This window comes from Nomascus leucogenys, chromosome 12, assembly GCF_006542625.1.
Source record: "Nomascus leucogenys isolate Asia chromosome 12, Asia_NLE_v1, whole genome shotgun sequence".
Classification (NCBI taxonomy): domain Eukaryota; kingdom Metazoa; phylum Chordata; class Mammalia; order Primates; family Hylobatidae; genus Nomascus; species Nomascus leucogenys.
Genome location: NC_044392.1, coordinates 85,440,502 through 85,728,859, shown reverse-complemented (window position 1 = coordinate 85,728,859; position 288,358 = coordinate 85,440,502). Strand labels below are relative to the sequence as shown.

The window sequence follows — 288,358 nt, the reverse complement described above, 5'->3', positions numbered from 1 at the left end:
CCAATGCAATGTACAACACAGACAAGAGAAACACAGATAATAGAATTTCAAGATCAATGGAAAAGATGGATACCTTTCTTGGTGTTTCTTTCTTAGCCCTTCAAAAAATACCTCACAATACTAAACTAGGGGCAAAGGGGCCTCATAAAACCAGTGAAAGAGGATTCTTTGTTTTTCAGTTCCTCATACAATGGTATGAGTCACTATTTCCTTTTGAAATGCAAGAAATATCCCCATCTTGTGGGATTTTAGGGTATCGCTGTAACAGACCACTTTGACCATATTACATTTTTGCAACCACAGGCTTTATTACTTAATAGAAGAGTCCATTATATGGACTCATATATATATGTTCTGGTTGTTTCAAAGCCAGATAACAAACGATTTACATTATGCAAATGTGGAGATGTTCCATCACATTTGCATTCTGAAAAAGAAGAGAATTTCATCCTACCACACCCCTATATGCAACATATTTCTTAAGGACAAGAACCAATGCATGAACCAGGTAGTGTTGGTTAATACTGAGTGTCAACTTGATTGGATTGAAGGATGCAAAGTATCAATCCTGGGTGTGTCTGTGAGGGTATTGCCAAAGGAGATTAACATTTGAGTTAGTGAGCTGGGAAAGGCAGACCCACCCTTAATCTGGGTGGGCACAATCTAATAAGCTGCCAGCAAATATAAAGCAGGCAAAAAAACGTGAAAAAGCAAGATTGTCCTAGCCTTCCAGCCTACATCTTTCTCCCGTGCGGGACGCTTCCTGCCCTTGAACATCAGACTCCAAGTTCTTCAGATTTGGAACTCGGACTGGTTTCATTGCTCCTCAGCTTGCAGATTGCTTATTGTGGGATTATGGAACCTAGTGATTGTGTGAGTTAACACTACTTAATAAACTCCCCTTTTTATATATATATATATACGAGTTTATAATATAATAGGACCATAGATAAGACTATAAAGAGATAAGACTATAAGGAGACTATAAAGAAATAAGATATAAGGATATATATTCATATATATATCCATATCCATATATATATCTATATATATAGATATAGGTATATATCCTATTAGTTCTGTCCGTCTAGAAAACCCTGACCAATACAGGTTTTGGTACCAGCAGTGGTTCTAAAGGAACAGAATATTAAGGATGGAATTCTTTAGATGGTTTCGGGGTTTCTGGAGTTGGCTGCTTAATATGATTACACCCAAAAATGCTAAGGACTCTACTTCTAATAGAGAACACTGATAGCCCTTGGTGTGAACTGTTTAGAGAGTTATGCAAAATAAATGCATTTGACACTCCTGATTCACTGCTTGTGAGAGGCAAGGAGTTTAGTGACTCTATACATAACACCTTTGACCGTATGTGGAGAACCAAGGAACATTATGAAGCTGCTTTGTTGTTCCTAAGTTCACTGGACAAAGTGATGAAAGAAAATTATGAACTCAGGGATTCAGGGATTCTAACTCCCAATTTCAGAAGCAGATACTGAGCCTCAAATCTTCTGAGACTGTCCTGAGTCAGAGTCTTATCTCCTGTAGGGAAAGAGCTGAAATTGTGGAAAATCAGACACAAGCTCCTATCATGTGAGTGGCTGACCTGCAATGAAAGGTGCATGCACGGCCTCACCAGGTGTCTACTGTTAAAGTGAGGGTATTGACTGGAAAAGAATGGGACCCTGCTACTTAGAATGGGGATATGTGGGAGGACCCTGATGAAGCTGGGGACACTGAGCTTGTAAACTCTGATGAACCTTTCTTGTTAGAAGAAACAGCTTCCTCATCCCCAGTAGTGGCAAAATCCCCTCCTCAACCCATGCTGCCTTCAGCCTTTCCACCTTTGTTTGAGGAGATAAACTCTCTTCTGCCTGAGGCAATAGTGGTGACCTCCCCTGAGGCAGTTGCCAGGCAAGATAAAGTTGATTCTCCTCAGAAGCCACCCCCAATACTCCTATTTGCTTCTAGACCTATAACTAAAGTCCTGGCAGGCCCCTAGAGGTGAGGTTGAGAGTGTGACCCATGAGGAGGTGCACTACACTCAAAAAGAACTGCTTGGTTTTTCTAATTTATATAAACAGAAATCTGGAGAGCAGGCATGGGAATGGATATTAAAGGTGTGGGATAATGGTAAAAGGAACATAGAGTAGGATCAGGCTGAATGTATTGATTTGGGCCCACTAAGTAGGGATTCTGCATTTAATGTCACAGCTCGGGGAGTTAAAAAAAAAAGTTCTAATAGCTTATTTGCTTGGTTAGCTGAAATATGGATTAAAAGATGGCCCACTAGCCAGGCGCGGTGGCTCAGGCCTGTAATCCCAGCACTTTGGGAGGCCGAGGCAGGCAGATCACCTGAGGTCAGGAGTTCAAGACCAGCCTGGCCAACAAGGCAAAACCCATCTCTACTAAAAATACAAAAAAAAAAAAAAATCAGCCGGGCGTGGTCATGGGCACGTAGTCCCAGCTACTCAGGAGGCTGAGGCAGAAGAATCACTTGAGCCGGGGAGGAGGAGGTTGCAGTGAGCTGACATCGTGCCACTGCACTCCAGCCTGGGCGACAGAGTGAAACTCCGTCTCAAAAATAAATAAATAAAATAAAATAAAATAAAATAAAATAAAATAAAATAAAAAATTAAAATCCTATGTCAAATGTTAACCCTACAGCCTGGGCAATATGGGAAAATGCTGTCTCTAATAAAAATACAAAAAACTAGTGGGTGTGGTGGCACCCTCCTGTGGTCCCAGCTATTTGGGAGGCTGAGGTAGCTACCTGGGGAAGTACAGACTACAGTGAGCTGTGATTACACTACTAAACCCCAGCATGGGTGACAGAGTGTGAGCCTATCTAAAAAAAAAAAAAAAAAAAAAGTTAACCCTAAATATGCATGTCCTTCAAATTAATTGTTAACAAGTGACCTATTAAGTAATGTCCAGCTATTACTTTTATGCTGTTAATGTCCAGGCATGAGGTATCTTGAAAGTTAAATGATGTTTTAGATCATAATTCCATTAATATGGAATAACATTAAAATCATGGACACAAAAATGCAGGAACAGAAGTTATCACGGCCTATGCCCTACTTAACAGAACTACTAATAAATAATATTCATTTCTCTTATTCTATTATGTACACTATACAGTATAGTACATATATGTATATAAAATATACGTATTGATTTAATAATAAGTGCACAACTTGAAAATATGCTGGAAATTGATTTAGGGTGTTCTCTTTTAAAACTTTAGTATAAAATGCTTTTAAAAGACTGAAGAACTTATTGCAACACAAGAACGCTTATTGAAACATGCATTTTTAACACCAGGGCAGAGCAGACAGCCTCGATTAGGAAAGCTAGAGGATATTTCATTTGATTGCTCCAAAAGATGAAAAGGCAAGAAAGAAAAAGGATGAAACAATTTCAGATGCTTTCAATAAATTTATCAAATCAGAATGAACTGCTTTTGACTGTGGATGTAATAAGTCAGAAGGCATTCACTAAACCAAAAGGCAAGAACTTCTTTTCCACTGTGACTAATTCAACTTAATGAACTATTAAAAAAAAACCTACATATATGAGATACAAGAAGAAAAGGGAAGATGATAGAAAGGCAAGTAACAGCTAGTACATTTTATGAGAAGACAATAGCCACAATTTTGAACCGATTAAAGTTAGAATTTCTCTGACCTTGAATTTGACAAAACTCAATATAAAGGCCAACCTTATAACAGAACTTCAATTATAAGAGGTTATCAAAAGAGCACTTAAACTGGTTTTCAAGATGAAATACTAACTGAAGTTTGTATTTATTTCGTAAACAACCATGTTAACCTTGCTATTTGCACTGCCAATGGCATCTTCCCAAGACTATAGAATCCCTATGCTATAAATCTTTACTAGATAAGCAGCTCATTCCTTGTTTGTCAAAGTGTGGTAGGAAGTTGCACCAGGAAAATAATACAGAAATGAATCAAATGCAACACTGTATATTACAAAAACAAAATATATTATAGTACATGCCATATACTTGGTAATAATCCTTTATCCCCTAGAAACAAAATTGATATCACAGTAACCAACACTTATACATCTGAGAATGGTCTTAAGAGCTAATAAAAGATAATATAGTATTAATAATCGCTTGCATGTGTTCATTGTTTTTTAGTTCACAAACCTCTCTTGCCAGGGTTCCGTCAGTTGAACTTGCCCTGTGAGACAAGTAGAGCATCTGAGACTTAGAGAGGTGACCTGATTTGCCCAAGGTCATATGACTAAGAAGAGGCAAACTTAGAACTCACGCACAGTGTAGGTTTTTCTGGACAACTGAACTATTTCTCTGAAGATATTGCTTCTCTTCAGGGATAGGAGATATGCAAAAAGAGGATATTGCAATGACAACACTCATAAAATTATAATTGATCTGCTTACAAATAAACAGAAAGCCACAATTCTTTCAGCATTTAATATTTTTTCAAATCAAATGCTCTTCCACAGATTTAAGGTTTTAATCAAGCAATATTAAATAGAATTTCTAATACAGTAGAAGTCTTTTTATCAAATGCCATCAGGGCCACTATTAGGTTGTTAATGGAAGAGATCAAAGTATAAAACCTTTAAAATATAATAAATACTGTATTTTATTTTGCTTGAAAACATTAACGTACATTTATTCACTAATTTTTTTCTTTTTAAGACAGAGTCTCACTCTGTCACCCAGGCTGGAGTGCAGTGGCGCGATCTCGGCTCACTGCAGCCTCTGCCTTCCCGCCTCCTGGGTTTAAGTGATTCTCCTGCCTCAGCTTCCTGAGTAGCTGCGATTACCAGCGTGTGCAACCAAACCCGGCTAATTTTGTATTTTTAGTAGAGATGGGGTTTCACTATGTTGGCTAATCTGGCCTCGAGCTCCTGACCTCAAGCAATCCACCTGCCTCAGCCTCCCAAAGTGCTAAGATTACAAGCGTGAGCCACCGCACCCTGCCTATTCACTAATTTTTTTTAATGTAGAGCCAAATACTTGTGTTTGAGAATGCGCCCAGTAACTGTTATCCTAAATGTCTGTCTTATAACAACCTACCTATAATTAATCGTATACATTTTCCAGTTTCAATTTACTCAATTTGAAACTAGAACTTAGTTAACTGAGGAGAAGCTGCCTAATTTCAAAGTATCTCCCCTAAGAAAACGTATTAACAAAAAAGATAAAGATAAATTTTACAGTAAAGAAACCCAGCAGATACCAAGTAATAACATCACCAGTAATAAGATATATCAATACCATAAGCCCCTTGATATGATACATTATGAATGGCAGAATATCAGTTCTGCAGTTTTCTTGCCCAAAGTGCATAGCCTCATTTCAATTATGAGAAAACATTACACAAGCCGCAATTGAGGGACATTCTGTAAGATAACTGATCAATTCTTTTTAAAGTATCAAGATCACGAAAAACAAAAATTGAGCAACAATGACAAAATAAAGAAGATAAAGAAGAAATAGCCACTAAATAATGCATTCGGGGATCCTGGATTGGATCCCGAAACAGAAAAAAGAAATTAGCGGAAAACCTCGTGACATTTGAATAAGGTTTGTTATTTAGCAGTATTGCACCAATGTTAATTTCCTGGTTTTGTTAATTGTACTGTGGTCACATGAGATTAACACATTGGAGGAAGCTGGCTAAGGGACATACAAGAACTCTGTATGCTATTTTTTAATAAATTTTCTGTAAGTATAAAATTAGTTCAAAATAAAAAGGTAAAACAACTAACAAACAAAAACTCTTGCAAAGCAATCAGATTTTAAACCAGTAATATCACCAAAATCCCAACAGGAAAAAAAGCTTATTTCCAACAGGAATAAGCAAATCATAAAAGAAGAAAACAAATGGCCAGTAGCAAAAACATAGAAAGAAGATTCCAACCCAGTAATTAACCAAAGAAATGCAAGCATAAACGACGAGATATTTGCATTTGCATTCCTTCAATGAAGAATTTGCATTTCTTCATTTTGTTTTATGAATACTATTCAGTGAGTGTAGATATAGGGAGAAAGGCATGCAAAACCACTCAGGTGGGAGTGTAAATTGATATAAACTTATTTGGGAGAAATTTTTAAAATTTAAATGTGTATATCCTTGGGAATAGCATTTCCCCTTCTAAGAATTCATTTTGAAAATATAAATCAGTCAAGAATACAAAAGACGTTCATTACAATGGTATTCATAATCATAAAAATTCTTAAACAACCTAAATATGTACCAGTAGGAAAAGGTTAATTATGATATGCCCACATAATGAAATATTATACAATAATTGTAAAATAGTGTATAGATTAATATTCATTGACATAAATAGATATATATGATTATTATGTATAATATAGTTACAAAAAAACATTTATAGTAAATAACAATTATAGTACAAATTATAGTATAAAATATAGTACCTATAAATACATAGAAAAATGTGGAAAACTATGTATATGTATGTGTGTATATTCTTTTCCTGATTTTATTTTCTTTTTTCCAATTTGTCTCTTTCTAATTTTCTACAATTAATATGTATTACTTTTGCAACATGATTTTTTAAATTAATGCCCCACCCAAATTTTATTTACTTCTCAGGGACCTCAGATTGTGCGAAGGTCACTATCTCCATTTGACCAAAAATTGAAAAACCATCTATGGCATATGACTGCACTTTCAGGAATTGTCACTAGGTGGTACACTGTTCCTCTAGCAGATGTTCAAGACCTTTTAATTTAAGCCATTTGTACTTACTGCTGTGACTCTAGAGACAATAACTTAGTTCAATAGTTTTTTTCATGTAAAAATTATTTCACCTTCCCCCACATCACTAACAACTTAATAGCCAATTGCTCCATTGCCTAACTATAGGCACTCAAGAAATGTTTGTTGGGCAAATAAGGCATAATTAAAAATAGAAGCCAGGTGCATTGGCTCATACCTGTAATCTCAGCAATTTGAGATACCAAAGCAGGTGGATCACTTGAGCTCAGGAGTTCGAGGCCAGCCTGGGCAATATGGCGAAATCCTGTCTCTACAAAACAAATTTAAAAATCAGCCGGGCGTGGTGGTACACACCTGTAGTCCCAGCTACTCCGGAGGCTGAGGTGGGAAGATCACTTGTGGCCGGGAAGTTGAGGCTGCAGTGAGCGGTGACTGCACCACTGCACTCCAACCTGGGTGACACAGCAAGACTGTGTCTCAAAAATAAAATAAAAATAGAAATGGCTAAAGCATAAAAAAAATGGAGCAGCTTCTTCAATTATTTTGTCAACTTTCTAAATGAAGTTAAATAGGTTTTATGGGTGCCTTTTTTATACAATACTCTGCATTGTGAATCTACAAAAAAAAATGGCATCAACATTTATTGAGCATACTTGAATCCCTTTTCTTACAAAGCATCTTTGGAGGAATGACATTCCAAGGAATATGGTTTGGAAAATCTTGTCCTCAACGCTTTTCCATCTTGTTTAATGTAATCACCTTAGTGTCAACCCATCTGAAGTTCCAGTCTTCTTTACTCTTCATTATGGACTTCATCTTTGCTGCATTCATATTCCCCAGGACTATCAAGTCCCATGTTGGCACTCGCTGTTATGCTGCTAGCCAGGTGCTGAAGTCTGTCAAATGCAGACTCTGCACTTAAAGCACTTCTCTCTGAGTAGTGCCAGTTTCACCACAGGTGTTGATTAAATAGATCCTGTTCCTATTCACACCTGATTCCAGTCTGAACTAAACTCAGTTCAAAGCCAAGAACATGCCTACTCTCCAGCCTCTAGTTCATATGAGACATTAAAATCTCATTTCCCTGCAATGCTTGTGAAATAGAGCTGAGTGAGTTATTATACACTCATTAAGTCAAACTTTGAAAATGTCTCCATTATCTAAAGAAAATAAAAAGTCAACCAGATACATAGACATAGTTGTATTACACTAAGAAATGGTCTAAAGAAGCAACTATTGTTATCTATTATCCAGGTATCTGTTTGTCTCTTCCACGTGACTGTGAGGCCCTTGGGAATAGGAACCATGTATAGTTTACCTCAGCTCCCCCAGTAACTAGCATGGTATCTGGAACATTGCAGCCTTTAATAAATGTTTAAAGAATAAATAAATTAACAAATGAGTGAATGAGTAGAGTAATATGTTTATTAGTAAATACTAGAAGGAACTAGTTCTAATAAATCACATTTTAAAGAAGTTCTAATAATATCACATTTTAAAATTCTGTATTAATATATGTTCTAACAATCTCATAGTTCTTATAATATCTAGTTCTAATAATAGAATGAGATAGTTCTATTAGTTCTAATAATATAACATTTTAAAACCCTGTATTAATATATGTTCTAACAATCTCATAGTTCTTATAATATCTAGTTCTAATAATAGAATGAGATAGTTCTATTAGTTCTAATAATATCACATTTTAAAACCCTGTATTAATATATGTTAACATCAAAATTGCTTTCTCATTCATTTATTCTTTCAAAAAACAGTAAAGTACACACTGTATTTCAGACTTCCTAGGCTCAGGCAATCCTCCCATCTCACTCTCTCAAGTAGCTGGGACTACAGGAGTACATCACCACACCCAGCTAATGTTTTTATTTTTTGTAGAGACGGAGATTCTCCATGTTGCCCAGGCTGGTGTCGAACTCCTGGACTCAAGTGATTCTCCTGTCTGGGCCTCCCAAAGTGCTGAGATTACAAGTATAGGCTGGGCGCCGTGGCTCACGCCTGTAATCCCAGCACTTTGGGAGGCTGAGGTGGACGGATCACCTGAGGTCAGGAGTTCAAGACCAGCCTGGCCAACACGGTGAAACCCCATCTCTACTAAAAACTCAAAAATTAGCCAGGCGTGGTGGCAGGTGCCTGTAATCCTAGCTACTCAGGAGGCTGAGGCAGGAGAATCGCTTGAACCCAGAGGTGGAGGTTGCAGTGAGCCAAGATCGTGCCATTGCACTCAGCCTAGGGGACAAGAGCAAGACTTCATCTCAAAAAAAAAAAAAAAAAAAAAAAAAAAAAAGTATGACTCACCATCCCTGGCCTACTTTAAAAATTTTTTAAAGTAATATGTAGATACAAAGGAATTCTTATAAAATTGGTGTAGGTATAAAGTATAACATGCTCCTGTGTAGATGTCCCCAACTTAAGAACAAGGACCTTTAAGTCCTCTGTGTCCTGTTTCATTTCCCCTAAGAAATACTTTCCTGAATTTTCTCTTTACCCTTCCCTCATTTTTATTTACATTTAACCATGTTTGTTTTGCTAAGCAATATATTATGTGGTTTTGCATATTTTTGTACTTTTTTCAAATGGAAACGTACTGGAAACTTATTCTTTCTGCTCAACATTATAGTTTTGGCTTATATAGTCTTAATCCACATGGATTTGGTTTTTTATGTATAGTGTGAGATAAGGTTGCAATTTCAGTTTTTAAATTCACACAACCACACAACCAATTGTTCCAGTGCCACTTATTAAAAATGTCATCTTTTCCTAAACAATTTGCAGTGTCATCTCAGTCATGAATAAAATTTCCATTTTTGTATTGGTCTATTTCTGGGCTCTCTTTTCTCCTTTGTTGGTCAATTTGTACAGTTCTGCACCTTATTCCAGACTGTCTGAAGAAATAGAGCTTTATAATAAATTCTTAATTTTTTATAAGCAATGTATTCTACTCTGTACTGCTTCTTTAGCAAAGTCTTGTTTACTCTTAATCATTTGTACTGGATATAAATTTAAAAATCAGTTTGTCATATCTCCTTTATACATATAATTGAATGTTACCTCAAAGTGGCTTGTAACGAACTATGATGAAGACAAAGTTTGAACCCATGCCTTCTAACTCCCAAATCCAAGACTCCTTTTTTTCTTTTCTTTTTTCTTTTTTTTTGAGACAAGTTCTCACTTTGTCACCCAGGCTGGAGTGCAGTGGTACAATCATAGCTCACTGTATCTTCAACATCCTCAGCTCAAGCAATCTTCCCTCAGCCTCCCCAGTAGCTGGGATTTCAGATACACACCACTGTGCCCAGCTAATTTTTTTTTTATTTTTTATAGAGACAGAGTCTCACTTTGTTGCCCAGACTGTTCTCAAACTCCTGGCTTCAAGCAATCCTGCCGCTTTGGCCTCCCAAAGTGCTTGGATTACAGGCGTGAGCCACCATGCCCAGCCTCCAAGACTCTTTCTGTGTAGCACTCAGCATTTCAGGGTTTTAATGCTCTTTAATATCCCCATCAAAAGATAAACTCATACAGCTACTTCGGAGTATTCTGCAACTAATTCATCAGAAGATCCACCAAAATGTAATGTTCTTTAAGGGATTCCATGGGACTATGCTAAAGTTCTTTTTTTTTTCTTAAGAGAAAATATATGCTTTTATTTTTCCGTGATTACAAACACAACTGAATATCAAATGCACAAAGTAAGAATTATACGGGGAAAAAAAATCAGATACGTTCATATATATATCACCTTTTCAAGGCTATTTCCATCCAGAATAACCTTCGTTTGCCAGGGCCAGTAGAAAGAAGTCACAAAATCGCCTTTAGTCAAATCTGTGTGTTTGCTTTCTTCTATAATTCCAATACCTCCACCATCAACGACTTGAGATAGCTGCCAAGGTGTTATATAATCAGTGCCAGTGTCTTCATTCATTCTACAACGAAGGCTGTCACTTCACATTTGGAAGTTTGCACAGCGGCCAGGCAGAGACGCTCCTCACTTCCCAGACGGGGTGGCGGGCAGAGGCGTTCCTCACTTCCCAGACAGGGTGGCCAGGCAGAGGTGCTCCTCACTTCCTGGACAGGGTGGTGGCCGGACAGAGGTGCTCCTCACATCCCAGACGGGGCGGCCGGGCAGAGGTGCTCCTCACATCCCAGACGCAGTGGTGGGGCAGAGGTGCTCCTCACTTCCCAGACAATGGGCGGCCAGGCAGAGGCGCTCCTCACTTCCCAGACGGGGCTGCCGGGCAGAGACACTCCTCACTTCCTAGAGGGGGTGGCGGCCGGGCAGAGGTGCTCCTCACTTCCCAGACGGGGCGGCCAGGCAGAGGCGCTCCTCACTTCCTAGACGGGGTGGCGGCTGGGTAGAGGTGCTCCTCACTTCCCAGACGGGGCAGCCGGGCAGAGGCGCTCCTCACTTCCCAGACGGGGTGGCGGCCGGGCAGAAGCTGTAATCTTAGCACTTTGGGAGGCCAAGGCAGGCGGCTGGGAGGCCTGGGCAACATTGAGCATTGAGTGAGCGAGACTCCGTCTGTAATCCCAGCACTTCGGGAGGCCGAGGCAGGCAGATCACTCGAGGTCAGGAGTTGGAGACCAGCCTGGCCAACATGGCGAAACCCCGTCTCCACGAAAAATAGAAAAACCAGCCAGGCGAGGCAAGAGAATCACGGGAGCCCGAGGCAGGGAGGCTGCAGTGAGCCGAGATCATGCCGCTGCACTCCAGCCTGGCCAACAGAGGGAGACCGTCTCAAAAAAAAGGAAGGAAGGAAGGAAGGAAGGAAGGAAGGAAGGGAGGGAGGGAGGGGAGGGAGGGAGGGAGGGAGGGGTTCTTTAATGGATAATTATTGCAAGGCTGCTAGATGTTTGTTCAACATCCAATTATTCTCCCATTGTTCCTTAGTGGTGCAATCTTCATTTTACTGGGGCATGAGGGCAAAGTTGCCCAGCTAATAAATACTAAATTTCCCAGCCACCTTTATAGGTAGAGGTATCCATGTCTCACTGTTCTGCCCAAGGAGACATAAGCAGGTGTTTGGAGGCAGGAAAAAGGAAAATTCCTCAAAGGGGGAGGGGGCAGACTCAGCTGACAGGCCCTTTGTGCCCTTTGTGCCCTTTGTGTCCTTTGTGCCCTTTGTTCTTTCTCCTTCATGCATCCTAAACTGCACACATAATGGCAAGTGTTGCAGCAGCCACTTGCATTTGACCACAAGGGGAAGGCCAAGAGAAACTACAAAGATCTGAGAGATATGCTCTCCTTGAGTCTCTATACCATCCTTGTGTACCATTCTTTCAGACTTTTCATTTTATTTAAGAAAAATAAACCTCTATTTGACTCAAGACACTGCCATTTGGGTTTTCTATTACAAACAGCCAAATTTAATATCTACTGATAAAGAATCAAATAGCACATTTGCTCTAAAATTATATCTGCTTACAGTTATCTCTTCCATGGTATATAGCACAGAACTTTTAGAGCTCCAACCCAGCAATTAAGTCAAAGTTCTTTTCCAGAGCACAAAGTGAGCTCCACCTACGGTACTACTCATGTTCATGCTCGAATGGGTTGGGCACCTGTTACAGTGAAAATATATGCCCCTTGGCCAGGTGCGGTGACTCATGCTTGCAATCCCAGCACTTTGGGAGGCCAAGGCGGGTGGATCATTTGAGGTCAGGAGTTCAAGAATATATGACCCATGTAAACTGGCACTCTTACCCACTTCAACTTCCCTCATGCTGGCGTTTGACGTATATGACTCTCATAAGTACATATTAACACTTCAAGTCCTTTTTAAAAGATTAAGACTGGGTGCAGTGGCTCATTCCTGTAATCCTAGCACTTTAGGAGGCTGAGGAAGGTGGATCACTCGAGACCAGCCAGGCCAAAATGGCAAAACTTCGTCTCTACTAAAAATACAAAAAATTAGTCAGGCACGGTGGTGGGCACCTGTAATCCCAGCTATTCGGGAGGCTGAGGCACAAGAATCACTTGAACCTGGGAGGCAGAGGTTGCAGTGAGCCGAGATCACACCACTGCACTCAGCCTGCGTGACAGAGCAAGATTCTGTCTAAGAAAAAATATAATAATAATAATTAACTCTTAGAGGAAGGCAGAATGGTAGAAGCATTTAGCACAACTTCTCTTGCAATGTATGCAAGCATGGATGTTTGACATTCTACAGACACTGACCATCTGGCAAGACATATGCTAAAGGTTGTAAGGGGTTCAGAGATGAAGACATAGTCCCTGGTTTGAAAGAGTTTATAATCTAGTAAAGAAAACAGGCTCACTTGATGATTCCACCTTCTGAGGTTGAGACTCAAATTCTTGTAATAAGAGATTGAGGGCCAAGGTCAATGGGAACCTGCACATTTCTACCATCTGCCATGGGCCCAGATAAAAAGAATTGTGGCAACATTGTATTTATCTCAGATGCCACAGAGCATGTTTTTTAAATTTTATGTATAGGATCTCTGTCCTTTTTTAATTCCTATTTGCCTTATTTTACATAACATGTACTTCCATTAAATCTGGAAGTCCTAACTGCTTTTGAAAAATTAAAAATACATATATAAACTAATTTATAGGCTGAGGTGGGAGGATTGCCTGAACCCAAAAGTCTCAAGCAGCAGTGAGCTATGATCACACCACTGCACTCCAGCCTGGGCAACAGAGCAAGACCCTGTCTCAAAATAAATAAAATGTCATAAACTATGAGATATAGTGAGAAGATTATTAAAATAAATCATAAATATTGGTTCTAAGACACATTGGCTATGTTATCTTTGGCAAGTGGTTTAAACTCTCTAACACCATGTGTTCCCCCACAACCTGAGGCTATACCCATTTACCATGCCGAGTGCTTGTGAGGTTCAAATGATAAAAGTGTATGTGATTTGACAAAAAAAATTCATTGCATGCCTACCATGAACAAGCACTCTTCTAGTCACAGTGACTAGAAGACATTCTGCACTCATGCAGCTATGATATAGTAGGTAATAAAAGACACGTAATATCAATAGTGAAAGTGCTAAGAAGAAAAATAAAGTATGTAATTATTATTACCGTTAAAGATAGGAAATTAGAGAGGATGTAAAGAAAAATTAAAAGTCTCCAGGGTTAACTTTCCTTTTAGCATAATGAGTTTAGGATGCTCTGAGACATTTTACTTTATGAGCAGAAGATGCCTTTTGTGATAGGCTTGTCGGGGAGGAGTATCATTTGAACAGAGTCCTGAATGAACAGGGAGATGGACAATATAGCTATCTGGAGAAAGGCTATTTAAGCAAAGAGAAAAAGAGGCAAAGGCCTAGAGACTGGAGCATGTTTAACCATTCAAGTACCCAGCAGATATTCAGGACATGATAGTTCCTTTGCAGCAGTGATATTTCCAGCTGCCCATTCTGCAACAAGGTTGTACCACCCCTTCATCTCCTTCAATCTGAACTCTGGACCATACCACAAGCTATCTCTTTCTTTGAAATTCTCACACTACCAGCACTCTCACTCTCTTCTTCTCTTTTAGGTTAAGCTAAATGCTTAAAGTGTCCTCTTTTTGAAAGTTAACATATACTGAGAGCCAGATATGTGTTGAGCACTTTACTAAACAATTTGAATATCTTAACTTATTTGATCCTCACAAAAATCCTAGATAGTTATTATTGTGTTATAAATGTGGAAACAGATTAAAAAGTTGAATATGGTCAAGTTTACCCAGCTAAGTTGAAACTTCAAGCCAAGCTATCTCGTATTTATGTTCATCAGATTAGCCACTATCCTATGCTACTTTCTTGTCAACTGAAAGATACTGCAGACCTATTGATGAACAAGTTTTGAATAATCTCTGTTGAGGAAAAATCAGTTGTCCTAAAGGAGTGATTTGCAATTCCAGCCTTCTAGAACTCTGGAGTGCTCACAGTCATTCATTCGTTCAACATTTATTAAGCACCAGTTATGTGCAAGGACTGTGTGAGTTTCTGGGGATACAGCATGCAGCTAAGAAAGGCCCCTGTCCCAATGAGTCAAAGGTATATCAAAACTCTGTAAGTGAAATTTGTTTGCTATACTTTAAGAGTGGAGGAAGGTATATAAATAGAAAAAAATAATTATAATAAACTGTTACCACCAGAGTATCTCAATTGCAAAGATAAGTTGAAAATCACCTCTCTAGGCCGGGCGCGGTGGCTCATGCTTGTAATCCCAGCACTTTGGGAGGCCAAGGCGGGCGGATCACGAGGTCAGGAGATCGAGGCCATCCTGGCTAACACGGTGAAACCCCGTCTGTACTAAAAAAAAAAAAAAAAAAATCACCTCTCTAAAGAAGAGGGAGAGTCTAAAGGAATCTGCCTGTGTCATAATCAAGTCCCATTTGCTATATCCCAAAGGAGTCTTTTTATACTAGATTTTCAAGTATCCCATCATAAGAGTTAAAAGTCATTAGGTCCAAATGTGTTCTTTATTGTTTGAGGGTTTTCATCTATGTGCATTTTTACTTCCTGGGGTTTGAGAGGCTGCAAACTAAATTTCATAAACCATAAAAACTTATAATGCTATTAACTTGGGATGAGCTTAATCTTTCATTTCCTATCTCCTTCAACCTTATTGGAGTTTCACCTTTCATCGTTCCTGTATGCATACTGGGTTCTGTGCACCTATGTGGGTGAGGTGCTAATAAGCAACAAGACTGTATTGATCCTGTTCATATGCTCTACAGTATCCTGTTTTTCACCTACAGAGTGCTGGCTGGCAAACCCAAGGAGCACTCAGAATATCACACTCTGTTAGGCAGCAATGAGTTTTATGAAGTTGAAATGGTCCCTACTGACTCGGGGGGATAAAATCCTAGCTAACACAATCAGCACTGTGGAATCAAATTTTCAGTGATGATAGAAATGTTCTATATCTGTGTTGTCCAATACAGTAGCCATTAGCAATGGCAACAGAGCATTGGAAATGTGGCTAATGTAACCAAGAAAGTAAATTTTTAATTTCATTTAATATTGATAAATTTAAATTTTAAAACTCACCTTTGGCTGATAGCTACTGTATTGATAGTAGCAGCCATATAAGAGAAAGACTTCTCATTATTTTTAAATATTATTTTTGTTTTTTGAGACGGAGTCTCCCTCTGTCACCCAGGCTGAAGTGCAGTGGTGTGATCTCAGCTCACTGCAACCTCCACCTCCCAGGTTCAAGCAATTCTTCTGCCTCAGCCTCCTGAGCAGCTGAGATTACAGGCACGTGCCACCACGCCTGGCTAATTTTTGTATTTTTAGTAGAGATGGGGTTTCACCACGTTGGCCAGGCTGGCCTTGAATTCCTGACCTTGTGATTTTCCCTCCTTGGTCTCCCAAAGTGCTGGGATTATAGGCATGAGCCACCATGCCCAGCCATTTTTAAATATTCTTAATGGTATTAAAGCTGCTACATTCTTTTTTGTTGATTTTTCTTTTTTATTTTATTTTTAACTGAAAATAATAATTGTATAGATTCATAATATACAATGTTATATTTTGATATATGGTTATATTGTGGAATGATTAAATCAAGCTAATTAACAAGTCTTACCTCACATACTTATTTTTTGCAATGAAAATATTTAAAATCTACTTTTTCAGAAAATTTCAAATATACCATGCTAAAATTCTTAAACTGACTTTTTCATAAAACAATAATTTTATAATTCTATTTTAGGGCTTCTACTGCTAATAAAAAGTGGCAGTGATTGATTTATTGCAAAATGACATTTTCTTATTAAATGACAATTGCACATTTTATGGCTTATCTCACTAATGCCACAGAGCTAAATGCCTTACTTTAAAGTGTTTATATTTACTAGTGCAAGATTTGAGGACATGTAAATTTTAGTATTCAATATAAGGTTTCACCTGAAAGGCAGAGAAAAAGCATTTCAGTCCATTGGCAGATGAAGGAATACACAAATCCATTAGTATATACATAGGATAGAATATTATTCATCCTTTAAAAAGAAGGAAATTCTGATACATGCTGCATCCTGGATGTACTTTGAAGACATTTTTTAAGTGAAATAAGCCAGTCACAAAAGGACAAATGCCAGATGATTCCACTTATATGAGGTGCCTAGAGTAGTCAAATTCATAGAGACATAAAGTAGAATGGTGATTGCCAGGGGCTGAGGAGCGGGGAGATGGGCAGTCACGTTTAATGGGTACAGAGCTTCAGTTAGGGAAGATGAAAAAGTCCTGAAGATGGATGATGTGGATAGTTGCACAACAATGTGAATGTACTTTATACCAAAGAACTGTACACTTAAAATGGTTAAAATGGTAAATTTCACGTTGTATGTATTTGACCACAATAAAAAAATTCAATAATTCTTTTAAAAACAAAAGCATTTCTTAAGATGAGCTCTTACAGAGTGAATCAAACATTGCAATACAGTCAACCCTCGTCTGCCCAAAGCTCCTGAAGAAAAAGAATAGATCAGATTCAACAAATTATAGACAATCCAAGATCCCTAATAACTCAGACATTCTGCTTAACTTGAGAATGTGTGATGGAGTGATTTTTACCTGGAACCATCTTCACCAGTGGGGTTGGTCTACACAAATATTATTTTATTTATTATCACTTTATTTTTATTTATTTTTAAAATTCAGAGGTACACGTGCAGATTTGTTGTGCACCTATATAACATTGTGTGTTGCAGGGGTTTGGTGTACAAATTGTTTCATCACCCAGGTAATGAGCATAGTACTTGATAGGTAGTTTTTCTATCCCCACCCTCCACCCACTCTCCACCCTCAAGTAGGCCCTGGTGTCTGTTGTTACCTTCTTGGTGTCCATATTTGCTCAACGTTTAGCTCCCACTTACAGGTGAGAACATGGAGCTTTTGTTTTCTGTTCCTGTGTTAGTTCACTTAGGATAATGGCCTCCAGCTCCATCCATGTTGCTGCAAAGGGCATGATCTCATTCTTTTCTCTGGCTGCACAGAATTCCATTTGTATATGTACCACATTTTCTTTATCCAGTCTACTGTTGGTGGGCATTTAGATTGATTCTGTGTCTCGCTACCATGAATAGTGCTGCAATGAACATATATGTTCACATGTCTTTATGGTAAAATGATTTCTCTTCCTTTGGGCATATACCCAATAATGGGATTGCTGGGTCAAATGGTAATTCTGCTTTGAGTTCTTTGAGAAATCACCAAACTGATCTCCACAGGGGCTGAACTAATTTACATTCCCACCAGCAGTGTTTAAGTGTTCCCTCTTCTCACAGCCTCACCAGTATCTGTTATTTTTTTACTTTTTAATAGTAGCCATTCTGATTGGTGTGAGATGATACCCCATTGTAGTTTTGATTTGCATTTCTCTAATGATTTGTGATGTTGGGTATTTTTTCATATGCTTGTTGGCTGTGCACCTACACAAATATTGAATTGCCTAAGCACACACCACCAAAAGCAACTGGGTAGCAGAGAGATTCTAGTCTAACCTAAAAGTTGCCAGTAAAAGAAAAGACAAATGTGCAATCCACAAACCAATAATGTGGAAAAGGAGAAAGCTGTTGACCCAGCAGCCCGTTAGATTGTGTAAGTGAAGGACCCTCTCAGTGGTACTCACCATTGCAACTCTTAAGACCCAGCACATGCCTTTATGTAGCAGACATTCAATCTATGTGTTGATTGAATAAATAAGTGAAAATAATGAATGACTAAAATGAGTGAGAAAATAAACAGCAAAGGGATTCAGCTTGAGCCTAAACTGGATCTCTACATGTTTGGACTGTTCAAGAAAGTTTATGGGATATTACAGCTGAATTCTATTTACATATGGGACTGAGAAATCTGAAAAACAAGTCTAGTAGGAGAAGTATTAAGCACATAAGCTTGATTCAATAACAATTTCTCAGTAATCAGAGAATAGAAGAATGATTTTGAATACAACAAGGCTTGTGCCATTCAGAATTGTCTTCCATCCCAACACCCACGGGCTTGCTGTGAATTTCTAAAGAGAAAATAAGCTAAACTCACTAAAATGTCTATAACATGTCAGAAGCCCTCATCAGTACTGCATCAGGACCAAAGATTAGGGGTGGGAAGAGACTTACAACAGGAAGGCTGGTAGCTCTAGTTGTTACCAATGCCTTTAGTGTCAATGACAAACAAAAGGCTACACCACAGCTTTGCAAAGAAATCTTCGAGAGTGACTAGAAATTGCACTTGACAGAAATTGCCATTAATTTCTGGCAATTCTGAGGCTGGACTAGACTTCAAGCACAGTGCATCCACCTCATGGAAAAGTGGCCAGACTGTTCTCCATGTCCATGCAGATCCCAGTCCTCACTTCTCCTCACTGGGCATGGCTGCCTAACCTGGGACTCCAGCACAACCACCCTGCTCCTGCTTGATACCTTCAGTCAGAGGGAGCCAAGCATTTCTCCAAGGAAGAAATCCCATAGTCAATCTGCAACCCCTCCGCCACTATACTTGCAGTGGTACCACCCTAACAGCCCACTTTTGCCATCAAAAGTGGACACCAGTGAAAATGTTATTTGTAAGACACCTAAATATAGCTTCATGAGTTTTTGAGGTTCCCATAGTTGAAATCTAAAAGGATGTTTACAAATATGAAATGCATCCTAAAGAGTTTCGGAAGTATCTGGGGGTAAGTTTGTGGAATCCTGAAGGTGGATAATGGAAAAATCTGAAAAAATATTATCTGTTATCATCATTGTGTTCCTGGGTTATATCAACCCAGGCACTGGAAATGACATACTTACACTTGAACACTGTGACAGAGACCGTTAGTGGTCCCATTCTTGATAGGACAGAATTATCAAGAAAAAAATAAAAGGGAGGTTGGCCAAGATGACCAACTAGAAGCAGCTAGTGTGCGCGGCTCTCATGGAAAGAAATGGAAGGGGTGAGTAAATACAGCACCTTCAACTGAAACACCTAGATACATGCGTTGGGACTCATCAAGGAAACAGCTTGACCCACAGAGTACAGAGAAAAGCAAGGCATGATGGCTGCACACCTGGGAGCAATGTGGAGCGAGGGGAGCCTCCCCTGCCCAGCAAAGCTATACTGGAAAATCCAAGGTGACTAGGGACTGGCGTAGACCCCCAGCATACTGCAGCAGCCCTATGGAAAAGTGGCCAGACTGTTCATATGTGGGTCCCCAATCCCATATCTCCTCACGGGGTAGATCCTCCAGGCCTGGGTCTCCAGCTGCCCCCTCCTAGGGCTATCGAGCCAGTAGCAGCTTGGCAACTCCCTGGGACAGAGCTCCCAGTGAGAGAGACAGGTTGCCATCTTTGCTGTCTTGGAGCCTTGGCCCTTGTCTCCAGGCTCTGGAGAGTCCACAGGGACCAGGGGCTGGTCTGGACCCCCAGCACAGTGCAACCACCTCATGGAAAAGTGGCCAGACTGTTCTCAACACAAGTCCCAGTCCTCACTTCTCCGCACTGGACAGGACTGCCTGACCTGGTACTTAAGCAAAACCACACTGCTCCTGCTTGATCACCTCAATCAGAGGCAGCCCAGCATTCTGCCAAGGAGGAAATCACTCTAACAGCTCTCAGGCTAGGAAAGGAACAAAGGGTCTAGTCACTATGCTGGCACCTCCAGCACAGCATAGCCACCATACACAGAGGAATCCAGCCCTTCGTCCCTGGGAGCCCCTGACTCCAAGTCTTTACCAGGCAGGCCCCCCGGCTCATGACCAGAGAACAGTCGCCCCACCCACAGCTGAGCATACCCACTGTGGTGGCCCAGAGTTTTTCTGGGAAGAGACTTCCAGAGGCATCCGACAGCCCATCTACCACTGCCACAGCAGCAGTTCTATCCCAGCTGCTCTTGGTCTGGGGTAGAAACAAAGAGCCTGAAGACTACACCCGAGCTTACAGCATGCCACAGTCACCATGTGGAAAGGAGACCAGTCTCTCCTCCCAGTGAGCCTTTGACACCCTTCCCTTGACAGCAGCTCTGCATTTCTCAGAGGTGGAGCCCCCAGAGGTAATTGAAAGGCCTCCTGCCACTGCCTCTGCAGTGGTACTACCCCTGCTATCCTCAGACCAACAAAGGAGCAAAGACTGTAAGTGCATTATCCACACCTCCAGCAAGCTGCAGTCAATGCAAGGAAAGGAGGCCAGTCCATCTGCCACAGGTCCCACCCACCCCTCCTCTGCTCATCACCAGGCAGGGAACCCCTGGCTTGGGCCCACATCACAGACCCCCCATGCTGATTGCACTGAGTGGCTTGCTGACTGCATCTCTCTGGGGGGAAGCCCCCAGGAGATAAGCAAAAGGCCCTCAGCCACAACTACTACTGCTCTAAGTTTTGGGGGAAATATAAACCCTGAGGTCACCCCAGAGATATGGTGAGCAGGTGAGCAGTCGGTAGTATCAAGCCATGATCTACAGCCAGCACTCAAGTGGGAGAGAAGCCCACACTTATAGAGCATTGACAGGGAGCATGGCTACAACTATGAGGAAATGTAGGGGACCCACACAACTTGGCAAGAGCCTACCTACCAACTAACCACTACCCATAAGCACCACCTACTAAATCACACCCCAAAGCTTCAACACCAAAAATACCTTGCTAACATACACCCCTGTGAAACTAAAGAGAAGTCAGCTACAAATAAAGACCCTGCACAAAGCCTCAGCCCTGGGAAAACATCTAGAAAAGAAATCTATTGGCAGTACTAAATCTATAACGCAGTTAAAGGGACACACACATGCAGAGATGAGAAAGAACCAATGCAAGAACTCCAGCAACTCAAATGGCCAGAGTATCTCATGTCCTCCAAATGACTTCACTAGTTCTCCAACAGGGGTTCTGTATTAGTCTGTTTTCACACTGCTATAAATAACTACCAACACTGGGTCATTTATAAAGAAAAAAGGTTTAATTGACTCACAGTTCTACATGGCTGTGGAGGCCTCAGGAAACTTACAATCACGGCAGAAGGAGAAAGAGAAGCAAGCACCTTCCTACAAGGCAGCAGGAGAGAGAGAGAGGGCAAGTGGGGAAACAGCCACACACTTTTAAAGGATCGGGTCTCCTGAGAATTCACTCACTATCATGAGAAAAACATGGGAGAAACCACTCCCATGATCCAGTCATCTTCCACCAGTTCCCTACCTCAACATGTGGGGATTACAATTCAAGATGAGATTTGGGTGGGGACACAGAGCCAAATCGTATTATTCCACCCTTATCCCCTCCCAAATCTCATGTTCTTTTCACATTTCAAAACCAATCATACCTTCCCAACAGTCCCCCAAAGTCTTAACTCATTCCAGCACTAACTCAAAAGTCCAAGTCCAAAGTTTCATCTAAGGCAAGGCACATCACTTTCACTGATGAGCTTGTAAAATCAAAAACAATTTAGTTACTTCCAAGACAAAATGAGGATACAGGCATTGGGTGAATGTTCCCATTCCAAATGAGAGAAATTGGCCAAAAGGGCCACAGGCCCCATGCGTATCTGAAACCCAGTGGAGCAGTCATTAAATACTAAAGTACTGAAATAATATCCTTTGACTCCATGTCTCACATCCAGGGCACATTGATGCAAGGAGTGGGCTCCCACGGCCATAGGCAGCTCCATCCCTGTGGCTCTGCAGTGTACAGCCCCACAACTGATTTCACAAGCTAGCATTGAGTGCCTGCAGCTTTTCCAGGTGCATAGTGCAAGCTGTCAGTTGATCTATGATTCTGGGGTCTGAAGGGCAGTAACCCTCTTTTCATAGCTCCACTAGACAGTGCCCCAGTGGGGACTCTGTGTGGGGACTCCAACCCCACATTTTCCTGCTGCATTGCCCTAATAGAGGTTCTCCATGAGGGCTCCACCCCTGCAGCAGACTTCTGCCTGGACATCAAGGCACTTCCATACATCCCCTGAAATCTAGGTAGAGGTTCCCAACCCTAAACTCTTATCTTCTGTGCACGCACAGCCCCAACACCACCTGGAAGCCACAAAGGCTTGGGTCTTGCACCCTCTGAAGCAACAGCCTGAGCTGTACCTTGGCCCCTTTTACCCACAGCTGGAGCTGGAACTGCTTGGACACATGGCACCATGTCCCAAGGTTGCACAGAGCAGCAGGGTCTTGGGCCTGGTGCAAAAAAACTATTTTTCCTTCCCAGGCCTCCAGTCCTGTGATGAGAGGGTCTGCTGTGAAGATCTCTGAAATGCCCTGGAGACATTTTTCCCATTGTCTTGGCTATTAACATTGGCTCCCGGTTACTTATTCAAATTTCTGCAGCTGGCTTGAATTTCTCCCCAGAAAATGGGTTTTTGTTTTCTACCACATGGTCAGGCTGCAAATTTTCCAAACTTTTATGTTCTGCTTCCCTTTTCGACAGAAGTTCCAATTTCAGACCATCTCTTTGTGAATACATATGACTGAAGACTTTCAGAAAAAGCCAGATGACACCTTGAATGCTTTGCTGCTTAGAAATTTATTCTGCCAGATACCCTAAATCATCTCTCTTAAGTTCAAAGTTCCACAGATCTCTAGGGCTAGAGCAAAATGTTGCCAGTCCTCTGCTAAAGAATAGCAAGGGTGGCCTTTACTCCAGTTCCCAGTAAGTTCCTCTTTCCCTTCTGAGACCACCTCAGCCTAGACTTCATTGTTAATATCACTATGAGCATTTTGGTCAAAACCATTCAACAAGTCTCTAGGAAATTCCAAACTTTCCCACACCTTCCTACCTTCTTCTGAACCCTCCAAACTGTTCCAACCTCTGCCCATTACCAAGTTCAAAGTTGTCTCCATATTTATAGCAGTGCCCCACTCCCAGTACCAATTTTCTGTATTTGTCTGTTTCCACCCTGCTATAAATAACTACCCAACACTGGGTGGTTTATAAAAAAAATTTTAAAAACAGAGATTTAACTGACTCAAAGTTCCACATGGCTGGGAGGCCTCAGGAAACTTACAATTATGGCAGAAGGAGAAGGAGAAGTAAGTACCTTCTTGCAAGGAAGCAGGAGAGAGAGAGAGAGTGAGGGAGGGGGGCTGCCAAAAACTTTTAAAGCATCAGATCTCATAAGAACTCACACATTATCATGAGAACAGCACGTGGGAGAAACCACCGCCATAATCCAATCACTTCCAACAGGTCCCCCCCTCAACATGTGGAGATTACATTTCAAGATGACGTTTGGGTGGAGACACAGAGCCAAATCATATAAGTTTCTTAACCAGGCTAAGTTGGCTGAAATGACAGAAATAGAATTCAGAACATGGATAGAAATAAAGATCATCGAGCTTCAGGAGAATGGCAGAACCCAATCCAAGGAAACTAAGAATCATAATAAAAGGATACAGGAGCTAAATAGCCAGTATAAAAAAGTACCTAACTGATCTAATAGAGCTGGAAAAACACACCACAAGAATTTCACAATGTAATCACAAGTATTATCAGCAGAATAGAAAAAGCTGAGGAATCTCAGAACTGGAAGACTGGCTCTCTGAAATAAGACAGTCAGACAATAAGAAAAAAGAATAAAAAGGAATGAAAAAAACTCCAAGAAATATAGGATTATGTAAAGAGGCCAAATCTAAGAATCGCTGGCATCCCTGAAAGGGGTGGGGAGAAAGCAAACAACTTGGAAAACATATGTTAAGATATTGCTCGTGAAAACTTCCCCTACTTTGCTAGAGAGGCCAAGAGTCAAATACAGAGAACCCCTGCAAGATTCTACACAAGAAGATCATCCCCAAGACACATAATCATCCCATTTTCCAAAGCCAAAATGAAAGAAAGAATATTAAAGGCAGGTAGAGAGAAAGGGCAGGTCATCTACAGAGGGAACCCCACCAGGCTAACAGCAGACCTCTTAACAGAAACTCTATAAGCCAGAAGAGATTGGGTGCCTATATTCAACATTCTTGAAGGAAAAAAAAAAAATCTTCCACCAAGAATTTTGTATCCAGCCAAACTAACTTTCCTAAGCAAAGAAGTGAGATACTTTTCAGGTAACCAAATGTTGATGAAATTCATTGCCACCAGACCCTCCTTACCAGAGATCTTGAAAGGAGCACTAAATATGGAAAGGAAAGACCATTACCAGCCAATACAAAAACACACTTAAGTAAATGGACCAGTACTGTAAAGCAACCACACAAACAAGTCGGCATAATAACCAGCTAACAACACAATGACAGGATCAAGGTCATACATATCAATACTAACCTTGAATGTAAATGGGCCAAGTACTGCCATTTAAAAGGCAGAGTGGAAAGCTGGATTTAAAAAAAAAAAAAAAAAAAAAAAAAAAAAAAAAAAGCAAGACCCAGTGGTATGCTGTTTTCAAGAGACTCACCTCACATGCAATGACACTGGAAATAAAGGGATAGAGGAAAATCTACTAAGCAAATGGAAATCAGAAAAAAGCAGGAATTGCATTCCTAATCTCAGACAAAAACCAACATAGATCAAAAAAGACAAAGAAGGGTATTACATAATGGTAAAGGGTTCAATTCAACAAGAAGACCTAACTATCCTAAATATATATGCACCCAACACAGAAGCATCCATATTCACAACCTGAACTTGGCACTGGGCCAAATGGATCTGATAGACATCTACAGAACTCTCCACCCCAAAACAACAGAATATACATTTTTATCATTGCCACATAGCACTTACTCTAAAACTGACCACACAATAAAACATAAAACAATCATCAGGTAACACAAAAGAACTGAAACCATACCAAACACACTCTCGGACCACAGGACAATAAAGATAGAAGTCCAGACTAACAAAGAACATTCTAAACCATGCAATTAAGGAAAATTAAACAACCTGCTCCTGAATAATTTTTGCATAAATAATGAAATTAAGATAGAAATCAAGAAGATCTTTGAAAATAATGAGAACAAAGATACAACATATCAGAATCTTTGGGACACAGCTAAGGCAGTTAGTGTTAAGAGGGAAATTTATAGCACCAAACGCCCACATCAAAAAGTTACAAAGATCTCAAATTAACAACCTAATATCACAACTGAAAGAACTAGAGAAGCAAGAACAAACCAACCCCAATGCTAGCAGAAGACAAGCAATAACCAAAATCAGGCTGACCTGAAGGAAATTGAGACATGAAAAACCATTCAAATATTAATAAATCCAGGAGTTGGATTTTTTTAAAACAAATAAAATAGGCTACTAGGTAGACTAATAAAAAACAAAAGAGAGAAGATACAAATAAACACAACTAGAAACAACAAAGAGGATATTACCACTGACCCCACAGACATAAAAATAACCATCAGAAACTACTATGAACACCTATATGCACACGAACTAGAAAATCTAGAAGACATAGATAAACTCCTGGACACATACACCTTCTCAAGACTGAACCAGGAAGATGTTGATCTCCTGAACAGACCAGTAATGGGGTCCAAAATTGAATCAGTAATAAATAGCCTACCAACATAAGAAAGCTCAGGACACAGCCAAATTCTAACAGATGTAAAAGAAAAACTGGTACCATTTCTACTGGAATTATTCCAAAAAACTGAGGAGGAGGGGGCCCTCCCCAACTCATTCTATGACACCAGCATCATTCTGATACTAGAACCTGGCAGAGACAAAACAAAAAAAGGAAACTTCAAGCCAATATCCTTGCTGAACATTGACACAAAAATTTTCAACAAAATACTTGCAAACTGAATTCAGCAGCACATCAAAAAGCTAATCCACCATGATCAAGAAGGCTTCATCCCTAATATGCAAGTTTGGTTCAACATAGTCAAATGAGTAAATGTAACTCATCACATAAATAGAACTAAAGACAAAAACCACATGATTATCTCAATAAAGGCAGAAAAGGCTTTTAATAAAATTCAGCATTGCTTCATGTTAAAAACTCTCAATAGGCCAGGCAGAGAAGCTCATGCCTCTGATCCCAGCACTTTGGGAGGCCAAAGTGGAGTGATCACTTGAGGTCAGGAGTTTAAGACTAGCCTGGCCAACATGCTGAACCCCCATCTCTACTAGAATACAAAAATTAGCTGGGCATGGTGGCACATGCTTGTAATCCCAGCTACTTGGGAGGCTGAGGTGCAAGAATCACTTGAACTTGGGAGGCAGATGTTGCAGTGAGTCAAGATCACACCATCCTGCACTCCAGCCAGGATGACAGAGTGAGAAAAAAAAACCCACCTCAGTAAATAACTTCAAAAGGTATTGAAGGAACATACCTCAAAAGAGTAAAAGCCATATATGGCATACCCACAGCCAACATCATACTAAATGGGGAAATGCTGGAAGCATTCCCCTTAAAAACTGGCACAAGACGGCCTGGTGCGGTGGCTCACGCTTGTAATCCCAGCACTTTGGGAGGCCGAGGCAGGCGGATCACGAGGTCAGGAGATTGAGACCACGGTGAAACCCCCTCTCTACTAAAAATACAAAAAAATCAGCTGGGCGTGGTGGCGGGCACCTGTAGTCCCAGCTACTCGGAGAGGCTGAGGCAGGAGAATGGTGGGAACCCAGGAGGCGGAGCTTGCAGTAAGCCGAGATTGAGCCACTGCACTCCAGCCTGGGCGACAGAGCGAGACTCCATCTCAAAAAAAAAAAAAAAAAAAAACTGGCACAAGACAAGGATGCCCTCTCTCACCACTCCTATTCAACATAGAATTGGAAGTCCTGGCCACAGAGATCAGGAACCAGAAAGAAATAAAAGGAATCCATATAGGAAGAGAGGAAGTCAAATTATCCCTGTTTACAGATGACATGATTCTATATCTAGAAAACTCCATAGTCTCAGCCCAAAAGCTCCTTCAGCTGATAAACTCCAGTAAAGTTTCAGGATATAAAATCCACATATAAAAATCACTAGCATTCCTATACACCAAGAACAGCCAAGCTGAGAGCCAAATCAGGAACACAATCCCACTCACAATTGCCACAAGAGAATAAATACCTACGAATACAGCTAACCAGGAACCAGGAAGTTGAAAAATTTCTACAATGAGAATTACAAAACACTGCTCAAAGAAGTCAGAGATGACACAAACAAATGGAAAAACATTCCATGTTCATGAATAGGAAGAATTGATATCATTAAAATGGCCATACTACCCAAAGCAATTTACAGATTCAGTGCTATTCCTATCAAACTACCAATGACATTGTTCACAAAACTAAAAAACAAACAAACAAAAAAAAACCAACAAACTGTTTTAAAATTTACATGGAATAACAAAAGAGCACAAATAGCCAAGGCAATCCTAAGCAAAAAAAATAAAAGTGAAGACATCACATTACCCAATCTCAAACTATACTACAGAGCTACGGTAACAAAAACAGCTTGGTTCTGGTACAAAAACAGGCACATAGACCAAGGGAACAGAATAGAGAGCTCAGAAATAATGCTGCAAACCTACAACCATCTGATCTTCTTCAAAGTTAACCAAAACAAGCAATGGGAAAAGTGCTCCCTATTCAATAAATGGTGTTGGGATAACTGGCTACCCATATCTGGAAGATTGAAACTGGATCCCTTGCACCATATACAAAAATCAACTCAAGATGGATTAAAGACTTAAATATAAAACCCAAAACTGTAAAAACTGTGGAAGACAACCTAGGCAATACCATTCTGGACATAGGAATGGCAAGATTTCATGGTGAAGACACCAAAGTCAATCACAACAAAAGCAAAAATTGACAAATGGGATCTAACTAAACTTAAGAGCTTCTGTGCAGCAAATGAACTATCAATAGAGTAAATAGACATCTTACAGAATGGGAGAAAATATTTGCAAAAGCCTAATATCAAGCATCTGTAAGGAACTTAAACAAATTACAAGAAAAAAATTCCATTAAAAAGTGGGCAAAGGGTGTGAACGCTTTCCAAAAGAAGACATAGGCAGGGCACAGTGACTCACGCCTGTAATCCCAGCAATTTGGGAGGCCCAGGTGGGTGGATAATTTGAGGTCGGGAGTTCCAGACCAGCCTGGCCAACATGGTGAAACCACGTCTCTACTAAAAATACAAAAATCAGCCGACTATGTACCTGTAGTCCCAGCTACTTGGGAGGCGAAGGCAGGAGAATCGCCTAAGTCTGGGAGGTGGAGATTGCAGTGAGCCAAGATCATGCCACTGCACTCCAGCCTAAGTGACAGAGTAAAACTCTATCTTAAAAAATGAAAAAAGACATATATGTGGCCAACAAACATGAAAAGAAGCTCAGTGTCACTGATCATTAGAGAAATGTAAATCAAAACCACCAGTTTTGATTGGTGAGATACCATCTCATACCAGTCAGAATGGCTATTAAAAAGTAAAAAAAATAACAGATGCTAGGGAGGTTGCAGAGAAAAGGGAACACTTATACCCTGTTGGTGGGAGTGTAAATTAGTTCTACCATTGTGGAAAGCAGTGTGGGAATTCCTCAAAGAGCTAAAAACAGAACTACCCTGTGACCCAGCAATCCCATTATTGGGTATACACCCAAAGAATACAAATCATTCTACCATAAACACACATGTATGCATATGTTCATTGCAACTTCACAATAGCAAAGACATAGAAATCAACCTAAATGCCCATCAATGACAGATTGAAAAAATAATATGTGGTACATACATACCATGGAATACTATGCAGCCATAAGAAAGAATGAGATTATGTCTTTTGTGGGGATATAGATGGAGCCAGAGGTCATTATCCTTAGCAAACTAACATAGGAACAGAAAACCAAATAACACATGTTCTCACTTATAAGTGGAAGCTAAATGATAAGAACTCGTGAACACAAAGAGGATAACAACAGACACTAGGGCCTACTTGAGGCTCAAGGGTGGGAGGATGGAGAGGGTCAGAAAAAAATACCTATTGAGTACCAGGCTTAGTACCTCAATAATGAAATAATTGTAAAACAAACTCCCGTGACATGAGTTTGCCTATATAACAAACCTACACATGTACCCCTAAACCTAAAATAAAAATTTAAACATTTAAAAATGAAAATAAAAGGACTGCATTTCCCAGTCTCCTTTGCAGCTATGTATGACCATGTGACTCAGATCTAGCTAAAGAATACAAGCAGAAGTAAAATATGCCTCCCAGGGACACTAGGCAATGTCTGGAGTCATTTTTCATTGTCACAACTGGGGACAGGGAGGTGACATTACTGGCACCTATTGAGTAGAGGCCAGGGATGCTTCTAAACATCCTATAAAGCACAGGACATCTCCCTACAACAAAGAATTATCTGGTCCAAAATAACAATAGTCTGATGGTCAGAAATCCTGACTTAAAAGGGAAAGACACATCCATCCCCTTCTTTTTCCCTTCTGTCAGGTTGGAATTGGGACATAGGAGTGATGCAGAGAGAGAAGCAACATCCTGGAGATGACAGAGCAAAACAGTAGGCTGGTGCCTCATAACTTCACAGCGCAGAGTCACCCTATCATCTCAGGCTTTAAATGAGAGTGAAATAAACTTCTATCTTGTCTAATCTACTCATATTTTGAGTCTCTATTTTATGCACCTGAAGCCATATCCCAACCAACAGAGAAGCTAAACTTGACTGAGAGTCCTTTCAGGTGGACTGCCAAAAAAGAACAGATTTAAAAATCACAGGGGACAGAAATCTCTTCTTTACTATTTAGCCTCCATTTCCCCATGTATCTAGTAGCAGAACTTTCTTTACGGAAATCCTCCCAGCCTTCTTCCCTGCCATGTTGTTTGGATGGGAATGACTCCGATACCCACCCCCACAGTGGACTGTGATTGACTTAAGCAAAACCTCAACTCCTTGGCCATGGTAATTGAGTCTGAGAAAGACTTTCACTGTTCCACTGGATCTTTCAGATGAAGATGTGGGACTTGGAAATGTTGCAGCTATCTTGTCTCATGAGGGAAGCAGCCCAATGATAAAGCTGGCATCACAAAGGAAGAAAGAGTTGAAAGATGATGAGAAACCCATCATTTGATCCCCCAGATCAAACTGCATCTATGGTAAGCCCTACCTCTGGCTCTTTCAAATACATGAGCCAATAAATGTTTTACTTACACAATTTTTTTTTTTTTTTTGAGACGAAGTCTCCTTCTGTCTCCCAGGCTGGAGTGCAGTGACGCAATCTTGGCTCACTGCAACCTCTGCCTCCTGGGTTCAAGCGATTCTCCCACTTCAGCCTCCCGAGAAGCTGAGATTACAGGCACGCACCACCACACCTGGCTAATTTTTGTATTTTTAGTAGAAACGGGGTTTCACCATGTTGGCCAGGCTGGTCGCAATCTCCTGACCTCATACTTACACAAATTTTTGTTAGGTATTCTGTCACTTGCAACAGAAAGAATCCTAACAGGTACAGAGAGTTTTACAGTTCAAAAAAAAATCTGACAGCAGAAGGATCTGACCCGAGAAGTTTCACTTTTAGGACCTTTTTATTTCACTCAAGGATTAGGACATCATCAGCAAGGTTCCTGTGGCAAGAAAACAATGAGAACAGAAGTTCTACCATTGTCTGATATACATGTGCTAGGGGAAGTGGATGTGAAGAGATTTGAATCGTTCATATTTCTTAGTATAATATATATCCCTTAGACTTTAGAAGTAGCATTACTGCTCTCACACGATATTCCAGCTGCTCATCACCATATCTAACTTACCCGGTATTCAAATAATCAAGCTGGAGGGGGATTCTACTTTTCCTTCATGTTGTTTTTCTCAGTAATTAGTTGTTAGTGAAGGCCAGAGATGTCTAGCAATTATTATGATTATATTCAATTGCTCAGTTTCCTTAGGAATCCATCATAAACTATCAGTTCTAGATACACAGAAATTTGTATTAATGTTTCTTAAACTTCCACTTCACTTGCCTGTTTCTTATTCCTGGGTTTCATGTTCCTATCTTTCCCCAGACTCTAGTTTGTGCTGAACTAGATATCAGCTTCAAAGGAATTCTCAGAGACAGCACATGCTTTCAAGACTCAAAGCAATATTACTCTGATAGAATGTCAGAAAAGAGCTATGGCAGATAATGTTGGCAATGTTTTCAGGCTAGAGGTCTTCTTTATCATTCAAATCAGATGACAAATACATTTGTCTCAATGATAATTATGAGTTTTCGCTATTTTTGTCCTGTATTTTATAAGTAATATTCAGCCTCTGTGGTTGTTCTTGATCTTATGTTTTATTTATCTTGTGTTATAGTATATTTTTTTTGAGACAGAGTCTCGTTCTGTTGCCCAGGCTGGAGTGCAGTGGTGCAATCTCGGCTCACTGCAACCTCTGCCTCCCGGGTTCAAGCAATTCTCCTGCCCCAGTCTCCTGAGTAGCTGGGACTACAGGTGCCCACCACCACGCCCAGCTAATTTTTGTATTTTTAGTACAGACGGGGTTTCACTGTTATTGGCCAGGCTGGTCTCGAACTCCTGAGCTTGTGATCTGCCCACCTCAGCCTCCCAAAGTGCTGGGATTACAGCTGTGAGCCACCATGCCTGGCCGATGCTCCTGATTTTAATGTGTGAAGACCATGTTACCGCAGATCTAACCTACACGCAATTTAATAGCTGTGTAACCTAAGAAAAGATATCTAACCTCTCTGTGCCCTGATTTCCTCCTCTTTAAAATGAAAAGAAATGCGAATTACGGTATTGCATATTCTGATAATTGCCATATTTCAGTTCAAAGTGTAATGCCTTAAACACCAACAACTCTGAAGTATTAGCAGTCCACTACACAAATGATTGCTTGCAAAAAAAAAAAAAAAAAAAGAAGAAGAAAAAGGAAAAGAAGGAAGGAAGGAAGGAAGGAAGGAAGGAAGGAAGGAAGGAAGGAAGGAAGGATTCAATGCTATTCAATGCTAAGACTTGAGGCCAGAGCTGCAAATGGATAAACTTTACACATTTCACACATCAGATATTCTATGAAACTAGCTACTACATTGTCCATAAGCAATTTGAGTGAAGATTTCTGACCTAGCAGAGCATCTACCTTGAGATATTTGTTGAACTACACTAACTCTTGCCTCAGGGCCTTTGGACGCAATATTCTGTTTACTATGAATATTCTAGCACCTCTTGTTGCCCTCCAACAGGAGGTAACAACTCATATATCCCATAAGACCTGAAATATTTCCTGCAATTTCCCATGGCAATGAAAGGATCAGCTGTCAGTCTAGATACCACTTTTTGTGGAAAATCTTCCTTAACCCCCACCCCACCCAATCCAACCATTTCACAGTTCCCTATTCTTCCCAGTTACAGCCATTACCAATCTGGATTTAAATTTTCTATTTACTATTTACTTACACAAGAGTGTAAGTTCCGTAAGGACATATCTGCTGTGTGCAGATATGAAGTGCTCAATAAACACTTGTTTGAAGGAAGGGAGGGAAAGAAACATAGATGGATATTTGGATAGTAAGAAGGATTAATAGACAGGTATGGTTAGTCTCCTCATGGTTGTCCTTTGCAAGTCTGAAAGCTGACAGACCCACCTATGATTGCAAGGCATTTTTAGTTTTTCAAAGTATTTCACATCCATTATTTTACAATACCTTTCTGAGTAAATGAAGAAACAAGAGATCTCACTTTTAAAATATGAGTATAAAGACTGTTAAAAGATTAGAAAATGCAGACAGTTTAAAGTGACATAAGAAAACCCAACTGGAGGGAAATCTGTTACTGAAATCTAACTCTGTACTCTTTCTGTTCATCTACACTATTCTCAAGGTGATATTGGCAATGTTTTCAGGCAAAGTCTTCTTAATCACTCAAATCAGATGATGAATATGTTCATCTCAATGATAAATGTTTTAGCTGCCTTATTGTCCTGTATTTTATAGGTACTACTCCACCTCTGTGGTTGAAGATCAAGGGCTCAAGTACTGAGAAAGGCCACCAAGAAACCCAAGTAGTGTGATTCTTAATACAAAACAAGAAATTAATCTGCTGCCAGCTTAAAATCTTCAAATGTTTGCATTTTGAATTAGTAAGAATAAAGATACACTCAACTATGTTATAAAAAAAAAGTTAATTGAATATGACCCACCTGCAAACTAATATGATTGTGTGTACTGTGCACAATGGCCATGTGTTTTGCATAGTGTCATTTTCAAGGGAACTATGATTGCAATTTTGATTAATTGGACTAGTTCTTGAACTTAGGATCAAACTGAAAGCTGTATAATTTCTTAGGCCCGTTTAATGTCCTTTACATACTTTCATTGGAGGTCTTGAAAATCATTTTTAAAAACTGAAATTAGTTTTTGTCCTAATCCCCTAGAGATTGATGCAGCGAAATTTATCATGCCATAATGATTAAAAATGCTGAAATGACTCATGATATAATTAGAGATTTTTTTAATCCAAGTCAAGCCTATGAACTACATCTAAAACTCGTTCACTTTAAAGTATCCCAAACAAATTTAGCAGCTTATACAAAGACATAGTAGGAGAGAACAAGGAATACTACGAGACCTGCAGGAAAACCAATATGGCGAAAACACATGTAACAAAATGAAGAAACTTTTACTCTTTTGGCAACTAGTACAAGAATTCCTCTAAGAATATAACACATTTTAAAGAAATATTTTAATAAGCTACATGGGATGAGAGACAAGATCTTAAGGGACATGGTCAAGATAAAAATGATGGTAACTAAACAAGAATGGAATCTGGAAACAGAAGAACACTTTGTTTTGGTGAGCCCTTTGATGGAGTTGGGTAAAGCCAAATTGCTCAGTACAATAAAGAAATGAATGTAAAGAACTTGGAGTGAGGGTAGGGGCTGGATCCAAAAAGGCTATATGCCTTGGGAGGAAGATAAAGACAAAAACAGTTCTTGGAGTGCCACAGCTAAGAAAAAATTTTGGGGAAAAAAATCTCAAATAGTTATTACTATACCAAGTATAATAAAATATCTCCCTCATCTCCCCACAAATTCCTTGTTTCTCACTAAGACTTTTATAAATGTGGGTTTGGGAAAGATAATATGATGATATGCAAGAGTTCTATGTCTATGAGGGTGTAATATTTTTAAAAATAATGGATAGGGAACAGCTGGCATCTGAGCTTACATAGAGTGTATGAGGAAAGTGAGAACGGATGAGTCTGGAGGAATGAGCAGGACAATGTTATGAGGGGCTATGAGAGCAATCTTAAAAATTGTGCACCTTATCCTACGGCAAATAGGAAACAGTTAAAAAGATTTAAGGAGGGGATCAACATCATCAGGTTTATAATTTTAAAATAATATTCTGGCTAGGCGCAGTGGCTCACGCCTTTGCGGGGCCAAGGCGGGTGGATCATCTGAGGTCAGGAGTTCAAGACCAGCCTGGCCAACATGGTGAAACCTTTTCTCTACTAATAATAAAAAGATTATCTGGGCTTGGTGGTGCACGCCTACAATCCCAGCCACTCGGGAGGCTGAGGCAGGAGAATCTATTGAACCCGGGAGGCAGAAGTTGCAGTAAGCCAAGATTGCAGCCGTTGCACTCCAGCCTGGGAGACATGAGCAAAACTCCATCTCAAAAACAAATAAATAAAATAAAAATTAAAAAAATAAAAGAATCTTCTGGCAGCAATTCAGAGAATGGGTTGGAGGAAGCAATGTTAGAGGCAGAAGGAAAGTTTGCAGCAATCCAGGTAAGAAATGTTAATAGCCTGAACTGGTATAACAGCAATAGAGATGGAGAGAAATAGACAAACTAGACATATTTAAAAGTTATAACAAATTAGCCTTAGTAATTGATTGGGTGTGGAAAACAGACTGACCAATCTTCCTCGTATTTTCAGAACTGAGGGGATTCTACAACGCGGCAATTCCAGTTTAAAAGTGGAGACAGCTATGAACCAACCATTCCAGCTTGCATGGAACTGAGGGGTTCCACATGCTAAAACCAGAAAAGTCCTGAGAAAACTGGGACCCAGTTTCTGGCTTAGGAATGAAAGCATCAGTCCATGAGACAGGGAAGGCAGCAACAGGAACAGATTCAGGTGGGAAGAGGATGCTGAGTTTCATTTTTGAACGTGTTCAGTTTCAGGAGCCAATGGGACTCCAAGAATAAACATCCAAAAGAATTATCAAATTCTTTTAAGAATTTGATAATCAAGAGGGAAAGTTAGATCTAAAATAAGTTATGAAAGTTATCAGCACTTGAGGCTATGTATGCAAACGAACAAGATTGTCCAGAGATAGTTTATACAGATATTAGGGAGGGAAAGAGAGGGACAGCAAGGAAAGGGGAGGGGAGGGGAGGGGAGAGAAGGGGACTGAGAACAGAATTCTGGTAAATATCAATACTTACAAGATATGTAAAGATGACTGAAATGGAGCAGCTAAAATGGCAAGATAAAAACCAAGAGTACATTGTCTGGAAGTCAGGGCAAGACAACATTTGAAGAAGGGGGAGAGGTCAGTGTCAAGTGCTACAGACAAACTAGGTAAGATAAAGGCTGAAAATTATCCTTTGGATTTAAGAGCAAGAAAATCATTATTGATCTTAGTGAAAGCAGTTTCAAAGAAATGGTAGAGAGAAGCAAGACTGAGGAATGAATGGCAGATAAGAAAACAAAGATAGGGAGATAAGGATAAAGATACCTCTTTTTGAAAGTTTCAAAGGAGGTGAGATATAAGGAGAGTAGGAGAGATGTAGCATTGAGGGAAGTTTTTTATAATAATTATCTTAGCACAGGATCTCTAGGAGCCTGAAGTAGGACTAAACACTGTTCTTCTTCTGTGAGATTCAAGCCCAGGGAAGTAAGGGTGAGGAAAAGGGGAAAATTGGACAAGATGAGATGCAAAGCTGTGTTGAAGCACTGATTGCCACTTCACAATGAGCCATGAAGAAACAGAACAGGTTGCTCATCACGTGTATTTGCAAGCCTTCTTGAGGGACTGTGAGAAGAAATTTCACCTCAGAGTAGTGTGAGGAGAGGAGATGAATTGAGAATTTACCTTATCCTTTCCTACTCTGGAATCTCATTGGTCAAGGCTCATCTCATAGTTTGTTTTGCTTTTCTAATTCCTTGAGGTGAATCATTAGGTGGTTTATGTGAAATCATTCTGTTTTAATGTAACCATGTTTTAATGTTTCTCTTAGTACTGCTTTCCATATGCCCATAGATTTGGTATGCTGTGTTTCTGTTTTCATTTGTTTCCAAAAATGTTTTCACTTCCATCTTAATTTTTTCATTTGCCCATTGGTTGTTCAGGAGCATGTTGTTTAATTTCCATGTATTTATACAGTTTCCTATGTTCTTGTTGATTTCTAGTTTTATTGTATTATGGTCAGAAAATATACTTGATATGACCTCAATTTTTAAAAATTTGTTGAGACTTGTTTCATGGCCTACCATATGATCTATGTTGAAGAATATTCCATGTGCTGTTGTGAAGAATGTGTATACTGGTCAGCTTCAGTGGCTCGTGTCTGTGATCCCAACACTTTGGGAAGCTGAAATGAGAGGCTTGCTTGTGCCCAGGAGTTTGAGACCAGCCTGGGTAACATGAGGAGACCCCATCTCTAATCTCTACAAAATTTTTTTAATTAGCTAGGCATGGTGGTCCACACCTGGAACCCTACCTACTCAGGAGGCTGAGGCAGGAGGATGGCTTAAGCCCAGGAGGTTGAGGTTGCAGTGAGCTGTTATTGCACCACTACACTCCAGCCTGGGTGAGTGACAGAGTGAGATCCTGTCTAAAAAAAAAAAAAAGAATGTGCAGCTGTTGGATAAAATGTTGTTCTGTAACTGCTTGTTAGGTCCATTTGATCTATAGTACAGTTTAAATCCAATATTTCTCCACTGATTTTCTGTTTAGATGATCTACCCAACACTAAGAATGGGGTGTTGAAGTTTCCAACTATTATTGTACTACAGTCTGTCTCCTCCTTTAACTGAAATAATATTTGGTTTATAGTCTGGGTCCTCTGGTGTTGAGTGCATGTATATTTACAGTTGTTATGTCCTCTTGCAAAATTGATGTTTTTATCATTATTTAATGATCTTCATCTCTTTTAACAGTTTCAACTTAAAGTCTATCTTATCTGATATAAGTACAGCTGCTCCTGCCTGGTTTGGTTTCCATTTGTGTAAAATATCTTTTGCCATCCCTTCACTCTTTTTCTTTTCTTTCTTTCTTTCTTTTTCTTTCTCTTTCTCTCTTTGTTCCTTCCTTCCTTTTTCTTTCTTTCCCTTTGTTCTTTTCTTTCTTTCCCTTCTTTCTTTCTTTCCTTTCTTTCTTTTATTAATTTTTCTTTCTTTCTTTTTTGAGATAGGGTCTTGCTCTGTGGCCTAGGCTGGAGTGCAGTGGTGCAATCACAGCTCACTGCAGCCTCTACCTCCCCAAGCTCAGGCAATCCTTTCACCTCAGCCTCCCAAGCAGCTGGGACTACAGGTGTGCACCACCACACCCAGCTAATTTTTTTATTTTTTTGTAGAGATAGGGTTTTGTCATGTTGCCCAGGCTGGTCTCAAACTCCTGGGCCCAAACGATTTGCCCACCTCATCCCTTAGCTTTATATGTGTGTCTTTACAGGTGAAGTGAATTTCTTGTAGGCAGTAAATAGTTAAGCCATTTTTTAAATCTGTTCAGCCATGCTATATCTTTTAATTGGGGAATTTAATCTATTTTCACTCAAGGTTATTATTGATAAGTAAGAACTTACTCCTGTCATTTTGTTATTTGGGGATTGTTTCGTAGATCTTTCATTCTTTTCTTCCTCTCTTATTGTTTATCTTTGTGGCTTGTGGTTTTCTATAATGATAAGGTTTGATACCTTTCTTTTTCTCATTTGTGTACCTGCTCTACCTGTGAGTTTACATTTTTGTGTGTTTTAATGATGGTAGTTATTATCCTTTTGCTTCTAAATGTAGGACTCCCTTAAGTATTTATTGTAAGGCTGTTGTAGTGGTAATAAACTTCTTCAGTTTTTGCCTGTCTAAGAACATTATTTCTCCTTCATTTTTGAAGAATAGTTTTGCTGGCCGTTTTTTTTTTTTCTTTCAGCACTTTAAATATGTTATCCCATTCGCACGTAGCCTATTAGTTTTATTCTAAGAAAACTGCTGTTAGTCTAATGGAAATTTCTTTATATGTGAATTGACACTTTTGTCTTCACTTTGTGTTTGACTTTTGACAGTTTGAGTATTCTGTGCCTTGGCAAGGACCTTTATGGGGTTGAATCTATTTGGTACATTTTGAGCTTTGTAGATCTGGATGTCTATATATCTGACAATACTTGGGAAGTTATTAGCTATTATTTCATTAAATATGTTTTTCTATGCTTCTTCCCATCTCCTCCCTTCTGGAACTGCCATGATGTGAACATTTGTTTGCTTATTGGTGTCCAGTAAGTACCAAGGCTTCCTTCTTCATTGTTTTTACTTCTTTTTTTTCTTTTTGTCTGACTGGTTTATTTCAAAAGAGCTTTCCTCAAATTCAGAGATTTTTTTCTTCTGTTTGATCTAGTCTATGATGAAGCTCTTGGCTGTATTTGTTATTTCATTCATTGAATTCTTTAGCTCCATGATTTATTTGATTCTTTTTTATGATTTCTACTTCTTTGTTGGACTTCTCATTCTGATCATGAATTATCTTCCTGATTTTGTTGAATTGTCTATCTGTATTCTCTTTCAGTTTCCTTAGGATCATTATTTTAAATTCCTTTGCAGGTATTTCATAGATTTCATTTTCTTGAAATCTATGAAATTACTAGAGAATTAGTGTGTTCCTTTGGAGTCTCATGTTTTCTTATTTTTTCATATATTATATGTCCCAATGTTAATATGTACATCTGGAGGAACAGTCACCTCTTCCAATTTTATGGAGCAGCTTTCATAGGAAAAGATTTTTTCCTGTAGATGTGTCCCATAATGTCGGTTGTATACACTTAGGTGTTTTGGCTTTGGTTCTGGATGGTTGCGGTAGTATAGTCTCCATGTGATTGCCTCAGCTGTAATCAACAGCAGGAATGCCTACAAGTGCCTTAGTGGCCTAGATTCTGGGTGTTTGTGGAGGTAGTGGTGTGGCTTTGCTTGGGGCAGGGCTGCTGAGAGGGCCAGTTATCAGGCCCTAGGGTGGCACATGCTGGATACAGTGGCTCTGCCAGTTGCAGGGGCAATGATGGCAATGGCAGCAGGCACTGGGTGTGTCAATCCTTAGTCACCAGGGAGTACACATGTACATGATGGCTTGGGCACTTGTGGGGGCAGGGTCACCAGTGGCAGCAGGTGCTGTGCCAGCTGGTCCTCAGTCATAGGCAAGCATGTATGGTGTATGGTGGCTCCACGACTGGGAAGGCAAGGTCACTAGTGGCAATGGGCACCAGGTAGGCTGGTCCTATGTCCTTGAAGGAACCACTTACCACTTATACACACCACCAGCATGTATCTCAGTTTTACCTATCTATGCCATGCCTGTCTATTGTTCGGGGTACTGCTGCAACAATTGACTTAGTGCAGACACAATCTTATTCTATCTTCCTTTATGCCATGCTGTACACTTCTCACCTGTTACCCTAGCATTTCTGTATTGATTTCAAGGAACAAATGCTACAGTACCCTACTTGCCACTTATATGTGCATTCCCTATAAGTGACAGGGGTTACCACATGGGGTGAATCTTTGACATTGTTTTCCATCCACCAACTCCATACTTTCAGTGCTAGGTACCAAAGGACATTTTCATAGTTATACACCTCTACCCCTGCATCTTCTGTTACATTGCCAGGTAGACTGTTAAAGTAGGCACATTAATAATGCTGGAAGCCACTCCCAGACTGAGATAGTTTGCTATACGTTGTAATGACCACAAGCTACATAAATATATCCAACTAAATGATTTGCCAGTTCAACTTCCTCTTAGCCAGATCCCCAAAACACCTCCAATGTCACCAAACTCAAGGGTAAATATAAAGGAAGAGAAGTATATTAGCATTCTCCAGAGAAGCCCGTGTGTGTGTGTGTGTGTGTGTGTGTAGAAAGAGAGCGTGAGAGATTGTAAGTGCTTATGTAATTATGGAGGTCATGTGATTATGTGTCATGTGATTATGGAGGCTATAAAGTCCCAACGTCTGCTTTCTGTAAGCTGGTGATTCAAAAAAAAAACAACAATGTAGTTCCAATTCAAGTCTGAAGCCTGAGAACCATAAACACTTATAGGGTAAGTTCCACTTTGAGGGCAGGGGAACACTGATGTCCCAGCTCAAGCAGTCAGTCAGAGAGAGAGAATTCTTCCTTGCTCTACCTTTTATAAGCCCTCAATGGACTGGATGATGCCCACTTATATTGGGGAGGGCCAGCTGCTTTACTCAGTCCACCAGTTTAAATGCTAAATACTCTGGAAACACATGCACAGACACACCTAGAAATAATACTTAACCAGATGATGTGGTTTGGCTCTGTGTCCCCACCCAAATCTCATCTTGTGGTTCTCATAATTCCCACGTGTTGTGGGAAGGACCTGGTGGGAGATGGTTGAATCATGGGGGCAGGTCTTTCCCATGCTGTTCTTATGATAGTGCATGGGTCTCATGAGATCTGATGGTTTTTAAAATTGGAGTTTTCCTGCACAAGTTCTCTTCTGTTGTCTGCCACCATGTGAGATGTGCCTTTCACCTTCCACCATGATTGTGAGGCCTCCCCAGATATGTAGAACTGTAAGTCCAATAAACCTCTTTCTTTTGTAAATTGCCCAGTCTCAGGTATGTCTTTATCAGCAGTGTGAAAATGGACTAATACACCAGATATCTGGCCATCCCATGGCCCAGTCCAGTTGACACGTAAAATTAACCCTCACAAGTCCACTTTCTTGTCAACTTGACATCCATGCACATTTCCTTAAACCATACTTAATAACCAAATAAAGATAATTTAAAAGGCATAACTCCACCTAACATGATACAACTATCCTACATATAACTAAAACCTCACTGACCCTTCCCCAGGAGTGGAGTTAAAGCCCTTGAATAATTTGAGTAATGTTTATTCTTCCCTTTGATATCTCATAACTTAAATACTATGATGACATATTAACAATATTTAGATACTATTAAATAAAGCCAATACATCCTAGATATAAATATGTGTGTATGTGTAAATATGTATTAAACATATACTTTTTTTTTTCTCTTAATACCTTGTCATATAACAAAATAAGCAGGAAATGCTTATGACAATTACAGTCTTCCTTTCCATAACTAATCACATGGTCATAGGTTTTTTGTTATTTTTTTTTTTTTTTTAGACGGAGTCTCACTCTGTCACCCAGGCTGGAGTGCAGTGGCGCGTCTCGGCTCACTGCAAGCTCTGCCTCCTGGGTCCATGCCATTCTCCTGTCTCAGCCTCCCCAGTAGCTGGGACTACAGGAGCACACCACCACACCTGGCTAATTTTTGGTATTTTCAGGAGAGACAGGGTTTCACCATGTTAGCCAGGATGGTCTCGATCTCCTGACCTCGTGATCCATCCGCCTTGGCCTCCCAAAGTGCTGGGATTACAGGTGTGAGCCACCGCGCCCGGCCGGTCATAGGTATTTTTAACTATCTTTTTCTGCACCATTTGCCTTTTGAAAAAATCTTCGCTGGTCATGGTTTTTTACCTGGTGGTAAAGAACTCAGTGTTATGCTGCTAGCAGATTGGACATTCAGCAGTTGCCATAACCAGGTCAGCCTTGGTGAGTTGAAGTGCATGTTGCTGGGCCCATGCATGCCCTCCATCCCTGCCACCATGGTGAATTTATCCATGAGTCCACTGGACAATGGCAGGGGTATCTGGGGAAAGAGACTGACTAGTATCCACAGAATGGGTCATTCTATCCATTTGATTATCAGAATCCTCTTTTGCTAGTGTTAAAGAACCCAAACTTTCATTCCTGAAGGGTCTGGGCCATTAGTAGTTCAGTTAAATTAGGTTGTTATAGTTTTTCATTGACCTTAATCATAGGGTATGGTAATACTACAATATTCCCTAAGGGATCTCCTGTATTCCACACATAGTCTTCCTTACCTCCTTTGGGGAGTAGTAGTCAAAGTTCTCCCTTGGTTAGTTAGGATCAATCACCCTAGCCAGCACAGTAACTGCCTTCTTTGCCTGTTGATTCAGAGGCACGAGAAGTGCCAACGTGGCCAGGTGACATTCTTAAATTCCAGGTCAATTGGATCATTGTTGTGCCTCTTCTAGGAGCATGCCTCTCTCTGGAACTAGAACCCCTAGGCCAACAGAGCCTAAGGTCATAGAAACAGGAGGCAAAATGTTGCTAGTGTGTCATTAGGGATAATAGCATGTGGTCTTATTCCCATTTCCATCCTTTGCTTCCGGGACCCACAAATCTTGGCTAAGGGAAAAAGAGCACTATATATTGAGTGTTGATTCAGAGAATATACATCCTCCATATACAGCCTTCTAAAGAAACTTGTCTCAGTTCTGCAAGGTACTGCCATTAGCTGGTTCTGTAACTGAGTGTCCAAAAGACCATTCCATTGTTCTTCAAGCTAAATGCTTTAGGATGGTGGAAAACATGGTAAGACCAGTGAACTGCATGAGCATAGGACCATCACAATACTTCATTTGTTGTGAAGTGAATTCTTTGATTAGAAACAATGCAGTGTGAAATATCATGACAACAGATAAGGCATTTTGTGAATCCACAGATAGTAATTTGACAGAAGCATTGCATGCAGAGAAGGCAAATCTGTATCCAGTCAGAGTCTATTCCAATAAGAACAAAATGCTGCTCTTTTATGCTGGAAGTGGTCCAATGTCATTAACCTGCCACCAGGTAGCTAACTGATCACTCCAGGAATTGTTGCCATATGAAGTACTCAGTGTTCATGTATGCTGCTAGCAGACTGGACATTCAGCAGTGGCCACAACCAGGTCACCCTTGGTGAGCTGAAATTCATGTTGCTGAGCCCATGCATACCCTCCATCCTTGCCACCATAGTCAATTTATCCATGAGTCCATTGGACAACGGCAGGGGTGGCTAGGGAAAAAGACTTACTGGTATCCACAAAATGGGTCATTGTGTCCATTTGGTTATTAAAATCCTCTTTTGCCTAGGTCACCCTTTGGTGAGCATTCACATGAGACACAAATATCTTCATGTTATTTGCACAATGTTGAGATGACTATCTACAAATCTCTTCCCCAAAATTTTCTTGCCACCAATTTTCCAATCATGTTCCTCACAGCTCCCTGATCATCCAGCCAAACCATTGTTCAGCCTATAAATCAGCATATAATCACACATCGGGCCACTTCTTCCAAGTGAATTTGGAAGTTCATTTGGTGCACTGCTTGATGTTCTTCCCAGTGGGAGGATTTCCCTTCACTGTCCATCAAGGATATCTCAGGGAAGGGTTGTAGTGCTGCAGCTGTCCACTTCCAGGTAGTGCCTGCATATCATGCAGAACCATATATAAACAAGGCCTAATTCTTTTCTTCTTCTGTCAGTTAATAATAGGGTACTACTTCCTGCAAGGTCATAGGAGCAGGCTGGAAGAGAGAAAGGAGTGTAACAGGAGTAGGAACCATGGGCATTTGGGCTACTTTGTCAGGTAACTTACTTGTGCCTTTAGGGCCTGCTCAGGCCCAATCAATATATACCAGTTCCATTTGATAATGAAATGTTGCTGTGCATGCCTTACTTTATGGCTTGGTGGGTGAGATAACAACCAGTTTTTGATGGACAGCTCAGATCACATGGTAGTTCAATAACTTGGCCTGTAGTTAAGCATTTAATCTCTACTAAGGCCAGATAGCAGACCAACAGTGATTTCTCAAAAGAAGAGTAGTTATCTGAGAATGATGGCAGGGCCTTGCTCCAAAATCCTAAAGTACTGAGCTGCAATTTATCTGTAAGGGTCTGTCAAAGACTTCAAACAACATCCCTATCTTCCACCAACACTTCAAACACATTGGATCTGCTGGATCATATGGCCCAAGTGCCAGAGAAACTTGCAAAATAGCCTGGACCTATTGCAAAATCTCATCTTGTTCTGGGCCCCACTCAAAACTTGCAGCTTTCCAGCTCACCCAGTAGATGGGCTGGAATAACACCTGAATGAGAAATATGTTGCCTCCAAAATACAAAGAGTCCCACTAAAGGGGGAGGTGCTACATACTTTTAAACAACCAGATTGCACAAGAACTCACTATTGTAATGACAGAATCAAGATGGAGATGGTGTTAAACCATGAGAAACCGCCCCCATGATCCAATCACCTCCTACCAGGCGCCACCTCCAGCACTGAAGATTATAATTCTACCTGAAATTAGGATGGGGACATAGATCCATATCATATCACTCTCCCTTTCCAATCAATGCTCTGACTTTAACAACAGACACTCTACAAGGCTGGGAGTTCAAATTGTCTTGTAATTCAGCCAGTCACAGGATGAGGTTCTGGGTTTGATTTTCAATAATCTCAGCTCTGCCAATACAGGAGATAAGGCTCTCCTTTGGGGCACACATGGAAGTTTTCAGGTCATTTATGCATACTTGAGCTGGTAATTCAAATGCCTGACCTCATCCTTTTCTTTACCCAATTTGTCTAGTGACATTAGAAGCAATCAGCCAATCTCATTATACTCATTAGTTTGCCAAAAATATTCAAAAGTAGCACATGCACAGTCACCCAAACTCTTGCATTTTATAAGTAGTTGATTAGGAGTATCCAATGGTGATATTTTATGTATTTTTATTGCTAGACCTTGTTATGAACTATCAGTTCTCTCTTTACTTCTGGAAATAAAGGTATTAGCACCTTTAAATCTAATCAGATTAGACAGCCAATTCCAGAAACCCTCAAACTAATTTACAAAATCCATTTTTAAAATTCTGTTTCTCTAAAAACACTCTCAATACCAAAATCTGTATTAGTTAGGGATCTCCAAAGGAGCAGAACCAACAGGACATACACACACATATATATAGGAATACATACAGACAAGTACCCCAAATATTCATATATATATGTACGTATATACAGAGAGAGAGAGAAAGAAGGAGAAAGAAAGAAAGAAAGAAAGAAAGAAAGAAAGAAAGAAAGAAAGAAAGAAAGAAAGAAAGAGAGAGAAAGTTGGAAAGGAGTTATAAGAAGTTGGTTTGGTTCACACAATTATGGAGCCTGAGAAGTCTCAAGATCTGCAGTTGACAAGATGAAGACCCAGGAAAATTGACTGTGTAGTTCCAGTCCAAAACCCAGTAGGCTTGAGATCCATGAAGAGCCAGTTCTTTAGTTTGATTCTGAAGGCAGGAAAAGACAGATGTTCCAGTCCAAGAAGTCATATACCAAAGTTTCCTCGCACTTGAGGGAAGGTCAGACTTTTTTGTTCTATTCAGGACTTCAACTGATTAAATGAGGACCACTCACATTAGGAAAAGCAATCCGCTTTACTCAGGCTACCAGGTCAAATATTAATATCATCCACAAACCAGGCCAGTCACAGTGGCTCACACCTGTAATCACAATACTTTGGGAGGCCAAGGCAGGAGGATTGCTTGAGGCCAGGAGTTTGATACCAATCTGGGAAACATAGTGAGACCCCATCTCTAAAAAAAATATTAAAATTAAAAATTAAAAGTGTCAAAAACATCCTCATAGACATATCCAGAATAATGTTTGACAAAATATCTGGACATCCCATAGCCCAGTCAAGTTGACACATAAAATTAATCATCAATGGAAGTCAAACCTGAATGACCTAGTGATCTTAACAAATTGCAGTTAGCTTATCTTACTTTTTCAAATATCATTTATACCTATGACCATATGAGCATACTAAAAGGCCCATACAAGTGAGAAGCCCAGTTTATTCATCAGTTTCAAAGCACTGGTAAGTGACCTAGATAGTGAACTTATATAAATGCATATCCCCAATACACACTGTCAAAAGAAAGCACCACCAACACCACCAGACAGCACTTTTTCACGTAAAGTGGTTTTGTCCAATATTCCCAATTCTTGTGATAGTCCATCCCAGGAATCATTGCTCTGGCCACAGGGCCTAGGACTGCCATACCCATGTGGATCATGGGACTGGATGTTTGACTATTTCAGCTGTTCTTCATTTTGTATAATCCATCAAAGCAATTCCCTCCATTCCACTTGAAATAAAGAGCACCTCTTGAGGTTTTGGACAATACTATATTCCTTATCTTTATCAGAAAAAAATAACAACAAAAGATACCTTCATTGTCCCTCGAGATTGTAAATGGTTGAATAATTTTCTGCTACACCATGGGGTACATTCCAGTCCTTTCAACTGTTTAGTTAAACCTGATTTTATTCTTAAAGCAAAATAATTCATTATTTTATATCTTTCTTTTTCAAGAAACAAGCTTATACTATTTCCACAGGATCAATTACTAGAGTACTTGAAGTTTTGGTTCCCAAGATGCAAAGTCCTATATGAATCAGTACCAAGTACAGCATTGAACTAGGAAAGTCTTACTTTCTGAAGGTTTCCAAGCATCCTAACTAAACTCATGGAGAAAGTTGGGAAAGGGATATGTTTTTTTATTTATGTACCTTCAGGAGGACTAGAGGGAGATTTGTTTCCCTTGGTTTTTTGTTGTTGTTGTTGTTGTTGTTTGTATGTTTGTTTTGTTTTGGTTTGGTTTTTTTGAGACAGAGTCTCGCTCTGTTACCCAGGCTGGAGTATAGTGGCGTGATCTCAGCTCACTGCAGCCTCCACCTCCCGGGCTCAAGTGATTCTCCCGCCTCAGCCTCCCCAGTAGCTGGGATTACAGACATGAACCATCATGCCCAGCTAATTTTTGTATTTTCAGTAGAGATGAGTTTTCACCACATTGGCCAGGCTGGTCTTGAACTCCTGACCTCAGGTAATCCACCTGCCTCGGCCTCCCAAAGTGCTGGGATTACAGGCGTGAGCCACCGCACCCAGCCAGTTTTTTTTTCCTTTAAAATTCCACTGGATTGGCCGAGGGCGGTGGCTTACACCTATAATCTCAACACTTTGGGAGGCCGAGGTAGGCGGATTGCTTGAGTTGAGGAGTTCTAGACCAGCCCAGGCAACATGACAAAACCCCTTCTTTACAAAAAAATTGACCAGGTGTAGTGGTGTGTGCCTGTAGTCCCAGCTACACAAGAGGCTGAGGTGGGAAGATCACCTGAGCCCAGGAGGCAGAGGTTGCAGTGAGCCTTGATCATACCACTTTGCTCTAGCCTGGACAACAGAGTGAGACTCTGTCTCTAAAAAAAGAAAGAAAAAAAAATCCACTAGATGGAGATGTTGATGACCTAGTTGTCCCAGGAGTGCTGTAAGAAAAGTCAAAAACTCTGAATTGCAAAAAACAAACAAACAAACAAAAAACCTCTGAATTGCTTTCTAGCCCTCATATTCCCACTAGTAAGTGTGATCTAGAAAAAAATTAAAAAGGATTACAAGATATAATCTCTTGAGGAGATTCCAATCCAAGACACAAAATAATCTCTCTTTTAATCCTCTGCAATCTGTATAATAAAACCTTCTCCCTTTGTCAACAATGTTTTCATCCCAGAGGAAAGCACTACCTAGGGCACTGAAATATTGTCATCCTCTTCTCCCCTTTATGCTCCAGAATCTTAAGAAAAAAAAAGATTACAAATTGAACATGTATGGAATGCAAAAAGAAGGGTGGAAGTGTAATATAATAAAGGTAGTATGTTAGACTCACATAGAGGCACCAAAAAATGAACTTTTATTTTTTGATGAAAAACTCTCAAAACTAGATTCCAGTCTTTTTTTCCCTTTCTCTAAACTCTTCTAATTGGCTTGCCTATCAATGATCTCCATTTCCTCTCTAAAATATAAGACTTAAGTCCAAGTACACCGAATAGTTTACATCACATTGATCCTGGTTAGTAGGCTATATTCCACTACATCCCCATACTTCTCTTTCCATTGGCTAGGTTGTATGCTTATCAATAATTACTTTTAGGTACATTTTCACTATTCTAATTGCTTTTTTGAGTTAAAAATTTTGTAAACTGATGAAGTATGTGTGAGAAAAGAAAGTTGTGTTTATAAAATTTAAGCTAAATGCTTTGGTAAAGTCTAAATAAAAACAGTGGCTTAAAAATTGCTGTCAAAGTAAGTGTAGGTGAGACAAGCATAAAAGAATGGGAAAAACCATTAAAAATCTCAGTAGATATTATATTAAGATTGCAAGACAGAGTCTCACTGCTGCACAGGCTGGAATGCAGTGGCCCGATCTCGGCTCACTGCAACCTCCACCTCCCTGGTTCAAGTTTTTCTCATGCCTCAGCCTCCTGAGTAGCTAGGATAACAAGTGTGCACCACTATGCCCAGCTAATTTTTTGTATTTTTAGTAGAGACAGGGGTTTCACTATGTTGGCCAGGCTGGTCTCGAACTCCTGGCCTCAAGTGATCCACCTGCCTCAGCCTCCCAAAGTCCTGGAATTACAGGCGTGAGCTACTGCGCCTGGCCTGCTTTACAAATATCTTTAAAGTTTTGTTCAGCTTTCAAGAAACCAAAACTAACATTGTAGGCAATGCATTATGGTTATGGTTGAACCAAAAAAGACAACTTAGAACATCAATAACTGTATCTACATTAAAAAAAATTAAACAAGGCCTTAACCCAACTTCAAAATAGTGCTGTATGCATGTACACTTTCAGGTGTTAATCTAAAATAAAATGTTAATGTAACATTTGGAATGATTCCCCACTTTGCCTTTTTAAACTGTCTGATAACAATTTTCAAGAGCCTTTCACCACACACCATTTACATGCTCTCCTTCCAAATGTTATGTTCATTAATTTCTCAATGCCTACTCAATGAACTCTAAACCTTGCGGTCTAGCAAATCTACACATTTTTACCTAACTCCATGTTCTATTTTTATTTTTTATTCATATACCTTATCTTTAGTCCAATTAGACTTATTATTCTCTGAGCACATGCTTTAATTTTAAGCTCATGTTATACTATTTAGGAAAGGAAAGAAGGAAGGAGGGAAGGAAGGAAGGAAGGAAGGAAGGAAGGAAGGAAGGAAGGAAGGAAGGAAGAAACCTGGGTGCACCTTTGGAGAATAGGATGAGGAGGCTCCAGTTACAGGTTGAGGCAGTAGCAATGTCATCCCATCATGGGTGGGACAGTTGTAAAGTGAATTAGGAGAAACTAAAGGACTCTGGGGTGGGAAGGAAAAGACAGGACCCTCTATTAGTTGACCATCAGTTGAGTCCCAACCAAGAGGTTCTAGAACAACCAAGGGACTATGTGATTTCAAAACAATTTCCAAAATAATAAATCTTGAAGACTTGAATCTCTTCACTTCTCACATTCCTGATTCAAGAGGGAATAATTAATTTGATTATTTTTCCACTTTTGGCATTACTTTTCTGCCCCTAATTTTATTTTTTTATTAATTTTATACTGTTTTCCTAAAAATCGACAGTGTCCCAAAGGAGTTGAAAGCTTATGTCCATGCAAGAAAACTGCACAGGGACATTTATAGCAGCTTTATTCATAATTGCCCAAACTTGGAAGCAACCAAGAAGTTCTCCAATAGGTGAATGGATAAATGAACTGTGGTACCTCCAGACAATGAAATAATATTCAGTGCTAAAAAGAAATGAGACATTAAGTCACGAAAAGACATGGAGGAAATTTAAATGCATATTACTAAGTGAAAGAAACAAATCTGAAAAGTTATATGCTGTTTGATTACCACTATGTGACATTCTGGAAAGGGCAAAACTATGGAGACAGTAAAAATATCAGTAGTTGCCAAGGGTTGAGGGGAGGGAAAGAGGAATTAGCAAAACACAGGATTTTTAAGACAGTGAAATATTCTATATGATACTATAAGAGTGGATACATGTCATTATACATTTGTTCAAACTTACAGAATGTACAACACCAAGAGTGAACCCCAATGTAAACTATGAACTTGGTGTGATAATGATATGTCAAGGCAGGTCTGTCAGTTGTAAGAAATGTACCATGCTGGTGGGAGATATGGATAACAGGTGAGGCTGTGCATGAGGGGGCAGAGGGTACACGGAAAATTTCCATATCTTACTCTCAGTTTTGCTTGAACCTAAAACTGCTTTTTTTAAAAGTCTTTTTTTTTTTAATGACAGTGTTAAAAGACCTTGAGTGATTATCTTCCATCTCCCTATTTTAGACAGCATCACAATAACATCATCCTAGGCAGATGAAGAGCTATTATTTTTAAAACCTTCAGAAGAGAAGATTCTACAACCTCCCAACATTAACAACTCTCATTGTCAGGAACTTCTTCCACCTATAATCTAAATCTCTCATGCTGCTGTTCAAATCAGTTTTCACTCTGCAGAGCTGAGTTGATATTGAGAACAGCTGGTCTTCAGTTTCTATGTAGAAATTCTTCATTTGCTACTACTGTAATATAATAAGATTATATTTTCTGTGTAGCTTTTAGTTCTTAGCTTACATCCTTGTCCAAGCTGATTAACCCCAGCTCCCCAACCTACACAAAGAGTTCATTTGTACCCTTATCTGTACTCCCACAGAACTTTGCAAGTATCTCTACTTTATCACAATTTAGTGGAATTGTAGGTAGGTGTGACTATCTCCACACCTCCTTCTATCTTATTCGTGTGCCTATCTCTGTAACTGATATGTAACAGGCTCTCAATAAATGACTGTCAAATGAATGAATGAATGAAATGGCACCCAGATAAACCATTTTCTTCTAACTATTCAGCCATGGATCTGCGTATCCTCTGTCAGGTAAGTTTCTCTTGATAACAAGTAACAACAACTAACTCTACTAGTTTTGAAAAAAACAGAGAATGTACTGGAAGAATACTAGAATAGCTTACAGGATCAAAGGAAAACTTGGATCAGAAAGGGTAGGAACTAGGGTGTTTCCTCTGCAGGAGGTTGTGGGGCTTCTTTCCAGCATATTACAATGTGTCTCAGCTACCAACAACTTTCAAATTATACTCTTTCTCTTCTTGCAACACTTCCAGTACACGTAAGAGATAAACCGATTGGCCCAGCTTAGGTCAGGTGACAGACCTGAACCAATTAGTCATGGTCCAAGGAATAAAGATGGCTTAATGTTGACACAGCTATCAGGGCAAAGGTCAGCAGAGGACATGTCTGTGCATGATGGCAGCTCCTCAGAAAAGGGGAACCCTGCACTGTAGAGCCACCTCGAGAGATGACTACTGCAAACAATCACTGAGCCCTTGAGCCCATTGTCATTGCCGAGTTTTGAGAGGATGTCACAGAGCTAAATAAACAAGGTAATTAAACTTTTTTCCCTTTTTTTTTTCTTTTTTTGGTTTAGTTATTTCTCTTCAGGCCCTCTGGTACCAAAATTTAAGAAGATAAAAACCTATCTTACTTAGTTGAAATGTAAATTTCCTTGGAACTAGAGATCAGTACTTGAGCTAGTGATAAATACTATCACAAGATTTACAGCACACAGAAAAATCTTTCAGAAATTCAGTACATTTTATATGTCATTGAATTAGTAGCAGACACATGCCTGAGCTACTGAATCGCAAAGAGCAAAATGGTAGAGGTGTTACATAGCCTAATACCCTGCCAATTGGTTCAGCATGCCTGCAGCATCCTGTCCTTAAGTTCCTCATGAGTACACATGCCAAGAAGACACTGTAAAAGGAGAGGAGGAACAATTGGTCAGCTATGTAATAATAATACTTTGCAATGATTTAGAAGTTTTCAGTTTAAGTCAAATTATTTCTATATTCTAAGTCAAATTATTTCATATCTCTTGTCTGATTTTGTAATTGAGTTAAACACCTATGATAGATTAAAATAGCCACAAAAGAAATTCTTTGCAGCTCTTTCCATGAAGAGGAGGAGTCAATTTCCCCACCCCTTGAATCTGAGCTGATAGAGACTTGGTTTGACTGAATGAAAGAAAATGACTTTGTGTGAATTCCAAGCCTAGGCCTTGAGAGACCTCCAAGCAAGCAAATAAAAAAGAAAAAAAAAGAAACCATGTGGAGACATTTACATTTGAAGGCATTTGTTGCACTGAAGTAGATAACCTATACATCACCCAAACGCAGCGGCCCATTGCCTTTTATTTAGTTTGGCACAAATCTATAATTTTCTTTCAAAAAACTTTTGTTTGGCATCTCTATATATCTCTATCTATTCATCTATCTGTCTGTGAATCCCCCAAGTTTATAGGCAAAGCAAGCTTGGTTTCCTAACATTTTGGAAAAAAATTTACACTTAGAATTTGGCTAATCTAGAAATGCTATTCTCCAGGTTAAGACATTCAGGCAGTCTATAATATCTTCCTAAATGTAAGATCATTTTCAAAATTCTTGCTATTTTTTTTTTGCATCATTTACTGAGAGAATTAAACTTATGTTTTATGTGTTTCCAGTTCTGTTCTCCTGTGTGAGTTACCTGAAAGTTAGTTAACAGGGTACTTGTAATCTACGGGCCATCTCCCTGGATGTGGAGATTTGGCTCTGCTTCACTTCATCTTCTCTGACTTCCTGATTTGAAGATCTGTCACAGGCCCCTGCTGTGAGATGTTCTTTATTCTGTTTTCCTTTTATCTTTTCCCAGAGACTTTCAAGAATTCTTCTTTGTTCCTCCCATTTCCATAGTTACTTTGGTATTTGAATATCTTCCTATGTCTCATCCTGCTAGAGTTTACGGATGCTTGGTTTGAATTTAGGATGAGAGCTGAGATACTTAATAATTAGCACAGAAGCCAGCCTAGAAACTCCCACAACTGGCTGTATCATACACCCCTCTGTACTCATTATTTTTACTATGGTTTTGGTCATATTATGCTTCACAAAAACTAAACAAACCACAGTTTCTTGACTAAAGGAAATCATATTCATCTTATATGACTCCCCCTTTTAATTTACTTTTAATCTAATACCGTTATTGTTCTTATGTCAGTTTCCAGTTCTGATTTTCTTTTCTCCCATGATAATTATTTGGTTTTCTATACCTCATTATTCTATTCCCCTTTCCCTATATCTAGCATCTCTTTTTACTCTGAAAAAGGATTGTGATCATCCTGATAAACAGTAGGCAAAAAATCCTAAACCCTTTGGAATAAGAGTTAAAAACATATTATTTTAAGAGATGTCTTCAGTCTGTACAATTTCTCCAGGCACCAGCACACCATAGAACCAGCTGCCTCTATTCACATTCACTATCTGCCACTCTAAAAGAAACAATGATGCTCTGGAATGAAAGGAGGGAGGGGCTTCACGAGAAAATTGGAACACTATTGATGAAAAACATAAAAAAGAAATTCTTCTAATTCACTTTAAATGGAGTTTACATTGGAAAAAAATAAAGACAGTGGAGCATTTGATCCCATTCATCAAAAAGCACTTAACTGAGCACCTTGGTAATACAGGTTACATCTGCATGCAAAATCCAGCGTGCTTACATAAATTACCTCATATGTGAGGTAAGTAGGCAGATAATCAATGAGTTTTATCTATGAAACACTTTAACTGAATATACAATATAAACATTAAGAAAAAATATTTCTATTTTACACATAAGCAAATGGGGTCTCAAAGAAGTGGAGAGACCTGCCTAATCTGACAGGCCAGGTGTCCTGACTACCATAAAGCTTTGCATCACACTGCTTTCCTGTGAGTTTCCTCTGTGCAAAGCAGAGGGATATGTTGAAACCTCTGATTTGAAAGGGTTTACAAATCAGTTATGGGCAAATGACATACACATAAAAGAATAACATGATGATGATAGTGAAGATGGTGATGATAGTTGACACTTTTATGGTACTTACTCTGTGCTAGGCATTGTTATACACGCAGTGACCCATTTAATTCTCTTAGCAATCTTTCAAAATAAGCATCATGAGATAATTAAGGCACAGAGAGATTTAGTTACTTGCCTGAAGTCACCGGGATAGTGTGTGGTAGGACTGAAATCATTTGAAGTCAGCTGCCTGGCTCCAGGGGCTATGTTTGACTACTATACTCTACTGCCTTTCTATAAAACAGTATATGGAATACATTCTATATTCATGATCTAATTAGTGTGTTAGAATGTCAGGGAGATTTATATTGGGAGAAAAAAGACAAGCATTTGTCTCACCAAAAAACTAGTATAGAACAGAAATTTGGGGAAAGATTTATTTAACCAGAAGAAGCTAAGGAAATATGAAATGTAGAAAAGAAAAAGAAAATCTCTTCTCAGTGTTTTCAGGAACTACTCATAGAACCAGTGTGACTAAAAGAGAGGATTTGTGTGGTGGCATAATGGATATTAAGACTGGTGTGTTAAGTGTGAATAAATTGTGACTTGTCTGCAATGAAAAGCTAAGTCTAGACTCAGTAATAAATAATGGGAAACCCCAAAGGCTCAAGTCCTCAAAAATTTGTTTTCCTGTGACAAACATGTTAGGGAGAGGAAGGCATAAAACTGAGGAGAGCAGTTAAGCAACGATGGCACTGGTCCCTGTGGCATGAGGTCACGGGGGGCTTAGGCTAGAGTGACGTGGACAGGGAAGGGAAGGATAGCGAAGATATAACCGACATTACTCACTGAGGATTAACAGGACCTGGCAACTGACAGGATGAGGAAAACAAGGGATTTCCAAGGTGACTCGAAGCTTCCAAGCTTTCATGAATAAGAAACTAACAATGCCATTTATAGAAACCAGGAGGTCCAGAAGGGAGCTGATTTGGAGACATTCAGATTTGAACATACTAAATTTAGGGTGACAAGATATCATCTAAGTTGAAAGGCTGAGAGTTAACAAATATTTATTGAACCCCTACATTGTGTTAAGACAACCTACTAGAGCCTGGGGATACAGCTGTGACAAGACAAGGCCCCTCCCCTCATGAATCTTGGAGTCAGGCAACTAGAGGATTATGTAGATTAGAAGAAAGCCAATCTGCTAGACTTGGTGGCTAGAACCGGAATGGTGGTGTATATTCTCTCTCTCTCTCTCTCTCTCTCTCTTTCTCTCTCTGTTTCAGTGGGGTTCTTTTTATATTTAACCTTCTAAGAGATTCAATTATTTATATTCAGTCTCTCACCCCATTGAATGAATTACTATGCACAGTTGTTTTTCTTCACAGAGACTTAAAATAAAAAGTGCTTATTTAGGAAACCTAAGGAGACAGGGAGGTATTCCAAGTCAAGCACTTGCTTGAGTTTGCTAACAATAGGAATTATCAAGCTCCCAGTCAAGAGACAGCGTCAAAAAGAAGAAAAAAACCTGCACAACAACTTATTTGCTGATAGAGACGCCTCTGCTCCTCATATGCATGTGCATCCCCTAGGCTGATGACAACTATTTGTAGCTCATGCTTGTCCCTGTCATTGGGCCTGGAGCTTAGTTTCAGAGTAGAGGAACCAGGGCCTCCACTGTTTTTAGTGTATAGGTGCCCAAGGGCTAGATATGGCCTACGGGCCTATTCTATGTGGCCTATATAAGATTCTTACTTTGAGACAATACTTAAATTTCAGGTTTGGAATTCAGAGGTTACACATAAAACTCAAGATATCCAGCTGCTCTTGAAAAATCAGAATGTATGTCAACATTTGCTCTGCTTTTCTGCTGACAATATTTGGCTGGAGTTAAGTTAGAACTGCTCCCATGTAGACACAGTCCGTATCCCTCATACAAAAAATACTTGGTATACCTCACTCCTGATGTTCTCTGTATGGCTCCCATAGTATTTGAACTTGTAACCTCTCAAATATGTAGTTCGCTAGGGAAGTTCAGCAAATGTGCTTGCCTGGCAAGAGACAGTAGACCAAAAAACTATAGCTGCATCCAACATATTAAGAGGAATAAAAAAATGAAGGCACTCTCCAATAACAAATAGGGGGCTCTTTCAGAAGAAAGATGCTTTGGTCATTAGCAAATGACACTTTGGGCATGTAATTTATATTTTCTGAAACTCAACTGCCTGATTTGTAAATTGAAACTAATAGGGATCTAGCAATCCCACTACTGGTTATGTACCCAAAGGAAAGGAAATCAGTATATTGAAGGGATAGCTGCACTCCATATTCATTGCAGTATTATTTATAATAGCTAAGATAGGGAATAAGCCTAAGAATCATCTGTATTCCCATGTTCACTGAAGCATTATTTATAATAACTAAGAGAATCAGTCTAAGTGTCCATCAACAGATGAATATACCAAAAAACTGTGGTACATATACACAATGTAATCCTATTCACCCTTTTAAAAGAAGGAAATCCTGTCATTTGCCACAACATGGATAAATATACCTGGAGGACATTAAGTGAAATAAGCCAGGTAATTAGAGACAAATAGCATAAGATCTCATATGTAGAATGTAAAAAAGTTGAACTCATAGAAGGAGACAGTATAATGGTGGTTACCAAAGGCTGGGGGTGGGGAGTAGGGGGAAAGATGTTGGTCAAAGGATGTAAAATTTCAGTTAGACAGCAGGAATAAGTTCAAAAGATCTATTGTACAATATGATGACTATAGTTAATAACAAGGTATTGTATTCTTGAAAATTGCTTAGAGGGTAGCTTTTAAGTGTTCCCACCACACATGCACAAAAAATGTGTGATGTAATGCATATGTTAATTAGCTTGATTTAGTCATTTCACAACATATACATATTTCAAAAAGATGTTGTACATAATAAATACATAGTTTTTATTTGTCAATTAAAACGTTTTTAAAAGAAACTAACAGGATTCCACCCCCGCCCCCAAAAATTGCTGATGCCATTAAATGAGATCATGCTACACGAAATCCTTAGTACAGTGCCTGGCATTTATGATTGCTGAGTAAATAAAAATAATTGTTATAATTGTAGGCAATCTTTTCAGAGACAATCACAAACTTCAGGTGCAAATGCAAGCTGGTTTTAATTTTTTGTTGTTGTTTGTTTGTTTTTGAAACTAAGTCTCACTCTGTCTCCCAGGCTGGAGTGCAGTGGCACGATCTCGGCTGACTGCAACCTCTGCTTCCCGGGCTCAAGCAATTCTCTGCCTCAGCCTCCTGAGTAGCTAGGATTACAGGTGCCCACCACCATGCCCAGCTAATTTTTGTATTTTTAGTAGAGACAGGGTTTCACCATCTTGTCCAGGCTGGTCTTGAACTCCTGACCTCACGATCTGCCCACCTTGACCTCTCAAAGTGCTGGGATCACAGGCGTGAGCCACCGGCTTCAAGCTGGTTTTTCTGTATACTTCACTCATGCGTGTCTATTGAACACCTACTATAGCTCCATGCAAGGCATTGGAAACACGTATAGAATAGACATACTTCACGTCCTTGACATAACCAGGGAAACTTGAGGTTCCCTGGTGAGAATTGAAAAGGTTAGAGAAAAGTGTATGAATAGGAGAAAAGAGTTTCTGAAGTGGACAGTACCATCTAAGAAGAAAAATTGGAAGTAAAAGGCTGGGAAGAGGCAAAGAAAATTCAAGACCAGAGTCAAGAAAAGAGTATAGGCCGGGTGCACTGGCTCACGCCTGTAATCTCAACATTTCGAGAGGCAGAGACGGGTGGATCACCTGAGGTCAGGTGTTCAAGAACCAGCGTGGCCAACATGGTGAAACTCCATCTCTACAAAAACACAAAAATTAGCCACGCATGATGGTGGGTGCCTGCAATCCCAGATACTCAGGAGACTGAGGCAAGAGAATCACTTGAACCCGGGAGGCGGAGCTTGTAGTGAGCCGAGATCACACTATTGCACTCCATCCTGGGTGACAGAGCAAGACTCCGTCCTGGAAAAAAAAAAAAGAAAAAGAAAGAAAAAAGTATATAGAAAGATATCACAAAAAGATGAAAGGCAAAGAATAACTCTCTTCCTATGTTGAATTTGGATACAATATTTCATCCTCCACAGAATAATGAGCATCCACAGATAATGACTCTGTAACAAGTAACCCTTACACAGTACTTACTACACACCAAGCAGTATTCCAGCTATTAATACTTTATACATATTGGTTCATATACTTTGCAGAACAATTTTTAAGATAGGTTCTTTTATTTCACTTTTACAAATGCATAAAAACTGGCTCACAGAAGTCAATAATTTGCCCAAAGTTATTCAACTAACAAATTGGTAGAGATAAGCTTTAAAACTAGGAATTCTGGCTCCACAGTCAATGTTTTTAAGCACCTTCAGATATGTTTAAGGTAACCTGCAATTAGATCCTGGAAAAAAAGGTATTTTCATGGCTGACACCCTTCCAAAAAATGTAGTCTAACGTGCTCAACCCAGCATGCTATTTTCCTAGAATATGTATACAAGTAGACTAATGGAATCTGTCCTTCCATGTTTTCTGATCGAACTTTTGCTTTGCTGTCAGAAAAGACTAAAATCAAATCATGGTTTTGAAGAACTGAGGAGGAAATAAACAGACGTTGGGGCATGCCCAGGAGCAAGCACACTATTTCTGCTTTCCAGTGAGTGCTGAAATTCTGAGAAAGAGAGCTGAATTTGGAAAGTGAATGACTGACCATATCAATAATGTTTAAGTCAGGCATGGTGGCAGGTGCCTGTAGTCCCAGCCACTCGGGAGGGTGAGATGGGAAGATTGTGTGAGCCCAGAAGTTTGATTGAGTCCAGCCTGGGCAACACAGGGAGTCTCCATCTCTAAAATAATAAAATAATTATAATAATATGTAAAAAAAATAATGTGGTAGAATGGGATTTGGATTGCTGTCCCTCCCAGGGTGGGAACACTTCACTGAGTCAGAGAAGCAGGAGATTCCCAGTGTCTTGCCAAAGTATCTGAGTACTTGGCACAGTTCAATTATACACCAAAAAAAATCACAAATACAGAAAATGAAGTCAATAATGATACTAAAAAATTTTTTATGGGAGTACTTAATCTGTGTCAGGTGCAATTCCAAGTGCTTTCCAGGCAGTATCTCATTTAACTTTATAACTCTGTGAGAGAGATAGTAGTATTTTCATTTCATAAATGAAGAAACCAAGGCACAAAGGTCACACAGCTAATAAACACTTGGCAGAATTTGAACTCAAGTAGCCTGGCTTAGAGCCCACTGTTAACCACGGCAACGTATTACATTCAGGTAAACATGTAATCTTGATTTCTAAATATCTTTTGGCTAGGTTGATATTTTTACTCAACTTAGAACATTTCTCAGGCCTTATTAAGGCCTGAATCAAAAAAACCCATGATCTTAACTGCAGAGGGGTTGATCTCCCTATTAACATTTATCTCCTATTAACTCGGGCCAGGCCTAAACTTTCAGGGTGATATATAATTTTAGGTTGGGTATAGATACAGGTATAAATGTTGATGCTAGTTCCTAGACTGATTGAGACAGAAATAATTATATGAAATTTGAGTTGGTTACAGATGTGTCTTCACGTTTATTTAGATTCAATAAGTAGTGGTTTTCTTTTCATGTTGGGTAAATTTTGTTATTTTAAATGGCACAATAAGATAGTAAGTCCATTAAATACTTTTTTCTACCTACCAGAACAAAATTTTAATAGAATCTTCAACGTGAAAAACTAAAATCTCTTCACTAAAGTACATATAACGGTTCACCACTAGATGGAGCAACTAAATTTTAAATTTTTTTGTTCGCAGCAAACCTTTAAGCTTGTTTTGAATTTAGTCCTGATTTTAGGTCACTTATTTAACTGCTCCCTTTTCTTATTCTTTATCAGATGTTTAGAAGCATATTATAATCTCTAATACAGAAAATGTAATAAAAACAATGCCACTATTAGTGCATTGTTTTTGAATGCTTGTAAACAAAGTTTTCTGAGACAAAAGGAACCTAAAAAAGATTGACCATAGGCAAATAAAAGCTCAGGAATTAAAGCAAAATAAAAAATTTTAACTTAAATGAATTTTAACATGTTTAACAATGATATTTACTGTTTTCCCATCTGCAATCCACTATCTCACAATGTTACCCATCCAGTTAAACCAAGCAAAAAGACCTCTTCCCTACCAGAACAAGTATCACACAGTTTGTGAATATATAGCCTCGTGCATATATGATTTCGTGCATGCACCAAACAATACAAGTCCTGGCTGAAAGACTCAGGTTGATGTTTAATAGTGTGACACAAGAAACACAACAGTTTAGGCTTAGTGATTCCTGTGCAATTCAGAGAGTTTTTATAGACCATGTGTATTATTCTCTTTCCACTAAAAACCAAAGCAATCATTCATTCATTTAATAAGTATTTATTGAGAGACTTCTACGTGCTGAGCCTCATAATCTCCAATCACTTTCATCACAGAGAGAAAAGATATTGTCTCAGAAATAGTTCAAGGCTGACCATGCCCTGAAATTTGCAGCCTTGCATAGGTCTGCTGTGGACCAACAAGGAGGAAGGACAGCTAGATTTAATAACTGCTGAAGCTTGTGAAAATCAGGATGATGAAAGAAAAGAATCTAAACTGAAGGAGGACAGAGATGTTTCCTTTATCCTCTATTGACCAAAGTTGGCACCAGTTGCTGTACTTAGAACATTAGAAATCAACATAAGAACCACACAGAATATTAATTAATAGCCACATTAATGCTCAAAAACTTTACTAATTAGGCTTTTTGGTTATACACTGACAGACTATGCAATTTTATCTTATTTATTTTTAAAAATTAATTATTACTTTTTTCTTTCGAGAGAGGGTCTGTCTGTCACCCAGGCAGGAGTGCAGTGGCACAATCTTAGCTCACTGCAGACTCCAACTCCTGGCCTCAAGTGATCCTTCTACCTCAGTCTCCTGAGTAGCTGTGACTACAGGGGCATGCTCCCACACTCAGCTGAATTTTTATCTTATTTAGAGTTTGAAGGAGTTGATTGTCTGTTTTCCAAGTCCTTAGGAGATTTGAAATAGCAAATGAGAAAGAGGATGACAATAACAGACATTAACTGAGCACCTATTATTTTCAGGGCATTGTTTTAAGCATTTTATTTCACTTAATCTTCCTGGCAACCTTATGACATAGGTACTATTATTATCCGCCACTTCATACATGAGAAAACTGAAGAGCAGAAAGGTTAAGTAACTTGCCCACAGTTACATGGCTTTTATATGGCGGATCTGAGATTTCCACCCAAACAGCCTGGCTCCAGACTTACTATGAAAACCACTACCTATACTATGAAGAAAGACTGTTAACTGGCAGACTCATAGACAGCAGCAAGAAATGACCATTACTAACCTGACAGCAAGGAAGAGATGAAACATGAAGAACAGCTAAAGGAATTCAAAGTGCACAGCAACCTAGGGTCATTTTAAACACCAGTAAACTGCTCTTTAAATACATGTTTTTCCAGATTTTCCAGGACAATTCAGATTTTACATATTTCTATAACCCCTACAAGGACACTCAAAAATTTCCCACTGTTTTTCTGTTTTGAACTCGGAAAATATAGTTACTACTCAAAGCTTACTTGGCATGTAGGACAGTCTAGCAATGATTACAATGCAGCTCAGGTACTATGAGAGTCTATGTGTGAATCCACCTGTATCCTGGTCGGAAACATCATGGACTCCTAAGTTCTCTGAGAGTCATTTGTGTGCCCCCTCCTCCCCAAACTAGGGACCCTGGAATAATAGCCCCACTTTCTCCTAATGAGAGGCTGGAGTCTAAAGAGTACATGCAAATAGATAGCCTCCACTAAGGGGAAGGCTTACAGAGAAGATACCATAAATCTTGTTAAGATGGCAGGGCATGTGCCCCACCCGACCAGGAGAACTAGAGTTACTGGATTTGTGGGTATGCATAGCATACTAAGGAGTCAGTCCTCATAGACAGTAATGTGGCTTAGACCCGATCATATGTCTCAGATGAGGAAACGTAAAAGCTGTGAAAACACAGCCCCACTCCTATGAGACAAGTGGAAGCAAGAGAACATTGGTATACTACTATCTGGATCCACTGGGATCGACATCCTGAGCCAACTTTTCAGGGTGAGTCCCCCTTTCTCCTAAAACAGAAAAAGAACTAGAGAGCCTTTGGGGAGCTCTATAAACTCTCTAGAGAAAGACAAATACTTCAAGACACAAACGATGCCAAGAGAGTGGGTTGGGTACATGCATGGGTCCAGGTTTTATGATCCCTAAAGCTAATATAATTTAGGAATACATTTTTTAAGAAAACACAAAACGATGAATACAAAAAATCAGGTTCAAAAATGAAAACCCATTGACAAGGAGAAAAGAAATCACAACAAATTACAAGTATTGAAAAACTGACAGATACCACAAACATCCAGAAAAATAACATAATATTTTACTAATTAATTTTAAAACATAATCTGTAAGGCTTTTTCCATATTTTAGGACTGTTATCAAATTTGGAAAATATTGAGCGTTTATCATAAATCAGCTGTAAGATTTCAGGAAAATGTAAGTTTTCTGGCAAGGACTAAAGTTAAGAATTCTTTGAATTCACAACACTCTAATTGTATTGCTGGGGTCTTAGAAGCAGCCCAGACAGGTGGTGAGCCTAAAAACTTAAGCTTCAATAACTTCAAGATAAATCCACTTCTCTATGAGCAGACAACTTCCAATGCAGATTTGAGAACTAGTAGAAAGCTCAGTAGTGAATATTTCTGTGTGGGCCATAGAAGCTAGCTGCCTACTGGAAGACTTCCACAGGTAGCCATTTGGAGACTTTGGGAATCACTTCATGTTTCAACAAAGTAAGCCACACAGCATCAGCAGCAACTCAGAGGCTTTAGCTGGGTGTATCAATCTCTGCATCTGCAAAGTAAAAGTGGAATTGCATGAATTTGGACGATGTCAGTCAGTAGTGAGAGTGGCCTGAGATGCTACAGAGTGCTACCCAGAGCGAAAGCATACACTCAAATGCAGAAGATGGGAAGAGTGCATCATCATTGGTGGTTTTCAAAAATCACTACTTTACTTCATTTAGAAAAGACCTAGAAATATAGTGTTGTAATTGATGGTATTTACGGGCTCTCCACCTGACAACAATGTTTAGGCTTTGAAATCAAGTAGACTTAGATTTCATCACCCAGTTTCAAAATTTATTAACTCATGCTAGTCTTGTTTCATCTGTACCCTCAAACCACACACAATCCCCTTCACCCCCAGGCAATTTTAAAACAAACTCTAGACATCCTTTACTGCTCAATCATAAGTATTCTAGACTGTATCTCGAAAAGAAAGGACTCTAGAAAATATTAACCATCCCTTCTGGGATGTGAGGAGCGCCTCTGCCCGGCCGCCCCGTCTGGGAAGTGAGGAGCGCCTCTGCCCGGCCGCCCCGTCTGGGAAGTGAGGAGCGCCTCTGCCCGGCCGCCCCTTCTGGGAAGTGAGGAGCGCCTCTGCCCGGCCACCCATTGTCTGGGATGTGAGGAGCGTCTGTGCCTGGCCGCCCCGTACGGGAAGTGAGGAGCCCCTCTGCCCGGCCGCCACCCCGTCTAAGAAGTGAGGAGCGTCTCTGCCCGGCCGCCCCGTCTGGGAAGTGAGGAGCACCTCTGCCTGGCCTCCCCGTCTGGGATGTGGGGAGCGCCTCTGCCCGGCCGCCCCGTCTGGGAGGTCTACCACAGAGGCCAGAAGCAACGTGGGGGCTGGACCTGGTGGCTCACGGCTGTAGCCCCAGTACTCTGGGAGGCCAAGGTGGGTTGATCACTTGAGGCTAGGAGTTCGAGACCAGCCTGGCCAACATGGCGAAACATATGAAAAATACAACTGACAAACCAACCAACCAACCAAGCGACAACAAAACAGGTCTACCCTGGAGTCATACTCTAATTTTTTCTATTTTCCTCCCTTTCTGATCCTTTATCCCACTTTCTTTTTCTTCCTCTTCCTTCTCCTCTTTGTCAAATAGAGGATTGAGTTATCATTGATCCATACAAAGTCCCTCTCTCATTTATTTTCTTTAATTCCCAACCCCCATTTCTATTCCCCGTCTTCCCATGTGCAACCTTCCTAATATGTTTGATATGCATCTTTTTGTTTGTATGTATTTTTAGAAAATGTTTATTGTTTTGTGTGCAAAAAAATAATAATAATAAAAAGAAAATAAAAAATAAAAATAAAAAACAGAGTATAAAAAAAAGAAAATATTAACCATAATATCACTATCAGACTTTTGAAATTAATACTAATTCTATATCAAGAAATGTGCAATTATATACTTTCTTCTAGTAATGCAAAAACTGAAAAAAAAACAAAAATCCTCCAATAAACTGACAAGTGAAAAATATTATGTTTAAATCTTAGTTTTGATGAGTATGTGACCATGGCAAATTCAAATAATCCTTCAGGACCTTGATTTACCCCTCAAAAACGAATAAAATACCTGACCCACGTAGTTCTAATTCTCTCATCATTGTTTGCAAATAGCAGGTTACTTAACTTTTCTAAGCTTTCGTATCTCAATATAAAATGAGAATAATAACTACCTTATAAAGTTGCTATGAATATTAAAGAAGATAAAACATGTGAAGTGCCTGGCATAAAAGTATCACTCAAAAAAAAATTAGTTATCTTTTCTTTTGAATCCCAAACTTAACTTGAAACAATACTGCTACATGTAGTTGCGTATAAACCATGCTCTGATTTTCTCCCTCATATATTTATGAGAACCTGGCAAAGTAAATAGCTCAGTTTGTGTGTAATCTAAGGATCAGAGAGATTTATCGACTTGCCCAAAGTGCACAGCCGTTGAATGGCCGAACAGAATTTGCATAGAAAGTTCCTTACTCCCCCTGTTCTTCTGAACCTGTGATATCCAAAGAAATTTAATGTGTGCTTGGAATATTCTGTTCAGAGACAGGGAGATATATAATCATCTTAAGAAAAAAATTCATTTAGGTTATCTTTAAAATTTTTTTGAAACTTGGAGAAAGTAAAACTACCTTAAGAATTATTTCTTGGGTGTTCAGTATGCCAGAAGTTTCAGTTTTACTTTCTCTCCCAAAAAAAGCCATGTAAAGGTTTTTTTAAAATTAACCATATTGAAGCTAAAATGTCCAATTTGTTATGTAAAGTTTAACCTTTTAAAGCCAAGTGTTTATTGACCTTCAATAAAAAATCACATTTAAAATCTGTCCATGAGAGTTTGCGATAATTTTTAAATACTAAACAAAAAGGGCCATATTTTCTCATAAAATGAAATTAGAAAATATTACCTAGCACTGTAGCTTGACCAAATGCTAATTGCACTCAGTGTTCCTATTGTAACTTGGGTTGCAGGTGGTGTGATACTCTCCAAGCTTTCTTGATTTTGTGTATTCAGAAAGCCAAAGTCACGAAATGGCTGTGGCTTCGCAGCAGCGGGTTCTCCAGTAGGAACACAGGCTCTTCAGACTCTGGCATTCATTTCCTTAACTCACTCACTTTAAGGCGTTCTGGGTGAATGCTAGGTCTTTCTCAGCTACAAAATCTATTTTTAAAACTTTTTTTTATCTCAATGGTTTTGTATTTTTTTTCCTTTGTATGAATCTCACATTTCCTTTTAAGACTGTTTCTAGGTATTTTATGTGGTTTGTTGCTACGTGGGTGAAATTCTCTTCCTTGAATTTTCTTACTGGTATTTGTTGGTATATAATTTTCATGAGCCTAGGGTTTAATATTCCCTGTGAGATCTGTATGAGAAGATAGAAGTGATGCCCCCAAACATCTCCAGTCACGGGTAACCATTAACCGGAATGGTTGGGATTCAAAATGACTTTAGACAATTAGAGAAATGTTCAAAACAAAGGATATAGTATTGAGTGGTGGCAGGTATGACAGAAAACAACAACAAAACAAATTATCAAAAAGAAAAGAATAATTAGCTGACCATGAGTGAGCATGAGGCACTGCACTTTTTTCTGACCAATAAAATTGAAATCTGGAGTATAAGGACCATCAAACAAGCTTCCTTGTGTTTTCAGTGCCAGTGAAACCTCTAACATGACACCCTCTAACTCTGACAACCATTACTTGAAGAGAAATATAGAGATCTTAGAACCTAAGTGATATGAACACTGTAAAAATGAGTATAAGGGTTTTTTTTTTTTTTTTTAAATTAGAAGATGGACTTACAGAATAAAGGAAATGTCCTTTAATGCCCAACATTGTCCATATACACTGACAGCAAAACAAGATGAAACAGCCTTAACCCACAACATGAAGTCATGCCGTCAAGCTCAGTGTTTTCACACAGCAGGTTTATTAATCATTAAAACAAACTGACACATGAGGTTGTCAAATTTTCTGTTCTGGAAGTGTTATTAATTTTTTAATGTGCTACTGGATTCTAAGAATACGGACAACTTAGGTGATCTCAGGCTGTTTTTAAAGATCCTAGTGGCTAAGCTATTCACAGCTAAGAAAGTAAATCAGTCCCCTTAGTCCTGAATGCAAACAAAAGGACTTTATAGTGGCTGGGAAAAATCAGAACCTTTTTTTACAGTGCTTAGTGGAAGAGGGACACAGGATGTTTACACCCAGCAACCTTCCAGGCCTAGTCTCTGGTGCCTGCTGTGCTTCATAAAGGATAGATAAGAAGCAACTTGGAAATAAGGTAGGATCTTGTAGGATCAAATACAAACGTATCTCTTAACTAGCCCAAAGAATAAGCAAGGAAGAGATTTTCAGCAGCTGAGAAATAAACCTTTAGGATTTTCAAATGGATGCTGGTATAGAGGGATAAATTAAAGAGATTTTTGGATCAAAGGACTTGCATTAAGATTAGCGTAATCACTTAAAGAAAATATTAAGAATGGGTTAGGAAAGACAATAGCAGTGCCAAGGACTATAACAGAGCCTAAAGAATTATTCCTTGCTCCATTAAAGAAAGAGTAGATCTTTTTTTTAATGGTATATTCAGCATTGAGATGTTGCCCCTTAAACTGCCTGGGGTCAGTACTGAAAAGTGAAACCAGATCACAAATGGCCTTGTGTGCCATGCAAATGGATTGGACTTTATCTGGCAGGTAATGAGGAACTATATTAGGAGTGGCAAAATCTGATTTGCATTTTGAATTTATTTTCAATGGTAACATCAAAGATGGTCTACAGAAGGCTTGAGACTAGACAGGGAAGCCTTTTAGGAGGCATTTTAAAAGCCCAGAAGAGATAATAAACCTCTAAGGGAAGGCCCTATGGCAATGGCAATAAGACTTATGAGAAAAAAACTAATCTGAGCAAGAGATGTTTGAAAAGTAGGTTCAATAACACGACTGCATGTCTAATTAGATGAGAAACATAGACATGAGGACAATTCTGAGTTTTCTGGTTTGATTAGACAGGTGATTCATAGTACCATTAACTTAAGTAGATAATGTAGAAGTAAAAGCAGATTTCAGGAAAACAATAATAATGAGTTTAGTTGAAGATACATGCATAGGGTCTGAGACAGAAATACTCAATGGTTCTTTAGAAACATAATGTTGTTAGGACAAAGAGTTGCGCAATATAGACATACATGTGTAGGTGATAACCTAATTAATAGGAGTTGATGAGTTGCCCCATGTGTGGAATACTCGTTGCTAATCACTTCCCAACTCAATACACCTGAGTCCTACATCATAGTCTATTGATAAGTGTGGCAATATAGTCATTCTAAAGGGATGTGTCCTCAACATTCTCACCTTCCAGTGTAAAGAAGCATATTAAGTGACAGAATCCCTGAGAATGGCAATACTTAAGACACTACTGTGTAAGCTTGACTGTGTAAGATCCCCTAGTGAACTTTTTAAAGGGCAGGATGAGGTGGCTCATGCCTGTAATCCCAGCACTTCAGGAGGCTAAGGCATGAGGATCTCTTGAGGTTAGAAGTTCAAGACCAGCCTGGGCAGTATAGTGAGCTCTCCATCTCTACAAGGGGTTAACAAAAGAAGATGCTTATGCCCATCCCCAAACACTAACTCAGTGGTCTGAGTGGGGCTCAGGAACCTCCAATGTTGAAAAAGTAACTCCAGTTATTTCTTATAAACGCAGAAGTTTGTGAAGTTCCTTGGAAGAGCTAATTAAAAAGAAAAAATACAGTAGTAAGAATTTTGCATATGTGAATTTTGCCTTTAAAATGACCAGGTGTTTAACTTGTGTCAGGTTATTTCTTTTGGTTTTAAAGTTCATGATGTTAGTCAAAATCTATCAATTATTTTTCCTGGAAAAGTTTGTAACAAGTAAATCTGTCTGCCTTGAGTCATACAGCATATTTCCCTTTCCCTAGACTTAACAAAAAAGAAAATAATCTAAAGTTAAAATAAAACAAGTGGTGAAGAGCAATTGGTTTATGAAATTTGAAAGTGACTAATTTAAATTTTTTTTTTTTTTGAGACGGAGTCTTGCTCTGTCACCCAGGCTGGAGTGCAGTGGCGCAATCTCGGCTCACTGCAAGCTCCGCCTCCCAGGTTCACGCCATTCTCCTGCCTCAGCCTCCTGAGTAGCTGGGACTACAGGCGCCCACCACCGCACCCGGCTAATTTTTTTTGTATTTTTAGTAGAGACGGGGTTTCACCATGGTCTCGATCTCCTGACCTCATGACCCACCCGCCTCGGCCTCCCAAAGTGCTGGGATTACAGGCATGAGCCACCGCGCCCAGCTGAAAGTGACTAATTTAAAATTTTAGAGTCATTATGCTTAATGGACAGGGTCCTAGACTGAAATTCAGAAAACCTGCATTAGTACTAACATTGAGCTAGTCTTCTGACATTTCTAGGCCCTCATTTTCCCATTTATCTGAAGAGAGTCTTGAGCTGGAAAATTGTCTTAAGATTCTGGATAACACTGCATGTTAGATTGAGCCAAATGAAAATGATATTTAGCCATTTTTGACCTACAAAGAAATGGCAATTTCATATGGTTCAACATATCTAGGATGGAGCTGACCTATTCGGCGTGATCAGTATGGGGCTCTATATCTTTCTACCTCACAATTGGCTTGTCCCATTTTTCTCCAACTACAATAGTCTTCCTCCATGGCGATAAACAGACCACACTCACTTTCCATCCTTCTGGCTCCGAAACTTGAAAGGACAATAACCCTTTTTACCTCTAAATTGAAAAATCCTCCAGAAGGACTAAAATTGGAATAGCTTGGAGTACTGTTATGGGCTTGAAATGGATCTTTTTCATACTCCAGTGACCAGAAGGGTAGAATAGCATGAATGGCAGCATTTGGTCCCCTAAAGAAGGTGTGGTGCTGACCAGACAAACCTATAGATGGCCCATACATCTCTGTATGTCTCTGGGTGGTAGTGATTTAAAATATACTTTACTCATAGAAAGGAAGCATTGTGACTAGACTGAACTAAAAGGAAGAAGATTTGGATTCAAAATCTTTGTGACTTGGAAAGTCATTTTCCTCTTTTAAATCTATTTTCTCATCTGAAAAATGTATTATAAATACCTCAATGGGCTATTATAGTATTATATAAAATCACGTGTATGAAACTACTTCAGAATTTGTAAAGTACTACAGAAGTTAAGGAATCTTTCACTCAGTAAGCATCTATTGAGTGCCTACTGTGGGGCTGTAGACTTTATTAGGATTTGGAAATATAGAGATGAATATACAGTGATGAATACAATATGATATTTTTGCCCTCTGTAACATCATATAGGATCTGGATAACACATCTAGCGTAAAAATAAGCTCAGTGCATCTGAATTTTTTTAATCCTTAAAATAAACCAAATACTTAAGAATTGATTAAGAAGGTATACTTGTTAACAAATGCCAGGATAGTCTATATATAATAGAATAGAGATATTTCTCAAAATCTGAGCGTAAAATCGAATCTCTAAAGCAAATCTTTCACTCATTTTACCTCTGGCCTTTTCACAAGACTATATTTTATTCTGCTCACCTCCTCAACAAATGATTTCTTCCTAAGATTAATACTGATGGCCCGTCAGGCTTCTTTCCTCAAAAGTGATCCTGTGGCTAATTCTCTATGGAATGTTTCTCATCCTTCTATACACACGTAACCCTGAATACAACAATTCTTACCACAAGTCTCCCTCCCATGCTATCTCATCTCAATTTCCCAAACAAGCCAATTTTGAACCTCATTCATGTTCGTTTTTATTTTTATATCTTTTCTTATTTTGGCACGATTCTCTTATTAAATTACGTGGTTCTACCTGAGCTAATGCTTTGGGAAGGCGTTAATAAAACTGAGACTTGTCTACTATGAAATGATCTTGTAGTTCCCCAGCCATTCTGGGTCTAAAATTATCCCTTATCATTTGTGTCAGTAAAACTGATTTCTCTGATAGTGGTTTATATTTCTATCATCCTGACCCACATTTGCAAATATGACATTTTAAAATTTTTAACAAGATTAAACAACAAATTATGAGACTTTCAAGAACTTCTTGCAAAAAAAAATACTTGCTTGCCTAGGCATACTAGTTTACATGCCAATTACACATTTATTCAGTCTAAACTTGTTACATTATAGTTTAAGTTCCTGTCTCTGCCAGAACTGTATAAAATTCCCAGACCCGACCGGGCACGGTGGCTCACGCTTGTAATCCCAGCACTTTGGGAGGCCGAGGCGGGCGGATCACGAGGTTGAAACCACAGTGAAACCCCGTCTCTACTAAAAATACAAAAAATTAGCCGGGCGTGGTGGTGGGTGCCTGTGGTCTCAGCTACTCGGGGAGGCTGAGGCAGGAGAATGGCGCGAACCAGGGATATGGAGCTTGCGGTGAGCCGAGATCGCACCACTGCACTCCAACCTGGGCGACAGAGCCAGACTCCATCTCAAAATAAAATAAAATAAAATAATTAAAAAAAAATTCCCAGACCTGAGGCTAGCTTAGTGGCCGTAATGCCGTCACTTATTGCTGGTATTTTTACCTATTGCTTATAGTTTTGTCATGGGTTCCTAACCCACTCCTATTCAAATTCTTTGCCTGGATTTGTTTGTTCATTTTTTTCTTCAGCAACTATTTGCTGAAGGTCTACTATAAGCCAGGTCCTAGTCTTGGCTGGGTGAGTACAAAATTAATAAGGCACAGTCTTTGCCCTCAAGCCCTACAAAGCAGTAGAGGAGATGGAGAACTAAAAAGATAATTGCAATACAGGAGATGCAATAGATTATGGAAAGTATAGTTTTTGTCTGCCTCCTCCTAGTTCCTTCAGGAAATAATTCCCCTACTCAACTGGTCTGAAAGGCCAATCATACTAGTTCAGGGATGGGCATGTACCTGTCCCAGGCCAATCCAAGGACCCAGAACTTCTCAGCTAGAGGTATAAGGGAGGAGTATCCTGGTATTGCTTTAGGATCACAAGCTCCAAGTATGGAGCCTGAAGCATGCAGATGGTGTCACTATTCATGTGAAGTGCCAAATGAGAAGTTGCTGGTGGCACTTTTCCCACCACGCGGAGAGATTCTATTCAGAAGAGACAGAAGTTAGCATGCTAGGAGAAGCAGAGGCAAGTAAGACTTGAAAGACAGAAAGAGCCTTACTGATCCTTGGGTCTGGTATGCTGAAGCTACCACGTCCCTGGACTTACCAATTTTGTGTGGAGGTAGGTAGTCCTGGGTTGGTATGGTCCACAATCATCAGGGATCCAGGTTCTTTCTGTCTTTCCACTCTGCCATCCTTAGCACTGAATTCCATCCCATGTAGCAACTTCATTTCTGAGATAAAGCTTGTCTCAGTCTACTCAGGTTGCTATAAGAAAATATCATAAACTGGGTGCTCCCAAACAAAAAATAATTAATTTCTCATAGTTCTGGAGGCTGGGAAGTTCATGATCACGGTGCCAGTAGGTTCAGTGTCTGCTGAAGGCCAATTTTCTGGTTCATAAATGACCCCCTCTCACTATGTTCTCACATGGTAGATGATATGATGGTTCTCTCTTGGGCTTCTTATAAGGGCACTAATCTTATTCATGAGGGGACTACTCTCATGACCTAATCACCTCCCAAAGGCCCCACCTTCTACTACCGTCACCTTGAGGGGTAGAATTTCAACATTGGAATTTGTCAGGGAGGGGAACAAAATTCAGGCCATAGCAGGGCTGGACCGTGTTCTGGAGTCCCTATCATCCCTTAATATCTCGCAGACAGAGTTCAGTGTCAGTTGTCATTTATCCTCAAGCTTACAATGTTATTTTTCTTATATCCTGCACTTCACTCATATACGTAAACGACTTACCTTATAGAGACTTTCCGAGTATGGTCTCTGATGAAAACAAGGCGGACCTCTATTTAAATGTACCTTTGTGAGGTCAAGTAAGAAGTCTAACCTCTCCTTTCCTGTAAAGCTTTTGAAAAAAATAAAAGTAAACTCACTTTTTTTGGCAATGTTCTCAACTCCATGGTCATAGGAAAATAGTATATTTACCTGTTGTGAAGAATATGAGGTATATCCTAAGTAACTTCTTCCTAGAAATAGATGTGTTTCTAATGTTTTCTAACAGTGCTCTTCTTTTTAAGAGAAGATTTAAGGTCATCCCAATGATGAGATCATTCTCTCTCTCTCTCTCACGCACATTCATGAATGCTTTATAGAATGGGAGAAAAAAGGCTCAGAACTACAGATTCATTTACATAATGTGAAGCCTCTTTAAGTATACTCATGAATGTGTCACACATTTGAATTTCATCTTTTATGTGTAGCAACAGCAGATGTTGAAAGTATAACCCCAACGCAGATAGACATTATGGTAAAGCTTTGAACGGGATAGGGAGTACAGACTTATTGTCATCATTAAACATGCAGATGATTTTACCATTCATGTGAAGTGCTAAATGAAATTAATTTGTTGGTCAACTGGGGCCCTGTGTGAACTTAGTATGTATCAGTAGTCTCTTGGGAAAGGATGTTTCACCTTATGATTAGAAAGAGAAGACTGAGGTTAGGTTTAGGGGATTAGGAATTGTGGGTGGGAAGAGAGAATGATCTGTCTCTGGGATCATGGCTCACTCCTCTGGTAATTCAGGAGTGAGCTTCAAACAAAGGCAGTCTAAGGCTAACGGTGAATTACAAATCAGTTGTATTGCCAGAGAGGTCGTCTCTGCTATGAGATTTGTAGTGAATAGAAAAACATAAGGAATCTAGACTAGTGTAGCTGCTAGCTCCAAATGACTGGAAAACAAGAAAACCAGACATGAAAAAAAAAATGCTGTAGAGAACTTACTGAAGAATTTGATGTTGTCAACAGTAAGCAGATACCAGCAGCAGAAAATAGTGCAATTGATTTTGTAGGAATAGCTCATTCAAACATCCTAAGTGATTTGGGAGAATATTTAGTACATTATGAGCCTATGAAATATATTGTGGCAGTAGAAAAAATAAGGGATGGATGTAATAAACATTAATAAAGTAATAAACAGATAAGACTTGCAGTTGACAATGGGTGAGGTAAAAAAAGAGTAGAGAGATAGGAGTCAAAAATCACTCAATTATTTTGGGTCTGGATAACTAGAAGAATGAAGATACTTTTTCATAGAAATAAGGAAACTTGAAAGGGGAGACTTGTTTAAAGGTGATGTGTTCGGCTCTAAATAATTTGAGTTTGAGGTGAAAGTGAAATGTGGAAGTGGAAATATTCAGACTATTCAATGTGAGGTTGAAGATAACAAGAGAGGTCAAGGATAGAATTTTAAATTTGGGAGTTAGTGGAAGCTGGAAGAGTAGATGAGATCACTGAGGGAGGTGCTGAAATTCAAAGATGTGTGAGGCTGTCTTTTCCTTTGTTTTTACTTATTAATCTTAAATATGTAGATGGAAGATATACAATTATTGCTTTGAATTGGTGATCATTTATTGCCTACAATTGAGACACAATGTACCCAGGGATACTCGGTTTGAATTTGAATTTCAGAATTAGATTAGTTCAATTAAGAAATTTAAATATACAGAGTGAGAATATTTGAATAACAGAAAGCTGCTCCTAACTTTGTCATAGTGTTATAAACTAAATCTATTGTGAGGTACATTAAAATTTAAGAGTGCCAGCCAATACTGAAAGAATATGCGGTCTTCACATAACATTTTTTTTCCTTAAATCTATTCACAGTATGTTTTTTAAAGAAGAATTTCAAGATCATTTCTGAATTTTCTGTTTTTTACTTTTAAGTTAGACAAATGAGTTATGTCTTTTCACATATAGTGTTAAATGATCTAGGTACATTGTGTAATCCAGAATACCTATGCAAATGCTTAATTGTATAAAGAACATTATGCAAATGTTTAACTGAATAAGGAATAAGATGTCATTATTAATGACTTGTGAATGTAATTAGAAATGAGTAATTAGGAAAACATCACAGTAATAAAGGGTGTATTTCAAAAGTAGTACACTGGGGATATAAAAATATGCCTTTTATATGTCCTTTACATGCCAGTAGAACATACATGTTGTGTTCCTACCTAAGCACATGATTTGAAATGAAAAGGTAGGGATAAAAGGGTCATAATGATCTCCTAACTCCTTTGAGTAGTTTTAATATAAAATACTATATTCACTTTGGAAAAGTTTTTAGAAAACAATTTTTGACATAAAGATTTTTATATATAAAATAGATACATTCTATCTATTACACAGATTTGAATAGACTGGGGATCAAGTAAAATATAATTCTATTTTATTAATTTTGTTCTGCCTCAACCTATTAATCAATGGATTTCAGAGTTCATAGTTGCATAAGTGAGTGTTGGTATTGAGAGAACATAGAGCCAGGCAATTTTGAGTTCTGGTTCTGCCTCCTGCATCTGTGAAGCCATGGGCAGTTCACTTAACCCTGCTAAGTTTCAGTTTCCTCACCTATGAAAGATAAGTACTAATAGTATTTACTTCATAGGGTCGTTGGGAGGATAAACTATAAAGCATTTAGAACAGTATTTGGCATAAATGTTTACTATATTATTATTATTGACATAAGAAATGTATTTGACCCATGTAAACACACACACACATATGCAAGATACAAGTTATCTTTTGTCATATGTAATGGTTGGGCCAAATAAGTATACTGATCAAGGCAAATAGGTAGAATCATTACTTTGGTCTCAGGCAGTTGAACTTAGAGCTGGTATAGGCTCCTCTGGAAAGAAGTAAAATTGAATGTGTTTTATTTAACTTCTAAATTCTACTGTTGTTTCATTCTCCTTATCTCTTTGTTCTTTACTGTTTTACTGTTTGTGGTCTCATTAAACAGATGCCAATACAGGGAAACAGAAATATACAAAGTAGTGTCATAGTCAGGTAAAAATAGTAACAGTAGAATTGTAGGGGCAATTTGACCTAAAGCTAGAGCTCAAATCTTAATACTCTTGACTGCCTGCCTGAAATGAAAATAAAAATTTTTCTGGACTTTGGCTTATCATATTTTATTTTCTGTACCTTGGCTGATTCACAAGACAATTCAAATTAAGAAACAAATGGGACTCTAACTCACTCCCTTGATATTTAAGAAAATTGCATTTGGATTACATGTAAACAAATTGACAATTGCTGGACAGAGATTTGAAGTCATCCAATTAATCTAATACATACTTATATCTGCAAATTATTTCTCTTATTTTCAATTGCTAAATGTAAAACTCAGCTATTCTATTTTCAAAGTTGATAGTGGAGAGCTCTCTGTGTCCATAAATTTCCTATCTTTGAATTCAAACAATATCAGATTGAAAACATTTAAAAAATGGATGGTTGCATATGTACTGAACAAGTACAGACATTTTTACTTGTCATTATTCCCTAAACAGTACAGTATAACAATTATTTACATAGCATTTACATTTTATTAGGTATTCTAAGTAATCTAGAGATAATTTAAAATATACAGGGTAGGATATATGCAAATACTACGCCATTTTACACAAGGGATTTGAGCATCTGTGGATTTGGATACGAGGGGGTGGTCCTGAAAACAATCACTCATGGACAACTGTATATAGATTTGACAAAAGGGAGAATTTTAAGACTGTAACTGATAAGGAAGATATAGATTACTGAGGGAGGATATTAAAGTTAGAATTGTTTTGGGGGGGATGAGTTAGGTTCAAAACACACAAGAATTACAGATTTCAGAAGTATACAGAGACACAGAGATAGAGAAAAAAAAATCCAAACCATAAAAAAAGCAGATGCTGTAGCTTGTGGAATATTACCCTTATTCACCAATCTGTTCAAAGTAATTTCTAACTGCATGGGTTAGAGAAGGAGGTAAGTAGAGGAGGGCAGGAGAAAAAAATGATGGTATGCTGAAAAACATAGTTTGCCAATTATAGATGTAACTATGATTTGTTTACAAGCTATATCTATCCAAAAGACCAGGTCAATATCACACCAAGTGTAGAGGGAATGAATGTATAGAAAATCTTCACCATTACACCTCAAATCTCTGCCAGGAATGTCCTGACTTTCATCCATTAATACTGTGTTAGGCAAAGGATGCCCCATCAACACTACATACCGAACAAATCAAATCTAACACTTTGAGTAAGCTTTTTATTTTCATAAGTCTTTATAGCTTCTGGCCTCATTTACCTTTTAAATAAAAACAAATGAGTTGAGTTTATCATTATAACTAAGAATTTTAAATTCTTTCAGCATTTAAGTAATAGGAGAAGGCCCAAACTGAGATCAACTTTCAGCATGGTACCTACGGTAAGTAAAACAGGTACTAATGAAAAATGATTAATTCAGAGCTGCCACAACTAAAGTGTTAGCCTACATCATGAATCAGTTGGAAGAGAAAAATGCATTTGAAGGTTAATGGTTTTAGAAAGATAGTTCAAAAGTGAAAAAACTGGGTTAATGTAAAATGTCTTAAATAACAGGCTACAAAAAATTATTTGTTTATTATTATTCTATTACTATACCATTCACATAATGCCAAACCAAGAGGTTGAAATATGAGAAAATCTGGCTAATCAACAGTTATTTTAAACAAACATAAGTGAATTTTAACATTGTACAGTTATACCCATATGATTTCTACATGGTGAGTTTTGACATATTAGTCATAGCCTAAATAATATCTTTAAAAATAACTGACTTGAAATAAGAATGAGGATTTACTTTCCCTTATTTTGATAAACCTCTGTGTCCATTTTCCTTTATCTTTATTCACATATTGATATATTATAAATAGTGAATTTCAAATTTAAACATGGTTTGATCAGTATCAAAGATTATAGTACAGTTGATTAATGTAACGTATTTTATTAACTCAGTACAAAAAATATTTTTGGAATGTTGACCTCGTCAAGATGGCATGCATTTTTTAGGCAAATAATTACTCCAAATACAGAGTCTATCAGCATGAGAAAACAGTGAAAAAATGATGTTAATAATATAGGTAAGATATATTTATGAAGAATTTATGGTAAGACAAATATAATCCAGAATAAATCTAAAAGCAAGTCCTATTCTTTTGGGTAAAAGCCCTTATGTTTATACCTACAATAGGTGATATAATATCATTATATCTACAATACTTCAGATTTAATACAAACTCAACTTAGAAGGTTGATCATTTTCACTGTTTTAATATAGTTGATAGTTCTCAGCTTTCCATTCTTAGCTCATAAGAAAATAGGAAGTATCTTTCTCTGAAGCAAGTGAACTCATGAGAAAAGTCTTGAATACTTCTTTACCACTTTTCCTTCTGCCATGACAATGACAATGTTAGATTGCTCAGTCAGCTTCACTCCAGAGGGAAGATGTCATGGAGCAGAGCCATGTTAAGCATGTAGGATGGGAGGTAAATAAACCTTCCTGTAGACCACTGACAAGCTTTTGGAGTATTCTGTTACTCAGCATAACCTAGCCTATCCTGACACATACGGTCTACACACTCTTACTTATTCCATCTCTTTGCTATAGCCTACTTAGCCTTACAGTAATTACAATAAAGTTTCCCCCTCCCACATTAGAACTATTTATCTATGTTATTCTCTCTCCCTGGAAGGCTCTTTACACCTTCCCCCCACCCCCCGCCCCAGTTAACATTTACATACTTATGAGAACTCAGCTTAAGTGTGAAGTACTTAGGAAAAGATTGTCTGCCCTATGTTTAAAGTATTATGAATTTACCTTATCATTATACCTGTTTTACCAAACTACAAGTTCCATGACAAAAGCGACCAAGTATGCTTTGGTAACCATTACATTCCCAGTGACAGGAAGAATTAAATTGTTTTCTCATTCCAAAGAGCAGTTTTTCTGCATTGTTGTGCACGTGGCAGAAAATGGCTATCCAATCCATCGAACAACACCTTGCCACTCTAGACTGCCAATTGATCAGCATTCCAATGATCTGTTTCCAAAGTCTTAGAGGGAAAATCTGATTGGCTAAACCTGGATATGGTCTATCAGTGATCTAATTATAGTTTACTGGAAGAGCTATGTTAAGCAGAGTCCACATGGCTTCAGAGATATCTCTGCGTATAGGAGGAATTTTCAGTCAAGTGGATGTGGACTGAGCTGACATTCTAAAAAGCAGCTACTATAGTCACTATAGTTGACTTCTCTTCTGTGTTCTTAATCAAGAACCCTGTTCTCAAAATTATCTTCAGAGCACATACAAGAGAATGATTTCTACAACGGGGTTTCTTAAGGAAGAAAAGGGTGGTGACCAAGTAATTCTTACTCTGCCCTCTGGAGTTTTGCCTTTCCTTAGGCACTGTTACTTTGATTACCACTGCTACTTCATTCTAATCTTTTGGAAGTACGGGTGGGCTTTTTCTTCTAACATGGAAAACAACAACAATGAAAGGAAAACAAAACAAAACAAAACTCTTGTATTGATTCTCCATCATACTGTAGGGACAAGTTTGAATTTGCAAACAGTTTACAAATATTAAGGACGAGCAAAAGGGAAATACACAATGGAAGGCAATAAAAAATGTGACTCACAAAATAAAGGTTTCTGGCCCTTTCCCTGGATATATGGTTCCTGTCTCATTTCACCTGAAATTTAAGGAAAAAGAGGGCCCATATTATCTGAATATCTGTTTCAAAAGCACAGAAAATGAAAAAAAAAAAAAAACAGTTGTTAGCTTTTCTAGAATTTTTCATGTAACATCCCATCTTTAAGAAAAAAGATAACACTTTCTATTTCTAGATTTTTGGTCATTTCTACTTCTTAAAGACCTTTAAAATATTTATGAAAAATTTAAAAAGGTACCGGCATAACTAGTGATACAATCCAGATATTTTTAAGGACTTTGCCATCTTAAATGGACACTAAAAAAACTCTTCTTTTTTTTATTGTTAATGTAAATTAGACCATAACTTCTGAACTATATTTAAGATTCTCTAAACACATTCAGAACAACCCATCTGAATCAACCTGATATGTTTCCATTAAAACTTTTTCAAATGTGCTTCAGTCTGATAAGTATGATCCATGTCCTATTACATTTTTTTCCCCCTGAACAGAGAATGTGACCTGGGTAGTAAATTTTAGCTTAAATAAAACTAATTTGCTGTTTAAATCATCACATATTTTAGATTATCAAGTAGTTTTAATACTGTTGGCTTCCCTTTTGTACTACTTTCCCTAGCACAGCTAATCTCAGAAATAATTCCATAACTTTAAAAACTTTGTATATCTGTTGCTTAAATTTACACGTGAAATGTAAAATTAATATTCCTTATCAACAGTGGTGTGCACCTACAGTCCCAGCTATTTTGGAGGATGAGTCAGGAGGATCCCTTGTGCCTAGGAATTTGAGGTTGCAGTGAGCTATGATCATGCCACTGACGTCAAGTCTGGGCAAAAGAGCGAGACTGTCTCAAAAAAATTTTTTTTAATTATTAACATTGTTTTAACATCAGAAGTGTGTAAAATTTAAAGTCTTTTTCTATGGTAAAAATTTAATGCTTTCAGTTTAATATCAATTTAAAGTTATTTTAGTGGCATGGTGAAGGTTAAAACAAGCATGGATGGCAATTAGGAGACTTGGGTAATAGTCCCCATCTCTGCCATTAAGTAATACTGTTATCTTGCTCCTAATTAGCTAAGGAAACTATTCGTTATTTTTTTCATACCTATAATAGGAGCTAAGCTAGATATTTCAAGTCACTTCTAGTTCTAAAATTACATGATGCTGAAACGTGAACATTTATATCTAAATCAATTTTTACAAAGACTGCTCATTGACTGTATTTCTAAGCCCCTGCACAGTTAACTCTTAGTTCCACCATTATTAATCACCTTCTATGTGTATGTCAGCCATCTCAAATCCATTCTGCAGTAAGCCATGACAAAAATAAATTTGTAGGCCGGGCACGGTGGCTCATGCCTGTAATCCCAGCACTCTGGGAGGTCGAGGCGGGAGAATCACGAGGTCAAAAGATCGATACCAACCTGGCGCCAACATGGTGAAACCCGTCTCTACTAAAAATACAAAAGTTAGCCAGGCGTGGTGGCATGCGCCTGTAGTCTCAGCTACTCAGGAGGATGGGGCAGGAGAATCACTTGAACCCAGGAGGCAGAGGTTGCAGTGAGCTGAGATGGCACCACTGCACTCCAGCCTGGTGACATAGCAAGACTCCGTCTCAAAAATAAGTAAATAAATAAATCTGTGTGCATTCAATGCCCCTGAATTGTACACTTATGGTTACAATAAATTTGATTATGCATTTTACCATAATAAAACATTATACACACACACACACAAATGCATGCAGTGCTCCCCTAACACTGTATCTATTACTTAAAATTGCATTATTGTTTTTCAGGCATAAGTTGGCTTCCCCAAAGAATTCTCCTGTCACTCCAAGGATAAGGACCTTTTTTTTTTTTTTTTTTTTTTTGAGGCAGAGTCTCACTCTTACTGCAACCTCTACCTCCTGGATTCAAGCAATTCTCCTGCCTCAGCCTCCTGAGTAGCTGGGATTACAGGCGCACGCCACCATGCCCAGCTAGTTTTTGTATTCTTAGTGGAGACAGAGTTTCACCAAGTTGGCCAGGTTGGTCTCGAACTCCCAACCTCAGATGATCCGCCTGCCTTGGCCTCCCAAAGTGCTGAGATTACAGGCGTGAACCACGGCGCCTGGCCGGATAAGAACTCTTAATCCTTGCTGTAACTCCAAAGCCTAGGACACCACCTGGCTTTTAGTTACCAGGAAAGGTAATCATATCCCGGCCTTTCCAAGTGTTCTTTCATGTATTTAATTATCATTTTCAACCAAGGCAATATACTAGACATATAAATGGTTGTAAGACTTGTGAAGTACACACCAGAAAAATTCTTTATCACACATACAATAAGTTAGAGTTCAGAAATTGTGGCCACAGAACTCCAGATCCTCAATACATGTTTGCTGAATCGATATATGAGACTTGAGAAGGCAAAAGGATAAACGTTAAGTCCTGGCATCAGGCCAACAGATTTACATGGAGCGTGTGAGAAGTACATAATGTTACACTTCCTAAGAAATATGTCAACGAATGCCCTAAGTAGCAACGTACCTAAATAACACTTACCACTTTCTCCAGGTAGTTTTTAACAAAGGTATTGTACCGCAGCTTCAAAAAATCAAAAGTTACGCGTTTACCTATCCATTCACTGCTCAGACAAAACAAAAACAAAAGCTACCTGTAGGAGACTTCGAAATTCCTTAATACCATAGTGTCATTAAAAACAAACACCTAGATTTACTTTACTTAGCTATATTTTACTAAGTAGTCAGGTTAGCTTTAATGCTTACCACGCCAAGGAAAGTTGGCTTTTTTCCTTTCCCAAGGGTAATCCCGTCCCACCTCCCCCTCCCTTAAATAAAGTTAAAACAGTCCAAAAAACCAGCTAATTCTCAGCTCTGTAGAGTTCTCCAGTACAAGAAACAGTAGTTCAGCCTCGAAAAACGCATCTTAAAGGCTGTACATTAAAAGTTGCCAGGGATCCAGCCGCTTACATTTCATGAAAAGTACAGACCGTATCCTTTTAGCCAGCTGTGCACCTTAACTGGTTGAGAAGGCGCGCTGGGGGCTGGGTTTGAGGGTGAGCAAAAGGCAAGATTATTAGTTTGGGTTGATGTGGGGGTCAAGGGGAGAGCAGAGGAATAATCTGTAAGACCTGAGTCCCGAAGCTCTTTGGGTTGTGGAGGTTAGAAAAGGGCCTGTTAAAGTTAGGCCCAAGCTTCGGCAAGGTGGAACTGGGAAAAAAAAAAAAAAAAAAAAAAAAAAAAAAACAAAACCCGAAAAAACAACAGCGAGCAGGCTCCCGAGTTCAAGCGTTCACAGTGAAGCCGTTAAACGCAGCAGGAAAGTAGGCGTGTGTTTTCTTCCTCTTCCCGCCTCCCCAGAGACTCGAGCCCAGTCCTTTCCCCTCATTTTCACCCCAGCCGAGTCCAATGGCTGCCCTCGGCGCGGAGTCAGGTCGGAAGACGCCCCGCCCCCTCCCCGCGCTCGCCCTGGGGAAGCCCTTTGCCCCACCTTCGCTGCCCGATGAGAGGCAGTGGCTGCCGCCGTCACGTGTGCTGGCAGCCGCCAAGTGAGGCCGCTTTTGCGACGCGGTGACAGCCAAATGGTGCGACAGGAGGAGCGGCATCCGCGGCCGCAGCGCCCCGAACGTAGGAGCTTGAGGCGGATTCTGGCGTCGCCCAGGGAGCGACTAGACCAACATTCCGGTGTGGGCGGCGGTGGCGGCCGGCGGGCGGCGAGAGGAAGCCCGCTACGAGTGCCCTCGCTCCCCGCCGCTCTCGATGAACCCGACGGAATAAGCCGCGCCTCCAGCAGGGGCTGCGCCTCCATGAATCCCTAGTTGTTTTTTTTTTCTTTCTCTCCCCTCTCCTCACCCCCACTCCGAGCCCCGTCCCGCCTTCTCTCTTCGCCAGCGGCGGCCGCGTCCAGGTGTGGAGTCCATACCGGAGCGCAATGGCGTCCAACCCCGAACGGGGGTTGATTCTGCTCACGGAACTGCAGGTAAGGGCCGCGGCCCTGGCGAGAGGCGCTGGCGGAGGAGACAGGGAGAGAGCCCCGCGCGGCGTCGGGGACCGAGGAAAGCCCTGCGGCCGCCGCGCCCCTAGCCCGCTAAGTGCGGAAACTCCGGGATGTCACTCGGGAAATGCTTCCCTCGGGGAACCGCTTCCCTCGGCAGCCGGACCCTCTCCCCGGCCAAAGCCCTGGCCTGCCACCGCTTTGGTTTGATTCTGCCTACCAGAGGGGACCCCATCTCTGCAGCCTTGCTGCAGCGGGAGCCTGCTCTCGCCCGGTCCCCGGAGAGGCCGGCCCGTCGCCCCCTCCCTCGGTGTCAGAGCTACCCGCGAACGCCCTTGTCGCGCCCTCCCTTCGCGCGGCCGGGCCCCGCCCCGCCTTTCCTCCGTACACCGCTCCTTAAACTCCTTTGAATGACTCCCAAGCTGTTTTCTTGTCCCTCCCCCTCCCCTCAGACTCCGCACAAAGAGCGCCCCCGTAACTTCCAGCCCCTAGACAAGTTTTTTTTAAAAATCGAGTCTCACCAAATGCTTGCTTCACTTCACCAACCCTCTTCAGGTGACAGTTTCTATCCTCTAGTTTGAGGGTTATCTTTTTCTTTTCTTTTCCTTTCTTATTTTTTTAACCGAGTGATAAATACGTGGTGCCTTTCTCGGCTACCCCTGCCCAGATCCGGGAGCTCAGATGCTGATGCTTTTCAGACTTTCATTTTCCCTCTTATTTGAGCACCAGAGAAAGAGCTGCATAAGTTGTTTACTAATGAGAAAGCAGTCGACCAAGGGAAAACATTGGGCTCCACATGTCTGCAAAAGATGAGAGCAAAATAGATGGCTTAGTTAAGTCCATGTCGAGTAGCAATATTATTTCCCATTTCCAGATAAATATTTGATGATGTAGGCACGATTTTTGTTTTTAGATCTCTATGGTGTACATGGGGACTTAAGCTGCCCTGTCGGGTTTTTCATTACTTGGGAGTGTTCCAGAGGTGTTTGTTTTTTGACTTAAAAGTTATTTTGCTTTATTTTAATATAGTTATCTTTTAGCTACTCGAAGATTGTAGATGGGAATTAGGAGAAAAAAATAGCATGCCTGCATTTCTTTTTGTGTGTTGGACAGTGAATTTTTTTTAAAAAAAGACTAAATCAAGAAACTCTGAAGAGTTGATTCTTGATGATGTCAAAATTAAGTATTGCAACTGCATCTAAATTTCTTGTTTAAATATACTTTTTAAGAAATTTCTTTATAAGTTTGGTTTCTTGTGCAGTCAGACGTAAGCTTGAAAACGTTGGTATAATAGTTGATATTTCCTCCACAAAAATAGAGATTTTAACTATGTATACCAATGCAGTGTTGCACATTTTTAGAATCCTTTGGTAATGCAAAGCTGAATTTCATATAATTGAAAATGTTGCTATGTAATATTTTAATTACAGTTAGCCTTTTATAAGCAGATCTTACAGCATACCACATTTGCTAAATGAATGGAATTTACTATTTTATTAATAATAAATAATTTACATGAGCTTTTAAAATGAAGATTATGTGAGGCAAGTCAGAAATACTTTACATTGCCTGGTCTTGAACCATGAAAAACATACTTTGGTTTTGATTGAGAAAGATGATAGGGTCAGTTTTCTTTTGAATTGAGCAGTGTTAGAGTTATATTTGGCATTGGTACTTGTATTTTATAGAAAGTTGGCATAAAAGACACCTACTTTGGCACTGGAACTGAAAATATATTTTCATGTATATTAAAATATAACATTTAGGATCTTTTAATTAATAAGATCAATTTTGATAATAACAAGGAAGCAAGCAAAGAAGGAAGAAATTTTAAATATGATGATTTAGGAATACGACCAAAATAGAGGAACACCTGAAGTTAAACTTCTAGATAAACTGAAATATAACCCCTTCCAGAAAAAGAATAGTTTTTTTTAAGTATTACCTTATAGGTTGTCATATATCCAAGTCATTTTCTTGGTTTATTTGACTCCCAGTTTTGATAAAAGTTACTGCATTTAAACTTTATCGTGTTTATTAAAATGTTTGAGACTATTACTTATATCAACACTTAAAGATAAATAGTCATAAAGTTTGCTTCTCCAAATATTTCCATCTATTCAAACATTTTATTTCATTAGGTCCTGAAACAGTGTACAGTAACCAAGTATTTATTAAACTTTTGTTTCAAGATTTCACTTTTTTAAAAAGCTTCTTGTTTGAATTTAGACTGAAGTACTGTTTAATATGAAGCTCTTCATTCTTCTCTGCCATACAGATTTTAAGTATTTAAGAAGTTTTGTAGCCAGTTTTAAGATGTATTTAATGGTTAAAACTGTTACTTTGCTATGTATCCTGTCTCAGGAATACTTGTTTTACTCGGAAAGTTACATATTACAACCTAGCTTTAATGAAATTGATATTTATTTAGAAATATATCCAGCTTTTCATTATTTTTTCAAATTGTAGAATTGAAATACTCCATTGCTTGAGCTGGAATTGGCTTTTGGTCATGGAAAGGCAAAGTAAGAAAATCTGAAACTACAGTATTCTGTCTTGTTAATTACTGTAATAGCATGGAGTAATGTTTTTAAGTATTGCTAGTAATTCAGGAGGCTTATTCAACAAGGAAGCATTAATAAACTATGTAAACTTTGGTGGCTAGAGGTTTCAAGGTATAAGGAAGAATATTTACTGTAATAAAAATAAAAATCGGCTGTTTAAAATGGCCAATTTCTAATTTTTATCTCATAACTAATTTGTTGCGTTGTATTCTCTTTATTTTTTTATTTGAAGTATAGCAGAAAACTTAGACATTTTTGCAATGCCAAAGAAACTAAAGTTTATTTCCAAGAAACCTGGATTAATGAAAACTGTAAAGAATCTCAAAATGAAAGTGTTGGCTAAAATGGTAATTTTGTAGAATGCAGACCAAATATTGAGCAGTGTACTAATAAAGCTACCTTGTTGATTATTGGAGATTCATTTTCTTCATCAAAATGCCCAATAAAGTGTTGGTCTGGGAATCTTTAATTCCATTCTCAGCAGATTTTATTTAGATAGAGGTAACTTGCTCAAGTGGAAAGTTGAGATAGTTACCCTTAAATTACAGGGGTTAATTTCACCAGTTATGTAGTATCTACCAAAGCTATATTGGAGGATATAAAGATGACAAGATAGGTTTTTGCTTTCCAGAAGAGAGTATAGATAATTGTACTAGAAAATAATTATAAGAGAGTACAAATAACATTTTAAAAATTATTTGCTATATATCAGACATTGTATTTAGTATCCTATACACCTTATTTGGTCTTCACAACAATCCAATAAGGTAGGTGTTATTTCCATGTTATGGATCAGGAAACTTAAGTTCAAGAATGTTAAATAAATTGCTCATGGTTACATTGTGTGTCTGAGTTTGAACCCAGGTCTGTATGTTTCCCACTACACTATTCTTTTTTTTTTTGAGATGGAGTCTCACACTGTCACGCAGGCTAGAGTACAGTGGTGCGATCTCTGCTCACTGCAATCTCCGCCTCCCAGGTTCAAGCGATTATCCTGCCTCAGCCTCCCGAGTAGCTGGGATTACAGGCACCTGCCACCACGCCCGGCTAATTTTTTGTATTTTTAGTAGAGACGGGGTTTCATTATGTTGGCCAGGCTGATCTTGAACTCCTGACCTCGTGATCCGCCTGCCTCGGCCTCCCAAAGTGCTGAGATTACAGGTGTGAGCCACTGTGCCCGGCCCCACTACACCATTCTTTAAATTGCCACAGTTCTGGGGAACTATAAATGTTTTGCATCTAATATTATAGTTGTATGAACTTTCTACAAATTGGCCAAAAATGTAATTAACCAACATTAACTTTACACTACTTGTTAGCTCCATCTGTAACAAGGAAAAATGATTTCTACATTCCACTTGGTAGTCTATAATTTAGCAGTGTTTTATTATTTTAGATACAGTCTAATATTTCACAAAGAATAATAGTACAAATAATCTTTTTACAGGGTTTCTTCATTAAGAATTACTGTTTCTAATGAAAGGTGTCAGATGCTTGCCCAAAACTTCCCAAAAGATTTAACATTACTCTGTAGACTATGCTTTGCTTTAAAATTTTATACTCATATGTAACCTAGCTCTGTGTTTGACACTTAGTAGGTGCTCAATACATTGATGAGAAGGCTCCATTTGTCACGTAGGAAGAGGGATGTCTAGATTATTTTAAGAGAAGTTCATTATAATCTTTGACATACGAAATTACGTAGTTTTCTTTAATTTACATTTCTAATCCCTTCTCCCAAAAATATTCCCTTTAAAAGTACAAAAGGGATTTCTATAGTAGTTACATCATTCTTCCATATAGCACACTGGTAGTTTACTCATTTAATGGAAAATCAGAAGGTGGCATCTAATTTTGCAGTGACACTGGAAAGTGGAAGGTCTGAGTTGGGAGGATTAAAATTTTAGGGTGGTTTGGGGGACAGTAGTATGAGAAGGTAAGCAGGGTAGTTAAGACAGACTTTACATTGTTTTCAAATTAGAAATGTAATACATATGTATTACAGAAAATCCAGAAAATGTGGAAAAGCACAAAAGAAAATAAAAGTTGCTCATAGTTCTGTCACTTAGAGACTGACAGACTTTTCCCACCTAAAAGTCCCATGGCTGTAGAGTCCATTTTTTCTTTTTTTCTTCATCTCGTTTTACTTACTAGAATTTTGAAGAAAAATGAAGCTCAGAGAATTTTAAGGTAGAAATCACAGTAGGTTAAAAAATTTTTCTTGCCACTGGTTCTAGATGAGTGGATCTAATTAGCTTTTATTGCCTTTTTTAATCTCAAAATATTTCAATTGTAAGTCGCTGCTTCATTAAGAAGAAAAGTGCAGGCTGGGCATGGTGGCTCACACCTGTAATTCCAGTGCTTTGGGAGGCTGAGACAGGCGGATCACCTGAGGTCAGGAGTTTGAGACTAGCCTGGACAACATGGTGAAACCCTGTCTCTACTAAAAATACAAAAATTAGCCAAGTGTGGTGATGTGTGCCTGTAATCCCAACTACTTGGGAGGCTGAGGCACAAGAATCACTTGAACTCAGGAGGCGGAGGTTGCAGTGAGCCGAGATCACGCGACGGCACTCCAGCCTTGGTGACAGAGCGAGAACCTGTCTCAAAGAAATGTGCAGTAGTATGGATTTAGTAATAGTAATGAAGTATAGCAACAATTTCTTTGAATAATATAGCAATACAGTGTGTTTTTCCAGCTTAGGTTTGATTGTTGCTGCTCTTACAGACTACCCCAATGTTTGTAATTTGCAGCGCATACTTTGCTGAATTAAACATACTAAATAACTTTCCAAATATTTCTTGACTACCAAGATAAAACTCTGTGTTAAAACTAGTGTTACTAAATGATGGCTCTAAAATGGATTTTTTTGTCATCTCTCATTAGTGTAATAGAGATTAGGTCTAGTATCATGCAATTCCTACCATTCACATAGTGTTGAAGTAGGGAGAAGTAGGGGCATCTTCTAGACATCATCTCTTTATCCCAGAGCTTAGCATCTGATTCCTTGGGCTCTCTTATTTCTGCTTTTCGAATTTGGCAATGGTAAATTTTCATGCCATTCATCAGAAGCATGTTTACTTTTAAACAAATAAAGTAGTAGTTTGTAAACATCACCTAAAATAATGTTACTTTCATACCATAAATGGTATCTGAATAAAACAGTTAATTCTACATTATTCCCTCATAAAATACACTGTGCTGATAATTGTCAAATGTCTATATTGTTTCAAATACCAATTTTACTCTACAGTATATGACATTTAATATGATCAACTTTTGATATACAGCAGAGTTCAAACTTGACAGCAAAGTTGAAAACTAGTTAAAAGCTTTAAAAAGATTTAAAATTTAGAGTGGGAAAAATATACTAATGAAAAAGTAATTCCTTAATGAAACAGAAATAGAGAACCTTTATCTTGATGCATGTCTAGCTTCTCTTAATTTTATCTGATGAAATCTTGTTTGAAACTAGCTCTATTATCATACTTGGTTTTTTTTGCAATCACAAAAATGAAATTTGTGTAACATTATATACATAAATATTGCCTGTAAAAAATGAAGATCAAGAAAGCATGGGACAGTGTACTTGATGACAGTAAACACCTTAGAGGTGAAGGTAGTGTTGAAGTGCCTCATAAAGATGAGTGGATATACAAGACTTATATAATATTGTTAGGATTTATCTCTTTTAGAAATTTGTCAGTGACTTATCAAATTGGTGAAAGTTTTACTGCCCTGGCTCATAAGTACCTTAATTTAATGGAATGTAGTTATGACAAAATTTGGGATTTATTTTTGATTATAGAAGACATACCACACAATACATGTGCTGAGAGTTTTTTATATATTTTATTTTTATTTTTATTTTTGAGACAGGATCTCGCTCTGTCACCCAGCTTGAAAAGTGCAGTGATGTGATCTTGGCTCACTGCAGCCTCTGCCTCCTGGGCTCAAGTGATTCACCCATCTCAGTCTCCCAAGTAGCTGGTACTACAGGTGTGAGCCATCATGCATGGTTGATTTTTATATTTTTTTGGAGAGACGGGGTTTTGCCATGTTGCCCAGGTTGGTTTTGAACTGCTGGACTCAAGCAATCCACCTGCCTTGGCCTCCCAAAGTGCTAGGATTACCGATGTGAGCCACTGTGCCTGGCCTGAGTATCATATGTTTTACACATTAATCATATTGTTTCCCCTTCCCTGTAGTTGCTACCTTACGGATTCTCTAAGGAGGTGTTTGTTCTCCCTGTTTCAGAATTTTCGTTGAACAAATTTTATGCAACTTTTGGATTTTTAAAAAATTTATTAAACATCAGGCACACTGCATTGGATTAATCACCTATCTGTCTGTCAATCATTTTAATAAGTACTCATGGACCACCACTCCCCCTCTCTCAAAACAAGCTAGGAACTTTAACCTACGTATAGTTTTCTTCTATTCTATCCCTCTGTTTCCACCTTCTTGTCATCTAGGTCATCATTTTTGAGTCCTGTGTTCATTCTCTTCCTTATATAGTAGTCCCTTCTTATCCACGGTTTCAGTTACCCATGGTCAACTGTGGTCCAAAAATAGGTGAGTACAGTATAGTACTATAAGATATTTATAAGTACTAAGATACTTTGAGAGAAACCACACTCATAACTGTAATTACAGTATAGTTATAATTGTTCTGTTTTATTATTATTATTAATCGCTTACTGTGCCTAATTTATAAATTAAACTTTAGCATAAGTATGTATGTTAAAGGAAAAGTGTAAATAGAGTTTAGTACTGTTCGTGGTTTTTTAGGCATTTACTGAAGGTCTCTCGGTGGATAAAAGAGACTTCTGTGTATAGTTTAGTTGGACATATAAATAACGTCTTTTAGTTGTTTGTATAGAATTGTGGTGAATCTTTTTGAACTTGATTTTTCACCTGTTATAAATAAGATTTATCCACATTTTTGCATGTTGCTATAGTCATTCATTTAAATTGCTATATAATATTTCATTGAGTAAAATATTCATTAACTCTCCTTTGGTGGATATTTGGATATTTATCTATTCTCCCTTGTTGGCAGTTATTTTCTGTTTTTTGTTTTGTTTTGTTTGTAATTATAAGCAAAGATCCTATGGACAGTCTGCATGTTTCCTACTGTGCATGTGCCACAGTTCCTACTATATACCTAGAGGGAGCATTGCTGCCTCACAGGGTAGGTGAATGTTCAACTTAAGAGATGATGCAGAACTTTCAATATGGTTGCACCAATTTATATTCATATTAGCAATATATGAAATAAAAGATCCTTTGGTTATCCATCCTCTCCAACACTTGATATTCTCTTTTTAAGTTTTACAAATCATAAGGGTGTAAAATGTTGCCTTATTGGGGTCTTGATGCGCATTTTCCTGGTTATCACTGATGTAGAACACTTCTTTCTATGTTTGTCGGCCTTTTTACGTGGCTTCTTCAGTGAAATTCCTATTTATGTCTCTTGCCTATTTTTGTTTTTCTTACTAGTTTATAAGAGTTGTTTATATTGCTTATGTTAATCCTCTGTGTACATTGTGAATGTCTTCTTTCAGTTCCTAACTTTTTCACTTTCTTTTATAGGAGTTGTGTGGGAGGGACAGTTTTAAATGCTTCTACCTTCTCTGGCAAATATTCGGAATAATTTACATCATTATTATCAACAGGCTTGTATTTAATATATATTGTACATTTTGTATAGAAAGGGTAAAGTTATATTAATAGTTTATGGCCTGAGGATTTGTAAACTATCCAAATGAACAACCATAGGAAGTTGTATAAAATACTGTATTGCTTCACACATACTAGGCACCCAAATGCTAGGTTGATTTAGTTAACGAGTAAATTCAGAAGCAAAGAAATAGCAAAAATTATACATACACTTCATCAGTTGCTTATTTTCCAATTCCATATCTCTCTGTTACAAACTACTTATTGTTAGTCATTAATAATAATTATTTTGTTTAAAGGGCAGTATATTCTGTAAGATTATTTGAGTCAGTTACTTAGGTATTTTCATAGCTTGCCATTAAAATGCTGGAGTTGATCAGATTTAATACTGGATATAAAGCAAAATATTAATCTCTGCGCAGTTTACTAGTATTTACAAACTCGGAATCCTAAATACAGTTTTTGTCATTGCTGTGCATCTTTTGATAAAAAAAAATTCTTAAGTCAAATTTGTCCATTGTTTATCATACAGTAAGTCCTCACTTAATGTCATTGATGGGTTCTTGACTTTAAGCAAAACAACTTATAATGAAACCAGTTTCTTTTTTCTCCTCAATGTTCTCAGGAAATGATATTATAAACAATGAAACATTAGCCAGAAGTGGTGATGCACACCTGTAGTCCCAGCTACTTTGGAGGTGAAGGTGAGAGAATGACTTCAGCCCAAGAGTTAAGGCTGCACTGAGCTGGAATCGTGTCATTGCACTCTAACCTCGGCAGCATAGTGAGACCCTGTCTCAAAAAAAGAAAAGAAAAGAAATGATATTGAGCAAAACAGCATTATTAAAGGACCTGCAGCACATTGTTTCTCTTAGAGTCACAGTTCCAAGAACCCATCAACAGTGTTAAGTGAGGACTTACTGTAATTGCTTTTCATGCCCTTTTAAATAAATTATTCCCTATCCTGGGTTTAAAAGATAGCTACCCAAGTTTGCTCCTAAGAATCTTGCAGTTTTATTTTTTAGATTTAAGTCAGTTTATCTGGATTTGTTGTTTTTTAATAGACTTCATTTTTTTTAAAGCAGTTTTAGGTCCACAGCAAAACTGAGAGGAAGGTCTAGAGATTTCTCAAATACCTGCGTCCCTACATATGTACATATGCATTATCGACATCCTCCACAAGAGTACATTTGTTACAGTTGACGAACCTATATTGACACATCATCATCATCCAGAGCCCAGAGTGCACACATCTTGGTGTTGTGCATTCTATGGGTTTGTACAAATGTATAATGACATGTATCCAGCATTATAGTATCATACAGAATAGTGTCACTGCGCTAAGCTAATTCTCTGTGCTCCACCTATTCATCCTTCCCTCTCCTCCATCCCCTGGCAACCACTGATCTTTTTACAGTTTCCATAGTTCTGCCTTTGGGAAAATCTCATGCGGTTGGAATCATACAGTGTGTAGCCATTTTACATCGGTTTCTTTCACTTAGAAATAGGCATTTAATTTTTCTCCATGTCTTTTCATAGCTTGATAGCTTATTTCTTTTTAGTGCTGAATAATATCCCATTGTCTGTATGTACCCCAGTTCATTCACCTACTGAAGAACATCTTGGTTGCTTCTGTTTTGGCAGTTATGAATAAAATGCTATAGACATCCTATGCAAGTTTTTGTGTGGAGGCAACTTTTCAACTCCTTCGGTTAAATACCAGGGTGTCCAATTGTATGGTAAGAATATATTTAGATTTGTAAGAAACTCCCAAACTGCCCTCCAGAGTGCCTGAACTATTTTGTATTCCTACCAACAATAAGAGTTTTTGTTGTTCCACACCATCTCCAGTATTTGGTGTTGTCAGTGTTCTGGATTTTTGTCATTCTAATAAGTGTATCATGGTATCTCATTTCTGTTTATTTAATAGCATTGATTTTTGAATATGAAGATAGGTCTGAGTTATTTTAACGTTTAAAAACATTTTGCAGGCCGAGGCAGGTGGATCATGAGGTCAGGAGATTGAGACCACGGTGAAACCCCGTCTGTACTAAAAATACAAAAAATTAGCCGGGCGTGGTGGTGGGCCGCTGTAGTCCCAGCTACTCTGGAGGCTGAGGCAGAAGAATGGCGTGAACCAGGGAGGCGGAGCTTGCAGTGAGTCGAGATCGCGCCACTGCACTCCAGCCTGGGTGACCGAGCGAGACTCTGTCTCAAAAAAAAAAATTCAGATGTCTATCAGACTTCTTTATAATGCAAATTTAAAATAGAGCACTTTTCAGCTTTTAGGATAGACACATCTACAAATAGCTTTATTAGCCTAACTCTAACTGGCAAAAATTAATCAAATATGATTAATTAAGATTAATCATATTTGATTAATCAAATTTGATAAATTTTTGCCAGTTAGAGTTACATCATGCTAGGTTATGTTTTGAACTATACCTGAACTTGTCTTTACCTAGCTCAGTAATACCTCACCTTTTCCTTATTATATCAATTTGTGGTTCTTTTTTTTTTTTTTTTTTTTTATCTCCTGAAGCTTTGGGTCGGTAAAGGTCATCCTTGTCTTAACTCTTGTTGACACCCATCCCATTCTCCAGTTGTGGCTCCAACTTTTTATGTTGTTTTCTGTCATCCAACCTACTCCTGCTCTTTTGTTCTCAGCATATCACTGATCTCTATGTAGTGATACGTGCTGTTCAACCACGTGAGTTTCCTCAGGTTTTTCAAATTTCTTGGAATGTTAGCCATCCTTTTTATTTCTACTGAATTTTAAGGAAAAATTGCTTCTTGGTAAGGTTATACTTTCCTGGGCTTTTGCTTCCTCTGGAGTATCATGTTTTATTCTTTTGCAGGGTGGGGCTTTGCATTATCCACTGGCTCTTGGCTTAAAAATAAGTTCACGTCTCTCATGTTTTTGTTATACTCTTTAATACTGTTGTACCCTCAAATTTCTTTCTTTTTATAAGAAATTTCTTAGTTGCCTTGTCTACCGTTTATTTAGCTTACTCATATATGACTTCTGTCTCATTATTCTGTCGAAGTGGTTTTCTTAAAGGTATCATGACATTCTGTTACTTCTAGTCTTTAGATGCAATTGATACTGCTCCAGCTTCCTGAAACTTGTTAATTAAGCTTTGAGGACCCTGCACTATATTGGTTACTTTTCTTTCAACATACCTGCCTCTGTTTGTTACTACTGCTTTTGTTTGGTAACTCTTTTTCTGCCTTAAATGTTCCACCTATTTCTAGGCTATTTTCCCTTTAATTTATCCTTCAGATTAACCACCAGAATCTGATTAACCACCAAAAACCTTACTCAGTAACAGTTGCAGAAAATAGAAACCCACTTAAATTAGCCTAAGCAGAAATTGGATTTTTTTGAAAAGCTATGGGGATGTATCACTTAAGGGTAAGATGTATAGCCAGATCCCATGAGTACTAAACAGGAAACTGGATGTTTTCTTTCTAGGGCTACATGTCCTCTTTTCTTTAAGTATGTGTACTGCTTTATATCTATGTATACTCGTTCTCTTTGCTCTCCTTGCCTGTGGTCTCCAAGTTGCACTCCTAACTTCTAAATTTACATTAACTGCAAGTTCAGTGCACATAGACCACAGCTGACTGAGTTGCTATATGTCACAATTTTAAATTCTTAGATGAGAAAATCTGAGTGGCTTTAGTCAGTGGAACATGTGTCCCTGATCCAGCTAACTATGGCAATGGAGGGATGAGATTCTCTAGTATCAATATGGCTTCAAGAAACCTCTTGTGAGGTTGCGACAGACTATTTTCTGAAAAGGGATTCTAGGTTGAGAATTCTAGGGGTTCTCCTGCTTAAATGTTTCAGTTACTTTCCATTGATTATAGAATAAAATATATTTATACTTTTCATCATCTGACCCCAATTTTTTCTGATTTTTCTCCCTATTTATCTTACACTCTGGAATATTAAACTATTTACATTTCTTTGAACCACACTCCCTGTCTTTGCATATGCTGATTCTGGTTTTAAGAATACTAATATTGCTTGTCTGTCTGAACAGCATTTGACAAATTGGACAATCCTTAAAATTCTGATAAGAAAATCATATTCATTGAATATATGAATATATCTAATAAAGAAAAGTTTTACTTAAGATATATTTTTGATTAATAAATTTAGGGAATTGGTCATGAAGCGTTTTGATACATTTGCAAATTAGTCTCCGATTTTACAGCTCCTGTATTGAATATATCAATATGTTAATTGTTACATGTCTTTACTACTTTCAAGACAGGAACTAGGTCTTACTCCTCTTTATGTCCCTAGCAGCTGACATATAGTTTATGCTTAATAAATGCTTGAATAAATAAATGAACAGATTTTTAAAAAAATTATATGACCAATCTGCCAGACCTGACTTCTCTAAATTTCCAAAAGCTATTCTTCCCCTGGCTGCTAGAAGTCTGCTAGTCACTTTTATTTGACTGTTGCTTCAGTCTCTTCAGTTGTTTCTTCTACTTCTGTGTCTTGAATTCATTCATTACTTTGCCATTGTCTAAGTGTGGGCCTTCATTGTCATTTGGATGATTATCATATCTTGACATTTTACCTCTACCTCTTTTGCCTTGTTCTGCTGTTATTTAAACTATGTACAATTGCTAGATTCAGAATTTGACCTTAGCATTCAGTGACTCCTTAATGCCTGGGGGATATAGTCCTAATTCCTTAGCCAGGCAATCCAAGCTGTCATTGTTGTAGCCCCAAAATACTTTTCATTCTTAAGTCTTGCTCATGTAAGCAGCTTATTTTTTCAGGCATACTATGATGAGTGATTTTTCCTCACCTGTATTTTTACTACATTCTATCAACTGGAATACTTAAAGGCCAAATTCAAATTTTGCTTATTCATTTTTTTCCTTATTTTCCCCTACTCATGTCCAGTCTCTCCTCAAAACTTAAGAATATTTTCTATCTCATGACATTTATTATATATTGCATTGTACTGTAGTTGTTTGTATCCTACTTCATTTTCTCTTCTAGGCTTAATGCTTAAAATCTTTGAAGGAAAGGACTATATTTTTAATCTTCATCTTTTACCCCTTTAGCCCTTTAGTCCTGAAGAAAGTAACTTGCACATAGCAGTGTTGAGACTCAGAAAACAATACTCTGCAATGAAGGTCTTAGAAGTAGTCTCAGAAACAAAAGGGCTGTTTTATTTTTTAACCTTTTTTTGTCCTCTTGTCTCTCAGTTTTATTTTTCTTCCAAGGCTAGCCATATAAACTAGAATCCATCTTTTTAAAAGTGGGTCATAGAAACCAGAACTGCCACCACCGTTTTCTTTCTTCCCCAGCAGAAGCAAGCTTTATTTAGCACTGTCCTTGAAAGAGATTCACTCAAGGACCCCCCTGTACAATGAACGATGACTCATGCATAAACAATGTCCTCAACAACAGTTTTACAGTAAACAAGAAAATATTCTTTATGGTTGTTTTTCAAAGCAATCTTTGATAAAAGCTAGCACATTAATGTTAGCACTTGGTGAAGTCAATTCTGGAAGGACCTAGACTTTACCAAGTGCTTCGTTATATAATCTTTTAGAGGCATCAAAGACAGTATTAATAGGCTGTTACATTGCTTAACTTTTAAAAAATTTTTGAAAATAATCCATGTGTACATATGCACGGATAAATCAAAAGATACTGAAATGTATAAAATTAGAAGTAAAGACCACTTCCTTAGTACTTTCTCTGCAGTTAGTCCTACTCCCCAAAAGTAGTCACATTGCCCTTTATTATTTCTGGAATTGACATTATAATTTTAAATTTTTGATTTATCAACTTTAGACCATACGCATTAACCTAGTGATTTATAAGTGATTTACAAAAGACATTTAACCAACTTCTGTTTTTCCTTCTTCATTTCCTAAATGTGTTAGTTACATTATTATTTTTAGTTTTTTTCTGGTAGTTTCCTGTACGACTATGTTTTGATTTGTAGAGCCATAGCATCTATTAACTCTGCACAAAAATGAGAGTTTCAGTACACTTCCACTTCTCACTTCCCTTGCACCGATTTTATTTATTGCATTGTATTGTTTTTACATTGACAAGGTTTCTATTTCTATTATATTATTTCCTTCCTTCCTTCTTTCCCGTTTCTCTCTTTCTTTTTCTCCCTAACCCCTCTTCTGCATAGTTCCTACAACATCTTTCTTAAACGCTTTATGAACGTAGGTTGGATCACCTGGACTGTTTTCTATGTCTTTAAACTTACCTTCATATTTCCTATTTCTTTAAATTTTCTCTGTTTTGGGAGATTGCCTTTATTTTTCTTTTGGCTCACTAACTTCAGATGTATATATTTTATTGTGCAGCCCATTCACTGCCTTTTTGCAAATGTATTTTTAATTACTTAAATATCTTGTTTTTTTGCTTATAGGCTAGAATTATTTAATGTAATTTTAATTTTTTTCCCTTTTTTAAAAATTTCCAACTTTCAAGTTCTGGGGAGCGTGTGCAAGATGTGCAGGTTTGTTACATAGGTAAACATGTGCCATGGTGGTTCGCTGTGCAGATCATCCCATCACCTGAGTATTAAGCATCCATTAGCTATTCTTCCTGATGCTCTCCCTGCCCTCATCCCCCATCCTCCAGTAGGCTCCAGTGTGTGTTGTTCCCCTCGATGAGTCCGTGTGTTCTCATCATTCAGCTCCCACTTAGAAGTGAGAACACAACGGTATTTGGTTTTTTGTTCTTGCTTTAGTTTGCTGAGAATAATGGCTTACAGCTCCATCTATGTCCCTGCAAAGGACATGATATTGTTCCTTTTATTTATTTTATTTTTTATTTTTGAGATGGAGTCTTGCTCTGTCATCCAGGCTAGAATGCAGTGGCGCAATCTTTGCTCACTGCAACCTCTGCCTCCTGGGTTCAAGCGATTCTCCTGCCTCAGCTTCCCGAGTAGCTAGGATTACAGGTATGCGCCACCACACCCAGCTAATTTTTGTATTTTTAGTAGAGACAGGGTTTCACTGTTTTGGCCAGGCTGGTCTTGAACTCCCAACCTCAAGTGTTCCACCCACCTTGGCCTCCCAAAGTGCTGGAATTACAGGCATGAGCCACTGCCTGGCTAATCTCATTCCTTTTCATGGCTGCATAGTATTCCATGGTGTATATGTACTACATTATCTAGACTGTCATTGATGGGCATTTAGGTGGATTCCATGTCTTTGCTATTGTGAATAGTGCTGCAGTGAACATACACATACATGTATCTTTATAATAGAACCATTTATATTCCTTAGGGTATATACCCAGTAATGGGATTTCTGGTTGAATGATATTTCTGCCTCTAGGTCTTTGAGGAATTGCCATGCTGTCTTCCACAATGCAGAACCCCTTTTAAAAAGTCAGTCATAAAACCTAAGAATATTATTCTAACTTTTCCTCCTTCTTTTTTTTTGTGTAACACCAGTCATAAAAAAATTACCTGACTTACTTTGTTTGACCATAGATCATAAGATCCCTATTTTAGAATCCTTCTCCATACCCAGAAGTAAAGCATACATACTCAGAGAGGCACACAAAGACAAAAGAATGAGACAAGTCTTGCATGGTTTCCCCACTCAGTCTATTAACATTAGATCATTCACTTTTTGTCCAATCACGTTTCTACACGGCTGTCCATACTTTGTTAAACCTAAGCATAAAAAAGGACAGTTTCCCCTGTATTTTTGGTTCTTCATTCTGAAGGCTTTCATGTCACGTAAAACTGTGATCAAATAAATTTGTATGCCTTTTCTTCTATTTATCTGCCTCTTTTCAGTGGTTTTCAACAAACCTTCAGAGGGCAAAGGAAGTATTCACTTCTGTCTGACAGTGGCTGCTGATTAATGTTTGTTGAATAAATAACAGTCTAATGTCTGAAAATCTTCCAATTTTAATTTGTTACTTAAATTTTCTCTGCTTTTGTTTTGGTATTTATGAGGGAGCAGAACTGCAGTATATCATTTTTCCCTTGGCAGGTACATAATTTTATCACCTTAAGTCATATAATAATTGAATTCCCACATCTCAGACTGAGATTTTTTTACCAGCAGAAGGAGCTGTCACCAGACACAACAGAAGTAGATAATAATAGTAATGTTTATTATTAAAAACAAATGATAATGTTACTTAATTGTTAAAACAACTCAGTTGAGGCTGGGTGCAGTGACTCATGCCTGTAATCCCAGCACTTTGGGAGGCTGAGGCGGGTGGATCACCTGAGGTCAGGAGTTTGAGACCAGCCTGCCCAACATGGTGAAACCCCGTCTCTACTAAAAATACAAAGATTAGCCTGGCATGGAGGCAGGTGCCTATAATCCCAGCTACTCGGGATTGTATTTTCTTTACAGCTTGAGAGCTATACTTTTATTAAGCCCTTCTACTAGAGTTAGCCTTATCTTTTAAGGAAGTTAAAATAATTGTATACAGTTCCTTTTTTTGAGTTTGTTTTTCTAGTTGCTCAATATGAGACTTGCTCAAGGCCAGCTCTATTGTCAGTGCCTATAAAACGAAACAAAACAAAAAACAACAAAACATTAAGTATTCTGACTTTATTTTGTCTAGCCTTGTGACTTCTTAAAAGAGCTCCAGTTTACTCTTTACAGTTAGATCCCATAAAGTAAAATGCCCAGCTCTTGGGTATGGTGTAGTAATGTATAATAATATAATTTGATTTATTTTGGGATTACTGTAACTGGTTTTTATTTTATTGTTTTCAATAAATCCGAGTTTCCATCTCTCAGAAGCATCTGTTTCATTTATTGATGACTTTAAATTTCTAGTTAGCTATTTTATCAGAAGTACTTATTTGACTGAATTATGAAAAGTCAAAGTTTAAATTACATTTGGATAGCAATAGAAGAGGTGGCTCAAAGTCATACACAATTAATTTCTAAGTGAATTGTGCAACAGTCGTTGTAGGACTTCAGAGGAGGGAGTGGTCATTTGTTTTGTTTAGTTTTTTGTTTTTTTAAGACAGAGTCTCACTCTGTAGCCCAAGCTGGAATGCAGTGGCGCGATCCGGGCTCACTGCAACCTCTGCCTCCTGGGCTCAAGTGATTCTCCTGCCTCAGCCTCCCGAGTAGCTGGGACTACAGGCGTGTGCCACCACGCCCAGCTAATTTTTTGTATTTTAGTAGAGATAGGGTTTCACCATGTTGCCCAAGGTGGTCTCCAACTCTTGAGCCCAGGTGATCTGCTGTCCTTGGCCTCCCAAAGTGCTGGGATTACAGGCATGAGCAACCGTGACAAGGTTGGGCACAGTTTTTATTTTAAGATAAGCTTAAAATGGGATAGTTGGAATTTTCTAAGAGGAAAAGATGTTCAAGGAGGGTAGGATAATAGGAACCAAATGCATGCAAGCAGAAAAATTAAAGAAAATTTCCTCTTTTTCATTCAGAAGACTGCCCCCAATTTTGTCCTTTTTATTTTTTCATACTTTGACAGGCAAATTATTTAATAACTACATTTGGCCTTGATATATTTGCTGGTTCTAAACTTTGGTCAGCAGCTTGAGAAGGAAGGCATTGTGTTATTTTTATTCTTTGAGATCAACAGTAAAAAAAGATGTAAAGAATGTAAACAAAGAATTGTTTTATTTTATCCCATATTCTTTTTTACTTCAATAATGCAGATTTCACTACTTGAAAAAGCTTTTTAGACAGTTATGTGTTTTCTTTCTAGTATGATGATGAAAGATAATTTAAGTCAAGGAGCTATAGAGAAAAGTAAATGAAAACTTTCAGCTGCCCAGGTTTCATAGGTATTCTAGTTTCAGTTGAAAACTGTTTTTTTCTGTGTGATAGTTTCAACTTTGGGAGAATTAGATTTAATTTGCAACATTGTGTTTGAAGTATTTCATATTCTGTTCCCTGCTTAAAGAGTAAATTTCTTTATTGTTGTGGTCAGGGAAGTCTTTAGCTAATGATGCAGTGATTATTTGTGTAAACTTTTTTTTAATGAATTAAAATATACTAAAGTCCCTGTTAAAGTGTCTGCTTATGAGAGAGCATTTCCCTGATGATCTTATTATGTAAAAGTAGCAGTACTTGTGATCCTACCTTCCAGCACTCCCTGTCCCTTTTCTCCTTCCTTGGTTTATTCTGTAGGTTCAATAAAATGCAGCAGTTATTTATGTAAATGATACTTAATGTGCACTAAATAAATATCCTTGCCTAACCTTCATTCATGCTGAGCAACCAAATTTTTTTTTTTAATGTATACTGAGAGATCCTTTTAAACTGGTGGTGATGGTTTTGTTTTATGTTAATTCTTTGGTAAATTTTCATATATTACAGTAAAGTCTAAAACGTGCAGATAGTTTTATGATGTAAAGCACGATCTTATTAATAGACATTTTAATTACTATCAAATAACTTCTGTGTATCAGACATGTGCTGGTTTTATTTTATAATCTTAAGAGATACTGGCTTATTTTTGTCATTTATATATTTTTAAAGTGAGGCGTAGAGAGGTAAAGTTACTTGCCTATGTTACATAGCAAGTTAGCCCAACTGGCATTTGACACTAGGTCTGTCTAAATCCAGGCTAATGATCTTTTCTGTGAGTATTTTGTATTTTAATATTTCAAATAATTATAGGGGTTTATTGATATATTTTGTAGTAAGCATTTTCCTCTCATCACAGAATATGACTTGGTTTATAGAATGACATTTTACTATAGAGTTCTGGGAACTACATAATTTGGTAAAAAGCAAAGGCTACTTAGTCTATAGTTCCATGAAGTATTGAGATGGGAATATATCCGTTTAGCTTAATCTCATTTAACAGGTTAGAAAAATGATACCCAGAGAGGTTTAAGTGATTGACTATCATTAAGTAGAGGAATTGAGTCTAGAACCAAGATATCCTAACTCTAGTAGAAGATAATTTTTGATGAATATCCTTGATATTAGTAAAGGGAGACTAATCCTGTGTATAGAAAAAGAGTAAGAGACTTAAAAAAAAGGTTTTTTTTTTAGCATCTTATTTAAAGAGATATAATTAACGCACAGTAAATTTCACACATTTAAAATAGGCAATTTGATAAGCTTGACATGCTGATAACAACTGTGAAACTCAGTGCAAACAATATAATGAACATATTTACCCCTCCAAAAGTTTCTTTGTGTCTCTTTCTAATCTCCTCCTGTCATTATTCCCTTTCTCCCCGTCCCTACTTTCTGTCACTATAGATGAATTTGCCTTTTGTGGAGTTTTTATGCAAAAAGAATTATACAGTGTGTACTTTGGAGAGGGGGGGCATGGCATCTTCACTCAAATCGTGATTTTGATATTTCACCATGCTGCAGTATGTATTGGTAGGTAGTTCAATCATTTTTGTTGTTGAGTAGTATTTCATTATATGGATATATAATACCATAATTTATCTTTACCTGTTGATGGATATTTGGGTTATCGCCAGGTTTGAGATATTACAAATAAAGATGTTTTGAACATTTGTTTACAAGTTTTAGTGGACTTACACTTTCATTATTCTTGTGTAAGTTGCCTAAGAGAAAAATGGCTAAAACATATAGCAGGTACATGTTTTAAGTTTTTAAAAAGCTACCAAATTATTTTCCAAAGTAGCTGTATCATTTTACTTTTCCACTAGTAGTGTTTAAGAGTTCTGGTTGTTAACCAGGTGCGGTGTTTTGCACATGTAGTTCCAGCCACTTGGGAAGCTGAGGCAGGATGATGAATTGAGCCTGGGAGGTCAAGGTTGCAGTGAGAGGTGATTGCGCCTGCACACTCCAGCCCAAGCAACAGCTAGACCCGGTCTCAAAAAAAAAAAAAAAAAAATAGAAAGAAAAAAGAGTTCCAGTTGCTCTACATTCTTACCAATACTTGGTACAGTTAATGGTTTTAATTTTAGCTATTCTAGTAGATTTATAGCAACATCACACTGGTTTTAATTTGCATATTTGCATTTATTGAATGATGTTGAACCATCTTTTCATTATCTGTTATCTGTATATCTTCTTTGGTGAAGTATCTATTCAAATCTTTTGTCTATTTTTAAAAATTGAGTTGTTTTCTTATTGAATGTTGAGAGTCTTTATATATTCTGAATTTAATACCTTTATCAGATGTGTGAATTGCAAATATTTTCAATTCTGTAGCTTGTCTTTTCTTTTCTGTTTTTTTTTTTTAACAGTATTTTTCCAGGAGCAGAAGTTCTTAATTCTGATGGCGCCAGTTTATCAACATTTTTCTTTTGCACATTGTGTTTTTGGTTTGATATCCAAGATAAAGCTGTTCTCCTGTTTTCTTCTAGAATTTTAGTTTTAGGTTTTACATTTAGTTTTATGATCCATTGTGAGGTAATTTTTGTTTATGGTGCCAGGTGTAGATCAAAGTTCATATTTTTCATATGGGCATATATTTAAAAAATATATTCGTGGCTGGGCATGGTGGCACACACCTGTAATCCCAGCACTTTGGGAGGCCGAGGCCTGTGGATCACGAGGTCAGGAGATCGAGACCATCCTGCTAACACAGTGAAACCCCGTCTCTACTAAAAATACAAAAAAAAAAAAAAAATTAGCCGGGTGTGGTGGCAGGCATTGTAGTCCCAGCTACTTGAGAGGCTGAGGCGGAAGAATGGCGTGAACCCGGGAGGCGGAGCTTGCAGTGAGCTGAGATTGCGCCCCTGCACTCCAGCCTGGGCGACAGAGTGAGACTCCGTCTGCCAAAAATATATATATATATATATTTATATATATTCTTTCTCCACTGAATTGCCTTTATATCTTTGTCAAAAAATCAGTTGTTCATATGTGTGTGCGACAATTTCTGCTCTCTCCTGATCCATTGCTGTATTTATTATTGTTTTTTTTGCCAGTCCCATGCTATATTTATTATTTTTTTGCCAGTCCAATGCTGTTTTGATTATTGGTGCTTTTTTATAAGTCTCAGACTCTGGGAGTATTAGTCTTCCAAATTTACTCTCCTTTTTCAAATTTGTTTTGACTATCTAGGTTCTTTATATTTCCATATAATTTTTAAAACTGGCTTGCCAATTTCTAGAAAAAGTCTATAGGGATTTTTGAATGGAGTTGCACTGAATCTTAGATTAAGAGGAGAACTGACTTCCGAACAATGTTGTCTGTTCTATGATAAACAAAGTATGTATTTCCATTTCTTTAGATTTCTCTAATTTCTTTCAGCAGTATTTTGTGGTATTCAGTGTATGGGTCTTTTACATCTTTTGTTAGATATGTCTGTAAGTACTACATGTTTTTATGCCATTTTAAATGGTATTTTAAAAATTTCTTTTTCTGATCATTCCTAGTATATAGAAGTACAATTGATTTTTGCATGTGGATCTTGTGTCCTGCAACTTTGCTGAATACATTTATTAATTCTGGTAGCTTTTTTGTAGTTTCCATAGTGTTTTTATTTAATAATAATGCTGTCTTTGCATAAAAAGTTTTACTTCTTTGTGATCTGGAGTGCCTTTCATTTCTTTTTCTTGCTTGGATGCAGTCTTACATAATTAACGTAAGATTAGTTGTATGAGTTTTGTATTTGCCCTTTAATTACATCGGGGATGTTTGCTGCTTTTCCTGCTTAATATTTTTATGAGGAAAGAATGTTGGATTTTTATCTAATTATTTTTTGTTTCTATTGAGACTATAATGGTTTTCCTTCTTTTTTTAGCATCATTGCACAATTTTTGATATGTTTTCATTTTCATTCAGTTCAGAATATGTGCTGATTTCTTTTTGACCCATAGGTTAATGAGCAGTACTTCAGTTTCCAATCTGTGGACATTTGTCCAGATATCTTCCTTTTATTCCTTTCTAATTTGGTTCCATTTTGGTCAAAGAACACCTCATTTTTTTCTCATCTCCAGTCTCATTGTCTTTATGTTTTGTCAGATGTTTTGGGACCCATTGTTTTATATATCTTGTCTGTTTTTGGTTTTGTTTTGTTTCAGCTGGGAGGGTAAATCTGCCCACGGCTACTTAACGTTGGTCAGAAGTAGCAGTCTCCTCTTATACACTTTTTTTTTTAAATTAGGAAATATTTCAAGCGTACCAAAAGGCTGAGAATAACTTATATCTCTTTTCCCTGAGTAAATGTTCTGCAAAATTTACATTGTATTTTTTTAAAATATATTGCAGAACAGCAAATGTTGCTGCCTGATCCTTCCTCTGGAAGCTTTGTCTCAGAGGGGCACCCAGCTCTATGAGGTGTCCGTTGGGCCCTACTAGGAGGTGTCTCCGAGTTAGGCTCCTCGGGGGTCAAGGACCCACTTGAGGAGGCAGTCTGTCCGTTTTCAGATCTCAAACTCCATGTTGGGAGAACCACTGCTCTCTTGAAAGCTTTCAGACAGGGACATTTAAGTCTGCAGAAGTTTCTGCTGCCTTTGTTCAGCTATGCCCTGCCCCCAGAGGTGGGGTCTACAGAGGCAGGCAGGCCTTGTTCAGTAGTTTTGTTTTGATGTATTAAGATTAGTGGAGACCAACTTTACAATGAGAAAAATGAATGAGATAAAAGAAGCTTATGTATTAGGTTGAGTATAAATTTAAATATATACTAATATTTCTCATATATTGAAATATACCAAGTAACATGGCATTTGAACTGAAAATTTCTTAACATGTTTTCAAGGAAATGTGCTCTCAGAATAAAACAATTTAAAAAGATCGAGAGGTCTTTGTCTTTACCTGACAGAGGACTATCCTATATTTAATAACCTTCAGGGAATTCTGCAGCCTTTCACAACTACTTCCCCAGTAATGAAATCCAGTATTTACTTTTGGATAGCTTTCTCCCTTTAGTTTTTGTATCATTTCTTCCCTGTTTATTATAAAATGTTATAGACATACTGAAGGTACATAGAGAATAATAAAAACACTATTGACCAGCCATCAAATAAATAAATAAATAAACATTACCAGTTTGTTGAATGAAACCTTCTGGATACCTGTCTCTTTCTTACCCTCCCCATTCTGAAACCCCAGCTACTATGCTAAATGTGATATTTATCATTTCCACATCAGAAATTATTTCTTACAAACCCTCATGGTAATTTAAGAATATTTTTTCTTGTGTCATTGGCATATACGAAGACCGGTATGAGGACAATAGAAAGGTTGCACTTGTTTTCCTGCATCACATTTGTGTCAAATTGCCAGTAGAATATTTTATTGCTCACTAATTTTTAACTTGTTTCAACAAAGTCATTTGGATTTTTTATTGTTTCTATTTGCAAATATCTTTTACTTATCTTCTACTTAACTAATTAGTTTTATTTCCTCAGGGATGTGGTTTTATATTGTCCATATAGTTTCATTTTTCCTTTCTCTACCTTCCAGTTCAGAGTAACTAACAACTTGCTTTTATTTCTTCAGTCTAATGGGTAAAATAAAACATTTAATGAGAAGCCCAAATCTGATTCCCTCCCTCCTTCTGCCTCTTCCTATCTGTCCATCCATTCATCCATCTATTTATAATATTAGTTTGGTTGTTGTTTTATTGTATACTTAAAAACAACAAAGACATCTCTGGGCTTTTATTTTGTAATTTTTTCCTCTTACTATATATTTCTTTATTTAAGCCAAATACTTCATATCATTATGCTTGAAATAGATATGCTACTGTGTTTTCTATTGTGCCTGTGCTTATTTAAAAAATAATCAACACTCTAGCATACTGGGGGTTTTTGTGATAGATCTATTCTAAATTAATCATATACATAAAAAAATTAGTTTCATCTTTTCAACATTCTTATTCTTACTATCCGTTAGCCACTTTTTAGCTATATTTAGTAATAATGATGATAATGTTATCTCTCTTGATAATTGCATAAGTGATAAGTACCAGATACTGTGACTAAGATATATATAAATTATTTAATCATTTTAATAATTCTTTGAGGTAAGAAAAATCTGAGATTATTGAGGGTGTAGTGTGCCAGAATTCACACAAGTAGTAAGTGATAGAGCTGGGATTTTGAACTAGGAGTCAAAATGTTTTTTGTAGTTGTTTTTAAGACAAGGTCTCACTCTGTTGCTCAGGTTAGAGTGCAATGGCACCAATCACGGCTTACTGCAGCCTCAACCTCCTGGGGTTCAAGTGATCCTCTCACCTCAGTCTCCTGAGTAGCTGGGACTATAGGTGCATGCTAATTTTTGCAATTTTTATAGAGACGAGGTTTCACCATGTTGCCCAGGCTGGTCTTGAACTCCTGGGCTCAAGCAATCCTCCTGCCTTGCCTCCCAAAGCCTTAGGATTACAGGTGTGAGCCACCACGACTGACCAAAACTTGTTCATAATTGTTCTGATATACTCGTAGGCTTCGTGATTTCTTAAGAGTTGTTTAGATTTCTATTGCACTGAGTCTCTGCCTCTATTGGAGTCACTTCCCAACCTGTCCGTCTCCATGTCTGTTTGTCTGTATTATTGTCTTCAGAACCAGAATTTCTACATATTTCCAAAATGCTCCTAGGAGGTAATACAGCCCCATTGAGAAGTTCTGGCTAGGGGTAAGGACTTTTAACTCACATTTAGAGATGGAAGAAAAATATAATGTATAAGTAGCCCTTTTAAAAAATGTTTGGTGACCCTTTTTTTTATTATTTCAATAGATTTTTTGGGGGGAACAGGTGGTGGTTGGTTACATGGATAAGTTATTTAGTGGTGATTTCTGAGATTTTGGTGCACCCATCACCAGAGCAGTGTACACTCTACCCAATGTATGTCTTCTATCCCTCACCCCACTCCCACCTTTCCCTCTGGTGTTCCCAAAGTCCATTGTATCATTCTTACGCCTTTGTATCTCATGGCTTAGCTCCCGCTTATGAGTGAGAACATATGATGTTTGGTTTTCCATTCCTGAGTTACTTCACTTAGAATAGTTATCTCCGATTCCATCCAGGCTGCTTGCAAATGCCATTATTTCATTCCTTTTTATGGCTTAGTATCATATACACACACACACACCATATTTTCTTTGTCCACTTGTTAATTGATGGGCATTTGGGCTGGTTCCATATTTTTGTAATTGTGCATTGTGCTACTGTAAACATGTGTGCAAGTGTCTTTTTCATATAATGACTTTTTTGTTCGTCTGGGTAGATACCCAGTAGTGGGATTGCTGGATCAAATGGTAGACCTACTTTTAGTTCTTTAAGGAATCTCCACACTGTTTTCCGTAGTGGTTGTACTAGTTTACATTCCCACCAGCAGTGTAGAAGTGTTCCCTTTTCACCATATCCATACCAACATCTATTATTTTTTTATTTTTAAAATTATGGCCATTCTTGAAGGAGTAAGGTGGTATCGCATTGTGTTTTTGACCCTTTGTTCTTAAGGGTCTCAGTTAAATTTTATTGGTTAGTAATAGGTGTATGGAACTATTACCATTATTTCTTATATTGGTAGAACTGTGGACACAGTGGGGGGCTTGCCTGTTTTATCTACTGGGAATTCCAGGGATGGGAGAAGGTTCAGAATGAAAAAAGTGTGAGTACAAATAGAATCTAGACCTTAAGAAAGGTTTTTCTGATCATTGGGAGGTCTGCTTAATATGATTTCTGAAGTTACTTAAATTTTTAACATGGTTGATTTTGTATAAAGGAGGTATTATGGTAAGTTAATTAATTAAGGTCTTATTGGATGCCCTTTTGCGAATATAGTGTATTTTTCTAAAAAGTCTTTTTTGCATAGTAGGCTCACAAGAAACAGCTGATAGCTAGAAGGTAACTGGTTGACAAGAGGGTGCATCTACATAGGCTTTGAATTTAGGGTGCTTGGATAAACCTCAGGAATGTGTGAACCTCATGAAACCTCCTACCACTCTGTGTGAGTGTGTGTGTGTGTGTGTGTGTGTGTGTGTTGCACACATGAAATTTTCTGAGGTCCATTGCTTTCATCAGGATCTCATAGTAAATTTGTAATCTGCATCCCCACTCCTCATCCCAACTCCATATCCACGCAACAGTTTAAGGAACACTACTAGAGGAAAGTTGATAGAATTGATCAGTGGCATGGTGATCAGATGCTCTAGAGTCATTGGTAGGCTCTAGTACTTGTCTCTTGATAATGAGCCTTCTTGTTTAAAGTACTCGTAAAGTGAAATTATTTGTTTCAAGCATATAAGATTATAAGAATGTGGAATGTGCAGATAAAATAAGAAAGGGAAATTAGTCTGTTAAGTAATCATTAAGAGGACAATTATTAATAAAGTTCAGATTTTACTGACTGTAATATTCTTTTATGCTTGAATATGTATGTGACCTAATGGAAAGGAACAATGACTTGTGACTGAAAGCCCTTTCCATATTATAAACGTGAAGACTGTCTTTATTTCTGATTCTACCTGTTTATGTTTCCCAATACATATGTTTTCTTTTTGCCTAAAACGTTTTCTATAACTAGACCTTTGGAGGCAGGGAGGGGTGGGGATTGGATTTGGATATGAGGGATTGCTATTTCTCCCATGAAATGTAAAGAATTGCCTTAAAAATATCACTTTGAGAGGCTAAGGTAGGAGAATCGCTTGAGCCAGGAGTTCAAGACCAGCCTGGGCAACATAGCACAGTGAGACCCCATCTCTACAAAAAAATTTAAAGAAATAGCCAACCGCAGTGGCACATGCCTATATAGTTCCAGTTACTCAGGAAGCTGAGGTGGGAAGATCACTTGATCTTGAGGGGTTGAGACTGCAGTGAGACATGATTGTGCCACTGCGCCGTATCTTGGGTGACAGTGCAAGACCCCGTCTCAAAATAATAAAAAAAAAAGAAATGAAAAAAATTATTGATTGACTATGATGTGCTGGGGACATAGTAGTGAGCAAGAAAGATTCTGCCTCTGCACTCAGAAAGCCTGTCTTATCATCAGTCAGGGAAGACAAATAAATAAAGGTGTGATGAGGGATATGATAGGAAATGTAAGTGGAATGTACTGTGGGTCACCTGGCAGGAGCATCTAACCAATATAGGTGAGATCAAGGATCGCTTTCCACCTCGACCTGAAGGATAAGGAGTTAGCCAGAGGAAAACTGTTCAAACTGTTCATTCAAACATGGTTCTTTGAATGTTTGAAGCCAGGTATCTTTTTTTTTTTTGAGACAGAGTCTGGCTCTGTCTCCCAGGCTGGAGTGCAGTGGCTCAACCTTGGCTCACTGCAGCCTCCACCTCCCGGGTTCAAGCGATTCTCCTGCCTCAGCCTCATGAGTAGCTGGGATAACAAGCGCCTGTCACCACGCCTGGCTAATTTTATATTTTTAGTAGAGATGGGGTTTCACCACCTTGGTCAGGCCGGTCTCAAACTCCTGACCTCAGGTGATCCACCCACCTCAGCCTCCCAAAAGTGCTGGAATTACAGGTGTGAGCCACCACCACCCCCCCTTTTATTTATTTATTTATTTATTTATTTATTTATTTATTTATTTTGAGACAGTCTTGCTCTGTCACCCAGGTTGGAGTACAGTGGCGCCGTCTCGGCTCACTGCAAACTCACCATCCCAGGTTCAAGCAGTTCTTGTGCTTCAGCCTCCCAAGTAGCTGGGATTACAGGCATGTGCCACCACACCCAGCTAATTCTTGTATTTTTTAGTAGAGGTGAGGTTTTGCTCTGTTGGCCAGACTGGTCTTGAACTCCTGGCCTCAAGTGATCCACCTGCCCCGGCCTCCCAAAGTGTAAATCCAGGTATCCTTTTTATGTTTTCATTTCAATGTACTTTTGCCTCATTTCAGCTGGCATAATATTTTTAGTTATCAAAATTCTATTTTAAGCAGTATTGGTGGAGTTTTAAAATCTAAAAGGCATGTATTTGTCCTTTCATTTTAAAACACGGGATACTGAGCATATACACCCCCTTCTTATATAATATAATGCCTTCTCTATTTTTTCTCATTTGGTTCTCATAATAATATTGAGATGTAGGCATTTTTTCAATTTTAGAGATCAGGAGATACTGAAGTCACTTGCTTTAAGTTAGAGATGAGATTTTAGAGATAAGGAGATAGAGATTTAGAGATTTTAGAGATAGGGAGATACTCAAGTCACTTGCTTTAAGTTAGATAACTATTTAGTTAAGTTAGATAAATAGTTAAGGAAAGCTCAAATCACTTGCTTTAAGTTAGGTAACTGTTTACTTAAGGAAAGCTCAAATCACTTGCTTTAAGTTAAATAACTATTAAGTGTTAGGACAAGGCCAGAACCCAGGTGTTTTGATTCCTGGTCTAATGTATTACACATTGTTTCTTATAATTAAATAGTTTCTTGATAGTTTATATTCATTAGTTCCACTGTATGATATGTCTCCTAGGCCTTGAATCTTGTATATCCGGTTAATTATCCTTATATTAAATAGTTCCAGGTGTTTCTGTATTTTGACTTCTTAGTGCAAATGTCTCTTGTTACATACTGCTTGTTTTCAAGTATCATCTTGTTATGCTACCTATTTTTTTGATTCATTACTTCTGATTTACTTTTTCCTGGTAAAACTAATAATGGATCTCATTAAATTTATGTATAACATTGAAGAAAGTGGCATTAAACAGTGTTCCAAGGGATTACTTTTTTTTTTTTTTTTTTTGAGACAGAGTCTTCCTCTGTCATCCAGGCTGGAGTGCAGTGGCACGATCTCTGCTCCCTGCAACCTCTGCCTCCCAGGTTCAAGCAATTCTCCTGCCCCAGCCTCCCAAGTAGCTGGGATTACAGGCGCATGCCACCATGCCCGGCTAATTTTTGTATTTTTTTTAGTAGAGACAGGGTTTCACCATGTTGGCCAGGGGGGTCTTGAACTCCTGACCTTGTGATCTGCCCGCCTTGGCCTCCCAAAGTGCTGGGATTACAGGTGTGAGCCACTGTGCCCGCCCCCACCCTTTTTTTTTTTTTTTTGGAGACAGTCTTGCTCTGTCATCCAGGCTGGAGCACAATCTTGGCTCACTGCAACCTCCCCATCCCAGGTTCAAGCAATTCTTGTGCTTCAGCCTCCCAAGTAGCTGGGATTACAGGCATATGCCTGTGAGTAGTTACTTTTTATTGCTTAGTAGCATGCTGTTTTGTGAATATGCCACAATATGTTTATCCTTTTCCCCATGTACCCATTGAAGAACATTGGGCTATTTCCAGCTTTTGGGTTAATACAAATGAAGTTACTCTGGGCATTTTTGTATAGTTTTGTTTTCCTTTCTTTAGGGTAAATATCCAAGAGTGTAATTGCTAGGTCATGTTAAGTGTTACTGTTTAGATATATATAGTATTTAAATATATCTGTTTAAATTTATAAGAAAATGCCAAACTGTTTTTCAGAGTGGCTATACCATCTTACATTCCATACAGCAATGTATGAGAGATCCAGTTGGTGCTGCATTTTCACAAGAATCTTTGTATTGTCAGTATTTTTTTAGCCATTTAAATAGGTGTTTATTAGACATCTATTATTGTGGTTTTAACTTGCAGTTCCCTAATAGCTAATGATGTTGGCAATCTTTTTATATGCTTGTTTGCCGTTATATATCCTCTTTGGTGAAGTATCTGTTCAAGCCTATTTTCTAAATTGGTTGTTTCATTACTGTTGAGTATAGTTACTTATATATTCCAGATATGAATCTTCTGTTACATATGTGATTTGCAAATATTTTCTTCTATTGTGGTATGCACTTAGCCCTTTTGAAGAGCAAAAGTTTTACATTTTGATAAGTCCAATTGATCTTTTTTGTTTGTTTGCTTATTTTATGGATCATGCTTTTGGTGTCCTAAGAACTCTTCGCTTAACCCCAGGTTATGAAGATTTTCTCCTACATTTTTTTCTAAAAGATAAAGGGGAAAACACAGATTTTCTCATGGTTTTTACACTTAGATCTATGATTCATTTGAGCATACCAATTCTATACGTATTTTGTTAGGTTTTTATCTATGTTTTAATTTTTTAGACAGATCGTAACTGTATTGTGTTTTTAACTTTATTGTCTACACAGTCATTGTTAGTATATAGAAGAACGATTATTTTTGTATATGGCTCTTGTATTCTGTGATTTTGTGAACTCTCTTATTGTAGACGTTTTCTAGTACATTCCTTGGGATTTTCTATATACATGACCCTGTTATCTGCTAATAGGGGGAATTTTATTTCTTCCTTCCCATTTTATATCCTTTTTTTTTAATGGTTAAGAGAAAAATACATTTATATTAATATATTTAAGAAACATTTATGTTAAGGTCAATAAAATATGAGAAAAATCTTCATCTTCAATAATAACTCAAAAAATGCAAAACAAATGAGATACCATTTCCCCACTATCAGAATAACCAAAAATTTTTAAATTAAAAACTAGTTTCCACAGTGATGTGAGTAAAAATATATGCTTTTTATTAACTTACTGTAGTGGATAGAATGTCTAATATTGCATTGAATAAGAGTGCTGAGAGCAGACATCCTTGTCCTAATGCCAATCTTGGGGAAAAGCATTTAGTTTTTCACCGTTACATATGATGTTAGCTGTAAGTTTTTTGGTAGATACTCTTTGTCAAGTTGAAGTTCTTTTCTAGTTTGCTTGGAGTGTTTGCCATGTATAGCTCTTGAATTTTGTCACATAATTTTTCTGTATAAGTTGGCATGATCATGTGATTTTTTAAATCTTTATTCTCTTGATATATGGTGGATTATATTGATGGATTTTTACATATTGAACGAGTCCTATATACTTGGAGTAAACCCTACTGTGTTGTATTGTGTAATTCTTTTTCTTCAGTACTATATTCAATTTGAGTATATTTTGTTGAGGATTATTACATCTAAATTCATGGGAGAAATTAGTTTTTGTGTATATTTCTTCTGTCAGGGTAACACCTACCTCACAAGAGCAATTGGGAAGTATTTCCTCTGATTTTCTGGAGAATATTGTATAATATAGGACTGTGCAGATTATGTATTTCATATTGGGTGAGTTTTGGTGTTTTTGAAGAATTGGTTCATTTCATCTAAGTTATTGATTCATACTCTGTATGCTTATGTTTCTTTACATTTCTTTAGGTTTTATGATGCAGGCTGTGCTCTCTCATGGTGAACATTTTGTGGGTGCTTGCAAAGAATATGTATTCTGTTCTTGTAGGTGGAACATTTCTATAAATGTTACTTAAATTCCCTTTTTGATGGTAGTGTTTAGTTCTTTGTATTCTTCCTGGTTTTCTATTACTACTTCTATCTTTCTGAGAGAGGGATGTTGAAGTCCCCAACTATAATTGTCTATTTTTCAATTTCTCCTTACCGGTTTTTGCTTCCTGTGTTTTGAAGCTGTGTTATTTCCAGAATTAGTATTGTTATGTCATCTTGGTGGATAGACTTTTTTATCATTTTTAATGACACTCTTTTTTTTTTTTTCATTTCTTTGAAGTCTGTTTTTTCCTGGTATTAATACGGTTACTTTTTTTTATTAATGTTTATATGGTATATTCTTTCCTATCCTTTTTAGCCTACCTGTGTCATGATACATTGAAACGACATTCCTTTAGGTAACATACGGGTTTTTGTTTTTGTTTTTTTAAGAGATAGGGTCTCACTATATTGCCCAGTCTGGTCTTGAACTCCTGAGCTCAAGCAGTCCTTCCACCTTGGCCTCCCAAAATGCTGGTATTACAGGCAGGAGCCCCTGCACCTGGCCCAAGGCCATATTTTTTTAATGCACTGTACCAACTTGTGTTTTAAATTTTTGTGTGCAAGCCATTTGTATTTAAAGTGATTATTGATATGTGAGGGCTTAAGTTTGCTATTTTATTGTTTTCTGTTCATTCCCATTTCCCTTTTCTTGATTTGTGGGCTATGTGTGTATTTTTTTAGAATTCCATTTTGATTTCTTACAGTGTTTCTCCGTACGTCACTCTGTTTTAATTTGTTTTGTGGTTCCTTTGGGTATTACAATATGCATGTGTAATTTATCAGATTATTAGTATTGACATTCTCCACATAGGTGAAGTGTAGAAATCTTCCATTGTATGCTACACTTTTTTCTTCTAATTTGAAAATACTAACCTGGACCACCTACTGTTGCCAGATGGGAAGTCCAGATCACCACTCAATACCTTCTTAACACAGCAAGGTAGGAAGCATCTGAGATGCCTGGCTGCGGTAGGGTTGCTATTGTCAAAAAGATTTCTGTCTTACTGGGCTGCCCTGTTTTGCGGTTATTTGGCTAAAGAGAGCAGGTTTTTCTTGGGGCTTTTTTTTTTTTTTATTATTCTTTGGTTTTGGGTTACAGACTTCTGGCACAATCTGGAGAAGTCTATTAAAGGACAACCCAGAGAATTCATATCTTGTCTTCCTCAAGACCTGAAGTTCCTAACTGGTCTGTTTTTTTCCTTCTACCTTCTCTGCTGTATTAAGTCCAGGGTGTTTAGCTGAATTTATGTGGGCTGGAATGAAGAGATATAAGCCTATTCAATCTTGTCGAGAACCAGAAATTTGACAGTTAATTTTTGTTTTGGTTCTTCAAGCATTCACATGTTTCTTTTTCTCCTTTTGGATACCTCAGTCATCTCTTGGGTCTCAATAAATACTGCTTTCTTGGAGAAGGAAAATAAATACTACTTTTCTTGATATTTTTAACCTAAATTGCAAGCAGGCTTTTCATTCTTTGCTGTTATCAAAAGTTTTAATTGTGGTTTGCTTATCTAATGTCTGTCTTCTCACTAGGCATACACTCCTGAGTATAAGGGTTATTTTGTTTTTGTTTTTTTAATGGACTTTATTCTTGAACAGGTTTAGATTTACAGAAAAATAGATAACCATAAAACTACTGTACTTTTCGTTGATAAAGTTGTTTCCCATGGGGGCATGGGTTAACAGTTCTGATCCTGCTATACATTTTACTGGAATTGAATGATTTAGTAAATGAATGGTAGATGGTAGGAGCCAGGTTTCTCACTATTGGAGTTGGGATTTACAGATAAGCAAAGGGAGGAGGCTAGAATGATCTGTGTTTTGATAGATTCAAGTTGGAGACATCATTATGAACTCATATTTAGCTTAATATAGATCATGTCTTTTTTTCCCCCACAAGTCTATAGCCAATATCCACTGATAATGTTATTAACATCCCCAAGTTTTTTTTTTTTTTTTAGACGGAGTTTCACTCTTGTGCCCAGGCTGGAGTGCAATGACACGATCTCGGCTCACCACAACCTCCACCTCCTGGGTTCAAGCGATTCTCCTGCCTTAGCCTCCCAAGTAGCTGGGATTACAGGCATGTGCCACCATGCCCGGCTAATTTTGTATTTTTAGTAGAGATGGGGTTTCTCCATGTTGGCCAGGCTGGTCTTGAACTCCTGACCTCAGGTGATCTGCCCGCTTCGTCCTCCCAAAGTGTTGGGATCACAGGCATGAGCCACCGCGCCCGGCCAACATCCCCATCTTTTAAATTGTTACAGTTGTTATCCAGTAGGAGTCCACAGAAAGTAATCGATAATAATTGTATTTGAAAAGACTGCTTAGAGTGATCATCATTTCTTGCCTGGATTAGTACAGTAGCCTCTTTATTATGTGTCTGTTGCAGCATAGCAAACTCATCTCAAGATTCTTTGGGTATACTAGGTGTTTCTTTTCCTGGTCTCAACTGGGCTCACTTATGCAGCTGTATTCAGCTGGTGGCTAAGCTGGACTGGAATGCCTACTGTGGCTTCACTTTTGTTCTCATACACATGGCCTCTTTCCACATGGTTTCTCTCATCTTCCATGTTGTCTCTCTCTCAAGCAGGATAGTTTGGACTTCTTTACATAGCAGTTCGTTTTTAAGAGCAAAAACAAGCTATGAGCTCTCTTGAAGCCTGTACTTGGAACTCCTGCACGTCAGTAGAATGTCACTTCAGTCAGAGTCCCTCAGAAGACTACCCTCAGAGTCAATGTGGAAGAGTGTGAATGCAGAGAGGCAGGATTCACTTGAGGCCATTTTGTAACAATGCACCATACTTCACAACATGTTTCCCTGCCTCCCTTGAATCTATTGTTTCTTAACACGGGTCAGACTATATCATTTCTTTGCTGAAACCCTGCCCTGAGTTTCCATTTCATTCAAAGTAAAAACCAAAGTCTTCTTTGGGAGGCCAAGGCGGGCGGATCACGAGATCAGGAGAGCGAGACCATCCCGGCTTACACAGTGAAACCCCGTCTCTACTAAAAATACAAAAAAATTAGCCGGGCATGGTGGCGGGCACCTGTAGTCCCAGCTACTCCGGAGGCTGAGGCAGGAGAATGAGGTAAACCCGGGAGGCGGAGCTTGCAGTGAGCCAAGATTGTGCCACTGCACTCCAGCCTGGGCGACAGAGCGAGACTCTATCTCAAAAAATAAAAAAACACCAAAGTCTTTATATGGCCTACAGGGCCCTATATGATCTTGCCTTACTTAACCAAATAGAGATTTATTTTCCATCTGAAACAAGAAGTAGAAAGGTAGCCAGTCTAGGGCTTGTGTAGCAGTTCAGTAAGGCCATCAGGGACCCAGAAACAAGAAGTATAAAGGTAGCCAGTCTAGGGCTTGTATAGCAGTGCCCAGTAAGGCCATCAGAGACCCAGGCTCTCTTTCTGCTCTGCCATCCTTAGTGTATTGGGTTTTGTCCTATTTGTTCCTCGTTGTTACAAGATGACTGCTGTACTTTCAGGCCTTGGGTCTGCATTCCTGGCAAATAGAAAAGGAGAAGTAAAAGTTTTCATCAAAATCCTGGGTTTAGTTCTCTTTGATGAAACTTGATAATATGGTTACTTCTGGCTGCAGGAGAGCCTGGTGAAGTGAGAATTTCAGCTGTAGACCTTGTTGCATCTAACATGATGGGAGGTTTTCTTTTTTATTGTTGTTTTTTAAGTGAGGATAATAGGAGGATGGTATTACGTAGGCACCCAGCACTATCTGCTGCAGTACCAACTATGTGTCAGAAACTGTCCTGTTGCTATGAAAGCGTATTTTTTCAGTGGGCATGGCCGTTATGACACTTAAAAATAATATGGGTCAGGCAGTTATAATAATTCCATTTCACAGATGAGGAAATCGAAGCTTTAGCATGATTGCAGTATCAGAATTTATACAAGGTCATTCTGATGCCAAATGCTTCATTATTTCCGTAACACAACATTCTAACCGAGCCTTCTGTTCAAAACAAACAAACAAAAAACACAATATGGCCTACATTTGTGTGAAGCCTTTGCTGCTCTTTCAAATTATATTTGGTTTTCATGTCTGTCTTCTTTAATAAATTGAATACCAGAAAGAAAGAAGAATCAGGTCATTTTTATCTTTATATTTCATTGCCTAGAACTCAGTGCATGCTTTGAATAAAGTTTTTTTTTTAAACTTTATATGATAAGGAAACTGAAAGACAGATGAGCAAACAGGTACAGATAAATAGGATAATAGCTTTTGAATTGCATGGTCAGTGCACTGGACTTGTGTTTGAATTGGTTTCTTGCTTTCTAGTTGAGAGCACTCTCCTTTTGAGGCACAGAATGTTGGATTAGGGTGAAATTAGAGAAGAAGAAATGTGTTCTGCCAATATCCCTGGCTTAAGGCAGGTAATATCTATTAACGCAAATCAATCTGGTCAAGATGTAGTTCAAATATAGATAAGTGGGTATGTCAGAGGGCCCCTCGAAGAAAGCTGCTTTAAGCATGCTTTCCCCAAAACTAAAATCAAGAAAGTTAGACTAAATGGTTTTTGAAATTCCTTCTAGCTAACATAGTATATGAATCATTGTATCCAGTGAGTTTTTATGGGTACTCTAACATTTCTTGGCATCTATCAGGTCAGACTGTTTTATATTTCTGAAATGTAGGGAGAGTAACAGCTTTTTCACTACTCTGGGAACTGGGCCAATGAGGAGTAAACATCCTCTCCTGTCTCTCCCTAAATGAAGTACTTGGTCACGAGTGACAGTCCATTTTCATTTTGTTCTTTGAATCTGGTCTTGTTCTTATTTCAGTGTTTTTCTTAACTTTACTGTGAGTTTGTTGAAGTATATTAAATTGAAAATGTCAGTTTATGTTTGAGTCTTAAAAATAAGAATTTCGTTATTGTATAAAGTAAAAGTCACTGTATTTACCAAATACATATTATCACATTTGTGTATTTGAAATACTTGACTGGCACATGAGGTAATTTAATTACAATGTACTGTGTAGTCTGTAGTTGGTCCCTTGTAGTAGAATTGTGTTGAATGAAAGTGGCAAGGTTAAGTAGCAGATATAATGTAGTATAAGATATGATTATAAGCTTTTACATTTTCCACAATTGAAATAAAGTTAATATTACTTTTGGTTCTTTTGGTCTCTTTTAAATAATGTCTTTTCCTTATTAGACAAGGTTAAAAAAGAAGTGGAGAAAATTTTATTATCAAAAAAATAGAGAAAACATGGAAAACTTTGAAAAATAAAATGGAAATCCCTCTTAATTTATCTTTCCCTCTATTTTTAAAGTTCTTATTTTTAACATAACTTGAAATAAAAGTGTGTTTACACAGCAGTATAACAGCTGCTTATACTGCTGTTAACTAATCAAGGGCACAAATAAGGGAAACCTTTCTTTATTCGCTAGCTGACTTGAAATTCTTTTGTTATGACACTTACGTAGCATCCTGAACTTTCTCTTTTCTAAAGTTAGTTTAAAGCCCTGATGTTTGTAAGCTTTATAAGGGAGTCTGTCTGTGCCCAATACAGTGCATTGAACATATTACTGATTAATTTTAAAATTATTGAATTGACCATTCTATTTCTTGTTTTATACTCCCAACTTTTAAATGAAGTCTTGCAAGTGGATAAATAAAATATAGTATGTATACACAATGGAATATTATTCAGTCATAAATAATGAAGTCTTGTCATTTCAGACAACGTGAATGTACCTAGAGGACACTACGCCAGGCACAGAAAGACAAATACCACATGATCTCACTCATAGGTGGAATCTAAAAGGTTGTTCTCAAAGAGGTAGAGAGTAGAATGGTAGTTTTAAGAGGACAAGAGGGGAGCGGGGAAAAAGGGGTAGTGTAAGATGGGTTAATGGGTACAAAAAAGTTGGGAATATGTAACAAGAAACATAAAAATAGTTACTCTCTTTGATAGACATTTAGGTTGATTCTATAACTTGGCTATTGTGAATAATGCTGTAATAAACATAGGAGTGCAGATATCTGTAAAACATACTGATTTCATTTTCTTTGGATATATATACCCAGTAGTGGGATTTACCAGATCATATGGTAGTTCCGTTTAAAATTTTTTGAGCAACCTTCATGCTGTTTTCCATAATGGCTATACATTTCCATAATGGCTATACCAGCAGTGTATAAGGGTTCCCTTTTATCCACACCCTCATCAACACCTGCTATCTTTTGATTTTTTGAGAGTACCTATTCTAACTAGAGTGAGGTGATATCTCATTGTAGTTTTGACTTGCATTTTTTGATGATTAGTGATGTTGAACATTTTTTCATACACCTGTGGGTTGTTTGTATGTTCTTTTTTGGAGAAATGTCTGTGTAGGCCTTTTGCCCGTTTTTTGATCAGGTTATTTGTTTGTTATTGAGTGTTTGAGTTCTTTATATTTGGGTATTAACCCTTTATCAGTTGTGTAGTTTGTAAATGTATTCTCCCAGTCTATGACTGGCATCCTTGCTCTGTTGATTGTTACCTTTACTATGCAGAAGATTTTTAGTTTGATACAATTCCATTTGTCTGTACAGGTTAAATATCCTGTATCTGAAATGCTTACAACCAGAGTGTTTTGGATTTGGGATTTTTTCAGGTTCTGGAATATTTGCATTATACTTAGTGGTTGATCATTCCAAATCAAATTTTGAAAATTCAAAATGTTCCAATAAGCATTTAGTTTGAGTATCATGTTGGCAATCAAAAGGTTTCATGGTGGCTCACGCCTATAATCCCAACAATTTGGGGGGTCAAGGCAGGAGGATCACTTGATGCCATCAGTTCAAGACGAGCCTGGGCAATGTAGCAAGACCCTGTCTTTACAAAAAATAAAAATTAGCTAGGCATGGTGGAGCCCACCTGTAGTCTTAGCTACTTGGGAGGCTAAGGTGGGAGGATCACTTGAGCCCAATGTTTCAAGGTTGCTAATGAGCAATGATTGTACCACTACACTCCAGCCTGGGTAACAGAGTGAGACCCTATCTTTAAAAAAAAAAAAAAAAAGATTTTTGAGCGTTTTAGAGTTTTGGATTTAGAATGCTCAAACTGTTTTTGCTTTTGTTGCCCATGCTTTTCAGGTTTTGTCCAAAATATTCTTGCCTAGACCAGTGACATGGAGCTTTCCCCTATATTTCCCCCATATTTTCTTCTTGTGATTTTGTAGTTTGGGGTCTTACATTTAAGTTTTTAATCCATTTTGAGTTGAGTTTTGTCTATGGTGAGAGATAAGAATCTAATTTCATTCTCTCATGTGGATATCCAGTTTTTCCAACACCATTTGTTACCCTTTTCCCATTGAGTGTGCTTGGCACCTTTGTCAAGAATTAATAAACTGTAGATGGATGATTTATTCCTGGGCTGTCGTCTGTTCCATTGATCTGTGTGTCTTTTTTATACCAGTACCATGCTATTTTGATTACTATAGCTATGTAGTGTGTTTTGAAGTCAAGTAGTATGATGCCTCCAGCTTTGTTCTTTTTGCTTTAGATTGCTTTGGCTATTTATGTTCTCTTGTTGTCTTTCTTTATGGTTAGGTGATTTTCTCTAGTAATGTGTTTTGATGGTTTCCCTGTTATTTTTGGTGTATCTCTTATAGGTTTTTGCTTTGCAGTTACCATGAAGCTCATGAAAAAAATCTTAAAATGAGATATTTTAAACTGATAGCAACCCAACTTGATTGTAAAGATAGGAAAATAAATAAAAAACCAACTCTACATTTTAACTCCATTTTCTCCCACATTTGTAATTTTTGATGTCTCGTTTTACATCTTATATTGCCCATCTCTTGGCAAATTAAAATAGTTATTATTTTAATAGTTTTGTCTTTTAGCCTTCATATTAAAGATACAAGTGCTTTATGTATCACATTTATAGTATTATAGTAGTCTGTCTTCCAGTATACTTACTAGTGAGTTTTATACCTTTAAGATGTTTTCTTGTTACACATTAGAGTCCCTTTCTTCATTTGAAGAACTGTTTTTAGCATTTTTTTGTTTGCTTATATGTTCGAGACAGGGTCTCACTCTGTCCTTCAGGCTAGAGGGCAGTGGTGCGATCATGGCTCACTGCAGTCTTGATCTCATGGACTTGAATGATCCTCCCACCCCAGCCTCCCGAGTATCTGGGACTACAGCCACACGCCACCACACCCAGCTGATTTTTTAATTTTCATTTTTCGTAGAGTCAAAGTCTTGGTATGCCACCCAAGGCCTTGAGCTCCTGAGCTCAAGCAGTCCTTCCACCTTGGCCACCCAAAGTGCTGAGATTATAGGTGTGAACCATTGTTCCTGGCCTATTTTTTTTTTTTTAACATTTCTTGTAAGACATATCTGATGATGATAAATTCTCTTAGCTTTCATTTGTCTGGCAAAGTCTTTATCTCTGCTTTATTTCTAAAGGATAGCTGTGCTGGGTACAGTATTCTTGGTTGACAGCCCACCCCCACCCCCCCCATCTTTTTTTTTCTTTAGCAATTTAAATATATCATCTCACTCATCCTGACTTATAAGGTTTCTGCTGAGAAGTCTATTGCTAGACAGATTGGAACTTCCTTATATGTTATTTGCATTTTTTGTTGCTTTCAAAATCTTTTTGTCTTTGATCTCTTGAGAATTTGATTATAGTATTTCTTGGGGTAGACTTATTTGGGCTGTATCTGACTGGTAACTTTTGACCTTTCTATACCTGGATAATTTGTATCTTTCTCTAGTTTTGGGAAGTTTTGTGTTACTATCTCTTTGAATAAGCTTTCTACCCCTTTGTCATTCTCAATTCCCTCTTGAAGCCCAGTAACCCAAATATTTGCTCTTTTGATAGTGTTGCATTGTTCTGTAAACTTCTTCATTCCCTTTTACCCTTTTTTAATTGTTTCTCCTCCAGCTATGTGTTTTCAAATGGCTTGTCTTCAAGCTCAGATTTTTCTATTTGATAGATTCTGCTGTTGATATTCTCTATTGCATTCATTTTGTTCATTGTATTTCTCAGCTCCAGGATTTCAGTTTGTTTAATCTCTCAAGTTTCTCTGATAAATTACTGGATTCTTCCCCTGTGTTTTATTGAAGTTTATTGAGTTTCCTTAAAACAGCTCTTTTGAATTCTCTGAGACATCACACATCTCCATCACTTTAGGATTGTTTCCTGGTGCCTTATTTTGTTTGTTTCCTGAAATTATGGTTCCTGAATGTTTTCTTAAAATTTTTTTTTGAGACAGAGTCTCACTCACTCTGTTGCCCAGGCTGGAGTGCAGTGGAGTGATCTCGGCTCTCTGCAGCCTCCGCCTCTTGGGTTCAAGCTGTTCTCCAACCTCAGCCTCCTGAGTAGCTGAGATTACAGGCATGTACTACCACTCCTGGCTAATTTTTATATTTTTAGTAGAGACAGGGTTTTACCATGTTGGACAGACTGGTCTCAAACTCCTGACCTTAGGTAATCCACCCACCTTAACCTCCCAGTTGTTAGCATGAGCCACTGTGCCTGACCCCTGAATATTCTTCATGCCTTTGGCCTGCCCCAACATCTGAACATTGAGGGATTAGCTGTTTATTCCCCATTCACAGCCTGGTGGTGGTTTGTTCCTGTTCTTCCAGAAATCCTAAGCAGGGCGATTATTGTGTTCTCCGAGCCCTTGGCCACTATCACTGTTTCAGCACTAGATGGCACCGCAAGCCCAGGTTTGCAGTGAATTCACAGTTGGTTTGTGTTCTGGCCCAGATTGACTAGGGGAGAGACTGGAGGGTAGTTTGTCTCACTGGGTGTGTGAGTTTCCACCTGGGGCCAGGACACATTAGGCACTGTGTCACTCTGCTTAGTGCTTGGGCCTCACCATGGCATGCTCCAAAGCAACATTGTGTACCTGTTCCCCTCTCATTCTTTCAAGCATCAGTGTCTCCACACTGTGCTGCCTGGGGTTGAGGGAAGGGGTGGAGCAGGCAGTATTGTGGCCAGGACGGCCACCATAATGCTAGGTCACACCTGAAAACCATAGCTGCCAAGACAAGCACAGCACAGGGATATGCCCAAGACCCATGCAACTATAGCCTGCCTGCTGCTGAGGTTTATTTGTGGCTTAAGTCTACTGCAGACAGACAGTAGTGATGTAGCCCCGAGTCCATTCCACCGAGGCCATGTCTCTTTGTCTGACACTGAAGTGAGTTCAGAGGCGCGGTCTTTGGGTGCCAGCTTGGGATCAGTGGGCCATCAGATTTTGCCCATTGTGGAGTTTTACCATGGTAGACTTGTCACTGAGTCAAGATCAAAGTACTGCTTTTATATCCCTCTTTTTCCCCCAGTAGATGGAGGCACTCTCCAAGCTGTGCTTCCTAGGGTTGGAAGAAGGATAATGGGGTCCCAGTCCTGCCACCAGGACTACTACATCCCCGGGGCACCAACCAGGCCCATACCACTATAGCCTTCCTGCTGCTGAAGTTCACTCATGACCTGAGGCTACTGTAGATGCCAGAACACAAGTCTGTCACACTAAGGCCACAGGTTTCCACATAGTATCAGGATGGGTCCTTGTCTGCCTAGCTTGGTCTGGGGTTAAGGGCCGTGGGATTCTGCCTGGTGTTGGGTTTCACCACAGCAGGCCCAGTGCTGAGCTACAAGTCAAAAGTCCTGCACTCACTTCCCTCTCCTTACCCCAAGTGGGCTGTGTCTCTCTCTCTGCTGTGCTTATAGTTGGGGGAGAGGTGATTCAGGCATTGCACCCCTGTCTTTCCTACCCTCTTCAGTTGATCTTTTCTTAGTAATGCTAAAACCAGATAACGGTCATCTCTGATCTGGTTCCTTGGCTCTTGTGAAGTTACTTTCATGCATAGATCATGTTCAAATTTATGTTTCTGTGGGGAGTCAATCGCTGGAGAGTCTTATTCAGCCATCTTGACTCTGCCTCTTCTCCAAATTCTCTTTATCAGATAGAGGGAAGCAGGAGTTCCTCAGCAGTGACAGGTTTTCCTTAATTGTAAAGGAAGAATATTAAATAACATAATGGACAAGTCATTAAACAACAAACAAACAAACAAACTAATCTGCCAAGCATAAGCCCTGCCCTCAGATTGCTCATAGTCTTTGAAGAGTAGTCAGATAAAAAAAAGGGGGTAATTGTTTCAATAAGATACACAATATCAGAGCACACAGGAGAGGCATTCAACTAAATTCTAAAGAAAGGCATTGGACAGGAAATTATTTCCCAGCAAGAGTTGTTCTTGATCTTTGAAACAAAGTAAAAGTTAACAGGGCCAAGAAGAGACTTGAAAGAGATAACTGCAGGAGAAAGGAGAGATGGTGCATACCAAAGGTGCAGCATGCTTAGTGGCTGAGCCAAGAAAGATGATTTCTTGAAGTAAAGTTTTATAACTTGATATGATTGGAGTTTAAGGAACAAAGTGGAAAGAAATGGGAGTTGAAGTAGGCAGTAAACGAAACTGTTAGGTGTTTCTTCTGGCCTATGAGAAATAAGGACTAATTTCCTGAGATACTAAGAGTATCATGAACAAAGAAATTTTGCAGACCTCTGGCTTTGGACATAATATTAAAGAACAAATCTGCAAAAGCAGTTCATAAAGTGTTTTCTGATAAATGTGTAAGGATTGAAACAAAAATATTTGGAGGAATGGAACTAGCTTGAACTATTTTTTATCTAAGCATTTTTTGCCTCAGTCCACTTTACCTGAAACTAGACAATAGAAATTTGGGATTTTATTCTTTGGCAATAGACATGTGCTAGTGTTTTTGACAGCTTGCCAAGAGTAGACACTTAAACTTTGGAAACCAAATGGATCGTAGGACTTATATTCCATTATAAATACTGAAAAATCTAGACAGTATTTTGGCTCAAGTAGAAGATCATTGTTTATCTGTTTAGTGACAGATCAGGAATACAGTTTCTAACAGGTGTAGATTACCTGTTTTAGGAATTCTTAACCTAGGATCCGTGGAACCTGGTAAGTATACATAACAACATGAAATTTTCTTTGTACTATTTTTTGTTGGAGTTTCAAAGGAATTCTTAGCTGGAAACAGGCTGGGCACGTGTTTCATGCTTGTAAACCCAGCACTTTGGGAGGTCAAGGTGGGAGGATCACTTAGGCCAAGAGTTTGAGATCAGCCTGGACAACATGGCAAAATCCCATCTCTACAGGGAAAAAAAAAAGAGATATTTATAGAAATCAACTACTTCATATTTTGCATAATATACCTGCAGGCACAAGGTAAATTGATATGAAAACCAAGACGAGATCCCATATCACCCATAAGCTTACCCTTTTCACTATTTTGCATGATACATAATTTTTAGAAATTAAGAATGAATGTAGAAAGTATTTGCATCAACTTATTTATATGGGTGTGAGGAATTCTCAAAAAATTAAAGAAAATCTTTGCATTAATTAGGTCTGTGATTCAAAGGTACAAAAAGGCTGCACAGTGTGTCTTTTTCTTTTCCATGTCCTTCATAAACTCAAGTCCCCTCCCCAGAGGTAACCATTATCTTTGGTTTCTTGTGTTTCAGAATTTAAACATTTTAAATCCAATGGTATTATAGTAATGGACTTTGAAGCAGTAAATGATATAGAAATAGCTAGAACATAACTTTAGTTGTTGTAAATATAGATTAGCTGTGCTTAACTGATTGGATTTTCATTTTAAGGTGACTGTAATTGTCTTAGCTTCCATCAACAGAACACAATTTAGAGGTGTTCTCAAGTAATGATGCTTTTGTACTGAGTCAACCAAATTACCAGTTGGAGTACTTAGCCTTGAAATATACAGTTGGCCATTAATATCTGTGGATTAAACATCTGCAGATTCAACCAATTGCAGATTGAAAGTATTGGGGAAAAAAAATAAAAAATAATACAAATAATACAGCATAGCAACTATTTACATACCACTTGTATTGTGTATTATAAATAGAGATTAAAGTATGGGGTATGTATTTAGATTATATGCAAATACCAAACCATTTTATATAAGTGACTTGGTCATCTTTAGATTGTAGTATATGTGGAATCCTGGAACCAACCTCCCACACATACCAAAGAACAACTGTATAAATGGAGTTCTGAATATAGTTTTCCCAAGCCCTAGTACATTTAATTCATTAACTAAAAAGTGGTCATAAAAATATCTATTTTGCCAATATTCATTTATTTTTAAGAAGTTTCTTACAGAAGATAAAATTATTCATCTATTGAATTTTTTTATTTGTATAAATTTAAGGAATACAAGTGCAGTTTTGTTACATGAATATATTATGTAATGATGAAGTCTGGGCTTTTAGTGTTTACCTATAGAATTTAATAATACTTTTTATTTATTAAGTGACTACAGTGAGCCAGTACTTGTATTTAGAACTTCATTTACAATATTTGTGAATTATCACAGTATCTCTGAAAGGTGGCTACTATTATTATTTAGATTTTGTAGACTATTAAAACTGAGTATTTGAAAAGTTAAGTAACTTGCTCAAGGTTCACAGTGTAGGGGTTGGGATCTAACCTGGGTTCCTAAGATACCAAAATCCGCTATCTTTACACAGCCTTTGTGTGTAGATGTGTTGTGTTCACTTTATTTTAATATAAATGTATTTGTCAAGTAATGCCACTTAGTGAGTGGCCAGTGAGTTCTTGAATTTATGATTTTGTATGGTTATAATAAAAGTCAGTAAGTAGTTGGTCTATTACTTATTAAGGAGATAATTAAATATAGTTAAATGTAATGTAATCAAGAAAGACTCTCTTAGGCTGAAAACACTGCATATTTACTGAGCAGCCAACTCTCCTAAACTCCCACATTTGTATGTTTATTTTTTTCTGTAGGGGGATTCCCGAAGTCTTCCGTTTTCTGAGAATGTGAGTGCTGTTCAAAAATTAGACTTTTCAGATACAATGGTGCAGCAGAAATTGGATGATATCAAGGATCGAATTAAGAGAGAAATAAGGAAAGAACTGAAAATCAAAGAAGGAGCTGAAAATCTGAGGAAAGTCACAACAGATAAAAAAAGTTTGGCTTATGTAGACAACATTTTGAAAAAATCAAATAAAAAATTAGAAGAACTACATCACAAGCTGCAGGAATTAAATGCACATATTGTTGTATCAGATCCAGAAGATATTACAGGTATAGTAGTGCTTTATTTGATGTTTATATGGTATATTAATACAAAAATCTATCTTTTTAGAAAATAGTAAGTTTTGGGACATAAATAATTTTTAGCTTTTCTGAAAGTACAGAGACTTTTTCTCTTTTGGTTAAGGTCTTATTTATATTCTGTTCAGAAGGGCAGGAGTTGATAGGTGTGGAAATTGAAATGTTTACTTAGAATTTAATAACCCTAATGTATTCTCTCTTACTCTGTGTCAGTAGGACATTACTTAGAGTGAGTCTCCAGTATTAATGTTTTGTATTGAGTCCGTCACATGCTCTTACCTGATTCATCCTGTAATCAACAGCACAAGTTTGCCAGCTGACTTAAAGTTAAAACTGTGTTCTTTGAACAAGAGATAGTTTTATTCTTTGCAAATGTAATTAGTCAAACCTATGGCCTTCATTCTTTGTGCTCTAAGCAACTGAATTAACAAGTAAACTACTAGGCATAGTGTTCAAAAAAGAAAAACATAATAGAAAAAACTGTTACACATTACTTTTATTTTCTTTAAGTATAGAAAATAAGAGGAAAATATAACCTATGATTTCAATATAAAAACAATTTTTAAACAATAGAATTAATGAATATTTATGTTGGAATTTTTTTAATGGTATAGAAAGTAAAAATTGAAAACCCACCTCTTTCTTTCTTAGACTGTCTCCTTAAAGGTAACATTACTTTTTGTCATATATCCTTCCAGATAAAGAATTCTATATTTGTGCCAATATTCACCCATCAGTATGTATAGTCTTTCTATAACTTTTTATACAAAAACTTACGTTTAAGTTTAAGCCAAGGTCTGAAGACATTATCAATCTCTATAACTGTCAATTTTTTTATTTGCAAAGAAAAAGAGTATGAGAGTGTATAGAGTAATACACCTATAGCATGGTAGAAAATTTAGAAGAACCTGTGTGATTAGCTAATAAATAATAGATGTAAGTAATATTAATTTTGATTAAGAAAATACATAAATTTGGCTAAGAACCTTAAATTTTTACCATCTCAAAAGTTGCAGAAAACACTACTGATATTTAGTGTTCTTGTTAAAACTTGTTTTTCGATATCACTTTCAACATGTGGGATTTAGGGCTTTTATTAGGAGGCTCTCTATGTAGAGATTTCAACCTTGTAAGAATAATCGAAACTTTAAAATGAAAGAAATAATAGGAAATCCACCTTCTAATTTTAGATTGAAATAATCCCAAAGATGCAAATTAGTTTTTTCAGAATCACCAATTTACTTAAAAAGAACCCTTCAGCTCTTCATCTAGTATTCTTACACACTCAATAATTATGTTATAAATGGAAATAATGTATCATGAAAATGCTGTTTTTAGTAATATATAAGCTTAGAAATAGCCTGTTCCATGGAACTCTGCCAAACTCTACATTTTTTTTTACCTGTTACATCTTTAAGAGCGGTCTAAAATAAGAAATAGCACTGGAGCGGTTTATTTAGAGAAATTTTCCTCCTCACAGAACACTGATAACTACCTTGTGATTCACTGGGATATAGAAGAGTTTTATCATCACGAGGAGCCCATTTGGTTTCCCCATTCGTTTTATAAAAGTTAACTTTATTGTGGCTGGGTGTAGTGGTTCGTGCCTGTAATCCTAGCACTTTGGGAGGCCAAGGCAGGCGGATCACTTGAGGCCAGGAGTTCAAGACTAACCTGGCCAACATGGTGAAACCCTGTCTCTATTAAAAATACAAAAATTCGTCGACGTGGTGACGTGTGCCTGTAGTTCCAGCTACTCGGGAGGCTGAGGCATGAAAATTGCTTAAACCCAGGAAGTGGAGGTTGTGTTGAGCCAAGGTCATGCCACTGCCCTCCAGCCTGGGCAACAGAGAGCGATTCTGTCTCAAAAAAAAAAAAAAAGGTTTATGGAAGTATAAATTACATATGACAAAATGCACGTATTTTAAGTACATGATTTCATGATTTTTAACAAATGTGTGTGTGCACCCAGCTAACCATCTCTACAATCGATCTAGAAGATTTTCATCACTTCAGTCGTTGTGGTATATTCCTTCCCAGCTAACCCATGATCCCCAACCCTGGCCATAGGAACCCGCTGATCCATCTTCAATCACTTTAGATTGAATTTGTCTTTCCTACTGTTTTATGTAAAGAAATTACCTCCTTTAAGTCCTATCAAATTCCTGATCACCCTTAAAAAACAATTTTTAGGTATTACCATAAAACCTTCCATGACATTCTCTGCTTTATCTTCTCTGTGCTACTTTGTCCATTCATTGTTGCATTGTAATGTATTTCTTTACATGTTTATATCACTAAACTGTCTCCTCCTTGAAGGGAGGGACATGTGTTCACTCATCTATTTTCAAGGCTTATTACAGAAACCGAAGCATAGTAGATGCTTACTTATGAATATTATATCTCAAAATAGAAAAACACCCAGCAAATCCGCATCTTATATTAGTCTTTAGAATTAGTATCAAACCCTAATTATTATGACACTTGAAACATTAAATAACTTAGAAAACAAAGACTTAAAGTTTTATGATAAAGCCAGAAACTTTTTATACTGACCATTTTTAATACTGACATTTCAGATGATTGGAGGGCAGATGATATATGAAATACAACTTTATACTGTGACTTCTTAATACTTCAGTTTGTTCAGAATAAACTTGATAAGTTCGTCAAATTTTTATTTTACTAAAAAAATTCTGTTTGCAAATGGCATATTTACACAACTTGGTAATAAGTTATTTTCTCTTTTTCCCATTTTACTAACTTAACATAAAAAGCAACAACCACAACATAGAGGATTAAAATTAATGTCATTGATTTTAGGTCAGTTTGCCATAAAATTTTAGATGTTTTACCTTGCACACTAAGGTAAACCCATGAATTTATTTTAGATTAGGCCTGGCAAGAAGATTTCAAGGACATTGTGCTTTGCTTTCAGTTCTGAAAGGTATGAGTGGATTTATAACAGAAGTGTTTGACTAATTCCTGTTGTCTTGTGGGTACATAAGCTTAGTAAGCAGAACAAATGACTAAAGGAAAGAGGGACAAAATTTAAGTCTGCATTGTATAAATCATTACTGTATAAGTGGTTAGGGGACTTTTTTTTGTTTGTTTGTTTTTGAGACGGCGTCTCCCTCTGTCACCAGGCTGGAGTTCAGTGGTGCCATCTCAGCTCACTGCAACCTTCGCCTCCCGGGTTCAAGATTCTCCGGCCTCAGCCTCCCACGTAGCTGGTACTACAGGCTCCACGCCACCACAGCCAGCTAATTTTTGTATTTTTAGTAGAGGCAGGGTTTCATCATGTTGGCCAGGATGGTCTTGATCTCTTTACCTTGTTGATCTGCCCACCTCGGCTTCCCAAAGTGCTGGGATTACAGGCATGAGCCATCCCGCCCGGCTAGGGACTTGTTCTTAATTCACCTTTGTAATAATAATCTCTTCGAATCTTCAGTTTCTTGTTTGTAAAATAAGGATTTTTATCAGATTAACTTTTACACTATAAAACTCTGAAATATTCCTTATTGTAATGTCAAGGTCTGATTGTTTGGGAAAGTTATTTGTAAAATAAATGTATTCATTTATTCTTAAGAGTAGTAGGAAATGAATTTTTTATTTTCTTATCATGCCCATGATGCTCTGAGCTTCTTTTTCATCTTCTAAATACTTTAAAGATGATCATATGATTTTTGCCCATAAGACTATCCCCATAGGAGCAGAAAAAGCATTTAAGAAAATTCAACATTGTTTCGTGATAAAAATTCTATAAACAAATTAGGTATAGAAGAAATGTTTCTCAACACAAGAAGGTCTGTATATGACAAGCCCACAACTAACATTGTACTTAATGGTGAAAAGCTGAAAGCTTTTCTTTTAAGATCAGGAACAAGATCAGGATGCTCACTCTCAACACTTCTTTTCAGCATAGTACTCTAAGCCCTAGCTAGAGCACTTAGGCAAGAAAAAGAAAACGTATACAAATAGGAAAGGAAGAAGTGAAATTGTCTGTTTGAACAACACAATCTTACATATATGTATAAAATTCTAAAGACTCCACCATAAAGCTGTTAGAACTAATAAAGGAATTCAGTCAAGTTGCAGGATACAAAATCAGCATACAAAAGTCAGTATCATTTCTATATACTAACTATATAATATCTGAATAAAATTAAGAAAACAATCTCATTAATAGCATAAAACATACGTAGTAAATTTAACCAAGAATTGAAAGAGCTCTATATAGAAAACTATAAAACATTGATGAAAGAAATTGAAGATGGTACAAATAAATGGAAAAATCTCCTGTGTTCATGAATTGGAAGAATTAATATTGTTAAAATGTCCATACTACCCAATGTGATCTACAGATTCAAGGTAATTCGTATCAAAATCCCAACATCATTCTTCACAGAAATAGAAAAAAAAATCCTAAAATTTACATGGAATCAGAAAAGACCCAACACCATCTTGAGCAAAAAGAACAAAACTAGAAGCATCACACTACCAAATTCCAAAATATTACAAAACTATAGTAATCTAAACAGCATCGTAATGAGAAAAATAGACTCATTAACCAATGGAATAGAAAAGAGAGCCCAGAAATAAACCCTCGCAGTTCAAATCAATTGATTTTTGACAAAGCTGCCAAGAACGCACGGTGGGGACTGGATGGTCTTCAATAAATGGTGTTGGGAAAACTGAATATCGACATGCAGAAGAATGAAGATGGACCTTTATCTCATATACGTAATACCTTTATACCTTATACCTTTAAACCTTATACCTTTATACCTTATACCTTTATCTTACCTTATACGTTTATAAGACTTAAATGTCAGTCCTGAAACTATAAAACTGCTAGAAGAAAATATAGAGGGAAAGCTGTATGACATTTGTCCAGGCAGTGATTTCTTGGATAAAAGCAGAGGCAACAAAGCAAAAATAGATAAATGGGTTTGCATCAAATTGGAAACTTCTGCACAGCAAAGTAAACAATTAGCAGAGTAAAGAGACAACCCAAAGAATGGGAGAAAATATTTATAAATTATATATTGGATAAGGGGTCAATAAGGAACTCAAACTACTGAATTCAAGGAAAAGAAATAATCTTATTTAAAAAATGGGCAAAGGACCTGAGTAGACATTTATCAAAAGAAGGCATACAAATGGCCAACAGATAATATGAAAAAATGATCAGTATCTCTAGCCATCAGAGAAATGCAAATTAAAACCACCATGAGATACCACCTCATGCCTATTAGATTGGCTATTATCAAAAAAAATGGAAGATAAGTGATGGCAAGGATATGGAGAAAAGGGAAGCGTTGTGCATTGTTGGAGAAAAGGGAAGCCTTGTGCATTGTTGGTGGTATTGTAAAATGAGTATGGCCACTTTGGAAGACAGTGTGGAGATTCCTGAGAAAACTAAAAATAGGATTATTGTACAATCCAGCAATTCCTCTTCTGGGTATATATTCAGAGAAATTGAAATCAGCATGTTGAAGAGATGTCTGTACTCCTATGTTCATTCCAGCATTATATAGCCAAGATATCCAGACAACTGAAGTGCCCATCAACAGACAAATGGATTTTTAAAACGTGGTATATAAACACAAATACTATTCAGCTTAAAGATGTAGGAAATTCTGCCATTTGCAACATGGATGAACCTAGAGGACCTTATGCTAAATGAAATAAACCAGACACAGAAAGACAAATAGCTAATGATCTCACTTATGTGTGGAATCTTAAAAAGACAAATTCATTGAAGTAGAAGAGAATGCTGATTACCAGAGGCTTGAACTGGGGAGGGGGAGGATGGGTAAATGGGAAAGAGGAAGTTGTTGGTCACAGGTTAAAAAGTTTTAGTTAGACAGGAGAAATAAGTTTTGGTGATCTATTACACAGCATGGTGACTATAGTTAATAACAATGTATTGTATATTTCAAAATAGCTAAAAGAAAGGTTGTCAAATCTCACTGCAAAGAAATAAATATTTGAGGTGATAGATACCTTAGCCTAATTTGATCATTCTACAATGTATAAATGTAATGAAACATCACATTGTACCCCATAAATATATAATTTGTTGATTAGAAATAAAAATAGTTTAATGGGGTATTGTTGTCATCCTATGTGGAAATTACAGTGATGGTTAGCTGAGGCTAAATGTACCTTATGAAAAAAGATGACTGATCTCTGTAAAATGGAGTAGTAATCTAAGTCTTAGTTGGAAACTGACACTCGTTTGAGAAAGATCCGGTTTCCTGAATCTTGGTTTAAGTATATCATCACTGAAGAAGACTATAAGAACTTTTTTTTTATGTTTTATTAAGTATAGATAATAATTTGGGTAGTGTATAGTCTCTGTTTTCATCTTGTTTCCTTTTCTTGTACCATTCTTATATTTTCAAACCTCACCAAATTTAGATTGGTTTTTACTTATTAATTTGGTGAATATTTTCTTTAATATTTGAAATATTCAGAAGGGAATTACTAATTTAGTAATATAATATACCTAATAATATTGGGATTTTATGGGGTTAATCTTAGCAAATTCTTCTAAATTCCTAAAATATATCTGTATTGAGGGAACTTTGTTCATGACTAAAGAACAGTTTATGGTCTTGGATGAATAGAAATGAAGATTTAATTTTCTTTTTTACTGTTGCCCTGCCCACTTAAATAGTGTGATCATTAGTAAGTTGCTTTTTTGCACTCCTGGGTTTGTTTCCTCGTCTTTAAAATCATGAGATTAAATGTATAGATTCTCTAATACTTGAATTCTTTTTATGATATATTTTCCAAAAAAGTTAATATGTAGTAAAATTGTATATGTATTTTTAGTATACCTTTCCATGAATTTTAAGATAAATTCATCTAACTGCCACCACATTCAGAAAAAGGAATAGTTCCAATGCCCCGTAAATCTCCCTCATGTTCTTTCTTTGTAGTCACACCCTTCTTCACCTCTGTATTCCCTGACAACCACTGATCTGTTCTGTCACTGTAGTTCTCTTTTGAAGAATGCCATGTACATAGAATTATAAAGTATATAAGTTTTTGAGACTTTTTTCCTTCCGCATATTGCCTTTGAGACTCCTTCAAGTTGTTGTGTGTATCAGTAGTTCATTTTTTTTATTCCTGAGTAATAGTTGATTGTATAAATGTACTATAATTTATCCATTCACAAAGAACATTAGGGTGGTTTCCAATTTTTGGCAATTATCAGTAAAGCTCCTATGAATATTCATATACAGGTTTTTGTGTGAATAAAGTTTTCATTTCACTTTGGTAAATACTGAAGAGTAGGATTGCTGAGTCATGTGGTAACATATGTTTAACATTATAAGAAGATGGCTGGGCACAGTGGCTCGTGTCTAAAATCTCAGCACTTTGGGAGGTGGAGGTGGGGGGATCGTTTGAGCTCAGGAGTTTGAGACCAGCCTGAGCAACATAGTGAAACTTCATCTCCACGAAAAATATAAAAATTAGCCAAGTATGGTGGTGTGCACCTGTAATCCCAGCTACTTGGGAAGCTTAGGTGGGAGTATTACTTGAGCCTGAGAGTTTGAGGCTACATTGAGCCATGATCGTGCCACTCTACTCCAGCCTGGGCAACAGAGCAAGACCTGGTCTTTAAAAAGAAGGAAATAAACTGCCAAATATATTCTAGAGTAGTGATATTTTTCATTCCCACTATCAGTGAATGAGAATTCTAGTTGTTCCACATTCTCTCCAGCACTTGGTATTGTTAATATATTTTTTTAACCAGTCTAACAAGTATGTAGTAGTTAATATACATTATTGTCATAGAGAGAGGAAATAAGAAAAATAGAGCAGCACCATCTTAAGGAGAATTTACGAAAGAACAGTGCATGCCCTAGGTACAGAGTTATGTACAGAATGAAGAAGTCTTCTCTACTAGGAGATGATAGGTGCAGTTTTCAAACATTAAGATATTGCAGATAGAGGCAGTTCTGCAATTTTTATACCTAGGTTGCTTGTTTTACCTTAAAAATTATTCTAACTCAATCACGTGAACCCAGGAGGTGGAGGTTGCGGTGAGCTGAGAGCGAGCCATTGCACTCCAGCCCAGCGACAGTGCGTGACTCCGTCTCAAAAAAAAAATTATTCTAACTCACAGTGTTACCCCTGCCTATTTTTGTAACATATTAAGAAAGCTTAAACTAGAGGTGGTATTAGTTATACAATATTTAACCAAAATTAGTTCAGTTGGTGATATATGACAAGGGCTATCCCAAGTATATAAAATAACCAGTTAAGCCTCCTTTAATTATTCAGCATTCATTACAACCTGAGCAGGTTCCAGAGGGCTGTAAAAGGTAAAGTATCTTTGTTTAAGAAAGTTGGACTTTAGGAGAAGTATAAAGTTAACATAATGGTAACACATGGCAAGATTCTGGAGCAGTTTATTTTTAAAATAGTAACTTAGAGACTTATAGGAGGAAGTATGTTAAGAATATAGATAAACAGTAAGCTAGTGATTTTGTATATTAACCTTATTAATTTAGATTTGGCTAAGTTTATTTCAGCTATTAATATAGTTCCTCTTTAATTGTTTAATGCAGTAAACAGTGTTTCATAAGCAGATATCCTGGCTATACAAGTACCACTTGATGAATTTTGGGCATGGAGAGCCAGCTTGCTATAAGATAAAGACCAAAGGTTATATCATCTGAGATGTCATCCAGCTGCACTATTAAATGGTTGTGTGGTGTATACCACCTGGAACCTGTCGAGACCTTGGTTTTCTCATTTGTAGAATGAGAGGGACAGACAATATGTACCCTATCTAGGGTGTTTTGTGAACATGGTACTTTGATAGCTTGAGAAAAAGCATGAGGCATCCAAGGCCATCTAAGTCTGAACATGAAACCCCATTTGGATGTAAAATAAAGTCTGAGGAGGCTTTCCTGGGTCTGGGAAGTAAAGACTCAAGAATTCAACCATATTCCTAATCTCCAACACAATCAAGGAATCAGGGTAAGGCTAGACCTTAAGTAGTCAGAAGTCCTCTAAGAAGGATTGGGATTGCTCCTGTATTCTAGAACTCTGTTTCATCTTGTAAGCCAACTGCTCAGTTATGGTTTTAGAGAAAATACTAAAAGCACCAGAAACAGCAATCGATTTATTGCTCTACACGTTTCGGGGGAATCTAACACATTCAGTATTTACTCTTTATTCTGGCCTTGGGAAATCTTATCCCTAAGGAAATTTTAACCATATGCTATTTTCTGGTGACTTCCAAAGCTGTATCTCCAGCTAGGCTGTGTTTTCTGGGCTTCATCTGACAGTTTATAGCCACCCTTTTGGATATTACCTGGACGTCCTGTTGGCTTTGCCTCTTATGATGTCTAAAATTGAACTCTTCTTTTCTTAGACTGCTATCTCTAAATCTTTCTCTGTGTTTTCTGCCCCATTAGTGCATGACCCCAGTAATCTATAACTAAAACCTGACTTTCTAAAACCTTTTTTCCCCACCTTCAACCTTCATTGTAAGTTTGTAAGTCGCCAAGCCGATTCTACCTCTGATAACAGGTCTCAAATCTGTATCTCTTCTTCATCTTTATTGCCACAGCGTACAAGTTCAGTATTTCTTTAATTCACCATAAACACTGCTGCCAGCATTTTTTTAAATTTAGAATTCAGATTCAGTCCTGTTAGTTTCTTGATTTAAACTTTTCAGTGGATCTTCATTTGCTACAGAATACAGTACAAATTTGCAGCATGGTAGAGATGCCTTTCAAATGGTCTGGCATCTGCCTCTATTATTTCAACTTCTTCTGCTACTAATCCCAGCTCTAATTTTTTTCTCCTATCCCTATGTTTTCTTTTTTTACCTCTCTATACTTATGCACGTGTGTGTGTGTAGATTAGCAGAATCTAAGTGATGGGTACATAGGTGCTCAGTGTAAAATTCAACTTTGCAGTATGTTTGAAAATGTTCATATATACACACATACACTCTGGTACGTGTAGACACACATACAGGTACATACAAGGTGTCCCTTTTATATATACATACATTATATATTTACACATACACACACACACACACACACACACACACACCTGACTCTAACCTCTTTGAGAAGAGGAATTCTGCCACCTGTACACAGGGTTGTCCTTTGCATAATACTTGGCTGTATATGATATAACTAGTTCCCTGTATTAAGTTCCCTCTGTCCAAAATAACTTGCATAGTTTGTCTGTCAACTAGATTCTTGAATGGCAAATCACCTTTCTATATTATATAATAAACTTAGAATACTTACATGCTATTGTTGGCCGTGTTCTATTTATATCATTTTCGCTTCAATCCACAAATTAGATCTAAACAGTATTCTATATAGTCATTGTTGGTTTATAATTACCCACATGCTGATCATTTTCTTTGTTCACTATTTCTTCATGCTTCTCAGACCTACCTTCTAGAATGATCTTTTCTTGTACTTCCTAAAGTACAGTAGATACTTTAGAAAGACGATTTCCGCTTTATATACAATTCTAAGTTGGCATTTATTTTCTTTCAGCACTTAGAAACTCATTTTGTGGTCGTCTGGATTCTACTCTTGTTGAGGAAACAGCTGCCAGTCTCATGGTTGAAGCCATGTAGATCATCTAGTTTCTTTTAAGATATCCTTTGTCTTCAGTGTTCTGAACTTGGAGTATAATGGCGTAGATTTCGTTTCATTTGAATTGCTTGGGATTTGTTGGGTTTCTTAAATCTGAGATTTATGTATTTCATCAATTATGGGAAATTGTTAGCCTCTGTCCCTTTGAATGTTGTACCTCCTGTTTTCCTTCTACGTAGTTTTTCAGGAACTTTAGATGCATATTAATTTCTTCAAATCTATCTCCATTTCTCGAATAGTTTCTTCACCTGTATCAAACTTACTCTTTATCAAATATTGTGTTTCTAATTTTGTTGTTACATTTTTTTTAATGCTAGAGGTTCTATTTTGTTAATCTTGGTAATTTTTGATAGTCTCTTGTCCCAGTTGATACCCCTTGCATTTAGCTTTACATATTTAACATACTTATTTCACAGTCTGTATAGGATAAGTACAGTAAGTGAAATCTTTACAAGGCTAGTCTTCTAATTTTTTTCTCATTCATGGTGAATTTTTTTCTGATTGAGCTTTGTGATTTGTAATTGTGCTGGAACTGTCTGCATTAAAATTTAGTGGAATGCAGATTTGCTATTTTTTTTTAAATTTACTAGTTTTTTCTTTATTTTGTTCCATGTAATTAAACACCTACACATTTAGAATTGATGCATATTTCTGGTGAATTGAACCTTCTATTAAAATGAAATGACTTACCTGTAATCTTTCTGTCTTGAAGTATTTTTTGCCTTAAAGTGTCTTTTGTCTGTTATTAATATAGGCTGTGGGTTGAGGTTAGTGATTGTGTGGAATACCTTTCTTCCATTTCCTTACTTTCAGCTTTTCTGTATCATGTTTTAAATGTGTTTCTTAAAATAGCATATAGTTGGATTTATTTTATTCATTTGTTTTTACCTTGTCTAATAATCTCTTTTATCTGGATCATTTAACCTATTTAAATGATTACTATTATATTTGGGTTTATATTTAGTATCTTATTTTGTGCCTTTAATGTTTCTTTTTCTTTCTTGTCATTTTTAGACTTTTTTAAGAATCAGTTATTAAAAGTTCGATTGTTTTGGAAATTGATTCATTTAGATAGTACATCATGCATACTTATCAAAGGCAATAGTCTAATTGCTGTTTTTATCTCTTGGACAATTCGAACTCCTTAGAATGCTTTTATTTGCCTATACCCTAGCTTATATTTTACCGTCTTATTAGGTTGGTGCAAAAATAATTGCAGTTTTTGCCGTTGTAATTATATTTTTTAAAAAGCCCTTCATGACTTTTTTATTGGTTTATATAGTGGTCCTTTAAAATCACTCACATCTAAGCCACTTTATCTGTTCTTCGTTATTTCTTTTTTTGACCTACCAATTAGAATCACTTTTCTTCTTCTCAGAGTACATCCTTTAGCATTTTTAAATTTTTAATAAGTCTGTGAAAAACCCTTTCATCTTTGTCTGATAATATTTTTATTTTGTCTTCATTGTTGAAAGATATTTTCATTGGATATATACAATATTAGTCTGTTCTCGCACTGCTGTAAAGAAATACCCGAGACTGGGTAATTTATAAAGAAAAGAGCTTTAATTGGCTTATGGTTCCACGGGCAGTACAGGAAGCATGATGCTGGCATCTGCTTGGCTTCTGGGGAGGCCTCAGAAAACTTTCAGTCATGGTGGAAGGCGAAAGAGAAGCAAACCTGTCTTACATGGTCGGAGCAGGAGCAAGAGAGAGAGAGTGGGAGGGGCTACACACTTCTAAACAACCAGATCTCACTATTGTGAGAACAGCACCAAGGGGATGATGCTAAACCACTCGTTAAAGACCCACACCCATGATCCAGTCACCTCCCACCAGGCCCCATGTTCAACACTGGGGAACCTAGTTTGACATGAGATTGGGGCAGGAACACAGATCCAAACCGTATCGCAATTTAAGGAGGCAGTTGTATCTTTTAACATAAAGTAGCTGTCATTTCACCTTCTTCCAGCTTTCAGTGTTGTTGCTGAAAACTGCCATAAATTTAACTGTAATTCCTTTGAAGGTACCCTTCTCTGACTGCTGTGAAGACTTTGTCTTTGATGTTCTGAAGTTTTACCATGATGTGTCCAAGTGTGGACTTTTTTCCCCCTATATGTTTGTGCTTGGGGTTGATTGGGTATCTTGAATCTATGGATTGGCATTTTTATTAGTCCTTAAAAGATGATAGTCATTATCTCTTTATGTATTGTCTTCAAATCACTATTTTTCTTCCGAAACACCATAAGATATATTGGAGCTTATTTTTTTTTTCTGTGTCTCTTTATGTCTCATTTTTCCTCTCTTTCTCTTTTTAAAAAACTTAGCTATTTTTCAGTATTCATCTGCTATTTTTCTGTCTGGTCTGCTATTAAACTCAGTCTAAGAACAAATCTTAGCACTCAAGATGCTTATAGTCGCAGAGGAAAAACGTGAAAACATCATTATAATACAGTGTAGTACACATTTCAATGGAGGGACGAAAGCATACTTTGAAGACATGTTAGACTAGAGAATGGTTAGGGAAGGTTTTCTAGAGAAAGTAATGCCTAAACTAACAATAGTATTGAAGAAAGCAATCGCATTTTATTAGAAAGGTTTTGAACACAGAATTTGACAAGGAAAAATAGTAGTGGAGAATTAGCTTGGAGCTAGATAGCATAAGACCTTTAATGCCTAACCGTGAAGTTGGGACTGTATTTGGTAGACATGGCTATTAAAAATATTTTGGTGGAGGAATTAGTCTTGTCTACCTTCCATCTTAAAGCACAACAATTTATATTGGCTAAATGTGTGTAAAGATGCAACTTTATGGGCTTAACTCTAGTGCATTGTCTACTGTAACCCAGACATGCCTAAAATCTCTTTGATCTAATATGTAAACATTAAAGCAAGTTTATTGAATTTGTATAACATACATTTTGAATTGTATAGTAATGTTTAGAAGGTTAGAAGCATGTATAATTTCTTTTATAATACCCCCGAAAATACTTTTTCGGTAATATTAGCAATATATGCAGCAAATGGAAATTTGTTTTTTGTTGTAATCATGGGGTTTAGTTTCTTTAGCCAGCAAAGTATGCATTTAAGAGTAGATTCGCCTCTTTTTATAATGTAAAGGCAGTTGTTAGAGTAGAAAAATAATTACCATTTTATAGAGTTTTAAAAAAATTTTTTGAATGGTGAGAGTATTAATGGGGAGTAGGGAGTTCTAGTTATCCTTGTTTTGAAATATGTTTCACTATGAGACAGAGTTTAAGAAATATGCTGGCAACTGTATGTTTTATAATGCTCAAATTTACTATAACGTACAAGGAAGAAAATTGGAGAGAAGAAAAGTAGTGTGTAGGAAAGCAGGTTAAAGGAGAAAATAGATGAAATCCAAGGATGACAGCAGTGTTTCTCTGATTTCTAAATGGGGAAAAAAAAGTGAACTTTTTAAAGTTTACTTTATATAAGACATATTTAAGGTTAAATTTCTGCATTGATGTACACTTTTGTGACCTTTGCAATAAATTCTCTAAGTTTCAGATTTTTTTATTTGTAAAATGAAGTTATATTGCAAACCTTTATGAGTTCTTGTGAAGATTAAATGAGCAGAAATACTGGCTACTTAGCTGAGCCCTGACTTGTAATATTATTGAGCCCTTATTACATTTTAAGCATCGACCTAAGCATTATATAGGCTTTATTTTTACAGTAACCGTCAATTTGTGGCTAAGGAAACTGTAGTACAGAGATGTTAAGTAAGTATATAATCAAAACCATACCAATGAGTAGCAACTACAGGATTTTAACCCAGGCATTCTGACCTCAGAGCCCTGGTTCTTAACCATTTTCTTATTTCTTATATTCCTGTAATCGTTATTAAAACTGAGGACATACTTTTCCTTAAGAACAGTGTTATGTAGTATTTTTACAAATTCACAAACTGTCAGATCAATGGATATATCTTTTTTTTTTTTTTGAGATGGAGTCTCGCTTTGTCACCAGGCTGGAGTGCAGTGGCGAAATCTCCGCTCACAGCAACCTCCACCTCCTGGGTTCAAGCAATTCTCCTGTTCAGCCTCCCGAGTATCTGGGACTACAGATGTGCGCCACCACACCCAGCTAATTTTTCTATTTTTAGTAGAGACGGGGTTTCATCATGTTGGCCAGGATGGTCTTGATCTCTTGACCTCGTGATCCACCTGCCTCAGCCTCCCAAAGTGCTGGATCCACCATGCCCGGCCGGATATTTCAATATCTTAGTACAACCTGCTGTAATGTTTAAGAATCTATTATATAGTATCTCTAACAAATTGTAATTTGTCTTTTGTAGAAGTGCTTCCAGAGACGAGACTTTATTACATTTTAAGACAAGCCATTTTATTGTTAGATAACCCAAAACATAAGGAATTTATGTTGTGACAAAATTTTTGCCCTTCCTACCTTTTTACTCATTGGTTCTAATCCTCTGTCTTGTGGGGAAATAGTAAGTGGACAGCTTTCATAGACAAATATTTAAATGTTTAGACAGGAATCATTTATCTTTCTCATCCTAGGCTAAATACACCATCAACTGTTTTACAGACAACATATTTTCATACTCTTCTCAACTAAGGGCCTTCTATTCTGAATGCATTCCAGTTCTGTAAAAAAATGTGCTTACTATAAGCTATCTTTATATACCAAATTCTGTGTAATTTACATTTCTTACAAGATTCTGATATCATTTATCCAAAAAGAGAAAAGAAAGAAAATTAAAATGTTCCCAGATCAGAACTGTTCAGTCATTGTTATAATGTGTAGTTCATTTATGGACTCAGCAGAGATACACTTTCTACAGTGGGTACTGCTGGTTAATATTTATTGCATATTTACTATGTACCACACCTGTTTCTAAGCTCTGTACACATAATTTATTTAATCTTCACTATAATCCTGTGACGTACATGCTGTTTTCACTATTTAGCACATGAAGAGAATAAGGCACAGAGCTGTGAAGTACCTTACCCTGTATTACATGGTTTGTACTGAATCTCAGTACCAAAACTGAGACTCAAACCTGGGCAGCCTTAACCACTATACTAGATATATACTAAGTTGCTCTTTTGTGATTTGATTTGAAAACTTACCTACATTTTATATCAGTTTTTTGGAGCAGCCCATTTGTAATTTGGGGAATTCAGTTAGAATAGAAACCTTTCCTGAATTGAATTCAGTTAATTGTGTGGCTTTGCCTGTTTCCTGATATGTAAAGTATGGATAATATCTGTCTCAAAAGGTTATTTTAAGGATTTATATGCACACATACACGTGTTTGCACAGATATCATTAACTAAAGCACTGTTATTTTACATCCTAGCCTAGTATCTCTATTATAATTTATTTATTTATCTATTTATTTTAGAAACAGTGTCTGACTTGGTTGCCCAGGCTGGTCTCAAACTCCTGGCCTTAAGTGATTCTGCTGCCTCAGCCTTAATATCTATATTTTTAGATTAATTAACAAATTATAATTGCATGTGTTTGAATTAGTGAATTTTTTAAAGGGAATATAAAACTTAATGTGAAATACATTCATTAAAATGGTTAGTCACACCATCTTATATCACAGAGGAGTGAAGGGAACGTTGAAGCACAAAGGTAAAGTAACTTGCAGTTTAGGCAGTTTTCCAGTCGTGACCAAGTTACTTATCACCTGAACCAGGGTAGTACCCTAGTTTTCTAGCTTTTATAGAAGGGACCTAGTGTGGATAAAATTACAAAACACTAAACTTAAAATATGAAGAATTTTAGATTCAGGGTAAGTGTTCCAACAGGCCGGGCTCAGTGGCTCACACCTGTATTCCCAGCACTTTGGGAGGCTGAGGTGGGTGGATCATGAGGTCAGGAGTTCAAGGCCAGCCTGGCCAAGATGGTGAAACCCCGTCTCTACTAAAAATACAAAAAATTAGCTGGGTGTGGTGGCAGGCACCTGTAATACTAGCTACTTGGGAGGCTGAGGCAGAGAATTGCTTGAACCCAGGAGGCGGAGGTTGCAGTGAGCCGAGATCACACCACTGCAATACAACCTGGGTGACAGAGTGAGACTACCTCAAAAAAAAAAAAAAAAAAAAAAAAAGAATTTTAATAATAATGGATTATCCAGAATAACTAGATGGTTCTTTCTGAAGTTTTATTTATTTATTTTTGCAAAATGAAAATTATTTACTTGGAAAATTATAATTTTCAAAATCTGCAGGCATTGATTTATAAATGATTTACATATTAATAGTTCTCATCTTTATTTTACTCTAGGACAAATTTATTTCCATGAAATTCATCTTTAAATGGCACATGTTTTGAATTTTTAGGGACTTTACTAACACAGATTTTGAAAATATTCCCATTCCTAAAATCATAGAAACCTATAAAGCAACATATTATGCTTTTTTTTTTGTAACTTTTATATTAAGTTTAAGGGTACCCATGAAGATTTGTTATATAGGTAAACTTGTGCCTTGGGGTTTTATTATACAGATTATTTTGTCACCCAGGTATTAAGCCTAGTACTCAATAGTTGTTTTTCATGTTCCTCTCCCTCCTCCCACCTTCCACACTCCAATAGGCCCCAGTGTCTGTTGTTCTCCTCTATGTGTCCATGTGTTCCCATCATTTAGCTCCCACTTATAAGAAAGAACATGTGGTATTTGGTTTTGTGTTCCTGCATTAGTTTGCTAAGGATAATGGCCTCCAGCTCCATCCATGTTCCTGCAGAGGACATGATCTCTCTCTCTTTTTTTTAATGGCTGCATAATATTCCATGGTGTGTGTGTGTGTGTGTGTGTGTGTGTGTGTGTGTGTATCACATTTTCTTTATTCAGTCTGTCATTGCTGGGCATTTAGGTTGATTCCATGTCTTTGCTATTGTGAATAGTACTACAGTGAATATACACATGTATGTGTCTTTATGATACAACAATTTATATTGCTTTGGGTATATACCCAGTAATGGGATTGCTGGGTCGAATGGTATTTCTGTCTTTTGGTCTTTGTGGAATCTCCACACTGTCTTCCACAGTGGTTGAACTAATTACACTCCCACCAACAGTGTGTAAGCATTGCTTTTTCTCTGCATCCTCGCTAGCCTCTGTTATTTTTTGACTTTTTAATAATAGCCATTCTGAGCCGGGTGCAGTGGCTTATGCCTGTAATCCCAGCACTTTGGGAGGCCAAGGCGGGCAGATCACAAGGTCAGGAGTTCGAGAGCAGACTGACCAACATGGTGAAACTCCGCCTGTACTAAAAATAGAAAAATTAGCCAGGCATGGTGGCATACGCCTGTAATCCCAGCTACTCAGGAGGCTGAGGCAGGAGAATCGCTTGAACCTCGGAGGCAGAGGTTGCAGTGAGCCAAGATGACGCCACTGCACTCCAGGCTGGGTGACAGAGCAAGATTCCGTCTCAAAAAAAAAAAGCCATTCTGACTGGTGTGAAATAGTATCTCATTGTGATTTTGATTTGCATTTCTCTAATGATCAGTGATGTTGAGCTTTTTTTAATGTGCATGTTGGCCACATGTATGTCTTTTCAAAAGTATCTGTTCATGTCCTTTGCCCACTTTTCAGTGGGGTTATTTTTTCCTTATTAAGTTCATCATGGATGCTGATATTAGACCTTTGTCAGATGTGTAGTTTGTACAAATATTTTACTCCCATTCTGTAGGTTGTCTGTTTACTCTGTTGATAGTTTCTTTTGCTGTGTAGACCTCTTTAATTAGATCCCATTTGTCAATTTTTGCTTTTGTTGCAATTGCTTCAGAGAATATTATGAACACCTCTATGCATATAAACTAGAAAATCTAGAAGAAATGGATGAATTCCTGGACACATACAACCTCCCAAGACTAAGCCAGGAAGAAATAGAACCCCTGAACTGACCAAAAACAAGCTCCAAAATTGAGTAGCCTACCAACCAAAAAAGCCCAGAACCAGATGGATTCATAGCCAAATTCTACCAGATGTGCAAAGAAGAGCTGGTACCATTTCTACGGAAACTATTCGAGAAAATTGAGAAGGGACTCCTCCCTAAGTTATTCTGTGAAGTTTTATTTTTGTTTTTTAAATAGAAGCAACACAGTATCCTTTATGAGAGCCTATGGACTTGAATTTTTCATCCCTCTGTAATTACCCGCCTTCTGCCCTGCATCAATTTGATATCAGTGGATCAATATTTTTGAAGCATTGCTAGCGCTGTATTTCAGATACCCTTAGTTCTCTTTAAAAAGAATTACCTTAATTGAATTCGTATCATGTTTGAATATGCTTTATTCTCCAGCTAATGAGGTTATAGTAGGAAATTTAGTTTAATTATTGAATAGACTAGTCAAGTTGATTTAAAAATAATAGTGTTGGAGAAACCACGGACAATCATCTAATTGAGTTTCAGACTTAATATAATCACTTTTATGTTTTAAGTGAAATCTACCCTGGGAAGTAGTCTTGCAACTCAGATACGTTGTTTTTTTTTTGTTTTTTTGTTTTTTTTTATGCATGAATTGGTCGAATTCATGGATTATCTATAAGCATAAGGAGATTTCATTTAGGCTCATCTCAAAGTTTGAAAAATGCTGTTTATTCGAAAAATATTAACTTCCAATTTTAAGCAGCAATTCATTCTAATAAGTAATTTTAACAATATTTTATTTACAGATTGCCCAAGGACTCCAGATACTCCAAATAGTGACCCTCGTTGTTCTACTAGCAACAGTAGATTGAAGGCTCTACAAAAACAATTGGATATAGAACTTAAAGTAAAACAAGGTGCAGAGAATATGATACAGATGTATTCAAATGGATCTTCAAAGGTAAGTGTAGTTAATAAAGGTAACCTATATAGTCAGTCATTATTTGCAGATTCCATAGTTATAAATTTACCTACTCAGTAAAATTTATTAGTAACTCCAACATCAGTACTGGTGGCATGGCACTTTGGCAGTCATTTGTGTACATGCATGGAGTGGGGGAAATTTGAATTATGTGACTTGCTTGTTAAGGTGATTTTGCCTTCTTAAGCTATGGTACACTAAAAAGTATCCTTTTTCAGATCTGTTTAGTGCTGTTTTTTTTCACATTTTTGTGCTTTTAATTGGTAATTTCACTGTTTAAACACTATATTATGACATCTGAGATCATTTTGACCTCAGAATTTGAAAGAATGAATAAAAGAATTTGGAAACATGTTTTTCTTTGTTTTTTTTTTTTGTTTTTTTAGGCAACATTTTAAAAATTGTTTATTCCTACCAAGACCCAGTTAATAAAAAATTTGACCTTATGGGTAAAGGATACACAGGAGCTTTCCATATCTGCAGCTTTTCTGTAAATCTAAAATTATTTAAAAAGAAATTTAAAAGAATTTAGTCTCTAATGAGTTTTCCACATTATAGACCCCTCTCCCAAGTGTTTGGGAGAGGGCAAATGAAAAGATGGGACATTTTGGCATCATCAATAATTGCGTGGCCTAGACCTGTGCATTCTTGGAGATCTGGTATGGGCATGTAACTCCTAACTGAAAATCAGTGTTATGGGGAGCAATTCTTAGTAATAAGAACATGTCCTTGTTATTAGATATAATGCAGCAAAAAAAATGTTGTGAGCCACTGAACCAGATTATCCTCAAGGTTCTCTTCAGCCTAAGGTTCTATAGTTTTAATAATTTCCAGAAATTCTGAGAAAGATATAAAGTTATAAAATGTACCTTTTTACTTTCAACTCATGTATTTTAAATATTTTTATCTGGAAATCAATTTTTTATATTTTAGTAGATATTTTTGAAATAATTTCTTAATAAAAGTTCTTACATATTTCTTTTTTTGTTTCAGTTTAGAAAGAATTTGAAATCAGAGGGAAATATTTTTTTTCTTAATCATGCATCCTAGCTACTCACCCCAAATGAAATTTGAGACTAGGCGTGGTGGCCCACACCTGTATACCTAGCACTCTGGGAGGCTGAGGCAGGAGGATTCCTTGAGGTCAGGAGTTCGAAACCAGCTTGGTCAATATAGCAAGACCCTGTCTCTTAAAAAAAAAAAAAAAAAAAAGAAAGACATTAGGGAAGTTACCAAAAAGAGAAATGTGTGCTTTTTATAAATGTTTTAAGGTTAATTATAAACATTAGATTTTATGTTATAGTTCAAAAGAATTTTTTGTTACTTTTGGAGAAATGTATTTGTTCCTATTTACTTATGATGGTGATATTTGATAGGATATTATTTCACTAACTTTGAACATTTCTTATCGGATGATAGAGTTATTTTTTGTGCTGTTATTTTTAGCACTGACATTTAGTTTTGGGGATTTTATATTTTTATAAAACATTATTTTGACTTTTGTTTTTTAAGTAAATACTTTGTTCCTGGAACTGCGATTTTAGCACATTATACTGAGCATTTTTAAATTAAATTAACCCAGCTACTGCTGTTTAGAGTAAAGTTTTTAAATCTGGGGTGGATGGATTAGTTTGAGGGGTTTACGAACCCTTTGAAGTTACAGGAAAAGCAAGTGTGTATGTTGATAGTTGTATCGATGAAAGGGCTGTAGGTTACACCTTGTTCTCAAAGTGGTCTTTAATCCACAAAAGATTACGAACCACTGCTCTAAGTTGAACAGTTATGGACATATTAAAAGTAAAATAAATAGATAACCTAAAACAACCACAGATCCAAAGTGAACAAGGCTGTGAGCATCCTGTTAAAACAAATATGTCAATTTTGCATAGCTTTTTATTTTTTATTAGATTTATTAATTTGAGGAAGACTCAAATGGAGGTCGAAAGCCTATTTGCAACTACTATTGCCTCTGAGATAGGCCTGCCAGTTATTTCTGTCTAGATTCCACCTTAACTGTTTTTATTTTTCATCTTTAAACTTCTCAAAGGGTCAGAGTACATTGTTTTAGATTAGGGAAAATTATAAATTGAAATTATGTGGAATACTAATTTATTCATTAAGGATTTTGTTAAAAGTTTGATAGCCATTATGCTCGGCTCTGGGGTATAAGTGTAATAAAGATGGTGCCTTATTACATAGTAGGTACTCAATATATAATATCCTGCTTTTAAGAGACCCACTATCTTAAAAGGAGATATATCACGTGTAAATAGTTACAGTGTGTAATAGTGATTTGTTTGACTGACTTTGGAAGCACAATGGAGAATAATCATTTAACTGCCAATAAAATCTTTTAAGTTTTAGTACGATATTTGAAAAATGATTTGGCATTTAATAAAAAATTACTTTTTAGGGATGGTGTTGTGGGTGAATGCAGTGTATACACAGTAAGGAACTGTGGAATAGCCTGGCTTGTTCTAAGGAATGAAAGTGATTTGGTGTGGCTATAGTACAAGTTCTTAGTGTATTTCTTACCTAACATATCTGAGGGTAGGTAGAATGTACTTCTGATAGTAAGAGTTGTCAACTCTAGTAGTCATTTTCAATTAAAAGCCATAGGGAAACAAATCTGAATCTCCAGAAAGACATTCATTTTGTTTGGGAAAAGTTCTCCAGGTGATTCCAGTAGGGCTTCTTTCCCTTCCCCACCAGTGGAGTTTTAAGTGGGTGAGGCATAGTGAGAAGTATAACATAACTGAAAGACAAGCCAGGTTATATGGTAGTTTGCACAGAGTTAAGCAGTTGTGATTACCTTACAAGATAGATGGAGCTGCTGAAAGCAGGGAGCTCCTTTTAGCAGGGAAAAGACACAATCAGATTTCAAGTTTAGAAAGTTCACATCCATCTGGCCACGTGTGGTGACTCACGCCTGTAATCCCAGCACTTTGGAAGGCTGAGGCAGGTGGATGACCTGAGGTCAGGAGTTCGAGACCAGCCTGACCAACATGGAGAAATCCTGTCTCTACTAAAAATACAAAATCAGTTGAGCATGGTGGTGCATGCCTGTAATCCCAGCTACTTGGGAGACTGAGGCAAGAGAATCACTTGAACCTGGGAGGCAGAGGTTGTGGTGAGCTGAGATCGTGCCATTGCACTCCAGCCTGGGCAACAAAAGCAAAACTCCATCTCAAAAAAAAAAAAAAAAAAGAAAAAGAAAAAAAGAAAATTCACATCCATCCTCCTCAGACTTAAAGAATTAAAGAAGGTCATATATGCAAGCAGTAAGTTTAAGTAGTTTTTTGCAGTAGTCCAGGTTAAATAGCTTCCTTTCTCTTGTAACAGCAGTGAAAACAGTGAAGATGAGAGTCATACTTTTGGTATCTTGGATATGAGGAAGGAGGCAGAGTCAAAGATTATTCTTAGATCGGTTATGTGGATAGACTGATGAATTATGGTGCCCTTTATAATGATAGAGAATTCATGAGGGGGAGCAAATTTAGGGACAGGGATGATTAATTCAGTTTGGCAGTAAAAATTGTCAACAGAACTCTGGTTATTGGATTCTACATGATTTAATTATTACCCTTGTACATGTTATAATCGGAGCTGTCCTTTTTAAATTTGTCAGATATTTTCACCCTCCTGCTTCAAAACCCTCCAATGGTTTTCCCTCATACTTAGAACAAAATCCAAAATTCTTATTCTGACTCTGAAAACCTATAGCTTCTGATCTCATCTTCTAAAACACCTTCCTCTCTCATTACACTCTAGCTACACTAGCTTCTTTTCTATCCCTTAAACATAGCAAGCACGCTCCTACCTCAGGGCTTTTGCACTTGCTATATCTTTGCCTAGGTATCTATTCTCCCAAGTACTTTTGTGGCTTTCTCATTCATTACATCATCTACTTGGATGCTACCACCTCAGCAAGCTCTTCACTACTATCCTAAGATAAATAGCAACCTCTGTCTCTTCTTAACCCTTTATTGCATTACCACTACCTTAAATTACAATTTATGTGATCAGTTTCTTTTTCATCAGTTTTCAGCATTAGAATATAAATTTCATGCAGGCAGAGACATTATCTTGGTTATCACCGTATCTTCAATACCTAAAACAATACTACATTGAAATAGTTTGCTGCAAATACTCAATAAATATCTGTTAAAACAATGGATACTGCTTCACTGCCCATTTATGGCCATTTATCTTCCTCTGGCCCATAATTTACACTTGTTCTTTTTCTTATTTCATACCTGTGTGTACTATAATTATTTCCATATTATCCCTTTTATGACTAACATATATTGTCAGCACAAGGATCTGAGGAATGGGATGCAGTTATTTTACCCCGTTACATAAGTAGTATAGCCTGCCATTTCTTTATTTGGTAGTGTGGCTTTAAGCAGCATCATTGGTTGTGTTTGTTTGTTTGTTTTTGTTTTGTCCTTTGGAATGATCTCTGGGGGCTTGATAAGACATGTTAAAGACATGCCTCCTGTTTTTTGTTGTTATTGTTGTTGTTTTGGTTTGGTTTTTTTGAGACAGAGTCTCGCTCTGTCACCCAGACTCAAGTGCAGTGGTGCAATTGGCTCAGTGCAACCTCCGCCTCCCAAATTCAAGCGATTCTTCTGCCTCAGCCTGCCTCCTGTGTAGCTAGCATTAAAGGCGCACACCACTATGCCTGGCTAATTTTTTGTATTGCTAGTAGAGATGGGGTTTCGCCATGTTGGCCAGGCTGGTCTCGAACTCCTGACCTCAAGTGATCCGCCTGCCTGGCCCTCCCAAAGGGCTAGGATTACAGGCGTGAGCCACCGTGCCCAGCCATGTCTCCTGTTTATAGAATCACTTGAACCCAGGAGTTTTTGAGACTTCGTCTCAAAAAAAAAAAAAAAAAAGACATGTCTCCTGTTTATATATTCAGGCAGTAAACCAAGGTATTAATTAAAATTTGGGGTTCTTACTAGCATCTTGCATCGGTTTTAAGTGTTCCCCAAGCCTCCACATGTGGATATACCAGACTGTCCATCCAGGTCCCCCCAACCGCCAATCCTCCAGTATTGCCTGTTTAAGCTTTGAGATCTAATTGATTTAGAAAAAAGTTGCACGTATTTAGTTATACATTTCAATTAATTTGGATGTTTCTATACATACGTATGCATATGTGATACCACCACGACAATCAAGTTACTTCCAAAAGTACCCTTGAGTTCTTTAGTGGGAGTGGTTTTTTGTTGTTGTTGTTGTTGTTGTCGTCATTGTTGTAAAAGCACTTAACATGAGAAATTCTCCAGTCTTGACATATTCCAGACTTATTTATTATAATGGGAAACCTTTCTGGATTCCCTTAACTAAAATTGATTCCACTTTTTTGTTTGTTTGTTTTTGGAGACAGGGTCTCACTCTGTCGCCCAGGCTGTCGCCCAGGCTGGAGCGCAGTGATGTAATCTTGGCTCACTGCAGCCTCCACCTCCCAGGTTCAAGTGATTCTCGTGCCTCAGCCTCCTGAGTAGCTGAGATTACAGGTGGGCACCACCATGCCTGGCTAATTTTTTGTATTTTTGGTAGAGGCAGGGTTTCACCATGTTGGCCAGGCTGGTCTCGAACTCCTGACCTCAGATGATCCCCCAGCCTTGGCTTCCCAAAGTGCTGGGATTACAGGCGTGATCCACTGTCCCTGGCCTGATTCCACATTTCTTTGGAATTTTCTTCAGCTGCTTTTAACTTCCTAGTGCATATAATAATCATTTATATGTCTTCTAGCAAATTATAAGCTTCATAGGATAACATTCTGATTGATTAATATTTGTATTTTTACTGGGTCTGGCATGGCTTACTTCCTATATGTTACTTTAACATAAATACATGATGAAAAAAATAAGAATGATTGGCCTATTTATTACCTAGATGGTACTAATAAGAACAATGATTGGCTTATTTGAAAGTTTTCTGTGTAATGTAATGTGTTGTAATGTCCCACTATAGCTTGCAAAACAAAGTGTTATTTTTTTGTAAAATAAAAAACAATTTGAAAATATTATAATTTTTTAGTTATTCTTATAATTGTAAAATATTTATTCCAAATACAATTACCAGCATTATAGAGTGCCAATTACTAATAGTTCATTACTTTAGTCCATTAGGTTGAGCCGTATAAAATTGCTGTTTTTTTAGTTCAAAATCAGACATTGGCATTTTCATGTAGTTCAACCTAATATATGTAAAAACTTTCCCAAAATTTTTATCAACATAAAAGTCAGATTTCTCTAATACGTAAACCAATCCATGTACTCCAGCCTTATCTCTTCCCTTGTACATATTATGTGCTTAATAAAAATTCCATTGAATGCCTGAAAACGTAAAACTGATATGTAATAACTATATATTGCCTGTGATAATATCCAAAGTCCATTTTAAAAGTTTCATCATACTTTGACATCCTGCAGATCCTCCAGAAATTTCTGTGGGAAAATTCACCTATTTTTAAAATAAAATACAAGTGCTGTTTCTTGCATGTTGAATTGAAATAGTGAAGAAAGGAGTATTTCCAAAGAAGTAAAATGATGGAACTACTGTCATTTTGCATGACAATAAAATCATAAAAAAAGTAGCTTGATTGAAGAGAGTAATATTATATGGTTTACTTAATATTTATACGTTTACATTAGAACTTCATTGGAATAAGACACTTAATCATTATTTTTATTGTCCTAAAAGAGAACATTTTAATGCCAATTATGTGCTAGGCAAGATAATTTTAGTTTAATGCTTACAAAAGTTTTATATTTAAGAGAATGGTATCACAATTTATATAGTTTATGCAAGAAACCTAAGGCTTTCGGAAAATAGGTAATTTGTCCAAGTTATATATAATAGGATTTTGACTGCAAAATACATTTGTCCCATTAAATTATGAGCTTTGGAATACTTTTACTCTAGTCTGATCTCAAAGAAATTCATTCATGCATTGCATTACAACAGGGATACATTCTGAAAAAAGCATCAGTGGGTGATTTCATCATTGTGCGTATATCATTGAGTGTACTTACACAAACCTAGATGGTACTAGGCTATATGGTATAGCCTATTGCACCTAGGCTGTAGTAACAGCATGTAACTATACTGAATACTGTAGGCAATTGTAACACAATGGTAAGTACTTGCATATCTAAATATATCTAAACATAGGTATATGTAGTCCGTTGTTGACCTAAATGTCATTATGTAGCAGTCTGGCTAGAAGCTGTTTTCTAAATGACTGACTTTGGGAATATGAAAGAAATAGAAGAAAAATTTATAAATTTCATAAATATGCAATTATTTTTTCCTCCATGGGATATTAACCTGAGTTTGGTATTCAGCAGAGTACATTTCAGCTCACTTTTATTCCCCTTATCTTCAATCTCTTTCTTCTTTATTCAGTGTCGTATAGTGTGTGTTTGATTTATTGAAATAATACTGCCGTCATCAAACGTGTCTCTTGGGTTCTAAGAGACGTGACTCTCCAGGAGAATACAGGTTGATTGTGTGCTATTTTATTTCCAAATTAGTACTGATTGCCTTAGTGATTAAAAATAGAGATGCTTAAATAATATGCAAAGCTTGTCCTTTCTTATGAGTAAGTGCTTTCTAACTTGATGCTTAATCAATTTGTATGTGTATGTATGTGTGGATACCAGTCTTTAACAACTAATGCAACTCTAAAAACAGGAGGTGGCATTAACTTCTGATATTTTTAAAGTTTCTTAGTTTTCTACAGTTGCTGTAACAAATTATCACAAATTTAGTGGCTTTTATTGTTTTATCAATAGAAATTTATTATGTTATAATTTTGTAGTTATTTTGTCTGAAGTGAATCTTACTGAGCTTAAATCAAGGTGTTGGCAGGACTGCATTCCCTTCTGGAGGTTATAGGGCAGAATGTTTCCCTGTTTTTTCCAGCTGCTGGAGGCTACTCACACTTCTTGGCTCCTGACTGTCTTCCTTTGTCTTCTAAGCCAGCAATGGCAGGTCCAGTTTTTCTCACATCACATCACTCTGACCTCTTCTTCCTCCCTTTTCTACACTTAAGGACCCTTGTGATTACATTGGGCCTATCTGGAAATCAACGACAATCTCTGTATTTTAAGGTCAAATGATTAACAATCTTAATTCCATTTGCTACCTTAAATCTCATTTGCCATGTAACGTAACTTACTAACAAGATTCTGAGGCTTAGGACATTGACATGTTTGAGTAGGTCATTATTTGGCATATAATTCCTTCTGTCACTCACATTCAGTGTTACTGGAACTAAGCAGAGGTATGCTATTGCATTGATTCATTTGTGTTGCTGTAAAGGAATATCTGAGGCTAAGTAATTTATAAAGAAAAAGGCTTATTTTTGGCTCACGGTACTGCAGACTGTATAAGAAGGATGGTGCTGGCATGTGCTTCTGTTGAGGGCCTCAGGAAGCTTACAGTCATGATGGAAGATGAAGGGCAGCCAGCTTGTCTTCTGGTGAGAGGGAGCAAGAGAGAGAGGAGGAAGTGCCAGGCTCTTTTGAACAAACAGCTCAACAACCAGCATGAACTCATAGATGAGAACTTACTCATACTGTGAGGGTGGCACCAAGCAATTCATGAGGGATCTGTCCCCGTGACCCAAATACCTCCCAGTAGGCCTCGCTTCAGACACTGAGGAATTATATTTCAAAATGAGATTTGGAGGGACAAACATCCAAACCATATCAGGCATTAACATTATTTCTCTTAATTCAGAGCTTTTTTTTGAAATCTTAAGAGATGACAGCTTTATTAAGAAGGTCTCATTTTTTGACATTAAAGTGTTTCTAGGGACCTTTCTCATTGTCACCAGAGTTGACAAATGCTGTTTTCTACCTTTCTTAGCATAATTAATTGGAACACAGTTGCTAGCTGTGGTTAGGTTTTTATTTTAGGTTTAATCATGGAGGCATTCATTTCATACTGTGTTTCTGAGTCTTAGAGTTATTGATCATAGTAAAGGAAAATTCTTTATGTTTTGTGTAAAGCAAAAATAAGAAAATTACAAATGTGAATTTGGATTTTGATTTTCTAAAAAATAGTAATAAGATTCAAACCTACAGTATGTGTTAGCAGATAAATGGATTGTGCAGTGCATGTGTATATATATGTATATACACAATGAAATATTGTTCAGCCTTAAAAAAGGGAATACTGCCATATATGACAACATGGGTGAGCCCAGAGGACATTATGCAAAGTGAAATAAGCCAGACACAGGAAGAAAAATACTGTATGGTCTCACTTACCTGTGGAATCCAAAAAAAGCTGAATAAATAGAAACAGAGAGTAGAATACAGTTACCAGCAACAGGGAGGAAGAAGAAATGGGGAGAAGTCGGTCAAAAGGTACATATTTAGAGTTAGGTAGGATGAATAAGTCCAGAGATCTAATATATAGCGTGAACTATAGTTAATATTATATACTGAAAATATGCTAAGAGAGTAAATTTTAGGTGCACATAATACATATACTCATGAAAAGGGGTAACTGTAGAAGGTGATGGGTCAGTAAATTTGTGTTTTGACGGTAATAATCATTTCACTATATGTATGCATACCAAGACATCATGTACACCGCAAGTATATACAATAAAATATAAATTTTAAAAATACACAGCCATAATAAGATTTACTTTTCTCCCAAATTGTCTTAACTAATGGAGTTGTTTTTCACAATTATCACCCTGTAAGTTTGATGGCTCTTTTTTAGTAAATATATCTATAAGATATATTATAGCGCTAACAGCATTCTTTTAACTCTGTTTTTCACTTGCTGATATATCACTTGATCTGTTTAGAAGATAGGAAAATGTTTCACTTTTCCCTTTATTTGTTTAATTTTTCAAACTTATTTTTTTAATAGGATCGGAAACTCCATGGTACAGCTCAGCAACTGCTCCAGGACAGCAAGACAAAAATAGAAGTCATACGAATGCAGATTCTTCAGGCAGTCCAGACTAATGAATTGGCTTTTGATAATGGTGATGGAATAAATTGTCCTCCTTCTTATGAGCATAATGGTGCTAAATAATCTTATGTAGGAACAGGGCAGTGGTTCAAAGTAAAGAGGGAGGAAGCATTATTATTACTATTTTTTTTTTTATCTTGAATTTTAGACTCTTCACTTGGATAGATGCTTTCAGATATTTGGTCCTTATGTTTCAAGAAGATATTGATCTAGAATGTATCTCTTCATTTAAATAGATTATCAAATACTTAGAATCAGTCTTTATTTTTTAAAAAATCTGTTACCTGTTTAAGAGTATGGCTTTGTTTTTGTTTTGTTTTGTTGTTCTTTATTTTTAATTCCAGAAGAAATCTTTACAGCTAGTTGCTAAGAGTAGGAGTAGAAACTTTCAGTCTCCCCATGTTACAATATTTGGATATCCTTCAGCTCTAAAATCTTTTTTTCAGATTTGTAATTTAGATGTGTAATGACAAAAATGAAAGGCTCTGAATTTCAATATCATATCAAATATTTTTATTTCAGTGTTTATTGATGTAAGGACTAAATTATTGTAATGTTACAGGAATTCATTTCTTTTCATGATTTTAATCACTGCAAATTGGAAAGTCAGATAAATGGTGCAATTAAAAATTTTTTTTCCCTTCTAGCAAAACCTGTGATAAGTCCTCTTGAACTTCGGATGGAAGAATTAAGGCATCATTTTAGGATAGAGTTTGCAGTAGCAGAAGGTGCAAAGAATGTAATGAAATTACTTGGCTCAGGAAAAGTAACAGACAGGAAAGCACTTTCAGAAGTAATTTTAAATAAAAATTTTTATTTGGTTTAATAAATACATTATTCAAAGTATGTGATTATTTAAGTGACAACAATTGTCTTTTCCCTGTGCAAGGCTCAAGCAAGATTTAATGAATCAAGTCAGAAGTTGGACCTTTTAAAGTATTCATTAGAGCAAAGATTAAATGAACTCCCCAAGAATCATCCGAAAAGCAGTATTATTATTGAAGAACTTTCACTTGTTGCTGCATCACCAACACTAAGTCCACGTCAAAGTATGATATCTACACAAAATCAATATAGTACACTATCCAAACCAGCAGCCTTAACAGGTATGTATTGTATATCCGTTTTTTGCCTGTATTTTTGTCTATAACTGGTTCTGATTTAATAATTGAAAGAAAAACCTGTGCATAGATTTTTTTAATTATGATAAGATACACATAGAATAAAATTTGTTGTATTAACCATTTTAATTTTATTGAATTTGGAAGCATTTACTGTATTCACAATATTGTATGACCATCACCACTACCTAGTTTCAAAGCATTTTCATCACCCCAAAAGGAAACGCATACCTGTTAAGCAGTCACTCCCCATTCCCCCTTCCTCCCAGCTGCTAGCAACTACTGATTGTCTGTCTCTACAGATTTGTCTATTCTAGATATTTCATATGATAGAAATTATATAATTTATGACCTTTTTTGCCTGGCTTCTTTTACTTAGCATATTGTTTTCAAGGTTCATTCATGTTATAGTATGTATGAGTACTTCACTCACTTTTAATGTCTGAATAGTACTCCACTTGTGGGAATATCCTAAAATTCAAAACTTTTTGTGCACCCAACGTGATGCTCAAAGGAAATTCTCATTGGAGCATTCTGGATTTGGGATTTCAGATTTCCAGATTAGGGATGCTTAACCGGTAAGTATAATATAATATAAACATTCCAAAATCTGATATACTTCTGGTCCCAAGCGTTTCAGATAAGGAATACTCAACCTATACTATATTTGATTGACCTATTTGTCAGAGCATATGAATTCTTTCTACCTTTTGACTGTTGTGAGTAGTGCTGCTATGAACATCTATGTGCAGGTTTTTGCTTGAACATCTGTTTTCAATTTGAGGGTATATTCCTAGGAGTATAATTGCTAGGTCATATGGTAGCTATATCTAAGATTTTGAGGAACTGTCAAACTGTTCTTCACAGCATTTACATTATTTTATACTTCTAACAGTAATGTATAAAGTGGGTTTCAGTATCTCCAGATCCTCACCAACAGTTATTATTTTTCTTTCATTCTTCTTTGATCATGTTCTAATAGGTCCATTATTGGAAGTATGGTAATATGTCTAACTATTTCTGTAGAACTGTCTATATTTCTCCCTTCAGTTATGTAAATTTTTGTTTCCTATGTTTGTGGGCTCTGTTGCTAGGTTCATGTATGTTTACAATTTTTATATCTTCTAGATGGATTGACTCCTTTACCTTAACTCCTTTATAATGTCCTTCTTTGTCTCCTGTAACAATATTTAATTTAAAGTCTGTTTTGTCTGATTTTATAACAGCTACCCCTACTTTGTTTTGGTTTTGTCTTTGGGTTCAAATGAGTCTCTTTTAGATTATTTATTATTGTATCCTGTTTTATAAGATCCATTCTGTCAGTCTTTTTTGTTTTTAATTAATTTTTATTGAGACAGAGTCTCACTCTCGTTGCAGCCTCCCACTCCCAGGTTCAAGCAATTCTTGTGCCTCAGCCTCCCGAGTAGCTGGGATTACAGGCTAATTTTTGTATTTTTAGTAGAGACGGGGTTTTACCATGATGGCCACACTGGTTTCAAACCCCTGGCCTCAAGTGATCTGCCTGCCTTGGTCTCCCAGAGTGCCGTGATTACTGGTGTGTGCCTCCACATCTGACCAGTGTTTGCTGTTTAATTTAATAGTTTAAGACAATTAATCCAGGTAAGGTTGCATGCACCTGTAGTCCCAGCTACTTGGGAGGCAGAGGCAGGAGAATTGCATGAGCCCAGGAGTTTGAGGCTACAGTGAATCGTGATTCCACCACTGCACTCCAGCCTGGGTGACACAGCAAGACTCTGCCTCTAAGAAAGAAAGAAAGAGAGAGAAACATTTAAAGTAATTACCAATAGGATGTAATAATCCTCGTGGTAACTACTGAGAGGTAGGTTAAATTTAATAGGTTTATAGCACAGTCCCCCACAAAACTGCCATCACTTCATAAGCAAGCAGCAAACTTAGAGTTTCCAAGGCTACATGCACTCCTGACCAACTGTCTACAGATTCCAGGATTTCTACTAGCATCTCAGCTCAGTAATTTGCAGGAACAAATCATAGAACTCAGGGAAGCACTATACTTAGGATTACATTTTTATTATAAAGGATACAAATTAGGACCTTCGTGGCTCACTGCAGCCAAAAGAAAATGAAGGGGGAGTTCTGAGAGGATCTCAAACATAAACCTTATGTGTCCTTAGGATGTATCACCCTCCTAACACATCAATGTCTGTCACCAACCAGGAAGTTCACTTGAGCATTGGGTGTGCAGAATTTTCATTGGGGCCTTGCTACATATGTGTGATTGAGTGAATCATTGGCCACATGATTGAATTCAATCTCTAGCCTTGTGCCCCTCCCTAGGTCAGGAGGTCAGGCTGATACGTGGCTCACAGCCTCAACATCCTAAAGATATGATCATTCTTTCTGGCATGGCCAGCCCCTATCCTGAAACTGACTAGAGGCCCACCATGAGTCACCTTATCAGGTGTGGTCTGAGGTATCCACTATGAATAACAAAGGCACGCCTATCACTGGGGGAAATTCCAAAGGTTTAGACTTAGAAGCTGTCTTCCAGAAACCAGGGACAAAAACCAGCCAAATTATTATACAACAAAAGGGCTTATTTCTGTCATTTTGCGGGTTTTTTTTTTTTTTTATAGAAGTGTTTATCTTTTTTTCTCTGAGTTCTAGTACTACCTTCTTTTGGTTTTGATTGAATTTTTCTACTCTGTTTTTATTTACTTATTTTTGAGACAGGATCTCTCTCTGTTGCCCAGGCTGGAGTACAGTTGTATGATCATAGCTCACTGTAACCTCAAACATCTGGGCTCAAGCAGTCCTCCTGCCTCAACGTCCTGAGTAGCTAGGAGTACAGGAACGTGCCACCACACCTAGCTAATTTTTAGTTTTTTGCCAGCAGTGGGGTCTCACTGTGTTGCTCAGGCTAGTCTCAAACTCCCGGCCTCAAGCCATCTTCCCACCTCAGACTCCCAAAATGTTGGGATTACAGGCGTGAGCCACTATGCCCAGCCTCTACTCTTACTTTTCTTATTCCTTTCTCGCTCCCTTTATGAGATAGATAGATACATATATTCTCCCACCTCAGCCTCCCTAGTAGCTGGGAGTACAGGTGCCCACCACCATACTCAGCTTATTTTATTTTTTTTGTAGAGACAGGGTTTCTCTGTGTTGCCCAGGCTGGTCTTCAAATTCTGGGCTCGAGCAGTCTGTCTACCTTGGCCTCCCAAAGTGCTAGGATTACAGGCATGAGCTACTTATGCCTGGTCTTTCACTAAATCTTGAACTCCTCACAGCCACTCACCTTACTTCCTCTGTAGTGTTGCCTTTTCCAGAATGGTCATATAGTTGGAATCTTACAGTATGTAGCCTTTTCACATTGGTTTCTTTCACTTAGTAATATGCATTTAAGTTTCCTCCATGTCTTTCCATGGTTTGATAGCTCATTTTTGGTTTTGTGCTGAATAATACTCTATTGTGTGGATGTACCATAATTTATTCATTCATTCATTTACTGAAGGACTTCTTGGTTGCTTCCAGGTTTTGGCAGTTATGTATAAAGCTGTTATAAACATCCATGTTCAGGTTTATTATTTTCTTAGTGATTACCCCAGTGATTATAACTAATGTCCTAAATTTATTATAATCTTATCTTTAGTAGCCTACGAAACTCTGACTGTGCCCTTGTTTTATTGTCACAAACTCTCTTTATGCACCATATACCGATTAACATAGGCTATAAATATTGTTTTATGCATTAGTCTTTTAAATCATAAAGGAAACAAAAAGAAGAGTTACTTAAAATACAGAAATACTGGCTTCAGGCCAGGCGCGGTGGCTCACGCCTGTAATCCCAGCACTTTGGGAGGCCGAGGCGGGTGGATCACAAGGTCAGGAGATCGAGACCATCCTGGCTAACACGGTGAAACCCCGTCTCTACTAAAAATACAAAAAAAAATTAGCCGGGCGTGGTGGCAGGCCCCTGTAGTCCCAGCTACTCAGGAGGCTGAGGCAGGAGAATGACGTGAACCTGGGAGGCGGAGCTGGCAGCGAGCCGAGATCGTGCCACTGCACTCCAGCCTGGGCGGCAGAGCGAGACTCCGTCTCAAAAAAAAAAAAAAAGAAATACTGGCTTCTGTATTTACTTATGTAGTTAATTTTACCTGCATTTGTCTTCCTTTCTCCCTCCTTCCCCTCCCTCCCTCCCCCTTCCGCCCTCCCCTCCTTCCCCCCTTCCCCTCCCTGCCCTCCCTGACACCCCCCCCACCCTGCTCCCCACCTGTCACCTCCCCCATCCTTCATTTCAATCTAAAAGACTTCTTTGGCATTTCTTATGGGCGGGTCTCCTAGTATCTACCTCCCTTAGCTTTTGTCATCTAGGAATCTCTTTATTTTCTTTTTTGAATGATAGTTTGCTATATATATAGAATTCTTGGCTGGCAATTTTTTTTTCCAGCACTTAAAAAAATGTCCAGCCGGGCACAGTGGCTCACACCTATAATCTCAGCACTTCAGGAGGCGGAGACGGGTGGATCACTTGAGGTCAGGAGTTTGAGACCAGCCCGGACAGCATGGTGATACCCCATCTATACTAAGAATACAAAAATTAGCCAGGCATGATGGCACATGCCTGTAATCCCAGTAACTAAGGAGGCTGAGGCAGGAGAATCACTTGAACCCAGGAGGCGGAGGTTGCAGTGAGCTGAGATCATGCCACTGCACTCCAGCCTGGGTGACAGAGTAAGACTTGGTCTTAAAAAAAAAAAAAAAAGTCCTCCTGCTTCCTCCAGGCCTTTATGCTTTGTGATGAGAAATCCACTGTTAATGTTACTGAGGATCCCTTTTAATTGATGAGTTATTTTTGTCCTGTTGCTTTCAAGATTTTCTTTGTCTTTTCACAGTTTAATTATAATGTGTCTTAGAGTGTATCTTTTACTTTGTCTTTTCACAGTTTAATTATAGTGTGTCTTAGAGTGTATCTTTTTGAATTTATTCTACTTAGATTCTTTGAGCTTGATGCGTAGGTTCTTGTCTTTCATCAGATTTGGGAAGTTTCCAATCATTTCTTCAAATGTTCTTCTCCTTCTGAGACTTTGATTTTTGCCTACATTGGTGTGCTTTATGGTATTTCTCTTAAGACTCTGATTTTCTTCATTATTTTTTCTTTCTGCTCTTAAGACTAGACAAGTTCAGTTGATCTACCTTCAAGCTGGCTCACTTTTTCTTCTGCCTACTCAAATCTTGTATCGAACCTCTCTAGCAAATTTTTTCATATTTGTTATACTTTTCAATTCCAGAATTTCTGTTTGGTTCTTTTTTATAACTTTTTTTATCTGTATTGATGTTCTCTATTTGTTGACACATCACTTTTCTTGTTTCCTCTAGACATTTGTCCATGGTTTCTTTTAGATTTTTGAGCATCTTAATTTAGTAAGTCCAACATGTCTTGACTTCCCCAGGGTCAGTTTCTGTTAATTTCTTTTTTCTGTGAACTGACCGTATTCTGTTACTGTGCTTGCTTCATAATTCAAGTACTTCCTTTCCTTAGTGTACTTACTCACAAATCAGATTCTACTCTTTCCAAAGATTTCATTTTTCTGCTATATGTTGAATGTAGTTGTTTGCCTAGTAACTTTTATAATCTGTTTTGTAGAGACTATTCTTTCTCATGTATTACCCCTGAGGTGTCTATTTCATTAATATATTGTAAACCAAAATAAAATTCTAAGCCACCCAACCAAATGAATGGACCCCTCCTCACAGCCAATGGCATTCTAAAGTAAACATGAAACACTAGTTCAGGTCGTGCTGGGAACGGGTGGTTTGGACATGCCTCATTATGCCTTCCTCTCTTTGGAATTCAGGCACTGCAGACCAGCATTAACATCAAAACAGAGACCTTAAGACTGACTGAACAGACTCTTTCAGTAGATAAGAAACATTTACAGTCTCTTCTTTCTGAAGCCTGCTATCTGGAGGTTTCGTCTACAAAATGAGAACCTGGGTCTCTACAACTCCTTAAGAGCACTCTTACAATACTCCCTTGTATTGATTCCAGGTCTTTAGATAAACTCTGTCTACCAATTGCCAATCAGAAGATCTTTGAATCCACCTGTGACCTGAAAATCCCTACTTCGAGTTGTCCATCTTTTCTGGACCCAACTAATGTACATTTTACATGTGTTGATAGATGGCTTATGTCTCCCTAAAATGTACAAAACCAAGCTGTAACCCGACCACCTTGGGCACGTGTTGTCAGAACCTCCTGAGGCTGTGTCATGTATGTCCTTAATCTTGGCAAAATGAACTTCTAAATTGAGACCTGTCTCAGATACTTTTTGGTTTACTATATAGTGGTCATCTGGTGTTTCAACAGACATTTCCTTTAATTCCTGAAGAAGAAAAGATTGCCCAGTCTTTGCAGCTGGGCCCTGTGCTTGAGCACTCACCCAGACACTTTACAACTCTGCATTTGCTTTGTGCAGAGCTTGAGAGTCAACCATAGGTGAGAGCTTAGGGTGTTCTTAGCTCTCTTCCAAGGATGCCTCTTGCTTGCACCTAGCCTTCTAGTTTCCCAATAATATGTAGAAGCATTGCAAAGTCTTTTATTCTCCAAAGCATTTCCTCTGTTAGCTTTTCCTCCCAGTTTCTTTGGCTTTTCTGTTGTTTACCCCAACTGATCCACTTTTTCCTTAGTTTGCAGAGACTGGTTCATTTGCCTTCCATTGTTTTTGACAGATGCCCTCCACTTAGCTGTTCTCTGCCTTCAAAGGTTTTCTTTTTTTTTTTTTTTGAGACGGAGTCTCGCTGTGTTGCCCAGGCTGGAGTGCAGTGGCGTGATCTCCGCTCACTGCAAGCTCCGCCTCCTGGATTCACGCCATTCTCCTGCCTCAGCCTTCTGAGTAGCTGGGACTACAGGTGCCCACCACCACGCCCGGCTAATTTTTTGTATTTTTAGTAGAGACGGTGGGGGGGGTTTCACCATGTTAGCCAGGATGGTCTCGATCTCCTGACCTCGTGATCCGCCCGCCTTGGTCTCCCTAAGTGCTGGGATTACAGGCATGAGCCACCACGCCCAGCCAAAGATTTTCTAGTTACGTGAAGTAATGGCAAGCTGTTGGTGTTAGTATTTTAGGGAGCTCTCAGACAGGTCAAAGCAGGTGACCACAATTATTTGAGAAAAAGATCTTCTCTGCTCCCTCCTTACAGCAGGCTGCCATCTTCAATACTGCCCCCAAGGTATTGGGAGTTAAGGGAGGGATGAGGCAAAGGTAAGTGAAAACTCCACAGAGCTCTCCAGAGTGTCCCTTGCTTTTTGGATTTTGATTAAACATTTGCTTATTTTTAGTAAACCTTTGAATGTTTTCCAGAGTCCTGATAAACTCAATTCTAAAAGTTTCTATCAGTTTCTTTTTCTATTTCTGTGAAGAGACTGTCTTCGTACTTTTTTTTAGGGTTCATTACATGTATCTTTTTAAAAAACAATTTCACAAGGCCAGATTTATTAAAGGAATATACTTTATTCTGCAATTATGTCCATCCTAAATACCAGATACTATGTGATCTGATCTGTACCACATGAGGACTTTCTTACTCCATCATTTTCTCTGACATCACCTACGAAGGCTTCTTTTTTATGGACCATGTGAATATGACATATTTTTGTTACACAGACTTTCCAGAATCCTTTAATTTTCTTATGAATATTAATGCCAACAAACCTTAAAATTTTTGAGGTTATGAAAGTGTTCTTCAATATTGCATAGCATACTATCACATTCTGGTTGTTAAGAGTATCAGTAATCAGTTTTATTCTGTGTCAAACTTATACATCAAAACATGAAGGACAAATTTACAGTTAAACTTCGCTGTTGCCACTAATTAGGATCAGTCTAAATGTGCAGTTCACAAATTGACTGCTTAAATCTGAGGCAACCTGGGATACCAAAGTGAATTCACAGGGCCGCATCAGGATATTTTGTTTTTGAGGGATGCACAGCATTATCTGCACTTCCTGTAGTCACCATTCAGACTACTAGCTCAAGGTTGTTACAGTTTCAGGGTTAGGTGGAGCTACATTCCTTTCAGTGATGTTGTGTATTTATGAAACTGGGTTTTCCTCAATTGCTGTGATTTTAGTTTTTTTAAAGTGCTGTGTGAAATCAGTGTGGAATAGGAAATCAGTGTGGTCGTTTCCAAACTGATTCCAAAGCTTTAGAAGTTATACAGTGCCCAAAAGGAAGTAATCTTGCTTAAGAATGAAATGAAAATACTTTTTCTTTTTAGTTATATGTATTTTTTTTCAAATAGCTATTAATTTGTTAGGAAAGCAATCATATCCTGTGTTTGGACCTAACTGTTTAATAAACAGAACTATTAGATATATCTTTTGGCTTAGGGACACAGTTAAAAAATAGTTTAAGAAAACAGGGCACCATGAACTGAGAAAGCTTGGGAACCTCTGATCTAATTCTTTCATATTGATAACTATTTATCTTTCCAGTCATATCTGTGTAACTCCTATCATGAATCTTCTGTCACAAACTGGTTTGTGCCCAGTGCCTCCCCTACCCTGCTTAAATGTCTTTGCCTTAGTATTCATCTTCTTATATGTATTTTTAAATCAAAACTGGAATATAGACCTGTAAAGAGCAAAGACCTTGTCATCTACCTACATTTAATCCTAGCCTCCAGCGCAGGATATTTGATACATTCAACAAGTACTTGGTAAATAGTATCTGACAATTAGGCAGGGACTGTACTTCAGGCAAGGACTGTACTTCAGGCAAGGACTGTACTTATTGTCTACTAAGTTTCACCACTTTTTGGCTCAGTGCTGAACACATTGTTGATACTCAAGCATTTCTGAATGATCCATTGATTAAAATATGGTTGTCAAATATTTTGAAATTAACAATATTTCTAGAAAAGTAATAAAATCACATTTTAGAAACTCAGCTGATAATGACTGGAAATTTTTTTCCTTTTCTATTCTAGTCTCCTGTTCCCTCTTTTCAGTTCCTTCTTCCCCTGTTCCTCATTCCATTACTGAACTTTACTCAAAGTTGTATAAGTCACCAACCTAAAAAGAAGTATCTTAAAATTGTTAAGACATTTTTAAAAAATTCTTTAAGCTCCTACTGGACCATAAACTAAGTTTTCAGTAACTAGGGAGAGAAATAGTACTGACATTAATAGAAGACTACACATTGACGAAAGATGAACATGGATGAATAGTAAGAGCATTTGCTGTTCTGAATTTTTCACTGCCTGCTATTATTTGTGGTTCGTCTCATACTCCGGTTTCTTTTGTGGTTGTATGATTATACTACTGAAATTTGCCAATTTGTTGCTACTTTGAATAAGGTATAATTTTTTTGTTGTTGTTTTCTCTCCACGTTTTGAGAAATTTACTAGTTTTTTATAAGAGGATATTTCTGCAGAATTAAAAACAGTTGCCTAATCATACCACGATGAAATACTGAATTAATGAAATAGGTATAAAATAGTTTTCCAGACAGTTGAAAGAAATTTTTTAAAGCATTTACTTGTTCTAATGCAATTCATGGTTATTACTTCTGAATACCAACATTTACTTCTTGGATTTGCTTGTTTTAAAAATTTCATATTGTGCTTTATGAATGTGGTTTTAAGCTATTTCTAATGTGTTTATATGTAATTGTGTCACCTCATAAAGAAACTTCTAGATATTTAATAAAGAACTCCCTCTAGATTTTTTTTCCTAAATGAAAGCAGGTGTTGAGCATTGCCATGTTCTGATGTATTGAAATTACTAAAATATTTAATAAGCTACCATAGTTTGAAGTAGTGGCCAGATGTTTTCAGTTTCCCCAGGATGCATTTTACAGCTGAGCATTTACAGTGGAAGTTAGCTAAATTTGCCAGTTTAACAACAACAAAAAATAAGAAACACAACAAATTTTTTGAACTCAAAATGATATACTTAATGTGTTATCTCTGTACAGTAAGATAAGATTTCCACAGTCTAGCAAAACATTATTGACACTCCACCTCCCAACGTTAATAGCCTTATTGAGGTATAGTTTACATACCATAGAATTCACTCATTTTAAACATACACAGTATGATTTTTTTAGTAAATGTATATGCCTATTTCACCATCATCAGTAATCCAGTTTTTAGGGCAGTTTTATTGAGGAATAATTGACATACAAAAACTCTACATATGTTAAGTGTATGGTCTTGCTTTCATTGTTTTGCATGAGAGATCTCCTGCCATCTTAATCTTTGTTCCTCTCTACGTAACATGTTTTTTTCTGGCTACTGTTAGTGTTTCTTGTTCACTACTCGTTTTGAGAAATTGGATTATGGTGTGCTTTAGTATGGCTTGTTTCTGTTTCTTTTGTTTAGTGTTCGTTGAACTTCCTGGATACTTCTTGAGTTTATAGTTTTCATCAAATGTGGAGAATTCATGGCCATTTTTTTTTTCTAATACATTTTGTGTCTCCAATTCTTTCTGTTCTCTCTTAATGAGGAATTTCAATTACACATATATGGCCACTTGAAGTTAAACTCACAGTTAATATATGCACTATTCTTTTTTTATTCTCAGGTCTTTTTTTAGTGTCTTCTATTTTTGATCATTTCTTTGCTATGTCTTCAAGGACACTAATCTTTTCTTTTGCAATGTTTAATCTGCCTGCAGTCCTATCCAGTGTATTTTTTTTTTTTAATCTCAGATATTGCCATTTTTTAATCACTAGAAATTTGGTTTAGGTCTTTTTCATTTCTTCCATGTGTCTGTGCCACATTTTCAGTAGATTGACTGTTTTGATGTCCTTGCCTTCTAACCCTAACATTTATGTCAGTTAAGCCACTAAGCTTGTAATAATTTGTAACGCAACCATAGAAAACAAATACACCTGGTAGTCTTTGAGTAGATGGCAGACATTGTGAATTTCACCTTGTTGGATGCTGAATATTTTTGTATTTCTATAAATATTCTTGAGCTTTGTTCTAGGACACAGTTACTTGGAAACAATATGGCCCTTTTGGGTACTGCTTTTAAGATTTGTTATGTGAAACAAGCATCATCTAGTTTAGGGGTAATTATTCTCTACTGCTGGGGCAAGACGCTTCTGGATATTTTCTTCAGTGCCTCATGAATTGAGATTTTCAAGCCTGGCTGGTGGTAACAAACACTATTCCTACCTATATGCACTGAGTATTGTTCTTTCTAACTTTTTCAGTGGGTTCTTTCCTCTGCCTCAGATATTTTCTTCATAGGCAGGTGCTGATTAGTACTTTGATGAATACTTGAAAACCCTCCGACCATCTCAGGAGTTCTTTCTATGAACAGCTTTAACTGCCTTGTGAACTGTAGCTGCTTTGGTTTCCTTGTACTCTCATTTCTGTCTCTTCAGCTTGGCTCCGCCTGAGTTTCCGCCTCCCTGCACTGTGTCTTAGAAACTCTTAAGACAGTAAGCTGGAGCAATCTTAGGGCTTATCTGCTTCGTTTCCCGTCTCTCAGGGATCACTATTCTTCATTGCCTGATGTCCAGTGTCTTTAACCTTTTTTTCATATATTTTGTCTGATTTTTTTTTTTTTTTTTGGTAGTTTGAATTGGGAAGCTTTGTTTGTTACTACTTGGATAGAAATATATAAGGACTTCAGTGTTACTAAAAACAATTTAACTTTAAGTAAAATTAAGTAGTTATTTAAATTAATGGGACAACTTTTACCAGAAATATTCCTCCTAAAATGTTATTCATTGTACAGTATCTAAAATGTTAATACGGAAACATTATTTAAATTCTAGTATACTATGTCTAGCCCAAATAATGACAAAGCCATATATCCAGAGGACCTAACTCATAGTTCTTTATTTTCATTTTGAACACCTTTAGTATTTATTTACCTAAATAAATTGAAGTTATTTTATGTTTAATTACAAGCCATAATTTTTTGGCTAATTAAACTAACAGAGTGGAAAGATAATGTCATTTTACATCAAATAGAACACAAATGTATTTAGTTATACAAAAACCCTGTAAAGTTCTTTTCTGTGTTAACTACATAACTATTAAACATAGTTGCTATTCACATAGTGAGACTTCCTTATTTCCAATTTTCATGTGCCATTTTAATGGCATATTATTTAGCTTCATGTTTCTCCTCCCATACCTCTGTGAACATAGTTTATGTAACTTTTGTTTTATGCCCTATAGGCGGACAACTTTTGGGAGATGCTGTTCCTTTTTTTTTGGAGACAGAGTCTTGGTGGAATGCAGTGGCGCAATCTCGGCTCACTGCAACCTCTGCCTCTTGGGTTCAGGCAATTCTCGTGCCCCAGCCTCCCGGGTAGCTGGGACTACAGGCACACACCACCTCGCTTAGCTAATTTTTGTATTTTTAGTAGAGACAGGGTCTTACCATGTTGCCCAGGCTGGTCTCAAACTCCTAAATTCAGGCAATCCACCCAAAGTGCTAGGATTATGGGCGAGAGAGCTACCGTGCCCAGCCAGGAGGTGCTGTTCTTTTCTATAAAATTTCTTATAGTTGTCTAAAGAATTTGTAATGGTTTCTCTAATTAAAATAGGAAAGATGATAGCTACCTCACAGATCCTCTGGGAGAAGAGTTTTTGTTACCAGATTTTTTTTTTCTTTTTTTGAATAGGTAACAGATTTAGATTAAGGATTCCATAGATTAAGGATTGATGTTCTTATTTGATATTTATGTTTGCCAACAGGTAGTTTGGAAGTTCGTCTCATGGGCTGCCAAGATATCCTAGAAAATGTCCCTGGACGGTCAAAAGCAACATCAGTTGCACTGCCTGGTTGGAGTCCAAGTGAAACCAGATCATCTTTCATGAGCAGAACGAGTAAAAGTAAAAGTGGAAGTAGTCGAAATCTTCTAAAAACCGATGACTTGTCCAGTTCAGTAACCAGATTTTTAAAAATCATGTAACAAACTAAAGTGCTTATACAAGGGATTTATGAAGTGTTCAAGTTGGACAAAACACTTTAAAATTATGGTTTTTATAATTTAATTTAAAAATATTAAAACCTGTGATGTCAGGAAACAAAAAGGCAACAAATTCTATTTTGTTGAAGATACATTAGAAAACCGAATGACAAATAACATTAGTTCTTTTGGAAGAATGAAATATTGAGCATCACTCTTATGCCAAACTGAAGGTATACAGAAGCTATGAGACTGGTCCTTCTTGTAGAATCGTATCTTGATTCTTTTATTTTTCCTTATTTTTTGAGACAGTGTTTTGCTGTGTTGCCCAGGCTGGGTGCAGTGGTGCAATCATGTCTCACTGCAGCCTCAACCTCCTGGGTTTAAGTGATCCTCCTACCTCAGCATCCTAAGTAGCTGGGACTATAGGCATGTGCCATCATGCCTGGCTAATTTTTTTTTCTAGAGACAGGGTCTCACTATGTTGCCCAGGCTGGTCTCGAACTCAGGGGCTCTAGCTGTCCTTCCACTTCAGCCTCCTAAAGTGCTGGGATTATAGGTGTGAGCCACCATCTCCAGCCTTGATTCTTTTAATGATTTAGTGACACTTTAATAGTAACATTGAAATTTTGGTAATCTAACTGCTGATCCAGATGTGTTTACTGAGATAGTAGCCTGGTAGTCCACTGAGATGGGGGATGGTAGGGGTTGGTTTGAGGAGAGTAAAATGCAAGAGGTTTGGAAAGCACTGGGGAGAAATTCTGAAGTATAAGCATTAACTATATGTAGATGTATAACTGGGGGGAAAAGCATGTGACAGTTCAACCTACCGTAGAATACAAAAGTGAATTTGCCTGTGCTTTCCTGTGTAGAGAGAGAGGCTTTAAGAAAAATAAGAAAATAATTGTTTAAGGAAACAAGCTCTATAAATACCAGATATAGAAAGAAAAACTGATTGATATTCACACAAACACAGTGTGGCAAACAACTACTATTTATCTGTTCTTTCAGTCACATGCCAATGTAAACAAAAGAGATAGCAGTCACTATTTGTGTTTTTGTCAGACAATTTGGGAGTGCCTAGTAGGAGCGTATGTATATGTAAAACTAGCCATTTAAGATTCAAAAGTTTTAATATTGATTATGAAAAACTTTATTTTCAAAGGGTCTTAAGACTTTTATTGCTAATTAAACAGCAGTACTTGTTTTTTATAAAGGTTTAAAGTTTTTAAGCAAGTTTGTAAATTTTAATTACAGATGATGTCTGTGCTGTTTTGAAGCTCGATAATACTGTGGTTGGCCAAACTAGCTGGAAACCCATTTCCAATCAGTCATGGGACCAGAAGTTTACACTGGAACTGGACAGGGTAAGAGGACTAACATTTTACTTGAATTTTAATTATAATTCATTTTAAAGTGTTATATTTTTTAGAAGGCTTCAACAAGTTGTATTCTTAACAAGAATAAAAATAGAACTGAGATTTTTTTTTTTACATTTCTTATTCAATGAGTTATACATAAATCTACCTTAATATAGAGATGAATATCAGATTGCTGTAGGATCTTTCCATTTGTGTAGTAATTTGAAAATGTTTCATTCATAGCAAACTTAAAGATCAGTAAGGTGTAATATTGAAGCATATTGGTGATCTTAATGCACTAACAACTAAGGCGATTCTTCTGGCTCACCATGTGTAGGTTATCTTATTCGAGCTATATTTGAAATGAGCTATTAGGCTTGGTCACCCAGCCTTCTGTGTGTTTGTGTCTTTCAAGAATAATTTGAATAGCTAGAATTCAGTCTGTGGCCATAGAACCCAATAGAAGTTAACTTGGACCACAGTAGATTTAAATCCATAGTGATAACTTTTAGATTCAAATCCATTCATTGGGTTGTGAGAGGAAAATATTAAAACGTAATCGTAATTTTATCTAAAAACTAAGAAAGATACTAAACTTTTTTATTATTTGGTATTTAGGTTGATGGTACATATGTTACTCTAAAAATTAATTATGTTAATGAAAGCAGATTTACAGTGCTTAACTATGTGTGCTGTCAAAATGTTTTGGTGATTACTGTTCTAAGCCTCTACTTTTAAAACTGGGAAAGCATTCAATTTTAATTCTTTCCCAATTTTAAAAGTAGAGGCTAGAACAGTAATCACCAAAACGTTTTTAAAGCCTTCAATGTTTTGCAATCTCTAAAGTGGAGGTAAGAATGTAATACACAACTGTTAGGATGAAAAACCGAGAGTAGTGTATGTAAAATATCTTGCATTGCCTGGTACATTTAAGCCATTCAGGGGTATTCTTTCTTTTAGCCTGGGGTTTGAAGTATGGCTATGAATTTGAATATAATGAAAGGGGATTTGAGAATGGAGAACTAACTGGTTGAATGTCATTTCCTTTCATTTCGAGCCTATTTAAGGTAATTATCAAGTAATATCAAAATGAAACTTACTAAGAATTGTTATTAGAGGGAAAATGACTAGCTAGGAGATTTTTCTTATAACAAGGTTATTGTTAATAAAGTTTTATATTGAAAAGAGAAATTACAGGTAATTTAGAATCTTACCATTATTTTGTAGTTGAGGAAACCAAGATCCAGGTTAGTTACATACCAGTAAATTTCAGGACTGGTACTAGACCTTCAGTGTCTTAACTTTTACATGGATGCTCTTTTTCTCTCTGGTGATTTGAATGAGATAGAAAGATAACAGTATCACAGAGGAGGAAACAGTAGAAGATGAAGAGTGCCTGGAAGAGATAATACGATTTTAAATTACCTAAACTACAAGCTTAGAAAAATAAAAGACTGCGATAACTGTTGTTTGTTCTTTACCTACCATTGTAATCTTCACCTAAAAATGTTTTTCGCCTCAATGGCATCAGGCATTTTTCCCACTTTGGAATAATGCTCCTTTTAAAACTTGGAAGACACTGTGCATGTTAAGCAGATCCTCTAGGTTCTTGATAGGCATGTTTCTTATCCCTAATTTGATTATAAACTTTTCCTTGGCAGAGACAACATTCCCTATTAAAATAGCTCCTTCTGTTTACATAGTATATTTTACATTTTCATTTGCTTTCTATTCTTTTATCCCTTATATTTATAGACTATTTATAAAAAAAGTTTATAAAAACATTTATAGATGGAAACATTTCAAGCGGCCTTAGTAAAAAAAAGAAGAAAAAATTTATAGAAAATGTTGCTTTAAACTGACATGTTTGTTTCCAGCATTTTGCCTCGTATGTCAACTTTGTCTTCTATGGCATTCCGGAACTAAGTTGTCTGTACTGTTTCATTTCAAGATAAAAAATTCATAGTTCTTTTTAGACTTGTAGGATAATTCTAGAAATGATCTAGATCTAGAATGATCTAGAAAAATTCAAATTATGTTCTGTGGAGCTTCAGTGTTCTGCAGAATTGTCTCAGGACGCAACACAGTCTTTTTTGTTGTTGTTTTGGGATTTTATGTAAAATCTCATTTGGATTTTGCTATTAGAAAAAAGGTCTTTAAATTGTTGGTATAATTTAGCTCCATTTTACAAACTAAGGAAATTATGGCCCTCAGGCTAAATAACTAGCCTAGGGTATAATCCAGGATTTTTTTTCTTTCTTTCTTGAGATGGAGTTTCGCTCTTGTTGCCCGGGCTGGAGTGCAATGGTGCAATCTCGGCTCATCGCAACCTCTGCCTCCCAGGTTCAAGCGATTCTCCTGCCTCAGCCTCCTGAGTAGCTGGGATTACAGGCATGCACCACCATGCCTGTCTAATTTTGTATTTTTTGTAGAGATGGGGGTTCTCCATGTTGGTCAGGCTGGTCTTGAACTCCCGACCTCAGGTGATCCGCCCACCTCGGCCTCCCAGAGTGCTGGGATTACACTCGTGAGCCACTGTGCCTGGCCTAATCCAGGCTTCTTAATGAAGTCTACTTACTACCAGCTCTGTGTTCTTTCTATTCTGTCGGGTTACTCTTTTATATTTTCTTGTAGCTATGCAATTTTTCATTTTTCCTGAATTCCCTCAGCCTTCCTGTTATAAAAAGCTTAATCAAGCTCCCATGAGAGATTGAAATAAAAGACAAAATGTTACACTAAGCCCTGTTAACTAACTCTTTCCCTTGCACCTTTCCTTTAGAATAACGTTACTAACATAGTAGTAGTAGTTCTTTATCAATATTAGAAACAGAGAAGAGCCCTGTCCTTAGAACCAAAGCTTAGAACAATTTTAACAGATTTCAGTGTTGTTAAAAGCAGAACTATAAAAAAATGTTGATGGATCACTGGGAAAGGAGGGAAAGAGAGTATTGAAGCAGTTAGGACAAGTAAAAAGGTGGTAGGATTCATGGATTGGGACTAACAGTGGGATTGTCATATCAGTGGATGTTGAAGTGTTAGAGAGAGTGAACTAGAATGTTAAGAGATAATGTTCAGAGAGAAGGATGCAGACAGTTGAGATTGTGAAAGGATTATAGTTACTGGTATGACAGTATGATGACAGGAGTGAAACGGCAAGGTGAGGTAAATCACAAGATTATAAGAAGCTAGCCGTGTGCAGTAGCTCATGCCTGTAATCCCAGCACTTTGGGGAGGCCGAAGCGAGCGGATCTCCTGAGTTCAGGAGTTCAAGACCAGCCTGACCAACATAGTGAAACCCTATCTCTATTAAAAATACAAAAATTAGCTGGGTGCAGTGGCAGACGCCTGTAATCCCAGCTACTTGGGAGGCTGAGGCTGAGGCTCTGCTTGAACCCCAGAGGCGGAGGTTGCAGTGAGCTGAGATCACGCCACTGCACTCCAGCCTGGGCGATAGAGCATGACTCCATCTCATAATAATAATAATAATAATAACAAAATAAGATTATAAGAACCCAAGAGACTTTTCATTTATTGGTTTCTAATTTTCAGAAATTTTTGACTCACACTACATGAAATAAGATTGGAATTTAACTTTTAAACCACCACACTCCTATTCTCATTCTCCCAGATAATTATGTTAAATCAGTAATCTAGTGTTTATTATAACTATAAATATTGTCCATAGATGAACCATGTTCTGTACGGTAATTATATTTCCTTTTTAATACTTTTTCCTCACCTTAGGGCCACTAAATACCTCTTTGTTTTGTTTTGCTTAGTTTTCTGCATACCTATTATTTATCCCCAAAAGCTCCAGAAGGACTCTAAAACAACTGTATGTAAGCAGGTATGCTTGGTTATCTGTTAGTCTGCATTTCTTCCCCATTAGAAGCATCCTTTCTGGGGCCTTACATCTTTCTGCTCCAATTTATGTAGCTGCTACACAGCTTTCATCTTGAGACTTTGTTTTACTGTCATCTTGAGAATTCTCTTCTACATTGGATCACTTGAGTCTTGGATCACTCCATCTTCTTACTTCACCTCCTCATGCTAGTGAATCATATCCTTCATTTTCATGCTGAGAAAAGGGCGAATGAAATAAAGTTTTAGAGATGATATATGTCTGAAAATATGTATATTCTACTATCATACTTGGAGTATAGAATTCTTTTAGGTTGGTGCAAAAGTAATAGCAGTTTTGCCATTACTTTTGATTGCAAAAACTGTGATAACTTTTGCACCAACCTAATAGGTTGGAAATTACTTTTGTTAATTTTGAGTTGTGTAATTATTATTTAGCCTCAGTATTACAGTAGTCGAGAATTCTGTGTCTCCCTTGATTTTTAATATTTAATCATGATCTGTTAGATCTGCTAGATCTCTAAAAACTTTTTATCTTTTTTTCCCCGGGATTCTGAAATTTCACAATAGTGTATCTTACTTGGGTATCTTTCATTCTTTTTGGTGGATATTGTGTGGCACTTTCAGTTTGGCAGCTTATTTGTTTCAGATCCAATAAATTTCCTTGACTTATTTATTTGATAATTTTCTCATGTCCATTTTTAGTGTTTTCTCTTGGTAGTTAAACCTCTTAGATTGATCCTGTGATTTTCTTTTGTCTGTGGTTTCTCTGTCCTTTTGTTCCACTTTCTAGGAAATTTTTACAACTGAAAAATTTACATTTGATGTCATATTTTTAATTTTTAGAAGTTCATTTTTGTTGTTTAGTTTTTGAAAAACAACACCCTATTCTTTCATGGAGATAATATCTCTTAAAACTGAGAATATCAGTTTTAAATTTTCTTCTTGAATTGTCTCTACCACTTCCGAGGTCTCTTTTAAGATCTCTGTTTATCATATTGTATATTTGGGCAAAAAGTGTGGCCATCCATGGCTTTTCTTAAGAATGAGACACTAAAGTAACCAATTTAAAGCTGTGTGTGGGCCAGGTGTGGTGGCTCACGCCTGTAAACCCAGCACTTCGGGAGGCCGAAGTGGGCAGATCACTTGGTCAGGTGTTTGAGACCAGCCTGACCAACATGATGAAACCCTGTCTCTACTGAAAATCCAAAAGTTAGCCAGGCATGGTGGTGGGTACTTGTAATCCCAGCTAACCCAGGAGGCTGAGGCATGCGAATTGCTTGAACCCAGAAGGCAGAGGTTGCAGTGAGCTGCACCACTGCACCAAGCAACAGAGTGAAACTCTGTCTCAAAAAAAAAAAAAAAAAAAAGCTGTGTGTGTGGAGTTGCCCAGGTTTGGAACTAGTTGAGAGAAACAAAGAAATGACTAATGGAAAATAAAATATCATCCATATTACTGAAAAAATAAGCTGTTTTTTGAGAGTATGGCTGGGTATGCAGCAAGAGTGGGGTTATGCCACTCTCTTAGATCACTGTAGGCCCCGATCTATGTAAAATTTAAAGCATGGAGGAAAAGAGCAAACTACTTCGATTGAACAGCCTGGCTTTCAACAGAAAAGAAGGAATGGGCTATGTTCCTCATGTCCAGTTTGTCTTCCAGAGTCTCCTATCAGATAACAGATTCTGAGGTTTGAATAAGAATATTGAGGTAAAGACCTATCCAGATATTTAGGGAAAATGAGGTAATTATTTCTCATAGCAACCATGGCAGTGAGAAAGATGCTTTCTCCCTAGAAAAGGATAAAAATGCATGCAGCCATCACGCCCGGTCACAAATTTTTTAATAGGGAGTAAAGCACTATAATATAGCAGAACAAGAGTAGGAATACAGAGATACTTTTAATTTTTTACATGTTATAAACTGTCTGACATTGGGAATATTGTTTAATCTGAGATACTGTTTTTTAACTTGTAGCAAAGCTATAACACTTACCTTTTTTACCCCTCCTTTGCTGCTTCCAGATTCCACTGCTGTTAAAAATAACATGTCGGCCGGGTGCGTTGGCTTACGCCTGTAATCCCAGCACTTTGGGAGGCCGAGGCGGGTGGATCACCTGAGGTCGGGAGTTCAAGACCAGCCTGACCAATATGGAGAAACCCCGTCTCTACTAAAAATACAAAATTCGCTGGGCATGGTGGCGCATGCCTGTAACCCAGCTACTCGGGAGGCTGAGGCAGGAGAATCACTTGAACCTGGGAGGCAGAGGTTGCGGTGAGCCAAGATCGTGCCACTGGACTCCAGCCTGGGCAGAGTGAGACTCTGTCTCAAAAAAATAAATAAATAAATAAATAACATGTCATATATTCCTCTGGAGCTATATGACTTCTTTGAGACTATGAGCTGTATAGTTGACCCTTGAGCAACGCAGGGGCTAGGGAGCACAAGCCCACATTTCCAACCCATGTACTCAAAAATCCACATGACACTTTTGACTCCCCTGGAACTTAAATACTAATAGTCTACTGTGGACCAGAAGCCTTATTGATAACATAGACAGTCTATTTTGCAAAAAACACAAGGTTTTTGTGCCTGCTGGCTTAGCCACAGCAGCAGCTTCAGAAATTTCCTTTTCTTCTTTTACAATGGTTCTTATTCTGGATTCATTTATATTGAAATGGCAGAAGCTACAACTGCAAACCTCAATATATAGGATACATATCAAGCAATTCAGCTTCTTCTTGTAATGTCATGATTTTTTTCCCCTTCTTGGGAGCACTTCCAGCATCACTAGTGGTACTTTGTAAGAGTTCCATAGTATTATTCAGGGTTTATGGTATTGCATTAAATACCAAGAAAAATATGCAAGAACTGAGGCAGATCACTTTTACTGCCATATGCAATTTACTGGAGAGATGAACTGCTCAGGCAGAAATAATTAGATTTACATAGTGTTTTAAATGGATACTGTTGACACTTGAGCTCACCATAAGAGCATTAGGAGGTGGCTACAAAATTATTACAGTAGTACAGTACTACAGTTAATTTTATGCAGTTACGATTTTATATTGCATCTTGATGTTGGTTTATATCTCTCTTGACTATAAATGGTGCCATGTATGGTCTGTAAGTTTGTGTGTAAGTTTGATGAATTTTAACTTTTTGTAATAGATTTGTATATTTTATGGTAGTGAATGATAAAATAGACTAGTATCTACATATATGCATTCATGACATATCTTTGTTGTAATGTTTTTGATATTTCTATGCTATGTGATTCATCTGCAGGTTTTTCAAACTGTTGCACATTTCCAAAAAAGGTTCCAGTATATTTATGGAAAAAAAATCCACATATAAGTCAACCTGTACATTTCAAACTTGTATTGTTCATAGGTCAACAGTATAGAATTGCCTACTTTTTTTACTTTTTTGTTTCTGTTATTTCTTGAACATCAGGTACTCTCTGATATTCATTAAGGATGACTTTTATTCTTCCTTCCAACATTTGCCATCATTATGAGGGATTTAAAATATCTGCCTACAGTTGTCCCTTGGTATCCATGGGGAATGATTTCAGGACTCCCTCTCCCCGTACCAAAATCCGTGGATGCTCAAGTCCTTTATATAAAATGGTGTGTTTGCATATAACCCACACACATCCTCCTGTGTACTTTAAATCATCTCTAGAGTAATTATAATACCCAGTGCAATGTAAATGCTATATAAATTGTTATACTGTATTGTTTAGGGAATATTAACAAGAAAAAAAAAGTCTACATATTCAGTACAAATACAACTATCCTTTTATTCCCCAAATATTTTCAGTCGTGGTTGGTTTAATCCACAGATAAGGAACGCACAGATACAGAGGGTGGACTGTGCATGTAAACAACCCATATAATATACCACTATTTAAACTTCTTTGAACTCCTGAACTTTAGTATACCTTTACTCCTTTGTCATTTTAAATGAATTGTGCTACACAAATTGAAATCTTAAATTCGATATACCTATTGGGCACAGTGGCTCATGCCTGTAATCCCAGCACTTTGGGAGGCTGAGGCGGGCAGATCACCTGTGGTTGGGAGTTCAAGACCAGCCTGACGAACATGGAGAAACCCCATGTCTACTAAAAATACAGAATTAGCCAGGCGTGGTGACACATACCTGTAGTCCCAGCTACTTGGGAGGCTGAGGCAGGAGAATCACTTGAACCTGAGAGGTGGAGGTTGCCGTGAGCCGAGATCATGCCATTGCACTCCAGCCTGGGCAACAAGAGCGAAATTCTGTCTCCCAAAAAAAAAAAAATCTATATGCCAACCTTTCACCAATTCTCTTGTTCTCCTGAATGATAAACTACATAAAGCACCTAGAATAATTAGCCAAGTGTGGGACACAAGCCTGTAGTCGTAGCTACTGGGGAGACTGAGGCAAGATTACTTGAGCCCAGGAGTTGAATACAGCAGTGAGCTGAGATCGTGCCACTGCATTCCAGGGCAACAGAGTGAAACCCTTTCATTAATTAGCTAATTAATTAATGCACCTAGGATAATACCTTGTACATAATGGTATTCAGTAAATGATAGCTCTTGTTACTATTTTTCTTCTAGCTCTTTTCTTTATTATCACAAAGCTAGATATTTGATCAAATATTTCCATTTCCTTGATTCTATCAGCCCCTTCCAAGCGTAATTTTCTTCTCTATTTACCCTAAAACCAATGTTACTTTGAAGCATTTCTTTACTGATACCACCACAGCATCCTTTGACCTTATCTTTATACCTACCTGCTGTGGAAACTCCCAATAGCAAATCATTTCTATTCTGCTTCTCTGCTCTATATCCTGAATGCTGCTTCTCTGCTCTATATCCTAAATGATCACATTTACTACTGTGGATTTTAGTTTTCAATCTTAGCTAGGCTTGTAAAAGTTATCCCACATTTTACATTTTTATTTCATTACCAGCAACTTTTCTTTTGCCTGTCTCTTCAAGTCTTCTACCCCACATCAGACTCCTTTGCTTTTGTTTTATAGATTAGATTTAAGACCATTAGACCTCAGCTTTCTCCTATCACCTGCTAATTTTTTTGTATCTTCCTCCTTGGTTTCAGAGAACGAAGTCTCTCTCTTTCCTGTTTAGACTCTATGATCATTCAAGTTGCCCTCTAGTTTCCATTCTTTCTAGTCTCCTATAGCCTTGTTTCATAAGTTAGCCCTATTAGCCCCTATATTTTTTTTTTTTTTTTTTTTTTTTTTTTGAGACAGAGTCTCGCTGTCTCCCAGGCTGGAGTGCAGTGGCGTGGTCTCGGCTCACTGCAGGCTCCGCCCCCCGGGGGTTCCCGCCGTTCTCCTGCCTCAGCCTCCGGAGTAGCTGGGACTACAGGCGCTCGCCACGTCGCCCGGCTAATTTTTTTTTTGTATTTTTAGTAGAGACGGGGTTTCACTGTGTTAGCCAGGATGGTCTCGATCTCCTGACCTCGTGATCCTCCCGCCTCGGCCTCCCAGAGTGCTGGGATTACAGGCGTGAGCCACCGCGCCCGGCCTAGCCCCTATATTTTTAACCACTTCTTTCTTCTGATACCTTATTCTTATTGGATATACTCACATTTCTCCCATTAAAAATTTGTGTTTTGCTTCGTCCTAGCTCTATGGATAGGTCTTTCTTTCACAGACAAGATTCTTGAAAAATAAGTTGTGTTCAGAATCTGTTCTTCCTCACCCTCCCATATGTTAAACTGAAGTTTCTACTGCCATTATAGATTCTGAACAAAAAACCTTATGTATAGTGTCTAGTTTAATCCTCACAATAATCTTATGATATACATAACAATTATTTCTATTTTAGAGAGTACTGAGGTTCCAAGAGTTTAAGTTACTTTTCTCAGGCCACACAGCTAGAAAGTGGTGGAGCCAGTAATCAACACAAGCATCTCTCACCAAAGTCAAGTCTGTCTGAAGCCAAGGCTTTTGTTCTTCATTAGAGTTAGCAAACTTGTCTCTGTTTCTAGTCTATCCTTTCGGCAGTGTAGATTTTCTTCATTGCATATCACACTAATAATAAAAGGCAACATATTGAGATTGACTTATGTACTGGAGTTGTATTAACTCTAATTCTCACACAGCGCTGCAAGGTTGATACCATTAACGCATATTTTACAGGTGAGCAATCTGAGACCCAGCAAAGTTAAATAACTTGCTCACAGTCACAGAACTACTAAGTGGTCTGGGATTAAGATTTAACCTGTTTGGGCCGGGTGCCATGGCTCACGCCTGTAATCCCAGCACTTTGAGAGGCCGAGGCAGGCGGATCACGAGGTCAGGAGATCGAGACCATCCTGGTCTAACTCGGTGAAACCCCATCTCTACTAAAAAAAAAAAAAAAATTAGCCAAGCGTGGTGGCGGGTGCCTGTGGTCCCAGCTACTCGGGAGGCTGAGGCAGGAGAATGGCGTGAACCTAGGAGGCGGAGCTTGCAGTGAGTGGAGATCGCACCACTGCACTCCAGCCTGGGCAAGAAAGCGAGACTCCATCTCAAAAAAAAAAAAAAGATTTAACCTGTTTGTTCTACAAACACTTATTGAGTGTGCATGCATACACAAGGCAGTTTGATCCCAGTGCTTTTCTTTTTAGCAACTATACAGGTTGAATATCCTTTATCTGAAATACTTGGGACCAGAAGTATTTTAGATTCCAAATCTTTTTTCAGATCTTAGAATCTTTTCATTTAAAAATGCAAACTGATTGAGCATCTGAAAAATTTGAAATCCCAAATCCTCCAATGAGCATTGCCTTTCATTGTCATATTTGTGCTCAGAAAGTTTCAGATTTTGGAGCTTTTCAGGTTAGGGATACTCAGCCTGTACTGCCTGATGTGATCCAATCCCTACCCCTCCTTACACCAAAGCCCTTTAGTACCAGCCTATAACTTACAAGTTAAAGACCAAATTCTACTCCAAGTCATGCTAAGCTCCTCATGACTTATCTCTGCCCATGTTTTCATTCTTATTTTTCACAGCATTTCTACTTATATTCTAGGCTTTAACTATATGAAACTGTTTCCTATCCCTATGATGTACTATATACTTCCTTACCTTTGTATGTTTTTCCCCTCTGATTACTTTGTCCTCTCCTTTAATCTTTAGATATAGCTCTCAAAACCCAATTTGAGCAATTATGATATTTTTTTATCTTCCTACTACCTTTCCCTTACAAAAAAATTGGTCAGCTGTCTGTTTTGTGTCATTGTGCATATTGTATATGCCACCGTATTGCCAATATTGATTTACATTTCTGTCTCCCAAAATTTCTGTCTTCCAAAGTAAAACTATGAACTTTTTGAGAGCAGGACCATATGTTACTTATCTTTGTATCTCTATCACAGAAGACACTTAGTATACATATTCACTAAGTATTAATGGGATGAATGAAAATAATTAAAACTGAAAAGGAGCTTTGCCCAACCTTTTTTTTTTTTTTTTTTTTTTTTGCTGCAGCATACCCAAAGAATACAACACATTCTAGTCAATACAGTGATTCCCAAATAGACACAGGTCAGAATCTGAGAAGGGAGGGCAGATATAAATTTGAAAATGTCAGGACCAGGCGTGGTGGCTCATACCTGTAATCCCACCAGTTTGAGAGGCTGAGGCAGGCGGATCACCTGAGGTCAGGAGTTCAAGACCAGCCTGGCCCACATGGCGAAACCCCATCTCTACTAAAAATACAAAAATTAGCCGTGCGTGGTGGCGAGCGCCTGTAATCCCAGCTACTCAGGAGGCTGAGGCAGGAGAATCACTTGAACCTGGGAGGCGGAGGTTGCGGTGAGCCAGATCGCACCATTGCACTCCAGCCTGGGCAACAAGAGCAAAACTCTATCTTAAAAAAAAAAAAAAAAAGAACATGTCTGCCGGGCATGGTGGCTCACGCCTATAATCCCAGCACTTTGGAAGGCTGAGGCGGGTGGATCACGAGGTCAAGAGATCAAGACCATCCTTGCCAACATGGTGAAACCATGTCTCTACTAAATATACTAAAATTAGCTGGGTGGCCGGGCGCGGTGGCTCACGCCTGTAATCCCAGCACTTTGGGAGGCTGAGGCGGGCGGATCACGAGGTCAGGAGATCGAGACCATCCTGGCTAACATGGTGAAACCCCGTCTCTACTAAAAATACAAAAAATCAGCCGGGCGTGGTGGCAGGCGCCTGTAGTCCCAGCTACTCGGGAGGCTGAGGCAGGAGAATGGCGTGAACCCGGGAGGCGGGGCTTGCAGTGAGCCGAGATCGCGCCACTGCACTCCAGCCTGGGCGACAGAGCGAGACTCTGTCTCAAAAATAAATAAATAAATAAATAAATAAATAAATAAATAAATAAATAAATAAAATTAGCTGGGTATGGTGGTGCGTACCTGTAGTCCCAGCTACTCAGGAGGCTGAGGCAGGAGAATCTCTTTAATCTGGGAGGCAGAAGTTGCAGTGAGCAGAGATTGTGCCACTGCACTCCAGCCTGGTGACAGAGACTCCGTCTCAAAAAAAAAAAAAGAGAATGTCTTCCTTACCTACTCTCATGTCACTCTACACAACTGAATCTGATTTAATTCTCTGTGCCTCACTTATAATTAGGAAATCACTGCTCTACAACATAGTATAGGCATTTTAGCTTTTTCTTACCTCTCTGATCTGTAAATTAATACTCAAGGCCTCCATTTAGCACTGTGAGAAATGTAATAGAGACCAGGCACAGTGGCTCATGCCTGTAATCCCAGCACTTTGGGAGGCTGACGTGGGAGAATGGTTTGAGACTAGCCTGGGCAACACAGCGAGACCTCATCTCTATTCTATAAATAAATGCACACAAAAAAGAAAACAATTTTAAAAATTAATGAAATTTTAAGAAAAATTTTTAAAAAGAAATGCTGAAGAATGCAGAAGCGCCAGAGGTATTCCTTCCATAAAGGACCCTAAGGCCTGGTAGGTTAAAAATAAATTGAGACAAAATAAAAAAACTATTAAATTGTATTTCAGAAGCTTAGGGAATAATAATTCTACCAACATGAGCTTGCATACAAAATTTTAAAATACATGAGGATATAGCCACCATGACCAAGCAGAAGCAGATAATGGGATTATTAAATATATAATATAAAATATTTTAAAGTTTGTGTTTAAATATTTAAATGATTATAGTATTTAAAGAATAGAGGAGTTTGAAAACATGAGCAAAGGATGGGTGATGAGCCAAAAAGATTAAGCAGAGTTTTTAAATAAATAAATGGAATTACAGATGTCTGAAATTTGCTTCAAATAATTATGGGGGAAAGGTGGAGATGAAACATTATTGACCATTATTGATAAATTGTTGATGCTGATGACAAAGAGAACCAAGTAGAACTAAAAAATAGGAAATATAACTTCTGAAATGGAAAACTAACAGGATATGTTAAAGAAAAGAAGAGAGAGTTAGTGGCCTGAAAGAGTTAAAGAAGTTGCCCAGAATACAACACAAAAAGATTAAGAGATGAAAAATATGAAATAAAGATTAAGAGACATGAAGGATAAACTAAGAATGAATGACTAACACACGGAGTGGAGTTCCAGAAGTAGGGATTAGAAGGAATGGGGCAGAGGCCACGTCTGAAGGAATAATAGCCAGTAACTTCCAGAATGATGACAACCATGAGTCCTCAGATTTGAGAACATAAGTTCCTACAAGGATACATAAAAAGATAGCTGCATTAAAAAAACCTTGGGGAAAAAATGTGGGCTGGATTTAAAGGATGCCTTTGTAGAAGAGATGGATGTTTAACTTGCCCTTGATGAGGTGAATTTGGACTGGTATGGGGGAAAGAATAGTAGGAAAACCTTATATAACAATATAAGTTTGAGTTGGAGAATAAGATACAAGATTAGAAATAGAAACTGTATATGTAAAGACATGGAGGCAGAAAAGTATACAATAGGTTTGGAATAATTAGGAGTCTTTGGAACTTTTTATATGATGTGGATTGACATAGGAAGCAGTTGTGCATAGTTGATAGAGCATAGTAGTTTCTATCATAGTTGTTTTTGTCTTTCCTATAAAGGGAGCAGAGGCAGTAACCCACATCTATAGTAGGCCGACTTTTCCTGCCAAGATCATAGCCTTATATTCTCCATTATCTCTGTCTCCTACTGTTCTATTTCTCATCCTCCCGTATGATCCCAAAGTTTCCCTCTTTTTGTCACATTTGTTCCAGCTGGAGAATCACTCATTGGACTGCTGAACTGAAAACATGTATTATTGTTTCTTGAGGTGGTGGTTTTCTGTTTTTCCCCAGTGGATTCCAGTCTCCTTCCTTCCCTGTCCTACCCTGTTTATGAGCTGATGACTACAAAGTTTACTCGAATTACTTGGCTCTGACTTATAGAATGAGAGACACTGTTAGGAGATCCAAGAGCCAGGAGGGAAGGGAGGTAGCAGTGTATATTTCCCTTTCTCCTTCCTTGCCTTGCCTTGCTTTTCACAACAGCATTCATCTATGGCCACCAACTCCTGTTGGATAGTTCCTTTTTTAAGATTTAGTCTAAATCAGATTCTGGGAATGATTTAAGTTCCTCTTGCCCCTTCAGGCTAAGAGTGATAATGGATTTCTACTGTTGCTTGTCCTCAGGTTCTTTTCATTCCTTGTTGGTTTAACTTTAATCACATCTCCATAAGTAGCCAATTTTAATAACTCTCTTTAGGCTAAACTCTTTCAGTGTACTATGTGCATGCTACTAGGACCCTAACTGATAAATTTCCAAAGCCTATGTTGTCCTCAGAAGCACATTGAAGACCAGTGAGTATCATCTCTTGTGTACATGTTTGCAGAAATCTCATCTTTCTTCAGCTCTTGAGTTTTCCAGGTATTGAGTTTATTCTCTTTTTTAGTGGCGACAGAAAGCTTTTTTGACCTTTCTTTTCTTTTTGGCAGTGGAGCCTGGTTCTCATTTTCTTCTTTTGCCCTTTTCATTTCAGCAGTGGAGCCCAGCTCTCCATTACTTCTATCAAAGTTTCCAGACTTTCTCAGTTCAGTGTCCTCAGTGTCCTTGTAATGTTTCTGCAGTGTGTCCCTAGACCTAAAGAAATACTCAACAGTTCCATTTATTAAGAAGTGCTTACTAGTTAGTATTTAAGTCTTAAAACAGGAGTTTTTGAAAAATACAAATACTAAGAGAAAACGTAACATTTTTATTCCATTAGTACATAATTACAATTAACTAATGGGACATGTCTGCCTGTTGTACACTATATAACTTCCCACATCTTGGGATCATAAGGATAACTGCACTCTCATGTCTTCTTCCACAGTGATTCTTCATAGGAAGTTGCTTTTTATTATTGTTGAAAACCCACCTTAGCAAAGATATGACATCACCAGAAGGAATATGGACTATTCTAATGTTGAAACTATGAACTACCGTGCGCTAGTAGTTCTCACAGTGTCCCATAGATGTCGCTGTGTTCCCTATGAAAAGTGAAAGTACTCTCTGGTACCCTAGGGCTCCTCAGCGAACACTTTGAGAACCTCAGAATTCTTTGCGCTAATTATTTTATGTTAGATGTGTACTGTTCTTTTTTCGGTTGCAATACATATTTTAATTTGTTGCTTTCTACCACACATAAGGCTGATGCAGTCTCTTACCTTTTTTGTTTACTTTCAGATCTTAGACTTCAGATAAGACATGCAGATTCTTTAAGTCTACCAAGCAGTTTTCTCTTTGATTCCAGATTCAGTTCATAATAAGACAAACTGAAACACAAGTTGGGACAGTACCTCTCTCAGCTCGTACTGCTCAGCTTTTTTTGGTGGTAGTTTTACTCCGTCTAGAATATTGTTGCTCCTAGAGTTTGAAATTATCTAACAGCATACCCTTGCCTTAAAGAACTGACCTGGTTCATCTAGAAAATTGCCGGCGTACCAGCAATCACATTTGCGTTTTAAATTCTAAACATTGGGCCGGGCACGGTGGCTCACGACTGTAATCTCAGCACTTTGGGAGGCCAAGACGGGTGGATCACCTGAGGTCAGGAGTTCAAGGCCAGCCTAGCCAACATGGCAAAACCCCATCTCTACTAAAAATACAAAAATTAGCCATGTGTGGTGGTGGGTGCCTGTAATCTCAGCTACTCGGGAGGCTGAGGCAGGAGAATTACTTGAACCCGGGAGGCGGAGGTTGCAGTGAGCTGAGATTGCACCATTGCACTCCAGCCTGGGCAACAAGAGTGAAACCCCACCTCAAAAAACAAAAAATAATAAAAACCAAATGGTAAACATTAGTGATATCTTCTTATGTAGAAGCTTCAGTCTATCTGTATGGTACCTTGTTTTTCAAATACCATGTGACTGGTTTACTTATTCAAACCATGCTGGATGTTAGGATTTAAAGTGGGATTGAACACAAGTGGTGGAGTACTGACATAAAATATCTCTAGATCACAGCCACCCTCCCACTTATGTTGTGAAGAAAGTAACACTCACTGGGAACAGTGCAAAGTAACAAAAAATGAAGAGCTTTATATGTAAAATGTTAGAAACAGATAATCAGTGCCGTGAAGAAAAGTCAGCATGGAGACAAAGGATCTCTCAGCAAGGCAATCTTTACTTTCTGCAGAAAGGGTGCCCCTCGCAGATGGAACAATTGCGAGAGCATACCTGAACAAAGGAAAAGCAGACATATATATCCCTTATGCATTTGGGTTGTCCTTACTGCTGTGTCCTGCATCCGTTGGCTGGAGCTGGACCTCACAGTCTTAAACTGATTACTGATTTGCTAATAACCTTAAACTTTCCTAAATAGGTAAGTGCAAAGGAGAACAAAGAGGAAGAGGAAGTTGCTTATGAAAGGTTTAAGGAAGCAGCAACATTTCCAAATAAGGAAGGGGCATAAGCTGTGAGCTAAGACTTGCCTGGGCCTGTCCAGACATGTTTGAGTAAGCCAAAGCAACTAACTGGGCTAAAGTGTAAAAACTAATAGTTGATAGGAAGCTTTAGAGTAAGGAGCTATTATTCCTAGTGTCTTTTATTTTATTTTTAAATCAAGACGAGCTTTGAAGAGGAACTTTTCTACTTTCTACATTAAACTTTAATGTAGAATGTAGAATTCTAGGAAAGCTAGCTTAAGGTCTGTGAGGTGACTTATCCCAAATCTCAGATCTGTAACATACTTTATTTTAATTTTTATTTTTATTTTTTTGAGACAGGGTCTCGCTGTGTTGCCCAGGCTAGAGTATAGTGGCATGATCTTGGCTCACTGCAACCTCTGCCTCCTGGGTTTAAGTGATTCTCATGCCTTAGCCTCCTAAGTAGCTGGGACCACAGGCACATGCACCATGCCTGGCTAACTTTTGTATTTTTAGTAGAAATGGGGTTTCACCATGTTGGCCATGCTAGTCTCGAACTCCTGACCTCAAGTGATTCACCCACCTCAGCCTCCCAAAGTGCTGGGATGACAGGCATGAGCCACCTTGCCCGGCCTGTAATGTACTTTAGTTTGAAGCATAGAATGAAAAGACAGAGGAAAGAGAAATTAGTCAATATGTTAGTTTTACCAGAGTGGCTGGAATAAATAGAAAATGAGGTGATTGGACCTTCTCTTATTCACAATAAGACAAAATCTTACCATTTTAGCCAGTGTAAAAGTGTAATAACTTTTAACAAGTACTAATTCTGTCTCTAGCATATGTGCATCTTGCATCTTCCTGATTCATAACAAGTCTTCTTGCAACAGTGGAAGAAGGCAGGAGAAAGTAGACCTCTCTTCCTCCAGTCTAAAAAAATGGAGTCTAAATTACCAATCCTGACATGATTCTTCCTCCAGTTTATTTCACAAAATAACTGCTTCCAAAATACTTAACACTTTTAACTTGAATAGAATATTACAGCCTTAGTACCCCATCCCTTCTATATGCCATTTGCTAGTCGTAATTATATTCTCCTCATACTTCTTTCATGACAGTTCTCTCCCATGTTAATTATGAGTCAGAGAGAAGAAATGAGGTGGAAGGCCCTGAGATCACATTCTCACTGCCATAGATGTATTTTTCTAATTCTTTTCCTGTTTGACTATGAAACCCTCTGGCACATTGTGTTTTGATTCATTTCTTTTCATGTTGCATTTTTTATAGGTGTTTTTTGTGTTCATTAGCATAACTAGATATATAATTTAAGGTCAATAGATTTTTTTTTTACTGTTTATACCAAGACCTTACATAATAAGATGCATAAGTTTATAAATTGAAATTTGTTATATAAAATAAGTAATTTATTGCTTTGTAGAGCCTTAAAAGGAGAAACATTTATCTCTTTTTGTGGATGGTGTACAGAAGCCTGAAAAACAAAATAGTAGAAAAGTCCAGTTCTTTATGATTAAAATGTATATACCTTAAAACATATAGGGAGAGGTCAGTATATGGATTGACCACAGCTTAGGAACCATGTTCTACAGGTGCATTTAAACACTGGTTATTAAAACCTTAAATATATTTTGCCACATAAGCATTATTTTCAATGTCTACTGTGTCTTCTCTCATACGGCTTTGGTATAATTAACTTGTCCCTGGTTTTTGAACATTCAAATTCTTGCTAATTTGCTTTTTAAATTATGTTTTATTGTCATAATAAATGAATATCTTTCTGTATAAAGCTTGGTCTGAATTTTCCCTTTCTGCCCTACATACCCAGAATGGGTCTTGCTACCCAGTGGTATTCTTTTGAAAATTAAATGACCTAATATTCTTAAAGTGCTTATTATCACAATATGTGGCACATTGTGAGTACAGAATAAATGCTATTTGCAGAACTTTTTCTGGCTCAGCAATGAGATGAAGAAATAAAAAGGTTTCAAATGAGTTATTTGAAGCAAGCATTGGGGTAGTAACATAGCACATGATGGCAAATAGAGGAGGGAAATCCAAAAGATTGAAGCTGTAAGAGAAGGAGTTTTAGTGGTTATTCATCTGTATTGGTTGTTCCTAGTTGTGTATTCTTAAAGTATACTTTAGGAATACCTTAGCTGGAAAATGTCACAATGTAAGTTTTGTTTCTTTGAATTAAAATGTGTAAGTTTGATAAAGTAATGTAGAGTTGAGAAACATTACAAACCTCTTTAAAACAGTGTGACCTTTGTGTGTGTAATTTTTGTTTATTTGTATTTCATATTTTTTGTGATATTTTATTCAAGTGTGTGTCCAATGATGTCTTTTCTGTTTTCTTTATTATTTTTTTTAATTATCCTAGTCACGTGAACTGGAAATTTCAGTTTATTGGCGTGATTGGCGGTCTCTGTGTGCTGTAAAATTTCTGAGGTTAGAAGATTTTTTAGACAACCAACGGCATGGCATGTGTCTCTATTTGGAACCACAGGGTACTTTATTTGCAGAGGTAATAAATGTATTTTATTAAATGTGCATAACTACAATTGAAATTACATATGTAGGCAGCATAATATAGAAGTAGAAAGAGTGTTAGGCTGAAAGACAGATGACTTTGAGTTCTTGGCTGAGCTATGCCACTGAATAGGTATGTGACTTTGAGACAAATCAATTATTCTTCCTAGGTCCGTTTTCTCATCTAGAAAATGAGGGGCTGGACTAGACTGTAACTAAGATTCTCTTAAGCTTTAAAATTTTATAAGTTTAGTGGATTTCATGAACCATAAATCCAATGCTATTTTCATGTCAACTTGAATTTTCTTCACTGCAGGTTACCTTTTTTAATCCAGTTATCGAAAGAAGACCAAAACTTCAAAGACAAAAGAAAATTTTTTCAAAGCAACAAGGTAATTACTAACAATCAAATACGTAGCATTTTGATATTTTCTTAAACAATCTAATTACCATTTAAAAAGTAATAGCCATCTGTGTGGTTTTTTTGTTGTTGTTTATTCATTTATTTCTAACTTCTTATTAAGGAATATTTTAAATGTATCCATAAGTGGAGAGACTAGTGAAATGTACAGTCACCCAGCTTCAACAATTATCAACTCATGGCCAATTTTATTTTATCCATATGCCATCCTCTCACTACTTTCTCAAATTTGAAGCAAACCCAGACATCATACTGATTTATTCATAATTATTATAATTTATATCTAAAAGATAAGATTTCTTTTTAAAACCTTAACCACATTTCACTACTAGACTTAAAGAGAAAAAAAAAATTTCTCACCTATTTGTTTTTAAAACTACATATGCTATTTTGCACTAGCCTTTACTAGCAAATAGTAAAAAGCTAGTTTTTTTAAGTGACAAATTTTGTTTGTTCTTCATAGATTATAAACTAATGGATAAGAATTTTTAAATTATGGCTTTTGGTTATACATAAACAAATTACTTGCTCTATTTTTGTTATTTTCAATATCTACAGGCAAAACATTTCTCAGAGCTCCTCAAATGAATATTAATATTGCCACTTGGGGAAGGCTAGTAAGAAGAGCTATTCCTACAGTAAATCATTCTGGCACCTTCAGCCCTCAAGCTCCTGTGCCTACTACAGTGCCAGTGGTTGATGTACGCATCCCTGAACTAGCACCTCCAGCTAGGTATGTGTCTGAGATTTTAAGCGTCTCTTATACAAAGTTATTGGGACATTCTTAACATACTGATTATAGCAGGTGTACTGAGTCTTGTTTTTTTCCCAAGTAGTATTTTGAAAGTAGTGTTCTGTTTACTTAAAAAGTAAATTGTTTGCTTTAATTTTAAAGCTGTTTAAAATACAGACTTTCTATTACTGTTTTGGTGAGTTACTTTATCTTCTATAAGTGATTCTACAGTAACCAAATTGGACTTTGATCTTGAGCCTGAACCTCCTCCAGCCCCACCACGAGTTTCTTCCCTTGGAGAAATAGATGAATCTTCTGAATTAAGAGTTTTGGATACACCAGGACAGGCAAGCCATTTTAAACCATGCATTCCTCTTCACCGAATGAATTAGCAGTAAAAGCATCATAGTGAATAAGGCGTGTCTTTCCATTTAAAATTGCCACTGAACTGTGAATTTATGGTTTTTTGTTTGTTTTTTGTTTTTGTTTCTTGAGACGGAGTTTCACTCTTGTTGCCCAGGCTGGAGTGCAACGGCATGATCTCGGCTCACTGCAACCTCCGCCTCCCGGGTTCAGGCGATTCTCCTGCAAGCCATTCTCCTATCTCAGCCTCCCAAGTAACTGGGGTTACAGGCACATGCCACCATGCCCGGCTAATTTTTGTATTTTCAGTAGAGATGGGATTTCATTATATTGGTCAGGCTGGTCTTAAACTCCTGACCTCGGGTGATCAGCCCACCTCGGCCTTCCAAAGTGCTGGAATTACAGGCATGAGCCACTGCGCCCAGCCGAATTTATGTTTCTTATGATCTAGTCTCAGCTAAATTAGACTGAGTTGGTAGGAGATAACCAACTTCTTAATGTTGGCATGAAATTGTCATTAGCTTCTGGATGCTCATGGTCCAGAAGAGATAGAATAGGGTGCTTAAACTAGAGGTAACATAGGAGTGTGGTTGATACTACATGACATACTGCCTGAAATACTATTCTTTTTCTAACTTGATTAACATACATAATAATGTGTTAGTTTTTCATTGTTTGGTTTTGTTTTGTTTTGAGATGGAGTTTTGCTCTTGTTGCCCAGGCTGGAGTGCAATGGCACGATCTTGGCTCACTGCAACCTCTGCCTCCTGGGTTCAAGTGATTCCCTTGCCTCAGCTTCCCTAGTAGCTGGGATTACAGGCATGTACCACCACGCCCACTAGTTTTGTATTTTTAGTAGAGATGGGGTTTCTCCATGTTGGTGAGGCTGGTCTCGAACTCCTGACCTCAGGTGAGCCGCCTGCCTCGGCCTCCCAAAGTGCTGGGATTACAGGCATGAGCCACCATGCCCAGCCCAGTTTTTCGTCTTTTTTAGATAAGTTTAATATAAAAGTAATGGCTCTAGCTATTTGGGAGGCTGAGGTAGGAAGATTGCTTGAGGCCAGGAATTCAAGACCTCTCTAGGCAACATAGTGAGACCCGCCTCTAAAAAAAGAAAAAAAATTTTTTAAAGAATGAGTATCTGAATTTTACTTTTCACTCCAACATTTATATTGACTTTTGAAATGTTTTTCCTTAATTTTATCATTTATTATAAGTTGTTTTCTGGGTATTTCTATGGATTAACGTGTATTTAATATTTTACAGGATTCAGAGACTGCTTTTGATATTGAGAATGACAGAAATAGTATACTTCCAAAATCTCAATCTGAATACAAGCCTGATACTCCTCAGTCAGGCCTAGAATATAGTGGTATTCAAGAACTTGAGGATAGAAGGTAAAGAATATATACCAAGTTTTGCTACTACATGTTTGGTACCATACTTTATTGTCTTATTATTAATTGAAATTTCTCTTTTCAGTTCTCAGCAAAGGTTTCAGTTTAATCTACAAGATTTCAGGTGTTGTGCTGTCTTGGGAAGAGGACATTTTGGAAAGGTAATCTTTTTGGAATTTTTTGGAATATCTACAACATTAATAACTCAAGTGGAAAATAATTATTTTAATTGTATTTCAGGTGCTTTTAGCTGAATATAAACACACAAATGAGATGTTTGCTATAAAAGCCTTAAAGAAAGGAGATATTGTGGCTCGAGATGAAGTAGACAGGTTAGTTTTCAAAAATGAAATTATTTTTCTGAATTTGTAAGTTAAGAGAATTGATGTATATATTACAACAGCAAAACTTTACAATTTTACAGTAATATGTGAAGAAATTAAATATAATGTATCTATATTTGACATATAAGGTAGACATTAGTTTTTCTTTTCTGCCCCTTCCTTTTTACCCTTCTTGTGACAATTAACTGGTTAATGGATACCAAAAAAAGATAGTGAAATGTTTAAACTAATTTTGTTAAGTTTTTTATATATAGAAATGTTAAAGTGTTTATATGGAATAGAAACTGTTAACTCATCTGTGGTTTGGTGGGGCTATATTTCACTCTATCTTAATGGAAATGACAAAAAGTCATTTACAAATAATCTACGGTTAACGGAATGGTTTAAAGTATTTTACAAAGCAGAATATGTTATCTTATTTTTTTCCCTTTATTTTTTTTAAAAACATGTTTTTTGACCCTAATGTCTTGGTCTAATAAAGTAAGTTGTGGTATCTTATACAATTTTTTTTTATTATTTATTTGTTTATTTATTTATTTATTTATTTATTTATTGAGACAGAGTCTCACTGTCTCCCAGGCTGGAGTGCAGTGGTGCCATCTCAGCTCACTGCAACCTCCACCTCCTGAGTTCAAGCAATTCTCCTGCCTCAGTCTCCCGAGTAGCTGGGACTACAGACGCATGCCACCACGTCTAGCTTTTTTTTGTATTTTTAGTAGAAATGGGGTTTCACCATGTTAGCCAGGATGGTCTCGATCTCCTGACCTCATGATCCGCCAGCTTCAGCCTCCCAAAGCGCTGGGATTACAGGTGTGAGCCACCGTGCCCGGCCCCACAATTATTAAAATGCAAGGATTTGGTGGGGGTTAAGATTGTGATTCACTTAGAGAATATACTTCAAGAAATGACTATCTTAATACAGAATAATTAAATATGGACATTATTGTATAAAAATGGTGTATTTATCACAGAAAGAGGCTTTCATTGGACATTTTTCTTACACCACTATAGGAAGCATATGTTAATATTAATGGTAGACAGCTCTGTACAATGAAGAGAGCCCTGGACTATGACTGAGAAGGCTGACTTTTCTCATCCTCATTGCTTCCCCTTAGTAAGGATTGACCCTAGGGCATTTCACTGAACATCTTTAAGCCCCAGTTAACTCGTATATTTAAAAATATATTTGTTTTGGTAATACTTGCCTTAATGAGTTGTCTCGCTATATAGATATGCCAAATTGCAACTTTTAATGTTTTTTTCTACCGTATGGGTAGTTCTTAGAATAAGGACAGGCATCAAGAGGTTGAGATTTATTTTTTTATGTTATATAAACTTTTCCTTTTGGATTTTGCTATTTATTTTTCACCTCTGTTTCTTTTTCACTGTTTCTCATACACCTCAATCACATCAAAATAAATGCTTTTTTGATATCTAATACTAAAGAGCTTGCTAGATATGTATAAAATATTCTGAGCACCATATTACATGTTTAGAATTATTTTTATGTTATACAAGCAGATAATTAAAGCAAGTCTTTGATTCTAAGTCTGTTTATAATTGGAATAATAGAAGGGTCAAATGTTTTCCTTTCCTGAAGGAATACTTGCTTTTCTCCAGATTCTTAAATGGTAAATTCATTTATTTTCTAAAATAATAGGAAACTGTTTACTACTTCAATTAATCTTGATTTATATGGCTTTCTGCTACCTTGTTACGTCTTTGTGCTGAATCTTTATAGGAAAATGCTTTCTAATGAAATCTACAGAAAGTTTGGATCACAGGATGATGCTGTAGCCAGAATCTAGGCCATTACCTCTACTGAAAATTAATCCAGTCTTGTATAGAGACAGGGTCTCACTGTGTCACCCACACTGGAGTGCAGTGGCATGATCCTAGTTCACTGCAGCCTTGAATTCCTGGGTTCAAGCCATCCTCCTGCCTCAGCTTCCCATTGGGACCACAGGTGCATACAACTGATCCATCTACATTTCTTTCCCTCATAGTGTCAGGGTCTTGGTATGTTGTCCAGGCTGGTCTCAAACTCCTGGCTTCAATTGATCCTCCTTGGCCTCCCGAAGTGCTGGGATTATAGGTGTAAGCCACCATGCCCAGTCTTAACTTAAATCTCTACTTTTCAGTAACCTGAAAATTTAAAAATCTCAAGTAGAACTGGTATAAAGAGAGAGAAAAGAAAAATCCAAGAGTGAGAAATAAAACACACTCTTAGAGAAATTTGAGGAATGAAGATAAGAAAAAGGAGTACTTTTAAATTTCTAGCATATCTGAAAGAAGGCAAGAAAAAAAATTTAGTTTATTAGTTTTTTTTTAAAGACTAGCTTTTTTTTTTGAGATGGAGTTTTGCTCTCGTTGACCAAGCTGGAGTGCAATGGCGCGATCTCAGCTCACTGCAACCTCCACCTATCAGGTTCAAGCGATTCTTTTGCCTCAGCCTCCCGAGTGGCTAGGATTACAGGTGTGCACCACCATGCCCTGCTAATTTTTTGTATTTTTAGTAGAAATGGGGTTTCACCATGTTAGCCAGGCTGGTCTCAAACTCCTGACCTCAGGTGATCTGCCTGCCTCAGCCTCCCAAGGTGCTGGGGTTACAGGCGTGAGCCACCGCACCCGGTCAAGACTAGCATATTTTTTAAAAGTAATATATTTAATTACTTGCAAGTATAAATAGTAAATAACTCAAGCTAAACTTATTATAACTGAGCAGAATTTTAAATATTTACTTTCCACTTCCTAGCTCATCTTTTTAAGCCATAGAATTTGGTGTTACTGTTTATTTTTTAATAGATGTTCCTGGAATACTTTATATATTTTTTGAGACAGAGTCTCACTCTATTGTTCAGGCTGGAGTGCAGTGGAGTGATCTCGGCTTACTACAACCTCCGCCTCCTGGGTTCAAGTGATTCTCCTTCCTCAGCCTTCTAAGTAGCCAGGATTACAAGTGTGCACCATCATGCCCAGTTCGTTTTTGTATTTTTAGTACAGACAGGGTTTCACCATGTTGACCAGGCTGGTCTTAAACTCCTGACCTCAGGTGATCCACCTGCCTCAGCCTCCCAAAGTGCTGGGATTACAGGCATGAGCCACTGTGCCTGGCCTACTTTATGATTCTTAATGACAGTTCTCATGGTCTAAATTTTCTTTCTATATCCTGTATTATATTATTTTACTTTGAAATTACCTTTTTTTATAAATTATAGAAAGTTTCAAATCAACCTCTTTTTGAGTGAACACAAATTATGGATTCTAAAATAAAGTGTTAGGTAATTTCTGAACAAAGATCATATTCTGTGTACCTACCATTAGTAAAGCACTCTAAGTCCCGTCTGCCCTTCAATTGCTGAGTAAGGATGTTATGTTTATGTTATTGCAATGCCTCCTCACTCAGCTTCCTTTTCTTACCAATTTATGTTTCAACACAACAGAATAGGGTTGGAAGTATATTTTTGTGTTTGTAGAAGAAAGCACAGCTAACCAGCTTATGTAGGATTCAATTCTAAGGCCTTGGTTTTATTAATGATGTTTTCCCCTGACTAAAATAACTATTTATATAAGTGTTCAGGTTTCTAACTTATCTAAAAATGTAATGAACTTTGAAGGAAGTACACGAAACATGTTAGGATAGAACTAGTAACTTAGAGAAACAAGACATTAATACATTATGTAATAAAGGTGTAGCTAGAGTTGAGGTTAAAATAAGCAGTACAAACAATAGCAGTTCTTAGGAGGAAATCAGTGTGCTGGTGTACTACTACACCATAGTACATATAGTGTACTACTCCCCAGGTGTGCAACTCTTCTAGTCTTCCCTATTTTATTAAACAGCAATACCAGTTGTTCAAGCCAGAACACAGTCATTCTTGGTGCTCTTTTCCCCTTACCTACAACACTCCAACTATTAGCAAGTCTGGTCAACTTCACCTCTAGAATATATCCCAAATCATACAAAGCATAAAACCAATAGTAAATCTCTATTGTATTTACTCTTAAATTTTCATTCCACGTCTGTAATCTGATGAAATAGCAACTGACATTTGTGTTGCACTTTCACTTTGACCCCTTTATGATTCTTGTCGTCATCATTAGAAGTATTTAGAGCAAGATTTAGGTGGAGTCTTATAAAACAGGTTGGATTTTTGCTGGGTTTTGGTAGACAGAAGTTATTTGGGAATAAGGAGAGAAGAGTGATGACAATTTAGAGGGAAATATTCTGGCCAGGATGAATAAGGTTTAAAGTTTTAAATAAAGTTGGATTGTTGCATGGACTTTTAGGGACAATACACAATTTAGATAATGTGGGACAAGTTGAAGATTCATATGCAATAGCTTTTTTGTGTGCTATAAAATGCATAAAATTAAAATTATTGTGACAATTTGGATTTATAAAAGAGCCTTGCTCCTCTATCTCGCTGTCCTAAGACATCTGTGCAGATATATCATCATTATTGTAATTCAAATAATTCCTGTGAATGGCATTGAAATCATTTCAAGGGGTAGTCCAGTCAATGAGTCTCAAATGTTTTATACCACTTATATGTTCCACCCAGTTCTAATATAACACCTGTTCAGTTGAGAACAGTTGTTTCATTCATAAATTCACCCGTAATGAATTAGTGAGTCACCCATAAATAAAAACTATGGACAGGGGCTGGCATGGTGGTTCATACCTATAATATCAGTACTTTGGGAGGCCAAGGCAGGAGGATTGCTTGAGACCAGAAGTTCAAGACAAGCCTGGGCAACATAGTGAGACCCTGTTACTATCAAAAAAATAAAAGCCAGGCATGGTAGTATGTTCCTGTAGTACCAGCTACTCAGGAAGCTGAGGCAGGAGGTTCACTTGAGCCTAGGAGTTCAAGGTTACAGTGAGCCATGATCATGTCACTGCACTCCAGCTCCTGAAAGACAGAGCAAGATCCTGTCTCAAAAAAACACACAACTATAGACAATGAAGAGAACATATTTGTCATCTACTTAAGCCCAAAACATCTTAGTTTTGTCTTATTTCATCTGATTATTTTATCTACATTTAGCCAAAATTCAGATTGGCTTAATAAAGCAGATATTTTAGAATACATCTTACAGATCTTGTCTAAAGCAATTTTTAGTACATTATTTTCTAGTAAATTTAAATGATGACAAAAATAAGAACTATTAACTTTTTAATCTTCTATGAGTTTTTTTATAATAGTGCCTTAATTTGTAGTAACATTTAGAAAGTTTGTCAGGTATCCTTTTTATTTTCTAGTCTTTTAAATTAAAATTTTATGCAGCATATCTGTACTGCTCAACTTCATATCGATTTTATATGATAAAAAAATTGAATACTATAGCTTGTGAATTATAGATACTGTCCTTGAAATTACCTTCACCACAAACTTTAAATTTTTCATAGTATGCTTTAAATTGCTAAATTCTCTGACCAATTCCTGAAGAATTTTCATAATTCACCCTTAATTAAGCCTTTAAAAAAATTAACTATAACCACTAACCATATATGTGCTATAGACTATCAATGTGAACACTATAATCTTTTAAAGTTTCTATTAATATATTTCAACTAAAGTTATTTATTTTAGGTAGGTCAGTTTTCATAGCACATATAGCAAAACTAAGACACGTTAGGATTTTTAAGTTATAGTTAAAATTTTGCTTATTTTTAAGTTTAGTAATTTGTAAAGAATGTTATTTCCAACTAGAATTATTTTTAATCTGCTTATTTTTAAATATTTTCTTTTACAGCCTGATGTGTGAAAAAAGAATTTTTGAAACTGTGAATAGTGTAAGGCATCCCTTTTTGGTGAACCTTTTTGCATGTTTCCAAACCAAAGAGCATGTTTGCTTTGTAATGGAATATGCTGCCGGTGGGGACCTAATGATGCACATTCATACTGATGTCTTTTCTGAACCAAGAGCTGTGTGAGTATGCTTTAGACATTTGTCTGAGTTTTTCCATGACTGATTTCATTCTGGGAAGGAAAAGAGATTCTTTGAATTTTAGATTTTTTTTCCTAACAGAAAATAGATCTCTGCAAGAAATATTAGAACTCCTTACTTACTTTTTTGCCATATACTTTTTGTATGTATTCTGTTGTCTGTGTTGAAAATGTCATGGATTACCCTAAACCACAGTTGATACTTTAGATAAGCAATTTAGATTCATTTTAGTAAAATTTCTTTTTTTGCTGTCAGATTTTCTCACTAGAGAATGCCATCCAGAATTACAGCTTTAAAGACAGATTATACTCAAAATGCACTGTTAAGTTTTTGAAAAGAAAGTACAGAAGAGTCTGTATCATATATTTATATGAAATATTTGTATTTGCCTTTCTAAAGCATAATTTAAAAGAATATCAAGTATTTGCATCCTTGTGCTTAAAATATCTCTGAACAAATGTAAAAGAAACTGGTATGTGTGTTGCCTCCAGACAAAGAGATAAAAATCAGACTTTTCATTGTAAACTCTTTTTGTAGTTTTTGAATTCAAGGTTTGGCTTATTCAAATACATAAGAATAATAGTAAACACTTGAAATTATATATGCATGTATGTATATTTTCCCTGTTAGTATCTTAATTTTATAGTTGTTAAATGGTGGAGCTAGGATTTGAACCTAGGAAAGTGCTATTAATACCTACAACCTGCATGCTGGTGTTCACCAAATTTGTGTTTCCAGCCCCGTCCTCTTAGAACTTCCAGCTCTAATAATATTCAGTGGTCAGCTAGTTTTCCATTTGTGTGGCTAAGTATCTTATTTAACAGCTTAAACTGAATTGATCTTTTCCATTTTTCTACCCACCTCGTCTACTACTCCCCAGGCCTGCTACTCTTAGTCTTCCCTATTTTATTAAACAGCAATACCAGGTTCAAGCCAGAACACAAAAAGTCATCCTTGATGCTCTTTTTCCCTTAACTTCAACACTCAAACTATTAGCAAGTCCAGTCAACTCCACCTGTAGAATGTATCCCAAATCATAGGAAGCATAAACCCAGTAGTAAATCTCTACTGTATTTACTCTTTAGTTTTCATTCCACGTCTATAATCTGATGAAATAGCAACTGACATTTGTGTTGTACTTTCACTTTGATTCCTCCATTTGATTCTTGTCATAACCATTAGAGGTATTTAGAGCACAGAGTTGTAATACTGTCATAACCTTCAAGTTTCAGATGAGGGAAATAGGGGTTAATTCTAATGGGTACTGAAGCATTTTAAAAGGAGGCAAAAGCCAGAAAGTAGTAGAAGGCTACGAATAATTCATTCCCTCAATATTTAAGGCAGATCATTATGATTATGCCTAGCCTTATACTGCCATGGGAATTTGTTTGGTTTTATTTTTCATGCTTGTTTTTGTTTTTAAAGTAATATATAAATGTAGTTTGCCTTAAGAAACTGTTATTTTTGCTGAGAATATAAATTATATGCAAATAAAACCATAAAGTCCAGTGAAAATACAAGAATACAATGCTGCGTTACAGAACTCCAAATCTGAAGTACCTCCCTTTATCATTCAGTTCTCAGATCAAAGGTCATTTCTTTAAAGGTAATTTTCTGAGTTCCCTAGCTAAAATATCACATCACTAACCAATTCAATTCACTCTATTTTCTGTATTATCTTTTTCATATCATTTTATTTCTACATGAAATCATCTGACTTATTTTTAAAATTTTTATTGTCTATCTTATTTCACTTAAAAGAGAGGAGCAAGAACCATATCTGTCCTGTTTATTAGTGAAACACCTGAAAGAATACCTGGAACATATTAGGCAATCAGTGAATTTTTATTGATTGAAACCATAGAGTCAAAATAGCTTGATTTCTAGCTTTGTTGTTTTGTAGTCTAACTTTAGACAAACTATGTTTTCTGAGCTTCATTATCTGCTTCTGTAAAATATTTATCTTAAGGCTTGATTGAAGATTAAATAAGCTAATAAATGAAAATAACTGACACAATACCTGACAAACAGGAGCATTCAATAAAATATGTATTTTTAGATAGTATACCCAATTAATCAAAGCAATCTGTTTACAAAGAAAGAAATCAGCAGGGAGCGGTGGCTCACGCCTATAATCGCAGCACTTTGGGAGGCAGAGGCAGGCAGATCACTTAAGCTCAGGAGTTCTAGACCAGCCTGGCCAACGTGGTGAAACCCTGTCTATACTAAAAATACAAAAATTAGCCAGGCATGGTGGCAGGCGCCTGTAATCCCAGCTATTTGGGAAGCTGAGGCAGAAGAACCACTTGAACCCCAGAGGCAGAGGTTGCAGTGAGCCAAGATCACGTCAGTGCACTCCACCCTGGGCAACAGAGTGAGAACCCCCAAATTAAAAAAAAAAAAAAGAGAAATCAAGGTATTTTTATAATTGTTACAGTATTGTTTTGCCACCAAAATAAGTTTGCTAAGAAAATTATGTTTAACTATCTTAAGCAATTTTTTTTTTTTTTTTTGAGACAGAGTCTTGCTCTGTCGCCCAGGCTGGAGTGCAGTGGCACCGTCTTGGCTCACTACAACCTCTGCCACCCAGGTTCAAGAGATTATCCTGCCTCAGCCTCCCAAATAGCTGGGACTACAGGGGCCTGCCACCATGCCTGGCTAATTTTTGTATTTTTAGTAGAGACGGGGTTTCACTATATTGGCCAGGCTGGTCTCAAACTCCTGACCTCAGGCGATCTGCCTGCCTCAGCCTCCCAGAGTGCTGGGATTACAGGCGTGAGCCACCACGCCTGGCTATCTTAAGCAATTTTAAGCTCACGTTTATTTTAATAAACTTCAGTAGATCCTTAAAACTTCTGGTAAGTTATATAATTTTTAATGTATAATCAGGTAAGTTTTTCTAAGTAGTTGCATTTTATTTTTGTTTTTTTTTTTTTATTTCTGTGTTGGGGAGTCTAAGCCCTGATGAAACTGCCTGGTGAACCATGACCACCACCCCCACAGCACAAGCCCCACGTTTAAAAATTATAGACCCGTGCTCACTTCAGCAGCACATACACTAAAATTGGAACCTTACAGAGAAGATTAGCATGGCCCCTGTGCAAGGATGACATGCAAATTCGTGAAGCATTCCATATTTTTCTGAAATTGAGACAGTAATTAATAGCCTACCAACCAAAAAAAGCCCAGGACCAGATGGATTCACAGCCAAATTCTACCACAGGTACAAAGAGGAGCTGGTACCATTCCTTCTGAAACTATTCCAAACAATAGAAAAAGAGGGGCTCCTCTCTAACTCATTTTATGAGGCCAGCATCATCCTGATACCAAAACCTGGCAGAGACACAACAAAAAAAGAAAATTTCAGGCCAATATCCCTGATGAACATTGATGCGAAAATCATCAGTAAAACACTGGCAAACCAAATCCAGCAGCACATCAAAAAACTTACCCACCACAATCAAGTTGGCTTCATCCCTGGGATGCAAGGCTGGTTCAACACACACAAATCAATAAACATAATCCATCACATAAACAGAACCAATGACAAAAACTACATGATTATCTCAATAGATGCAAAAAAGGCCTTCGATAGGCGGAGGTGGCAGTGAGTGGAGATCACGCCACTGCACTCCAGCCTGGCGACAGAGCAAGACTCTGTCTCAAAAAAAAAAAAAAAAAAAAAAAAAAAAAGGCCAGGTGCAGTGGCTCCTGCCTGTAATCCCAGCACTTTAGGAGGCCGAGGCGGTCAGATCACCAGGTCAGGATATTGAGACCAGCCTGGCCAACATGGTGAAACCCCGTCTCTACTAAAAACACAAAAAAATTAGCTGGGTGTGGCGGCACAGGCCTGTAGTCTCGGCTGCTCGGGAAGCGGGAAGCGGGAGGCAGGAGGCAGGAGAATCGCTTGAACCCTAGAGGCGGAGGTTGCAGTAAGCCGAGATCGCGCTGCTGCACTCCAGTCTGGGCGACAAAGCGAGACTCCATCTCAAAAAAAAAAAAGAAAAGGCCTTCGATAAAATTCAACACCCCTTCATGCTAAAAACTCAATAAACTAGGTGTTGATGGGACGTATCTCAAAATAATGAGCTATTCATGACAAACCCACAGCCAATATTCAACACAGTATTGGAAGTTCTGGCCAGGGCAGTCAGGCAAGAGAAAGAAAGAAAGTTTATTAAAATAGGAAGAAAGGAAGTCAAATTGTCTGTTTGGAGATGACATGATTATATATTTAGAAAGCCCCATCGTCTCAGTGCAAGATCTCCTTAAGCTGATAAGCAACTTCAGCAAAGTCTCAGGATACAAATCAATATGCAAAAATCGCAAGCATAATACACCGATAATAGACAAACAGAAAGCCGAATCATGAATTAACTCCCATTCACAGTTGCTACAAAAAGAATAAAATACCTAGGAATACAGCTCTCAAGGGATGGGAAGGACCTCTTCAAGGAGAACTACAAATCACTGCCCAAGGAAATAAGAGAGGACACAAACAAATGGAAAAACATTCCATGCTCATGGATAGGAAGAATCAATATCGTGAAAATGGCCATACTGCCCAAAGTAATTTATAGATTCAATGCTATATCCCCATTAAGCTACCACTGACTTTCTTCACAGAATTATAAAAACTACTTTAGGCTGGGTGTGGTGGCTCACGCCTATAATCCCAGCACTTTGAGAGGTTGAGGTGGGTGGATCATTTGAGGTCAGGAGTTTGAGACTAGCCTGGCCAACATGGTGAAACCCCGTCTCTACTAAAAATACAAAAATTAGACAGGTGTGGTGGTACACGCCTGTAATCCCAGCTACTCGGGAGACTGAGTCAGGAGAATTGCTTGAACCTGGGAGGTGGAGGTTGCAGTGAGCAAAGATTACGCCACTGCGCTCCAGCCTGGGCGACAGAGTGAGACTCCATCTCAAAAAAAAAGAAAAAAAGAAGAAACGACTTTAAATTTCACATGGAACCAAAAAAGAGCCCGTGTAGCCAAGACAATGCTAAGCAAAAAGAGCAAATTTGGAGGCATCATGCTACCTGACTTCAAACTATACTACAAGACTGCAGCAACCAAAACACCATGGTACTAGTACCAAAACATGTATGTAGACCAATGGAACAGAACAGAGGCCTCAGAAATAACGCCACACATCTACGACCATCTCATCTTTTGAGAAACCTAACAAAAACAAGTAATGGGGAAAGGATTCCCTATTTAATAAATGGTGTTGGGAAAACTGGCTAGCCATATGCGGGGAACTGAAACTGAATCCCTTCCTTACACCTTATATAAAAGTTAAGATGGATTAAAGACTTGAACATAAGACTCAAAACCATAAAAACCCTAGAAGAAAACCTAGGCAGTACCATTCAGGACATAGGCATGGGCAAAGACTTCATGACTAAAACCAAAAGCAGTGGCAACCAAAGCCAAAATTGACAAATGGGATCTGATTAAACTAAAGAGCTTCTGCATGGCAAAAGAAACTGTCATCAGAGTGAACAGGCAACCTACAGAATGGGAGAAGATTTTTGCAATCTATCCATCTGACAAAGGGCTAATATCCAGAATCTACAAGGAATTTAAACAAATTTACAAGAAAAAAACAGCCCCATCAAAAAGTAGGCAAAGGATATGAACAGACACTTCTCAAGACCTTTATCCAAAAAACATATGAAAAAAAGTTCATCATCACTGGTCATTAGAGAAATGCAAATCAAAACTACAATGAGATACCATCTCACGCCAGTTATAATGGCGATCATTAAGTCAGGAAACAACAGATGCTGGAGAGGATGTGGAGAAATAGGAACACTTTTACACTGTTGGTGGGAGTGTAAATTAGTTCAGCCATTGTGGAAGACAGTGTGGTGATTCCTCAAGGATCTAGAACTAGAAATATTATTTGACCCAGCCATCCCATTACTGGGTATATACCCAAAGGATTATAAATTCTGTAAAGACACATGCACACATATGTTTATTGGAGCACTGTTCACAATAGCAAAGACTTGGAACCAACCCAAAGGCCCATCAATGATAGACTGCATAAAGAAAATGTGGCACATACACACCATGAAATACTATGCAGCCATAAAAAATGATGAGTTCATGTCCTTTGCAGGATATGGATGAAGCTGGAAACCATCATTCTCAGCAAACAAACACAGGAACAGAAAACCAAACATTGAATGTTCTCACTCATAAGTGGGAGTTGAACAATGAGAACACATGGACACAGGGAGGGGAACATCACACACCGGTGGTGGGGGGCTAGGGGAGGGATAGCATTAGGAGAAATACCTAATGTAGGTGATGGGTTGATGGGTGCAGCAAACCACCATGGCACATGAATACCTATGTAACAAACCTGCACATTCTGCACATGTAACCAGAACTTAAAAGTATAATTTAAAAGTAAATAAATCAAACAAAATAAATCTTTTCAGAAACCAAAAAATATTTATATAAATAAATAGAAAAAATAAAAATGCCAGGCGCGGTGGCTCACACCTGTAATCCCAGCACTTTGGGAGGCCAAGGTGGGCAGATCACCTGAGGTTGGAAGTTCGAGACCAGCCTGACCACGTGGAGAAACCCCCGTCTCCACTAAAATTACAAAATCAGCCGGGCGTGGTGGCACATGCCTATAATCCCATCTACTCAGGAGGCTGAGGCAAGAGAATCACTTGAACTCAGGAGGCGGAGGTTGCGGTGAGCTGAGATCGCGCCATTGCACTCTAGCCTGAGCAACAAGAGCAAAACTCCATCTCAAAAAAAATAAAATAAATAAAAATTATTGACCCATTTTTAATAAAAATAGGCAAATATAAAGCATAGCTATATTATCTACATGTGAATGTAAACATATTCTGAAAGTTTGGAATAACGTTAAGTGACAAGAATTGTTACCTGTATGAACGGCAGTGGAATGAGGTGAGATGGAGATAGATGGATTAAATAGTGTACTTTGGAGAAGCATATTACGTTTTATAGAGAAAATATTCATGTTATTACTTTTATAATTAAAAACTAATCATCCTAAGTGTCTGTTTATAGGCTCTTCTACACTGAAGATATTCGCATTTTTAAGTCTATTCATTTATTTCCTCCTTGTTCAATAAGCCTATCATGTATATCAGGCATTATGCTAATGCATTTAGGATAAAAACTGAAAAAGTCAAACATGGTCCTGTGCCTCAAGAATTATTCTCTCTCGGCCCAGGTTTTTTGAGATCCAAACCCATATACCCAGCTTTTACATATCATCACCTGCCCCACAGACAAAGTCAACCTGTCAAATGCCAAACTTAGTTTTGTCACACAACCTTGGCTACCTCTATGTTTCTTTTATCTGTTCATTCTAAGATGGGAACCTTGAAAGTTACTTTTAGCTCTTCCCACTTCCTTATCCTGTAATGGGATACCACCTTCTGTCATGCTAATTTTTAAGTTCTTGTGAATCTGTCTCTCTGTTGCCACTGCAGTGGATGTTCTCATGATCTTTTCATCTATACTATGATAAAAGCCTTATCTGTTTTTTTCCTCTGGATCTCTACCTACTTCTCCATCCTTCGCATTGCTACCAGAAAACTTTAACATAAATGCCATCATTCTCCTCTGATTAAAATGGTTTGATTCTCTGTCACTAAGAGAAAAAATTTCAGTATCCATAATATGACATTCAAGGTCCTTCGCCCAGGCTATCTTTTCAGCCTAATCTCCTACTTCTTCCCCAGATACACCCATCCTTTACTTTAGCCTCACCAAACTTATTTGTTATCAAACATGTTACGCCTTTTGCACCTCTATTTCTTTTTTCTCTCAGGTAAGTACTTTATTATTCCCCCACAAAGCTTCTGCCTGTCACACTGTCCTTTGTCCTTATGGTATATTGTAATTCCTCCTGCAGAACCAGATCAAATGTCGCCTCTGAGGTTCTCAGTGACTCCACTAGGCAAAGTTAATGGCTTCCATTGTCAAGACTGTACTTTTCTCATTTTTAAATTTTACACCTAATATCTAGCACAATGTGTGATACATAGTAGGGACTAAATAATTATTTGTGAAATAAATTAATGATAGGTCTGCTTTGAAGTGTAAACATATAAGCTGGGATTCAAGAGCAATAAAATTTATTAAACTCCTATTGATTTAATTCTTCAAACAGATTTTATGCTGCTTGTGTAGTTCTTGGGTTGCAGTATTTACATGAACACAAAATTGTTTATAGGTAAGTTAATTTTTAATTTTTTCTAATGGCTTGCTTTGGTATGATTTAGAATTAAAGATAGTATTTTGTTTTTCTTAAACATTTTATGTTTAACCGCTTCTTAATTTTCTCCTTCACCTGTAAAGCAAACCCCAATTTTGAAAGACATGTGCTTAGCACTGTGAATATATGATGAACTTTTTGTTTCCTAATCCATAGCACATTTTCTAATTAAAATAGTCAAATTATGAGTTGGTCTGTGATAGGGCATTTCTCAACAATATTCATCCTAGTGAATATTTTGCATTCAAACGACTCATTGCAAAAAACCTCTATAGACCAATACTACTAAAAATGTGCCCATGATGAGACAAGTAGCTTGTGTTAGAATGTAAAACATCACACTGCTTCCCTCATTAAGAAGCCTTATTGTCAACTAAACTAAATAGTGTATCGGTGATGTAGCTGATCTCTGTAATTCGTGGCCCAGCAGCTAGTCTGTGAACCACACTTTGACTAGTACTCACTGCCCAGGACCAAGCAGATTATGAGAAGGCTAGTCAGAATTAGAAGACTATAAACATTGGATTATTTAAGCTTTTTTTTTTTTTTTTTTTTTTTTTTTTTTTTTTGAGACGGAGTTTCGCACTTGTTGCCCAAGCTGGAGTGCAATGCACAATCTCGGCTCATGGCAACCTCTGCCTCCTGGGTTCAAGCGATTCTCCTGCCTCAGCCTCCTGAGTACCTGGAATTACAGGTGCCCGCCACCATGCCCAGCTAATTTTTGTATTTTTAGTATAGATGGGAGTTTCACCATGTTGGCCAGGCTGGTCTTGAAACTCCTGACCTCAGGTGACTACCCGCCTCGGCCTCCCAAAGTGCTGGGATTACAGTTGTGAGCCACCATGCCCAGCCGGTAAGGTTATAATGATGTTTTCACGATAAGGTTCTGTTTTATCTAACAGATAAAATATTTCCTGGGCACAGTGGCTCATGCCTGTAACCCCAGCATTTGCAGAGGCCAAGGTGGGAGGATTGCTTCAGTCTGGAAGTTTGAGACCAGCCTGGGCAACATAGTGATATTCTGTCTCTACAAAAAAAAATAAAAATCAGCCAGGAGTGATGACATCTGCCTGTATCTTGGCTACTCAGGAGGCTGAGGTGGGGGAATTGCTTGAGCCTGGGAGGTCAACGCTGCAGTGAGCCGTGATTATGCCACTGCACTCCACTTAGACAACAGAGTGAGTACCTTGTCTCACAAAAATAAAAAATAAATTGAAAAAAATGGATAAAATATTGTCAATTTGCCTAATTTGTAAACAATTAGTATGAATGGATAGCTTTCTCTTATTCTTTCAGAAGATGAAACCTGCCCTCTGATGCCTTATTAATACTGTTAGCTTTGCAGTTTTTTCTTATGGATGGTATATAAGCAAACTTTAAAACTGGATTAAGTTGGCCAGGTGCAGTGGCTCACACCTGTAATCCCAGCACTTTTGGAGGCCGAGGCAGGTGAATCACCTGAGGTCAGGAGTTCGAGACCAGCCTGGCCAACATGGTGAAAACTCATCTCTATCACAAATAAAAAAAAATTAGCCAGGCTTGGTGGTGGGCACCTGTAGTCCCAGCTGCTTGGGAGGCTGAGGCACGAGAATTGCTTGAACCTGGACAGTGGATGTTGCAGTGAGCCAAGATCACACCAGTGCACTCTAGCCTGAGTGACAGAGCGAGACTCTGTCTTAAAAAAAAAAAAAAGGCTGGGTGTGGTGGCTCACGCCTATAATCCCAGCACTTTGGAAGGCTGAGGCCAGCAGATCACAAGGTCAGAAGTTCAAGACCAGCCTGGCCAACATAGTGAAATCCCCTCTCTAATAAAAATACAAAAGTTAGCCAGGTGTGGTGGCAGGCATCTATAGTCCCAGCTACTTGGGAGGCTGAGGCAGGAGAATCGCTTGTACCTGGGAGGTGGAGGTTGCAGTGAGCTGAGACCATGCCATTGCACTCCAGCCTGGGTGACAAAGTGAGACTGTCTCAAAAAAAAAAAAAAAAAAAAAAAAAGGATTAAATTAGATTATCACAAATAACAAATTAAATACATTCTTCCTTTTTTATGTAACAGGAGAAGAATTTCTCATGAGCTGCCTCATATAGAGCAATAAACTTACCAAAAGGAAGAAAACTGAATGTTTGTGATATAGTATTTAAATCTCAAATCATAACTTGGAAATCCCATTTTTAATAAAGTACAGTTCCAATTGCAATTTTTTAAACTGTATAACCTATTGATTTCTTTGATTTTTTTTCATGCTGTATCTTTTTATCCTGAACAGAGATTTGAAATTGGATAACTTATTGCTAGATACAGAGGGCTTTGTGAAAATTGCTGATTTTGGTCTTTGCAAAGAAGGTAATCGAATGTTTTTAAGTTTCTTTTCTGATTCAAAATTACTGTTTCTTTGTACATAAGTAGTTTTCAAGTTTGTCTATGGAAAACAAACTGTACTTTTAACTTTATTCTTCATTAAGACATTGTAGATATAATGAAAACATTGCTTATATAACCTAATTATCACATTAAGAATTTGTTCTGTGAATACAAATAAGGTTAGATGTATAGAAATCATAGTAAGCTTCTCTGCGTGATTAATAATTTTGTCACTACTTTAAGGAAGTATTGATTAAGCACCAAAATCGTTTATTCTGGTGAGACTGTACACAGTGAATTTCATAGGCCTGATAATTTCCTTCCAGCTTCTTAAAGCTGGAAACATTTAAAAATAGAAAATAAATAGAGATAGGTATCTCATGTATGTTTTTTTGTATATTCAGAAGTAAATAAGTAAATTGGGGAAATTTGAATCAGAGGTAACATAAGAAAGGATAAAGATCATGGGCTTAGGCACCAAACAGTTCTAGGTTTGAATTATGGCTTTGCCACTATTTGCTGTTTGTCTTTGGAAAACAGTTTTAACCTCTTTGAGTCTTATTTCCCCAATTATAAAAAAATGGACATAGTTCTTTCTGTTTACTAGTACTAACATTGTCTATCTCCCTCTGCACTGGTGGCTTCTGTTTGCTATTTAGCTTTGTTTCCATAGTACATAACACAGTGCATGGTACATCTTAAGTATTCAGTGAGTGAGTGATTAATAAGTAGTTGGATGAATAAATGAATGAACTCTGTAGATATATGCCCATCACATACCCACTGACCTAATTGCTGAATCAAGTAAGTTTTTTCTTGACTGGGCTTCTTTTTATTGGACACTGTTGATCTAAATGCTTTTGTTTCTCAGCATCTCTCCTTAGCCGGCTGCTCTTCACTGCAATTTTTTGACTAGCAGCTATGTCCTAATGACTCCCAAATCTATTATTTCCTTTCCTATGGATTCCAAAGATATATATTCAACTATCTACTAGACAGCTCTGCCTGAACAGTGAAGAGACACCTCAAACACTAGCGAAACAAAAATCATTTATTTTCCGCAGGTAGTCTGGGAGTTGGTACCACAATCCCCTCAGTCTTCAATCTGAAAGTAAGGAATTATCTTGCGTTCTATCCTGTTCTCTACCTTCCATATGTAGTTATTCACAAAATTCTACTGCTACTTAACCTCCTGAATATTTCTGAAATCTATCATTTCCAGTCAGCTCCTGCCACCCATCATCTTGTTTTGACAAGACAGATATAATAATCTCCTAATTGTTCCTATTTCTAGTCTTTTTCTATCCCAAATCAACCTGCCATGTAATTGCTGAATTGCTTAAGGAGTCCATATAAATACACATCGGACCATGGCACACACCTGCTGAAAACTCTTCAGTGGCTAGGATAAGGTGACATACAGTGCCCTTCTTGATCTGTCTGCCTTCCTCTCCGGCCACATCTCTTGCTGCTCTCTGTTTAGTGCTTTTTGCTCCAGCAACAATGAACTGCTTATAGTCTATGTCTCTCTAGCACTGTCACCCATCCCAACTCTTATTTGCTGACTAACATCTGCTCATCCTTCTCATTCAACTCAAGTATAACCTCTGCAGGCGAGTTACCAGAGATTCCCTTTTACTACCCCAACTCCCAAGTCTGCTTTAGGAGCCCTTCTTCACTATTCTACATTATCTTGCTCTTCCCTTGTTATTATAAAATTATCAATAAATATCCATTTTCCTCCAGTCTCCTGTCAGCCCCTTAAAGACTGTGTCTTACTCTCATTTTTGTGTTCCCACTACTTGGCACAGGTGCCTAGAACATAAAAGGTACAGAAAATATGTGTGTTGAATAACCAGACTTACTAATGCATTATCATAAAAACATATTTAGTAGATTATATAGCTAACAACTTTTGAGTGCTTACCGTGTGCCAAGAATTTTGCCAAATGCTTCATATGCATATCTCCTGTAATTTATAACAATCGTATGAAGGTAGATAGTTTTTTTGGAGGAAATATTTTATTTTTTATTTTATTTTTATTTGTGTAAATTTATAGGGTGGAAGTGCAATTGTGTTACATGCATAAATTGCATAGTGGTGAAATCTGGGCTTTTAGGATATTCATCACCCAAATAACATACATTGTACCTATTAAGTAATTTCCCATCATCCACCCCCCTTCCACCTCCTCACCTTTCTGAGTCTTCCTTGTCTTATCATTCCACACTGGTAGATGGTATTATTAACCCTCATATACAAGTGAAGAAACCTAGGATTTGATGTTAGACAACTTTCCCAACCTCCCACAGTTAACAAATGACGGAACTGGAACTTAAACCAGGTATTTATTAATCTAGAGCCTGATATTAACCACTTCCATGGAGTTTTACCAGTCTACAAGAAACATAAGTTATATTTCTTTGTTAATTAACTTTTTCCTAGTTTTGTCAAAGTTACTAAAAGGCTGGTGCAGAACTTACATAGATATTAATACCATATCACTGTTTTTTAAGATAATATTTTATTGAAGAAAATAAAAATCATTATGGTAGTGTTAAAGAAATTTTGCCAAAAAAAATTTCTCCACTCCGTGTGCTAACGTATCTAAATTGTGCCCTTCAAGTCTTGGTTCATAGACACAAATTCATTTCTATTTTATAGTCACTATATATGCATACCTAATTATTCATAATTTAGAATTGAGAGCTTTTCTTTAAAATTCTTAAAAAGATGACACTTATGACAAGTTTTTAACACTTTGGAATACATAGAGATAATATCTTCAACATGTAGACTATATATTTGATTAACATATTAATAAATTATGAGGAACATATATTTAAAAACTAGTTAGCTAAAATGTTAATACAGGCTGAGTATCCCTTATCCAAAAGGCTTAGAATGAGAAATGTTTTGAATTTCAGATTTATTTGGATTTTGGAATATTTGCATATATAAATAATGACATATCTTGAGGCCAAGACCCAAGTCTAAACACAAAATTTATATATGTTTCATATATACCTTATACATAGCCTGAAGGTAAATTTATATAATATTTTTAATAATTTTGTGCATGAAACTAGTCTTGTGTTAAGTACCTGTGGAATTCTCTATGGCATCATGTTGGTGCCCAAAAAGTTTCAGATTTTGAAGCATTTTAGATTTTGGATTTTTGGATTGGGGCGTTCAACCTGTACTCTCCCTTCCCTCCCCTCCCCTCCCCTCCCCCTCCCCTCCCCTCCCTCCCCTCCCCTCCCCTCCCCTCCCCTCCTCTCTCTCTCTATATATATTATATATATTGAGATATATATATTTTGTTTGTTTGTTTTTTGAGACAGAGTTTTGCTCTTGTCACCCAGGCTGGAGTGCAATGGCACAATCTCAACTCACTACAGCCTCCGTCTCCCAGGTTCAAGCAGTTCTCCTGCCTCAACCTCCCGAGTAGCTGAGATTACAAGCAGGAGCCACCATGCTCGGCTAATTTTTGTTTTTGTTTTTTTTGTAGAGACGGGTTTCACCATGTTGGCCAGGCTGGTCTTGAACTCCTGACCTCAGGTGATCCACCTGCCTCGGCCTCCCAAAGTGCTGTGATTACAAGCATGAGCCACTGCACATGGTCCTGTCTCTCTGTATTATGTGACACATTTGGTCAGCTTCTGATTATCCAAGGGTTTGCTTTTTGGTATTTTCGAAACTTACTTTTTTTAGAATGTTGTTTTTATAATGAAGTAAATAAACTTATTTAAGATTGAATTGGAAAGATGATGGAACTTCACAATCAGTTCATTTTGTTGTAATTTCTTAGCTCCCTTGTAATGACAAGAAGAAAAAGTAACTGAAAAGAAACATGGCTATCTTATTTCTATTTACCCATTAATTAGACAGTATAGTTGCTATTGCAGTTTTTGCTATACCAGTCCTTACTGTTTTCTTGAAATGTCTTAGATATGTCTGAATTTGTTCACCATGCACAAATGTGCAACTTTAATTTTGCCTCCCAAAGATAGCTTTCATTTTTTTTAATGCTAGATTTGTTTTCTTTGCTAACAAATGTTTACATTTTATCTTTTCCAGGAATGGGATATGGAGATAGAACAAGCACATTTTGTGGCACTCCTGAATTTCTTGCCCCAGAAGTATTAACAGAAACTTCTTATACAAGGGCTGTAGATTGGTGGGGCCTTGGCGTGCTTATATATGAAATGCTTGTTGGTGAGGTAAGCAGTGTGAAATAGGTAAGAGAACAGAGGAAGGATGATTGAAATAATAAAGCATGTCATTTATAAAACCACCTAATACTGTCTTCAGTATGAATGGAATTTAAGTTTTATAAATATTTATAGTATACTAGTAGTCAGCTATCTTTCTGTAATACCTTCAATAAAGGTTTTTATGTGGTTTGTAGAATGCATTATCAGTGCTTTGAAAATAGTTCCTTGTATTTCAGTATTGTGCTTTGATTATGTTTTCTGATTTTAAGACATAGTCATTTTATAGGGAATGGAATAACAGAAAGACTAATAAAAAGAATGTACTCTGTACCTGTAAAGAAAAGCCCACTATAGATTGGTCAGAAATAAATGTTACCTTCGACTTCCTCCAGACTTCCATCTGAGCAACACACTCTGCATCCTTGCTTCACCAAGAAACTACTGAAGTTCCTGGGGAAGCAAAGTAGAATTTCGTAAGAACAAAATGGATGGAGAGAGGAGAAAACCTATGGTGGCTGTGAAGGCCCTGATGCCATGTATGTCAAATTGATATCATCCGATGGCCATGAATTTATTGTAAAAATAGAACGTACATTAACATCAGGAACGATAAAAGCCATGTTGAGTGGCCCAGGTCAATTTGCTGAGAATGAAACCAGTGAGGTCAATTTTAGAGAGATACCTTCACATGTGCTATCAAAAGTATTGCTACACTAACAGCTCCACCGAGATTCCTGAATTCCCAGTTGCACCTGAAGTTGCAATAGAACTGCTGATGGCTGTGAAGTTCCTAGATTATTAAATAAAATACAATTTTAAAAAAATGAAAGAAGTGTTACCTTAAAAAATGGTAGAGGTGAAAAAATTTGCATTTTTTTCCTGTTTTCTATAGATTAACTTAAATTTCTGAGGATAATTGAGTTATACATAGAAATTATTACCATTAGGAAACTGTGAGTTATGTTAAATAAGGCAATAATAGGAGACTAATAATTTATTATGTTATAAAGTGTTAGAAATGTTGAATTGGGGTGAAATTGGGAAAGAGTAAATCTTTTAATAAGTAATTGAAGATTTCTTGAAGGGACTTGAACTGGAGATGCAAGAAAAATTGTTTTAAGGGATTGGTTCATTATTCTGCAGTTTCCCCATGCCAGCAACCTCCCTTGTACACTTGTAAGTTTGAAGAAGTTAGCGGCTGAATGAACAAATTATCAAATTGAATATCAGAAATTTCTAAAATTTTGTTCTATGCTTGTCATTTATTGGCACTTACCCCAAACAAACAAATGGTTTTAGTTTCTCTGGATGGATAGCCCCTTTTGGTATGTCAATTTGAACTGGATTCTTTGGAAAAGGAGGAGAAGTATGGCTAATTAAAATAAAATTTATCATGTGCTACGCAGTGTACTGTATGCCTTAAATATTAGTTCCTTTAATTTTGCAACAGCCTTTAATAAGCTCAGTACTGATCTTAAGCCCATTTTCAGAGGTGTAAATAGAGATACAAAGAGATTAATGACTTGCTTAAGGTCACACAGCTCTCATACGGTGGAGCTGGAATTTTAACCTTGTCACTCTGGCTCCAGAACATATCTAAAGCATTATGCTTTGCTGCTCCAGGATAGGATCTTCAGTTCATCCAGCCTTGTTTCTGTTCTTAAGACTAGTGGTCCAGATCTAAATTTTTCACCTCTATTTAGAAAAGCTGTTGTGCAGTGTTTAGGTTGGAAAGATTTATTTTAGCTCCAGTCCACAGTGGCTTTTACTTTCTGAGAGTGCCAGAAGTTCTCATAAAATAGTTAATCTGCTGTAAGCTCTGGCATACTTGAACTCCTCCCTACCCCCTTCCTTTATTTTAAAAGTAACATTTTGGAGGGTTTTTTTGGTTTTGTTTAATGTAATATTCAAGTAAGTATGAGACGTATGAGATTCAATTGTGTGCTTGCTTAAAATTTACTCTCCATATTAGAGATGACATGTGCAAAATATGAGTTTATTACCAACTACTGTAGAATTAATCGCCAGTTGAATCTACTCCCTCCTATTATAAAGCCACTGGAGGGTTTGGCAGAAAACAAGGAAGCTCCTGTTTCATATTTTTTAAAAGGGCTAATTGATTGAGCTCTTTATTACCTAGAAGATAAAAGACAGTGGATTTGGCTATTTCTTCACAGTTGTTTCTTGCAGTTTCTTTTTAGTATCTCTACAAGAGGGTAGCTGGGAAAAGAACTAAACTTAAAACTCATCAGTCTACTTCATAATTTTATAGCATTAGTGAAACGCTAGTGATAACTCCTTTTTAACTATGATAAAAGTAAGGTGTGGCTAAAGTTTATGTCAGATTTCTCTATTACAAATAATTGTAAACTCGCTGGATATATTATACATGTTCAGATTTGTATACTTCTACTAGTTTTGATTACTGTAAAGACTCCAGGAATAAACAGACATCCCAAGTCCCCTTTTTCCTGTCTCAGATGGGAGTGAAGATACCAGAGAGATTGAACGTAATGCTGGACATGGTTTTAGATACTATCAGTGTTGACATCTGAACAGACTATTGGTTTCCTTTAAATGTGCTTAAAACACATTTGTTAGCTTTCGGTTGTTAGCCCTGTTTGCTTACAATCTATTTGCAGAAAAAAGATACTACATATTTTAAGAAATGTATAGATATTTCTTTGCTATTCAGACTTGTAGAGTGAGTTTTCAAGTAAAAATTGTTCAAGCAGAAGACAAAAGTGCTGTCTTTGTATTATCTATTGAAATTCCCATAGAGAATCCTAGTAAAATAAAATTTTCTCCTGACTTACTGTTTCAGTCCCCAGAAGAATTAGATTGTCCATGTAGTACATTTGATTTATGTATTTTGAGTGTGCTACATTGTCCCATGTAGTATATTTGATTTATGTATTTTGAGTGAGTGAATGAACAAACTCTAAGGTATTGGTAACTGAAAGCTTTGAAATTTTCTTAGCTATGAGCAAGATTAGAAGCTCAGCCTTAAGAAGTTGGATTCTGAATTTATTTTCACAGATTCCTTAAAGATTGCTCACTTTCCCTGGATATTGCTTTCTGCTTATTATTCTTTAAAACTTAATTGGGAGGGGGGAGGGACAGCATTAGGAGATATACCTAATGCTAAATGACGAGTTAATGGGTGCAGGAAATCAACATGGCACATGGATACATAGGTAACAAACCTGCACATTGTGCACATGTACCCTAAAACCTAAAGTATAATTAAAAAAAAAAAAATTTTTTTTTCTCTGGGTTGTAGTCCAAGAAACTGATTTCTATCTAAAGATTGTAATATGAGCACTTGAGTATGAGGGAAATATATTTTCATTCAGTTTGCTTTCATATATTTCGAATAATTAACATGACCAAATTTTGTTCAGCTGAAAAAAAAAATAAAACTGGTAAATAAAAAAAAAAAAAAAAACTTAATTGGAAGCAAGCAGCCAAATCAAATCTAACGAGGCTAAGTAAGCCTATATTTCTTCAATAGCCAGTGAGAAAGTAAGGTTCAAGATACTGATTCATTTCAGTGATTTTAAGGAAGTAAATGATATTTAGACATTTGTTTCCTGATTTTAAAAATGACTGAGTGATTTTTAAGCCATCTGAAATTCTGAGGCAGGCAGTCACATTTGATAGTCACGTTTTTAGCATAGTTGAAAGTTTATTTCTTTGTGAATCAAATTGTCATATTGAATATAATGTAACTGCTTTTTTGTGTCTCAGGGTCATTATGAAAAATGATTTTAATACTGAGCTTATGGAAATGCCCTAAAACTTTTTGTGTTTAGAGCATTAAACATGCCTGGCAATGTGTGCTTTTTGGGTTCCTTTCAGTCTAATTTTGTTGGCAGCTGCTTCTTAATACAGTCATTATGCCTGCTAATCTCTAATTGTGTTTTACCACCATTAATTTACTATTGACTTTAAAATCCAAAGCACATTTATATCTGATGTATTTCCTCAGATTGCTTTCCTTTATTATAACATTTATTACCATATTAACCTTATCCATTTTCTTCTGTCTTTATACAAGATTGAGGTTCTTCAGGATTGTATCTATTATCTAAACATTCCCTACTATCTGTTAGACACTCTAAAAATTGACTGGCCAAATAAGTGATTGAGTGAATGAAATAAAATGGAATGGAGTGGAATGAAATTAAATGAAAAGTCATATCATATATGAGATAGACAAGTTTTTTGTAAGGGTCTATAAAATTTAAAGATTTCAGAAAGAGTATATGGTGTATTCCCTCTGTAATAGATACATATCTATTGTCACTTCTTATATTTCTTTTGTTGTTGTTGTTGTTGTTTTGGTAGGCATGGGTTTGTTGTTTTTTGGGTTTTTTTGTTTGTTTGTCTGTTTTTTCTTTTTCACTGCCTGGATCTTGGTTGTACTTTGAATAGGTGATAAGATTTTACTGCCTTAAAACTTGCTTTAACTTACTCAAAGTTATTTCTTCTAGTCTCCCTTTCCTGGTGATGATGAAGAGGAAGTTTTTGACAGTATTGTAAATGATGAAGTAAGGTATCCAAGGTTCTTATCTACAGAAGCCATTTCTATAATGAGAAGGGTAAGAATTAAAATAAGGATAAGAATTTTTTAAAGACTACTTTAATTTTTTATACTAAAGAAAATTTCCCAGTAGAACTTTAGAAGTTGTTTTTCAGTTCATAAATGTTGCATGGCTCAGACAAAAACAGACAAAATATATCTTAAGTTTTTTAAAGTAATAATCCTTATTAGTGAATTTTATTCTATTGCTTTTATTTTAACTTTTTTATTTTACATTGTGCTAGCTGTTAAGAAGAAATCCTGAGCGGCGCCTTGGGGCTAGCGAGAAAGATGCAGAGGATGTAAAAAAGCACCCATTTTTCCGGGTAAGTGTGACTATTTAAAATTTTTTATGAAACTAGAGCGATTAGATGTAACAAACTAAACTAGTCATTTTTTATTTTATGATCCAGCTAATTGATTGGAGCGCTTTGATGGACAAAAAAGTAAAGCCACCATTTATACCTACCATAAGAGGACGAGAAGATGTTAGTAATTTTGATGATGAATTTACCTCAGAAGCACCTATTCTGACTCCACCTCGAGAACCAAGGATACTTTCGGAAGAGGAGCAGGAAATGTTCAGAGATTTTGACTACATTGCTGATTGGTGTTAAGTTGCTAGACACTGCGAAACCAAGCTGACTGACTCACAAGAAGACCTCTTAAAAATATCAACCCTTCATTTGCTCTCTGTGCCACCAATAGCTTCTGAGTTTTGTTTTGTGTTTTTTTTTTATTTTAATTGAAACGTGAAGATTTGTTTAAAAGTACCATTCTAATACTTCTTCAAAAGTGGCTTCTCATTGTACTTCAGCGTAAATATGAGCACTGGAAACAGTTTCATGGAGTTTAAGTTGAGTGAACATCAGCCATGAAAATCCATCACAAATACTTTTGGATCAAATAGTCTATTTTAAAAAAGAGAGAAAAAAACCACTTTTTTATAGTCCCTAGCTTTGCCATATGCCCGCCTTAAGTGGAAGGAAAATTAATCACTTAACTATGTTTTACAAAAAGAAAAAAAGGGCTTGGAATGCTATTACTGTTCACACAAAGTACGATTCTGTTTGAATAAGGCAAATGCTCCTTTTTTTTAAAAAAAAGACATTACTGTAATATTAAAAAACATGGCAGTTTGTATACAATTTGGGGCTTGATTTTTTTTAAAAAAACAGAATGAATTGATGTCTTATTTTATAAATGTTCTATATTTATTAGGAGAAAACTTTATATTGCCTTTTTTATCAACCATGTAACAGAGGCTTATAGCTTTCCAACAGAGCTGCTTGCCAAACAATTTTTTTGTTTATTAAACAGTGCTGAAACAAACAAGATCAGCATTTACTCAAGATGTTAAGAATGAGGACTTTTAATCAGCTGAACCAAGATATTGTTACCTGTATGCATTCCCAAAGTCTAGATGCTCAGTATGTTCAGTCATATCTTCAGAATCAGTGAACCGATTACCCCTTTTTTGATATTCACTCTACATCTGCCAACCTAGTTCACCTTGGTTTTGTGTCTGCTGTAGAAGGGAACTATAACTTGGTTAAACCGTAGGGATTATCATTGTATACATGCTGTGAACATGTATATGTGCAAGTTTTAATGTATTCTATGTTGTAGGCTTATTATTTAATTTTACCACTTCATCACTTTTGTACAGTGGCCAAGCAGACACCTCAAACTCCAGCATTTACATTAAGTGCATTTGTACATTTTAGGCCACTGGATCCAGATTTTATATTGGCAGTTATTGAGGGCAAAAGCAATATATTGTAACAGAATGTATAAATATTTTTGATAAAACAGTCTATATTTTATAAAAAAATGAATTATAACACTAAAGCTGTACCTCAAAAGTCTCAAAAATAATTTGATGAAATATTTTATACAACTCTTCAAAGGATCCGTCTGTGGCTTTTTATACTCTTCTAGGGTTGTCTTTTTGCAAACCATGACTTTCCACTTGCCTGTAGTTTTTTGTTTGTTTTGGTTTGGTTTGATTTTATATTTTTTTCTCCTAATCTATTACTTTATTGTTTTTTCTTAGTTTAGTAATAGCATCTTTGATCCTGTGCTTAGCATGTTAGGGTCATTATACCTCAGGAACAGCAAGCTGTTAAGTACCCATACTGAATTAACTATTTAATCACAGTAATCTTATCACCTATTCAAAGTACAACCAAGATCCAGGCAGTGAAGAAGAAAAAACAAACAAAAAAAAAAACAAAAAACAACAAACCCATGCCTACCAAAACAACAACAACAACAAAAGAACTATAAGAAGTGACAATAGGTATGTATCTATTACAGAGGGAATACACCATATACTCTTTCTGAAATCTTTAAATTTTATAGACCCTTATAAAAAACTTGTCTATCTCATATATGATATGACTTTTCATTTAATTTCATTCCACTCTATTCCATTTTATTTCATTCACTCAGTGGAATGGAATGGAAAACTGAAGATTGGAAACTCAATTTTAAGGTGTAAATTTTACACCTTAAAAATTGTTCAGGTGTAAATCTTATGAGAAACATGAAAAAGCACGCTGATTTATGGAGAGTTGAGCTAAAAACATTTATAAATATTTGCTGGGATGTTTTAGCATCTTTTCATTGTACTCTGAGAACAATTAAAATTGTCCAGAGATCATTTATATTACCTTCCAAATTGTTTATTACCCAAGATCCTTTGGGAGAAAATCTTATAGAAAGGGGGAACAATATGTGGTTTAAAGTTATTTTAAAATGCCAGTTAATTTCCTTGGCAAAGGACAATAGAGGAACTTAGCCTAATTGTCTGGCTTTAATTTAAACAGTGTTAATACAACATTAAAATAAAACACTAAATACTTTTGAGGTACAGTCTGCTCACTTTTTCGGTTCTCAAACAGCAAAGAAAGTAATGTCTAAAATAGGCTTTTAGCATTAAAAACTGACAGCATTTTGTAACTACACAGTGTACAGAATTTTTTTTAATTGAAGTCAAATCACTAAAAAAATTAGAAGGCAGGGTCTATTTACACAATTAAGCTGAAAGCACTAATTTTTTGTAGTTTAAAATATATATATATTTTAGTCAGATTTAAAATTTTAAGCTTTATAGAGTGTAAATATATTTTGCTATTACTGTATGTGTATGTGACTGCTCAAGCACTTTGTAAAGAAATTTGGATATTTTAGAATGGTACACTATGCATTCAAATGAAATGTGCCTTTCACTATGTCATTCTAAAAAACAAGTGTTTTTTGCAGTCATAAATTATCACAAATGCACAAATTAAAGTCTATATAGATTGAAATTTGTAACTTTGGTTTTATGTATTCTTTCCTTTTATAAACTTCCTAATGATTAAAATACACTTTAACTTTTCTGTGTTCAAAATCTCAAAGACTAAACATTCTTGCAAGTATTTTTTGTCCTAGGGAAGGCTTAAAACCATGAACATTCAGAGCAAATTGTCCACTTCACTGGGAATAATGGGAAAAGTTTGTATTCTGCTCCTATAAGGTCAGTAGCATCTTTTATTTGAAGCATATTTATGGACTGCTTACTGTGTATAGATACTGAGAATAGGAAGGTTTTTTTTTAAAGCAACAAAATGTTGATGAATGAAGAACAGCCTGCTTTAATATTAAGATGCAAGCACCAGTATTGTATGTACTTTTCTCTTGTTTGAGGTTAGCTTATTTTAATTTAGGACCTGGCTTCTCAAAAAGGCAAATGAATAAAACAATACTAGTATTTTACAGTAATCTTACTTAAAAATTACAAATGGAATATTTTAGAAATATAAAATGATCCATGCTCTCCTTGTAACACAAATTGAGAACATAATGGAAATTGCAATCATATATTGACTTGGTAAATCTGCTGTACAGATTCAAGTCTAACAAGATTTTTGCAAGTACTGCCAGTATTCCCAAAGCCACTGAAGGAGTAAGTATGAAAAATCCAAAGAAACAAATACTAATCCACAGATCATAATCTTAATTTAAGTTTAGAATTCTTATTTACCTTCCAGCCATCTTTTGAGGTCTAGGGTTTTTCTGAGATATTGGCTTTATACATTAGTATGATGGGTAGAGGCTTTAAAGTTATTAAAAATAATATGTATACATATGCATATAAAATTAGTGGAAGACCATCAATAAGATATGTAATTTGAGGTATTGCTGATCTCAGTAAAGGTAAGAGTGGTCTCTGGCAACCCTTCACCCCAAAACAAGCAAACAAACTTGAGCAGAGTCTGGACAAGTTAGGGCTTCAGCACGTAAGAGTTAGAGTGGGAGTGCCCAAGCACAAAAGTAGGAATATTGAGAGAACTGGAAGCTGATTCTACAGAGTATGGCAGAGTAGCAGGAAGTTGGAAAAGAAAGGAGTCACAATGGCAAGGAGCAGGTTTTGAAAATGCAGGCACCCAAGAGAAGTGGGGTTTCCAAGGGTAGATTTCTCTAGCAACACAATTTTGAGGATAGCAAACCATGCAATAGCATCAGGACTTACGTTCTGTGCTTAAATCCTGTAGACGAGTTCAAATTTTAGTTTGCATGTCACTCTTTCCCTGACAGTGGAAGGAAATATTCTCTGGATGGAAGCTTCTCCAGGTTGGGACCATCAGATTCCACAGATTAAGATCAAGTAGTTCACTGTCAGAAATCCCTAACCACATGTGAGAGACAGCAAGTTACCTTGAATAAGAACCAACAGAAATATTAAATTTAGATATCCCTGTTAGAGATTTCATACATTAGAATTATCAGCCAGGCACAATGGCTCATGCCTGTAATTCCAACACTTTGGGAGGCCAAGGCAGGAGGATTGCTTGAGGTTAGGAGTTTGAGACTAGCCTGGGTAACACAGCGAGACCGCCTCTCTCCAAAAAAAAAAAAAAATTAAAAATTAGGTATGGTGGTGTGCACCTGCAGTCCCAGCTACTTTGGAGGCTGAAGTCAGAGGATTGCTTGAGCCCAGGAGGTCAAGGCTACAGTGAGCTGTTATGCCACTGCATTGTATTTAGCCTGGGTGACAGAGCAAGTCCCCAACTTAAAAAAAAAAAAAAGAATTACCAGATACAAGTTATGGAATAGCTATATATAAAGTATATATACATATATATACCTAAAACTATCAGTGTAAACATGTAGAATGAACATTTTAACATAATTAAACATTTTTAAAATCCAAAAATGAAAAATGTAATTGTTCTAATATGAAATTCATTGGAAAGATTAAACAGCAGATTAGACAGTTGAAGAAAACTGAAGATTGGAAACTGAAAAGTCAATCCCAAATGAAGATGGGAAATATAAAAGGGAGATTAAGAGATACGGAAGATGGAATGGAAACTCGAGGAAAGAATGAGAGGCAATATTTAAAGACATAATGGCTGCAAGTTTCTCAGAGATGAAAAATATCCAAGCAGTACAATATTGCCCAAACAGGATAAATATAAATGTATGCGTAGAACCGTTGTGAAATGGCAAATACCAAAGAGCATCTTGAAACTATCCAGAGAAAAGGTACTAAATGTCTATAAAGGAAAGACTAACCAGCTGACCTCTCAATTGCAACAATGGAAGTAGTGGAATATTACCTTCAGAGTGTTGGGGAAAAAAAGGTTAACCTAGAATTACATAAAAATAAAATAATTTTCGTAAGAATTAGGGCATATAATATGTTTTAAAAGGGGAATGCTTGCTGCTCTAATAGACGTTCTGAAGAATGTGCTTGAAGAAGACGAAAAATGATCCCAGAAGGGTAACACAAGATGAAAACAGGTTTGTGATAAGTAAAATGGCAAACACCTAGGTAAATCTAAATAAACCAAAGAGATAAAAGAAGGAATTACTGGATTTTGAGTTTTTTTGTTTTTTCTAAGCACAAATTCTAGATAGCAGTAGCAGGAAATTCAGGATAGTGAACACCAGACCTACAGTATTGTGTAGTCTTTTTATTGTTGGAATATTAAGGTATTGATTAACTTTAGATTTTAGGTTCACTGTGAAATGCCAAGGCTATTCACTGTATAGTGACTATAAATTCTAAATCAAAAGACAAGATGGTAGAAATTAATCCAAAGCACAATTAATGTAAATGGAGCAAACTCACTAGCTAAAAGGATTTATAAGATTAGATTTTAAAAAGAGAAACCTGGTTGTATAATGTTTGCAAAAAGATGCATCTGAAATAGAAGTATATGCAGAAGCTGAAAGTAAAAATACGAGGAAAAATATGTGATGCAAAATCCACTCAAGCTAAAGCTATGGTAGCTTCACCTAATATCAAAGTAGATTTTAGACACACCATGAAAACCTAAATGTCAATAAGAGTAGAGAGAGTTTCTGTTTCATATCCACCTATACACATAGCCTGAAGGTAACTTTATAAAATATTTTAAATAATTTTCTATATGAAACAAAGTTTGTGTACATTGAACCTTCAGAAGGCAAAGGTGTCATTGTCACAGCCACTGTCATAGACGGGTCTGGTTGTTTAACATCATTGTCATTCCTGACTTTGAATTTATGCACTGTCAGTAAGCAATCATTGTTTTATGTTCATTTACACATAAATACTTAACAGTAAAAAATACAACATACCATTAATACAGTGAAAAAATGTGTTCAGGATAACCAAGCCGTACAAGTAGCATCACCAGAATACCTGGATCATCTGTTAACAGCAACAACAAACAATGGCAGGCTTTCAGTCTCCATTTTCGATGCTGGTTTTTTTTTTTTTTTTTCTTGAGACAGGGTCACCCAGGCTGGAGTGCAATGGTGCAATTACAGCTCACTGCAGCCTTGACTTCCCAGGCTCAAGCGATCCTCCCACCTCAGCCTGCTGAGTAGCTGAGACTACAGACCTCAGGTGATCCGCCCGCCTCGGCCTCCCAAAGTGTTGGGATTACAGGCATGAGCCACGTGCGTGGCCCCTAAAGTGTTTTTTAAAATCATTTTGATATTGACATCTAAAATTCAAACAGTTTCACATATTCATGTGGAAATTGTATACTTATAGTACCTGTCTTTGTTGCTAAATAAAAATGGCAAGAATGTGGATTCCAGCAGATTGATTATTAAAAGTCATAAGGAAGCAAGGCTATTCACTGTATATTAAGGAAAAGTCCATTTCCAGGAAATACATGACTTTTTTCTTATTACCTATACATATATATAATCTGCTTTTTAAATATAGTCACATCTTACGCTTGCTCAAATCAGCAAGACAGTTAAAATTATAGAAGTAGTAATCAGGCCAGATGTGGTGGCTCATGCCTGTAATCCCAGCACTTTGGGATGCCGAGGCGGGCAGATCATTTCAGGTCAGGAGTTGGAGACCAGCCTGGCCAACATGGCAAAACCCCCTTATTGCTAAAAATACAAAAATTAGCCGGGCGTGGTGGTGCGCACCTGTTATCCCAGCTACTCAAGAGGCTGAGGCAGGAGAATGGCTTGAACCCGGGAGGCGGAGGTTGAAGTGAGCCGAAATCGCGCCACTGCACTCCAGCCTGAGTGACAGAATGAGACTCGGTCAAATAAATAGACAAACAAACAAATATAGTAATCAGCTCTAAAATAACTCTTTGTGATGCAGTCAATACCAAAAGAGATCACACAAAAAATATACAGTAACACTTCCTTAATTCAACATCATTTGGAGTAGTTCACCTTGTGTGAATTTGCATATAACTAAAGTTTTAGTCTTATGCAATAAAACTCATTTAGAAATTAAGTAAAACAAAAAATTCATATAATTGTAGTTCTTGAAATTCTTTCACTTACCCATAAAATGCAGTCTACTTTGACTTCTTAGTAGAAAGTTTGAAATTTAAAAAGCTTATTCTCACAATGTGTTACCAACAATAGGCATGCATTTGCCATTGTCTTCCAACCATAAATTCAATATATTTTTTGTAACTTTAAGTGATAGAATCATTTAGCACAGTGAATGTACACACTACAAAAGACATGAAAAAATTGAGAGCAGCTGAGGGACAGTAAACTCAGCTCCCTTGTCACGCTCATTCTGAAAGGTAAGATTTGTTAAGAGATGTTTAGTACGTAAGAGGCTAGACTAGTTATACCATTTAAATTATTTTTCTTTCTCTCTTGCGTGCATATGCATGACAAGCAGTTGTAGTTGCGTTTGTGTAAATTGAATATCTGCTTGGTATTGTCAAGATTATATAATTTCTTGGAGTAATCTGCAAAACACCCCTCCTCCCTTTAAGTAATCAGCACTGTGTCTCTCCCAGGTGTGAACACATGTAACCAGAGAGTCAGAAAACCAGGATATCGAGATCACCTTGGCACCAGGCTTTCCTGGTGCACTTTTTTCTTTTTTTTTTTTTTTTGGTTTTGAGACAGAGTCTTACTCTGTCACCCCAGCTGGAGTGCAGTGGCGTGATCTCAGCTCACTGCAACCTCTGCCTCCTAGGCTCAAGTGATTCTCCTGCCTCAGCCTCCCGAGTAGCTGTGATTACAAGCGCCCACAACCACACTCGGCTAATTTTTGTATTTTTAGTAGAGATGGGGGTTTCACCATGTTGGCCAGGCTGGTCTCAAACTCCTTACCTCAAGTGATCCACCCACCTTGGCCTCCCAAAGTGCTGGGATTACAGACATGAGCCTCTGAGCCCGGCCTCCTAATGCACTTTAGGTGTTCCTACTCTTGCTGACTTTTTAGACTTTGCCTATTTTTGCCTTTCTGCTAAGATCTACTTTACTCATTGCTTCTCATCCCATATTAATCAGGTCACTGAACTGAAGTCATTGCCTGCTTGTAGTATTAATGAATTTTTCACCTTTTAGAAGTAAATATAAATAGTGGCCAGATGCAGTGGTGCAGGCCTGTAATCCCAGCACTTTGGCAGGCCGAGGCAGGAAGACTGCTTGAGCTCAGGAGTTCGAGACCAGCCTGGACAACATAGCAAGACCTCGACTCTATTAAAAAATAAAAAATGCTGGGTGCGGTGGCTCACGCCTGTAATCCTAGCACTTTGGGAGGCTGAGGTGGGTGGATCACCTGAGGTCAGGAGTTCAAGACCAGCCTGGCCAACATGATGAAACCCTGTCTCTACTAAAAATACAAAAATTAGCTGGGCTTGGAGGCATGTGCCTGTAATCCCAGCTACTCGGGAGGCTGAGGCAGAGAATTGCTTTAACCTGGGAGGCAGAGGATGCAGTGAGCCAAGATCGTGCCACTGCACTCCAGCCTGGGCAACAGAGCGAGACTCTGTATCGAAAAAAAAAAAATTAGCTGGGCATGGTGGTGTGCACTTGTAGGCCCAGCTACTCAGAGGCTGAGATGGGAGGATCACTTGAGCCCAGGAGGTCAAGGCTGCAGTGAGCAAGTTTTCACCACTGCACTCCAGCCTGGGCGACAGAGGGAGACACTGTCTCAAAAAAAAAAAAAGCAATTAAGTACTAATATCTTATAATTAAGTAGTCTCATGTATATCATCTCATTTAATCCTCAATTAAGTACTAATATCTTATAATTAAGTAGTCTCATGTATATCATCTCATTTAATCCTCAAGGGTACTCCTGTGAAATGAGTAGAGTGCAGTTGTCCTGGCTCACATGGCTGCTAAATGGCAGAGCCAAGACCAGTCTCTTGCTTGGTGCTTTTTCTGCTACACTGCAAACCTTTTTAAAAATTGACTTTAAATTAGACCAGTCAACTTCCAAAAACATCAGATGAAAATAGATAAAAATTAAAACTTTTTTTCAGGAATACTACATCGGTGGTATGACATACTTCTTACTGCATCACGTAAGTAGATATGTAATGTCAAATATCTATTATTTAAGTTCAATCACGTGGTTAAGGTGGATCACCATAACACTCTTTGTAAAGATACATTTTTCCTTTGTAACTAGTAAGCAATTTGAGATAATACTTGAGATTATTTATTATATTTCCCAAAAACCTTCCTTTCAGTGGTTTTATCCTTCCAATTTTCTTCATCTGAATAAATCATTACATTGGGAGTTGCAAAATAATTTTCTAACTCTAGTATTCCTTCTGTATTGATTAGCAGCCATTCTTAGCTTGTTCTTAAGCTTTTGCTTTTTCTCCCCTCAGTTTTTCTTTGCTTTTGTGGTTGGTATTGTTGTGTATTACTGTGAATGCATGGATTTTTAAATGTATTATACTTTTTTCTTGGATGCTTAGATTGTCCCAGACTTTGACCCCATTGGTCTTTGAGTACCGCCTTGCTTTCTTAAACTACAAGATGTTCCAGGCACACTTTATACAGTTCCAAGCAAACCTGGAATTTTGTGAATTCAGTGAAGACTTCTTGGAGGTCTTGGTATTTAGATTGGCACTTGAATAGAACCTTTGTAGTTTCCTGAATGATCATGGAGTCTGAAAGCTCCTAAATCCCTTGGAATTTTCTGGGTGATGGTAGCATCTTTTGTCCTAATGAGATTATTCTTGGCAGGCTGCCTAGGGAACCAACAATGTGATTAGAGGGGTTAGTCCCACCTCCCCACCAACGTCCAGAGGTGCTGAAAGTTGATACCAATGGCCAGTGATATAATCCATCCTGCCTCCATAATGAAGCCTCTGTAAAATCCCAAAAGGAGAGGGTTCAGAGAGCTTGCAGGCAGCTGAGCATGTGGAGATTCCAGGAGGGAGGTGTGCCTGGAGAGGCCATCAGTGCCCTTCCCACGTATTTGATCTATGCATCTCTTTATCTGTCTATTCAACTGTATCTTTTGTAATATCCTTTATAATAAGCTGTTAAATGTGTTTCTGAGTCACATGAGCTGCCCTAGCACAATAATGGAACCCAAAGAGGGGCTGGTGAGAGCCCCAACTTTTTGCCAAAGATACAGGTGACAACCTACTACTTGCAATTGGTGTCTGAAGTTGGGGTGCAGTTCTTGTGGGAATGAGCCCCTAACCTGTGAGATCTGATGCATGTATCTCCAGGTAAACAGTGGCAGAATTGAATTATAGGACACCAAGCTGGTGTCTCCAGGAGAATTGCTAAGTTTGTGTGGGGAAATACCCCCACATTACAGTGTCAGAAAAGTTGTTTAGTAGTGTGTGGGTAGAGGGAAAAAGAGGTTTTTTCCTCTCAGTCACCTTTTCCCTCCTCCTCTTTTACCAAGTGCAAGCTTGAGCCTCCTGAAATGCCAGTTTAAATATTGCCCCAGAAATGCCAGTGAGGATTACGAATAGAAGTTTATGCTTATGAAAGATGCTGGGGCCTCTGTGGCCTAGAGATCAGCTGAATGGGGCTCTTGTAGTGATGCCTTACAATCTTGAGATTCTGATGAAGGGTGTGTGTGGGTGTATCTGGGAAGGGAAGAATGAGGAGGTGTTCAGGGGATCAGAAGATCTTTCAATAGCTCCACAATTGGCAGATGAGATTAAAACTCCAGCAACAGGAAAAGTCAGGGCCACTGACAATTGGAAATATTGGCATGAGGCACAGAGGCCTCTTGGCTGGATTAGGACCATATGGGTAACAGGCTGACCCCCACAGCTGTTCATCTTGATAATTAAAGTAAATCTTGCACCTGTGAAACAAAATTAGCTCAGAAACCAAACACAACCATTGGTAAAGTACATTTGTTGCTTTGAACACAAATGCTTACTATCAGGAGGCATCTAGTTTAAGCAGCATTTAAGTTTGGAGGAAAGGCTAAACAATTTCTGGCTATTAACTGTTTGTCACCTAGGCTGATTTAAAGATAATTCAAAAACTCTCAAAAGGTCTCCTCAATAAGCCAGATAGAAGTTTTGCCTTTAAGTATTCTCTTTAGTAACTGAATGGAATTCTATTTGAAGGGTACAACTAAAGTTAGTCCTTAGGCAACCTCCTGTGAAGTGAGCTTCAATAGTATGGTTCAGTGGAAAGAACACTGGATTGAGTGACTAAGACCTCAGTCCATCTCATCTCTGCTGCTACTAAGAGAACTTGCACAGATCTCATTTCTCTACACTGCTCTGATATACCAAATGGGGAGATTGGACCAGAGCACTGAAGCTAAGATTTCATGAACGTATAATCAAGTCCTTGAACTCTCAGAGTAATAGCAGAGGTTATCAATGAAAGTGGCTTCCAGTGAATGTTTCAAATACCCAAATGGAAGGAGCCATATTCATGAAGACTTCAACTGTTTAAAAATGCTAACATGTGGCCAGGCGACGTGGCTCAAGTCTGTAATCCCAGAACTTTGGGAGGCCAAGGCGGGCACATCACCTGAGGTCAGGAGTTCGAGACCAGCCTGACCAACATAGTGAAACCCCATCTCTACCAAAAATACAAAAATTAGCTGGGTGTGGTGGCATGCACCTGTAATCCCAGCTACTCAGGAGGCTGAGGCAGGAGAATGGCTTGAACCTGGGAGGCAGAGGTTGCAGTGAGCCGAGATCGTGCTACTGCACTCCAGCCTGGCTGACAGAGACTCCGTCTCAAAAAAAAAAAAATGCTAACATGCACAAAGTGGATCCAAGTTATCTTCATAGAAACTATCTTGCATAGCTCAGTAATATTACTTACTTGCTAAAATGTAGGCCCCAGAAGCTGGCTTCAAGATCTAAGTATGCTCATCTCACAATAAGGTGGGTGTCCACTTTTATATACGATTTTTCACAACTCAAGAGATCAGTCACGTTGAATCATTAATTTACAATGTATTGTTTTCAAAGTATGTCAGATTCTTTTCACTCTTAAGTAGGGCCTGGCCATAATTTTCAAAATGTCTAAGTATTAGTAATTTTGCCACAATAAATAAGATTTAGTTGTGAATGAACACTCCATTATCTTCACTGAGTTTTAGCAGAAAATCATCCAACTATAAACCTCCATATTTAAAAGATGGAACAGTCTTCAAAGAAACAGACAAATAAGAACTAGGGCCTGCTCAGGTGAAGAATGCTTGAAGGGCCTGAGCCCCAAACAGAATTACTGCGGAGCCCTGCACTTCTTTGCTGAAAGTGAAAATGTTCCAGTAGTCAGATTTAATGACTTCCCAAAAGGGTTATTAACAATGGATCCAATTCCAACCAATTCTACTCCTTTTGAGAACACTCAAGCATGTGAAGCCAGGGATGGAAGGAAAAAACAGGTCACAGTGCTACTAGTTACCCTTCGAATAGGCATTTTTCTTTATTTCAGTATCTGGAATTAAGCTGATTTAGCCATATGGGTGGCTTACGGAGGATTTCTTTTTTTTTTTTATTATTATACTTTAGGTTTTAGGGTACATGTGCACAATGTGCAGGTTTGTTACATATGTATCTATGTGCCATGTTGTTTTGCTGCACCCATTAACTCGTCATTTAGCATTAGGTATATCTCCTAATGCTGTCCCTCCCCCCTCCCCCAACCCCACAACAGTCCCCGGAGTGTGATGTCCCCCTTCCTGTGTCCATGTGTTCTCATTGTTCAGTTCCCACCTATGAGTGAGAACATGTGGTGTTTGGTTTTTTGTCCTTGCAATAGTTTACTGAGAATGATGGTTTCCAGCTTCATCCATGTCCCTACAAAGGACATGAACTCATCCTTTTTTATGGCTGCATAGTATTCCATGGTGTATATGTGCCACATTTTCTTAATCCAGTCTATTGTTGTTGGACATTTGGGTTGGTTCCAAGTCTTTCCTATTGTGAATAGTGCCACAATAAACATACGTGTGCATGTGTCTTTATAGCAGCATGATTTATAGTCCTTTGGGTATATACCCAGTAATGGGATGGCTGGGTCAAATGGTATTTCTAGTTCTAGATCCCTGAGGAATCGCCACACTGACTTCCACAATGGTTGAACTAGTTTACAGTCCCACCAACAGTGTAAAAGTGTTCCTATTTCTCCACATCCTCTCCAGCACCTGTTGTTTCCTGACTTTTTAATGATTGCCATTCTAACTGGTGTGAGATGGTATCTCACTGTGGTTTTGATTTGCATTTCTCTGATGGTCAGTGATGATGAGCATTTTTTCATGTTTCTTGGCTGCATAAATGTCTTCTTTTGAGAAGTGTCTGTTCATGTCCTTTGCCCACTTTTTGATGGGGTTGTTTGTTTTTTTCTTGTAAATTTGTTTGAGTTCATTGTAGATTCTGGATATTAGCCCTTTGTCAGATGAGTAGGTTGCAAAAATTTTCTCCCATTCTGTAGGTTGCCTGTTCACTCTGATAGTAGTTTCTTTTGCTGTGCAGAAGCTCTTTAGTTTAATTAGATCCCATTTGTCAATTTTGGCTTTTGTTGCCATTGCTTTTGGTGTTTTAGACATGAAGTCCTTGCCCACGCCTATGTCCTGAATGGTATTGCCTAGGTTTTCTTGTAGGATTTTAATGGTTTTAGGTCTAACATTTAAGTCTTTAATCCATCTCGAATTAATTTTTGTATAAGGTGTAAGGAAGGGATCCAGTTTCAGCTTTCTACATGTGGCTAGCCAGTTTTCCCAGCATCATTTATTGAATAGGGAATCCTTTCCCCATTTCTTGTTTTTGTCAGGTTTGTCAAAGATCAGATAGTTGTAGATATGTGGCATTATTTCTGAGTGCTCTGTTCTGTCCCATTGATCTATGTCTCTGTTGTGGTACCAGTACCATGCTGTTTTGGTTACTGTAGCCTTGTAGTATAGTTTGAAGTCAGGTAGCGTGATGCCGCCAGCTTTGTTCTTTTGGCTTAGGATTGACTTGGCGATGCTGGCTCTTTTTTGGTTGCATATGAACTTTAAAGTAGTTTTTTCCAACTCTGTGAAGAAAGTCATTGGTAGCTTGATGGGGATGGCATTGAATCTACAAATTACCTTGGGCAGTATGGCCATTTTCACGATATTGATTCTTCCAACCCATGAGCATGGAATGTTCTTCCATTTGTTTGTATCCTCTTTTATTTCATTGAGCAGTGGTTTGTAGTTCTCCTTAAAGAGGTCCTTCACATCCCTTGTAAGTTGGATTCCTAGGTATTTTATTCTCTTTGAAGCAATTGTGAATGGGAGTTCACTCATGATTTGGCTGTTTGTCTGTGATTGGTTTACAAGAATGCTTGTGATTTTTGTACATTAATTTTGTATCCTGAGACTTTGCTGAAGTTGCTAATCAGCTTAAGGAGATTTTGGGCTGAGACAGTGGGGTTTTCTAGATATACAATCATGTCATCTGCAAACAGGGACAATTTGACTTCCTCTTTTCCTAATTGAATACCCTTTATTTCCTTCTCCTGCCTGATTGCCCTGGCTAGAACTTCCAGCACTATGTTGAATAGGAGTGGTGAGAGAGGGCATCCCTGTCTTGTGCCAGTTTTCAAAGGGAATGCTTCCAGTTTTTGCCCATTCAGTATGATATTGGCTGTGGGCTTGTCATAGCTAGCTATTATTTTAAGATACGTCCCATCAATACCTAATTTATTGAGAGTTTTTAGCATGAAGCGTTGTTGAATTTTGTCAAAGGCCTTTTCTGCATCTCTTGAGGTAATCATGTGGTTTTTGTCTTTGGTTCTGTTTATATGCTGGATTACATTTATTGATTTGCGTATGTTGAACCAGCCTTGCATCCCAGGGATGAAGCCTACTTGATCATGGTGGATAAGCTTTTTGATGTGCTGCTGGATTCGGTTTGCCAGTATTTTATTGAGGATTTTTGCATCAATGTTCATCAAGGATATTGGTCTGAAATTCTCTTTTTTGGTTATGTCTCTGCCAGGCTTTGGTATCAGGATGATGCTGGCCTCATAAAATGTGTTAGGGAGGATTCCCTCTTTTTCTGTCGATTGGAATAGTTTCAGAAGGAATGGTACCAGTTCCTCCTTGTACCTCTGGTAGAATTCAGCTGTGAATCCATCAGGTCCTGGACTCTTTTTGGTTGGTAAGCTATTGATTATTGCCACAATTTCAGAGCCTGTTATTGGTCTATTCAGAGATTCAAGTTCTTCCTGGTTTAGTCTTGGGAGGGTGTATTTGTTGAGGAATTTATCCATTTCTTCTAGATTTTCTAGTTTATTTGCATAGAGGTGTTTGTAGTATTCTCTGATGGTAGATGGCTTATGGAGGATTTCTAAAAACTAGCATTTTAATTCCTTTAGTTTCAAGACATGCCTACAATGCAAGCCTCATTCTCAAAACAAAAACAAAAAACAAAAAAAGTCCAAATATACCCTCTGACCCCAGATTAATCTTCAAAATCAGTTCTCCTGATCCAAACTTCACAAATGTATAGACAGCAAAAAAAAAAAAAAAAAAAAAAAAAAGACCATGTTGTTGACACATGAGTAGCAAGGGCTAGATTTTTCTTTTCCCTTTATCTGAATTTTTCTAGCTACCTAATAAATACATCTTTTTAACCAGAAAAATGAACAGACTAAACAAGTCATATTACATCTTAATCAGTTATGCTGAAAAAAATGTGGGCCAGGCACGGTAGCTCATGCCTGTAATTAGTGTTTTGGGAGGCTTAAGTGGGAGGATTACTTGAGGCCAGGAGTTTCAGACCAGCCTGAGCAACATAGTGAGACATGTCTCTACAAAGAAAGAAAAAATTAGCTGGGTATGGTGTCCTGCACCTGTAGTTTTAGCTACTTGGGAAGCTGAGGAGGATCAGTTCACCCCGAGTTTGAGGTTACAGTGAGGTATGATCATGCCACTGCACTCCAGGTTGGGTGACAAAGTGAGAACCTTTCTCTTAAGCACAGCAAGAAGCTGAAATGAAAAAAAAAGTACTGGGAGGCTGAGGCAGAATAACTTGAACCCGAGAGGCAGAGGTTGCAGTGAGACAAGATCCTGTCACTGCACTCCTGCCTGGGCTACAGAGACCCCCGTCTCAAAAAAAAAAAAAAAAAAACCCACCAAAATGCTGGTTATTTCCAGGTGACTTATTTATGTATTATTTTCCTAATTTTCTGTAATGTGTAGGTACTGACCTTTACTAAGTGCAAAAATAACCTTTGATAACTGCAGTGGTCGCTGAATGGGGAACTTTGTGGCTAGTCACTAGAACCTGGGGAACACTAGAGAGCACCCCTGTTCCTTAGTCCATATGTGGAGATGTGTGATACTAGGGATCAAAGATGGTATCCAGAAGGGAGATAGACTGAAGCTTCCTTCTTCCTAGGTCTCACGCTGGGTGGGACAGGTTCTCCCTGACTGGATTATTTTTCCGGTGTTCTCCCCCAGCTCTGAGCAATACTGGGGGAGTGTCCTATGTTTTGTTCAAGGGAGAAACACCACTTGTCTTCATGGTGCCAATACTTATACCCACTCCATGGTCAGCAGAATGGCAGTGGAGGTCTGCTCTTGGGAAAGTCCCTCTATGAACCAGTCTGACCCTGCCCACCAGGCCATAACAGGAGATTCTTTCTAGTCTACTGCTAACCTCTTTTCAGATGTTTCAGAACCGTGACACCTGTTTCCAGAGCAGTGCAGTTAATAGTGGTGATGTCTAGTATGAATTCAAGTCCCCTGTAAAAACTACCTGATCAAAGAGCAAAATGTTGCTGGTCTTCTCTTACAATGAGTAGAAGTCAAATGACCCTAAATCGTTGTTCCTTAAAGAGTGATAGGCAAAACATCTAACACATCACAATCACATAAAGGATGCTAGTTAAAAACAACTACTGGACAATCCCAGACCCAGTAATCTTCATTTAAAGTGCTCTTTAGGCCAGGTAGGGGCTCATGCCTCTAATCCCAGCACTGTGGGAGGCCAAGGCGGGTGGATGACTTGAGGTCAGGAGTTCTAAACCAGCGGTCAGGAGTTCTAAACCAGCCGGGCCAACATGGCGAAACCCCATCTCTACTAAAAATACAAAAAAAAATTAGCTGGGCGTAGTAGTGGGCACCTGTAATCCCAGCTACTCAGGAGGCTGAGCCAGGTGGGGCGGAGGTTGCAGTGAGCTGAGATTGTGCCACTGGACTCCAGCCTAGGCAACAGAGCAAGACTCTGTATCAAAAAATAAATAGATAATAAATAAATGAAATGCTCTTTAGCCTATGAGTACACCAGTAACCCTAACAAAGAAGAAAAAAGAACCAGGGATATGCAGATTCTACAACATAAGATTTTAACACCCAAAAATAATTAAAATCTGTTGATCTACTGCTGCTATTAATTTACCAGCATCATCTTCTCTGCTCAGTAAGCTCACTGAGAAAACCACATACTTCCAACATTTTAATGTCTCTCAAGCTGGTGCCTTTCAAGGTCTAAGCTCATCACTTCTTAATAATATACAAATTAATAAATCTCATACACATCCTTTTAAACTGGAAACTAAATATGATGTTGATGTTAACAATGGTTCTCAAAAGCTTTTGCTCTTTCCATGAATTTATTAAAATAAAAAACTATGTATATATAAGTAATGGAAAGTTACATGTAACGTATAACAAAAACTTCTTTAGTTTTGAAAAATGTTTTATTCAAGAATTACATAATTTCAAATATCTTCCAAAATACAGTTTCCTAGATTGCTACAAAAGAAATTTGGTAAGAAATTTAAATCATTAAATATGTTTCACTAGTATATACATACAGAATGCCAAGCAATAGTATTCAGCCCTGGAATGCGTACCATGTCTTTTGTTTTTCCTCATGAAAGGCTCAACCCAGCATTATGTGTAGGCTATGTACAATAGGCAAAGTTCTGTATTCAAGAATTTGACGTTAGCTGCCTCAATTTACAGCTGTGGTAGTTTGTCCACTGGGGTGTCAAATTTGAAGTCTGTAGGAAACAGATCTGGGGCTCGAGGATAGATAAGTCTATAGGACTGTCTGATTGTAACATCAGCAACACCAGCAATATCTCCAATTTCTAAAAGACAAAAATCGAAACATTAACCATTATTTCCATCCTACCTCCTTTCTACTACCTGCATTGTAATTTGTGAGATATGATAGTATAAAGTGCCAAACTTAACAAAATCAGAAGTGATTTCTAAAAACTGATAATAGAAATACATACTAAAAGGTAGAAAGCGGGAGCTAGGCCGGGCGCAGTGGCTCACGCCTGTAATCCCAGTACTTTGGGAGGCCGAGGTGGGCAGATCACCAGGTCAGGAGATCGAGACCATCCTGGCCAACATGGTGAAACCCCATCTCTACTAAAAATACAAAAAATTAGCCAGGCATGGTGGCACGCGCCTGTAGTCCCAGCTATTCAGGAGGCTGAGGCAGGAGAATCGCCTGAACCCGGGAGGAGGAGGTTGCAGTGAGCCGAGACTGCACCACTGCACTCCAGCCTGGTGACAGAGCAAGATTCCATCTGTAAGTAAATTAATAAATGATGTTTAAAAATCCATTTTAATAAAGCATTCATAATACTTCACCAAATATTGTCTCAAAAAAAAAAAGTGGGAGCTAAAGTCAGTAACAAGCAACAATAAAAATGATTACTAGTAGTTACTACCTTACAGGGTTGTCAATGTTTTAAAGGGTTTAACTAACATAAAAGATATGAATAGTGTTCAGGTCTTAGTATTAGGAGTGTTATAATCTTATACTGGGTATCACATTTACAACTAACTGCTCCTTTTTCTTTATAAATCTTTCCGAGGATCACAAAAGTACTCCACAAATATATTCTTGTAAAGAAATTCCCTTTATATTTCTGTGTTTGAAAGCTCCCATGCAAAATCTCCCCTAGCTAACTTCTGTTAAGGGGCCTTATTAAAAACAAAATGTGACACTATAAATATTGTTCTACTATCTTTTTTTCTACTTAATACATCAGAGATCAAACAGCCACTTATTATAGCATACGGAGATGTTTTTCACTGATACAAGCACATACTTAAATATTTTGAGCTCAAACGAACATTGTACAGAATCCTAATAGATCCACTTTAACTCTTTAAAGTCACTGTCCCTTTTTTCCTTTCAAAGTCATTAAAAGAAATACCAAAGGACTGCCACTACAATATTTAGTTAAGTATTATGAATGCTTTATTAAAATGGATTTTTAAACATCATTTATTTATTTATTTAGAGATGGAATCTTGCTCTGTCACCCAGGCTGGAGTGCAATGGCAAGATCTTGGCTCACTACAACCCCTGCCTCCCCGGTTCAAGCAATTCTCCTGTCTCAGCCTCCTGAGTAGCTGAGGCACCTGCCACCACGCCCAGCTAATTTCTGTATTTTTAGTAGAGGCAGGGTTTCACCATGCTGCCCAGGCTGGTCTCAAACTCCTCACCTAAGGTGATCCACCTGCCTCGGCCTCCCAAAGTGCTGGGATTACAGACATGAGCCACCATGCCTGGCCTAAACATCTTTTAATACAAATTCATTTTACTACCTTTTCAGTTGATTCAAATCAGTGAGGTTTTAGTGATTTTCACTGTGAATGCCTGCCATCATTGTACAATTAGCTAATTTTACATTTCCGTATCTCACACTGCACTACATTATTCTACATCTAAATACCAATAAATGCCAACTATTTGAATGTCAACTGCCTGCTGTGCAGGGAAGAGAAAGACCTTACATTTGAAGAAGACTTTACATATAAAGCCAAAAAGCAGAAGGCAACAAGATTAATGTTTTCATGTTGTTCGTTAGAATAAACTTTACAACTAGGAATGTACCTCAAGGACAAACTGCGTAGCTGCAACTTCTCAATTTTACTAAAAGACTCAAAATTCCCTTAAAACGTGAGTGAAGGCCAAAGGGAATGGATAATGGCTCCTTCAAATAACTAATGATTGGCTTCCTTTCTCTAATTATTCCTATCATTTATTACTTTTTTCAACATATAGCCTAAGCTGAAGGCTGTTGTGAATAGAGTATTTCAAAGTTATTGAGGCCAGTAATTCACTAACTCACTTTCTGTTTTTGTTTGTTTTTTGAGACAGTCCTGTTCTGTCTCCCAGACTGGAGTACAGTGGTGCAATCTAGGCTCACTGCAACCTCTGCCTCCCAGGTTCAAGAGATTCTCATGTCTTAGCCTCCCGAGTAGCTGGGACTACAGGTGTGCATCACCATGCTGGGCTGATTTTTGTATTTTTAGTAGAGATTGGGTTTTGCCATGTTGGCGAGGCTGGTCTTGAACTCCTGGCCTCAAGCAGTCCACTCACCTTGGCCTCCCAAAGTGCTGGGATTACACGGGTGAGCCACCGTGCCCTGCCACCAACTTTTCTTTTTTTTTTTTTTTTTTTTTTTTTTGAAAAAGAGCCTCACTCCATCAACTCAGGCTGGAGGGCAGTGGCATGATCTCAGCTCACTACAACCTCTGCCTCCTGGGTTCAAGTGATTCTCCTGCCTCAGCCTCCCTACTAAATGGGATTACAGGTATGTGCCACCATACCCGACTAATTTTTTTGTATTTTTAGTAGAGACAGGGTTTTGCCATGTTGGCCAGGAGGCTGGTCACCGCACCTAGTTTATGAATTTCTTTACATGCATTTGTTCATAACTTCTGTAATCCTCAAAGACTTACAAAGGAGTAGTCACTTCTAACTTTAAAAGGGAGTTCGTGGGCCATGTGTGGTGGCTTGCGCCTATAATCCCAGCACACTGGGAGGTGGAGGCAGGCGAATCACATGAGGCCAGGAGTTCGAGACAAGCCTGCCCAACTTGGTGAAACCCCATCTCTACTAAAACTACAAATATTAGCTGGGCGTGGTGGCACGTGGCTGTAGTCCCAGTTACTCAGGAAGCTGAGGCATGAGAATAGCTTGTCCAGGAGGTGGAGGTTGCAGTGAGCCGAGATTGTGCCACTGCACTCCAGCCTGGGCAACAGAGGGAGACTGTTTTAAAAAAAAAAAAAAAAGGAAAAGAAAGAAATTCACTTAATACTTCTGGTGAAAAGTTTTCCTACAACACTGTATTTAAACATGGCTTTAGATGGCTGAACTACTCACATCTACTTATTTCAGAATTTGTATTAAGAAACTGTAAAATACTGTGCAAAATGGGAAAAAACCAACCTTCACAGAATGTTAAAGGCTGATGGCCAACACATATTTTACAGTGTGTCTATCTGTAGGATCCCATGCCAAGCAGTGAGAAACAAAGCATGCCTCCCTGAACCCTAAGATTCAAAAAGGTAAGTTTGGGGAGGAAAAGAGTATTCAAAATGATCAGGAGGAATATATTTAGGGAGAAAAAAACTTGTAAGAATAAAAGATGTACAAACTAAAATAATTCGAATGGGAAAAAATTAGGTTTGTTTACAGGGTTATGTCTCTGAACTTTTTTTTATGAGCTACTTAAAAGCAAAACATTTTCTTAACGTTTTGATGTTGAGGAATGATGTCTTAAATGTGGGGTTTTTTTTGTTTTTTTTTTTTTGAGATGGAGTCTTGCTCTGTTGCCCAGGCTGGAGTGCAATGGCACAATCTCGGCTCGCTGTAACCTCCACCTCCTGGGTTCAAGCAATTCTCCTGCCTCAGCCTCCTGAACAGCTGGGATTACAAGCCCCACCACCACACCCAGCTAATTTTTATATTTTTAGTAGAGATGGGGTTTCACCATGTTGATCAGGCTGGTCTCGAACCCCTGACCTTAGGTGATCCACCCGCCTTGGCCTTCCAAAGTGCTGAGATTATAGGCGTGAGCCCCCATGCCTGGTCAAATGTGGGTTCTTGCTATTTACCTGGTTCAGACTTAAAATGGAAAAACAATCACATGCTGCAAATTTCAGTTTACTGCCACACTTCCTGATGACGAACCCTACCTTTTTGGGTCCTCTTTTCAGCTGATGCCTGTGAGGCCATGTAAATAGCTGCCGCTGCCACAGAGATGGGGCTCCTCCCGGGAACCAAGTCCAATTCCACAGCTTTACGGGCTATATGTGTAGCTGCCATCTGCACTTGTTTAGGAAGACAAAGGTTGGAACAGAACCTGGACATGAAGTCCCCAGTTGTAATCAAATCCACACTGGTTTCTAGCGCTTTCAAAATAAGTTTAAAACACCGACCAATTTCTTTCTTAGAAATTCGTGATACAGCACATATTTCTAAAAGAAAAAAAATTAAATAAATCAATTCACTTAAGCCGTATAGTTCATCTTAAAATCTACCATTTCTAATTATAAGCATAATATACATTCTAATTGTAAAACATTCAATCATACCTTAAAGATGAAATCCTAATCCCCTCAGTGATACTTCCCACAGAGGTAATTGCAAATTTCTAAATTAACTTTAATGTTCATCACACTTTTTTTTTTTTTTGAGACAGAGTCTCACTCTGTCGCCCAGGCTAAGGGCAGTGGCATGATCTCAGCTCACTGCAACCTCCACCTCCCAGGCTCATGTGATTCTCCTGCCTCAGCCTCCCGAGTAGCTGGGACTACAGGCGTGCACCACCACACCTGGCTAACTTTTGTATTTTTAGTATAAACAGGGTTTCACCATGTTGGCCAGGCTTGTCCTCAGGTGATCCTCCTACCTCGGCCTCCCAAAGTGCTGAGATTACAGGCATAAGCCACTGCGCCTGGCCTAATGTTCTTCACTCTTTAAATTTAGGGTTTTTTTGTTTTTTGAGATGAAGTTTTACTCTGTTGTCCAGACTGGAGTGCAGTGACGCCATCTCGGCTCACTGCAACCTCTGCCCCCTGGGTTCAAGCGATTCTCCTGCCTCCCGAGTAGCTGGGATTACAGGCGCCTGCCACCGCACCCGGCTAATTTTTTGTATTTTCAGTAGAGATGGGGTTTCACCATCTTGGCCAGGCTGGTCTTGAACTTCTAACCTCGTGATCTACCTGCCTCGGCCTCACAAAGTGCTGAGATTACCAGCGTGAGCCACCGTGCCTGGCTAAATTTAGGTCTTAATCTTTCAAAATATTAATGGCTCTAAGGATTAATTCATGCAACTAAATTTCTTTAAATGAAAAATTCTTTGATATTTATGTATTAAGCTGTTGTAAGCAGTGTTACCAAGGAAGTGAAAGAAAATACTCAAGCTAAAGGGTGCCTCTTAGGCAACACAATGTCATGTGTACATGAAATCCCTGCGATTATGGGCTGTAGCTCAATGAGAAAATATTTGACCCTGTTATTCCCAGATGCAACCACCATACACTTTCAGAAGAAATTTAACAAAAGCTCTGTTTTAGTTATAAAAACAACAAAAAAGATGATGATAAAGGCCATCACCTCTTCACTTTTACATAAGAAAACATAAAAAATGCATACTCACTGGATGAAAAAAGGGTTAAGTATAGTCTTCAGCTAAACTGAGCTTTGGTAGTGGAAGTCAGTGAGCAACACTGAACAAATTATCACATATTCACATGTAACTGCAAACTAGATGAAAAATACCAGTTCTTAACTGAAGTGTAAAAGTGCAAACAATACACCTCAAGAGAAAAAACTTAACTGATAACTTTTTTTTTTTTTTTTTTTTGAGATGAAGTCTCACTCTGTCACCCAGGCTGGAGTGTAGTGGCACGATCTTGGCTCACTGCAACCTCCACCTCCCGGTTTCAAGTGATTCTTCTGCCTCAGCCTCCTGAGTAGCTGGGACTACAGGCACGCACCACCACGCCTGGCTAATTTTTGTATTTTTAGTAGAGACAGGGTTTCACCATATTGGCGAGGCTGGTCTTGAACTCCTGATCTCGTGACCCAGCTGCCTCGTCCTCCCAAAGTGCTGGGATTACAGGTGTGAGTCACCATACCTGGCCTTCACTGATACTTTCTAAAGCTTGACTCCCTCATCTACAGAGACCAGTGCTAGAAATGGAAACTATTTTCATGAAACCAAATGTATAAATGGCCTACTTTGGTTTACGATTACAGGCCTTCTGAAAGCCCACAAAGTAACAGTCCATCAAAAGATCTCACTAGAAAAGAACGTAGTGGGCTTACATGGATTAAAATGAGTCTACATGGGAAAACAGCCTAAAAGAACATGCTATGAATTTGCTGTCAAGGAACAAAAATAAGTAGGCACTGGCAAATGATGCTCAATTGGATTACTGTAGTCACAATAAAGATGACTTAGCTTCTAAGTGTCAAAGCTGCCTGACATTGGTCTGTTTCTTTAATATGATGTAGAAAATGCTATTTTAGGATGGGCACAGTGCCTCACGCCTGTTAATTCCAGCACTTTGGGAGGCCAAAGTGGGCAGATCACCTGAGGTTAGAAGTTCGAGACCAGCCTGGCCAACATGGCGAAACACTGTCTCTACTAAAAATACAAAAGTTAGCCAGGTGTGGTGGCACGTGCCTGTAATCCCAGCTACTCAGGAGGCTGAGGCAGGAGTATAGCTTGAACCTGGGAGGCGGAGGATGCAGTGAGCCAAGATCGCGCCACTGCACTCCAGTCTGGGGGACAAAGTGAGACCCTGTCTCAAAAAAACAAACAAACAAACAAAACACAAAAAGCTAAAAACTTACCTTTAAATGTCCTAGGAACCCCTTCTTGTCTACAGGCAATATAGAGACAAGCAGAAGCTATAGCATCATTAGCTCTTCCCTTCAGGCTCTTCTGTTCATATACTTGCTTGAATAAATTATTTGTTCGATCCTTCAAAGCAGAGAAACTAAGTTTAACTCTACGTCATTTAATTAGCTGCAATATCAAAATTTCATGTGTTCATTAAATTATGCAAAGTCAATGCCAGAATGGCTTAAAGGAGACAGACAAGAACTTACAACTATATTTCGAGGTAGATTGATTCTGTCTGCCATGGTAGTGATTTCTTTGAATGCATTCATCATTGCCCGATCAGAACTGCTCATTGTTCTCCGATTCTGGTACTTAGAATTGCCAAATTCATCAAAACTTGCAGCTCCTGTGCCCTATAAAACAGTTTTGTAACTATGAAAAAATTTTTTGGAAAGCATGAAAAATGGACCATTTCTATGAAAATATAGCTTACAAGATCTGATTCTATATAGACTAGAAATCTGAATTGTGCATCCTGCTCATCTATACTAAATGAACATGTAATTCTAACAACTGTTCAAGAACAAAGAAAATAGGAAGCTTACAGTGTATAAACAGAAATATGATACAAACACCTGACAAAACAATGGAAAAAGAAAGTCTAATTTCACTTAAAAATATGATAAAAAATATTAAATACTAGAAAACAGAATCCAACAGCATATTAAAAGGTAGTATATCATGACCAACTGGAGATTGTTACACAAGATATTATTAGAGAATCAAATAATGTAAAACATTATATTAATAGATGTAAGAAGAAAAATCATGATCATCTCCAAAGGTGCTGAAAAGGCAAATGAACAAAATTAAAAGTTCATCTTTGATAAAAACTCACAGGACGCTACACGAGTACTTCTTTACATTAGAAAACCATTCTCCTCTGCCCAGAGAAAGTACTATGATTAATGGAGAAACATTACCAGCATTATTACCAAAATCACAAGACAAAGGCACCTCCTACTGCTACCATTTTGTAACACTGATTGGAAAAACTAGCCAACATTATTAAGCAAGAGAAAAATCGGAAGTACAAAATTGGAAAGGATGTGATAAACTATTTGCAGATAGTACCTTTATACACCTGGAATATGCAAGAAAATCACTAAAAAAACAGCTGCTATAAATAATTCATTAAAGCAGCAAGGTCAAGATAAATAGAAATCAATACCCTTCATAAGTACAATCAACCAATTAAAAGACAAGGAAAGCAAATTTTTCAATTAAAACAACAACAAAAATCTTGGAATAAACTTAAGAAACACGTGAGACGTTCATGAAGAAAACTTTCAAACATCTCCTGAAGGACACATAAGATACCTAAGGAAATGGAAAGGAATTATATGAGTTTTTGAATACAAGATTTTTTTTTTTTTTTTTGAGATGGAGTCTTGCTCTGTCGCCCAGGCTGGAGTACAGTGGCGCAATCTCGGCTCACTGCAAGCTCCGCCTCCCGGGTTCATGCCATTCTCCTGCCTCAGCCTCTCCGAGTAGCTGGGACTACAGGCGCCCACCACCACGCCTGGCTAATTTTTTTTGTATTTTTAGTAGAGACGAGGTTTCATGGTGGTCTCGATCTCCTGACCTCGTGATCCGCCTGCCTCGGCCTCCCAAAGTGCTGGGATTACAAGCGTGAGCCACCGTGCCCAGCCTGAATACAAGATTTATTATGAAGAAGCCAATTTTCCCTGTGTCAATTTGCAAATGAATCTGTCCAAAACCCCAGTGAGAATATTAAATATTAAAAAACAGGCCAGGTGCGGTGGCTCATGCCTGTAATCTCGGCACTTTAGGAGGCCGAGGCAGGCAGATCACCTGAGGTCGGGAGTGTGAGACCAGCCTGATGATCACGGAGAAACCCCACCTCTACTAAAAATACACAATTAGCCAGGCGTGGTGGCACATGCCTGTAATCCCAGCTGCTTGGGAGGCTGAGGCAAGAGAATTGCTTGAACCTGGGAGGTGGAGGTTGCGGTGAGCAGAGATCACGCCATTGCACTCCAGCCTGGGCAACAAGAGAGAAACTCCGTCTCAAAAAAACAAAACAAAACAAAACAGGCCGAGTGTGGTGGTACATGCCTGTGGTCTCAGTTACTCAGAAGGCTGAGGCAGGAGGATCACCTAGGCCTGGGAGTTTGAGGCTGCAGTTAGCTATGATTACATCACTTCACTCTAGACTGGGTGACAGAAAGAGACCCTGTCTCAAAAGAAAAAAACCAAAAAACCCCACAGAAAACAGAATCCAACAGGGTATTAAAAGGCAGTAATAGCAACCAAGTGGAGACTGTTCCACAAATATATTAAAGAATCTAATAACATAAAACACCATATTAATAGAGCTAAAGAGGAAAATCCTATGACCAACTCCAAAGGTACAAAAAATGCAAGTGAACAAACCTAAACTTTTTTTTAAAAATGAAACAAACTTAACCTTTAAATGGAAAAGACTAGTGAAGAAAATGCTGAAAAAGAGCAATGAGGGAAAACTTGTGCTACTAAATATTAAAACTGTGTTATGGCATTTGACTAAGTGGACCAGGACAGGAAAAGACAGAAAGTCGAGAAATATGCCCAAGTACACATAGAAATTTATTATGTGATAAATCTAGCAGCTTAAAAATATTTCTATCTTGCCCAGGGATGGTGGCTCACACCTGTAATTCCAGCACCTTGGGAGGCCGAGGTGGGTGGATCACTTGAGCCCAAGAATTGGGACCAGCCTGGGCAACATGGCGAAACTTTGTCTCTACAAAAAATACAAAAATTAGCCATGTGTCGTGGCCCACACCTGTGGTCCATTACTTGGAAGGCTGAGGTGGAAGGATCGCTTCAGCCTGGGAGGTGGAGGTTACAGTGAGACGAGATCATGCTACTGCTGCACTCCCACCTTAGCAACAGTGTTAGACCGTCTCAAAAACAAAACAGACTATGCAGGGTTTGGCATGGTAAACTCATGCCTGTAATCCCAGTGTTTGGGTGCCTGAGGCGGGAGGACTGCTTAAGACCAGGAGTTCAAGACCTGCCTGGACAAGAGTCTCACTCTGTCGCCCAGGCTGGAGTGCAGTGGCGTGATCTCAGCTCACTGCAACCTCCGCCTCCCGGGTTCAAGCAATTCTCTGTCTCAGCCACCTGAGTAGCTGGGATTACAGGCACCCACCACCATGCCCAGCTAATTTTTGTATTTTTAGTAGAGACGCGGTTTCGCCATCTTGGCCAGGCTGGTCTTGAACTCCTGATCTCCACCCACCTCGGCCTCCCAAAGTGCTGGGATTACAGGCATGAGCCACTGTGCCCAGCCAGACAAATTTTAAACAAGACTTCTTTGAAAAAAAAAAAAAAAAAGAGACTATGCAATAGTATACATGAAGTTATAAAATGGTGTATACTTCCTTGATTAGCCCTCAGTAATACCGTCACTATTACTTTCAACTCAGATAACAGAGTGAGAGTCAGGCTGCCAAGAAAACTATACTATTGCCTTACATAATAATAGCAGCTACCACTCCCTGAGCACACAGTATACAGTACATGTTATATAAATACTTTACATACATTCTCATGAAACCCTCAAAAACTCTGTAAGTACTCTTATTCTCATTTTACAGATGAGGAATGTAAAGTTCAGGTAAGTCATAAATTCACTAATATCAGAAAAGAGGTTACACTAACCTCCCATTTATCTTAAGTGGTATAGAGAGAAAAGAGAAGACTTTTTTTTTTTTTTTTTTTTTTTTTTTTTGAGACAGTCTCACTCTGTCACCCAGGCTGGAGTTCAGTGGTGTGATCTTGGCTCACTGCAACCTCCGCCTCCTGGGTTCAAGCAATTCTCCTGCCTCAGCCTTGCGAGTAGCTGGGACTACAGGTGCCCGCCACCAAGCCTGGCTAATTTTTCTATTTTCCTTTTTTTTTTGTAGTAGAGATGGGGTTTCACCATATTTGCCAGGCTGGTCTCGAACTCCTGACCTTGTGATCCGCCTGCCTTGGCCTCCCAAAGTGCTGTGATTACAGGTGTGAGCCACGACGCCCAGCCGAGAAGACATTCTTGATATTCAAAGAATATATCAATATTAACTCATGAAGGCCACACTACACTCATTTTGTGTGTGTATACAAAATGTCATTTATGAAAAAAAGGCCTGATATAAAGGCTATATAATTTTGATTTAATGGTCTTCCCCACTTTAAGATGGAATACACACACAAGTTAGCCATCATTCACAATGATATTACTGGCAAATCTTATCAGACAGGTCAAGATTTCCCATTGGTGCAGTGACTGATACTTTTGCAAAGTTCCCAAATTCTCAGGTCTATGGTCACTCTGCAATTGCTATTTCCTGCCAAATGGACTTATTACCTTGCCAATCATGGTAGACAAATCTCCATCACTCAGAAGAGGATTCTGAGAATCTCCAACTCGAGATGGATCTTTTGTTGCTTTGTCATTGCTGAAAGTTCGCCATTCAGATCCCACATCGATAACCCGGTCACCTAAGAATGTAAGCACATATCTGAATCATTTTGTCAAGACAGGGTTTACTTAACTACACTGTCCAATGCCCAACTAAGCCATTTTATTCCCAGGAAATCTCAACATGGACATCTAGGACCTAGCTTAAATATCACATTTCAGACATTTGTCCTAAAGCATTCCTTTAACTATTCTGTCAGTCTAACAATAATCCTCTTGAAACATTATGCTATGATATTCTAACTCTTGGAAGAAAAAGTATTAGTCAAAAGTAGCAAAGTACAGCTATTCATATGTGATGCAAAGGTAAACCAATGTAATAATGATTAAGAACCAGATTTTGCACAAAATTTGCAACAGGCATGGGAAAAAAACAGAAAACATTTTTTAGAATGGTATTAATGCAAATAAGTTCATATTAAAATGTCACTAAGTTTGCGTGGGAAATGCTTCGCAGAAAATAAGCCTAAGCTTCTGTTTCAAAGTAACAATCTGATGAAAAATATATCTGGCCAAATAATTTATACAGAATAAACTTCAAGCCTAGAATCAGTGAGAAGAAAGCCTGGTAGGCAAACTTTTCTCTTTAAGCAAAGAGGCAGCATCTAAATATATCATGTCCAATAAAAGCAGACACAAGTAAACCTTATTATTACTGTTTTGGTGAGAAAGCTCAATGTCTGGCAATACCTTCAGAGTAGATAAAAGTTAACACTGAATACTTACACATACTACTCACTGTGCCCTTTTGCAAATGTTCTCACTTAATCTTCACAGCCTTATAAAGGTGGGTACCAATTTTATTGCCACTTTACAAATAAGATTAACTAGCCTAAGATCACATAGCTAGAACTGAAACACACATCAGAGTCTGTTCTACACTCCAATTGTAAAACATGAGCTTTTTCAGTGACATGTGATGAGGCTGAAAGTAGGAAGGAACCAGACCATTTCATCTTTGTGTATACACAGCAAGCAGAAAGAAACAAACCGCAGAAACCAGTTCCTGCGGCAATTAGAAGTTACGGTATTAGCAGTCAATTAATATAATAGTCAGGAGTGTGAACTCTGCCCTTTGCTGCTTAGCCTTGGAATATTACTTCATTTCTGTGACTTTATTACCTCAGCTCTAAAATTCTCCTTAACCTTGTATGTTAAAGATTATAAAGACTAAATAAGCTATTATAATACCCATGTATAATGCATGTATAGTGCTTAAAAAGTAATACTAAGTGCTCAATATTCACTATTTACTGCTATGAAAATTAGAAAGATAGCAAATATTCTGAGTTTCTCCTTTTTTGTGGGGATGATAAGGGAGACGCATCAGTTTAAAACATTAATCTCCCACCAGGTGCGGTGGCTCACGCCTGTAATCCCAGCACTTCGGGAGGCCGAGGCAGATGGATCACCTGAGGTCAGGAGTTCGAGACCAGCCTGACCAAGATGGAGAAACCCTATCTCTACTAAAAATACAAAATTATGGTCATGGTGGCACATGCCTGTAATTCCAGCACTTTGGGAGGTACAGGTGGGCTGATCACCTGGTTGGGAGTTCGAGACCAGCCTGACCAACATGTATCTCTACTAAAAACACAAAATAGCTGGGCGTGGTGGCGCATGCCTATAATCCCAGCTACTCAGGAGGCTGAGGCAGGAGAACTGCTTGAACCCAGGAGGTGGAGGCTGTGGTGAGCCGAGATCGCAGCAAGAGGGTAACAAGAGTGAAACTCCATCTCAAAAAAAAAAAAAAAAAAAAAAAAAATTAATCGCCATAGAAGACTTTGTAAGTTTCCAAGTGCTCTGCTAAGTATTTGATCAGGAGGACAGCAAAGAACAGAGAAAACGGAAGGAATTCCACCTAGACCATGCTAACTTTTTAATTTTTATATAAAAATTAATTTAAATGCTCATAAACAACCAGAGTATAGTGATCATATAATCTTAGTGATAGATTTTAAAAAAGGCTGGGCATGGTGGTTCACACCTGTAATCTTAGCACCTTGGGAGGCTTAAGCAGGAAAATCACATGAGCCCAGGAGTTCAAGACCAGCCTGGGCAACATGGTGAAACCCTGTCTCTACAAAAAAATACAAAAACAAATTAGCTGGGCGTGGTGGCATGTGCCTGTAGGGAGGTGAGGTGGAAGGATCACCTGAGCCCAGGAGGTTGAGGCTGCAGGGAGCCATGATTACACCACTGCACTCCAGCCTAGGTGAGGGAGACCCTGTCTAAAGTAAGCAAATGCTCAAGAGAATGATTCATTCCTGAAGCCTCTGACAAAATTTTTCTTTTTTCTTTTCCTTTTTTTCAGACAGGGTCTCACTCTGTTGCCCAGGTTTGAGTATAGTGGTGCAATTTCGGCTCACTGCAGCTTTTGCCTCCGGGGCTCAGGCAATACTTCGACCTTAGCCTCCTGAGCAGCTACAGATATGCACCACCACTGCCTGGCTAATTTTTTGTATTTCTTGTAGAGATGGGGTTTTGCCATGTTGCCCAGGCTAGTCGTGAACCCTTAGGCTCAAGCGATCCACTCACCTCGGCCTCCCCAAGTGCTGGGATTACAGGGGTGGGCCACCATGCGCAACAGAAAAACTTTTCTTTAAACAACTGAATCACCAGGGTAAAAGCGGATTATCAGTTGGACTACCATGTGTCCACATTACAAAGGGATTGAGATTAGAGGCAGAGTTCCCATGTGCCATCCCTGTATGCAAGGAGAACACGCAAGGAAGGCAGAAGCAGGGCAGTAAGTTAGAAGGCAATTTTAATACATCACACATTGAGCAGCTGGCCCGAAACAAGGAGAAAAGCGTTAGATGGATGGCATTACAAGGATTTCTCTGTTTCCTCTTCCTCATAATAAACATCACTAAACTTAGGAAGCAATCTGAATTACACAGATTTTAAAAAGATACTTAAAAGTATCATAAATTGTCATTGTGCACTGAAACCTTACCAAACCACTGTGCAGTGAGCACTATTCACCAACAAGCCCGTGTCTCAGAGATCACACTAAAGAGATCAAATTTTCTTCCTTTTTAGAAAATACTTGCTCACTAAAAGATATGTTAGAAAAAAATTACCTGCATTCCCAATACCCAGTGATGACCACTATATTTTCATATATGCTCTGTGTTTTTTGTTCATATGTATGCACCTATGTTTTCCTAAAATTTAGATATTGTGCCTGTCTCATGACAAGCTCTTTTCACTAAATTTATCATAAATACCAGCATGGTATTTTTAGACAGAATTTAGTCCCTTTAATAGCATCCACCAATTAAAGCGCTACCACGGTGTTCCCATGCACTTATGTTTTCAAAGAGAGAAAAGACAATCTAACTTTCCTATTTGGCAAAATAAAAACACAAACATGCATAGAACAAAAATAACTGTGGCCTTCAAACCCAGAGTTAATAAATTTTAAGCTAAAAAAAAATCAAATGTCATCAATAACTTGCAATATTTTTATTAACATAGATGAATGTATCAAGAGAATGGCATAAATGAAAAGCCAGGAAGGTATATGCCCACATCTTTTAAGTCTCTCTAGAAATCTAAAGATAAACCATCAGTTAGCTAAGATGCTTCATTTCATAGCATTTTCTGAAATGCCTTACCATGAGTTTCATTTGCTGCCTGCTTTACACTGTTTTTATAAAGACAAGATGGATTTTTTATTTTTTTTACATGTATTATTTTAAGGTAGTATAGTATAAATAGAAAACGCAACACTGGGTGGTGATGTAATTTTTCCACATACGTAGGAATGATCTAAATGACTCGTTCAGGAATCTGTGGTTTGTGCTAAGAACCATTCCCTCTTTTTATATTTAACTACTCAAAAGGGCATTCATAAGGAATGAAGTTTCCAAAATAACTCAATTAGCATACCATGCAACTACAACTAGTCCAGCAGATTAAGTGCATGAGTAACAAGAAATAGGGCAAGTCCATTCAGAAACAATTAGAACACATAAAGAATTTTCATTTGAAGAAAATCTAAATGGAGTAGTATTTTTAAAAGTTGCTCTAGAAGAAAGCTGCAAGACAAACTTTTTTCAAGGGCTAAGTGGTACAAGGCAGCCATGCCTGGGTATAATCTATAGTCAACTTTTGAAAAGGAAGAAGCCAGCCAATTAGCAAATACACAAAACTTCACATATCCTTTAATGTTCTAGAAACAGAGAAACATGAATTTCCACTAGTTTCCTTCTTAACCACACACTGTAGTCTATGTGAAGATTTATAGTTATCAAAGAAAACTTACACTACTATAATACATATATATGCATGACTCCTCCCTCCACCTAGAGTGTGACCTTTAACACTTTTAATCAAGTTCCCCATCCAAAAGAGTAAACGCACCCAATATGTGTATTTATGTATTTCACACATGTATTAGCTCTCAATCCATATATTAGAGTGGTTCTAAAGAGTATTAACTGAAACATTTTACCATATTCGGAAGAGAATACGAATTCCATCTCTATTTTTCAAGAAGAAACCAAGAGTAATTGTCAAAAGTCACTTGCACCAGTTTCAAGTGGTTTAGTCACTTTGGCACCTATCTTACAATCTGGCAATTCCACTCTTAAGTACAGTTGGCCTGCTGTATCTGTGTATTCTGCATCCATGGATTCAACCAACCACAGATTGAAAACATTTGGAGAAAAAATACGCCTGTACTGAACATGTACAGACATTTTTTTCTTGCTATTATTCCCTAAGCACAGTATAAACAACTATTGACACACCATTTACACTACGTAAGCAATCTAAAGATGATTTAAAGTATATGGGAGAATGTGCATAGGCAAATACTACATCATTTTGTATCAGAAACTAGAGCATCTGCAAATTTTGGTGTGCAAGGGAGGTCCTGGAACCAGTCCCCCACAGATACTGAAGGATGGAGTGAGTGTATTTACCCATCAGAAACAACCCATCAACAGAAAAATGTGTAAAATGGAATATTCTTCAGTAAGTAAACTACTGATATATGCAATAACAAATATATCTCAAAACTTTCTGAAATTATTTCAAGTCAAAAATGTCAGTCACAAAAAAGTTCATACTATATGATTTCATTCACATGAAGTTGAAAAAAACAGGAAAATAATCTATGAGAACAGAAATCAGTTCAGTGGCTATTGCTGGGTGGGAGTGATTGGCAAGTGGCATAAAATGACTTTTTTTTTTTTCCCCTCCGAGACGGAGTCTCACTCTTTCGCCCAGGCTGGTGTGCTGTGGCATGATTTCAACTCACTGCAACCTCTGCCTCTGAGGTTCAAGTAATTCTCCTGCCTCAGCTTCCCGAGTAGCTGGGATTACAGGCGCCTGCCACCACGTCCGACTAATTTTTGTATTTTTAATAGAGACGGGGTTTCACCATGTTGGCCAGGCTGGTGTTGAATTCCCGACCTTGTGATCTGTCCGCCTCAGCCTCCCAAAATGCTGGGATTACAGGCACGAGCCACTGTGCCCAGCCAAAATGACTTTTTCTTTTTTTGAGATGGAGTTTCGCCCTGTCACCTAGGCTGGAGTGCAGTGGCGCAATCTCGGCTCACTGCAAGCTCCACCTCCCGGGTTCACGCCCTTCTCCTGCCTCAGCCTCCTGAGTAGCTGGGACTACAGGCGTCCGCCACCATGCCTGGCTAATTTTTGTATTTTTAGTAGAGACAGGGTTTCACTGTGTTAACCAGGATGGTCTCGATCTCCTGACCTCGTGATCCGCCCGCCTTGGCCTCCCGAAGTGCTGGGATTACAGGCGTGAGCCACCGTGCCAGACTGCCAAAATAACTTCTAAGGGGAGAGAAACAGTCTTTGTATCTTGATTAGGGTGTGGGTTACATCAGTAAATGCACTGTCAAAATTCAAACTATGTTTTATTGTATGCAATTACAGCTCAATAAATTAAAAATTAAAAACTCATTCCGACTAATATACTACTGATTTTGAATTAAATGACACCAAACTTACATATTATTTTGGGAATCACAGGACAATTCTTATCTTCTTCAACAAGGGAATACTCTTTCCTCAAGGTCTTCTTTCAGATTTCAAAGTATGATGTATGCCATGCTTAAGACTAGACCTAGACTTTTTTATGTTAAAAATCTCATTTTCTAACTACTAATTGCTATATTTTATATGCTTAAATTCAGTCACTTTTAATAGACTATTAATTTTTAAAATTTGACTACTCTAGATAGAGAACCCCATCAGTGGCAAAAAACATATTCCATTTCCAATGCTTAACTTTCATTTATATTTTATATCTAAAGCACTAGTCAAAACTTTCAAAACAATGCTCGATTTTAAACTGAAACATTTCAACATTATGCATACAATTGAAACAGTCTATTAAAGCATTATTCTACTCTAAGTATCTTAAATAGGAGTAAGTGTTGAGCTTATTAAATGTCGTCTGTCTTCCTACCAGACCACTGTGTTTCTTACACTTTTTTTTTTTTTTTTTTTTTTTGAGACAGAGTCTCGCTCAGTCATCCAGGCTGGAGTGCAGTGGTGCAATCTCGGCTCACTGCAACCTCTGCCTCCTAGGTTCAAGCAATTCTCCTGTCTTGGCCTCCTGAGTAGCTGGGACTACAGGCGTGTGCCACCATGCCTGGCTAATTTTTGTATTTTTAGTAGAGACGGGGTTTCACTATGTTGCCCACGCTGCTCTTGAACTACTGGCCTCATGCTATCTGCCCGCCTTGGCCTCCCAAAGTGCTGGGATTACAGGTGTAAGCCACTGGCGCCCAGCCCATATTGTCTTCTTATGTTGTAAAAAGCTAACCTCAGTTGTTTGAGAGTTATTGTACTTTAATACTTATGTGTTAGGATAAATCAAGTTATACTGGAGTAACAATTTTAAAAGCTCAGTGGCTTAAAATGAAGGTTTCTTATTCACATTACATGTCTATAAAGAGATAACTTTATGGAAGCTTCTTACAGCATCCTTATTCAAGATGACAGGATCTTTATCACCTGAGATATTGCCAGTTACCATGGATGGGGGAAGGGAATGTAGGAAATTATACACAGACTTAATAATGGCTTCTGACCAAAAGTGACACTAACATTTCCACTCACATGCCACTAGCCAAAGCCAGTCGAGTGGTCATGCTTCAAACGGGAGAAATACAATTACATCATATACCCTAAAGGAGAACCAAAAATGTTAAGTGAATAGTCATTAGTGCTGTTCCAAGTGACAATAACAAAGATAATTCGGCACTGTATTTTGGAGTTTTTATGTATAAAGTCATATAAAAGATTGCTCTTTTTATTTTCTTTTTGAGATGGAGTTTCACCCTTGTTGGCCAAGCTGGAGTGCAATGGCATAATGCAGAGCGCTCACGGCAACCTCTGCCTTGCAGGTTCAAGCAATTCTCCTAATTCAGGCTCCCAAGTAGCTGGGATTACAGGCATCCACCACCACGCCCAGCTAATTTTTTGTATTTTTAGTAGAGACAGGGTTTCACCACGTTGGCCAGGCTGGTCTCGAACTCCTGATCTCAGGTAATCCACCCACCTCAGCCTCCCAAAGTGCTGGGAATACAGGCGTGAGCAATCGTGTCCGGCCCAGAAGATTGTTCTATGGCTTCCTTTTTGTACCAAATGACAAACTGAAGAATTAGGGATAATTTCATTGTATTTCAGCAATTGTCACAGAAAAGTAATCTGTCAATATGATTTTAGGTCCTTTGAAAGTAAACTTTTTAGGCCAGGTGCGGTGGCTCACGCCTGTAATCCTAGCACTTTGGGAGGCCAAGGTGGGCGGATCACCTGAGGTCAAGAGTGTGAGATGAGCCTGACCAACATGGTGAAACCCGGTCTCTACTAAAAATACAAAATTAGACGGGTGTGGTGCTGCATGCCTGCAACCCCAGGTACTTGGGAGGCTGAGGAGGAGAACTGCTTGAACCTGGGAGGTGCAGGTTGCGGTGAGCCGAGATCACGCCATTGTACTCTAGCCTGGGCAACAAGAGTGAAACTCCATCTCCAAAAAAAAAAAAAAAAAAAAAAAAAAAAAAAAAAAAAAAAAAAAGAAAGTAAACTTTTTACTGGTTGGTTGCAAGTCTCTATTAATATAATTTTTTAAATATTAAAAGGATGCAATCCCCAGTGGTATGCACAATTCTTGATTTGTAGCCCTGAGCTCTTCTGCTAGGAATATAAAGTTTTCTTCTCTTTTATCTTTAACACTTTACCTTATTCACATGAATCTTCAAGTAGTACCACAATGGGTATCTTGTCTTACTAACCTAACAGATATCATGTCTTCTTGCACACTGTGGGTGTGTCTCAGGTTTGTTCTCTGCTTTACTGATTTAGTTTTTTAGAGTGTTAAGTCTGCTAATTACCACCTAAAAACCAGTTTTATTATGTTTGCCTCCTTGTGCTGTGTTACTTTTTTCTGACATTTAACAGAAATCTTCCATAATATTTCAATAATGGATCCTTTAGCTCACTGATTACATTGGTTTCTGTAACTTTCTCTGAGTAATTAAACTATGTTGGGGCACAGTTCTCTGCTAAGTCCATAGGATCCCTGTTTCTCTTTATTACAGTTTTATATTCATAAGCCTCATATTGATTTTTAAGCTTATTCATCCTATAAAGAATTGTCAATCCAATCCAGAAAATCTTCCAACGTCACTAACACCAGTACTCTCAGTCTTTATGGGCATTAGCACAGTCCCTAGCAGACTAACAGATGACCCAAACAAGAGAAACTTCCCACAGGACTCCATAATTTTTTTTTTTTTTTTTTTGAGACAGAGTCTCACTGTGTCGCCCAGGCTGGAGGAAAGTGGCACTATCTCGACTCACTGCAACCTCCACCTCCCGAGTTCAAGCGATTCTCCTTTCTCAGCCTTCTAAGTAGCTGGGATAACAGGCGTGCACCACCACGCCAGGCTAATGCCCGGCTAATTTTTGTATTTTTAGTAGAGACGAGGTTTCAACATATTGGTCAGGCTGGTCTCAAACTCCTGACCTCGTGATCCGCCCGCCTCGGCCTCCCAAATTGCTGGGATTACAGGCGTGAGCCACCGCGCCTGGCCAGGAGTCCAGAAGTTTTTAAGGAAGTACATACAGGTAGGGTTGCTATAATTAAATAAAAAATAGTAGTGACTTAAACAAGATAGAAGTTTCTCATGTTAACAGTCCACACTTAACAGTCCTAGGCTAGTATGACCCAAGCTCCTTCTATCTTTTTGATAAGTTATCCTTACTATGGCTTGCATTTTGTAGCATAGGGCAGCTGTTGGTAATTTCCCTTATCATGTCTGCATTCTAGCCATTGGGAAGGAGAAAAAGTAAGGATACATCTTTTCTTAGGGCAGGATCTAGAGCTGTACACATCTCTTCTAATACTTACAAACCCACTGGTCAGAACTTAACCACATGGCGTACCTAGCTACAAGGGAAACTGGGAAATAGGGTCTAGGTGAGCAGCCACATACATGCCCATGTAAAACTCAGGGACTCTTACTAACCAAAGAATGGGGAAATGGATGTTGGCAAATAACCAGCAGTCTCAGCTATAAGGAATAATAGGATCGGGGAGAGGAGAAGCGAGAAAGAATTTCCAGAAAAATCAGGGTACTCTGCCTCATATTCTGAAGGGAACTGCAAACAAAGACAAATTAAACAGACATTTATCCTCTTTACCGTGCAAGCAATTGGAAATCCAACCAAAGGTATTTCATAGTACAATGTGAAAACCAGAAGGGCTTATTGTGCAGAGCAAATTGCAACACACCAAAAGCAGCCAGGAAGTAAATACTGAGGAGGGTCTGATTTTCTAGCCTGACCGAGACTCTGAGAGTGTTTTTGCTTCTTATTTCTTATTGCAATTTAATAAAGGAATTTAAAATTTTGTTTTATTTTTTGGAGGTGGGGTCTTGATCTGTCACCCAGGCTAGAGTGCAGTGACACAATCATATCACTGCAGCCTCAAACTTGGGGGAATTAGTTCCCCCAAGTAGCTAGGACTATAGGCTTGCGCCACCACACACAGCTAATTAAATTTTTTTTTTTTTTTTTTTTTTTTTTTACAGACGCCGTCTTGCTACATTGCCTAAGCTTGTCTTGAACTCCTGGCCCCAAGTGATCCTCCCGCCTCAGCCTCCTGAGTTATCAGGATTACGGCACAAGCCCCCGGCTCCTCATAAAGGAATTTTTAAAAACAGGAACATGGAAAGGAATTTCCCAGAATTTCAATTCTTTCTGCTGTCTTCCTGGAAACTAATCTTAATCACTGTGGCATACAACCTGTAGTAGAGAATTCAGAAGTAGAAGTCTCAGAATAAACCCAAATTACTTGTCTTCACAGGCTCATTCAGTTTACAAACTACGTATGTTGTCAAATGTGCTGGTAAGTCTAAAAGTTCAAGAATCTGAACGTATTATTATTCAAGGTGGATAAACTCTAAACATCAAATATTTTTACATTTGAAGTAAAAAAAAAAAATCCAAGGTACTTTGGAAAACTATTTTAAGTCAATATGCTGTAAACATTAAGTCTAATGTTGATGATGAAATGTATCATTAGCTTCCACACTTTCTGTGGTCATTTAATCCTTTCTACCATTCCTTCTCATGACATGTCAAATAATCCTAATTTTTAGTCTAGGGTCACTATACATTCTTATTGAAATCTTGTATTAGACAATTTTGAAGAGAATGCTGACCAAGAGATACTTTATAAAGAAATTCTATTAATAATACAGCAAGTCTCTAAATCACCAGTCTCTAAATCACAGTTTATGTTGCCATAAATTGAGTAGGAACTCAACATGAATTATCTCCTGGAAACAAAGCATATCACAGTTTATTTCCCAGACCAGCCCATAAAAGCCTACTTTGCCCCTGATGTTTAGACCGTAAAGAAAACTGTTCAACGTGATAGTGGAAAATAGTGAGGAAAATACATTGTAAACTCCATCCCTGGATATCTTATTACATTTCAATTTTCCTCAAATACAAGTAGGTCAACAGGAGCAGCAGCATCTAAGATGAGGAGCTGATGCACTGGTTGAAGGTGTATCCTAAATTTGGCCACTCACTCACTACTACTGTTTAGGCCTCTATCCTATGGCATAGGTTCTTTTTCTCTTTACTTGGAATCATTTTCTCTCCATAAATCCTTACTCATTCTTAAAAACTATGCTTCACTCGAAATTCAACAGTACTATCTTCAGGATGTCACCATACTCGGAAGATCTGTGATGTAGCTTTTACCGTGGATGCCATATTAAGTTACCCTACTCTCTTTCATACACTATCCGAAGAGTTGCTCCAGGGTTTGCTTACAGCATTCTCATCTTTCTATCACTCTCAGTAACCAACCAGCACAGTGCTTAACTGAGACATATGGTAAAAAAAAAAAGGTTTTTAAGTCCCATAGACCTGGATTTATGTGGCTCTGTCACTTATAAGATGGGAATCTTGAGCTAGTTACCTAAGCACTCTGAGTCTCAGTTTCCCCTTCTGTGAAATGGAAACAAACCAGCTCAAAGGGCAGTCTGCTACTCAAGTAGTTAATGAGTAATTTTTTGATGTTTAAGAGAAAAATTGCACCCAAATTAAAAGCTGTAAATTAGGCAAGAAGGCTGTGTCTAAAGGCTTACAAGGGATGCCAAAGAAATAACTTGTAAGTGAATACAAATATGTTTGTTTTAAAAACTTAACTTGGCCATATTTAAACGAAACCTGATTTTTTCCTTTAGGAAACACTGCTAATGCTAACTGAAAGACGGTAACCCAATAATCTTTAACATACTATAATTGGAGCATTAAATATACCAGACCCACAGCAGTCACTCAAACATATGTTGCAACTGACATGCTATGAAATGTGGCATCTCAGACTTAGAATCACCCTCTTTTTCTACAAGGTTAAAAAAAAAAAACAAGGGGGAAGCCGAACACAGTGCTCATGCCTGTTCTAGCACTGTGGAGTCTGGGGCAGGAGGATTGCTTGAGCCCAGGAGTTCAAGATCAGCCTGGGAAACACAGGGAGATGTTGTCTCTACAAATATTAATAATTTTTTTAAAAATTAGCTGGGGGTGGTGGTATGAGCCCATGGCGACAGCTACTTGGGAAACTGAGGCAGGAGGATACCTGAGCCTGAAAGGTCAAGGTTGCAGTGAGCCATAATCGTGCCACTAGCCTGGGCAACAGAGCGAGACCCTGTCTCAAAAAAAAGCACTTCTATCTCCACAGTATGTATCAGTGAAATCTTATACTAAAATTACACTATATATTTTATACATTATTTCATTTGACTCAGCAATTCTCAGATGTATGGTATCTGTCTTTCATGGGTGAGGAAAAAAGATTTTACAGATGAAACAAATTAAGCTTGAACAAATTATGTAACTACAGTTACACAGCTTACTAATTAGTAAAGCCAACCCTCAATTCTAGAGACACTTCTAGCTATACTAGGAGCAATGGAGACACACAATTATAAAATATATGCCCCACAGGAGTTTGCAGTTGTAGGTGTGAAGAGATGGAAAATATGAAGATAAAAAATCTAAACGTACAGAAAATCCAAAAGAACGTGGTAAATTATAAAGTAAATAGTACAGATTTGTATCCCTCAATATGTTACCAATGTGTGACCTACATTAGAATTTCTGGGAATGGAGCCTAGAATCTTTTTAAGCACATTCCCCAGCTGACTCTTAATGCCCATTTTTATATTCATATTTCAGATTCGCTGGTATAAACAATATGCAGAATGAGTTTAGTAGAAGGGAGAGGTCAAATGGACTCATTTCTCTCTTTCAAATATACCTAAGATATTTTCCAGTATTTTCCTTACATTGCTTTTACATACAATCAAATAATTTAGATTTAAATGGTACACAAAAAAGTGGCTTTAACTAGAAATAATACTACTAGTTTCAAACAACTCCTCATTGTGAAATAATTTATAAAGTCATGATAGACCAATTTTATGTTTTAATAGCAATTATGGCAGGTTACTAAGCTAATACTTTACTGATTATAAAAATCAATTTCTGGGCAATGTACAAGGTCAAATTTATGAACAAACTGATTATCTAAATATAATAATACTGCCACCTAGTGTTCAACTTTTAAAACGACATAATCATACAATTGGAATTTGGGAAAAAACCCCCACAAAAGAGTGCTGTTAGAACAAACAGTTTTGGCCGCACACAGTGGCTCATGCCTGTAATCCCAGCATTCTGGGAAGCCGAGGCAGGTGTATCACTTGAGGTAAGGAGTTTGAGAACAGCCTGGCCTATATGGCGAAACCCCATCTCTACTAAAAATACAAATATTAGTTGGGCATGGTGGTGGTCACCTGTAATCCTACTACTCAGAAGGCTGAGGAAGGAGAATCGCTGGAACCCGGGAGGCAGAGGTTGCAGTGAGCCAAGATAAAGCCACTGCACTCCAGCCTGGGCGACAGAGCGAGACTCGGTCTCAAAAACAAAACAAGCAAACAAACAAAGACAACTAACAGTTTCATAGTAGGAACAACAAAACTTTGCTTTAAGAATTGGCCCAGGTTGGGCGTGGACATTTTGGGAGGCCGAGGCCGGTAGACTGCTTAAGGCCAGAAGTTCAAGACCCGCATGGGCAACACGGCTAAACCTCGTCTCTACAAAAAAATACAAAAATTAGCCAGGTGTGGTGCTGTGTGCCTGTAGTCCCAGCTACTCAAGAGGCTAAGGTGAGAGGATCACTTGAAAGAACCAGGGAGGTGGAGGTTGCAGTGAGTCGAAATGACTCCAGTGCACTCCAGCCTGGGTAACAGAGTGAGACCTTGTCTCAAAAATAAAAAATTGGTCGTTTTAGAGTCACTAGCACTATCTCAAGAATCACTGATGAAATGGGCAGCTAATACCAAATCATAACACTTCATATGTTTCAAATAAAAATCTTGTAATCCAAATAAAAGAGAACCAATTAAACAACTATCACACGTTGAATAGCATTAACTATAGCTACAAAAATTGGAAACAAGTTTTAAGAGACACTAAATATTACACAGCTATTTATACTGGGGAAAAACATTATCAAAAGACAGTAAATGTGTGACAATTTGTATTTTCCAAAGATGGCAACAATATCTCCCATCCACATGTTCTGCAATGTGACCTTGTCACTATCAAGTTTAGGTACAGCCTATTTCTCCATTCCCTTCAACTCAGGTGGGTCCTATCATGGCTATGACGAATAGAATACTGAAGTGATCCTGTGCCGGTTCTAGGCATAACCCTTACTACTCATGTCTAGCTTCCACTTTCTCAGAACACTTGCTCTTGAGGTATTTCTCTTAGAAACCAACTACCACGTAGTATAAAATACGACTACTGTGAGACAACTATGGAGAAGCCCTGGAGGATGACAGATTCATGTGCGGAGGTCAAGGAGCACGGAGGAACCAGAAATGCAAGTGAAGAAGTTATCATAGAAGCAGATCTTACAGGTCTAGCCAGTGCCAACTGCCAAGATAAGTCCTTCCCAAATTATTGACTCATAAAATCATGAGCAAAATAACATGGTTGTTGTGAGCCACTAAGTTTTGAGGTAGTTTGTAATGTAACTGTAAATGAAACAAAAATTGGTTCCTGAAGTATTATGTTGCTTTAAGAAAAATAAAAAACACTTGCCTCTTGTTTTGAGATTGGTGGTGGGTGGGCCTCAAGAAGAAGGAGGTGACGGTTTGACAGACAATGAGATAAATGTTATTAAAGGCAGGAAAAAAGATGTTAAGATATAAGCTTATAAGATAAATATACTTTTGGTATTATGAATTATTTCATTAAAAAAGGTGATAGTGGCCAGGTACAGTGGCTCATGCCTGTAATCCCAGCACTTTGGGAGGCCGAGGTGGGCAGATCAGCTGAGGTTAGGAGTTCGATACCAGCCCAGCCGACATGGTGAAACCCCGTCTCTACTAAAAAATTAGCCAGGTGTGGTGGCGGGTGCCTGTAGTCCCAGCTACTCAGGAGGCTGAGGCACGAGAATCGCTTGTAACTGGGAGGTGGAGGTTGCAGTGAGCCGAGATAGCGCCACTGCACTCCAGCCTGGGCAACAGAGTGAGATTCCATCTTAAAAAAAAAAAAAAAAGTAATAGTAATGGGCTCTCTTAGTTGCTAACTCAGATGAGAGGGGTGACATATGGCTCTGATTATGCAAGTTGGGCGATATCTATGCTTGAGTTTGCTATTAAGAGGAATTAGGGACGATGGGCTGTCCTAATTTTCAAGCACAAATTAAACATTAATTAAATATAAGCCTGTCCGGCTGGGCGCAGTGCCTCACACCTGTAATCCCAGCACTTTGGGAGGTCGAGGCGGGTGGATCACCTGAGGTCAGGAGTTTGAGACCAGCCTGGGCAACATGGTGAAACCCCGTCTCTACTCCAAATACAAAAAAATTAGCTGGGCGTGGTGGCATGTGCCTGTAAATCCCTGCTACTCCGGAGGCTGAAGCAGGAGAATTGCCTGAACCCGGGAGGTGGAGGTTGCAGTGAGCAGAGATTGTGCCACTGCACTCCAGCCTGGGCAACAGAGCAAGACTCCATCTCAAAAAAATAAAAAAGAAAAAAGAAGAAAGGGATTGTCCAAAAACAATTCTGAAAATGTTTACTGAATTAATATGGTTTAATCTAAAAAGTTTCAGACAATGTAAAAAATTTTATGGCAAGCATAATCAGTCATGTATACCAAGATAATTTATTAGGAAACACTTGATGTCTGGATTCAAATTCCCATGAAAAACAGTATTTTAAATAAGAAAAAAGTCACAAATGTTATCCCTTTGTGGGTTGTAGAATATTTGCTCACCTTGATTTCTTCCCCATTTTCTTAGTGTAAGAAGTAAAGGCTGAACTGAGCTGGCAATAAAGAGCAGATGCCTTTAAACCAGCGAGCTGATGTAAATTCAATTACATATACAGTCACATGTTGCATAACATTTTGGCTTAGAATGGACTATATATACAATGGTGGTCCCTTAAGATTATAATACTGTCTTTTCATTGTACCTTTTCTATGTTTCGATATATAAATACTGGAGGCACTGCCTCCAGAGAGAGCTGAACACATTCACGTATATGGCAGGGTCTGGATGCACCCTGACAACTCACAGAACAATGGGATGAAAGGATACTTTCTCCCACTTTTCATAGGTAAACTGGATAAGTTAATGTACCTGAGTACCTACAAAAATGTAGTAAGTGGGGACTGGCGCAGTGGCTCACACCTGTAATCCCAGTACTTTGGGAGGCCGAGGCTGGGGGTATCTCTTTGAAGCTAGGAGTTTGAGACCAGCCTGGCCAACATGGGGAAACCCCGTCTTTACTAAAATAACAAAAATTAGCTGGGAGTGGCGGTGCACACTTTTAATCCCAGCTACTCGAGTGGCTGAGGCATAAGAATCACTTGAACCTGGGAGGTGGAGGTTGCAGTGAGCCGAGATCATGCCACTGCACTCCGGCCTGGGTGACAGAGCGAGATGCTGTCTCAAAAAAAAAAAAAAAAAAAAAAAAAAAAAAAAAAAAAAACTAGTAAGTGAAGGTACAATTGGTCAGACATGCCCCACAAAGCCAACATTGAACAGGATGTTAAAAACACCACATGCTAGAATATGAGTTTGGCCAGAAGCTCCAAAAGCCAGAATAAATACATGCTACGTATTTTTTTTTTTTTAAAAAGATACATACTTACCTCTGAGTTAAAACTGCCTACAGTACTCAGTACAGTAACACTGTACAGGTTTGTAGCCCAGAGGCAATAGGCTATACTGCGTAGCCTAGGTGTGTTGTAGACTATACCATCTAGGTTTTCTTAAGTACCATCTATGATGTTCATATGATGAAATCACCTAACGATGAATTTCTCAGAACACAGCCTCATCAAGTGACATGATTTTAATGCAATCTAAATTTACTATTGATATATGACATTAATATATACAGGTGTTTATGTCATATATTAATTTATACTCATGCAGTGTCATATTCAATTTAGGTATTTCCAACTTAATTTGCTTGATGATAGTCTCAGCAAAACAGAACTTTGCTCCCAGACTCTTCTACACCTGCCCTTGTTTGGTAATGGAATGCATTCTTCACTTACAGGATATATTACACATTTAACCACAAATATCTATGAATGAGCCTACCGTATATTTTAAAATAAGTGTTGGTTATATTTTATGTCAGAAGAATCAGTATCAAAAAGAAATACTGTCATATATTATAGAAAGTAAATTTTATTGGGTATTTTTTCAGACCTCAAGATTTAACATGGTGTTTGATACTAGTAAGTCAATAAAAGCAAAAACAAAATTAACTTCCCTTTGGTTTGATATAGCAGAAAAGTACAAGCAAAAATTAGGAATTCCAAGCACAAGAAAGCATACAAGTCTTGTGAATTGTATCTTCCTTTTTCGGTTGATTAATCACACTTAACTGTCTTGCTGGTTAAAGTGGAAGTGAGGCTGGTGGGAAGGCTGAAAATATAATGGGATACACTTTTACATTATTTAAAAATAGGCCAGGTGCCATAGCTCACGCCTGTAAACTCAGAACGCTGGGAGGTCGAGGCAGATGGATCACTCAGAGGCCAGGAGTTTAAAACTAGCCTGGACAACATGGTGAAACCCTGTCTCTACTAAAAATACAAAAATTAGGTGGGTGTGGTGGCGCATGCCTGTAATCCCAGGTACTCAGTAGGCTGAAGCACAAGAATCGCTTGAACCCCGGAGGCAGAGGCTGCAGTGAGCGGAGATTGTGCCACTGCACTCCAGCCTGGGGGACAGAGGGAGACTCTCACTCCAAAAAAAAAAAAAAAAAAAAAAACACAAAACGCTATAGAGGTTAGGAGAGCTAAGAAGCTGAAATTATCTTCACTCTCATGTATGTCTGTCTCACTCGTACACATTATCAGTTTGATCTTAACACTGTGGAAGAACTGGAAGGCTCTCATTTAACTGAAGGGTTAAGCAAACATTTTCTTTAAAGGGTGACAGTAAGTATTTTAGGTTTTATGGGTCAAGAGGCAAAATACAGGAGATTAAGTAGGTACTTACGTGTCTACTAATGAGAAAAAATTCTCTTTTGGGAATCACATTTCACTTAACTGGAGTTCAAAGTTAATGTTCTCTATCAAAATCAATGACCAATGTTCATGTGTCAATGATGTTGTGTTAACAAGATTTTATGTATTTCACTTTCTTTTCACATAGATAAGTAATGCCAAATATCGATATTAATCCACAAGCGTATGATTTTAATTGAGCATATTTATTGCCTGGAAGGCATTTATAGAATTGTATTACATTCTTCTGATAATGGCCTTTTAACATACTGTTACACTGCAGATTAGTCACTAACAATTGAAGGTTAGATGGAACCCCCTTAACTGTACAGTGAAAACAAATTTTGAAATATGAAAATTTCCTTTGCATTTGCATTCAGGTCTGAAAAACACTGCTGAAAATATAGCTTGAGCCTGGAAAATATATCTGCTGCAAATCTATGTGGTAATGAATATCCTATTTTAACTTCTGACAGCACTGGAAGTATATAAAGTATATAAAAGCAATTTGACATTACGTATGATTCAAATGTTAACTTGTGAAATTGACTTTACTGCAGTTTATGTTTCACAGAAGAGCAGTATTTTGCCTTGTAACTCTATGATGAATTCATTAAGAAATATTAGCAAGTTTGCAGCAAAAGCCAATTTTCAAAACCATCCAGTGTTCAACAGTAGTAGCTGAAGGCAGTACTGATTCAGAAAAATCTTACTCTTGGCCCGAGTTCAGAAAAATCACAACAAAACTTTGCTACTCCTAAGTCACCAGATTAGTGTGTCATTAAGACAAGTCACCCTAACAGTATTTTGTTAGAAATATTCAGCTTCTATTTCTAACAAAAATGTCACAAAACTGGCTGAGCACGATAGCTCACACCTATAATCCCAGCACTTTGGGAGGCCAAGGCAAGATCACTTGAGGCCAGGGTTCAAGACTAGCCTGGGCAACACTGTGAGACCCTATCTGTACCAAAAAAAAAAAAAATTAGCCAGGGTCCTGCTTGAGCTCAGGAGTTGAGGCTGAAGTGAGTCATGATCGTACCACTGCACTCCAGCCTGAGAAACAGAGTGAGACTCTGTCTCAAAAAAAAGTCACTGAACTGATATTGATAGTTACGTCCACAAGAGTGAATGAAGTTCATTGTTCACAATTACTGGTTCAACAACACAAGGTAGGTTAAAGTCTTCTCTAGCAAAGTACTGTTGATGAATAATGTAATAAATAGGCTTTTTAAACACCTTACGTTTTCAATCTTGGTAAATCTGCCCCACTAAGTCTTCTGCTCCACATATTTTTACCCTTATCAGTTATAATAAATCTTAGCAGATTCCACTTCAGGTTATACTGAATTAACACTTTTGCAACTGCTTTGAAGCTATTTTCTCCTATAGCTGATCCACGTAGACCACTCACTGGAGCTAGTTCTTCTGTCAAGCTCAGCACTGACTACTTTTTTTTTTTTTTTTTGAGACAGAGTCTCATTCTGTCACCCAGGCTGGAGTGCAGTGGCGTAATCTCAGCTCACTGCAAACTCCGCCTCCCGGGTTCAAGCAATTCTCTGCCTCAGCCTCCCAAGTAGCTGGGATTACAGATGCCTGCCACCACCACGCCCGGCTAATTTTTGTATTTTTAGTAGAGATGGAGTTTCACCACCTTGGCCAGGCTGGTTTTGAACTCCTGACCTCATGATCCATCCGCCTCAGCCTCCGAAAGTGCTGGGATTACAGGCGTAAGCCACTGCGCCTGGCCCAACACCGACTTCTTGAATAAACAACTGCAAAGTAGCAATAACATCGACCTAGTCATCAAGAGCCAAGGAAAAATACCTGAGCTAATTTGCCTTGACTTTTAATTGACTACTGATGTTGCTCCACTGGCCTCAACTCTTCAAGCAACTGTTCTTGGTGAGATGCTAACAGTCTTAAATAAATTTATTTTCTCTGGACACATTTCTTCAGCTGTTGCAATCAAGTATGAATTAACTTATCATTGGTAAATGGCTTTCCTTGCTTGGCCAAGAAATAAGCCACTTAGAAACTTTACTTGCAGCCTCAGTTTCATTCTTTTATTTTTGTGAAAAAATTCTGCTGTGTTAAGATATTCTATTTTACATTATTTTCTGACCATTGTTTTCCTGAGTTAGAAATATTCTGATGAGTGCTCAGTATGCTAATGTCCACACTTACTGTATTCTTTTAACACAGCTATAGTATCATTGTGTAATAAACACAATGTTTTGCCATCTAATTCAGTAGCAAAATAATCCACACTCCACCATGCCTTAAAAGCGTGACATTCAAAGTTAACTTTTCTTGTTTTGGTGTGATGGATGTGTAATGGTAATAAAAATAAATAAATAAAATAATGCAGTATGGCAACATATGTGGCGATCAACATGTTGCTGAGTTATAACTGCATCACTGCAATTAGTATGCTGAGCAGCAGAACAAAAGTGATGAGAGCTGCACATGTGGTTTCTGTTGAAGCTACTAAGCTCTGCTGTTGTAATGTGAAGAGTCATATACACTATGTAAACAAGTGAGTGTTGCTATATTCCAATAAAACTTTGTAGATACCAGGCCAGGCATGGTGGCTTACACCTGTAATCCCAGCACTTTGGGAGTCCGAGGCCGGTGGATCACCTGAGGTCAGGAGTTCAAGACCAGCCTGGCCAACATGCTGAAACCCTGTCTGTACTAAAAACACAAAAAGTTAGCCAGGTGTAGTAGTGGGCACCTGTAATCCCAGCTATTCGGGAGGCTGAGGCAGGAGAATCACTTGAACTTGGAAGGCAGAGGTTGCAGTGAGCTGGGATCGCACCACTGCACTCCAGCCTGGGCAACAAAAGCGAAACTCCCTATCAAAAAAAAAAACAACTTTGGCCGGGCACAGTGGCTCATGCCTGTAATCCCAGCACTTTGGGAGGCCAAGGCAATCAGATCACCAGAGGTCAGGAGCTCGAGACCAGCCTGACCAATGTGGAGAAACACCATCTCTACTAAAAAAAATACAAAATTAGCTGGGCATGGTGGCACATGCCTGTAATCCCAGCTACTTGGGAGGCTGAGGCAGGAGAATCACCTGAACCCGGGAGGTGGAGGTTGCGTTGAACTGAGATCACGCCATTGCACTCCAGCCTGGGCAACAAGAGCAAAACTCCGTTTCAAAAAACAAACGAAGAAAAACTTTATAGACACTGAAATTTGTATTTTCACATGTCCTAAAATATTATTTTTGATTTTTTTAACCATTTAAAAATGTAAAAGCCATAATTAACAAATAGGCCATATATGGGTTGTACTTTGACGACCCCAGATTAAAATTTTATTATTATGAAAGGCAATACAAGATAGAAATCTGCCTCCCACACAGACAATGGAGCCAGTCTTCTAGACTACCTAAACGTCAGTTTCCTCATCTGTAAAATGAAGATAATGTTAGTACTCACCTCACAGGTTTGTTGTGAGGGTAAACTGAGTGAATATGTAAATCATTTAGAATAGTGCCTAGTATATAGTAAATGTATGAGCTATTAATATTCCTTACTCAGCAGAATACAGTTGCAAATGATTCTCAATTCCTATTAGCAACTCTACACTTTAAAACTCCCACTGTAGGTCTGAGGCAAGCAGCCTTCTTGGACCAAGTAAGACAAGTCCACAGTATGCCACTACTAATGCTTCTGTTATACTGCCCATAATCCTTCCAGAATTTTCATTCTTAAGTAATTCAAACTGCTAAATATTACCCCTATTCTCAGATGCTGCAACTCCACCACAAGAATAATTTTTGAACAAACTATCTGTAGTCTAAAGTTCTGCTGCATATCTAGATTAGTGTGCAAGTAGGAACAAGGTGAAACTTTAAGTGTTATTTTTGGCAATAATTTTATACTAGATATTCATCAATAGATGATTCCATATAGAAGTTATAATAAATCTTTTTGACTAAAAGGCTTGAGGTGGGACTCAAAAATCATGTTTATCTACTTCCCAACATATAAAGAAGCCACAAGACTTTGATTATATTTATTCATTATTTAATATGCATGAGTGTCAGCCCATCTCCCCAGTCCTCTACCAAATATTTCAGACTAAGGACTTACGAAATTACTGGGGCGTTTTCATTCCTTCTGGATTAGCTCCCACCCCACGTTATAAAAATATACATTTGGATATACAATAAAATATATCTCTGAATAATTTTACTCGTTTCTGTTTCCTAAATTTTTTTTTTTGCAATAAACAAATTATTTGTTGGGGAAGAAAGTCAAAATGTGTTCATTAAATGACAGTTTGGAAACTATGCAAAAGTGAAGGACCTTAAACACTAATTTTTTTTTTTTTTTTTTTTGGGACGGAGTCTCGCTCTGTTGCCCGGGCTGGAGTGCAATGGCACGATCTTGGCTCACTGCAACCTCCGCCTCCTAGGTTCAAGCCATTCTCCTACCTCAGCCTCCCGAGCAGTTGGGATTACAGGCGCCCACCACTACGCCTGGCTAGTTTTTGTATTTTCAGTAGAGATGGGGTTTCTTCATGTTGGTCAGGCTGGTCTCGAACTCCTGACCTCAGGTGATCCTCCCGCCTCGGCCTCCCAAAGTGCTGGAATTACAGGCGTGAGCCACCACGCTTGGCCTCCTGAACAGTAATTTAAATTAAAACCATAATAACAACTCACCTACAACCAAGCCACATTCAGGACAGACCATATCACCGGCTCTGTAGTCCTCCACTAAAATCGCATCTGGATGGTTTGGACATGTGACTCTTGGAAGAGCATCCAAACTAAAAGAAAAAAGTTGTATTTTTACATCTTCCCAACCAACATGTATCAAATTAATCTTCTGGGACGGGGGATGGGGGACACAAAGATTGTGAACATTTTTTCATACATATGACTCTAACACATATAAGCTAGATTTTCAAAGTAAACATCCCAGTTAGGTTATTTTAAATTCCAGCTAGTTAACTGGCAAGTAGTTTCCATTGGAATTCTTATTTTATTGTGGAAGGTTTTCAAAACATAAATAGAAAATAATTGTTTCTTCTCTTAATATGTACACCAGTAAGACTTTTAGAAATGTTGTTTAGTGTAGTAATGACTAGCTACCATAATGACCTGTAGCATTTACATTATCCAGTTTGTGCTCTTTGCCACTTATTTCTCTAGTCAGAGAACAATTTCTCTCTGTATTTTTCTACTTGTTAACTACTTCAGTAACAGATTTAAATAGTACACTGAACCCAGTAAGTATAGAAATGAAGGATGGTAGAAGTTGCTCTGCTGAATTTAAGACTTGATGATTTCCTTTAGTCCAGAATTGAGTTACTGAATTTATCATTCAAGAAATTGTTTCAAAAGCTACTTGTTAATTTATTTGTGATATTAATAATTTTGATTGATTTATTTATTTTGAACAACAAAGCAGTTTGTTTTCAACTTATTTTGAACAATTTTGAACATTTATTTTGAACAAAATTAAATTTCAAAATTTATTTATTTTGAACAACAAAGCAGTTTGTTTTCATTTTGAACAATTTATTTTGAACAACAAAGCAATTTCCAGAAGACACATTCATCTTTTTTTGACACATTAATCTTAAATGATCTGACAGAATCAGCTGTAAAAGCAACAAAGATTTGATCATTATTTCAGGAGATATGACCTCACAATCATAAATTCTTGGTATCACTGCAAATAAGGCCCTTTTAAAAATCATTTGAAATACAATAAACGGTTAGGTTATGGACATCAGATACATGTAAAAGACAAAATCAACTGTTCTTACAGTATGTAAATAGTATTTGTGGTTTCGGGTAAAGTTTCTCATGCTAGCAAATACAATTCAGAATGTTAACTCTCAACTTAGAAGGTGGTATCTACGGGAAAACTGATAAAATAATCCATATTCCCCCCTAAACTTATCTAGTCAGCTTAACTAGAACATGTCTTGAATCTTCTCATTGGGAACATGGGGGGATGAGTATTACTTCATATTTGTGCTTATTCCATAAATTCCTCTAAGGAAAGTATTTTAATAAATTATGACAAATAAAATTAAAAAATTATGAAAAACCATGTTGAAATAAAGGAAAATGTTAGCAGAGTAACAGTAATTACAAATTAGTAAAAGAGGAGGCCATGTGCAACACAGTGCTAAGAACTAGTATCTCTGCAGTATTAAAAAGTAGATAGAAAACTGTAGTTTGTGTAATGATACAGAAATATCTCAAAGATATGAAGAGTGAAGAATAAGGTAGAAAACCTATACAAAGCTGAAAAGTATGAACTAGCCACACACCATAACATGGATGAACCTCAAAATACTAACAGAATCTAGACAGCAGAATACGTATGCCATTTATGCCAACTTTAAAGCAGGCAAAACGAATTGATGGTGTTAGAAATCAGGATGTGGTTTTCTCAAGGGAGGGGGAATGACTGAGGACAGAGACTTTGCTAGTGTCTTAGCTAGTGCTAGTGGTATCTGATTTCCTTACCTGGGTAGTAGCTATATATATGTGCTCACTTTGTAACTGAGCTGCCCACTTTTAAAACCTATGCTAATTCATTAAAAAAAAGGTAAAAGCAAGGTAGTGAATGGAGTTTAAATTAGGTCACTTTCATGGGGGAAGAGAGGTTAGAACTCTTCGTATACATTTGTTAAAGCATAAGCACTAGGAAAACAGCAACAGACTAGTAATTATGGCTGATCCAGAGAGACTTAGATGGCTGGGAGCTAAGAAAGGAGGGAGACTACTTTTCATAGTTTTAGTCTATTGCAATTTTGCTTTTGGACCATTTGTATGTGTTACTTATCAAAATAAAAGTATGCTAAATTAGTAAACTTGATCAAATTACCCACAATACGAAAGAGGAACCATACAAATGGGGTGGTGGAGGTGGTAACAGAGAGAAACAATGGGGAGGAATAGAGAAACAACCACCACTGACATTAAAACGATTCGAGACTACTAAAGTACCAGATAATCCCAAACCCCATTTTACAGCTATCATTTATTGGGCATGGACTGTATTACTTGTCAATCTCCACAACAATCCTGCAAGAAAGGCACTGTTTCACATTTAAAAGATTATGCTCAGAGAATAATTTGCCTGAAGTCATGGAACTAGTAAGTGGCGGAGCTTACATTTGAACTCAACATTTGTACTCTTCTGTGAGGACACCAGCCAGTTTCACGGCCTAGTAACAATACATATTCCTGAAGGAAAAATATGCAAAAGGTAGAAATACTACATTTAGGCTGGGCGCAGCGGCTCACGCCTGTTACCGCAGCACTTTGGTAGGCCAAAGCCGGAGGACTGCTTGGGCCCAGGAGTTCGGGACCAGCCTGGGCAATGTAACTAGGCCTTGTCTCCACAAAAATAAAAATTAATAAAATTTAAAAATAAAAAAATTAGCCAGGCACGGTGGTGTGCACCTATGGTCCCAGCTACTCAGGAGGCTGAGGTGGGAGGATCACTTGAACTGGGAAGGTCATAGCTGCAGTCAGCCATGATCGTGCCACCTGCACTTCAGCCCAGGCCTGTTCCATAAAATAAAAAATACTGCATTTCTTTGTTGTCACTGATAGAAAAGCTTGAGCAATAACTGCTATGATACATAAATTGCACATATCTAGAAAAAAATTTCAGACTTAAAAAGCCATGATAGAATTAAAAAAAAAAAAAAAAAAAAGCCATGGTAGAATTTAAGTCGTATTTGAGTGATCTGGGGAGCCCAAGTTTTCCATTTACCTACAAGGAGGCCTTACCTGACAGAACACCACCCAGATAGAATGACTGAGCATCCAATCCAAGAATCAGAATCAGTAAACAAGAGTGTCACTGGCTTTATGAGTTCTGTTCAAACAGTGTATTAGCTAAAGCTGCCTCCTACCCCAAATTCTTTTTTTCTAATCATAAAATGTAAGTCTTGGCAGTTACCAGAAAAGGCTATTTTGTAAAAATGGCTTTCGCTGTGAAATTAACCAATTCCACAGATGATAGCAAGGTCAGAAAAATAGTGCCAGAGTTCCAGAAGCTGTAGAATTAATTTGATACTTTCAACACAGGATTAGTTAACCAAAGGCCAGGTGTGGATAACAGGAAACAGGTTCTCTTAGACTCTACACTCTAACACTATCCTTGGAAAAATCAACATTGGCATGACTCAGTTTACACTTATGCAAAAATACTAATATCTACCTCACAGTGGTAATGAGAGACATAATTAGGGTCTGCAAGCATTTTTCAGGTCATAAGATTAAAGGCTGTTTCTGAGGGTACTGCATGCATTTCCTGCAGATATGAGTACACTGCATTCTTAAATATATACTAAAAAGCGACCTCCCAGCACATATAACTAATTTGCTTTGGCAAGATTTTCTTCAGAAGTACACAGGCAACGATATTTGTAAACAAATCCTTTAGCAGGGAACTAATCAACTCTTCCGATGGCTCTAGCTTCCACTTCTGAGGCCCGCTGTGACGGTAACCAACCAGGTTCCATCTGGCTTACCAATGCTGACGTTCCCAACTTCCTAGCTGTCAGATAGACAGGAACCCGAAACTAACTGTTTCCCGTTCCTTTGAAGGGGAGAAATTACGGACCCTCCGGATGTTTGGGCCGTAGATGAAAAAAACAAGCGGCGGCGGGGGGAGGGGGCGCGGGGGAGGGGAGGAGGGAGGGGGAGGGGAGGAGGGAGGGTGCGAGGAAGAGAAAATAAAGGGAGATTGAAATACTCGGAAAAGATACTAGGGCAAGGACTGGGGACACAGAAGCCCACCAGGACCCACATAGGGTGATGTCTACATAAGACTCCAGGGCAATAACGTCAACAGCTCGGTAACCCCTGCGACACCCTGACAGTCCTGCCGTCTGGAAGTGCCTTTGTCCCGGCCCGTCGGCAAGTCCCGCCGCTTCGTTCCCATATCCCTAGGCGCTCAGCCCTACGAGGCTGCCCGGAGGCCGCCTAAAAGCCGGCCCCTCAGCTCGCCGGGCTCGGCGGGACATACTAACCGGCTGGTAGACGCCATCTTCACGGCGACTGCGGTGCCCGCAACAAGACACAACAGACACGCCGAAAACAGGAAGCGAATGTGGCGAAGAGACGCGCAGAGATGAGTTTTTATAGACGACTCACCCACGCAGTCGTAACAGAGCAGGGCTACGGGTCGGGAGAAGGGCCAAGAACAGTGAGATCCCATACGTCACGTGCTTTGCGATTTCTTACGTTCTTACTCCGTTTCTGTAATTTGCTGTGTTGCTAATCGAGTCAACGTAACTACCTAGGAAAAGTCTCATGGGAACCTTGCAAAGGGGCTACAACAGAGCTACTCTCAATCTGACAGTTAAAACACAAAGAAAACCCTGGCTTCGTAGTGGTGCCAAAGCCTGCATCCCTAATAATCTAACCACCCCTTCCTCTCCCACCTTCTCACGGCCACCACCTACCCCCCTAGCCCCCCCACCCCGCGTCAGGCACTCCCATTTGAGCCAGTTCTCACGTGCTCCAAGGGTGATTCTTTCTAAGGAATTTGAAATAAAAAGAGAAATTCACTTAGCTCATCCAGAACAAGTGTCTGTTCAGGATCTGTCATCAGCTAGCATGTTGTCTTCTTAGGCACGTCCTTTATACAGGTTATGTAGGTTTATATAGGTTATAGTATCTTGCCTTGCATACCCTTTTAGAATTGGCAGGAGATGAAACAAAACTACGTGAGACCAATGTGTACACAAGAGGCACGACGATATGGGCCATGCTCTGATTATTTTTTTTTCATGGCCTTTGTAAATTTGGCTGATAGCTACATATAGAAAACTTGGCAGAACATCTAGATAATGTAAAATATCCCGAGATTTATTAATCAGCCAAACTAACGTCAAAATAGTAATACCACTACTACTAACAACAATAATAGTTACCGGTGGAGAGTATTCAGGTTCTTGGCGTTTTGAACAAAGAACTGGACAAAACGCACAAAGTAAGGAAAGAATGAAGCAATAAAGGCAGAGATTTATTGAAAACGAAAGGGCAAGACCGAGTAGCGCATAGGAGCTCAAGAGTCCCTTTGCAGACTTTTCTGGGGTTTAAATACCCTCTAGAGGTTTCCCATTGGTTACATAGTGTACACCCTATGTAAACGAAGTAGTGGCTCCACAATCAGTCTGATTGGTTGTGGAAAGCAACCAATCAGAGGCTAAAGTGAAGTTACAAAGTTACACTCCTATGCAAACGTCTGATTGGTTGCAGAAAGCAACGAATCTGAGATACTTTCAATTTCACATCTGCCACACGGCAAAAGTGTGTGTGTGTGTGTGTGTGTGTGGTGGGGGGGGATTGTGTGTGTGGGTGTGGGGTTGTGTAGTGGGGAGGGGGTTGCGAAGGGAGTAACGTCTGGTTCTTTTGTTACTTAGGTGTAGAAAGTTGGGGTTTTCCTTTTTTTTTTTTTTTTTTTTAGACGGAGTCTTCCTCTGTTGCCCAGTCTGGAGTGCAGTGGCGCGATCTGGGCTCACTGCAAGCTGCGCCTCCCAGGTTCACGCCATTCTCCTGCCTCAGCCTCCCGAGTAGCGGGGACTACAGGCGCCTGCCACCACGCCCGGCTAATTTTGTTTTTGTATTTTTAGTAGAGACGGGGTTTCACCCCGTTAGCCAGGATGGTCTTGATCTCCTGACCTCGTCATCCGCGTGCCTCGGCCTCCCAAAGTGCTGGGATTACAGGTGTGAGCCACCGCGCCCGGCCGGGGTTTTCCATTCGATTTAGTTCTAGGAAATCAGTGTGGATCTGCCTGAGGTTCCCTGCCTCCAGACCGTATTCTCCTGCGGCAACACTTTGCTGAGAACTATTCTTGAAAATACGGGGATTGGTATTTTCATGGTGGTTTTCATGGGGCTGACAACTTAGAAGATAATGACTGCTTCCTTCATTTGGGGATGGGATTTAAATGTAATGGAGCACTCATTGTTTTCTTGAGAAGGTGGGAGATACTAGCTTCCTTAGAAAGAAAAAGAGGTGCGAGAGGCAGGATTTTCGGAACTCAAATCTAGGTGGGAACAGGGGAGCATGATTTCTTTTTTCTTTCCCAACCCCAATCTTCTGTTTTGTAATTCTGTAATTTTAAAAACTTGACTGTACTCTTGTGGGTTTTTTTTCCTCCCTCAATACTTGGGAAAGTTTGAAAAATGCCAGCCCTTTTCAGCTGTGTCAAGTGCAACCAGGAAAGGGCTTGTGGGTGCTGCACCTCAGTCCAGTAGAGGTTTCATGGTAAAGCATCTTAGCTTGGAGAAAGAGGAGGAATAAGACAACTGTGCATCTCTTGAGGATCCAGAACATGGACCTGCACCTGGTGGATTCATGGTAGGCATTCAATAATGTTTGTTGAAGGAAGAAACTGAAACCCTAGAAAAGGGAGGCAGCACTACTGGTTAAATTAACTCCTGCCCCACCTGGAGAGTCTCTCGTCTGTCATAAACTTGTAAGAATTTCTTTTGTATTAAAATAGAAGGCACCTTAGGTAAGCCATTCGTTTTCTTTTGTTAGTACAGCACTGGCAATTTACAAAGCATTTTAATCAACATAATCCCATTTAATATTTATTATTGATCTTGAGGTTAAAATACACACACACACACACACACACACACACACACACACACAGAGCTGGGGTTTTATCACTTGGGAATCAATAACCTAACTAGCATTCAGCAAAACTTCTGGTTTGTATAATAATTGTTATTTAAATTAATTATGTAAATTAAAATAATTTAAAGCAATGGTTTAAATTAATTCATCTTTTTAACTTAGAAAGTTATTTGAAAAGTTTATATTACTACTGTGAAATCTCAAGTTGATGTGCTATAGTTCATTTTAAGTATAAAATGTTTTACATGACTAATAAATGATTTAAAAATGCTTGTGACCTACCTGGCATCGTGAATCACACCTGTAATCCCAGCACGTTGGGAGGCCAAGGCAGGTGGATCACCTGAGGTCAGGAGTTCAAGACCAGCCTGGCCAACATGGTGAAACCCCGTCTCTCCCAAAAATACAGAAATTAGCCAGGTGTGGTGGCACACACCTGTAGTCCCAGCTACTTGGGAGGCTGAGACAGGAGAATCACTTGAACTCGGGAGGCAGAGGTTGCAGTGAGCCAAGATTGCACCACTGCAATCCAGCCTGGGTGACAGAGCAAGATGCCATCTCAAAAAAAGAAAAAAGAAAACAAAGAAAAGGAATGGGGGAGTGATATACAGAAGGTCCCCAACATCTTAGTTCTATTTAGATGTTAAAACCAATCCATGTACCAAGGACATTTTTTTCTTTTTTTTTTTTTGAGATGGAGTCTCACTCTGTTGCCCAGGCCGGAGTGCAGTTGCGCAATCTCTGCTCACTGCAACCTCTGCATCCCAGGTTCAAGCGATTCTCCTGCCTTAGCCTCCCAAGTAGCTGGGACTACAGGCGTGCACCACCATGCCTGGCTAATTTTTGAATTTTTAATAGAGATGGTGTTTCACCATATTAGCCAGGCTGGTCTCCTGGCTTGTGATCTGCCCGCCTCGGCCTCCCAAAGTGCTGGGATTACAGATGTGAGCCGCCGCCACACACACACAGTTTTAGAGGTGGTATTTGGTTCACCATAAAATACACAGGAGACTTTTATTGGGGTGAGTTTTTTTCAAGTTAAAAAAAAAATTGACCTGAATGTACATTTGCTATTAAAACACACAATGGGTTAGCCATCTTCCACTGAATTAAATTACTTTATTCTATAGAATTTGCATCAAATGTAGTATAAAAGCTGCACAAAAGTTCATGCTGCTTTTTGCATTCATCTGTTTTGTTTTGCTTTTTTCTGACATGGAGTCTGACTCACTCTCTTGCCCAGGCTGGAATGTAGTGATCTTGGCTCACTGCAACCTCCGTCTCCTGGATTCAAGCAATGCTCCTGCCTTGGCCTCCCGAGTACCTGGGACTACACATGTGTGCCACTGTCCTCGGTTATTTTTCTTTATTTTTAGTAGAGTCGGGGTTTCACCATGTTGGCCAGGCTGGTCTTGAACCCCTGACCTCAAATGATCCACCCACCTCAGCCTCCCAAAGTGCTGGGATTACAGTCGTGAGCCACTGCACCTGGCTGCATTCATCTGTTTTAATTCAGTATTTTGACTAACCAAGCTACTTTCATGGCACTCTTATCAAATGTTCACCCTAAACATGTTTGTGGGTTATCATGTTTATACTTTCAGTTATGTTAAACTCCGGTTGCAGTCTACATTATTGTCTATTTTGCAAATGAGGAGTTGGTTATATCTTTCTACTCTCTTTTCTGTTATGTAGAAACTAATGCTAAAATAACTGTTTTCCCCAAACCCAAGGTCAATAACAGTCTGCTTTTACAATAGAGATCCTGAAAATTCCCCATGAAAGTAAATGGTTCCAAATCTAAATATCTAAAATAACTAGATATATTTGGTTCTTTCAAATTTTCCTCAAATTTGTTTCAGAGTAATGCGATATGAGCCACACTTCAAGTTAATGAGAATTTAGTTTTGTCTTGCTTTCAAACAACTAAATTAGGCCGTGATAGCTCATACCTTTGAGTACATTTATTTGCAACTCAAAAGTACTTGGACTTAGTAACATGGAAATATGTAGGTCACTTAATTTATTATGAAATAAGGAAAGAGAAATTATGTATCTTCTTAAGTTCTTTCATTGAGCATTGTAGACAGCTACTCTCATTTCCTGAACAAAAGACTATGCCAGAAAACAGGACTGGGGCATCAGTGCTCTATCCATACAGCTAGTCATTCAGTTCCCCCAACTTCCCATGCTCCTTCCCACATTAACACCTTGGTCAGAAGAAGGTGACATTTACAGCTTAGGTGACACTACCATGTTGCAGTTGGTTAGGCAAGCACAGGGCCCTGCCAGTGTTTTTTTTTTTTTTGAGACGGAGTCTGGCTCCTTAGCCAGGCTGGAGTGCAGTGGCGCAATCTCGGCTCACTGCAACCTCCACTTCCCAGGTTCAAGCGATTCTCCTGCCTCAACCTCCTGAGTAGCTAGGACTACAGGCACGTGCCACCATGGCCAGCTAATTTTTGTATTTTTAGTAGAGATGGGGTTTCACCATGTTGGCCAAGATGGTCTCGATCTCTTGAGCTCATGATCCGCCTGCCTTGGCCTCCCAAAATGCTGGGATTACAGGCGTGAGCCACCGCACCTGGGGCCTGCTGGTATTTTTTTAAGCAAATATTTCTTAAACAAATATTTTATCTGGGGATATTTAAATTATTCAAACTTCCAAACACAGGATAAATTGTATTAATATTTTCATATGGCCTAATATATAATTTGCATTATTCAAATTCATGTTAAATACATCCATATTATACCCATGTATATTAATCTATTTATGCATTTTTGTCTTATTTATACAAACAGATCACATTCAACAGTCATTTGGTTTTTTTCAGGGAACATAGTTGAACCAAATTCTTTGACTAGATGCCATAATCTATTTAATTACACCCCAATAATGGAGGAACTGGTTGTTTTGATATTTATTTATTTATTTATTTATTTATTTTTTGAGATGGAGTTTCACTCTTGTGGCCCAGGCTGGAGTGCAATGACACAATTTTGGCTCACTGCAAACTCCACCTCCTGAGTTCACCAAGAAGGAAAAATACTTTTGCCTGCAGCTAACCAATGGAAATTACTTAAAACCCTTCACCAAACCTTTCACTTAGGCATTGATAGCACCCATCAGATGGCCAAATCATTATTTACTGGACCAGGCCTTTTCAAAACTATCAAGCAGATAGGGCCTGTGAAGTGTGGCAAAGAAATAATCTCCTTCACTGCAGGCCATATATTTCAATCCCTGTATCTTTAACCTCCTTGTTAAGTTTGTCTCTTCCAGAATCGAAGCTGTAAAACTACAAATCGTTCTTCAAATGGAGCCCCAGATGCAGCCCATGACTAAGATCTACTGCTGCCCCCTGGACCAGCCTGCCAGCCCATGCTCCGATGTTAATGACATCGAAGGCACCCCTCCCAAGGAAATCTCAACTGTACAACCCCTACTATGCCCCAATTCAGCAGGAAGCAGTTAGAGTGGTCGTTGGCCAACCTTCCCAACAGCACTTGGGTTTTCCTGTTGAGAGGGGGGCACTGAGAGACAGGACTAGCTGGATTTCCTAGGCCGACTAAGAATCCCTAAGCCTAGCTGGGAAGGTGACCACGTCCACCTTTAAACACGGGGCTTACAACTTAGCTCACACCCGACCAATCAGAGAGCTCACTAAAATGCTAATTAGGCAAAAACAGGAGGTAAAGAAATAGCCAATCATCTATTGCCTGAGAGCACAATGGGAAGGACAATGATCGGGATATAAACCCAGGCATTCGAGCCGGCAACGGCTACCCTCTTTGGGTCCCCTCCCTTTGTATGGGAGCTCTGTCTTCACTCCTGCAACTGCAAAAAAAAAAAAAAAAAAAAAAAAAAAATCCATTTCCTCCCCCTCCCCAACTCAGGTCTCCTCATCACAGCTCAGTGGAAAAGATAATGATTCTGTTTCTTGAATCACTCAGACATGGAGTTTCCCATGGTAATCTTAGGGCTGTTGGACCAAACTGTGGAAACTCTCACTCCAGGGTGCACACAGAAATTCTAGAAGCCCTGAGGTTGAGGCTGACATGCAAAGCTTCAATGATCACAGCAGTTGATTCTAGTATTACAGAATACTGTCTACTCAGAGCTCTAGCTCATTCTTTGAAGGCACTGTGAAGAAACCCTATGACAACTGTGTTGATGAAATTCATTCATGTTATTGTGTGTAGCTGTACTTTGTTAATTTTCACTGCTATATGATATTCCACTGTATGAATATGCCTCCTAAATTATTAGACTATTGATAGATATTTTGGTTGTTTCCCATTTGGAGTAATTATATACAATGCCGCAACAGACATTATTACTATTATTATTTTAAGACAGGGTCTTGCTTTGTTGCCCAGGCTGGAGTGCAGTGGTGTGATCACAGCTCATTGCAGCCTCGACCTCCTGGGTTCAAGCAATCCTCCCCCTCAGTCTCCCAAGTAGCTGGGACTACGGGAGCACACCAACATGCCTGGATAATTTTTAAATTCTTTTTTGTGGAGATAAGGTCTCACTATGTTGCCCAGGCTGGTCTTGAACTCCTAGCCTCAAGTGATCCTCCTGTCTCAGCATCCCAAAGTGCTGGGATTACAGGTGTGAGCCATGGCACCAAGCTGGCATTATTTTACATATTAAAAAAAATGGAACAACACCCTGATTCTCTGGATTAAGCCATCATCCTTATAATAGTCCTTGAGGTCCTATGTTACTTCTCTGATGTAATACCTACTACTCTCCCCCTTGGTTATTCCATCCAATCACACCAGACTTTTAGTTACTCATCAAACATGCCAGGCACCCTCCAGTCTTAGAAGCACTGCACTGTCCATTCCTTCTGCTGGGAATGTTCTCCCCAAGATCTGCACAAGGCTGTCTCCCTTCCCTCCTTTAAATCTGCTTCCATGTCCCCTCCGTAAGACCTTTTCCGACCACACTATTGTAATTTCAATTTGCTTCTGTAACAGTCATCCCCCTTTATTCTGCTCTAGTTCTTTTCTTCATACAATTAGGTATAAATTTACATACAATATATTTTATTATGTTTATGACTTAAACTCCCTCCCCTGGCTAGATGAAAAGCCTAGAGGACAGGAATCTTTAATTTTTGTTCACTGATGTATAGTAAGTGCCTGCAGGAGTGCCTGGCACATAGTAGGAGTTCAAGTGATACTTATGGAAGGAAGGAGGAGAAGAAGGAAAAAGGGAAAAGAGAGGAGGGAGGAAAAAAGTAGGGGGAGGAGGGAGGCAGAAAGGGAAGAAGTAAAGGAGATAGGAACGAAGGAAAGAAGGAAGGGAGGGAGGAGGAGGAGAGAGAGGAAAGATAGAAGGAATTTTGCCCTGAATAGGAAGACATAGCAGGTTAGTAGACAGACTCAATCAGTGAAAGAATTTTCTAAGATGGGAGAGATTTGAACATATCCCACTTCTGAAGAAGGGAACCAGTAGAGATTGAAGGTCCAAGAGCATAGACTGAGCCAATCCTGAGAGTGTGTGAGGAAACAAGATCCAGAGCACAGGCAGTGGAATTCACATTAGACAAGCGCAGGGCTGCAAAAACCTGCTTTAAATCCTGGTGAAAATTGTGTCAAGTTCCCAGCAAGGGTGGAGGCTAAACATTTGCCATGGGATTTCTGTTGCTACAGAATTGTTGGCTCTTGGGGTCCCGAGCTTCCTTCTAGATGGCTGGGCCTGGTAATTTTTAACCAAGTCCTCCTGACTCTACTGCCACCCCTAACCTGTCGGCCTTGGAGAAGCCAAAGGATGAATGACCATTATAACTGGAGGGAAGGAAGGATGGATGATGATGCAGACAAGTCACAGGCTTATTGGTACGATCCTAGTTGGAAGTGCTGATTTGGTGGCTTGTTTTTTCATTATATTTTTCACAGAAGTGGGGTTGAAGTTATTTGCTAGGATTTAATCATGCTACTGGTGGTAGGCTTTGAGGTGAGAATGGAGGTAGCATATTTTTGTTATTAAAAATAGGAGAATTGGCTGGGTGCGGTGGCTCATGCCTGTAATTCCAGCACTTTGGGAGGCTGAGGTGGGCGGATCACTTGAGGCCAGGAGTTTGAGACCAGGCTGGCCAACATGGTGAAACCTGTCTCTACTAAAAATACAAAAATTAGCTAGGTGTGGTGGTGCACACTTGTAATCCTAGCTACTTGGATGGCTGAGGCATGAGAATTGCTTGAACCTGGGGGAGGAGGTTGCGGTGAGCTGAGATTGCGGCACTGCACCCCAGCCTTGGCGACAGAGTGAGATTCCGTCTCAAAACAAAACATAAATATAGGAGAATGGTAGGAATTGCTGCTGTGGTAAAAGGTAGGGGAACATAGAATTATGTCTAGTTCGTGTCAGTGATGTGAATTCATGGTTGCTAGAACCTGCCCAACTGTGCAATGTACAGCCCAGGTACAGGCATGGAGCTCCAACCCCAGGGTTGAGTTCTTTCTTTTTGATCAGCTGAGATAGAACAATGGTGCAAATAATTCAAGGCAGCAAAAGCAACTTGGCTGAAGTGATAGACAATGAAGTAAAGGCTAGATGAGAAAGCGAGTGAAGATTTAACGGAACCGATAGAAAAAAAATGGAGGATTCTACGAACTACAACAGTAATGATCAAACTTTCATGTGTGTAAGTATCACCTGGAGGGCTACATCCTGAAATTATTATTCACTAGGTCTGGGGTGATGACCAGAATCTCTATCTTCAACAAGGATCCT

General features: G+C 37.9%; 2 protein-coding genes, 1 non-coding gene and 1 pseudogene across 6 annotated transcripts; 3 read left to right on the top strand and 1 right to left on the bottom strand.

The window, feature by feature from the left end:
• The first annotated feature begins 83,165 nt into the window (after window positions 1-83,165).
• PKN2 (protein kinase N2) lies at window positions 83,166-225,434 on the top strand. Of its 3 annotated transcripts, none has more exons than XM_030825099.1 (22): window positions 83,166-83,571; window positions 128,838-129,138; window positions 148,499-148,653; window positions 158,584-158,701; window positions 159,336-159,481; window positions 159,578-159,794; window positions 172,515-172,652; window positions 173,987-174,096; window positions 193,203-193,346; window positions 193,668-193,743; window positions 194,331-194,505; window positions 194,726-194,852; window positions 196,135-196,265; window positions 196,351-196,426; window positions 196,506-196,597; window positions 202,370-202,546; window positions 210,740-210,802; window positions 213,112-213,188; window positions 217,288-217,430; window positions 221,921-222,028; window positions 222,255-222,335; window positions 222,423-225,434. In XM_030825099.1, exons 1-22 carry the CDS (start codon window positions 83,524-83,526, stop codon window positions 222,624-222,626), a joined length of 2,907 nt encoding a protein of 968 aa, XP_030680959.1. In that variant the 5' UTR covers window positions 83,166-83,523; the 3' UTR covers window positions 222,627-225,434. The 3 variants fall into 3 exon arrangements, with proteins under 3 accessions (XP_030680959.1, XP_030680958.1, XP_030680960.1); XM_030825098.1 differs by having other exon boundaries at window positions 172,515-172,700; XM_030825100.1 differs by lacking the exon at window positions 193,203-193,346 and having other exon boundaries at window positions 172,515-172,700.
• LOC115837692 lies at window positions 205,599-205,705 on the top strand. Its single transcript, XR_004032752.1, has one exon. It is a non-coding gene; the product is annotated as a U6 spliceosomal RNA (small nuclear RNA).
• Window positions 217,467-220,518, top strand: LOC105739186 (annotated as a pseudogene). Its single transcript, XR_001115093.2, has one exon. The product of XR_001115093.2 is annotated as an elongin-C pseudogene (transcript).
• A 14,955-nt stretch (window positions 225,435-240,389) lies between the features above and the next one.
• On the bottom strand, window positions 240,390-279,123 carry GTF2B (general transcription factor IIB). Its single transcript, XM_003260022.4, has 7 exons — window positions 278,987-279,123; window positions 274,641-274,747; window positions 251,738-251,871; window positions 247,587-247,733; window positions 247,329-247,458; window positions 244,661-244,942; window positions 240,390-240,801 (listed from the first exon to the last, which is right to left on the bottom strand). Exons 1-7 carry the CDS (start codon window positions 279,001-279,003, stop codon window positions 240,668-240,670), a joined length of 951 nt encoding a protein of 316 aa, XP_003260070.1. The 5' UTR covers window positions 279,004-279,123; the 3' UTR covers window positions 240,390-240,667.
• Window positions 279,124-288,358: the final 9,235 nt, after the last annotated feature.

Excerpts from the sequence above, each read along its gene's own strand:
- GTF2B (XM_003260022.4), bottom strand. Across the intron at positions 244,943-247,328 it reads GGTTCCTAGGACATTTAAAG|AAATATGTGCTGTATCACGA; the intron begins GTAAGTTTTTAG and ends TTTTTCTTTTAG. Across the intron at positions 240,802-244,660 it reads TGAAAAGAGGACCCAAAAAG|AAATTGGAGATATTGCTGGT; the intron begins GTAGGGTTCGTC and ends TTTGTCTTTTAG.
- PKN2 (XM_030825098.1), top strand. The coding sequence starts at position 83,524 with ATGGCGTCCAACCCCGAACGGGGGTTGATTCTGCTCACGGAACTGCAG. Across the intron at positions 193,347-193,667 it reads AGGGTACTTTATTTGCAGAG|GTTACCTTTTTTAATCCAGT; the intron begins GTAATAAATGTA and ends TCTTCACTGCAG. Across the intron at positions 222,336-222,422 it reads AAAAGCACCCATTTTTCCGG|CTAATTGATTGGAGCGCTTT; the intron begins GTAAGTGTGACT and ends TTTATGATCCAG.